The sequence below is a fragment of the Pseudopodoces humilis genome, chromosome 2, assembly GCF_049639895.1.
Source record: "Pseudopodoces humilis isolate 2021_Gansu_Grassland_sample_001 chromosome 2, ASM4963989v1, whole genome shotgun sequence".
NCBI lineage: Eukaryota > Metazoa > Chordata > Aves > Passeriformes > Paridae > Pseudopodoces > Pseudopodoces humilis.
The window spans coordinates 77,769,441-78,057,798 of NC_142201.1; the positions used below are offsets into that span (position 1 = coordinate 77,769,441).

The following is a 288,358-nucleotide window of genomic DNA, read 5'->3' on the forward strand; positions in this document are numbered from 1 at the left end:
TTCATGCCTTTCATGCCTGCAGCTCCCTGGGACCTGATTCAGGAATTTTTTAACAGACACTTTCAAGAGCATGTGAGAGCCTGCTGAGCAAACCTCCCTAGCTCAAACCCAGACACTTGGCTAACTTTTGCTCCCTTCCCCCCATTTATTTCAGTTGCATAAACAAACATAGGAACAATATTTCCACCCGACCGGAGCATTCCCCTTGCCAGCACTACAGCATGTAATGTGATCTGGTCTATATTCCTTACTGAGCACAGTATATAATTCAAGAACATCTAGATATAAAAGATATTTAGGTACCTCACTCACACTGAGCCCACATCTATCAAATAAAGAAGCCCCAGATACTCCAGAAAAAAATACAAAAAAAATTGGGAGTTCTGTGCTTAGCAGGAACATAGAGCTAAAAAATATTTGTATCTTCACCGAAGTATCTCATTAAGTCTCCCCTCTCATTTCCTTTCAGTGAAGATGATCTCACTAAAATCATCTCTTCTTGATCATCTCTAAAATCATGCTCTTCCTGCTTGGGCAAGCTCCCAGTTTGATCCTCTGCCATGGAGACCCACTGATTTCATGCCCACATACACCTACTGGTGTCACCAGCTGTGGGGCTTTTCATTAACACGTGTGAAAAATGGAGAAGATGCAACCTTTAAAGTCCCTGAGGTATCCCCTCTTAGTCTTAGCATACTGTTTTCAAAGCTGAAAGAATTTTTATGAAGTCCTTTCTTCTGGAGGACTTAATGTATTCACACTGGAAAAGTGAGAAAATAAACATGTTTATACATTTATTATCTACAATAGTAAGGCACAAATTTAAACAGCAAAGAATAAGAAATCTTTGGCTGACCAACAATATCAACATTTGCTGGGGGTGACACAAAACGTCCTTCATTTTCCCCCTATGTACAAATAACCCTCCAGCTGTACAACACTGTACACAAACTTCTCTATACAACCAACAACAATAAAAAATGACAGTATTTTACAACTAGTTACCACTGACATCACCTGGAATGGCTACAGCACAGTTTCCCAAAAACACAAAACAGTTCAAAGATTTGGGAAAGCCAGCACAAATGGAGCTGCACTGCTCTGCTCAGCGGGGCTGATATATAGCAGTAGTACTCCATGCAAGCCCTGCTCACGCTTGGGCTGGAGGGGGACACACCAGTCGTCTAGACTTTCCCTCCAGGAAAACTAACATCTCTTGAGTTCAACACAATTGGTGAGAATGAACCTCTTGGTTTATTTGAGCTGTTGCCTACAACGAGAGTTGCCTACACTCTAACAGTCCCCTATATGTGACCGTGAATCTGGGGCAGCATCAAGTGTAAAGCCAGCTTTGGATAGCAGAAACTGGAGAGGCTGTGGTCTCCCCAAGGAGGAGTGCTGTACTCTAGCTGACTTGGAGAAATCGAGCTGAACCACTACCAAACATAACTGAGAGCTGATCCATGCTGATCCAGCACTGTTTCTCCTGGACACCTCACTGTCTGCCTGCACACAACTTACTGAAGAGTTTCAGCTAAAGAAATATTACAGCTGGTAACAAAATGCTTAGGGACTTCCAAGCACCTGGCTATCCTTATTTCTTGGATAAAAAGTGATGCAATTAAAAATTCACCAACATTTTACTTGTATTCCCTTGATTTATCTTTCTCCTGCCCCATTCCTACCATAGACACTTGAGGAAGGGCCACAACAGTGGGTCAGTGGTGATGTCACACGCAGTCCTGGCTCTTATGCAAACAATTACATTTAAATTAACTTTAGAGGAAAAAAAAATATCTTACAAGGCATATATTAAGCTGCATAACATCTTCCAAGGGTTTTACACCTTTGGTTTCACAATGCAAAGCTGCTAATACTTGAAACACACAGTTTGCTTGCTACACAACCTACCTACCATTAATTTGTTTAACAAGTGCAAAACTCAGAAAGAGGGTGACAACAACATACATCTAATTCTAGGTACACGCAAAAATAAGTGCATAGCTTTAACATAGCCATTTTGTTCTTTTTAAAATAAAGGTATCAGCTAGGCAGTATTGAGCACAAGGCTCTGGCCTGTGAAGGCTTTGAGTTCACAAGGACTTCAGTTTTTGGTGAAAGCAGGGTTTAAAATGCCTGGTGTTCTCAACAGTCAAGGGCTCTGATTTGTCACCTACAGGAAGAGGTGACCCTGAGCCAGCCCTGAGTCCATGATTACTTCTAGCACCCATCATTTTTCCACTCTAGGCAGCTTCACATCAGATACCATCGCTGTTTTTCCCAAAGCCAAGCTCTCCTTAAAGTCATTATGGTGCACCACAAGGCTCAGGAACTGCAAAGCCAATACAGAAATGCCTCACTGAGGAAAATTTCCCCATCGGCATGTGCAGTGCACAAAGCCACGAGTAACACTGTGGGTGAGTTGGCTGCCTCTTACTGAGTTCAGGGATAGAGCTGAAAATAAGAAATGTTCCACCCTGGGTAAAATAAGGTGAAAAGAAACCACAGCTCAGCACAGAAAACACATGATGCTCGCGTACTGCTTTGCAGTTAAACCCTTCCCAGCCTGCTCCTTCCTGCACTCCTTAATGTCCAGTCCCACATCAGCTTGAACAGCAGGATTGCAAGCTTAAAGAAGGTAGGATTTGGCTATAAGAATTGAAAGTAAGGAAAAATCTTGTTCTTACCACAAACATACGGATTCTTCCAATATTATGAACCAGTGCCCAGAAAGAGCTATCTTCTGATCTCACATGCGAACCCAGCGTAACTCCTCTAAAAACAAACCCCTGCAGCTCCCCTCTGAAGGAACTCTATAATGCACAGCCCTTTAGGGAGCTGCTGGGATTCTCCCCCAGCTTTCCCTCCTGAAACTTTCCTATGCTTACAATGGGATTTGCTTCAGCAAGGTCCCCCCTCCTCCTTCTACATTCATCCACCAGGAGAATTCCAGGCATCAACTGCTCATATCAAAAAAAGAAGTCTTAGCAAGCTCTGAGGTTGCAAGACATGAATATTTGTACTGTAAATTTGGCTCCAAGAGAAACTCTTGTCCAGCCAGGAAAGAGGCACCTGACCTGCCTGCCCAGGAAAGCCACACCATTGCCACTTCAAACAAATACTTACAAGAACCTGCCATGAACATCTACAGACCAATTATTCACAAAAATTAAGAAGTGAAATTTTTGAGACTAAAACTTTTGAGAAATGCATTGATACTGAGGAAGATGCAAGTTTTTCCTGGATTACTCAGAAACTCTCTCTGGCCTCCAGAGAGACAGGATTTCACTCCCTGTCCTGGTTGCAGAGGCAGGAAAACAGCAGCATGCAACCAGTCTGTAACTTCACTATTTTCTCTTTATGCCAGAAAACACAGTATCCTTTTTCCTCAACACTCCCCTTCTCACACCACTTTCCATATTCAACAACCCTTTCTGTTCAGAAAATCTCAATTTCAGAAAATCATCACTCCTCTTCAGTGCTCTCGACTTCTCGCCTGGTCAAAATCCCACCATACCAGGCTCCAGCTTCAATTTGGGAATAAACTTTGTCTTTTTCAGACACTCAAGGTTACTTTTCAAGGTTGGCACGCTGAGGACCATCTTGTGCCTGGCTGTACAAACACAAAACCCCAGAGATGCTGTCCTCTGCTCAGATGAGGACTTCCATCATGTCTGTATCTGGAAACTCAGGCTTGTGGAGCAGGCTGCTCACTCTGCCTTTGCTGTCAGCCAGTTTCCCGTGGCTGGAGTTCTCTGCAAAGGAAAGAAGGGAAAGTCCATCTTCAGTCCAAATTCAACAGCAATTTGTTCAAAGAAAATATCAACCCGTTCCTTGAAGGTGATGCATGTATTGCCTGTAGATCCTACATACTGAAAGCCAAATTTGTTCAGGACACTAAGAACGTGTGATGCTGAATTCCCTGCACAATGACAGCAGGTGTGTCGGTGTGCACAGATGCTGTGGACAGGTACAGAGTTGGTATTTAAGAGGTACAGACCAAAGAACCTCATTAGCTAAAATCACAGAATGGTCTGAGTTGGAAGGGATGCTAAAGACCATCTAGTTCTGTGACAGTCAGCTCTTTTAATGATACATAGCATGTTTTTAGAGGGAAAACTTGCTTTTGAGAGGAAAGAGGAAAGAAATAGGCTTTTTCAAAATAATGTGCACAAAATAAATGTCTCCTTTGCTAGGGCTGCAAACCAGCAGTTTACACCTTTCAAAAATAACTAAAATTGTACTTCTTCATCCCCCCTAAAAAAATATCTCCACTTTCCCCTTACTATTTGCCCCAGCTTTCCTTTAATAATTAGAGAGAAGATGGTGCTTTAACTAACCATGTTTTCAGTGGAAAAAAAGGTGAAGAGTCTGTGAGCAGGTGTGGAGTGTTTTCAAGGTGTGAAACTACAATTTTATACCTGGCAGCATGAATAATTACAAATTCTGCCTGCCACAGACTGATGGAGCTTTACAGAAGCAGCCAAGCACAAAGCTCTGCAAAGCCACTCTGGACAGCCTTAGAAAGTTCTCTCTCTACAGTTTTAGTTTCCCTGAAGAAACCTCCACCGTACCTTACAAACTGTGGCAGCACCACATACCAACACCTTGCCCCCATTTATGATGTGTCTCTGGGGACTGCTGATAGCCCCAGAGGTGCTGACATGTTGCACTGACGGGGGATCTGGCAGAGCTCACCCAGTTTCTCGCTGGCCACTCGTGTCCCCAGGGGCCGTGGGGCTGGGCTGTGTGACGGGGTGGTACCCAGGCGTCCCCGGCCAGGGAAGGAGGCAGTGGCGGGCCAGAAGAGCTCAGCGGTTTTGTCCGTCTGGGTGCTGCTGTCTTTGCTGCCTGTCTTGGCGTGGGAGGCTGCCGGCACTGGGACAGGCATGCAAGACAAGGAGGGCAGAGGCGGAGGCAGCGAGGGGCCTGATGGGTGGTCATGGTGCTCCTTTCCCAAGAGCAGCCCTGAAAACACATAGAGGTCAGTCACATCCTGGCTCAAATGTATGGGATGTCCCCTGTCCCACCCCGGAGCTACAAGATGCTGGGTATGGCTCCAGTCATTCAGTTCAGCTTAGCTTTTCCCCTTGATGCTGCTTTTTCTGGCATCCATATGGTACTTTCCTATAAAACAGCTTTTTGAAAGCAGCTTCCCCTCCCTCCCTCCCCCTCTGCACACCCATCCCCGTGGCACTTAATCACAACACAGCCTTGCACACCTCCACACCCCCATCCTACGTGGCCCCAAACAACAGGCAGTCCTGCACTGATTTTCCCATTCAACTGCCACATCACATCACGCTGTCCTATCCAACAGGATGCTCACCCTTTTGATTAACTTTATTCAGGCTTTATTTCTAGTCCAACTTTGTTATTTATTCCCATAAAGTTGCAAAGATTATGCGCTTGTATCTGGGAGAACTTCCCTCAACTATGGCTTTCTATAATCAGTGCAGAATTATTTAATACGATTAAAAATGTAATTAATATATAATGCGAGGTTAAAGAATGTCTTGTTTTTCACTTAAGCACAAGGACACACATTCTGCCCATGGAAAGTGCTCTGGAAATGAGCTGTCAGGGCAATGCGTGCCAAGGCACTTTTGCTAAGCTCAGGCAGAAGGATTAGGATGAAGTGATGGATGACCCAAAGCTTAAGCAAAAGCTGAACTCACCTATGCTTCCCTTCCAGAGCTTTTCTTCCTTCCTCTCCTCAGCTATCTGGTTGCTGGTGAGTGAGGTCTGGCGCGAATGCACGCCTGTAGCAGCGGCAATGGAGGGCACGGACCGAGCCGGTCGCAGGCTGGCGCTGTCAGCTTTCCCAGGGTCCTTGCGTGACCGCTGCTGAAGGACCTTGATCATGGCATCTTTCTCAATTATTTTGGCATGGAGATTCTTTATTCTGCCAAAATATGAATGTTCTACTTACAGGAATGGAAAAAACATTCATATGGGCAGGTCTCCACACCTGGAGGCAGCAGGGAGGTCCCCAGGCAGATGACCTGCTGCTCTGTCCTCTCTGGTTATGGATACTTGGACAAGACAGCTTCCAGAAGTTCCTCCAAGGATAACCATGCACTTTAAAACAGGCAGTATTTCTAGCTATTAAGCTAAAACTTTTGTGCAAGGTTAACTGAACCCATCTATGCTATGGTTTTACTAACCCAGCAGGAGCAGTGGGCAGTATCCTGACCAGGCTGCACATTGCTACCTTTACAATACAAGCACATAGGCTATTTTCACTTCTGTAATACATCAGGGCTAAATCTGGACAATATGCTTTGGCATACTGAGTTAACCCCAGGATTCAGGTCTGTTGTCAGCTGGAGTAAAGACCTGCTGAAGTGAGTTCCTTTTGGTTTCTCTTACAGGTGGTCTGGACTCTTCCTTCACCCTCACTGCTGCAAAAACAATCAGCACATAGTGTTCAGAGCTGAGTTCACTTCTTCTCTCATACAGACCCTGAAGACTCTCAAATCACTAAAAAAATGTGACTGTCTGAACTGTTCTTCAGAAATTATTAACAACAAATCATACTGAACAGCTACAAAACTGTATTTCTCAAAATTTTGTACACTTTGATAGTCAAATGACTAGCCTGACTGTGCTGTACAATATATATAACAACGCAGGTGCATTTTGTGAAGCAGTGAAAGCATTAGTTTTCATCATCAGACATTTAATTAGCAATGTAAACACAAGATGCTAATCTATATTTATGAAGGCAGTGTCAAAACCCCACTACTTCCTCGGAAGCAGGATTAGCTTGCATCCTGAAAACTGAAAAACAAAACCCAAACCCAGTAAAAACAATCACCGGTATTTTCCACAAGCAACAAATACACCTTTTTTTATAAAAGTGTCTGCAAATTTGTGTCCTTGCGTGCCAGACTACTTTTAATAGTGGAACAGCCTCTGTTTTGTAAAAATGTTGAGTTTGCCGCAGAAGGCTTAACAGGAAGGTAGAGAGGAAGTTATCTAATGACAACTCTTTAATCCCTGTTTGAATGCTAAAGAGCAAAACTAAGTCAAAGTGAAGCCATGCCCATCCTTTCCAGGCATGTAGGAAGGAACAGAAGGGCATCCTGGTTTATGTGAATCCAGTCCCAACACCACAACAAGCAGGAATGGCACAGTATCTCTTACGTGTACTCCATGTCCTGGCAGCGGCGGTTGGCTTGCACGATCTCCTCCTCCTCCTGCCAGCCCCGCACCTCCAGCGCCATCTCGCCGTAGCTGCCGTTGTGTGAGTGGCTCGGGGCCGAGGCATCCCTGGAAAAGAGGTTCACTATGGTGAGTCAGGCTCCTGAGACTGTGAGGATGGCTTTTGCAAGTGAGATTGAAACTTGCAAAGAAAACCCCAAACCCCTGTTCAACGAGCAAGCCAGCGATGGCTGTCTGTCAAGCGATGGCTACCTGGCATCAGGGCATCCTGTTGCAGGCTACTCTTGGCTTGGGCTGGATCATTAATGCCACTCATTTAACTGGATTAAAGGAACAGAGGGCATGCTGGGACCATGGGTGATCCACAGGACTAACAGCCACCCAGAAGGATAGGGTCAGATATCAGAGGGACCCACTCACCAGATCCCAAGTCAACAAGACTACATCATGAACCAGTAACAATGCTCTGCCCTTTGAAAGTTGAAAAACAGCACAGGAATTTCTGCCTAGACTGGAGTGCAAAAGGAAAGTCCATCCTGAGTCACACACCTAAACGCATTTCAAAGGGAAAACTCATTTTAGGATGTTTTCTGGGGATTTGGTTCCTAAGAAACTGGGGTGAGAAGTTCACTATCCCATCCTCCTGATGGGTGGGAAGTATGACTGCCTTTTGTGCTTTTGGTTGCCACTTTGACACAGACAAACTGGAGACAGATAGTCCAGACACAGGCAATGTGAATGGGAAAGGGTTTACACTAGGGCATGTCAGGAATGGCTGAGGGGAGAAAGCTAGTTCAGACCAGGGAAAATAGAACAGGGAATATATGTCTTCCAATATTTACAAGGCTATTTGAACATCAACAGTAGTCTGTTCATCCTGTATTCCTATGAAGGACAAGAATCAGTCAAGGTAATTTGCAGTGAAGAAGCTTAGCTTATCTATCAGGAAAAACATTTTAGTTTGAAGATTAATGAAGTGGTGAAAAAGGGTACTTAGGTAACAAAATTTCCGTTATTACAAGTTTTTAAAACTAGGTTAAACAATCTTGTTGCAGCCATATACCAAGTCCCTGTTCACTCTGCCAGGGTACTGGGAGGAGCTGCCTTACCTGTGCTGTGTAATTTGGCACCTTGAGACTGCCAGAAGCCATTGCTTCAATCTGATGCCTAGATTTGATAAACTTTCACACCTGGTCAGAAGGACAAATTCTGTCTCAACCAACTATTCTATTTCACTGGCATGACACCCTGGAGAAGTGCATTAACCCTGGCAGTGCAACTCAGCAGGGAAAGGCAAGCAATATCCAGCCTTAAGAAAACACCCATTCTGTAGTATTTTACCATGCTTTCCATGGTGAACAGAGCTGCCAGCTTGCAGCAAGATCATCTTACCTCTCTGTTGCAGCTGTGGCTGCAGCATTCATGGCAAAGTGCCGGATGGTACTCTCCTCCAGGTACTTCTGCTCCCACTTGGTCATGTCAGCTTCCAAGGCCAGGATCCTCTCCTCCTTTTCCCGCACCAACTCCATGAGGGCTGGGGCATTATGCTCTGGAAGGCTGCTTGCCTGGTAGCTGCCCTGCCTCTGCCAGTGGAAACAGTGACAGATGTTCACGCCCTGCCAGGCATGGTGAGCTGACCCTTTTTTCCTCAGTTTTTTGGCACATACAAAGATATCCCCATGTCTTTTGACAGAGGCAGGTGGAAATCCCAGGCTAAACCACTCAGCTTGCAAGAGAACAAATGAGTTGACTGTATGTGCAACCCTAGCACATGCTTCTCCAGACCATGCTGACTGAAGCAGGGATTTGGCTGCAAACCCTGGATGTGCAGAGATTTCCTGGGATACCCCAAGCCAAGGGAAAAAGTAGGAAAAAAAGTTGGTAGGAAAAGAAGCAATAAAGTTTTAAAATATATTCTTCTTGCTGGGACCTCATGCCCATGGCTGGGCTGTGCTTAGTATGGACAGGCAGTATTACCAGAGGGCTTATATATTAAAGCTGAAAAAAAAGCACCTTGTGACCTAGTTAAATGTACCCTGTTTAAAGCAGCAGCTGGGAAAATATCCCAGCCATGCATTTAAGCTTGTCTCTTCTGACACATCAGTTCTCTTGTGCCCTCAGGGGATGCTTTCTGTGGTGTAACAGCTAACTTTCTAACTAGAGGGACAGAAGATCCCCAGGCACCTGTGGGGTGGCTCCCATGGGACACTGACAAGCAGCAATGGGTGTGCAACACTTTCCATCTATGCTGCAAGAAAAGTGCTTGTCCAGGCAGGATTTATTCCACCCAGTTACAGCACTTAAGTCACTTAAGCAGCATGGGCAGTTACCCTGAGCTCCTCTCACTGCTGGTAGAGAGCAGAGGGAGATCCAGTTCTTGGCTCAGCAGAGGGATGTGTGCACATTGAGGGGAAAAGCATGAAGCTCTGGAAGAACTCAGTAGAAATAAATTAGTTTTTAAATAAAAAATGCAAGAGATTTGTTATACTTCATGGTGAACAGTATTGTGCTAAAGAGGAAAGCATTTCTCAGGAGCACTGGCTTCTCATTCATGCTGCACCTTGAAGTTCCACTGGCAAAGCTGTACTGAAACCAGAGGTACCAGGGAAGGGCTGAAGCTTTTGCCTCTGGTGCAGTAACAACATGTTTGGAAGATGCTTCCTGGGAATGCAGTATGGAGAGGCCCTTGGGAACAATGGCTGTGACTCTGCTCCTGCAAAAATATCGTCAAACCTCTGTCAGGAAGGCAGTATTTTGGAATTGTGGTCCTGATCTACATATGGTATCTTGAGACATGACGGGTGCCTATCATCTTCTGAGTCAAAACATCTGCAAGCCCTGCACACTGAGCCCGCAGTGCTGACTGAAAGAGTTTATTTATTGGTCCCAAGTTGTGCGTCAGTGATAAGGAAGATTTGCCATTTGGACTCAACTACCAGCAAGCCAGGGACAGAAGAGATTCTGGCTGTCTCTTTATGTGCTGGGTCTCTTCTGCTGACTCTAGTAAAAATAAGAAAAGAAAATCTCCTTTTTTTCTCTGCAATGAGAAAATATTTCAGTAGCTGTAACTTTGATTACTCAGAGAAGACAGCTCTGAAGTGAAAAGCTGGGGTATTTTGATGCCATGTGATTCTCTGCAGCATTGTGGATCATAAACAAACTGTATAGAGAACAATAGCAAAAATACCCTGAAGTTTTCTCTCAAAGCTGATACATAAGACAAGAAGTTAAGAATACCTTTCCTCTTAAAACTTACTAGATGGAATGGGTGCAGGCATTTGAAAACTATGTCAACCCAAAAGCCAATTGCTAATTACAGTACAAAAAAAAATATTTTAAATTAAACAATCTAAGTTACAGAGGAATTTTCTGCGAAAATGAACAGACATAGCCTGAACACCCAAGACAAGGATTTCAGTAACAGTCCATCCCTGTTACTTAATATATCAATTTGTCTCTGTATCCCAGCCTTTCTTAGTTCCAGTTTTACCTTCACTTAAATTTTAATTGTATTTTTCTCAGATGTTCTTTTCTCAGATGGCATTAGCATATCATATTCCATTTAATTCCTCTGCTAAATTGGAAGAGAGCTGGAAAAGACTCTGAGAGAACTTGAACACCAAGCCCAAGGTGAACTGGGCAAGAAAAGACTTAAAACACTTCTATAACAGCAGGAAGGAGTAGAGATGAATGAGAAGGGTCTGCAGGGAACAGCAGCAGAATGATACCTTGGGAAGAGTACTGGGGGCCCTGCCAGAAGGAAGGGGATGCTCTCAGGTCTGGCTGCCTCATGACTCTAGAAACCACTGACCCTGACCGTACAGCTATTTCCCAATGGCATGCTGCCAGCGGGATCAGCCCCTCTGCTTTCTGGCAGCACAAGCTCTGTGTAACAGCTGCTTTGGTGTCCACTAATGGCTTATAAATAAGTAAAGGTTATAGTAGCAGATGCGTGTGATGACAGATATGAGTGAGCCCTTCAGGAGTTCCAAGAGCATCATGCTTTGCTTATGTTGCTGGTTTTTCCCCAAGCTGTAGTTTGATACATTTAGCATATCTGCTCACTCTCCTCCAGAGCCAATGCCCATGTATTCGGCATTTGGTGCAGGCTGCAGCCTGGAAATTCTCCCTGCAAACTTCTCTTTTTTTTTTTCTTTTTTTTTTCCCTTTTCAAGATGACTGGACTTTGTGACTTAGGGATGAAGGTGTTGCAACAAAGGAGTAACTGTGCATAAAATTCAAGTATAACAATACCCCTCTAAAGACACAGGCCTGCAGAAAAACAAGGGGTCACAAACAGAAATTCAAGTCTATACTCCTAGCCCATTCTGGACTGGACTGATATATAAACAATTTATTGTCTGAAGATGACATCACTTGGGTCCAGATCTGTTATGGGTCAAAGTTTCTGTGAACCATATTGATCAAGCTTTGCACAGAACAAATATGGGCCTAGGTCTTAATCCTACCAGATCCCACATGATACTATTTGGCCTTTTCCATGAAACATTGGCTAAAATTTTTCAGGTGAATCTCATGTGTACTGCACCTTTCCTCTCCTCCTTCTGTGTGGAGCTGGTTTTTGCACAGTCTGTCATTGCTAGAGAGAGAAACCTGGAAGGACATTTTGCCCTGCCTGCCATTGGGCAGGGGAGGCAGGACATCTCAGCCCAACAGCAGGCAGGCCTCAACTGTATCCAGAGCCCCACAGAAGAATGGCCCCATCCTCTGCTGAAGGTCAGGAATAAGAATCATAGAGTGGTTTGGGCTGGAAGGGACCTTCAAAGGTCATCTAAATTCAACTTCACAAGGTTCAATATGTTCCTTCCAAAATATGAGCTTGAACACTTCCAATGATCCACAACCCTATCCAAAGGAATAGAGGAAGGCCCAACAACCCAAATCCAAAGGCAAGGTGTCACCTGGCAGGGCTGCAAGTGACCATCTCTGTTAAAATCAATGCCAAAGGCCCCGTGCTGGGGTCCTGCCCATACCACCCTGTCCTCACCTGCTGCATCCTCAGCGAGTCCAGCTCTCGCTCCAGGCGTGTGCGCAGCCGCCGCTCCATCTGCTCCCTCTTCTCACAGGCTGCCTGCAGCTGTGTCAGTGCCTGCTGCAGCTTTTCCACCTTCTCCACGTAGGCCTGCTTCCTGCGCAGCTGTGGGTACAGGGGGTCAGCAGTCTGGAGGGCACAGTACCCCACTCTGGGCCGCTGGGAAACCTGGCACTTGCAGGCATGCACTGGGCTTCAGCATGGCTTTGGTCATTTGCTTTCAAGAGTTTCTCTAGGAAAAGGATGGTGTCTCTTTGACAGGCAGGGAATGTGCACAGCAGGCACTGCTGGGGCAGAGCTACCCTTTTTGGAAGGAATGCTGCCCCAGATCTTCCACCCACTGAGGATCTGCTAAGCATCAACCCCCCAGACCATTTCTAAGCAAGAGCTGTCATGTTGGTGGATACTCTTTGGGCAAACACACAGGGCAGACCCAGTAAAGAGGAATTCCCATGGGTTTTATTGACTGCTGACCCTTGGCACACTGCCTGCACCCAAACAGAGGGATTCTTCCCTCACTCCTGCGTATTTGCTCAGCTCAGGTGGAACAAGCGGAGTGCCAGCAGCCAGAAGTGCTCCACCTACTCTGTCCTGCTCACAGGCTTGTCCATGCTGCTCTGTAGATGGGATGTCCTGGAAGCTAAAGCCAGGCCCTCTTTACATCTATAATGCAATTACTGAAGAGCTAAACATGACAATGCAATGCAGGGTTTTACAGCCAGAGATTGCCCAAGCAGCATACCCCAAAAGAATTCCTCTTCTGTCACCCTAAATCCATCCATGTCACAGGTGAAGTGAAATACAGGCTTGCTCACAGCAAAAGCATAGCTTGGTCTAAACAAACCTCCCTAACTCCTGGCACCAACAACAGGCAGAGTGACCTCCTTAGCCCTGCTGCAATCCAGGCTAATGCTTACAGCTCCCTGAGCTTTCCCTGAAAATTAATGAGATTATAATCCCACTAGTCTCTGGCAGCAGCATGAAGACTGCATTCCTCAGGAGCTCACAACTTGGCAAGACCCACACAGCAGAGGCTTCCTGCTGAATGTGCTATTTTGGCAGTAGGAAGGTGTTTGTGTTACCTCCAGCCACACCAGCATGGATAGAGAAGGTTAGGGAGCTCCCCCAGGGTCTCTCTGGCAGCAGACCTCATCTGCTCTCCCATGTCCTGCCAAATGCTGCAGGGTCCATCTTTATCACAGCAGCCACAACTTGGCTTTGGAGCCACCCTCTAGGCCCCAGGGTTCACTCACAGACCTCTGCCCTTGTGGGTGAGATGATGCTCACATGCCCACCGCCTTCAAAAACAATTTTGCAGGAGATATGCAACAAAGCACTTCTCACATTCATAAGTTTATAAGCAGGTTCTCAAGCCAATTCTGGCTTTTCTATTCTGCTTGTAGATTCATAAACCACAACAAAAAAATCACCAATGCATTTAAAACACAAAGCATAAAATGCTGCAATTAAAATTAACTTGGGTTGCCAGTGAAGCATGGCTCCATAAGGGAGGAGTGACTACAAGCAGAGACATGTGACACCAGGTTCCAACACCTCACAGACACAAAGACTCAAAAAACCCAAAAACTGGATGACAAGTGGGGAGGTACCAATCCATCCTCCTGCTGCATGGAAGGATCAACTGTACAAAAAACCTGGCACATATCTGTATACGCTGTTTACAAAACCACCCAGGGGTAGGAATTACACAACCCATCCCTGCAAACTACTTCACAGCTTATTTTCCTTTACTGCCCAAAAACTTTTACCCTAATGCCTAATCTGGCCTTCTCCTATGCAATTTAACCAAATTACTTCTTATTCTGTTCCCAAACTGTGATCTACTAGAGCAAGAAGCATTTAATTAAAGAATTCACTTCTTCACTTGATCAGCAAACTTGCCTCAACACTGCCCTTGTCCCAGGGATTAGGAAAATAAATGTGAAGAGCTACAGCTAAAAGGGGATCATCCAAGCAAATAAATCTGAGTAAAGATGAGTGGGTCTTGGAAAAATATCCATGCTAGAAATGTAACTCCAGTTGGAACAACTGATTTTTATAGATATGAGATTTGAATGAAAGACTGTAAGAGATGGCAAATCCACTAAGTAGACTGTTTCAGTGTTAATTACTCTTAACTCTTTATTTTCAGCCTGATTTGCTCAGCTTCAGCCTCCTCCAAACACTGCATCTCATTATTTCCTCTTATGTTAAATAGCAATGTATAATCTCTCTGACAGCAATCCCTTCTTCATTAATCCTGGCAGGTCATATAGTCTACTTGGACTTCAGCAAGGCTTTCAATACTGTCTCTCACAACATCCTCATAGGTAAACTCAGGAACCATGGATGAGTGGACAGTGAGGAGGACTGAGATCCCAGATCAGCAGATCCCAGAGGGTGGCACAGGGTTGGAGGCTTGTCAGTAGTGGTGTCCCCCAAGGTTCAATATTGGGCCCAGCATTGTTAAACCTATTAATCAATGACTTGAGTGAAGGGGCAGAGGCCTCCTCAGCAAGTTCCCTACAGACACAAAGCTGGGAGGAGTTGCCGATACCCCAGAGGGCTGTGCAGCCCTCCAGAAGGACCTCAGCAGGCTGGAGAGATGAGCAGAGAGGAACCATCTGAAATTCAACAGGGGCAAATGCAGAGCCCTGCACCTGGGGAGAAATAACCCCATACTCCAGTACAGGGTGGGGGCTGACCTGCTGGAAAGCAGCTCTGCAGAAAAGGGCCTGGGGGTTCTTTACTATGTGGGTGACTGAGCACTGGAACAGATTGACCAGAGAGGTTGCAGAGTCTCCCTCACTGTAGATAATCAAGAACCATCTGGACACAGTCCTGTGCCACGTGCTCTAGGATGCTTGAGCAGGGAGGCTGGACCAGATAATCCACTGCCATCCCTTCTAATTTTATCCATTCAGCAATTCATGTTCGTGTGCACAGACCGAAGCTCAGACAACTTTTCACTGTAATTCTTCCCAACAAAGAACAGATTCCGGACCTCAAATAAATTGTACAGCTGCTTTCTGAGCCCTCTCCAATTATTCAGTTTTCTATTCAAAGACTGGAACAGACACATGATTCCAGCAGCAGTCTGCTAAATGACATGTGGTGATAATACCACCTACACATTTTGAATTAAATCCTTCTACTAGCAGGCACTCAGGATAATGCAGATTTACATAGAACACTATCTTATGTTAATTCAACTTAATAGCTACTGCTTATTTCTCAAGGCTTGATTTAAAATGCTGTTAATTACATGCTGGTGGTAGAAGAAATCTGGGCAGATTTACAAAGCAGTGCATGAGCTAGAGCTCTGTTAACAATAATAACAATCATTTTGATTTGACTGAATTTGTGTTTTCCTCAATATATTCCGAATTATAGTAAAAATCCCTGGTTTAAAATGAAGGTTTAACACTGCAACTTATCTTCTGCATGTGTCTAATTAAGATCCAGAAACCACTGGAGACTGTTGAAAAGGTGCTCTGATTCAGCCATGAAACAGGACAAAAGGGAAAGTGAGTGCTGGAGTTTGGGCACATGCTGGCAACCCCAGATTAACTGCACTTCACCCAAGCTGCCGGATACTGCCTTGAACAATTCAAACACAGCAGCTGGACTAAAATTAATTTGAACTGCCCCTAGAATGAAAAAAATAAGTTTAAAGGTACCAGATCAACATGGGTTTGTCAGGCTGAAGACTCTGATTTACTCTGGCAATTACTATGGCACCACTTTTGTATATATGTCACCTCTGTGATCTACCATGCCCAAGGCAGGAGATTACCACCTCTCTAACACCTACAGTGCCTCAGGCAGGAATGCCTCCATAACACCTGCTATGCCCTGAGCAGGTTAAGAGCTCCTTAGAGGGGAACATCTAACCTCCCCTCAGCTCTACCAGTCCACAATCCAAGATCCAGCAGAGGCACATTTCTGTTGGATGACTAGACTAAAACCTGACTACTGCCATGCTCTTAGAGCCCTAAGGCTGCAAACAAACTTACTACAACACAGCAGGCACAAGGCAGGTTCTTGAACCACCTGCCAGGAAATCACTGTATATAATTCTGCCTTCATTAGTCTTTACTCAGCAAGCCAATGTTACCTGCCAGTACCACACTGACAGTCTGTGGACCAGACAGAAGCTAAACACTATTTCTTCCCATCCCCTGCATGATGCCATGAACGTAGAAGCAGGCATTGCCACCTAAAACATTCCTTTATTCAGCCCTTTGTAATGAAATGCAAATAGAAAACCTCAGGTTGCCTTTCAGCCAAAGAGTGTCAAGTGAATTATGTACAGATTAAAGATATGCTGGCCCCAAAGTCCCCCAAAGGGACTGCTCCAAATACACCTGAATGGTGAGCAGGCTTTCGTCTAACTAACAAAGGAGCAGTTAAACTTAATGCAATCCTCTTCTTGCTGTTGAGTCCATCCATCTGAGGAAATGGAGTTTTTAAAATGTTTCTAAACAGGGAGTCAGAATGGGCCAATGGTCAGGTACAAACCAGCAATGCCTTCAGCACTCACATATAGTACTTTAAATTTTCCAGACTCTAAGTAACCACTGGCTAGCCTAACAGGGAGTCTGTCATTGTCATTTTATTGTTAATTAAAAACATTTAAAAAAACACAGGTCAATTCTCCCTTCATCTTTCCAAGACAATGAATGGCACTTAAGTTAATTGCAGGTATTTGGGAAAGGCCTTCTCTGCTCCCCACAACACCCCTTGCATCCTTCACTCGCCTGGCCAGCCCTGGGGAGGGCGCACGTAGAAAATGAAGCTCTGAAGGCAAACAGAGCTGCCCAAAATCATGCCAACAGTCTGTGCCAGAGCCTGAACCTCTACCAAACCTGCTAGGGCAGAGGTTTATCAGCGGCCTTCCCATCACCAGTGACCTGGCCACTTAGATAGTAAAGATCATGTTCTTTTACCTCCCATAAAACATTCTCCCTCTGTTGGTCCCAGGGACAAAGATTTTAGGGGTCTAAAAGGTCAAACTTGTTTTGACAATTTTGCCCGATCTGCTAGAATGCACAGACTTTCAAATAGTTACTAGATCCACACCTCCCAATTTGAAGGTCCTTAAGGAACAGAAGAAATTGAGACTTTCTTCACCAGTAATGGAGAACTGACAATGTCACTCTTAGTTACAGTTAAAACTGAGCATTATTTCCACTTTGAATTTGTCTAGCTTTGACTTCCAACTAATAGCAGGTATTGTTCTGTCTGTCAGTTTAAAGAGCCCCCTCTGCCTGGAATTTCTCTTCCCATCTGAATACCTATTTTCACTATCAGGCTTATATGATTACTGCTTAAAGACCTCTTGGGAGTTTTGCACTTCTTGGGTCCCACAATATGACAGGCTCTCTTCAGCTCTCAGATAAAACCTGTCAATCTAAATCCTGCTCAGTCAGTCTGCTTCCAGCCAGATATTTTAAGATGTGAAGTCACCAAGCCCTGCACTGCTGCGTTGCTGTGCACGTCTCAAAAGCTTTCTGGTACTCTTTGGTGAGAAATGGGATGTACTAACATCACATGTCTCTATCACAGTCACAGGTTAGTGAGGAGTCAGTTTTTCATTCAATTTTTCCTGTTAAATACTATCATTACCTCAGCCACCATCTAGCTGAATTTGATATTGTTCCTGGCTACACTTTAAGGCTTTGCTTTCTGACACATCTATGGTCTCCTTTGCTTGCTTGTTTGGCTCAGTATTTGTAACCACACATTTTCTCTATAAAAGGGCAAGTGCAAGGGAAAGAGGGAGACCTAGTACTTTGTGGGTAGAAGAGAATCAGGACTTGGGTGGAGAAAGGACTAGCCATGAGACATGTCTATCCTTAGAGCACAGAAATATTGTCCATGCCTCACCTCCTCTTCCAGCTTGATAACCTTGGCTTGTGCATTGTTCAGGGCCTGGTCAAGGATTTCAATGTGCCTCCGCTGATCCTCGTTGGCTGAACGTACAGCTGCCAGCTCCATCTCCAACTTTTCCTTCTCCTTCAAGTGCTCTTTGTCTGAAAGAAAGACAAGAACAAGAGCCACTCCATGAGGACAGCTCACAGGCCCCAGGCCACAAACCAGAGGTAAGCTGCCACCCCCCCCTAGAAAAACAAAAATTATGAAAAGCAGCAGCGAGTAGGGCCTTTACAACACAGTGCTGAGACACAACAGGCAAGGAGCTTCTGCTGCCAGGGCTCAGCCCCTCAATGCCCAGCCTTACACCAGCAGCAGAGACGAGCAGCAGCTTGGACTGCAGTTGCACTGGCAGAGCTTGTGCCCCCCAGCACTGCCTTGCAGCTTTCCATTCTGCTGAACTGCTAGCGCATCCCCCAGCAAAATTTTGGCTTGCACCAGCTAGCCCTTTTTTACAGAACACCCTACATCAAGAGCTGCTTGTAGCTGCCAGCTTCAATGCTGCTGCCTTCTGTAATGGGCAAGAAACCTCAGCCCCATGGATGTGGGCTGTGCTGTACCTCATGCTTTTTACCATGAGAAAATCTGAAGAAGCCAAATAGTAAACAGAAATCTGAGCCCGAAAATGGAGAGAGGGGAAAACAGTAATGAAGAAACTGATAGGAGGCCTCTGTACACGCCTTCTCTGACCATGCAGAGAAAAGGGAGGCTGTGGGAGACATTTCAGGCTAATGGGGGTCCTGGGTGACCTTCCAGACCTGCAGGACTTAAGGACCCAGTGACCAGTGCTCCCCTTCTGTTAAGCATCACAAGTGAGACTAAAGCATGTAGATAACCTCTGGGCTGAAAAATCATCCCTTTTCTGGGTAAGATTTAAAACAACATTAAAAAATAAACAACTGGCTAAATTCGGTCAGCTCTGCTCACATCTTTGTCTTCAGCAACAAATTGCAGGCCCACCATTGACTTTGCTGGCAAGCTGCCTGGGGAAATGCTTGGCTCCATCTGCTTCTGCCCTGACAGTGCTGAGAAGCCATTTCTGGGAATACGAGTGTCACGGGCCAATCACTGGACCCCTGATGTCAGAACACAAATAGTTAAATGACTGGAGTGAGCAGAGGATCGAGGTTTCATTCAGTGACATCTGAAATTTCAAAATCTGGCCTTCATTCTGAATGACAACAAAAATAGATACTTACGAAGTCTCCAGAAAGGAAAATTTCCTCCAAAAATTAATTTGGCATCAATTAAATATTGTTTTGATTTTTGATTTTTAAAACATAGCATTACATAATTTATAATTTCTTAACTGAAGTGAAAAGTTGATTCAAAAACAATGAAATATGGGAAATCTGCCCCAAACATCCAGCTCATGCCACCCAAACGTGACAACTCAAGCTGGAAACCCAACCACCCACCTTCCCCCAAGCAGGGTCAGAAAACTTTGCATGGCCAAAGCCATTCCATTTCAGACCTGAACTGAAATTCTCCCCCAGCAGGGCCACATTCGTTCTTAATGTCAAGTGGGATGAGAACAGGTTTAATTCATGCACAATCAGCAGGTGCCTGCAGTGAGGTGAGATGTACACAAGCTGAGTCATGTGGAACAAGGCAAAAGTGGATGAGGTGAGCCCAAACCCACTGAGCTGTCTTCTCATCTATCCTAAAAGGAGGAACTCAGAGCACCTCATAAGAAATCCTGGCAGCAACGCCATCATGCTGGTCACTGCAAAGCCCACAAGCAAAGCCCAGTGAGTGCTGTGGACACCGCACCATTAGCCATCTTGGTATGATGGGGGCCTTCCTCTTCCCTTGTTGGCAAGGGATTTTACATTAAACATGCAGACCTCTTCCTTCAATGCAAAAATATTTATTTCAATCAGATTAGTCAGAAGGAACATTAATATCTATTGTAGGAAAGTGTAAACCTGAGCAAATTATCAGGGAGCTAATGTCATTAGAGGGTGAGGAAGCTGGAAGATGAACGCTATTTCAGCCCTCCACTCCACCACCTCATGCTGGGACCACACATGCTCTGCTCTGGATTTGAAACCCATGTTTCATGTTACACATGGGGATAACACATAGCAAAACAGGACTTGGAATCTTCATTTTCAACATCCACTCACAGAAGCTGAAGCCCTCAGCATACCCTGTTGGACTGAACTTTCTATCCCACCAAAAGAGGACAAATCATACACAAATTCACAAAATAATCACCACTAAAAAGCTGGCAAGAAAAATTTCCTGAACAGGTCTCAACACCTCTCTGCATCAGCTTCATACTGTAAAACCCTGGAGGTACATTTTATAAGTACTTTACTTTTGTAATCTCACAGCTTTCTACAGCCTGCCTCTGACTACTGTACCTCCACTCACTGTGGATATTACACCTGTACTCTGGCTGGGTAGAAGAAAGGGGAAAAAGCAAGGAGGCTGCTTCAGTACTTCTCAAACAGGCTTTCTGACTCGTCAGGCTGGGTAAGCGCATCAAAAGTAGACAAGTCTTGAATCTGCTTTGAAATGGAAACTTTAGACAAAAAGATACAGGTATGAGATGACACAGATTTAGTGTAACTCAGATGTGACTCCCATCTTAGCACACATTACATCCGAGCATCAACTTATTTGACCAATTTAATGACCATCTCAATACATCCCAAGCTGATTTTTGCCTTGCTCTGATGTTGCAGAGTGGCAACATGGACATATTTTAAAGACAGTCCTTGCTACTACAAAATGACCACTGCTGGCAGAAGAAAATAGATCAAATTACGGCAGCCGGAGACTAATTTGGCTGCAGGAGATTTCCTGCAAACAAGAGTGGGATCCCATACCACATCCCTTGCAGCACTTCCAATAATTTCTCTTATGCATGTTTTCATTTCCCAATGGTGGCTCTTCACTCACAGCTGTTAATTCCACAGATGCTTTCCAGGGACCATGCCTTTCCTCAGTGAAACCTGAGGGACTTCTTCAGCCTCTCGTCAGTCTTGCAGCTCCTGACACGGCACGTGTGTGGAGGAGCTCTGCCATCCACCGTCCCTGGTCACAGGTGTATGCCATGGCAGCTGCTCCTGTCACCCTCAGACCAGCTGATGTACCAGGATGGGGCACAAAAGCCACTTCTGCTCACCTAGATCAAGCTGTGTCCCAGCCAACTCCAGTGGCCCAACCTTCCCAAACAGCCACAGCTGCGAGACAGCACAGACAGACAGGATGGGTCCTCATGCTCTGACAGTCTCCCCAGACTGACTGTCAGAAGGAACCTGAAATGAGGACAGGACCTTGTTGCCTGCTCTAAAGACCTTTCAGCTTTACTAAATTCTCTGCACATTAAGTAGGGCCAGGTTGCCAGGCCCAGATACTGAGGTTTCCCTCCAGAGGAGCAGCAGAGCACTCCACCTGTCCAAGCCTCACTCAGTCCTCTGCAGCTGTGGTTTGATGCTGACAAAGCTGGGCCAAGGGAGGCCTGGAGCAGCAATGTAGATTATTTCCTGATTATTTCCGGTCTGGAAATGGGAACATTTCTTTGCCTGGGATATTTGGGACAGAGATATATGCACAAGCTCACAGCACATGAACTGAACACCCTCACAAAACATAAGGCTCTATCAACACACTGCTAAAACTGTCCATGCATCCCCACTAACAGATGCAGAGCCATGTGGATGGGCACAGACCTCAGTCCGTCCCAGACACCTGAATAAACAGTGCTCCCACAGTTCCGAAACCCCCCACAAAAGCGACACAAAATTCTCACACTCCACCAGAACATATTTTTCCCAAGATACAAAATTTAAGCTGTCTCTCAGCCCTATGCCCTTGAAACCATCCTCAATCTTCCTGCTTCTTCCTTCCCACAGCATCTCTTAGCCTCCTCCTGAATGTCTCCTCTCCTGCCTGTATGTGTCCATATGCCCTCATCAGTCACTGCTTCATGCCTTTCCTCAAAAAAAACCCTTTTCCCTAGAAAAACATCACATAATTATCTTCAAACTAATACAGTGTATTTTCCAGCCCCCGATAGAACAGTAGTGTTTTTCCTAGGCACAAATGCCTAGCACTCAATCCTTAGAGGCATGTGGCCTGGCTTTGTCTATTATTATTGGAAAGAATAAGACCTTCTTGTCACCTGCAGTCTCCATCTCAGAGCGCATGACTCTCTGCACCGTTGCACTGCTAATGGAAAGCTCTGCAAGGAACTGAGTAATGATCCTTTAACATCCTGCCTTGCCAGATTTCTTTCTCAGGGAGTTTTTCCCATTACTGGAGTTTTATCATAGAAAAATTGGTATGCAGTATTACCAGCCTCAAGAATCTTATCTTTCTTTCTTCAGCTCATCACCAGAGTGGCTTAAAAATGACAACTTTTAGGAAACCGCTGATGTTGGAGTCTTCTTATATAACTTGGGTCATGTTCCCCATCTGTCTTCCACAAACATATAAATTTGCTTTTGCCTTCCTAATGAAAATTAAAATTTGCGTTTACTAACCTGCATTTACTTAATAACCTTCTACTCTTAGGAAAAAAACAAAACATCACTTCCACAACAAACATTTTTCTCCTCTTCTAAAAATTACTATTTCAATCTCAGCGTATATAAAGCAGCTAAAACTCAGTTTCCTTCTCAGTCTTCTGCCTGTGCATCCCATTAAATGACATGAGGAAGATACAAACTGTCCTTGCAAAAACCCCCAGGTCAGCAGTGAGGTACAAGCAAACCCCAGTCACGGTCTGCCCCTCTGGAAGACTCAGAAACACACAGACATCAGTGTATAAATGTAGTCAGCAACAGAGGATTTCCAAGCAGAACCTTTTATGGACTCTGAGAGGGATGTTTTAGGTAGATGCCCTGACATCAAGGTCAGTACTGTGCGTGTCCCAGCAGCCCAAAGAACATGACTGAAGAGGACCTGCTTTACGTGTGCCCATTTTTCTATTCTTGGAAGCACTCTGCATTGCATTAGTAACATTTAGCTCTCTGGCCTAGCCAGGAGACACTCCAAGCATCCAGACCTTCTTATGTGATAGGATCCAAAAAGCTATATTTGTTTGTAAGCTGTGAATTGATTGCAGCAATATGCTGAGTGCACAGCACAAAGTTTCACCGCTAGCTATTTATCAGTAGAAGCACAGAGCATGTTTATGTGCTGGGAAAGAACTCAAATTGGGCCCATTCTGGGGATTTAACTTCTCCTTGTTGTAACAGCATATAACAACACTGCCAGGCTGTCTCTACACAAAGAGAGCAGATCCCAGTCTCCAGTTTCCACTGAGCAGCTTACCCCATTTGAACTCTTCCCGAGGATGACAAGATTTATACAGCAATGCCATTTCCTTCAGAGATCATCCTGTTGGGTTTGCAGCAGTATCTACACACCTTTATGCCATTTGCTAATATGGCAAAGCTAACACGTCATGGAAAAGATCACTGGATTATTTTCTGGTTTGTGCCCACATGTACCAGTCAGCCATGCTGGCATCATTGCTGCTGGTGGGAGCCAGGAGAAGGCTCTCTAGCATTTGAAGCAGCTGCTGGATGTTACAGGGCTGGTGATGAGGCATGCTGAATAATTCCAAACTCCGCAATGCTAATGGAGGTGGATGGTTCTCCACTGCAGTTGCAGCTCATCTTCCAAGGAAGCTCTTGGTGTGATAAAACAAAAGGGTGAGCTGTACACAGCCATGAGCTTCACCGGGATTTAAGCTCACAAGACACTGCACAGCCTCCAGGTGGCCAAACCCTTCTGGAAGCATGCTGAAGATGCTTAGGATACAAAAGAAGCCACAAACTGCCACACAGCATCCAGCTGCTCGGGTTGGATGGTCACACACACATCAATGCATGGCAAGGAAATCAGCAGCACTACAGCCAGTCATTTTGGGAACCTACTATGTATTGGGAATGGATGCTTCCATAGCAATAGAAGCTGTAAAATCTTTGTCATTTCAGTCCTTTGTAAAAAGCATGGTTGAGCTCTGCTCTTTCTGTTGTTAGTCAAACCATGGCACTGACAACTAGTCAGCAGAGCTCATTCTGAGCTTTTCCCAGCCAAGAGAAGAATCTGGCTTCTCTAAAAAGCATTCAATCCTTAGAGATTATCTCTGCAAGCAACACTTCACAACTTCAGATAAATATTTATCAAAAATAAGCTAAGTTGTGTTACCATTAACTCCCACTGCTTGGTTTTGGTGCTCAGAGAGAAAAAACCCTACCCTAAACAATCCCGTCTGCAGCTTAAACAAGAGTACGTGATGAATTAGCTGAGTAAAACCAAGCCACAAGAAGGATAACAATTAAAAGCAAAGTATTCACCTCCACCATGTATATATGTGTCCATGTATATATGCATATATATATGTATATATATATCTGCATCTTCCAAACAGATAAGCACAGTACTCACTCTGAGTGGCATAAAGGCCCTCTGTTGCCTTATCCTCGTGCCCATCGAAGTCCCTGCTGGCCAGCTGCCTATTGGCTGTTTCCAGTCGTTCTGCAAAAAACAGGAAATACTTCAAGTATAAATATATGTATATAAAATTGTAGGCCAACCAAGAAAATAAGATGCATGCCAGCAGAGCAATATAAATAGACTCTCTGAAGGAGGATATTAAAATGGAGGCTGACACATACATAAAAGATGAAGCCTTTGACCTCTTCCATGAAGCTGTGTTATTCAGATTCACAGAAACTGGGAGGAAAGCCTCTGCCATTCACAGCTGACATGCCCAGGCAATCATCTCTCACACTACTCAAAATGCACAAGGCATCTGCAATCTGAATTATCCAACTTTGCAAAGGGGATGGCTGCTCTCCTGAAGTGAAGAGCTGCCCCTGGTGCAGCAAGACATCCTGAGGACAGGCAGCCCCCCTAGCCCAGTGACCACTCCTTGCCCTGGGAAAGAAGGCATTTTCTGCAGCCAAGGACTGCTTCCTCTGGGAACCTCCTGCCTTCAGAAACCTCCCCCCTTCAAAAAGACCACATGGCCCACCTTGCACCACTGTAAAAACTGTAAGTCAGCTCACTGACTGCATAAGCAGTATCATAAGAGTATCAAAGTACCCTCCATCAGGAACCTGGATGGGCAATAGTTACCCGACATATCCTCCATTTCCTTTCTCAAAAGGATACACCCTCAATTGTAAGTTTTTTTAAAAAGAGATACCCTTTGATACTTGCTACTGGTCTGTGAAGGCACTGACCTTGGAGATTTACAGGTAGCGCAGCATTGCTCTACATTACAATTTGCTCTTCAGGAGTGGACAGGATACTGTGACTGGTGGCCTTGATGTCAAATCCATATTTTTAAATTCTGAACACAAAGGCACCATCTGAAGCCAATTCCTACACTTTGCCAGAAGGTTTTTTTGCCATGGGGGTGTGACAGCAGTTTTGTCTAACGCCAATGAGCAGGGCATCTCAAGATGTGTATCTAAATATTGTACAAAGCCACTCCTCTAAAGCCTGCTCCTCTGGAGTTTGTAAAGGAAATACCATGTCAACTGGAGGGGAAAAAAAACTACAAGCAACTGTAACGTACCACGGAGATCCCTGTTGAAGTCATGAAGTCTCCTAATTTCTCCTTCAAGTTTGTTTCTCATTGCTTTGTCCAGAGACTCCCTCTTAGTGGTGGTCTTGACCAAACCCTCATAAGCTTCTGAAATCCTCTGAATCTCTATTTCAAACTGAAAGGAAAGAGAGTTCCTGTTAAAGCCCTGCAGGAATGTGTCCGGTCCCAGTGTTTGCCCAGCACATTCCAGTAAGACACAAGGGGTCAGGACAATGCTCATGTCCCATGTCACGCCAGTCACCAACTCTGCAATGACCAATCTCCCTGGCAGAGGATGGCATGAAGCCCCAGCAACGCTGGTGGCTCCTGTAGTGGAGACCCCCTGTAAACACCTTGTGAGGCAGCTCACCATGTCACAACGGCTCAGAACACCCCATTTGCAGCTCCCAAAAAAGCTTGAGGTGGGCTAGACTTGATGGAACTGCTTGGTTGCCTCTAGTCTATGACCATGATGACTGCTTTAATGCCATCCAAGAGGAGAAAAACAGGAAATGGTGTACTTATGTGGACTATATTCTCTCCTAGAAAGGGTGCACAAGGCAACATTTATTTCTCAACAGGTCCCTGATCCAAAATTTGTCTCTGAGCTCTGAATGCCACCAAAATTATTTTAGGCTCAGCTCTGGCTTCATGTCGCTTTTAAATTACTGTGATCCATTCCTTTCTATCCTTGACTGAAGACTGCTTTATACAAGAGAGACTCTAACAGACAGAACCAATTGTTTCAGGTTTTCAATCTTCTTAACTTCATCTCCTTGAAATCTGGCAAACTCCAGGCAGGGTATGCAGAAGAAACCCTTAGTGGTGAACTCACATCTTAAGACCAGAGTCCAACTGACAGAAGAATAGTCCATGGTGTAGTTTTGCTGTTCAGCTCAATCCATCCAACTCTTTTAACAAGATAATGTCAAGTGATACAGCTTTGGTAAAATCATTGCTGCAGAGATGGTGAACACTGATGTGGGTATCTGTTCCTGCATGCCTGGCCCTTTTGTTTGTAGAGAAAGGCTTGATAATGTGCACAGGCTGGAAAACCAAAACACATATACAGCCTCCCACACACCTTTCTAAATCTGGCGCTTTTTTGGCCCCTTGAGTCATGGGTGGGACAGATTCAAGATTTTTGAAGCCAGGGTGTGAGCTCACCTCCACTTGCTGAGGAGTTAGGTCCCTCTCAGTAAGCTTCAGGCATGATTTTCCAGCTGCAGCTCTTGCAGAATAAAAGCTCCAAGGTTGCTGGAGCATGTGTGTAGGAACCCCACTGTGTGTGTAGGAACCTGAAACCAGGCTCCAGCAGCCTGGACCTGCACCTCCCACAATACTGGAGCCACTCTGTCAAGATACAGCCCCTGAGCAGGCAGCACCTCCAAACCATGCACCAAGGAAAGCCTACCAGAGCCATGATGGGGAAGCCAGATTTCCTTCCCCAATTTCTGTTTCCAGCTTGTTCACAAGCACAAAAGCTGAAACAAGTGGGGAGATTGAGACTAGACATGAGAGAGTGTTTCTTTCCTGAGTGGGTGGTAAAACCCTGAAGCAGGTTTCCTAGAGAGGTGGTCGATGCCCCAAGCATCAGTGCTTTAAAGGCATTTGAACAATGCCCTTATCAAGATGCTTTAATTTGATTCACACTCCAAATTGTTCAGGAATTTGGGAAGCCACTATCTGCAGGAGAAGATGCTTTCTCCAGAGAGCTCCTACCACAGCAAAGCAGATTTGCCAGCACAAAAGTGGGTTTCCACAGCCTAAGAGTTTGGCCCAATGCTGCTGGTTACCACAAGGGCTCTGCTTCCACCTCTATATGCTGGTATTTTCCTAAACACATCACCACACAGCCCACAGCCCTGGAGGCAGAGAACCTGCTCTAGCAAGTGCTCCATCAGCATTGAACAAAATTCAAGGAGAGCAGAACAGCCATAAATTGTGTTGGCATTTCTCTACAGCTCTGGGATTTCCTTCTCTTTCTTCCATGCAGGAGGAAAAAAAACAATTCAGCCTTTTCTCTGCCTGGTAGCTTCTGGAGCCAACCCACTCAAACAACCCACACATGTGGCATGGGAAAGAGCCAGCCCAGTCTGGCAATTAAACTTCAGCAAAGTAACACTGCTCAGAAAAGGGAAAATCAAGAAGTTCAAAATTAAATGCACACAATTCCTCTTCTTTTTAGGTAAGAAAATGAGGCAACTTATCAAACAGCACAAAGATTCATCACCACCTTGTACCTCTCTACAAAAAAAGTCTGTTCACACACAACTGAAGATGTGACAACCCTCAGAACTGATCTGTTTATACAAATGCCCAGGGAGTCCTACAAGTCAGGCTAACTTTCTCTAACTTCTCCTATTCTGTAATGAATAAAAGTGATGGGAAGGTGGTCCTACCTAGAATAAATCTGCTACCAACAATCAAGAAGTACCTCTTCTTGACCTTTCCACTTGCAACAAGAGGGAAGAGTTTTCACATCCAGAGTACATAATTTAACTCAATCACATTTTCAGAGGCAATGCTTGTGGGAACTGAGGAAGACCTGCCCTGACCTTGTGCTCAAACACAGCAAAAGCAGCATGGGAGGGATACCATGTGTTAGAGATTTGGTTTCCTGAAGAAAAAATGCACTTGAGTACGTGTTTCGCTTTAATACTCCGCTTACATTCCCCCAAACTCAATGGGACTCAAGTCCACACTTTACTGACTGAAGTGAGACTTCAGGCCATGCTTGAATACCTTTCTGTTGGTGTCTGATGCAATAGACTTGCAGGGCATCCAAGATAAAGAGAGAGCCATTTCCAAGAGTGAAAAAACTGGCATATTTATAGGGCATTACACTTAAATACCTTTTACTGAACAACGCAGCTTTTGTGAAATTAATAGCTGGAATATTTCTTTCTGCCCACAAAGGCCACAGAGCAGTCAGTATTAAAGTTTTTGCAGATTTCTTCATGAATAGTTAATGTTGCTGTGAACATTTTTTTAACTAAGTTTAGGAAATTCTGTGAATAAATTCAACTCATCTTGTTGCAGAGAAGGAGGCAGAAAAGACAGCAGCTACAAAACACTTGGTCTTTCTTGTAATCTGTCTGAACAAATCATCACAAACTTTTCCCAAAGCTGAGGCTGGAGCATGGTCTCTCAGAGCTGCTTCTTCTATGAAGGATGTCTTCAAGAACACCCTGATCCACACAACATACAAAAAAAATGAGTTCCTATATGGACTCCTAAACTCAGAGAGAAAAGACCTGCAGTCTAAGCTCATTTGTGTATAAGTGGTGGGAAGACATAAATGAAATAGTAACGCAGGGTCCTAAATAAGTACTTTGGTCCAAGCCCTTGGGATCCAAAAAAAGCAGCTCTGGGGAGCATGTCTGATTTGCCTTCAGTAAGCCTCAGTTTTAAGCAATTTCTACTTCATTTGATACAACTCTTCATCTTCTCACCCCAGGCAGTGCACAAGACATCACACCCTTCTCCACTGAAACACCTGCTTGCTTACAGAAAAGAGGATGCAGGATCTCTTAGAAAAATGGGTTTTTAGCAAATTCTTTAAAAATCTTTTTGGTAGAAATCTTTATCAAATGGTCCTTTCAGATAAGGGGGCAGTGCTTTTAGAACCAACATGTTCAAATGGATGTTTAACATCAGTTCTTAGAAACTCAAGGAGCAGTAACTGAAAGCCTCTAAGACAACCCAGTTAATCCATTTCCAAACAATGGACAGCCCCACTGGTGGCTGTTACAATTCCCAAGAGTGTAGAGCACCACATGAGCTTATTGTGCTGGACAAGACTGCTTGGGACAGATGAGAATGTGCTCTTCATGTAGTTCTCACCTGTATCTCTAACCCCTGTGCAGATGGTGCAGGACCCTGCTACACGGGAACATATTGCCCATGGAAGACTTCCAGGGAAAGCTCCAGTGAGGCCAGCATGGAAGGCTGGAAGGGGAAAATATCCAGCTGAGAGATATCTGATGGGCTGCACTGTTTTATCCTAAGGCAGTGGAGCCCACAAGGCACAGGATTACTCTTTTGTGAGACCACCACGGAGAAGGAGTGGTTAGAGACAGCCAGTGGTGCATCTCCATTGCAGAGACACAGCTATGAAGAACAGCTGCCCAAAGATAGAAGCACCAAGATGGTTATCCTGGCCGGGCCCCCTCCCAGTCTCTACACCTACCTTCTGCAGCTTGTCTGCCTTCTCGTAGTACCCCTCCAGCTCCTGCCGCAGCACATGGTTCTCCTCGGAGAGCATCTCTACCATCTGCTGTGCCCGCTCCATGATGGCAAAGGCGTCGGGTGTCAGCTGCTGGCCTGGCAGCGTTGGGGTCTGGGCAGCCACAGGGGCCGGCAGCGGGGGCAGGGAGCCTGGGAGCAGAGGGCCAGCGGTGGCCTGCGAGGACATGGGGCTGTGCTGCTGGGCCGCCGGCGGCGGGAAGGGCGGCTGGCATTGTCGGCTGTGGGAAAGCACACATGGGGGAAGTGTTAGAGCCACACACCCTCAAAATGCTTACGGGAGCTTTCACCTAATGACTGCATGGTTTATTAATAGTGTTATAACTGGACAGTCACAACTCCTAAATACCAACAATCACAGCAGAGACTGGGTAAATTGTCTCCTCGCCTGCTCTTAACAATGAAGTACACATCTGGTATGAACGGATAAAGGAAGCACTGACTCAAAACCAGCATTTTTGCATAGGTGTGCAGCTAATACTTCAGAAGCAGCCAGCCTTTCCCTGACTTCCCTTCCAGCCATAGCTGAGAAGCATAAGCTGGCAGGCTTGAAGAAAACACAAGGGATGCATTACTCACCCTTTGAACACCACTCCCTGCCCAGAACAAGACCAGCGGATCAGCTGAGTTGGGAGGCAAGAGGAAGTGATGTGAGCAAAGCAGCATCCCTGAGTGGCTTTAGCAAGTGGAAAAGGAAAGTGCTGCTTCAGGACTGCTGGAGGCACAGCCCCATTCATTCACAGTGAGCCATGAAAGCCATCTTCCAGTGGGAAACCTCACTGTGTCACTCCCCGATTAAGGGTGTCTACCACTCACCAGACTCTCATCAGGGAAGAATAGGAAGTGAGCTGGTAGTGGATCTGCTTGTGAACTAGGCTTACTAGCAGGCAGCACTACAATACATCTGAATCATAATTTGCAATGGCTGGAAGATAATCCAGGAGGATATCTGAACAGTGAGGGTAAACCTGCACCCAACAGCCAGATGGGATCAGAGTCCCTCACCCAACCCACCTCCATCCCTCCATCCACTGCACAGGCAGCCCCTGAAGCCTTGGCCAGGGGAAGCAGCCCCAGGCAAAATCTCACTGTGCACAGGCTGAGCCACTCCTCAGCCCTGATGCCCAAGTTCTGAAATTTCTACATGGATCTTGTTAAATAAACTCAACCCAGACCACTTGGTACCTCAGTGTCAGGGCCCAGTCTGGCTGGAAAACAAGCTGGCTGCTGGACCCCACCTGAAGTCTGCAGTCAAGCACCTCCTGGGATTTGTATTTTAACATAACTACAAGCTATTAGGCTTGCTGCTGATATCATCACCTTTATTTCTGTACCCGAAACAAGGCACAAGACATAACGAACAATAGTATTTACCCCACTAGGCCTCAAATATCCATGAGTATTTTTTCTTAGACAGACAATTTTGTGCTGTATGAATACATAGTAATTATGGTTACTGTTGTCTTCAGCACCTACACTGCTTCTCAAAAAGAGGTTTTCAAAAGCCTTCAGTGTTGACCTAATTCTACTGACAATAACCCATCATTTCCTTCAACTGCAGTAGAACAAAGCTGAAAAGTGAAGGCAATTTTAAAATCCTGCCCTAGAAAATGAACAGCACTGCTCTAACAAACTTGTCATTGCCACAACAGCAAAGAAAGATGACAATGCAGCCTTAATCTTCTGTCCAAACTAGAGTGAAAGCAAACTGGCTCTGCAGGGCCCCAGACAGAGCACATACACAGCCCCACACTCTCATCCCAGCTTTGCCCAATGCATCCACTCTGGCACAGAAAGGTACTGAAATGGAGGAAACACCGAACACAAGTACACTGCTAACCTGGTCAGAAATACAGACCAGTGTCCCTGGGAAGAAGATCCCAGCAGAGCTTCATGCAGCCAGCACTAAGGAAAGCTGTGCTGAGCTCAGCCTGGCCTTGAGATGGCTTTTACCTGCCTAGCACAGACATGTTCTAAAAGGCTGTAAATTAAATATCGACGGAGGCAGCACAGGAGAGGGGACATTGCCCCTGGGCAGCTCCCAGGGCCAAAAGTGCTGTTCTCAGTCCCAGGCCTATTAGTTCTCTGGCAGAGGTGCAGGCTAATAACTAAGGAGCTAAATGTGGATAAAACTTTCTAAAAGACATGAAGCCAGGGAGGTGCTGTATGACACTTCACAACAAAACACAGGAATTCACAGAATCACAGAATGGCATGGGTTGGAAGTGATCTTTAAAAACCTTCTAGTCCAGTCACCCTGTCACAGGCTCAAACACCTTCCACTAGATGAGGCTTCCCAGGGCTCCAACCAACCTGGCCTTGAACACTTTCTATGACAGAGCATCCAGAACTTCTCTGGGCAACCTGCTGGAGTGCTTCACCTCCCTCAGCATAAAAAAATTTCTTCCTTATATCTTATCTAAATCTACCCTCTTCCAGTTCAAAACTATTTCCTTTTGTCCCATCTCTACAGGCCAGGTAGAATGTCCTGCTCCAGCTTCCTTATAAGCCCCCTTTAAGAATTAGAGGGCTGCAGTAAGATCTCTCTGGAGCCTTCTCCTCTCTGGCCTGAACAACTCCAACTCTCAGTATGTTTTCATAGAAGAGGTGCTCCAGTCCTCTGATCAAGGGCATAGTTCTCACACCATCCCCACAGTCCCTCTTTCTTTCCGGTGCTCCAGTGTGCAAACCTGGCAAGGGACCTGATGCCCATCATGGGACTTGGATATTTGCTCAAAATTCTGACCAAAAAATAATACCATGAGTGAGGGATATCACTCACAGCGCAAAAGATGCTCCACAAGCGAATGTGGACTCAGAGAAGCAAACACACGTCTCCTCCATTCTGCTGACAGTCTGTGCTTCATTACCACAGCAATTAATTCAGTTAAGTGTGAGCTTGTTCCTCTTTACCAAAAGAAAAGGCACCACTGGCTTTATGCAAGTGAAAGCCCAAATGTCTGGACACAGTTACTACCCCTACTTAGTAGAAAGTAGAAAATTTGGAAGATTTGCTGCAGTACAGATTTTCTCACTTCTTTATAGGAATAGTGTAGAGCAACAGAATAAAATTGATCTCTGAATCTAAACCAGTGGAGATACAGCAATTTTTCATTATGAAGCAGAACAATCTTTGCCCATAGATACACCCTTTAGACCCTTGCATGAACTTTTGACACTGTACTTTTGGGAAATCTTAGACTTTCATCAATTTAATCTTTTCTTGTCCCTTTAGTCAATCTAGCTTTACACTACAGAGGAAGAAAAGACCACATAGATCTCTATTTTCTTGAACTGCAATTTACTTTTTGAGCTACTCAAGATTTACACCCCATAGCAGCTGCCAGCCACCAGAGTCTCAGCAGCCATGGCCACAAGAGAGATTCTCCAGCACTTTCCAGCTTCAAAACTGAACAGGTACAACAGATTTTATCCCTCTTGATGCACAGCTGTTAAATAAAATTAATGTTTCTACCTTTCTTTTTACTTGTTTAATCTGTCCTAATTTAGTTCTGACTTAGCCAACTGCAAAATCTCTGAGTACATATGCAATAAAATAAACACAGCAATTCACATTAACAAATCAGCATTTGCAAAAATAGGAATGTTATAACATCAGCTTAGTTCCTATCCAAATTCTCCTGTAAAGCTCCAAAGAAACACAGCAACCAGGATTATCCAGAGGTCCTTTGGGCTTAGTAAAGAATGACATTCTCACAATGCTTCTACTGTATTTTAAATGTTGATCTTACTCTGCATTAGGGCAGGTTAAAATCTTTCAGCCAAACACGTTTTAGTTGAAAATCATCCTTCTTAAAAGCATGTGACAGTGGAACATTATGAGTTTTGACTATCTCTGCAACATTTCAGCTATATTTCTATTAAAAACATTTTTTTGTTGTTGATATTATTGTAGAAGGAGGACCCCCATAAGCTTCTGCAATGTATTGTAAAGAAGGAAAAAGAGAAAAAAATTAAAGAAAACAGCTTTTTGAATAAACAACACCAGCAGGCAGTGAGGCTTTCAAGGGCTACTGTGCTGGGGTCACCAATTACTCTTTCTTTTCACAGATACAGCTTGTGATACATACATAATAGCTTACTACCTATAGCTCACAACAGGATGTCTTCAGCAAAATACCTGACAATGGACCTCACTTTCATAAGAAATCCCTCCAGATGTTGGGGTTGCCTAAGCCCCCAAATTTAGGCATGGTTTCAGTACTCCTCTTATACTGGACCACCTGGGAGCAAGAATTACCAAGACAGAGGAATTTGGGGAGAATTTGTAACTTTATGTATGAATAAGAAACATGGAAAGAAAAAGTAATGATAAAGTCCACTTGCTGTTGATGACCAGAAAATCATAAATACAATAGAGCTGTTGTTGGATAAAGCAGCACAGTATTAGTAATAAAATGAAAATGCCTGTAAATGTTATGAAAAGGAAATTCCACCTCAGCCTTGCTACAGATACAGTGAAGGTCTCCTCTGTCCAGGGATGGAAAGGGGCCAGTGGAGGAAGGACTTTGTTTCCAACACACCATAGCATTAATTCATAATTAAAATTACCTCCTCTAATCTATTTAGCTCATCTTTCTCTGAATACTCTGCCTTCCTTTGTCTCTAGGGCAGACTGGCCTATTTCATCTTCCAAAGACCCTCCCAAGGAACTTTAATTCACAACTTCACGCATCTTCTGTGGATGGTCTGGCTGAGGCAGCAATAAGAATGAGGTGTTTCTGCGGTGCAGTTCTTTGAAGTTGCCTTCGGCTTTTACCTTACAATGAGACCAAAAAAGTGCGTAAAATGTGCTTATTCCTGCCTATTGACTGGGAACTAGTCTGGATACTAACCTCAGCCCAGGTGTCTACCTGATTTCATTATGATTTCTGCAGTCATGAAGCAGACTTCAAACACTCTTCTGTCTGTCTGCAAATAACATGGAAGAAACAGTATTATGACCACGCAGGAAAAAAAACAGGATCCTGGCAAAGTCAGCAACACCAATCTGATGGTTATGGTGCAAGGAAACACAATTATAGATCCATCACTAAATGGTGATACAGAAAGAAATGGGAGAACATTTGCCAAAGCCCAGACACAGCCCTCATGGTATTCTCTGTCTTATAGAATCAGCAATAGCTGCAGCACCTTGTAAACACAAGTGTTTGTTTCAAAAAACATTCTGCATACTTGAGCTCAGATCTCTTGAATTCACTATTTTGTTGGTGACATTTGTTAGTTCTTGAAAGACTTGGCCCAGCTTCTTTGGCACGATTATGTAAAGATTTTGCAGGGCAAAATTATAATCTAGAAAGACATATGCTGTATCAAATATATCCTTGGTAGTTAAGAGAAGAACAGGACATTGTATTTCCTCACAGAGATCCACACTCAGAACAGATTCTCAGCATAAGGAAAAGGTGCCATCCTCAATCTCTGCAATTCTAGAGGAACCAGCTGGGATAATAATAGAGAAGGGTAAGGAGAAATGACAGGGATTTCCACCCAAGCTGTGGAAACAGCTTCATTTCTCTTTCATTTATTTTAATGTAAGGCACATTAGACCAGAAGGAGAGGATACAAAGCAAAGCTCCTCTGCAGGGCTGCCAGCATTCACATGGAAGTGCAGCCTCCAGCCCACGCTCATGCTTGGGCTATCCTTGCAGAGAAAAGCCAGGACAAGTCACTTTGGGTGTAACATCCTTCAGCTTGTCCACAGTGCCAGCAAACTCGCCTGCCTGGGCTGTGTCAGGGAAGAAAACAAGCTCCTTGTGTCCTGTCAGCAGCCACAGACATGGCTGAATCAGTAAATATCAATAGGTTGTCTGAAAACAGCAGTAATATGTGGGGGGGATAAATATACAAACAACTGGAGAAGCAGCACACTATTTCAGCAGTTAATTATAGACTTCTACATCCTGGCAGGCTGGAATTTTATGAGGCACATAAAAAATGGGATGTATTTAAAAAACAGCCCAGATTTATTCTTTTCATTGATTCTGCATGCTAACTTTCAAAACGCATGGATTAAATCAGAATGAAAAGGTGCCTGCATGATTGTCTTCTGCATGTACCAAAAATTAATTCCCCTCAGTAAGAAGCAGAGTTTCCAGTTCAAGGCTTCATTTGCATTATACACACTTTTTATTAATAGTACAGAGAAAGAAATCATTCTGAATAAAAGATACCAGGATCTGACAAGAGCCACTGGGATCAGTGAAGGGGATTCATTGCACCGATTGATCTGGATCACTGCTTAAGCAGAACATGAAGAAACAGTATCGACTTGAGCAGGTCCAAATTCATCCAGCTAGGAATAAACACAGCGAGCTAAAGAAAAAGGGTGAAAAATACTATCCTGGGCTGTGACAACCCTCACATGCCTGACTGGATAAGGAGCTGTATGGGGAGATCCCAGGGTGCCAACTGCAAGTGTTAATGAGCTATGTAAACAAGGAACACCGAGTCAAATTGGAGGTGTTACTTCACCTGATTAAGCCTCTGGTCCAGATGGTACTGAACCAGCATTCAGGTTGGCTTTCCACAGCGAAAAAAAGGGATTTTGACGAGAGTGAAATAACTACAGGGCTCTGGGCTCCATCTGTTAAATGCATTAAAGGACTGATAGCACAGGTCTCCCCACTGTATCTGACGAAGATTTTGCAAAATCCCTGGTAACAAGAAAATACAGGCTGAAACTAAAATGGAGATTTATGCCAGAGATGGCAATTAGCTAGTGGAACAAGGCTGTAAAGGCTGTGATGGATTCTCCAGATGGAGATTGTTACACTCACCAGGACTGAACATTTCACAAACTGGAATTAATTCACAGCATTGTGCAAAAATCTGAATTAGAAAAGTTCCAAGCCCTTTTACCTAACAAGCTGTGACTTTCTGAACCTGCACCTAAGGAAAGCTAGCAAAGACACCATTCAGGAATAGCTGCACATCTAGGAAAGGAAATATTTTCTAAAGATTATTATACTTGGCCAACTTAAAGCATTCAGAAGTTGTGAGTCAGGGCCCCAAGTATCAAGCAACTGGCTTAAAAATACTGATATTTTAAAAGGAAAAAATACTAGTTCATTTTTATTTGCCTTCTGGTTGTTTTGTCCTTTAAGCTTCAATGTTCAAACTCTGCTCTGCAATTGCGATGTCTATGAAACAGAAGTCACTAAATCTAATTTATATAAATGCTGAGACTACCCCTACATCATATAATTCTAGGAATTCTTCAGTACAACACAAATTATCTTGAAATTTACAATGAATTTCAATATTTCACCCTGATGATTATAAAGGCGATGTTCCCTTTAAAACCAGTCATATGCAAAAGAAAAAGTCAAACCAAATAAGGAAGTTAAGCAGCAGCTAGTTATTCCATTATCCTTCATCAGCTCCCTGCCAGCATTGGTCCATTTCCAGCCACATTTCCCTTGTCAAAGAACGACTGTGGGGGAAGTGGGGGCTCAGTGACCCTTTAGGTATTTTTCATCCCTGGTATCTGTGAGTGCTTTTTCTAGATCGATGCACTCTCTTTCTCCTCTTTTCTGGAACACACAAGCCTTTTGCACAGTCCCTGTCCAGAGGATGCCAGGATGGATGGGCTGGGGAACTGATATGACCAAGACAGAGGGAAGGAGATGCTGGGGTGTATGAGATTCCCAGTTGACCATGAGCAAAGTTCTGTTTCCATCAGCTTCTTTCCCAGACACTGATGAGATGAAAGCTGAAATTCCTCACCTCACTTGTTCCTCTAACAGAAAAACCAGCCTCTCCAAACCCTACCCCTACTGTTAACCTTATGAAACCAGGCAGTACCCAGTCTCAACCTCTTCTGTCAAGGTCCTCCATCCCAGCCAGATGCCTGGCAGTGAGCCTCCCCAGAGCCCAGGTAAGGGGAGAAGCAGTAAGCAAGTGCAGTCACAGGAAGGTTTGTGCTTGGGAGAAACCCAGGAGTGTAACACAGCACACCCCGCACCCCACACCTCCAGCAGGGCTCAGACAGTGACTGGTGCCCAGACAAATCCTCTAGTAAAAACAGGGCTGACATCTCTGAACAGGTAACCTGCCTCTATCCTCTCCAAAGATTTAAATATTTGGCGCAGAGACCACTTTATGAACTTGCATTTTAACCATCCCAGACGTGGGCAAGCCCACCCTGTCATGCAGCCCAAGGGGCATGCAAGGATGCACTGGAGCACAGCTGCTGCAGATAGAGAAATGACAAGTGATGAATAAGCACACAGGGACTACAGCCACCTCCTAAATGCTTTTGTCAACCAAATCTTCCTGGGTAACAGGACCATACAGGGATCCTACAAACCATGAGACCAGTTATAAACTGGGATAAACACAGAATAAACTGAGTTTATTTCCTGGTTTTTAGTGACAGCAGTTCATAATAATTGAGAAAAAGCCCAGATAGTGAATATTTTAGTGTGCCGAAGCAAAGTGAAAGGTTGACATCCCTGTGTTAAAAAATATAGAGAAGCCTGAGATGAGGATGAAGACCATCACTTTGCTGAGACCCAGAGGCTCACTGTCTGACATCTGAACACAGCCAAATGTTCCCCCATTCACTGAAAGGAAATCCCCAAAATCCAGCCACCATTCAAAGGGAGCCAAGAAGGACCTGAAAAATAACCACATGTACATCAGGATCCAGAAGTGCCTTGAATAAAGCTTAAGAGACACCACACACCTTAGAGCAAACCTAGCTTTGATGAAACAACCCCCAGCCATGCCAACCCCCTAACCTACATCTCTACAAGCTTGCTGGCATAGCCAGCAGGGTTATACAGAGACTGAGAAGTATTAAGGCCCTTGCTGAGTTGCAAGAAAGGTAACACTGAAGATTTTTTTTAGTAAGTGTGCAAACCTTGGCAGCTCTGCTGTGTCACGCTGCCAGTCCTCCGCTGCACCGCATATCCCTCCCCTTGGTGCCCCTGTACCTGACAGGAGGGAGATTTCTCCAGCATCATGCAAAGAAAACAGCACAAAGGGGTAGCAGACATCCCCCCTGCAGTGTGATTTTTGGGTAAACGATGCTGCCTTGCCAGGAACAAGCAGTGACCACCATCATGAGCCAGTGGATTTCGCCCCACAGCTGCTGGGGTGATCCAGCATTTGCTGAGGACTGGCACGGAAATCTGCACTTACTCAAGGGGGTTTCTCAGCATTAAACTTGCTGATCAGGCAACTGGGAAAAAAGCTCTGGGAGTGGCCCCAAAGGGTTTCCCACTTGACCCCACTGAGGCTCCCAGTTAACTGAAATGGTGCATGCAGCACCCAGCTCCACTCACTTGCACAGACTCAGAACACTCTGTGGCTATTGAACCACCATTTCCTAAATGTGATAAAAATACCCAAACTAGCTCCTTTTCTGTGGGGATGAATCCACTTGGTGCTGGAGATGTTTGTTAGCATCACAAACAACTGCAGGAAAGCATGGCCCCAGTTGCCCTCACATCCATATAGATCTTTGCATAAACAGGCAGTTTTGCTGAGGTCTTAAAAATACCATCTTGCTCTGAAAAAACAGCATCAACTCTTCACAATGGCCATACATGTAGCTGTAGAAAGACCCAGCACAGGCCTGCCTCTTGTCACAGCCACCGTGCCCCTCTCACCAAAACTACATTTTGGTTTTCTACCTGTCTCGACATAAAACCCATCCTTTCTGCAAACATGGAAAAACAGAGCATTCCCTCCTGCATTTCATGCCTTATGCATTTTGGGCAGAAAGAGCCAGGTCAGTTGCACCACCTTTTCTTTGTGTCTGTACTGTGGTAAAATAACTGTGTGTAACTTAAGGTGATGCCAACAAAACCTTTGGTGATTCTGGCATCAATAAAGACCCAATGAGGCAGCTTGCAACATGGAAACTGCTCACATTCACACCAAACAACTTCAGACTTCCAAACCCAACAAAATAACTGTCTGAGAGGCCAAAGAGACAGGGATGACGAGACAGAGAAACACTTGCATTTGGGTACAGCAAGGAAAAGGAGCCCTTAACACACCACCACCTCTCTGAAGGCAGGACCCGCGCCACTCGCAGGGATGAGCGCACAGCTAGCAAACAGTGGATTACTTTTAATGCACTTGCAATAAACCTGTGCTCATGGGGAGAGCTGGCATGGGGGGCCCAGTACCGTGAAAGCCCCACGTGAGCTCTCTGACAAGATTTAAGTGGCACGTAAGTGGAATATAAGCTTTATAGAGTCCTCTGGGAGATGCAGGTGCCTCCACCAGCCAGGCCTGCCATCCCGGCCACAGGATATTATGTCCCCACTGCAGGGTGCGATGTCCCCACCATGTGCCTGGAGCTACAGCTCACTCTGGCCGTGTCTGCACGAGGCCCAAGCCCCAGACACTGGCTCCTCCAGCATGGGCAGGACCAGGCGGCCCTGCAGACCCACCCCCAATGGACATTACCTGCTGACCCCGTACTCCGGGGGCGGCTGGTAGCGGACGAGGGCCAACTCTGCCCGGGCGGGCTGGGGCGCGGCGTAGGCGGCCTTGAGGACATCTTGTGATGATTGCTCACCGTAGAAGAGCCCGTGCTCCTGTGCCTTGCTGCCTGGGGCTGCTGCCTTGCCTTTGTAGGGGTACTCGGGAGGCGGGCCCCGTGGGTCCGTGGCCTTGCTGGGTTGTGGGGCTGCCTTGAAACCCTTCCCACCTCCTGGGGCTGGGGGGTGCTGCTTGGCCCCGTTCCTCTCCAGCGAGAGCTGCATGATCCTCTCGCTCAGCGAGCGGACGTGACCCTGCTTCAGCTCCTTCAGCGCCTCATCCTTATGCGCCTGCCCGCTGTTGGCCCGGTTCACTGTTGGCCTCCCCTCCGTCCTGGCCTTCTGGCTGGAGGAGCCATAAAAACCCGGTGTGGCGGCCGTGGCTGGTGGTGCGGGCTGGCCACGGAAAAACTGAGACTGAGCCTTGGCCTCCTCATAGGTGGGGAGCTCCTCGGAGCTGTGCGGGGGCTGCGGGGCCCGAGGCTGCTTCTCCATGGCAGCACCGTCCCCCTGGTGCTCCTGCCCCTGTGGTTCCTGCCGCCCTGACGGCTGGACCATTGGCAGGTCTTCGGGAGCAAGGTTTTCTGCGGAAGAGAGAGTGCTGGCGGTGCTGTTGGAGGGGCCGACGCTGCCCGTCGCCTGGTGCTGTATGGCCAGCAGGTTCATGTTCTCGCTGGGGTTGCCATACCTCAGCCGCTCCTGGATCAGGCGCTGCAGGACGGTGCCGGCTGCCACCTCCTCCGCCCCTCGCATCTCCGCCTCTGGCACACGGCGGAAGCTGGGCGGGCGCAGGGTGCAGAGGGTCTCCTCGGCTGGGCAGGGAAAGAGAGGTGGCCATTAGCTCTGCTGTCCAGCAGGTCTAAACCCCCCTGCTGTTTCTTCCCTTCCTACATCCCACAACGGTGACCCCGTGCCCAGGATGCACCCCATGGGCAGTGTCCTGCCAGGATTTTCCTGGCAGCACAAGGGACATGGCTGGAAGCCAACAAAGGAGTCACAGCACTGCTCCCTGCTCATCCTCCACCCCTAAACTCTAATTCTGTTTGGCAGTGACCCCTAGGAACACATTCCAGTCCCATTCCTGGCCTCCCCCTCCATAATATTCCAAGTGCTCCGTACCCACAGCTCTGAACCTCCCTCTAAGTCAACAAGGGACATTCCATGTCACAGGGAAATTCGGTATTTTCTAACATGGATAGGACAGGACAGGAAAGGAAAGGAGCCTACAATGGTTACCTTATCCCACTGCCTGACCAATTCAAAGCTCACAAAAAGTTAAAGCATTTTATTAAAGGCCTTGTCCAAATGCCTCTTTAAACATTTGGGGCATTGACCTCCTCTCTAGGAAGCCTGTTCCAGTGTTTGACCTCTCCCTGGAGATGGCTTGCACAACCTACAAGGAGGCAGCCTGCATGGCAATACCAGCTGCTGTATTTTTGATGGCCAAAGGTATAAATGTACTGCGTGCCATGACAAGATAAAATGTAAAACTTGTCACAGAAAAACTGAAATGGAACTGAAAATTAAATGGTCCTAAAGGTCTAAGAATAACCTGTGCTCTGGCATCTTCCTCTAAAATTGCTATTTCCCTTCTGGCTGAAAACACTATCTCTGAGAGAGTCAATAATAACCGTTGTAATTTTGCTGGGTCAACACAAGGAAGGCATTATGGTCATAGATGTAATGACAGCATTTTAAAAAAAAAGCACAGACAGATTAGCTACACAACTCTAACACAGGCTACTGGAAGTCATTCAGAGTAAATGGCAACATCTTTGCACTATATATGCAGTGGAGCTTGCCTGGAGCTAAGAATCTAGAAGCATTTGGACAAAGCTCTCAGGCACATGGTGTGATTCTTGGGGTGTCCGGTGTAGGGCCAGGAGCTGGACTTGATGATCCCAATGGGTGCCTTTCAACTCAGCGTATTCCATGATTTAACCATGGCTGAGACCTTTGGAATCCCTCCCTCCTGAAGCTCTCCTTCCATCCCAAAAGTGCTATAAAATGTCTATCTGAACACTGTCTGAGCTCAGAGGAATGTTCCTGAAAGACTCCAGTGCAGACAAGAGTGAGAAGAGTCTTCCAATGTCCCTAGTCAAGAAGGAGGTGTTTTCTGCAGTTTGGTTTCTTGAGGTCACTCTTGGCAACTTTCTCTCTCCTGCTGTTTCCAATTCTCAGAGGAGTTTGTCAGGACTTACATTTGTTTCTTGGCATTTGAAAGCAGTTTAAAAGCAAACTTTCTCTTGAGGTCTGGTCATTTCCCTGAGGTTTCATCAGTTACTGCACATGCTGTGGGATAACTTATATACAACCTAGATGCCAGAGGGAAGGAAAAGCCTTTGACTCTTAACAATGATAAGAGGTCATTTCCCTTAACATTTCTGTGGCAAAGCCTTAAAGATGATTGTGGAGCTCAAGAGGGAGAGAAGATTCCCAGGCTGTTTCACTCCACACCTGCCCTAGGAGATACAGCTCTCCTGCTTTCCCTGAAAAAATGTTATCTGCCTGCCAGCCTCACCTGCTGGGGTTGTGGCTTGGCCACCAGCTATCTGAGGGTCTGTCAGCTCCTTGGGATTGTGTTTGAGACAGGAAGACGCACAGACACACAGTGCATCTCCTGCTGCTCAAGCCAAGTATCCAGCTGCTTTATACGTCCCTGCAGTTACAGCAAACTCTTGCTGCTTTGTTCATGTCACCACAGCACACAGAAGCCTCATCACATTGGACATTTTTGCAGACAAGCAATAACGTCTCCCTAACACACCAGAAAGTTTACAGTCTAGGTTGTTAGACAACACTGGAGAAAAGCCTGAGGGATAAAGCCATCATCACACAGTCAAAGCAGTTCTTTATAAAACATCAGGATTTCCACTTCTGTGCTAGTCATGTTATCATCCTTGTATCTTGGAGGCGTACTTTACATTGCCTGTTACTGAAGTCCAGAAGGATTGACCACAGTGAACTTTTCACAGTGCCCATGGTCTTGCTCCATCAGCAAAAGAGCCATGGAAATTGGTCCAGCTGTGCAGCAAAAAGCAACCATGTCCTGAAGGACAAGTGGAAATGATGCACCCTCCACAAATAGAGGTGACAAGTGGCAGTGGGTCACAATACACAAGCCAAAGGTAACTTTGACTCTACAAAGAATGAGAAGCTGGCCTTCAACTCACTAAATAATACTTGTAAATGGTTTAAACTGCTCAATTTATACTTTGTGAAAAACCTGGAAGTAAATGCAGTGGGTTCATACAGAAGCGTGACCATGCACTCACCAGCTTTTTCTTTGGCACTGATCACTTCAGCTGTTAGCGGGGACACTTCATGCCTGCCAGCAAACAACTGGTGATCCTGGTAAAGGAAGCCAGCCTCTTCCAGTACCTGGACTGGGCTGGTAGGCTTGTAACAAACAGCTGTGGAGCCTGTAAGAAAGAAGAATGGAATGCCAGTAAAGAAACCGCATGAATGACAAAATACGAAGCCATGACTTACAATAGTAGTCCAAAAAAATTTCTTGAGCATGGCTAGGTGCTGAGAAGCCCTTCTGAGGCCGGTGAGCAAACCACCTCTTCAGGCTGCACTTCCCAAATAACGCATTAGCTCTGAGGAACTAGAGGCAAAACATGGAGTCACCAGTGCTGTTTCATGCACTGACCCAGCCTGGCCTACAAGGTCCTCGCTCCACGTACAAAGAAAGGTTTGTAAGAGCTAACAGTGACAAGTCACAAGCTCGCTAATCAAGGCATAGCCCCAGGACATGAAACCAACAGAGCCAGCGTAATACTGAACTAGGGTGTGGGTAAAAAGAAGGAAAAGTGAGGACACAGCCACACATTAAACAGGGCTATAGTCTGGGAAAGGCCTTACCACAAAATCTGCTCATGAGTAATAGTTTAGCAATACAGAAAATTGCTGAGACATAAAATACAACCACTGCTATCAAGGGAGAGAGTTTATAAGTCACTTTGTCCAGATGTTCTTAATATGGTAAGAAGCGGATGTAGCTGCAAGGCCATGGGAATTTGTCTGGCAGACCAACTGCATGGGATCTGCATGCCCCAGCCCCAGCATCCCACAGAAACTGATGGCTGGACTGTGCTGGTTTTGGCCAGGACAGAGTTAATTTTCTTCTCAGTAGCTATGTTTTGGATTTGTGCTGGAAACATTGTTGATAACACAAGGATGTTTTAGTCTCTGCTGAGCAGAAGCATTAAGGCCTTTTCTGCTTGCAACTTGGCAAACAACAAGGCTCATCCTAAATCTGTTCTCAGGAGTGCTTGTTTTAACAAGCTGATACAAAATGCATCACAGCAGTGTTAAGCCAGGAATGACATTGGCTTGACTCTATATTTCAAGCCACAAGCGACATTGGCATAATCCTACAATTCAAGAAAGATACAGCCTGTACAGGGTCCAAAGGACAGCTGCAAAGACCATCAGTAGACTGTAGAACCTGTTCTGTGAGGAAAGGCTGAAGGAGTTAGGTCCTTACTCCCCGGAGAAGAAAAGGCTGTGAGGGAGCTCCCATTACAGTCTTGCAGCATTTAAAGGGAGGCTACAAAGAGGAAAGAAGCTCTCTCTTCAAAAGGAGCTACAGTGAGAAGGGGCAGCAAGCACAAGTTGCACTAAGAGATGTTTTATCTTGACATAAGGATGAAACTTTTTACAATGAAAACACCCACTGAACAACCTCCCCAGGGATGTGGTAGAGTCCCCATCACTGGAGGATTTCAGTATGCGATGAGACATTGTCCTAGATAATCTCATCTAAATTGTCTCCTTCCCTCAAAAGGCTAGACCAGATGATCTGTGAGATCCCTTCCAACCTAGTCTGATCTACATTTATATGACTTTTTACTTTCTCATTTTTCTGAGAACTTAGTCATTTTTGTAAAGAGAGGCTCTTTGAGGTTCAAGCCTTGGAAATGAGCATCTCCTGGCTGCAAGTACCCCGGCACAACAGGCACACAGCAGGCTCACTCTCCACTCATCCCATTGGCTGTCACAGGTTTTAGGCTAAGGGAATTGTCATCAATCTCTAGCAACAGCCACTGCCAAGGACTTGCTTGAGCAGGAGGCAGAGTGCTCAAAGTAGCACCAGTGATGCATCCAGCCATCCCTGTGGGGCAGGAAGCCCACAAACACAGGGATCCGCAGCACCCCACTCGGCAGGAAAAACAGTCACCCACAAATGACCTGGATTTATTAATCCTGCCTGCTTAGTTTGTGTCAGCTAACTGCCTGCTCCCTGCATATTTCACACAGGTTACTGCTAACCCCATGCAACTGCATGGAGCAAGGCAGCAGGGGTAGGATCCAGCCTGTCATTTCTACAGGCACGAAGATACTATTTTCTTCTGTGCCAAGAGGAGAGTAAATAGGCATTTCTGCAAAATGTTAATGAATTCATCACTTTACCATTCATATTATGCATAAATGTGTGTGGCAGTTATCTATATTTAGAGAGCAAGAGGGAAAGATTGCTTGCTGGAGTAGAACTAAGCCATATATGTTTGTGAAAACAAGCATAGGAGACTGGTCTGTAAATTGTGCTGATGCTGACACAGATCCAAAAAAAATCTCAAGTACACTAATTTCCACAATTATTGGCCTATTCTGGTAGAGAATAGGATTAAAGACACCCTCAGTTGCTCCTCCACACAAACAGTCCTGCCTTGGAATTTGGAATCCTGTATGAAAGCAGTGCATTTCAAACCCAAGCTTGATTTATGAATAAAAAGTAGATTGGGGTGAAGCAAAGAAAACCTGCACACCCAAGGAAGAAGATAAGCAGCTTCAAGCATTACAGACAACCTGGGCAGCCAGCAGATACTGGTTTGGCCCCACCACTCATCAGAGACAATTCAAAGGAAATAAACTGTTAGTAAAACTGTATCCTCACCTTCTGCATTTTGAGTCTGTAGGCACCCTTGGGTCAGGATTTCAAATTTTACAAGATGAAGAACAAAGTTGTGGTTTTTTCTTTAACAAGAGCAGAAATTCTCACCTATCCACTTGTCCTTGGTTGTCGTGGCAGAGCTATATTCCACTAAAATCAGGACTGGTAAATGCCAGCATCTGCCAAACTGCTCAGTTTCTGATCCCAGTTATATCAGAGTCAAAATCAAGTAGCCCAAATCCAGGCAGAAACTACTGGACCGTGCTGTACCCATGTTGATGTTTTATGATCATAAGATGATGTCATGACGTTTTATGATGTTAAAAATGATGTAACAATATTTTATGTTCATTCACAGTAGGTTTTAATAAAACGTCAGCTGTAACTGACACAGAAACCAGTTTCTGTGTAACACAGGAAACAGCTGCCAAGAGATCAGTGCTTGGCACACAGCCACAATCCAGATCATGGGCAATAAGGCACCACTTGAAAGCTTAGTGGAACCTCACAAGCCATTTGGAGCAAGGCACAAGCCTTATTTCTTTCTCCCCTTGCTGTCACTGGAGCCTCCCAAATCCCAGCTCCCTTCTCTAAAGGAAAATGCTTCATTACAATCTGACTCTGACATGGTGCAAAGCGCCCATCCAATGGTCAGGCACTTGTTCCTTTCCCAGACCTCCTCATTCCTCTACAACGCTCACCAGAAGAGCCGCTTTCATCCCCATAACTGATTCCTGGTGCCAGAGCAGTGGTGCCCAGCAGCCAGGAATAAGAAGCCAGTTGAGGGCAATTTGGGATGAAGATTATCACTCCGCCAGGGGCGTGTCCCAAGGGAATGGCTTTCTATCTTACCCAAACAAGCTACACACCACAGCTGCTGCCCCATGTTTTGTGACAGCCACTGCCAAGAACCGACCTCATCATGTCTGTAGGTGCCTGTGGGCAGCTGCCAGCTGTGCTGTGCCCTCCCCTCTCCCCTTCCCAAAGCCAGCCCAGCCCCCTCAGCCCCAGAATGCCAGGATGCAGCCCAGTCCATAGACATCATGCCTTCAATTGCTATGTATCTAGTGTCTCTTACAGCCAGTTCTGTAAGACATGACCATATTTCTGGCCTTCACTTCAGTCCTTGCTAAACGGGGTAGCTGCTCTAGGCCTTCATTTCTGCATCTCTACCAACCCTCCCGCATCTAAGTGACTGCCTGACACCAGCTCATTTGTTTTCCTTTTCTTTTAGATAAGCACACATTCCACTGTATAGAAGCAGACATATTATCCTGGAGTTTACTGCACAGCAGTGAAATTCATTTGAAGATTCAGAACTATTTAAATGAATCAGCTGCTAAGATTAACACCAGACAGTCAGCCAGGACCCAGAGACAGCAGAGCAACATTTAAATATTTCCTGTTTCTGATGTGGCTTCAGTCTGGTTTTAAAAAGGATCTAAAGCAAACCACATAGGAAGCTCATTGCTGTGACATGAGCGGAAAACCATGTTTTTAGAGCAGTAACAGCATATCCAAGAAACAAATGTACAAAAACAGTCAGAGAAGATGGTTTTCTTACAGCCAAATTGTACTACTACTCTCATCTTCAGTAAAACACCGAAAAGATGCCACTTGTGAAAACACAGCTTGCTGCTATTTAGAGGCAACACCACAAGGCAGAGCCCAGGTAATGAGTTTCTGCATCACACCCCACTGCCCACCCAGGTAACAAAATGTGGCTGCCCACAGCACAGCCCATGCTGCTGCCACGTATGACTCCTCCTCTACCACCTAAAACCCATCCAGCCAAACAAAACCACAGAGCTGACCTCCAAAAATTCCCCTTTCCATCTGTACCCTACTGACCAAGTGGTTCAAAAGAGACTGAGGTGTTTCAAATATCATCCTAAGCAATCATCCAAAATTAAAAAGTAAGTAAGGTGGCTTTACACTTTCCTATAAACCCTGACACAGTATGTAAAGGAAGTCCAAAAATGACAGAATGAAAATTACATCATTTCCAAGCCCACATCTGCCCTTCTGTATCACAGCCATTCCAAAAAGGAGTACAAATACCTTATTCCACATTTAAAATATTTTCTCTGTCCTGTTGCTGCATAAAAATTTCAGGTCAAAAAGGGAAGAGAATTATTTAAGGGAAATAACAAAAGGACAGTAAAGCACGCCAAGGTCCCAGGGGCTGCACAAAGGCTGTGCCATGAATTGGCCAGGGTGGACCAATCAGCCCCTGCAGTAGGTGACAGTGACCCTCTGAGGCTGGACACCCCTCTATGAGTATCCTGGCCCACGAACCCTACTTTCTCTCTAAGCATTGGCCCAGTCTTGAGAGCAGGGATTGCCACACCCTAGCCACACAGCCATGCCACTCTCCCAAAGCTGGGAGGAAGATTTAAGTTTCCTTTGGCACAGAAAAAAATAACTTGTGTCTCGCTTCTTGGTTTAGGCATAAAAATTGGACTCCTAACAATGTCACAAGGGATGCTTTCGGGACCTCCAGCAGCACAGGGATTCTTTTGCAGCCACAGCTTTGATGAAGTGCAGGGGCTCCGGCAGCCACTGGTGATTGTTTTCCATCAGCAGCTCCCCAGTCAATGCACAAGTTTTCTAGGTCACTTCTGGGGTGGCTGACTCATCCTCACACCCCATAATTCTGCTTGGGAACCTCACATCTGCTGCCAGGGCTCCTGAGCCCTGCGAGGACTGAACAAGCATCACCAGTATTATTTTCACAGGAGCAGAGCAATATCTTGCAGGACAAAAATCCAAGACACATAATGCACACCAGATGTGAGCGAGCAGCACCCATTTCCCACATGAAAGCGAGAGAAGCTGCACCCCCCCTGTGCCTGGCAGGATTATCATACTGAGCTACACCTCCACAACTCACCGCTCTGGGGAAAGAAATCCTCATCCCAGTATCCACGTTGTATCCAGGTATCCAGGATCCACGTTGTGCTATTCCCTTACTCAAGAAGAGTTCCTGGAGTCACCCATCCTCGGTACTGTCATTTCACTCTCCAGAAAGTCCAAGAAAGCACGAGCAAGACTAATGGGTATAGGCAATGGAGGCAGCCAAACCCCATCTCTCCCAAAGAATTGTGCTAACACGTCCAAATTTAACTGCCTACAAGGATGAACATTCTCCATGAAACTTCAGCCTCACATGCTTATTTTCATATATGCTTCCCTTCAGCGAAAAACAAGGCAGGGGAGAAAAAATCCTATGAGAGAAGCAAAGCAAATGTGCTTTGAAAGCAGCTCCTGAACCTGGCGTGAGATCAGATGAATACAGGAGAGAGTGGAGCCAAGACTGCCTCCCTGGGAGATCCCCTTGGATGCCCGCGCTTCTCCGCCTTCCTGATGGAAATCAGGTGTGCTGGCGTGTAGGGGCAAACAGTGCCCATCACCACTCTTTCATCTCAGATGGTAACAGGTTTTATAATGCTAGAATAACATGCTGGTTTTTATCCTGACCCAGGCTCACCCCAGAGGAGAGGCAGGATATAGGCAGAGTACTCTCATCACACCTCCAGGTGCCGAAGTCAGCTGGGCATTAATCCGATGGAGGAAGAGATGCATATTCCTTAGGCAGCTGCGCTAGGCTTTGCAAAAATATGTGCATTTTTAAGGTCTCTCTGTATTATAAGCTACACACTTGCTTTCGTGGCTATAACACTGAGTCTACAAATACAGCCAGCCCAAATTTATTTGAAGAATTGAATCAATAATTGAAACTCCTGCTTTGATCAAAGTGCCAGTGGCACAATGACGACTCATGTCAGCATTGCTGCTCTGAGATGAAAGGATAAGTATTATCTAGAGCTAGAAAGTAGGGGAAGAAACTCCCAGTAAAAGAATGAAATACAAAGGCTGACATGGAGCTCACAAGTGAGACAATACTTCTGCTACAGCCACACCGCTTGTCAGCCCAGCAACTGTCTGCAGACATTTTCACTACACTATAAATTCTGACTTCCAAGCAGTAAAAAAACCCCCAAGATAAAAATTCATCACATAAATTCTTAGGGAAGGAAATCTTCCACTGGGGGAAAAAAGCAAAATCATCAATCAGCTACACCATACAGACAAGACACTTGTAGAGCAGGAGTTTAAGCCATGATAAATTTTGCTGTACTTACTGCCTTTAAAAATGATCATGTTACAGAAAAGCACTGTCATGATCCGTGTCACTTGGATATTTAAGCCCTTCCATTAATTAACCAGAAGTGAAATAGGACCTAGGTCTGTGGATCATTCAGTCTTAGTTCCTTGTTACTTCAAGCAACTATGTTATAAAATTCCAGTCTTGAACTGAATAAACAGCATCTTGAAGACGAGGAATTTTTTTCACCCCATTTGGAGGAGGTTTTGGGATCTCTCTTCCTCAGACACACAAATATTCCCACTCACAGTCACGGACATTGCTCTTTATCCATCTATTTTTTTTTTTTTTGCCAGTGGTGTCCTTTAGGTTAAATAGCTTTCTCCCTGAGTCATTCCCACAAACTCGCAGGGTACAAAGGAGCCTGGGATAAGGACAGAACAAAAATAGTACAAAGGCTGTACAGTACTCTCTAACTGAAAAGGCGGGCATTGAACTCCATTGTATGGATTTCTAGAGTTTTTTCACTTTCCTTAACACAAGCAACAAACCATCCAAAGGATCCACAGTTCTTCACTTGATCTGTGTGAAGAACTGCTTGCAATAACCCTATACTAAGCAGAGTCTTTGCACAATTCTTAAGTGTCATAACTTAAAGCAAAAAGAAATTAAACCTTCTTCTCACCAGAATATATATTACAATTATGATCCTTCCATTATTATATTATTACATGCAATTTATATTCAGCCACTTTTAAAATGTAGAAATTTAATAAAGGTATTCTATGTAGAAGTGCTAACAAGATAATTGCCTGTAGTTCTTGCTCCCAGATGGCTCAGCTCACATTTAGAACACAGCAAAACCACAGCAACAGCCACTGGTGTGGAGCCATCATATCAAAACTAGCCTCAAAATGGTGCTCTGGTCACAAGCAGAGGAATGGGACATGTCACTAGCAGGGACCCTTTGTCCATCCCAGGTAGCCATCACAGGGAGGAATTTCACTAAAAGCATTTTTAATCATTAATTCCTTCATTAAATTAAATATGTCATTATTTTCCAGCCTGAGACTTGACCACTGGAGTGACTGTTGTCTAAAGCACATTTATATTTTTGTTAGCCAACATGGTCAGAGCAGATAATCTCAGGTGCTGCTCCATTATTTAACCCCATGCTACATGTCTTTGAGATGTGCTATGCCCCTGCAGATCACCCCTCTCCTCGGCTGGTGCTGCCTTGACACGTGCTGGCTGTCATTGCCTGGTTTGCACAAAAACAACGTGCTACATCTTCATGATGTGGGACAGACGTGCATCAGGAAAACCACAGCCACACACCGTGGTGGGACACACCTGACCTGGACAAAGCCACTGAAAGCCAGCAAATGCTGCAGGATGGGGTACACCTTATTGTGTGGACAAATTCTGCTCTCACATGCACCAATCCAAATCTGGAGCAGTTTCACCAGCTTCTACAGATTTACTTGAAATTTACACCCACAGTAGCATCTCACCTACTCAAAAAGTCACTAAAAGGACCAAAAATGGACACAGACATTTCCTAAATGCAACATTTGAACAGAAAAGCTGCCCTAAGAATTTATTTTTTTTAGAAGTGATGTTGTTCTTGTTACTATTATTTTCTACTGCCATCTATTTCTACTTCTGTCCTGAGTGGAAGGCAGGCTGTTCCATTTAAAAATTCAGGACACAAATGGGGACCAGATTACATCCATCCCAGAGCTGCCAAAAAGCAATTGCTGTATGAAACCAAAAATCCTCCTGGGATTTTTCTCAAATCCGCAAAATATTCCCGAGCACTAAACTTTCCACTGGGACTATTACATTAGCAGATAGTCTATGTGTGAAAATCCAAGTATGCAGCCGTCCTCCTAATGGTTTCCAGGACAAGAAGGCTGCACAGGGCACACACTCCTGCCTTGGCACCAAAGATCATTTATACCAGATCTGGCCTTTAAAGCGAGTTACACGCCTATCAGTGAGAAATAAAGGCTCTGTGGACTCAGGCTTTCGCTTCCTGAAGGAAAGCTGCAATGGTCAGCAGTAACATCTCCCCACAATCCTAAAACACTCGTGTCCACAGAGTCTGGTTGTGCCTGACCCTCCCCGGGCTGCTGCTGGGATCCCTTCCAGCCCCCTTAGGTGTGTCTTTGCTGGAGAAATGCAAACCAAAGCCTTTGGCTCTGTGCTGGTGTTTCCTCACAGAGGAGCTCCTGCAAGGAGCACCAGAGCTGTATCCCTGCATCAATCCCTCCATCCAGGGACTAATATGCAGAGGGTTTGGTCCAGATCGCCGTGGGAGGCCAGGACTAGGAAACTGTCCTCACGCCTGTCACCAATCCTGCAGATATTTGCACTTAGGAGAGGCCACATGTGCCCCTTTGGATTGAAGCTGCCCTCCTCCAGCAGCTGAGTGCTTCCCAAAAGAAAAGGGAAAGCAAAGATTCCCCTGCCAAAAGCTGACAGAGAGAAAAGGGGACATCAGGACAGATGAGAATGGACGTGCAGGTGATTGGTGGGATCCCACTGGCCCCACACAGCCTGGGGAAACTGGGAGGCCCAGCCACAGCAATGCTGTGGGGCACACACCTCCCCTATTTAACAACGTAAAACCAGCCTCCCCAAATTCATCCTCTCACACCACTGCTCCAGTCGTGGCTGGGGATGAGGAAGGCCAGGCAGGACACAGACCCTCCATGCAGAGCTATAACACACACCCAGAACAGCCCCAGAGAGAGTTTTACTATGAGCTCTTGCCCACCCAATATTCCCTGCCCTCACCACTAAGACATTTCTTGATAAGGTATTTATAGAACCCTTGGAAAAGCTTTCTGGTCATTAGAAATGACTATGTATATATACACATATATATGTATGAAAGTAAATATATATACATGGTCTGTATTTTATTTATATATAATACATGCAGCCACATATGTCTATAAACATATGTGTAAATATATAAAAATAAATAAACCCATATTTACATATATTTTTATATATATTTAGTATCTATATATAACTATATACACGCACACCTGTTAGCAGGAATGGCTCTGCCAGCTAGCTATGCTCAGAAAAATTCATAGGACTCATGTTCACTGCCACCCTTCTCTCGGGAAGCTTTTAGGCTTATTTCTGTACATAAAAAGACATAACCTGAACCTGAGTGGCTGCACGAGAAGGGCCTTGCAGACCCTCAGCCACCAGATCCCCGTGTCTGGCTGTAGCTGCCCACAGCTCCCGGGATGCTCGCACAGCACCAGGAAAGAGAAAAAAAACCACCTCTTTCCATCGAAAGAGGAAAAAGCCCAAGCAGCGACCTTCCTGTACTTAAAGCTATGAATCACAAAACCTGGCAGGAAGATTCGGGTTAAATTCATGTCGTGGGCTTTTTTTTTTTTTTTTTTTCCTTTCAATACTGACTTTTTTTTTTTTTTTTTTTTTAAACAGAGTTTATCTTTGTTCCCTGCATGGATAGGAAGGTTAAATATAAAAAAGTTCCCTCTCACCATCCCCCTGCAACAACAACGTGAGAAAGCGCTTCCCCGGCGTGGGAGGCCCCTCCTGCGCGTCCCCTGCGGCCGGCGCTGCCGCCCCACGCACCCGCGGGACGGGACGGGACGGGACGGGACGGGGCCGCTGTCCCCGCTGGGTGCTCCGAGTGACAGCCCGGCGCTGGGGACCCGCGGGGACGCTGCGGAAACGGGGAAACCTTCCCCGCGCTCCCGCTTCGCTCCTCCCGGGAGTGCCGGGGCGGCGGACCCCCGGCGCGCTCCTCCTTCAGAATATCCTGCGGACACCCCGCTCCGACCGGGGCAGTCTCGGGGCTCGCCCCGCGCCGCTCTGGCTCCCCGGAGCGAGGAGGATTCCCGGGGAGGACTCCGGGAGCGGAGGAGCGGGAGCAGCGGCGGCCCTGGGGTCTCACGGAGCGTGGGGCCGGCCCAGCACGGACTCGGCCCCGCTCCCGCACCGCCTGCGGCTTCCAGGCAGCCCGGGGGAGCAGCGGGGTGCGCTGGCTGCGGGAGCCGGCGGAAGGCTGCCCAGGCCTTCCCGCGTCCTCCCGGGAGAGCGGCGGAGCGCGGCAGCACTCACGGGTGGGCATGAGCAGAGACATCCCGCAGCGGCACCCCGCACACACGTGGACACGGTCACCCGCACCCCCCCACGCACAGGCACACGTGTGAACAAACATGCACGGACGGACACACGCCCGTGCGGGGACACACGGACACCGTCTCCCTTCCCCGCCATTACCTCCGGCTCCGCGCCCCGCCGTCCCCGGCAGCACCGCTGCCATCCGCGCCGCTCCCCGCCGCCGCCGGGCGCGCTCCGCCGGCCGCCGCGGGCCGGGCCGGGGCGGGGACACCGGGGCGGGGACACCGGGGCGGGGACAGCCGAAGGGGCGGCTCCAGGGGCGGACCGGGCACCTCCCGGCGCGGGGCGGCCGCTGCGCGCCCCTCCCGCCGCTCCTGTCGGGGATGTGGGTGAGGCGCGGTCGGGGGAGCCTGGCGTCCCCACCCGCAGCCACTGAAGACACGTGGGTACGCCTGGGGCTAGCCTGTGTGGCTGCACGGCTGCCCCGGCTCATGTCTGGGGATGCTTGGGATCTAAATCCCGACCTAGGTACCGGCACAGGCTCCCTGGTCCCTTGAGAGACAGTTGGTGGGGGTTACACCGAGTGCCAAGCCCATGAATTAATCCCGGGCATCCTCCTCGTCTCCCAGAGCTTCTCCTTGTGTATGGAGGAGCCGATTCATGTATGGAGGGTTCAGAAGAACCCGGCTTTCGGGGATTGACTGGGGTGATTATTTCGTTCCTAAACTCAGCTCCCCGTTCCTTAACTCAGCGCCCCATCCCTGAGCACAGCCCCTTGCCCTGCTGCCCACCTGCTCCATCACACGTCTTTGTGGTTTGGCACACCAGCTCCACGGGATGAGTGTTCTTTAGGGCTGGCGTGACCCACTGCTCCGTCTCCCCAGACCACTCCAGCCCTGCTGCCAGAGGCTTGACAGAGGGGACATGGCAGAGGAGCTCCTCTGGTTTTTGCACAGGTCTTCATTCCGATCCTTGCAGCCATGTGGGCACAAACTGGACTGGGCAGCCCAAACACACCCTATTCCCCGTGCTGCCCGGTAGGTTAGGTATCTTTTCGGATGAGTGGCACTGCTTGGGCTTCCCCATCTCATGCTTCAACCTTTTTCAGTCCAGCAAGCTACCCAGTGATGGCAGGATTGTCCATTGTATTTGTACTTCTTTCTCCCAGGGACTGATGGTGGCTTCTCCCTCCTCAATACTGTGCCAAATGGATAAAGGCAGGTAGGAAGAAATGCAGCAATAGGCTGAAGAAGAAACCACTCACTGTCACCACAGCCCCATAAAGGGGCACAGCAAGACAGGAGCTGGCCCAGCACCATGGCCACAGGACCGGATGGATGCAGACAGGACTCCCAGAAGCTCCAGGCACTGGGAGAGTGCTGTGGTTCACAGCAGTCTGAGGCATTGTGTTTTTGCACCACAAAAAAAACCCAGCTTTGCTCAAAGTTTGGGTTTTGCTCAGATGCAAGACACAGGCAAGCTATAGGATATGGGAACAGTCAAAGAAGGAAAAAATACTCGGTGAAATCAGGTTTCTCAATTCCTGCATCTGTGCATCTCCCACAATAGAAGTTACCTCAGAACGATGTTTGTCATGAGGGCATCCTCAGAGGTGCCCTTCCCACTATGCCTGTGTGCAAGGCAAGGTGCCAGTCAGGGGCTGTCCCTGCAATGTCCCTCTGAAACTTTAAAGTGAAGTATCTTTTACCTGACTCCCTGAAGTCACCTAATACAGGCTGGGGTAATGCTCAAACAGGGGAGCAGCAAATTGCAAATATGCTGGTTTTTTAGGTGGGGGGCAAGGGGCACCATCATATCCTTGACCTCTTCAGGAGATAAACTACAGGCCAGTTCTTAGGGTACCAGGCTTGGATTAGAGATAGATGTTCAGTTCCTTTGTCATCTGCAGATACCCTGAGTATGTGGGAGAAGATTAAGCCCAAATTCGGGTTTTTGAATGCCTAAATCCTCTACAAAGTCATGGGGAACCTTGACAACAGAGTTAGAATTTGCCTTGGATTTGTCAGATTTTCCTACCTCCCCAGAGAGATTAGCTTTGATTATAAGCACAAGTGAACCATGCACAGCTCAGCTGTAAAATGAAGGTGAAATTTTGCCCTTGCTCGTTAAGTGTCTGTTCACCGTGGCAGATGAAGTGGCATGAGGGCACCGCTGTCCAGTGAGTCCACTGAGTCCAGTACAAAGTGGCAATTCAAGCACTGCTTTTTGTCATGTTCCAACTTCATCATTTGGTTGGGAAAAATGGGAGACATTATTTTGGTTATTCTGCTTCCCAGTCTGTGTCATGGGGGCCTGGGGGCAATCTGGCTGTACTGCCCTTGGCCAAGCAGATCCAGCCTGTTCAAAGGCTTATTTGGTTTCTCATTCTGGCCCCAGGGTTTGTGCTCACCTTTCACCTACTGCTGCATGGTGATCAGTGGTGATTTTGGTGCTATAAGAACAAATACATCAAGAAAAATCATTATCTGCCATCTTGTCTTTCAATAGAATTACAAGGACCTGGTGAACCATGCTGTTATGTTCCCAAGGAAAAGACTTTTTTCAGCTGAAGTAGAAATATTGTTTCCTTCTTCTCTCATGTTATTCATTTTCTGGTGTGTTTCCACATGATTTTCAAAATCTTTTTTCCAGTTCAATTTCATTTTGACTCGATAAACTGGTGAGTGGCCACAAAGGATGGCAGACTGGAGAGGGAGTTCTCTAACCCCTTATGGTTCAATACATCTGATAACCTCTGGGGAGCTGTAACTGGCCAGGAGGGTAAGGCAACTTCCACTCAAGCTTCTCCCTTTTGCAGCTTCAATATTTAAATTTCAATATAATAAATTCCATATGTACTTAGTAATTTGTTTATTTATTTATTTTATTAAAATATATTGTTCCCATAATTTGGGAATAGTTCCAATATTTTAATATTTCTTTATGTGTTTGTTTTATGTCATTCTTCTAAGGAATTTGGGGAAGGAAAGAAGTCAATTTTTCATCCCTTTTGGTTCTAACCTGCTCAACCAGGACCAAGTGCCACCAGAACTCCAGTTGTAAGGTCAGCAGATATGATATGACTGTGATATCTCTTTTCACTGCCTCCCTCCTGCTTCTCCCTGGTAGCCATGGATTCAGGAGACCCACATTATCCACACATCCCATGTCTCTTATACCCTCCTAGGGAAAACAAACACTTCTCATGGATAACCCAAGTATTTTGGTGAGCTACACGGGAAGGGAGAAGCATTTCCAGGTGACACCCCTTAGCACCCCCTGCATCACGCAGCATCCCTGCACCATCCCAAACACCTGCTTGCTGGGGAGCTCTGAGCAATTGCTACTGACAGACCTGGGGCTGGACCCCTGAGGCCCTGCAGCAGGGATGTAGCCATCCCAAACCACGAGCGCACCCGGGTATTGATGCTCGTTACATTTGCAGCCAACCATGCGTGTAATCCCACAGATTCCAAATGCTGCAAGCAAACAAATAATTGTCCCGCTCTGCCTGACACTGCAGCAACCCCAAATGCCTGCACACAATTCCACTTCTTGCTGTCACTGCTGCTCTTAGCAGTGGCTGATGGGCAGGCAGAGGGTTCCAGCCCCATTAATACCACCTCTGGGGATGGCACAAATAGCTGCCCTGCAATGCAGAGATCACAGCAAGAGCTGAATCAAGAAATCAGAATACACTGCGTAGAAATTTCCACCCAGGCAAATTTGGTAAGTAAAAACCACAAAACATTTGACATAAAAGGTGTCCTTACCATACCTCAAGTGGAGAATACCCTCTCTCTCTTCTTGATAGCCACAGGCTTAACCTGCCCTGCAGAGACTTCTAGCTACTGGGAAGAGGCAGATCCTCTTGCAGCATTGGAGCACCCCTTTCTAAATCACATCTGTGGAAGGTTTTTAAGTAACCTTGTAATCTGGCAGCCAGTAAACTCAGCTCCAGTAAACCTGGAGCCCCAAAGAAACCTAAATAAATAATTAGTCAGTGTTAATATTTCTACCACGACAACAGTGCATATTTATCAGATTGCCTCTGATACACATTTCATAGGCAGCATTGTATTTGGAGGCAGCAGGAGTATCTCTGCACATCTGTTTTTCCAGTTCTGCCAAAGAGCTTTCATTTTTCTCTAATAACTTGACCTCTTTGGTTTCTGGCAGAAGACAGCTAAGCAGAGCACTCGCTCTCTGGATTCGCTCCAGTATGGGATGAGGTCAGGACAACAAAGAAAAAAAACCAAAACAGCTGGATGGTTATAAAGCAGTGGGAAGAAGCAGGGCAGGGACCAGGGCTTTTTCTTTCCTTCCCTTTTATATCCAACGGGATTTTGTTTCTGGGCGTGTTTATTCCCCAGGCAGACAGTATCACCAAAGCAGTATTTCCTGCAAGCTGCTGTCATGGGGAACCTCCTCCAGCAGCTGACCATGCCCAGGGTGCACTTAAAAATAGCACAGCCAGCTAATTCCTCCTCTGGTCGGCTGTCGGGAAATGTGAGGCACAGGGCCTAGGGGTTTCCACTGATATATTGCATCTTCCATACATATTCATCTCGTTTCTGGCAGAGTGAGGTACATACCCCCCACTCCCACTTTATTTTTCCATTTCATCGCATTCTCATTACTCTACCCAGGGATTTCTATGCTGGGGGCTTTCACCTTGCATTTTTTATTCAGTCTGCTTCCTTTTATTCTGATATTCAATTAAATCATCTTTAAGCAGCAAGCAGAAAAAATGCCAGTGGGGTGGGAAGGAGACGGAAAAGAGAGGAGGGATGAGGAAATGGAAAATGGGGAGAAGATATGCCAAGCACGGGAGAGACAGAAAAGCAGTCTGCATATGTTCCTCTGCTGGGATAGTTTTTCTCTCCCTGATCTCATTTTCTCCATAGCCAGAAATTCCACCTCAGGATTTGCCAAGGCGAAAATGTAGCATTTCTCTGCTGGGCCACAAAGCAAGTGTGAAATGTTCTGTTTTAATCATTTACAGAACAAAAGGAGCACAACAGTCACCATCTGATTCATATCTGCTGAAATCCAGCAGCTAAAGCTGTAGGAGAGGAGGTGAAGAAAGGAAAGGGTGATGGGGTTTTTTTTTTCCTTCTGTTTAGTCACTGTTGACCTAAGACAAGAAAGACCACATTGGATTATAGCAAATTTTAAGAGCTCCTAGTGTCCTCTCCGGTAGATGACTGCAGTGAGAATACATAGAACATTACAAGTGCTGTTTCCTCTATTACATGATCCCATTTCCCTTCCTGAGCCAGAAGTTTTAGCTGCATCATCAAGTTTGAGAGCCCCTCAAGTTTGAGAGACCTTTCTCCCGTGATGTTTTCTAATCACTTTTTGAGCCCATTTATACTTTTGGCACCCTGGACATTCTGTGGCAGCAAGCTAAACAGTGGAATTGTGTGCTGAGTGAAGACATACTTCCTTTGGGCTGCTTTAAGCCTTTCCCTCTTTCACAGAATCTCAGACTGGTGGAGGTCAGAAGGGGCTCTGCACTCCATCTGGTCTAACCACCCTGCTCAGGCAGGACCACCTAGAGCCTGTTTCCCAGGACCATGTCCAGATGGCTTTGGAATAACGCCAAGGATGGAAAGTCCACAACCTCCCTGAGAAATGTGTGCCAGTGCTTGGTCACCGTCACAGAAAAAACCTATTTCCTGATATTCAGAGGAAACCTCCTGTGTTTCTGTTTGTGCCCATTGCCTCTGGTCCTCACACTAGGCACAGTCTAGTTCACAGACTGAAAAAGTCTGATTACAACCTCTTCACAACCTCTCTACAGGTATTTATACATATTGATGAGATCCCCCAGAACCATTCCTTCTCTGTGTTGATGAGACCCAGCTCTCTCAGCCTTTGCTCACAGGAGAAATGCCACAGTCCCTTCATCACCCTTGTGGGTCTTTGCCGGAATACGTCCACTATGTCCATGTCTCTCTTGCACTTATTTACTTCTATGCCATTCATAATTCTTGTACTGTTACTGTACCTTCCTTCAAGCATCTCTTTTCCACCTAAGTCAGCTGTAGTTTACTCAGAGCCTGCCTTCATGGAAGCTGTTCTCTCCTTTAGTCACTTTCGCCTCCCCTTCTGGGTACTTCTCCAGGGAACATCAGAAATGTTCTTACTGTACAAGGTACAGGTGAGCCATGCACTGACTAACAAAGCAGCAGACCACAGGCAGGTTTTCAAAGGTCAGGCATGGCAAAGAAGAGCACAGGTCTTTAAGACAACAAGAGAAAGAAGAGCTAGGAAGGAATTTCCCATTCATTATTAATTCTAGGAAGCTTTGGAATCATTAAAATTATTGCAACCATGTAGAAAAGGAGAGTTTGAGTAACATCCAGCACAGGTTCAGCAAGAACAGAGCTGTCAGACTCATCTGACCTGCTGCAATGAGGTGATACACCTGGTAGATGAACAAGAAGGTGCAGATGATGTGTTGGCGTGTAAGTGTGACTTCTGGTACTGTGTCATATGGTGACACTACACGCAAGATAGGAACACCCAAGCTACAATATAATATGAAAAGATGGATACATGACAGGTCCAAACTTTTCTTAGAGGTTAGTTACTCATGATATGATGTGATCCTCAAAAAACCTCAGGTCCCAATCAGTGTTTCTACAAATAATGCAAAATCCAAGCACAGCTTTTTACTTTTGTAGTTGACAGCAAGCTGGGACAAGCTGACATAAATCTGGACACAGGACTAGAAGTCAGGGAAGACATGATGAGCAGGAAAAAAGGGATACATTCCACTGATCCTCCTTTGGATGCCCCCTTCAAAGTGGGAAAGAAACTCTCAGTCTGACCCATGGAAGGCCTGTCTCCTGCCTTTGGCTTAAATTATGGAAACCTAATTAGGAGCTGAGGAAACCTTTCCAGGGCAGCAAAGCATTGGGATGAGCTGACTGGGAAGGCTGCTAGGATGAGTTGGTCCCGCACACAGGGTGATGGGTGAACAGGAGCCACTATCCCTGCCTCCAGGCAGAAGTGGGGTGAATCTGTCTTCCTGAAGTCCTGCTCAGACCTGCCTTTCTGTGATTTTTATCCTGATGATGCTTCATTAATATATCAATGTTTTGTCTCAGCGGGTTATTCTTATAATACTCCTTTATCTGCTGCTTCTCTGCTAATAACTCCTGCTGCTCAGGTGGCTGGTTTGACTGGGGCTGAGTATTTTTGACCTGGTATTCTTTGGTTACACAGTCATTTCACAGCACAAATCCAAGGTGCTGCTGGGATGGTCTTGTCCTCTACCTCTCCAGCCTGTGCTTGGTTTTACTGACTGTCTTACCTGGCACTGCAAACCAGACAGCTATGCCTGACTTGGGTCAGGAGACTGATCCAGCTGAAAACTCACCAGCTGGGAGGAAGGCAAGAGGAGAAATCATATTTCCATTACTTGTTCTGCTCTCTCATATCCTTTGTCTGTCTTGTCTACCTTGGATGGAGTAATCATATCTTGTGCTATGTTTGGAAAGCAGAGTGGAATTGTAAGGTGATATAAGCACTGATTTGGATAATCTTTTCCAGACTGAGGGATGTCTAAATTCTTGTGCAGAGGAAAGTGGTGTCCGAGGAGTTCCTCCTAAAATCGACCACAACTTGTTATTTGGGATAGGGAGCTTTTTCTTTGTCACTAAGTACTGAGATCTAGAGGGTTTGCCAAGGTTAGGAGAAGTGGGAACATGCCACGGAGGAAAGACTGTTCAAGGAATAAAAGAAGGAACACCGAGAGGATAAAAGGAGCTGGTCAAAGTTCTATCACAGAATATGCATTTTAAAGTGATTTGACCTGTTTTAACTACAATCAGGTAATGAATGAGGCAGCCAAAGGAAGGCTCTTGGCTTTATTCCCATTCCCTGTTAAGATGCTCCTGTGGGTGAATGCATGTCAGAGCAGTCTATATCCTGACACCAAGTGGAGAGAGCTCACATGGACTACTTTAAAATGTGATCAAGTATATCCTCACTGGCAATGAGGACAACCACTCAATGTGCCATCCATTCTAGAACCAGTGAGGCACCACACAGTTTTTAAGCATTTTTGTCTTTCTAGGAATCCTTTTCAATACCCTGTCTCCTAGCAGCAGAAAAATACATTGGAGATAGTTATATTTGATAAAAAACACTCTCTGGGCTCCTGCAGTTTTACCCTTCTATCCCAAGTTTCTACCAGTGCCATATGTGGTGAGTATCCAGTTGGTGCATGTGGATCATCTTTACTGGGGTCAAGGTGGGTTTCAAGAGTGGCAGGGTAGTCACAGAACCACAGAAAGGTTCAGTTTAGCAGGGACATCCAAAGTTCATCTGGTCCAATTTCCTGCTCAAGCAGGGCCACCTACAGCCTATTTCCAAGGGCCATGTCTAGAGAGCTTTTGAGTATTTCCAAATACGGAGAATTTCTTCCCCTGAAAATGGAGAGGAGGGTGCCTTTTCCTTGCATGCAGGGGTTGGTGCTCGGTCATGCCGAGGTGACGGACAGAGTGACAGAGGAGTCCCACCATGCTGCCAAAGAGCAGAGCAGGGTGCCTAGTCCTGAGTCTGGCATATCTCCCAGCATATCTTATTTCACACTTTCCAGCATGGTCTTCTCAGGAGGGGTTGGGAGCTGCTCAGTTCTGTGCTCCTGAGTACGAGAGAGATGTGGAGCTCCTGGAGCAGATACAGTGGAGGGCTGCAATGAGGATTAAGGGACTGGAACACGTCTCTTACAAAGACTGGCTGAGGGCCTGTTCAGCCTCGTGAAGAGATGAGTGAGAGGTGACCTTATCAATGTCTATGAGTGTCTGAAGGGAGGGTGCCAAAATATGAAGCCAGGCTCTTCTCAGTGAAGCCAAGCAGTAGGATGAGATGCAACAGGCAGAAATTGATGCACAGGAAGTTCCACCTGAATATGAGGAAAAACGTCTCTACTGTGTGCATGACCAAGCACTGGAACAGACTGCCCAGAGAGATTGGGGGATCTCTCTCACTGGAGATATTTTTTAACTATCTGGATGCAACTCTGTGCAATTGATGGTACTTGAGCAGGGAGGCTGGACCAGATGACCCCGCTGTGGTCCCTCCAGCCTGACCCATTTTGTGATTCTGTGATTTTTCCCTTTCCATGCACATCAGAACTCCAGTGCTGGGTGGCCAGAAGCTTCCCATCCTGCAGCCCAAGTCTCCACCACACCTTACCTAGAATACCTCTAACTCATCCTGAGGATCACACCTCTTTTGACCTTGGTCCTGGGATTAAAGGGAGATCACTGCCAGACGAGGTTTCCCCATTGGTTCAGCCTCTGAAGCCTTCAGCTTCCCTTGCTCATTTGAGGTTGTTTTCTCTCCAAGTGTTTTACTCCTTTCCTGCTTTACACACCTCTACTTCTGCCTCCCAGGTTAAGAAAAATCCCTCATCATTTTGCAAGGTGCCAGAAAGTCAGAGAAACTCCAGTACCAGCTGCTGGCTAAGCCTCAAACCCCCTGCCAAGAAACAACAGCATCCTATAGTGCTCTGCACCAGAAAGGTAACAGCTTTTCTCCCAGGGGAAAAAAACCTGCATCAGTTTAACACAGAAAGCTATCAAGCACATCTAGTATCAAGCTATTCCATCCCTCTGATGGATGGCATTCAAAAACAGCACAAAAAGAAGGCACTGGTGCTGATAAATTTAAAAACATTTAGCAGCTGCCCTGCCTTTAAGTCCTCTCCTAATTACTCAACATAAAAAAAAAAAAAAAAAACAGGCAGAGGAAAATGTGTCATGCACAGACTTACCCAGCTGATCCAGAGCAAAGAGGGCTGGGGCACCTTCGGAGAGCTCATTGTCTGAGGGAAGAAGAACAAATGCTAGGGAAGTCAGCTGGAGAGGTAGATGAGGACAGATGGGGTGACAACGCTGTTTTAATCACACTGCAGATAAGCCCCTGCTCAGCTTGCTTCCAGTTCACCCTGACAGCTTTCATGTGTATGTTGCATGTTTTCTTTTAATTCAGCTGTCACTGAAAAACCTCAGAACCAGCTCAAGACAGACTTGTCAGGATGAACTCTGAAGAGCAGAAGCTCCACTGCCCCATCTGTACCCTCCCTGGGATCCCCAGCAGTGCTCAGCTTTTTGTCCATACCACAGCTCTTCACTCCCTTTCTTCAATTTACCCGGTGCTCAGGACATGGCCAGGAGCACCCTGCCTGCAGCAAAGCTTTCCTGTATGCTACAGTCTCCTCCAACAACAGCAGCTGGAGAAGGTTTAACCAGCAGGAGCAAGAATTATTCAGATGCTGACCAAACCTTTGAGTCATCTGATAACAACACTGCAGTAACTTAGTGCCTGTGACAAGTAAGACCATGGGCTCTGGAAATCCCTGAGCTGGTGGCATCTTTCACCAAAAACTTGTAGGGGTTTATTTTGCATCCCATAAATGAGCCCACCCAGTCTTGTCTGCTCCCAGCTGCAGAGCACAACACATACAGACCCTTCACTGCCAGTAAGATCCATGACCACATAGGAACATGTGACCAAGTGTTGAATTCCATTTGTGCCTTGTAGTTCATGGGGATTTTGCTATTTTCAAACATTTCTCCCAATGTCAAAAGTGCTGCTAAATTGAAAAACCCAATGCAAATTAAAAAAAAAAAAAAAATTGCAGAGGGTGGGGGGTTTTGTGGTGTATTTTTGCCTTTAGGATTCATGACATTTTTTTAATGAATGGGCTTCACTTCAAAAACTTTTGGTCTGGAATCTGTAGATCCCTGTATTCCTAGGGGTTCCAGGAGGACATTTGAGAAGGGCAGGTGCATGATGCCCTACAGCAATCCCATACCTGTGCCCTTCCTAAGAGATCTGGTCCCCTTTTGTAAAATGCTCTTAGGCCCAATGGTTAGAAAAAGTTGTGAGACACAAGTTTAAGATAGCAATGGGCTGCACACAAAACCAAAAGCCAATGTATATCCACACTCAATTGTTCAACTGGTTTGGATTTCTATGAACTCCTGATGGCAGTGACTCTGCCATCCTCTACTTTACAGACACAAGCATGGTGCAGTCTTGAAGTCTACAGGTATTTAACCAATACAGTTATAAACAATAACACAGACCATGCACAAAGCAAAGACTTTTAAGGAACAATAGAAGCAGAGATTGCTCTAATGGGGAAAAAGAGTGGACTGCAGCAAGCATCCCTGTGCAGTTCCTCTGGAGCCACCCTGGGCTGGGTACCTGCAGAAGCAACAGATATTCTATCACAAGGATGTTGTACTTTGCTGGGGATATTGAACCCAGGGCTCAAAAGCATAAATCTACTTATGGGTTGAAAAGCATAAAGCTACTTATGTAAGTCAGCTCTCACAGAAAAGGAGGTGATGCTGCATCTTGGTTTGTCCCTTTCCCTTCCCCCAGCATCTGGGCTATCAGCGGGAAGCCAAGGGAAACAGATGGAGATAAGCGAGCGTTTTACCAAAGCAAAGTGCTTCCGTTCCCAAGGTGCTGCCATCTGGAAGGCTGTGGGCTTATTTTGGTTTCAGTCTGGGGCACAGCACATCCCAGACAAAGAAGGAACTTTGCCCGGGGAGGGACAGCTTGTGCTGGCCCGGGGGAAAGGGACCTCTGGTAAAAAAGGTGACCTGGGGCTAAGCAAGGAGCACTTGTGGCTGCTCCTGACAAATGTTCAAATGGGGATTAAAAAGCAAGTAAGAGCAGCTGACTGGAAATTAGGTAGAGATGAATTGAAAGATGAAATAGGACTGCTGGCTACTCCTCTTTATGTCTACACCAAGTGCTCTCCTGGAATTTCTAGACAGCAATGAACCCTAGCCTTGAGGTGGGATATCTTGTGTCTGGCTAAGGGGAGCTGAAGCCTTGAACAGTCCTTGCACAGGGACCCCCAGTTGGGGCAGCCCCCCTGTCATTGCCAGGACATCATGTATCTGTGCAGCCAGCCTAAATTGTCCCACACAAGTATGATGGAAGAGAATATTTCATCAGTTCTCCTATCACTGCTTCCCAGACATGGTCATCTGCAGAGTCCTATTTGTGGAGAATGAGGGTGGTTATATCTAGCACAAGTGGCACATTAACTGGCCAAAAGATAGGTGTTAGGGCCTTTTATTCTTTCTTTTCTTTCTTTCTTTTTTTGGATCTGACCTTTCCCACCTTCACACCAAGTACTGTCTGGCTGTGGACATAGCCCAGCAAAACCCCTGTGACCACTGCAAGCACAGTGAATGGTAGCAGCACACTGGAAAGGCTCTCAGCACTTTCACTGGGTGGATTAAGAGCCAGCAATCATAGCCTACCTCCTTTCACATTGGAAAAGGGGTGGACCCCACCATGAGACAACCAGTTTGTTTCATCCAGCTTCCAGTTTTCACCAGGGTCCATCTCTGATCCGCAGCATCAAAGATCTGCTTTCAATGCCTCCTGCTGCTCTCTCTAGGGAATAACCAAAACACACTGAGCATCTGTAATGCTGCCAGACCATAGCCAGCTGCTGAGAAGCTCACCTCAGCAGACAAAAATCCTGTCAATATTTCAGGGGAAAAAAAAAAAAATATTGAGAAAAAACCCACATGGCTCACAGGGAACTTGGACCAAGGAGTTGCTGACTCTACTCAACTTATCACATTAACAAGCCTCCCCATTGCATCAAAAGGCCACCAACACTCGGACCTTTTAATTTCTGTTATCAATATGACCAACACTTAGAAATTCCTAATCCATCATGACACTTGCAGGGATGGTGTTTTACTTCTGTGTGGGGTGATGTTTCACAAGGACATCCATCAAGGATGTGTGTCTTGGCTTTATGTGGCCAGCCATCAGGTCCTGGCAAGTGAAGGTAGTGGGCAGGCCTGCTGGCCCTTGTTCTCTCATCCCAGCTCCTCCATGGCTGGGAGTTACAGGCTGGAAGTTACAGTCAGATATACATTCCAAGGCAATCCTTCCGGATTGCATGGATTTGGAAGGGAATAGAGTCCTTGCAGTATCAGCAACCTCTAATTTATTAAGGATGCATATAAAAGTGTGGTGATGCAACAAGTTTTTGCCTCTGTTGGAAGATGCTGAAAAGGATGTGACAAGGATTTTCCCTAGCACTGTCTGAGGCAAACCACAACCCCAAATGGCAGCAACTGAGGTGTTTTCAGTCCCATGAGACCCACCACACTAGCAGCTGGTCATCACTACTCAGCCTATGATTTTCTTTGTCATTATTTGTAGGAATTTTTTGTAATTTGATGCTGTCACGACCCTAATTCAGGGCACTCCTGGGAGGAATGGGCAGATAGCAATGGAAGAACACCATCACACCAGCACCATCTCCCTAGGAAATGAGGCCAAGAAAGAGATGGATGGGGCTCTGTCTCCACAGGGAAGCAAAGCGTAGCTGAGCCATCCCACCACACTTATCAGGCACTGGTACCTCTCAGCTGCCATCTTGCTGATGGGGGCCGCAGGAAGGGGCAGCAGCCCCACGCTGAGGTATTTGGCTCTCAGTGGTTCCCAGCATGGCACAGCCCAAGCCCCTGCCTCAGCCCACTGCCAGGTCTCACCAGCATGAACTGGGACGGTTCTGGTGCTTCCCCGACTGGCCAGACCTGCAAGAAGTCGTTTCACACATTCCCTTGCTCAACACCTTAATTGAATAGAATTAAATACTTGTTCGTATATGTTTGGTGAGCAGTGAGCAGGACAGGTCACTGCATGCAGAGGCAGAGCTGGACTTTGATGTAGCAAATTCACCTGAATTGCAATTAAGAGGTACTGAGACTTCAGGAGAATTTGGGTGGATTAAGTAATTAGTTTAAGCTGTAAGAGAAGAAAAAGAGTCCTGAGAAGACCAGCAAGGCTCCATTTAGACATTTAAAAATGAATTTTTTTCTTCTTTCAAGTGCTGTTTTGGGTTTGAAAGTGACCTAGTTTGCTTTTTCTTTTCTTTTTTCTTAAAGTCATGAAAAGCAGTAAATAATCTCAAACCAGAATATCTCATGCTACACTTATGAAAAAAAATCAAAGAAGAAAAGAAACATTCTCCTTTAGGGGGTGATCCAAACCAAAAAGTATTTTCAATTTTTCCCTTCAGCCACTGAAATGAAAAACCTATTATTTGTACAGCTACACTACTGAAAGGCATCTCTTCAATGTGTACTGCTGGCAATTTCTTCTTTCTACCTGCCAAGGGAGGGGTTTGTCTGCAACTTCGATAAAAGCACAAGAGAGAAAGAACAAAAGGGCAATTTATCAATGTAGCATAGAAGACAAAATGGCTTTTCCATATTTACTTGCTTGTCTAAAAAGAAGGAACCTCAGCTCTTTGTCTGCTGTCCCATTCTGCTCAAAATCACATAGACATTAAATTGTATAGACATGAGTCCTGAGCTCTCATCACACAGATTAACTGCAGATGTAAAACCTTCTGACTTCACTGACATGTAAGGTCTAACCAACATTAGAGAAAGCAAAGGTCAAAATCTACTTGGGTCAATAACACCAGCAATGGCAAATGCCCAGAAGATCATAAACCTCAGTCCTTGCTGTAGCTTTGGGGCATCCATTTCTTCTCTTCACAGCAGAACCTGATGTCGGCAGAGGCTGCTGGTGTCAGGTGTTCAGTGCCAGCATCAGGGATCAGAGATGGGTTTATGGTCCCTGTCTCACCACAGAGCATGCATTGTGTCCACTGTCTGCTGTGGCTGCCCAACAGGATGGGATGGGAGGGAAAGGGATGGGTGAAAACACAGGATAGGGCCCACTAGCTGCATTTATATTCATGCAACAGACCTCTCGCTAAAATGTGGAGCTGGAGAAGGAGGCATCGCTGCTGAAGCTGGTGTCTCACCAGGGCTGGGATGACAGCTCCAGCTGTTTGAAGGGCTCAGCCTTGCTACAGTCTAAAATCAACACCCCTTGCCTCCATCTTTCAAGAAGACAAATCAAATGTGAGATTTTCCAAAGGGCCTGCACTTAAGGTTATGTGTGTAGTCTTCATCTAGGGCAAGGGGATCTCATGTTACACACCTATAGCTTCCACTACTCCTCTGAGGAAAACCAAGGTGAGAAAAGACCCACATTGCTCCTATATCCTGATACAATATTAAAAAAAATAATGTAATCTAAATACATTATGACACCTTTCACTCTGCACTTTCTACTGTACCTCAAAAACAGCAATGCAGATCAAGAAGCACTGTCCATTTTCAATGTAAATCTCTTCCAAATCACAGGAAAAAAATAGCATAATATTGGAATGACCATGAGCAATGTTTTACAATCCTTCTAATCTGTCAGGAGTGGTGGCTGGAGCACAAGCCCCAGTTAAGCTCCTCTTCTGGAACATTTCCAGTTCAAGACAATCTGCCACACAGCCTCTCAGGGCACCCAGCAACTGCATGGGGATATTTTTTTTTTCAGTACCATAAACTGTAGAATTCACATGGCCAGAACAGCAGGAAAACAAAAGTTAATGACCTAAGATTAACCCAGATAAACAAGAGACTAAAGCATCAAACCCTAAATGCTACAGCATGCAGGGGCCTGATCTGGTGGACAAGTATAGGCTGGAAGTGCTTGCCCAAACACTGCCTTCAAAACTGGCTCCATCCACGTGGCTCAGGTGCTGCTGAGTGGAGATGCAGACACTGTACAAAGGATCTCACATTTCTCTGAGCTATCATGTCCCCTTGCATACAGTTCAGCTTTAGAGCTCTAACTGCATCCACCTACCTGACTGGGAGTAAAATTCAGTGGCTCTTCCAGAAGACGCAGACTCGGCTATTTCTCCTCCATGAGGAACAAACAAGGGCACAGCAACATGAGATACTCAATTTAATCTGATCCAGCCAGATCTCCATAAGGGCTGGTGACCACCTGAGGCTGGTGATCGCTTAGGGCTGGAGATACTCACACACCACCTTGCTGGTCTGAGCCCCCAGAACAGCACACTGGAGCCCTTTGCATTTAAAGATTTCTTGATTTAGATGAACATTTCTAACAGCATGTAGCATCTAAGAAGAGTTCACATGAAATCCCTTCTGTGTAGCATCTGTCCTGGGGGAGCCAGGCAGTGTGGGGTGCACACAGCTGGTTTCTGGAATCACAGCAGCCCCAAGACACACCATCCCTTTGCTTGGTGGCCAGGCTAGGGCTGGTGACTGCCGAGCCACCACCAGCTTGTAGAAGACTGGTGTAAGAGTGAGCATGGGCAGGGACGGTGGCAAGAGAAAGGCTATACAACAGCTGAGGTGGTCACAAGTCACAGGAGGTCTGGCAGATAAGGCAGCAGGGAGCACACCAAGGAGAGCAGGGTTCAGTATGAGTGTGGGAAGGGAGGCTGGGACAAAGGAGAAAAGTCTGTTTCTGTTCATGATGCAAACCCTACAGGGGTGGCTGGCCATTGCTCTCCAGTGTTCTCCAGCAAGAGAGGGCACTGACCCCAACACGTGCTACCAGGCAACCTTTGGGGTTTGGGATTGATATTCACCACACCAAAAGGATGCTATGGGCAGCCAAGGCAGAACTGAGGCTGAGACAAGAAGTAGGGACTGAAGAAAAAGCTGGAGAAGAGGAAGAGAGCCTGGTCAGACTGTGGGAGAAGGTCTCAGGCAGCAGACTTGTGACAATCCCACATGGGATTAAATGCTATGAGATCCCTTTACATGTGATGTTTCCCAGTGCCCTGCAATAATACAGGGATATCCCTCTTTACATCAGGCATGCACTGGAAGCCTCCTGCCCCATGCTCACCAAAGGGGCCTTATGGAGGTGCCTACCCAATAATCCAGATCCTTCCCAATCCCAATGAGGCCAGAGAAGTTAAAGTATCCCCTGACCCATAGTTTTGCCCAGAGTAAAAACTGAGTAACTTTTGACAACTTCTGTGTCAAAAAGACCATGTACTTGGAACGTGAGAGCCATGCCAAGGAGAAGCCTTGTCTCTTGGGCAAGCAGCAGCTGCTCTTGGGCAGGTATCACTGCTCTGGGAAGGCACTGCCTTCCTGCAGCTGTTCATCTGCCCAAAGGCAATATGAGCAGGAATGGAATGGTCTGATGACTGAGCCTTACAGAGCTGAGCAGGGCAGGATCAGGACTTTGAGGGGGACATTACAAATTCATTTAACCTGGAGCAGCGTGGGCACAGTGAAAGGCAGAAGGTGATAAACTACTTCCCCTGTACCCCAGAGCTCAGCCTGACGGCTGCCTTTAATCACCCACAGCTGTTCTTTACAGCCTTGGATGTGCTCTCCTTTAATTAGCCCAAAAGGTGACTAATGAGCTATTTGTTAATGTCATCAATCAAAAAGCTCTTTTTGTAGCTGGTCTGAAAGAAGTTTTTTTTAAAAGCATCGAGTTTCAGCCAACTGGCACGGAGCATGATCACAAGCTAATTACATGATCTCATGGCAGTTATCTCAAACTAATACATCATTAATCTGATCTTACGACAGCTAAAGGAGAAGCCCAGAGCCAAGAAGCACTTGAACACTCCACAGTTCTCAAGACAGGAGCCCTTTTTATAAAAGCTGCAGGTTTACACACAGCAGGCACATGTCAGGGCAAGCTGCAAGTTGTAGTGCTCCCCTCACCCTGACAAAAAAAACATTCACAAGCCACGAAACACACAATCTCCTCCAAAGGGAACCTTCCCCAAAACACAGCCACCATCTCCCTGACTCATTTCAGGGCTGCAAGGATAACCAGAGAGGGAAGGGGCTCAGGGACAGGATCCCAGCATTGCTCAGGAATCCTAAGGCATTTTTGATAAGCTTTCTGTAGGACAAAACCCCTTTGGAGGACCTGTCCCAGTCTGGTCTCAGGGGACATAATAGCAGGTGGGTAATTTCAGGTCACCTGCACTGATGGGGCTGGGCACTAGAAGCTCCTATCTACCCTCTACATCCCTTTGGATGTAAAGGTAGGTGGCAAACCAATAAATAAAATCCTATTTACATGTCATGACTTCATTTAAATAGCTCACCTCTAACTGAGTGACAACCATCTACACAGATAACCAGACAAAATCTTGAAAACCTTTGAAAGCAGTATCCTCAGTTTCAGCCAAACTCTCACTCTTGAGCAAGGGTACCCCCCAAAATGGTTCCAAAGGAGCTGATCACAAACTTGTCCCAGCCATCTCACAGGTATGGCAGGACATCAGGATCCACATCGCAGTGCTCCAGGACCGTTGCTCTGATGACACTGTATGGGAGGTGCTGGGTGTGCATATCAATACAGATTTGGGGTGAGTTTAAGGTCTGTAACATCCTCTAAGTCACTATGTGGAATAAAAATTCTCTTTCTTACTTATCTGGTTTTCTTCCTAAGTCAGAAAATTGGATTGCAACTCCACAATTCAAATGTTAAAAGTCTTGAAGCAAAGCCTGTGTCTCTTTTTGTATCTGTTGCAGAGATGTCTGTACTAAACTAGCAGCACCAAACATCACCACACCTCAGCTCTGCCAGTTATCTTCATAGGCAATTACCTGCCAGGATATTTTAGCCATAACAATTACTTATCTACTTAAGAGAAGATAATTTCTCTGTGCTGTTCACCTGACCTCTCAGAAAACATACAACTGCCTTTTTTTTTTTTTTTTTTGCAGTCATAGAAAACATTCCTGTTCCAGCCTCAGTTCAGACAACATCTTAAAAACAAATGGTAACATAGAAACGGTAAATCTTACCTGAAAAAACACCTGTGATTTCTCTGGCGACAAAAGGCATCTGTGCCTTGGTGCTGCAAGACCAAAACTTTCCCGGGAAATGTTTGTCCTCTGTTGGGTAAGAACTCCACAAAAACTATGTAGCCATTGCCTGGACTTGCTTTAGTTTGGGTAGGTAAGTCACGTGAATTCAGCTGCTCTTGTGCATTCAAAGAGCTTCAAAATGCTCCACACCACCTCTCGCATTATGGTTCCCACAAGTATGTGAGGTATGTGTCTGTCTTCCTGAGTCACGTAATTATCTATGGGAAAGTAACCCGTGGAAACCAAATGGGAAAAAAACCCAACTGGCTGTCTAAATCCCTCAACAGTCAGAAGTAGCCCTGCAAGGAGATCGTCTCAGAGGCTTTGCTAATTCCTATGTCCAAAATGCCAAAACTAGTGGAGATGCTGGGCTTCCCGCCTTCCTCAGCATTTTGCAACACCACATGTGCATGTACCAAGGAGACGGAGCTGCCCAGTCTCAAAAGCAGCCACAGCACTCTAAGAGACAATCTGAAGCTCATTGGATTGCACAAGTTATGGGATGGCCTCTAGCCAGGAGGAAATGTAGGATGAAATAGTCCCTGATGCTGCTGCTAATGAAGGCTGAGTCATCAGTGACACGGAATTAAAAAATGGTGTGATGCGAAGGTGTCTGGGCTAGTTACATCTTGATAAGGATGGTAGATGTCTGTCTTCCTGGGTTTTCCCTTGAGTCAGAAGCACCTGGGGAAAGTGATACCAGGAAAGGGATATCTACCATGATCAAATGCCACCTCAGGCAGTCTCAGAAGAGGAATAAATAACATGAGAGAACGGGATACCTTGTTAGTTAACTTTCCAGAGAAGCCACTTCTACCAAGTAGATGGAACGAGATAAGAGTGACAATAAAGAGCAAAGAGTGAGGGAGCCTTGATTACCCCACCTTCTTGCAAGGAAAAATATGATGAAAATGGCTCCAGCAGATGTTCACACTCTGCAGTCTGTTTTCAGAGTGACCTGTTTTCCCACATGATTTACAACAAGGAAATCCCAGCAGTGAAACTCCAAATCCTACACGACATCCAAAAGCTCACTTGAGCATAGGCAGCCCACACACCTGCAGCACATGTGAAGAGATTTTGGTTTTTGCTTCATCTCCTGAAGGACCATCACCATCCATCATGTCTCTTGACAGCTTATGGTACTCAGGAGATTATATAAAATTTTGAGCTTGGTTGTTAAGTGTTTCCAGCTACCAGGTTAGACAGAAAACCTCACACCTAGGAGGCAAAAAGCTCCCATTCTGAGGGCAGAAGTGTTTCAAACACCCCTGTGTACCGGATGACAAAGAGAAATGTGCTGTTGCAGCATTGGAGCCAGCTCTGAGGCTTGGATTTATCACCCCATTCCATTGGCCAGCATTGTCTAAGGCATCCAGCAGCATCTGGCTGTGCTTGGCACCTTCACGCAGTGCAAGCAGGTTGGGATGCTGCCAGGCACGAGGTGGGTTGCAGACCACCTGTGTATTCAGGAAGCCAACAGGTCTAGGAGCAGCAGATATCAGCCAGGGAAAAAAGACCCTCAGATACCCTGCGTTCCCTTTCTTTCTCCAATGGCATAGCTCTGGCCACAAACAAAGAGCATTCAAGCTCTGCCCAAGAGATGTTTTGGTGACTGCCAGCATGGTGCCAAATGGTGCTGGGTGTCTTGGCAGCCAGTGTCTGGAGCAGTGAAAGATTCTGGCTGTGCCACCACCTATGCAGAAGGGAGGAACTGAGAGAGCCCTGGCTGTGCTCGGTATGTCCCAAGGCTCCTCACAGCCAGGCTCATTCACCACAGCTATACAGCAGCAAGAGCAGCACTGGCAGTGTCAAAACTCTCCCACTAAGCCCCTGACATGTTGATCCACCAGAATCCATCCTGGAGGATGGGGGTGCCGCCAGGCTTCAACTCTCTAGTGTGAGAAACTTGAAGAAATCACTGGTTGGATAGAAGTCAACTGATGGACATCTGTGTGATGGAGACTTTGGGTTGAGCTTCCTTTTTCACAAAAACAAAACTACATAGTAGGCCTGTAATTACAGGGATACCAAGTCCTGATGGCTTTTCCAGGCCTGTGGACTCAGGGCATGCTCTTACCTTCCTCCTGGCATGTCTGTGCGGGGCTGTGGTCGCCCCACCATGGCACAGGCTCATCCACTCCTGCACAAACATCCTGGGGAGCCAAAACCGCCTTCACCAGGGTGAGAAGCCAATGCTGCGTAATTCACGGCACTCCACCTCTCTTTTGCTGTGAGTCATGAGCTTCCCAGGAGATTTACAGCCAGAGGCACTGATTTGCCTTGAATCAGATGGAGTGGATGGTTTCAGCCCAAGCCAAGCTTCCAGGTGAGTCTGGGCAAGGCAGAGATGAGCAGGAATTGCACTGCATTGCATCTGCTGCAGAAAGGTTTACCCACAAAGTGGCTAAACCCACTCTTTCCTCTCTTCCTACTCTGTGCTGAGGACAAGGGATGGTGCTGGATATCACCAGCCCCCTGCCCTTTTTCCAGCTACATCACCTGAGCCATGCCCCTGGGTGCCGATGTAAAAACTCCCATCCCTTTCTCCTCATCCTGCTCACCAATTCTTCTGAACTGGTGGGAGAAATCTTCACAGAGGAGCCTGTGTTCTGCTACACATCTGCACAGATGTAAGCACTGCCATCGCCCAAACGAGTGGAGCAAATACAGACAGATAAAAATACCAGTCAACAGAATGAGAGGGGCCATCCCACTGTTGGAAAATTATCTTGAAACAGACACTCTTTCCTAGGAAAGCATTTCTGGGCGTCACCTCACAGGGCAGCTCAGGCATGAGTGAGGATGGAAGGGAGGTTGTCCATATCCTGAGCACTGGTGGGGTCCTGTACAGCTGCCTCTTGAGAAGCAGTGGAGTTTCTTGGCTGAGGGCTGGTTTGTCCCAGTCCCCATGGCTAGACCATGCCATGCCTATAATGCTGTCTTATTCAGAGACAGTGCTGGGTTACCTGTGCCAGGAAGAGGAGGAAAGTGTGACTGGTGGTAAGAAAGAGATAAGTCCCAGGCCAGGTGCAGGCAGTGGGGAGTCTCAGGTTACTTGTGGGGCAGGCAGAGATGGGCAGCAGTGCCTGGGTTATTCAGTGATGGGAGTCAGAGAGGAAGAGCTCTGTCTCACTGAGACCCCGACACACAGGACAGCCACAATCACCATAATTTTCTCCCTGGTGAAGGATGGGGCAGGCTGAGGAAGCTTCTTTGCTCAAATATCCACATACATCCTTCAATGCAATTGTGGCTCAGGCAGGATCTCTACTGGCAGGTAGGAAACACTTTTTGCTGTAATATTTTCCAGAGGACTGACTTAGACATAAAATATTTACAGCTCTCTTGTCAGAGAAACCTGCTTCTGGGGCAATCTTTCTGTGTTAAACAAAATTGGAACTCTGAAGAGAAAAATACAAAGGGAATCCAACCAGCCTCTCACTGAATTACTTTCCTCAGGATCAGATAAGAGCAGAAAAGAGGTGGTGGTAATGTTGGTGACTATGGGAGGAACTGATGGCAAAACCAGACCCCAGTGGTGTGTGTGAATGATGCTTTGTCCATCCTTCCCTATCTGACTCTGTATGGGGGTTATGGCATCCTGCACCCAGTCTGGCTCCTAACCCTTCCTCATGCAGTTCAGGGCAGACCCCGCACCTTTGCTTCCTGTGGCTCACCAAAACACTGATCTGAGCTCTCTCAGCCCTGTATTTTTCCATCCAGGGGCAGGCCCACACTCACCCTAATGTGAATGTGAAACTCCTGCTGTGGTGTTGGGGAGATGAGAAACAAGTCTCTTTTGTCTCCTTACACCCAACAGTCTGGTGACAATTTATGAGGGTGTGATGATCTCTGCCTCTGGGGCCAGCCTTAACACAGACACCTAATGTCTTGCCATTGGGATCACAGAAGTGCAGCCAACAGTTGTTCTCTGCTGATTTTCTCCTGGCTGCCTGCTCTTCCCTGTGAACTGTGTGGTGGGATGCTGTGGTCACTTCCTACTGCACATTCTCTGCAGGTCTCTTCGCTATCTCCAGGAGGATCTGGATGCATCCAGGGCAGAGCCCCACCTGACACAAGGTTCCCCCTACCCACTGCCACAGGGGAGTGGGGGCTGCTCCCAGGGTGTGAGGATGGTGCAATTATAACCCCCACCACTAATTACACTGAGCAAGATTTTGGCCACCAGTTTTATCTAAGCCATGGTGGTGGGTGAGTCCCTGCCACCAAGTCACTGCCTCATTCTCTTTGGTTCTCACGAAAAACTAGAGAAGACCTGATGCTCTGCATCAGAACAAACCCAAAAGTTGAAACCTCTAAATATCTCAGTAAAGAGAAATGACATTTTCCTGCCAGGTCTACCGGCTACTTAGGAAAAAAACCTGACTCTACCGGAAAAATATCAGCATTGCAGTGACGTTTGTTACAGCTGAAATGTGATGCACGTCATCTCCTTTCCTTTCAGGTACCACCTCAGTATTGGTTAGACTTTTATTTTGTATCAATAAGGGGATTTCAATTTGTGCAAGTTATTTAAACTCTCAGCAAGGAACAAAAGTAACAATTATCCACCCCCTGGTTTGGTGATTCACAAGAGACTCTGATGAGCACTGATGCCACACAACCAGTATGAGCTGTCAGTGAGGAACAATCATAAAAAAGTGTCTGCTCAGGTCAATCATGGAAGAGCAGCGTCTGACAGGAGGTGTCCAGCTGCATCCTGGAGACTGAGACACCTGGTGATTTAGTCATCCCTTCAGGTAGTATTACTTTCATATGCACATTACTGGAAAATTCATCAGTAATCCAACATTGGTGGTAAGACTTCTCAAATGGAAACAGCTCCAGGTGTAGGGCAAAAAGAAACCTCAACAGGTCAATAATATTTTCCCTGACTTGAAATGATGGAGCAGACACCCATTTACAGCAAAGTAAATGGATGGCAATAGCTCTTTTTTTTACTGTATGGTACCAAATAACTGCCCTACACTCCTTTACAGACAAGAAGATTAACACCATTAATATTGACATGTTTGTGGTGTTGCAAATAAACTAAAAATCCTTCCTGTGGATTTAGCACGCACTTCATCATAACACTCAGTCCTACCACGTTGGCCATTATGATTCTCTAATCAGAAATACTGTAGCTGTGAACACTTTTAGGGATTGCTTAGGAGTTTTTTGCTATCATGAATAAATGAGGAATAAGCTTTAAATTCTATTAAATACATGAATTTTTTTCCTGACTCCCTCAGCCCCAAAGAAAGCAACTGCTTTCAGGCGTTTTCCTGTTCTTATGCTGGAAACATTCTTAGTAGGTCTGACCAAATTGAAACCACCTTCTTCTAGGGCATGGAGCAATTCCATGTCTCTTCCCAGAAAGATGGTGTGACAGAGGCTGCACTTTCCCTTTTCTTTCCTTCCAGTAAGCCACTACATTTAGGCTTCCCCCAAAAAACTGTGGCAGTCTTTGATTCTCTCCTTATTTCAGTCTTGTCTCTCCCCAACGATCAGACACCCTTGCAAACCACCTTCTCCTCCGTAATGGGGACACTGAACCACACTGAATGTACAAATGGATTATCTGCAACACCAAGATTTAGGCTTTTCCTTCAAGATTTTTTTCATTGAAACATTGAATATGTTCCATGGATGGGGCCCAAAGGAGACCAGATCTACCCCTTTTTCCCCATGGACAAGCTGTAACAGCCCATTCTTGGCTGTCTGTGGCTTGGGTTGTACCGGTGGGTTTCCCATTGCTGATTTTTTCCCCAGGCACTGGAGCTTGCCCACCAGTCTTTGCAGTTTTCCAAAAGGCTGTCATTTGTGTCTGCAGTGGCCAGGACACACAGAGACCTCAGGGATACTCCCTGCCCATGGAAGTGCCATACCCAAGTCAACACTTGGACTCATAAGAACCAGCAGCAGCTCCTGTGGACCATGTACTCACCCCACTGCCTCCCAATTGCCAGAAAAATCAATATTTTCCTGTAAAATATCAACTAATCCTTTTTTTTATTATTATTTTTTGCCCCTCATTTCAGGAATGTACCACTTTGAACAAAACTTCTACCAGGAAGCTTCTTAGGCTGGAACTTTTAGTCTATGTGTGGAAAAATCACCTGGGAGGCAGCAGCAATCAGCAGTCAGGGCAGGACAATGGTTGGACTTCAGCTGGCTTGTTTCAATGCAGGTCTCTGACCTGAGCTTCCTACATCCTTAACCCTTTGGTCATGATCTTGAGTTCTAAGTCTTCTTCCAACAAAACTAATAAACCAATAAACATAAAGATGAGATTTGATCTGATCTTCCTGTGAAGCTGGGATGGAGGGGCAGGGGGAGGGAAGCTATATAAAGCTCGAAACGTGTTTCTTCCCAGCCTTAGCTCAGACTGTTTTACTCCCAGGGCAAGTTCTCCACATGTTTCCCCTGACGCTGCACATCCCAAGCCGAGATGGCACTATCTGCACCTCTGCAGCTCAGCTCTGGGAGATGAGAAGGGCTCCAGACTCCAGAGGGTGTTTAACAGCCTGCAGCCAGACTGAAATGCAGAGGTGATGGATGTTCTGTGCTAACTTGGCTCAGCCCTTCTGCCCATCCATGTCCTGCCCAGGCAGCAAAACATCACATACGGCTGGGACTGCTTTTCCTCCTAGCACCAAATGAGTCAATCCTCACAAACAGCAGTGCCCCACCAAAACATCCTCATGGCAAAACTCCTGTTCCTCAGATCTCATCCTTCTCACCAGTTATTCTGAACTGGTGGGGGAAAGGTCTTGTGCTAAACATCTGCCCAGCTGCGAGCACTGCACTCCTCCAAAAATCAGAGAAATGAAGAGAGAGGGTTGCACCAGGCAATGGGATGAGAAATACTGTGGCTGGCTAATTCTGTCTGAAAACCGACACTTTTTCCTAGCAAAGCCTTTCTGGGCTTTGTTAGTGAAGCTTTCTGGGCTTCTCAGGGAGGAGAGGGTGGGCGCTAGGCCATATGCTGAACACTGGTGGGGTGCTGCACTGCCACCTCTTGGCGCCAGGAAGGGAAGGAGTGAGGTGGGTGGAAAGCTGCCACCTGTCCAGTATTTTTGTGAAACGAGTCCTTTGTTTCTCTTGTTTCCCTTTAGCCAGCACCCAGATGGTTCTGGTGTCTCCAGCACCATCCAACATTTTATTTTGAACAGAACTTTATCTTCTTTGCTCTGCTATTTTACTGACAAAACCAGCAACAGAAAAGTAACATTGATTTAGATACACACCCGAGTGTGTTTCTTTTCCTCTTCCAATTTGTCAGTTCAGCAGCCAAATCAAACACAGCCATCCCCACGCCTGCTCTCTGGCCACCACTGCATCAATAAATAACAGCACTCCATTTCCAGCTTACCTTGAGGGGTCTCTCCTTGCACTGCCAGCTGTATCCAGCTCTCCTGTTGTGAGTTTTCCCAGTCCCAGGATCTCCTTCCCCCACCTGGGTGGCTGAACCACCTGCACAGCAAAAGCTTAGGGGTCTCTGTTACAAAACTGGGCACTGGGTGCCACTGCTTGGGACAGGATTCAAATCTACATGGTGGTGGAGTTATTCCTAATTTACATCAGAGTGTGGGCACAGGACTCTGGCAGGGAGTTAACATCAGCCTTGGACATCACTGGTTAAATTTAGGGAATTAGCACAGTCCTAAAATGCTCTGGAGGGAAGCTACTTCCAGGCTGACAAGAGAGACTGCACCCTGCAACCATCTCCCACCCAAGCACGGGGCAGGAGATGGAGCCTGGAGTTTCTATACCAGCCCCACTGCCATGCTGCATCATCCCTTCAAAAATAACCCCCCATCGAGGTGCACTCAGCTCTGCTGCAGCACAAAAACAGACAGCCTCCTCAGGACCCCTCCTGAAATCCCACATCCCCACAGAGCTGCTGGTCCTTGCTCCGCTGGTCAGGGTAGAAGGGTGTGGAGTGACAGAGGTGCCCTCACATGGTGGGGATATGGCAGGGAAGGTAAAGCTGGGCAAGTCCCAGCCCTCCCAACACCCTTGTGCAGCTGCAGAATCCCTGCCCCGGAGGATGCTGCAGCTCTCACTAACTAGAGCAGCCACAAGAGAAGAGTACCTCCAAAGAAAAGGAATGGGAAAAAGTCACAGGAGAGGCAGCCTCCCCCAAAAGATGAAGAGGAAACTCTAAAACCCAAGAAGAGTCTCTGAACCCCAAGTCTGTTTGATGTTTGTAGAGCTGAGTGGAAGCTGTAGCTGTGTAATTGCAATTCTGTTTGGTTTTGGCAACCTCAGTCATGCCAGAAGATGGCTTCTGCAGTTTGTGGTGTCTTTCACAGACACTCTAATTTTCTCTTGATTCTTTGCTGATTCTTGCAAAGGCCTCTCCAATCTCTATGTGAAGCACATCCCAGAAAGCTATTGCAATAATAGCTTTGAATTTTCACATGCCTTCTACATGGAGACTGTGAGATACCCAATTCAACAGGACCAGAAGCAGCAGCTCTCTATTTCTGAGCATACCATCTTGCACGAGCAACTGCCTCGTTTTGCTGCAGTCTTGTGGCACTTGAAAAATGGAGACCGGAGTATTTTGGGTGTGAGGAAATAACTTTTTTTTTTGTTTGTTTGCTTTCCTGAAGGAGTAGCTCCGCAGCTACCAAACAGATGGTGAACCCACAGCCACAGGAAGCACCTGATTCCAAGCCAGACTGTGAGAAACAAGAGAACCCTTAATGGCTTTCTCCTCCCTAGCCCATGCTAATTGCAAAAGGCAGTGGAGTCAAGCATGCTGATGGCCCTGAGGTCCAGCCTCTTGATTTTGACATTAATGCTGCCTAAGAGTACACTAATATAATCCGTAGAGTTTACTGTCAATATAATGAAATCTTCTTCAGATCTTAATCAAACTTATTGGATATGTGGGAGGGCTGCTGAGAGCATTTCCAGATTTCTGTCTCAAGGAAAATCATCCCCATTAGCTTCAGCCTGTGAAACTGTTCCATGCCTATGGGATGTGGAAGGTTCAAGTCCAGGGTATTCCCTCCACAGCAGAGTGCAAACAGGCCCTTACCAGCATTGTACAGTGTAATAATGTGCTTGCTGCATCAGGGATGACATTTTTCTACTAATTTTCAAACAGCTGCAAAATTCAAATACTTTTCAGAGAAAAGTCCAAAACTTTCACTCTTGGGATACAAACACCCAACATGTTCAAGGGCCAGGTACCATCACTTTCATTTTCTTTCCAACACTGCTCTCATGCATCCAGACATTAATTTTTGCATTTCACAACCACTTTCATTGTGCATCACCAGGCTTTCAAAGTCTGAAATGTGATAACTCAGAGATCACTGAGGACATCTGTGCAATTTGACTCTCCAGCTAACAAGAAAGACACGTTCTTACTCTCAGATCGGTCATCCCTCTGTCTTTTGTTGCTCCCACTTTGATTAATGTGCTCTCTTTGATGCTGCTCACTGACACATTACAAGCACCTTCATCTTCCACCTCCCACTGTAGTCTCTGAGTGTCACCAGCCATTTCCACAGGGGCAATTACCTCTGCCAAGGGGCACCTGATTCTACCTCACAGCTCTCAGGTCCAAGCATTTGAACATAATAAACTCAAAGGTGATTAGTGTAGGTCCAAGCACGTCTTGTGAAGAGCCACAGTGGTTATTAACATAAAAGGTACTCATTATATTATACTAGAATCAGATAATGCCAGAGCAGAGCTTCTGCGCCATCATAGTCCATAGCTACATTGCCACAAGGAATCACATCAGGAGATTGTGCTAAACCAGCTGAGGTAGATCCCACTACTGAGCTAGTTTCATCCTCTCTATCCATTTTAACTCTCAAAAGGATGTTTTCATCTTCTGATAGTTAAGGACATTCTTCTCATTTCCAGTCTAAATACATTCATGGGCAGTTTATATCCATTTGTTCTAAAACCTATGTTCTCTTCTAGTTTAAATGCTTTGGTCCCATTCCCTTTTCTAACCCAGGAATCTGTTTTAAAAAGAGCAATTGCAACCAGTATATACAGCACTAAGCTGTTTTATACATGTTGGCTGGTATATACCGATACCCTAAGGCTCCAACATGTAAACATTCATCTGCTTAAATCTATTCTAGTATGTACGTCTATCAAAATTAAAGAGACTACTTGGAAACAAATGAAACATAACTGTGCAAGAAAATTGGTTGTGTAATGAGCTGCATCTATGTGTATTCTATATCTAAAAAGTATGTCCTTCTTTTCAGAAATACCATAACATGTATTTTCTGTTAAGAGAAATTAATATCCTTTGATTTGACTTCTTTCATTATGAAATTAGTGTTATGACAAATTAATACAATTACTTAGGTTTAAAAGATGTCACATGCATATCTAAAGCTTAAGTCCTTTTTCACTAGTACTGTGTTAAGTAATACAAAAGCAAAACCAAAACCCTTCATCCAGAAAAACCATCCAGCAAGATGCCAAGACAGCAAAGGATCTGTCATCCTTATGCGAGGATGTCTCCCAAATGCATCTTTAATGATAACAGTTCCTTCTTGTTCAGTGTGCAGCATTCTGTTATTTCTGATTGCTAAATATGGATTTTGTATGCAATTTAATAATGAAAAGCTAAGAAAACTTTGGCCAAGCCAACACCACATCACCCATAAAAGCAGAATATGTGTTATTTTTACCTACACTTGGGTTAGACTGTAGCTAACGAAAATGCATTTATTGAGTGGTACAGCAACAGAAACTTCCCACCAGCTTTACCTACACGGTACCTGGGCACAAAACTGAATTGTTATTCTGCATTACAATGAACTTCTGATACAGAAATGCCTATTTCAGATAAAGCTGCTTTGCTGTTTTTACCAACTTGAATTCCTAACTCTGAGTGCACAAGCACAGCCTCAGCCTGTAGTAACTGGCAGTATGATATTTCAGTGAAGAAAATTAGTTTGTCTTGTGCAACCATACCCAGCTCTTTCCTCTTCTAACCTGTGTGCTGGAGCATAAAGTGAACTTAAGCAGCTCCTTCCATGTCAGTTCATTTGATTTCCCTCTGTGTGTAGGGATAGACAGAAATCTTCCTCATTGTCTCATTCTCTCTGTCTTTCTCCTGACCCAGTGTTAGACAGCTGGCTCGTAGGTAAACACCTTGTCTCAGGTGTCAGCCCTGTGAAGCTGCATCCAATGTCCACTGCTGCATGAATACCCTGATCAAACAGTGTTTGAAGTCTCATCCTCAAGGACTACTCCGGGACTCCCACTCCTTATTTTCTCCAAGATCAGAGAACTTAAGGGATTTTATTGGTCTGGCACATGTGTGAGTCAGCTTAGGGCTCACTTCCCCTGCACTTCTGTCCAGTGCTTTCAGCAGTGCAACTACCAAGCCAGCCCCAGACTCTCCCCCGCCTAGCAAACCCCTGCATTTCTAGCTCATAAACAGTCTCTGTATTTCCAAAAAATACTTTTTTCCTTATTTTCAAACAGTTTTTGTTAACAGTGACCTGCCTTATTAGAAGGCATGAGTATTTCCAAAGGATGATTCAGCCAACCAGCCCACCAGCTCTCCCAAAACGGATGACTATCCTGCCAGAGGTGCCCATTCTCCTCTGCTGATTAAAAAGAGAGCCTAAAGCAACTACTTCAGACTTGAATATATGATTTCTGAATGTCCTAAAGCAGGGACCAAAATGTTTTTCCCCCCCAAAAAATGGATTTACAACAGTAGACTACTTTCAAAGCTTTCTGACCAGGAAAGGGTACGCAGATGGGGTTAGCTTTTCCTGTTTTACGCTCTAAAATTCATCCCAGGAGAATGGAGGAGCCGGCTCTCAGGAAGAAATTAATGACACAAAATTCTTGACTTGGGATTATTTGATTCACCCTCAAAAGCTGCATCCCTCTCTCGTCTCACTGATACTAGCGGGTGGACCAGCCAGAGCTGGGAGAAGGTGGCCACTCCCTGCAGTCCCTGTGCTCCAAGAGGGCTGGAGCTGGGGCACCTACGGCCAGCTTTGTTTTTTATTTCTTACATTTAAAGGTTGTGATCTTCTAAATTCTTATAATGTCTTAAACTTTAGGCAGATTTCCATCCCAGTGCCCAGTGACATACTTGCAAAGCTAAATTAGGCACGCACACGTCCCTCCTGTGCCTGTTAGATGAGGCATGCTGATGAGCTATGAAGGTTTTCTCAGGAAGAGATGGTGTTCTGCAAACTGTGTTTTCTTCTGGCATTTTTAGACGCTCTGTGGTTTCCCTTTGGGTATTTTCTCATCTGTTTTTGCTGCTGGCATGTTCAGGCAGACTGAAGTGTCAGTGAGCATGGCAGAGGGGTACTGCAAGCAGAGTTGCATCTGCACAAAGCAGCAGCCAACTCCAGAGAGAAAAGCTTCCCTACAGGCTGGTGTGATAGAAAAATGTTCCTTTGCCTGCTGTTAAACAAAAATATCACAGTGAGTCATCCACAAAACTCTAGGGAAACAAGCAGGACATTGTGACTATTCTCTGGGCTGCAATTAGCAGATGATTTTAATAAACCTGAAGTCATCGAAGCATGGAATCATAGAATATTTTGGATTTAAAGAGACTTTAAAGACCTCCTAGTTACAACCCACCACATCATGGGCAGGGACACCTTCCACTAGACCAGACTTCTCAGGGCCCCATCCAACCTGGCCTTGAACATTTCTGGGGATGGGCCATCCTCAGTTTCTCTGGGGAACTTGTGTCAGTGCCTCACCACACACAGCATAAAAAAATTTCTTCTTTACATTCAATCTAAACCTGCTCCCAGTCAGTTTAAAGCCATGCCCCTTTGTCCTATCAGCATCTGCCCACAAAAAAAAGTGATCTCATTATGATGGATCAGGTGGAAAACACCATTTCTTTCCATAGCATGGATGTGTCTCTGTCTCTCTCATACACACACACATGCATTTTGTTGTCTTTCTCCATTCTCCAATTCTTGTTTTGGCACTATTCCAGTGGCTTCAGTTCGGAGACAATTCATACTTTCTCTGCTTCAAAGTTACTTTTGCTTTACAGCTCCATGACTGCAGGGACCATACCAGTTTTTCCTGGCACTTTATTGTGGAACTTGATAGAGGGTTGCTTCAAACACAGGGCCTGCAAGTTTGTAGCTCATCTGCAAAAGATGACCAGGTCTGGGGGAACAGCATGGGTCTGTGCCCTGCTCTGACCTCAGCCTTCTGCACCTGCAGCCAGGACCTGGAGGCAGATGTCCTTGGCCACTTGAACTAAAATAGGTCAGATTAGCAAAGTTTTACTATTTAACTCACAGATTCTATGGCAGCCACTCTTGTCAGTGGTGTGCACACCCAGGGTTGTGCTGCTTTAATTAAACCAGTATAAGATTAAACAGAAACACCTTTCAGTTTAGCACTGGACATTTGGCATGACATAGCTGGGTCCCCACTCAGTTTAACTGAGTCAAAACCAGACCTCCAAAGACCAAACTCTTGTAAAATTTAGAGTAAATATCATGGGCCTTGTTCTCTTCTGCCTTATTCTGTTCATTACATCACAGTAGTTACACCATTAATTTCAGTCATGCTTCTGAGGATGGAGGGAGGAGGGCTCACACATGCTTTGTATCTTGTCTGGTTGAAGTTACAATTGCTAAAGCAAAATTGGTTTCTGTTTTCATTTCCCAGAACACATAAAAAAAAAGCAGGCAGCTGAGATTGGCATGATGAGTTTGAGAGACAAATAATCTGGGAATGGTGCTGAATGTGAAGAACAATTTTGTATTGCTATGATATTCATCTTATTTTCTGGAGGATCTGAGATGGAAACCTGAAGAAATCAGCCTAAATTCCTCTATTTTGCTGCTTGATGGAGGAAAAATTCCTACTGACTAGAAATGGGCATGAAGAAATTATTTTAAGTGTCTGCACACTTGCTGCTTTTGGAAATAAAAGGCATTTTACCTTAAGCGCTCATATGTGCAGAAAAACCACGAGCAGAGAGCCAACATGCCATGTTCTAATACAAAATGAAATATGACCTTTTAAGAAACCTTAAACTTCTGAAGAGTAAATGTTAAATCTATATATAATTCAAAGTATATCAGCTAAATTAGATGCTGGATTAAAACCTGTCCTGAATAAAACCATTCTTACTTTTTTCTTTTTTTTTTTTTTTTTTTCTGGCTTTTTTTATTCCCTATGGTTAACTAAAAGACTTTTGAAATTTTTTTGTTATTAGCCAGTTTAGTGTGTGGGGAAACCTGCTGTCAGAAGCAGAGTGGCTGCTGTGCCCATGCCCATATGCAGCTCCAACAGCCAAAGTGCTCAAGGGCTTGATCCAGGCAGGAGTGGGGTTCCCCAGAAGTCAGATGCTTCTAAACCCAGATCTTGTCCTGGGGCTGCCAGGACAGAGTCTGGATCAGGTCATGGATAAAATGCAAGGTGAGATGTTGTAAGGTGATGTTCATTTCCTGGTCCTCACCACCTCTGCTAGTTAGATACTTGCTGAAAAGTTATTTCAATAAAAATGTGAAGTATTGGATACTGCTGCATGAAGTTTATGTAGTTTTTCTTGACCCACAAATTACTCTGCTGCAATGATGTCAGGGAATAAAAACATCGAGTCAAAACCACTTTTATGATGTTAAAACTCCCACTCCTCCACTCAAATTAATTTTGAAATTAGTTTACTTATTTGAAAACAATTTTTAAAGGAAGTACAGAAGTGCGTGTGTTGCCTTGGCAGAAAGTGTGATATACTTGTACGTGTTCAATAACACCACTTATTTTAAAAAGTCTGATCCATCTGGGTATGGCAAGACAGCAAGGGCTTAATTAAATTTGGATTTTGAGAGATCTTTTACTGATGTATCACTAACAAGAGATATCCCTTGGCTTTGACAGGTCTCAGTAAACTCATGCAATCCCTTCCCCTTCAATCCTTCTTGAAAATAATTTCCAAAAGTTTTCTTACAGTTTAAGAGTGTACCAGCTGTTCATGTGCCAGTATTTAAACTCACAGTCACATATGGCTCAGGTATCCTATAACCACCTTGTGGAAAGTAATTGGAGAAAGAACTTGGACCAGCATGTGGACAAAACACAGGGGGATTGACAAATACAGGGAACAGCAGAGGTGGATAAATGTGGATGCTGGTATCCCCCAACCATCTGTAAATGAAATTACCAACTTGTTACTTTCCTAATATTTGAAATATAAGCAGGAAATGCACAAAATACTGCCATTTGAAATATGTAACATGATCTTTCCATCCCCTTGGATTCATCACCTGAACATCAATGCTTATAGTAAAGAAAATCCAAACCACAGTAGGGGCATCCTTTAGTGCTACATTTGTATGACCAAAGGCTGTGCTTTAGATGGGGAAACAGTTTGGACAGACACTCAGTTGTGTCCATCAAGGCTGGAGAGGAAATATGTAAACTTCTTGCAGAAAAGGCTTAGTCAGAGCTTGTCTTTACAGAACAAGTTTTGGGAGCCAAAACTGCACAGTGGGCCTGAGCACAGCCCTCCTCCAAGTCACTGGTGGGGGCACAGCAAGAATAGAAACAACATTTGCATTTCACAGACTGAGACCAGAGCAAGACCTGGAGCACTTCCTCCATTCCCAGCCCATGTGTCTGTGTTTTTTATGTGTTCATTTGTTCCTACACTGCGTGGCATTGACATCAGGGTTCAAAACATCTGTGCCCAGGCTTGTTTCCTTACCTTGGTATCCAGATTAACAACAGAATGAGTTCAGCAAAAGCTTCAACATAATATATTTTTGTAATCCAATGTTCATATGCATCCAAAACATTCCTATGATGCAATGAAACTTTATTTCTTAAGGACTGTTTGAAATTTCATGTAAGCAGACTGTAAATAAATTCTGTAAATGGAAACGACCTTGAAAAGAAACCCAGAGGTTAAATGTATGTGCCTGCAGAGTAAGACATGGTCTATTTATGCCCCAGATCTCTGGGCACTAGTGGGGAGTTTGCCCCTGAACACCAGAATATATATTTAAATGCCATCATTCCTGATGCTCTGCTACACTGGGCACACAAAGTCTTCAGCTGTCCTAGTTTAGAGAACAGATTATTCCTCATTTTAAATGTAAACCCAAATGTTTTCCCCTTTTTCCTGAGAGGGGAAGTGAGAGATGTGGAACAAGACTTTATTAGCAGCCTTGAGATTCCAATGAGATTTCAGAAAATCATTTTTACAGTATGAGGTTATTCACTTCACTGGGCAGAGAAGCCAGTCAGGCAGATCCAGGCTTGGCTCCCTGTGGCTTCTCTGTCTCTCTGTTTGTGGGCATGGGGTGCTCACAGGCCAATCAGACCCTGTGAAAAAAGTATTCCGGAAAGTAAATGGTCATTTGTTATCTGCACCAGTGTTTCTTCTTTTTATTTTTTCCCTGTACACAATGCTGCTATGGAATTACTCTCCCCATCACTGGTGTCCATAGACCACCCAAGGTCACATTCTGCATTTTCAGCCAGAGGCTCAATTTCACAATGAAAACTGTATTTTCTGGACATGATATATATATAGCTGGTGGAAGGAAAGCTGGTTTTTACTATTTTTGGACTAAACATGCCTAAAAGCTCCTTAGAACTCACCTGAGGAGCAGGCATGACACATTCAGCTTTCCTCTTTCCACCAGCAATTGTTGGATGCTCTCTGGGACTGCTGCTTCTCTGTCCCTGAGCCCTTCCTTAGGCCACCTGGGCTAACCTGTGGGTGAGCAGAGACCTGTCCTGCCCGTGTCTGCCCAGAGAACAGCCCTGCCTTCCCCATCCACCTGCCCCCATCGGGCTCAAAAGCAGGGCTGCCAGCAAAGCACCACTCTGTTGTGGTTCCTGCTGCAGTGTCCTGAGGAGATGCTGTGGAGAAATGTCTGCTGCTTCGCCTGCTCTCCTGCCTGCTGAGCCGGAGATGAAGCTGTGGGACGCCTGCAGTGGTGCCTGCAGGGCCACTGGGGTGGTGCCTGGCGGGATGTCAGCTCTGACGCACTTTGAGGCACCTTGGTGGCGTGCCTGTTGGGATGCCTTCTGCATTTAGCCATGTCTCAAGACAAGTGAGACCAAACATCTAAATATTTGTAATTTTTTTTTCCCTTTGTGTGCTCTGCATAGATATGCAAAAGCATTTAATTTTTTCTGTTTACAGGCTCTGTCTTGTTCTGGAAGGAGCAGTCCCAAATGGCTAAGGCTCCACAGTCATGCTCCCAGCCAGCCCTCTCCAAGGCTCCTGGTCCCCCCTGAACACTAGCAGAGAAAGAGAAGCTCCTAGCTTAGATTCTCCCCTGCAAGTACCAGTGATGCTCTTCACAGCCAGCAGCCCTTCACGGGGACACTAACAGGTTCAGAGAGCACAGGCACATCCCACAGTTTTCAGCAGTTGCAGGATTTCTGGGAAAGTATAAAGTATTGCCTGGCAATGTTCCCCTTCCCCATGCCCACTACCAGCCTGGACAGAGCAGCCTGTCCCATGTCCCAGATGGTTCCAGGAACCTCATGGAGAAAGCTGTGTCTTGCTCAGCTCCCCCAGGGCTCCCCTGGGCCCCTTGGACACCTGAAAGGAGCTTCAGCACTGGTAGCTCTGCTTGTGCCCACAGAACCTGTGTTGCAGGAGGTGCAGGAGCATTTTGTGCATATGCAGTTGTGCAGAGGCTGCACTTGCAATGAGGAGTCACAGTGTCACACACAGAGTGCCTCTGTCTCTGCTGCTGGCTCCACACTCACCTCTGTGGCCACCCTCTTGTTTATTTTCTAGGGAAGTCCTTCTCCTCCAGGATACCTCATTTTCTGATTTGGAATATTATGAAATACCCAAATGCACACTTCTTCCATGCATAATTTCACAATATATTACCTGTTACAATACCAGTTTAATACAGTTTGTTGGCCATTAAGGTTATTATTACACTTCACTCTAAAATTGTACTGGCAGCAATGCAGAACTTCTGTGAGAAACTGTGGAATCATATTTATGTGGATCACTTAAAGAGAAATTCTACAGTGGTATTTTTCTCTTCCAGGAGGAACATGTCTTAGGAATTACCTTTAAAACCTAAGACCACATGTATGAAATTGTTCTATATGCAATTTATTCTATTTTTAATGAGCAGTGATATCCTAAAGCAATAAAAAAAAGTTAATATGGATTGCTATGCACCCTTCGCAATGCAACTAATGACTGTGTCAGCAAGCTCTGTACTGGAATTCTAATTTATATCTGTAGTTTTAAAAGTATGAGAATTTCTGTAAAATAGTATAGGCAAGGCAAGTTTTATTAGATGAAGAAATGCTAAAAATAGCCATGTACAGCTTCATTCAGTTGAGGTTTATGGTCTGGTTTTGAATTTAATATTTTCTCAGAATGAGTGATGGCAGATACCCTCTGAGCCAGGCATTCCCCCCACCTTGGCTCTCCACTCCAGGCCGTATGCAGATGCCAAACATTTGGTCAGCAGGGTGTAAATGTGTCCTTGGCATTCAGGGTCCATGTAAGGAACCAAGGCACACATTTGTCCCAGACCACAGCTGTGACAATTCGGGTCTTGAAACAACAGAGAAAAAAAAAAAAAAAAAGCCACATATCCAGGCACTTATATATATCTATTTTCTAATTATAAGTGAATTTAAGCTCAAGTTTATCTCACATGCACTCGAAGCAGCTAAGTCCTAGTGTCCTGTCCTGGCCTAGGATCCTTATGGAATTACTCCATGTGCTGATCATCACTGAAGATAGGCCCAGCCCTTGTAAGGTCTGGTTTCCTTCCAGGAGCTTCCTGGCCTTCTTCACTGTCTAGCAGTGTAGCCTACAGCAACTTCACATCTTCACTGTGAATGCAGCAATTCACTGGGAATGGAAGAGGAAAGACATCCAGTGATATAAAACTAGGCAGTAGTCCCTCCACATCTGATTTCCTTAGAGAAGTAAGAAACATTAAGACTTAAAAATTTTTGTATATGTTTTTGGGGAAAAAACCCCAAACTCTCACAGAGCAGGTAAGTGTTGAGCCTGCTCAGGCTCCTAGGGTGTGAAAAAAAAAACAAACCCAAGAAATCTCATGTATCCTCTGGTGATACTTAACAGTGGAGCAACTTCAATACCTATGGCCACCTCTGGCTGATTTTACTATCAGGGTTAAGAACAGAATGGGTGTATAAGTTATGTGAGCTTATCCACTGTTACATATGCTATTTAAGACATCCTCACCATTGAAGATGATGTCATGCTCTCAGTTTATTAGAAGTCCTGGGTGGCCTGGGATGTCTGATTCCCGGTTAGGGCTGTACTTCTTCATCCCACAACTTCTAGATGAGTAATTTCTTGTGATTCTGCTTGTCCATCTGTGCTTCTCAATACCCATTCACACCTCAGCTGGCAGCACTCTGACAACTGTTAGCTGCCTATATTCACGGAATCACAGAACCACAGAATGCTCTGACTGAAAGGATCCCACAAGGATCATCAGGTCCAACTCTGAAGTGAATGGGCCATACAGGGATTTAACCCCAACCCTGCTGTTATTAGCACCATGCTCTAACCAAAGTAACAAAGGTTTACAACCACTCAATCACTATCAAAGGTATTAGCACAAGAAGTTTAATATAAATTTGTGAAAGTGGAATGTCAATCAGTGCCAAGATTCACTATATTACTGTATAGGTGAATCACACAAAGAATAATCAGTTTAGAATCAATCCAGAACGATTTACACACGAATGCATTGTAGTAGTTGATGCAGGTCATGGTGTTGCAGTAATTTCTTCAGCAATGTAAGATTCATTCCAAGGGGGGTAGGCAGTAATAGCTGGATTGTAAGAATTGAGGGACTGAGAGAGGACCATCAAACTAGGCAGATTAAAATATAAATATGCTTTTCTTAATAAAAAAAAACTCTTGAAAAATCATGCCTAGGGCTGCAAAGAGCAATATTGCCATAAAGAATTATACTCAGTGTACTGCTGGTCCTCAGCATAGGCTCTTCTAATCAAACCATTACTTCATCCTTTTTTCTCGTAAAAATGCTGGACAGTCAATTATTCAGCATTTAAATGTATTTTAAACTCTTGATGAAAACTGCTCTAGAGTGGAGTCCATCTCGAGTGATGGCTAAACATGCTGAGGGCAAAGGATGTGTATTTTGTACTGTGAACTCACACTAAGTTTGCATTATTTGAAATAAAGGTTAAGCCTCTGACTGCCAATTAGTTACAACACCTTAATGATCCTATGTGGCTTTCATCAAAAGTGCTTCACATTCTGTGAATTACAGAGAGATGAGGAATGAAATGCTGCATTTTAGTTAATCATTGTCTGTATTTAATAGTTCCATAAAGTGAAGTGTGACTGTCCATACAACTGAGACATGGGATCTAAGTGTAACTTAAGCTGTTTCTTGATGATAGAAGTGTTCACACTCTTACAACAAAACTAAATATTTTTCTGGATATCTGTTCAAGTGACAAAATAGATAATTGGAAACTAAGCTGTGATTGTGTGCCAGGCCCTTGGATGCAGCTCTGTGTGCCTTTCCTGGGCTGTACTAGACCAGGGAATGAGGCCAGCACCGCTGCTCAGGTTCACCCATTCAGCTACCACAGCTTGCACCAGAAAGGGCAAGGAATTCACCTGAATGCACACTCCTTTAAGGTAGATCATATGTGTCAAATACATGCATTTGATTTAAATACAGCAGAGGACTGATCATAATCCATGATAACATATTTTTCCAAAAATCAGAAATCTTATTTAAAAGATTTATTAGTGATCATTATTGACCTCTCTCCTGAATCCATCTAACTTTGACTTCAACTGTAGGATTTTGCTGTGACTTTATCTGGTACACTGGAAACTCCACAATCCAATTTGTTCCTCAAATAAACAGTTACAGGGATCAAAGCTGACTCTCAATCCTCACTTCATTAAGCTAAGTAGATGAGCTCATTAAGAGTCTCACAACAAAGGCACTTTTCCCAATCCTTCATTAAATCTGTGACTCACCCCTAAACTGTCCCAGTGTTAGATGACACCACAACACTGCCAAATGAGAAGGTGCATTAGCTCCTCTACTGGATATTTTCCTGCACACATATATATATATATATATATATATGTCTGCCCACATCTCCCTCGGTAGCACTGGGCTTTTCCATAACATGAGAGAAAAAATCAGGCTAAAAGGAGCCTTGGGAGGTCAACTCCAAGATCTGCCTCAGGTGCTCAGCACTTCACTTGAGTCATGACAACCTCCAAGGAGGGAGGGTGCAGAGCCTTTCTGTGTGGTGGGGTGGGTGTCCTCATAGGGAAAGGATTTCTTCTTACACCCATCAAAACCTCTCATATTTTAGCTTTTGCCTCTTGCCTTGCACTGCCATGCAGAGCCTGATTTGGACTTCTCCATGCCCACGCTGCATGCTCTGGAGGTGCCCTTGGCTCCATCCCAAAACCACACACTTTTGGGCAGGACTAAAGCCCCATGCTGTATAATCAGGCTGACCAGATGAGTCATTACCTCCTGCTATTCTTTCTGCAAGAATTTGGCTGTGGCTGGAGGTAATTTTGGCATCTGCAGGTTATTCTCCCTCTTCTTTTACCTATTTCCTGAAGTCTGCATCAGCTGCAAGTGTTATAGTACGGGTTTTGTCATCTTCCAGTTCAATGATGATATGATCTGTCTGAGGCAGTCCAAGGAGAAATTAAACCTCAGACTTCCCTAATAAGGAAGGCAGACACAGCAATAATAGCAGCAGTGTTAGCAAAGCCTTACCTCACGATGCTGGAATTAGGGTGGGTCACCAAGCCCATTACCCAGCCTTCTGCACTGGTGGGATCTTTACCAGCATCCATCACATAGGAGTGATATCAACTGTGAAATAACAGACTTAAAATTTGGAGCAACTTAGTGCTACACTGATTTTGATGAGGTGCTAATGCATTGTTACATTTTCTACATTACAATTTTTATAATTCCTCATGCCACTTCCTGTACCTTGTACAATCCCTGAGTGCTGATAGAGGCTCTGAAGGAAATAAATTGGTTTATTTGGTCTGTAACTGAGGTGGGAATCTTGCCAGTACTGGAGCTGGCCCCTGACATCCCCATGCACAGAAGTCAAACCAAATGGGCAGATTTCAAAAATGAGGCCAATACTCATAGTGAGGGGTCACTTCAAATCAAAGAATATGACCCAATTATACTGGTGGTTGGACTTCTAAAGTGCTGACAAACCTTTTTTTAAATAATTAACATGGGGGAGATAAACAGTAAAGAAAGATAGTTTTCCTGCTGATGTGTCAACAACATAGGGACAAACTTTTCCTATTACTAATCCACTGATAAAAAGTACAATATTGTCTAAATAATTGTCTAATTGTAAAACTAAACCACTTGTTTACCTTTGAAGATCAAGACACATTTTAATGTGGGCCTAATCCACCCTCAAGTGACCAATTAGAAAAGGAGATAGAATAAACTTCTGATCTATTGGTGAACAGAAGGAGCTAATTAGTTTTACAGTATTCTCTCGTGTCAGCTACTTAACATAATCTGGCTGAAAGACCCCACACATGCAGATCCATTTGTGTTTATTATTTATTACAATTAAATGTTGATGTAAATTTCACAGAACCCATGGAGATATGGGTCCCCTCCCCATGGAGGTGGTGATGCAGGGCTCTGCTTCCACACACCTCCCTATGGCAAGGGAGGAACAGTTTTTCCACTGTTTTAAGCACATACAGTTTTTCTCCTGTAATGGGAAGAATTTATCAATTCTGACTCATCTGGTTACCCCACAAATTTCTTTTTCATATAAGATGACAGCTGGAAAACAAGATCCATGTAGCAGAGCTGAAGAAAACTGCCCAAATGGACCGTGCTGAATAAACCAGTGACAGCTTCAGACCTAATCCTGTCACGATCAAACAAGCTGAAAGCACTGGAGGGGGGACCTCTGCGATGGCAATGCTTCCAGACCAGGGAGAAAATGCAGCATGCTCAATCTTACCCTTTTCTGGGGGGGAAATGAAGCAAATGTACTTCATTAGAGGGGCAGCAGAACAGCGTCCCTGTAGCTGCTACCTACCACACCTCTGCCCGCCCCTCACCCTCTTCACATCTATCCTAAAAAGCAAAGATATGACTGCCCTGTGCACAAATATGCCTTATATAGCTTTCAATCAGCTACTCTAAAACTAATCACACCCCAGCCATGGGAGTAAACCTCCAGAGCAGGTTGCAGGGCAGCACATAGCCCCTCTCCCTTGCAGTCACGCTGGTACCAGTATCCAAAATAACTGCTCTAAGTTTCCTGATCTCTGCACTGACAACACTCACTTCCCTCTCTGACTCTCCTCCCTAAGGGCCAGAAGTCAGGCTGCATTTTCTTCAAGTGCAAAACAAACAGACGCCTGAGTAAACAAAAGGCAGTAGCCTCAGCTGCGCCTCAAATTTGAGTGTTGCTGCCTTGCCCCAGGAATGCCACCCTGCGCTCTGGTGCTTGTGATCTGAACAAAACCATGTGCAGTAAACACATCCAGCCATGCCCTAACACTGAAAATACCAGCCTGCTGCTCATCTTCCAAGATGAGGACCAGTGTGATACCACATCTACCAAATACAATTCTCAGAAAACCTGTTCTGTAGTTGGGTTGTTTGGGTTGATTTTTCTTTTTTTAAAATCTAGATTTTTGGGTTAACTAGTTCAATTGCTTCCAAAATGAGTCTCTAAAGGGTGCTGCAATAATAAATGTTAAGTGTAGCACACTTAACAGCAGCTTCTTCAGGTGGCAGCAGACACTTTGGCCGCTGTGACCCTGGAAAATGACTGTCTGCAGACATACATGCCTTGTTCAAACATGTATGTGCTGAAGTGAGTTCGGAGGAAAGAGCACCTCTGCTATAAACACAGGCTGGAAGAGCTGGGGTTGTTCACTCTGGAGAAGAGAAGCCTCTGATAAGACATTACAGCACCTCCCAATACCTTAAGGGGGTCTTACAGAAGAGCTGGAGAGGGACTTTTTGCAAAGATATGAAGTGATAGGACAAGGCAGAATGGCAGAGTGGAGGTTCAGATTAGATAATAGAATTTCTTTACCATGAGGGCAGTGAGGCACTGGTGCAGATTTCCCAGAGAAGCCATGGATGCCCCGTTCCTGGAAGTCTTCAAGGCCAGGCTGCACGGGGATTTGAGCAACCTGGTCCAGTGGAAGGTGTCCCTCCCCACCACAGTGGGGGATGGAACTAGATGATCTTTAACCAATCCATACCACTTGGTGATGCTGTGGTCCAAAGTAGTTACCCCAAGTAAGCCCAACCCTAGCAGGAGCTTAACCTGTGAAACGTGCTGGGTAATGAGCACCAGCAAAGCAGAGAGATGCCAGCACAGCACCTACTGATGCCACTCATTTGCCTCCTCACACTTCCACAATCAGCACAGTTTCTCTTCACAAGTAACCTTCTCCAGCAGCAGACAGGAACTGTCTTTCCCGAGAGCTCCTGCACCTGGATAAAGAGGCAATCCAGTGTCATTCCCTACAGAGCAGCAGCTCAAGCAGCCCCTCCAGCCAAGGAACTTCTATTCATGGAAGCACACACCACATGGAAGCTATTCTATTCATGGAAGCTGTGTAACACTGAATAGCAGTCCCCTACATGAAATCAAAGACCACCTTTGTTTTTTCTTATTATTCTCCTTGATGATACAAGGAGAGAGGTGTCCTTTCTCCAGCAGCAGGCTTTTCTCCCCATGTTTTGGAAGCCCAGATGTGTTATTACAAAGAACACTTGATGGGCAGTTCCAAACTGTGGAGACACACAGAAATAGACAATTTATGGTGAAACTTAGGTTTGTGAACTTACTCTCTGCTCTTCTAAGATTTGTCACCTGTGAGAGCTTGTTCACTTGAACAAAACTGGCAAGCAATCTGCAACATCAGACAAGCCTCTGTTTCTGCAGAAACATATCTTTTGATATAAAAGACAAGAACTTAAGGGCACACTAACGTAATTGAGAAACAGCTATCAAAAAAGCAAGCTTTAGTTTTCAAAGAATCTGGTTGAATTTCACACAATTACTTGAGAAAAGCAACCCAATACTGGCTGATTAGATTGGGTGGCAGCTGCCAACAGGATGTGACCCCTCCAAAGACCCTCTTAGGACATTGCCTGTTTTATCAGCTGGTCTCTTCAGAGTGCAGGAGCAGCAGGAGGTAGCTGACAATCACAGTGCTCTAACCCCATCTAGGGGACTGAGCCACGGCACAGCTCCTGCAGAGGCATGTACTAGCTGAGAAGGGCATTGCTTATGAGTAAAAAAGCACTGCTTGAGCCCCAAACCCCCATTTTCCCTGCCTTTTCCATATAATTCGTTTGTCACACAGCTTTTAAACCCTATTATACCTGCACTACATCACACTCATTTTGTTTTCAGTTTTCATTTAGTTTTACCGCATTGTGCTGCTCTAGTCTTCATTATCCCTGCTTGTTGCCCCCAATAAGTACTGATTATATATAAACCTAAGTATGTGCTTTACAAAATCAAATACTTTATGAGGGATTACACTGGTTAAACATGATTGAAACAAACATTATTTTTAAAAAGCCAGTAGACCCATGAATTTGCTAGTATAAGAAAAAGTCAAATCAAACGTGGCTTTGAAAATTAAACATTCAGCTTCTGTTCACATCAAGATTAGCACTGAGGAGTACAGTGCTTCTCCCTGTTCTTTCTGTTCATCCTAGACTTTACTGAGTGCTTTTTCAAACAAAGTACTTAGTTTTAGATGCATGGTCTGAAAAAAGTAGAATTATAAAATGGTTTGTGTTGGAAGGGGCACTCAGGCCCAGAAAGTCTAATATTTAAGGTGCTCATAAAGCAAGTAAGTAATATTTTAATTTATTTTTTTTTTCTTGCCATACACACATGCAAAATTGCACGCCTATTTATCTGCCTCAGAAGGGTTAAAAGCTTCTAGGTTTTGTGACAGCACCACCAGGTGTTCCTGCTTTCCTGTGAAATTATTTCAGGCTGTAAAGCCAAGCAAGTAGCAGGCACTCTGAAGCCAGTTTTGAGTCTATCATTATGTAGTATTGATGCAATTTCAGCCTCCTTGGCAAACCTTACACTATAGAGGCTTGTGTCTGCTTTCCTTTCCATTCCACTACAGAAGTCAGTTTTAAATTAAAAATATTTTTTTAAGACATTGTTGGCAGATTTATCTTAATTCTTATTAGTTCATAACAGTATCTTCCCTGGTGAAACACAAGAAAATTTAAAAAGACTGAAGTGAGAATAAAAAAAACATTTTTCACTATCAATATGTACTACTTTATGAAAATTATGAAGACAGAAAAATTAAGGGGAAAAAATAACTCTGAAGCCACAATTAAATATGCAAACTGACACTGAGTTAACATTCAGGGGTCTTCTGAAGGACTATGGAAACAAGACTCGGAATCAAGAACCAACTGCATTGAAAGCAGACCCAAAGAGCCCTGCAAATCTCTGTCACAGAAGGCAGATGCCTGTAAAACACTCAACGTTGTTAGAATATAACAGAGAACTGGGGCTGAACTGAAGAGTTCAGCACAGGACCCGAATTCCCACTGGCAGGCATTGTAACAAGCACACACCATCACGGATCCTTCGTAGCTTCTGACATGATGGGTTTGCTGCAAGAGAACAGCATCCTCCGAGTGAAAACACTGCTTTGCATTTCAGCATCATCCTAGGGCAAATCTCTCACGTAGCAGCGGATTACATCCACCAGCGCCCCTCAGGAAGCACAATGCCATAATCCCTTCAGTGGGGATTAGGAGAGGAGCACAGGGGCCTCTCCCCACCCAAACAGCTCCCTCTGGAAATTCAGCAACAGAGCACAGCCTGCCCAGCTTCCTTACATGATCCCACTGCACCCCATTCTGATTTGCAGCACTATTTCCCTGCAAGGATCCAACCCAAAATGTCCTTCAGGTAACTGCTGATGGGAGCAATGGGCCCTGCATTTTCCCTCTGCACCATTCCAGTGCAGAAAAACCCCAACCTTAGTCTTTCTAAAGATTCCCATATAATTAGAGCAGATTTAAAACCATTACAAGAGACGAACAAAAGGATGTTCATAGTGAACAGAACACAGCAAGCATCTGTTTTTAAGGAGCAAAGAGGCTGCTGATGGGCTAACATAGCAGGGTGCCTGATGAACTAGGGAGGTGCTTGGTGTTTGCCAGGGAAAGGTGGGTAACACACAGGAGATCAATCACCTTGACGCTGTGTGTCTGAGGAATCCTGGTATTTCATTCTGATTCTAAGCAATGCTACCAGACAGAAAAGTTGTCAAGCAACTGTGAATGTAAATTAAAAAAAAAAAAAATTTAAATTTGTATTTAGTATCTGTATTTAAAAAATACAAATAATGTTTGCTCAAACAAGAAAAAGCTTTCTCTGATACTTTTTAAACAGGATTCTGCCCTCACTAGACTTACTAAAAACCTTGAACCAAAAAAACTGCAAATGCTCCATACAACTGTCTTGTCAGGAAGGAATTGAAGCATGGAAAGAATATTGGGTTGTCAAGAACCAGACACCTGAAAATACTCTCTTGGCAGAGGGAAACTCCTACACATGTTCTGAGCATCCTCTCAGAGGTAATGAGTACCTATAACCAGAGATGAGAACTTTGCACAAGAGTGCTTTTGTATTTTCAAGAGCTGATTTAGTCACTTATGAGTCACTGGCAGCAAAAATGGCAAGACTGCCTCCTTCCAGTACCCAGCCACTATCCAAACCCCATCCCACAAATGCAGGGCAGGGCAATAAAAAACTTTTTATTCTACCCTGTTTATGACCTTTGCCACCTGACATTGTCTTCCTGGCACTTATTGCTCAGTCCTGAACCTTACAGTGAGCCTTCCTCCCCCTCTCTGCCATTGGGAAACTCCTCCCTCCTGCTGCATGGAAAAAGTACATGGGGAAAATGGGAATATAGAGAAAAACCTAAAATTATTCTTTTTAATGGGTCTAGTAGGATTGATGAAATTTAGATACAGCTAGCATTGCTGTCTTCTGTTTCTCCTGGGTTTGCAAAATGAATAGCAAGCCTGAAAGTTTTTTATAGTTAATTGTTTTTTATTTGCCCAGCAGAGTACTCAGCATCAGAATGCAAAATTAATCTTACTAAACTTGTTCCAATCAGTTTAATGACTATTATGGTATTAATTTTTTTTTTTTCAAAAGTGCAAAATACAAATTACTTTGCAAAACACTGCAGAGTTTTATGGAATAATAAACAATAATACATTTGTTTATAAACAAAGGTAAATTATTTTGCAAAACAAAAAGTGTTTCATTCTTATACACATTTAAATTACTCTTTGCCTAAAACTCACAAATATGAATACCTTTGGTTAGAAAATACTATGTGTCAGCAATTTGGTTAGATATTTAATAACAGCATTATTATCTCTAGTATGACAATATAGGAAATAAGGCAGAGAATAAGAGAGAGAACAAAAGAGATGTTCGCTGCCCTAATGAGCTTCTCATGTTGTTTACCATTCATTTGCTTAGGCAAAGCAGGGCATCTGGTTGCATCTGGAGCCAGGTTTGATTCTCCCCCGTGGCCAGACCAGGTGGAATCTCCTTTCTCAGGTTGCAGGACCCAGCAGTCACTGGTTCAGCATGTCTGCAGACACTGTCAATCCATCCGTATAACCACAAACAGCAGCTGGCCACATCTGTGCTGGGCCATGGCCACAGCACCACCAGGGCACGCTGCTCCTCCTGGTTCCCCCACGTGAGCTCCTTCAGCCTTGCTGTGGCCTCATCTGCCTCACACCACCCAAGGGACCACCTCACCCCTGCCCAAAGGAGGGGAACAAGCCCTCCAAGCAGCTTCAGCTTGCCTCAGCACAGATGCCTAAAGCAGGCCAGGAGAAGAGAGTGTGAAAAAAACAGTGTCTTCTGCTGGGGTGGGAAGGCTTGCTGCTGGCAAGGTGATGGGCAGGGAGAGCCATGGTACTTACACACCACCCACTGCACACAAGAGACGCCAAAGCACCCACCTCAGCAAGCCATGACTCTGGAGATGTTTGTGAGGGTTTCTTCATCGCCTACGAATCTTTTATAGCCTCCAGATCAAATTTTATTAGATAAAATAAATTAATTTTGCATTTAGTTTTGGCATAAGAGATCTGATATCTGGTTTACAAACAGATTTTTCTATCCAAGCCATAAAAATAAATTAGGGAAGAGTAGTACAACAAAAATGGTTACAAAAGACGTGCATCTGAGACGGTCATTTAAGACTCCTTCTATATTCACTGGGCAGAAACAGCCCATGATTCATCTCAACCTAAATATAACTGGCTAGAGAACCATGGATAAATTATGCTAAAATATGAGAAATAACTATTCTTCATATATATATTTTTGTGCAGCATAGAAGAAACACAGTGTTCATTGTATATTCAGTATAGTAATGTTTTTCAAGACTTACAAGAAAAACAAGTCTTCCCCAAATTATTACAGCTTTTTTGTCTTCTTTCTTTCTTTCTTTCTTTCTTTCTTTCTTTCTTTCTTTCTTTCTTTCTTTCTTTCTTTCTTTCTTTCTTTCTTTCTTTCTTTCTTTCTTTCTTTCTTTCTTTCTTTCTTTCTTTCTTTCTTTCTTTCTTTCTTTCTTTCTTTCTTTCTTTCTTTCTTTCTTTCTTTTTTTCTTTCTTTCTTTCTTTCTTTCTTTCTTTCTTTCTTTCTTTCCTTCTTTCTTTCTTTCTTTCCTTCTTTCTTTCTTTCTTTCTTTTTCCAGTTAGAGGAATGTAGAGTGGACATTTTCATAATGTCTGAGTAAAAAAATAGATTTAATTAGGATTGTCATTTCTATGTATGTACACCCTCCTAATTCTTATTGTGCTTGCTTTATCTATTTGGATCTGTCTTCTGCTGTGGCAGGGAGAGGTGGGGGAGCAGAGCTGGCTCTGCTGTCACCTCCTGCCAATTCATGTGAGCATGGATTCCAGCTCCCACCTAGGCTCCCACACTCTAGCTAGAGATATGGGACAGTAAAGAAGCAATGAGCAAGGAAACCATCAAAGCCCAGTTTTACCTTGCCCTTCACTGAAAGTTTTAATACTCCAAAAACAAGATGGTGTAAAAGCAGCACCATGACAGAGGCGCGACAAAGCAGATGTTCAACACACAACGCTTCAGCTAAACCAGCAAGCTCAAAGAGGAGAAATCAACAGCAAGAGGAAAGATGTTAAAAACTCCTCTCCTGCCTGTCCTCAGCTGCACACAGACATTAATTACTGCTTGCAGGATGCTAAGCTGTTGCACTTTACCTCCTGCACTTGCAAAAGCCTGTTGGATCCAATGCCCTTATCCAGTCCCACCTGCTCCTTGTACCCAGGAGAGCACGTGCTTCTTTATGAGAGGCAATTTTAGCACCCTGCTACATGCAGCCTGGTGACTCGCCCTCTACAGGGTTCTGTAGATACACCTGTAGGCACACAGGACACCAGGCTGGACCACAGGAATTTGTAACATCATTGTGTTGCAGGAAACCCGAGATCCCATACTCTATACTGATGGAATGCAGATTAGGAGATGGAGTTGAGCTGTCTCCTATTGAATCTGAAATACCTGAAATCTGAGATCCCTGAGCCATCTTGGAAGAGTTACTAGCAGCTCTGGCAGGTGCTAGTGGAGTGGATTTTGCAATCCGACATTGGAACTCAGTTCCTCACCTCTCAAAACTGACTCGAATCTTGTGACACCCAGAGCCTGCTGTCATGCTTATCTCAGTTGCTGGGTTTTTAAGGACAACTGAACAAACTGAGCTCATCAATGAAAGGCTGCTGTAATTATAATTTTTTTCTTATTTTAGGTTTCAGGAAGTCTGTATGGCTTCTTGTTTGACATATGCAATCCTTATGTTGTTAACAGGGGTTAAACAGTGGCAGCCCTAAAGTCACTTTTTTACAACTCTTAATGCGCACAGGTAGCAGGGGGCTTCAAAGCACAAGAAGTACAAAGTACAAAGCTTGTCCTGATTTCAGCTGGGATAGAATTAATTTTCTTCCTAGTAGCTGGTACAAGGCTATGTTTTGGATTTAGGGTGAGAATAATGTTGAAAATAATGCTGATAACTCACTGATGTTTTAGTTATTGCTGAGGAGTGCTTACTCTTGGTCAAGGACTTTCCAGCTGCTCACTCTGCCTTGCCAGCAGGAGGAGGTTAGGGCTGTACAAGGAGATGGGAGGGGATACAGCCAGGACAGCTGACCCCAACTGGCCAGAGGGATGTTCCATACCATATGGCATCATGCTGAATAATAAAACTGGACAAACTGGCCAGGAGAGACCAGTCTCTGCTCAGGGACTGGCTGGGCATCATTCAGTGAGTATGAGCAACTGCAGTGTGCATCACTTGTTTTGCATATTCTACATTATTATTATTATTATTATTATTATTATTATTATTATTATTATTATTATTGTTTTTCCTTCCTTTTCTGTCCTATTAAACTATCTTTATCTCAACCCACAAGTTTCACCTTTTTTCCAAATGGCTGGGAGGTATTTAGCTGCCTGCCCAGTTGAATCACTGCCCAGCTACACTAGAAAACTGATAAGCAAGTGAAGTGCAGTTATCAACACACACGGCAGAGAGAAGCCGTATCTTTTGAGTTTTAACAGAGACCATTGTTTTTGCAAGGGCATGCACACTCCAGCTGTCCTCTGTGACACTGTGACAATGAGAAGAAAAACAAAGGAAATGGATATTTCTGAGCATTTCTCCATGGACACTCATTCTATCTAACACTTATGCAGTTAACTGCATGTGCATTGTCTCCATTTAGCACTTTAATTATACCAAAATAATTTAATTATACCAAAATAATACAAGTGATACCAAAAAAAATTATACCAAAAAAATGTTGGTCGCTAGATGAAGATTTGACAAAAAAAGGTCCCAGGTGATAAATCTTTTGATCTCATTCTCTTTGCCTGTGTTCTAAGGAAAACAGATTGCCAGTAAATGGTGATCTGATTATTTGCTTCTTGTCCCACCAAGGAAGGGCAGTGGAACAAAGGATTCAGTGTTCAGGTGAGTCCTGGCCTCAGGTGAGACCCACCTGGCAATGCCTCAGCTCTTTTCTGGAAAGGAACCAGAAGCAAAAGTGACAACTATATCCGTGTACCTGACTGATGGGAATCAGCTGCCACTTGTAATGTAAGTACAGAACAAAACAGAAGCACAGTGGTAGCCTGACCTGCTCCTGGAAAAGGAGGAGTTCTCTGTGTACCTGGGCATTTTTCCAACCAGGCCTTTTTCTATGTAGGCTTTGTCTCAGTTATCTGTGCTTATTTTACTTTAGGACTGGATCACAGCAACAGAAAGCTAGAGAATTGCTCTCAGGCCATGGTATGAAAACCTGCTCAACTGAGATCCAGGGTGGCCTCCAAGTGTTTCCCAAGGTTACTCCATGGGCCTGAATTTCACTTCTAGAATTGAATTACACCTGTGTCTTTCACCCCTCTGTCCTAGAACCCACTTCACATCTCAGATAAAATCCAAGACACTAATTTTTACTCAAAACATCTGGAATGGTCTTTGGGACGTGGTGGGATACCAAAGAGCCTGTGATTCTTTTTGCTCAATGCAGTCTTATTTAAAATTGGCAGCAGCTTTTGAACTAGAAGCCCACCTTTGCTAGAAAAGGACATTGCCTGCAGTGAGCTCCATTAGCTGGTATAACTCTTCAGGGAACCTTTTTCTCTAAAGCTGGGCTGAGGATCAAGAAAAGTTGTTCTTTACTTGGTAGGTCATGTTTCTTCTGTTCACTTTAGCCCATTGTTTTGAGGTTCTGCTCTGGATACCATGCATGTAAGAGCAAACTAATTCTGTATTAGCCTTTGAAGAGAATAGGGAACACCACCCTCAAAGATGGGGAAAATCTCACTTTACCCAAAACATGCAGCAGCCTGGCCAAGCACGGATGTTGGTGCCTGCCACCACTGCTGCTGCTGTTTGCTCTGAGAGACAAGGCCCATTGTTCTGATACAGCACCTCCTCTTCCCCACAGCCCCTGAGATTGTACACACTTTGCTGTGTGCAGACACAAACACATCCCCCATTGCCAGTGTGTGTCCCCAGGGGGGCAAATGAAATGTAGCACATGATGAGCAGGGCATCAGCTTGTTGGAAATCATGGTGTGTCCCCTGAGAATCAAAACACAAGACATAACCATCCGACCTTTATCTCCTTTATATTAGAGAGGTGCATATAAATGGTGAAGAATAGAAACCTCTCTGTTGCTCTGGAGCAATGGGTTTCTCTGGAACTTTGAAACCCACGAGGTCATGCTCACTGCAAACAAAGACAGACAATGCACTGTTGCTTCCCGCAGACCCTGTTCAATTTGTGCTGTGGCGTGTGAGATTGCAAAGATCAAAGAGATGAAAAACACCAGGGGTATATAAACATATTACTACACAAATACAATGCAAATAGTGCACGTGGAAAGAACAGTTTGACCTTATTTCACTTTCTTCTGCTTTCAGAAAAACATCACATCAGCATGGTCACTGTGGTTGGTGTTGGAGCAGTCCTTTTGTTGTGTCTCCTGTGACAATTTCTGTGGCCATGTAGGCAAATACAGCACTAACACGTAGGGTGATACAGCAAGAATGCCAATGGAGAGATTTCCCTTGTGCTTTGGTGGGACATGGGTGAACATTTTTAACTGAACCAGGTCAAACTTTCAAGGAAGTGCTGACTTTCCCATCTCCATCATGTTTACAATGTTCATCTCAAAGACAATACACAGAGGATGGGGACGGGAATGGGGTGGGAATGGGAATGGGAGTGAGGTTGCTCTGCATCCTCAGAGCAAAAGTGACAACTCCTACTAGAGCCTCAGCTTAGCAAAGATGAAAGTGACTTGTCCCATAGAGGTGACAGATCCAGGCTGCTTTAATATAGCAATCTTCTCATCTCATTGACTGCCATTACACACTCCTTTAGTCTCTAGCATCAGCTCCTTCATACCACTGTAGTAACTTTTTTATTTATGGATCTCAAAGTACTGTATTAATGGAGGAAAATACCTCACAATCCCCCTAGGAAATAAGGATAATATTAGGTGTATTTACAAACAGGGGGGTTCTTTGCTTACTGTAATCAAAGTGAGGGGGAAATGAGAACAAGCAATGGTTTGGGGAGGTGCTGTCTTATTCCACTGAGGTGCTCCTAGGGTGAAGAATCAGGCTGTCCCAAACATACCAGCAACCCACCACCATTAATCACTACATCCCTGAGCTCAGATAAGAACTGGTCATGAGCTACATCAGCCTATTTTGAGCACTATTTTGTGTGAAGGACAGCTGTAAGCACACACTTGAAGGCTGAGTGGAGAATCTCACCTCCACAGCTCACACCCTGGGTCACCAACTGAAGGAGGAGGTAAATGCTGGGGAACATATCATCCTAAAAACCAGCACTGCTATCTCCAGGAAAGCAAAACCAAAATGACTTCCAATGAATTAGGAAAATGTAAGAATTCACAAAAGGATGAAATGTACTTGTGCCTTCTGGACTACCTCTTACAATAGACATAGAATCATAAAATATCTAGAATATTGTCCTAAGAGCAAAGATCAGAAAGGATTCCATGTCTGATCACAGGACTTAGGACCTCTCTCTTGTTTTATATCAGACTTTGTGGAGGCTGAAACAAAGATAAAAATTTGTGATGTTTTCAGTAAAGCCAGGCCTTCCTTTAGCTTAATTATAATGCTGAGTTTTCATCATATAAACCAAGTAACCTGGGATGTCAGTGAAATTATTTTCTTTTAAAAGAATGGAGAAGTACCTGTAAAATCAGATTATAGGCAACCCTCTGGTAAAACCAGACATGTGAGATGTCACAGGAACAAACTCATACTTTCCCTTTGAAACAGAAGCAGCATTTCAGAAGGCTCAATATAGAAGGCTTTAATGTGCTGAAAATATCATGAGAAACAAGAGGCACTATGTAGTCAGACCCTTCAATGAGAACAAAGCCAGTGCTCCCTTGCAGTGGCATCTTTTTGTTCTCTTATGCACCTGTCAGTCACCTAGGCCACATTCCTTCAGCATTTACATGTGCACAGGTAAATCTCAATTGCAAGTCTAAGAGAGTACTTCAGTAGTCCTGAGAACACCCAGCTGAATGCAGTAGGGGTGGACAGAAACAGGAGTCAAAGCAGATGCTTCTAATCTAAATACAGAATCCTACAGATGTACAAATCAGGTTTAATTTCAGTATCAAGTGAAATGTCTTCTAGGTCCAAACCTTAATGGCACAGCAGTCTGCTTTGCCTGTAAGATCTCTGATGGTGAAGCATCTTGCAACACACACACATGTGCAAAATGTAAAAATTATATCCATGTTACTCTTTCATATCACACTTCAAGCTGAAGTCTGTAGTTGAGCCATAAGGAATCCACATATGCATCAATATAGCACATCAGAGATGAAAATAAAGAAGCACTGGTTAGGATCTCTGGCTTCATCTGAAGAGCAGCAAGAATGAGCAAGTGATGAAATTTGTTGTCCACCATTCACTTGTATTCTGTCAAACCAATCCTGACTTAGTATATGGGCTCTCATCCAGTCTGTCTTGAAGCTGAAAGGGCCAAATTCAGAGTCCTATATGGAAGTGACAGTAGTTTCACTCTAACACAATAGGTTTCCAGTCCCAAAGTTGCCATTTATTTATAAAACTTCAGATAAACCATTTGAAATTACAGCCTGCACTCTTAAGTTTTAACCTAAAGGTTGTAAAGTGACAGTTTCATCTGAACTCATGAAATCTATTATATTTCTTTGCTCATTTGCTCATATTTTTGTGGCAGCATTAAAGCTGCTAGGCCGTGCCAGATATGCAAAAGCAGCAGAGCGTGGTACACCAGTGCAGTAAATGTGCTGTCCCAGCATGATTTAAAACACAGATCCAAATCTAAACCAAGAAAGATGGACATGACATAGAGAAACTTATCTATTTTTAGAAGTCTTGCTCCAGCTGCTGGCTTCATAGCACATACTGTGGTGTAGACCGATAAGAAGCAGAAATTTGCATAAGCTGATGACACTTTATATGCTCCAAAACCACCTGTGAAATCCACAGGATATATGGATGTTGATACAACAATACAAGCAGCATGTGTCTGAACAACATCCCAAGCAACCAGAAATTTTTGGCAGCCTGCACATACTCCAGTAGTTAACACCAGCGGGGAAAAATAAAGCAGACTACTTTCTCTTTGGCCACTATGACACTCTGCCTTTTTAAAATAGCATTTGCAAAATAAATTAAGTTATTAATGAGAAAACACACAGGATATGGCCTAGATAACAGTCTTTCTGAAGTATCCTATGTCTCATAAAAGGTATACCTAGAGATATCCAGGCTACTTTGTGGGTTTGGCTTGTGGGCCTGATTGAGGATGTGAGGCCAAGACATGACCTGCTCTTGTCTCAAGGCTTTTCTGTGCAGAGCCAACACAAGTAACACTGCTCAAGTATTAAGTTACAAGATGCAGGGACATATGGAGACGTGGGGGGAGCTGAACAGTACGGTCAGGTCTGTCTCTGCATCCCCCAGGCAGATGTGAGCATGGGATCTGAGTTGCCAGCACTCACACACAGAGCTCACTGTCCCCTCTGGGCTCTACACCTCTGCCAGAGGAAATCAGATGGCCTCAAGGGCAAGTTTAAACAGTCCAAATCCCCTTGCAGTTCAGTGGGATCATGCAGGTGAATAAGCCATGGCACAAGATGAGGGAGTGCTCTGAGGCAGTCAAGGACCAAATCTGAATTTAGACAGAAGCAGCTGTTCAGAAAATTAGAAATGGAGATATCTCCACCCCTATTTCTACCACTGTCATGGGGAACATTACAGGGCAAATAGAATGTCTTAAATTTGGCTTTTAGAGACACTTCTCTTCTAGAAGCTCTTACATTCTTTGGGTATAATTAGCTTTAGGTAAAGCAAGAAGATACACCATTCTGTTCTACATTTCACTTTCCTTCTCTGCCCAGCCCCAGCCTGACTACCCACAATCCCAAAAGTCCACCAAAAAAGAAAACCACATACATACCTTTTGTTTCATGATGCCTCTTTTCTGTTAAGTATCAAAACCCACCAGACCAGATTAACCTGCCCAAGCAGCTGAGCTGGCCAGCAGTCCCTCAAGAGGGAAATGAGAGCAAGGTTGATTCATAGCAGAAATGTGACAGGTAGACACATCAATTACCAGGGCAAAAGGAAGAAATAGAGCATTTAAAACTGTAAAAAGACTATTCAGATACCTAAATAGCATGTGTAGCTGTCCCACAGCCAGCAGACACTGTTTAAAGAGTCCATAGCTCACTCAGCTGGTGAAGTTGGACAGCTGTGAGAGCTTGTCAAGTTCTAAGACCATTGGTTGTAAAAAAAGGTTGGCTAAAACTACTTCTGCCCTTGAGAAAATGTTCAGAAAAATATTTTTCCCACAGTATGTCACAAGTCATTAACCAGTGCAAGGAATGCAGCTTATGCCTCTGCCTCACGCACCTGCAAGAGGAGGAGTGAGATTCATCTTTCTTCTGAAACACTGGAGATGTACCTTAACTTGTTCCTCAGTGCCCCGATGGTCCTATTGATGATACTCAACCCAGCTGAAAGGATCATGTACCTTGCTTCTGTGCTCAGGGTAAAATTATTCTCAGATGTGAAATCCAAGAGGAACCCTCCCCTAGCCCCTGTCCTGGTCAGATCGCTGGGGCTGCCAGGGAGGCTGCCACAAACTTTTCAACTAACACATTTATTTTACAGCCTTAGAGGTGTCCTTGCTTTATTCTATTCTCTTCTGGCTGCTTACCTGAGAAAAAGCTTATTGGGGCCTTTCTGGCTTGTTTCTGCAGCTTTTAGCCATGGGAACATTTTCAGACTATGGCAAAGTCCATGCCTGTGACCAAGAGTCTCCTTTTGCATTCTGTTGTGAAGTGCCTTGCATTTCTCAAATGCCTTAGGCAATGGGGTTCAAAGTACATCAGTAACTTTAAAAAAAACTCAACACTTTGGTGACATTTCTTTATACTCTCCATCTCCCACAGAGAGTCAAGCCCAGGTCTGCTGCTCACTCATACTACCTGCAGTGATGGTGCCTTTGGGCTGCTCCAGAATGCCTCTCTCCTTGACTCTGAGCAGGAGACCAGATTTCATCTCTGTATCAGTAGACTCATAAAAAATTCTTTACTAAAAATGCAGCAACTCCTGCTGATTAATCCTCACTTTAATAAATATCTCAGTAGTAGCAACAAGAATGACTCAACTGTGAAGACAGCACAGAAAACATTCCTCACCACAGACACCATAACAGATAGTGTGGTGAACCTGTTTTTTTTCATTAAGGATTCCCATTAATATGCTTTATCAGAGCCTGAACCCAGGACAAATCCTGCTCTAATTAACCTGACAAATTCTTTCACAGCACAGACTTACTGTCTCTGTTCATAGCCTATATCTGATTCTTTGATTCTGAGATAATACATCAGTGGGACTGTTTGGGGATACATGATACAATAAGCTTCACCACTAGATAGAAAACTCACAGCATAAAGTCTTAGCCTTAAAAACTGATAAGATATTTCAGACCAGCCTGGGGTCTCCAACAAGTTACTGCCCTAAAATCTGCTTATCTGTTTCATATTCAGCTTGTATGGCTTACCTGCGCTTACCCCAGAACTCTTGCAAAATACAACCAAAATTCCCAGCAAACATCCATATATTAACTTATCTCCTCTTAGCTCTCCTCTAAAGTAACAAGACATCAAAGAAGACATCCTTAGGTCTGTGCACATTTGAGAAACAACACGTAAATGACAGAGAAGGGAAACCAACAATAAGGCAATCAAAACATACTCTTGGGACTGGAAGGGGGATAAAAATGTTCAGAGCCCTGATTTAATTCAGGAGGCCATTCCTATTCAGAAGCAGAGGTAAACATGACCACCAGCACGACTCTGAACCTATGTTTTCTGGTTTCAATTTGGGCTAGAGTCAGCAGTTCCAAGATCATTCTCTGCTTGTTCCCACTTAACAGTTCAAAATGTCTACCCACACCTTCCCACAATTGCATGCCTTTTTTTATTTTTTTTTTTTTAATTTCAGTATAATTTTTCCATTTTGAGTCAAACTTTGCCTTTAGGACAATTATTTAGCTGTATTTCATGTAGTCCTGTTGTGCTTGCTTCAAATAAATCAGTCATTTTTATACTAAACAAAACTTTTTGGTGGCATTACAAATGTCCCACAATATATTCACAATCCGATAATCTATGCTTTCTATTTAAAATCATCTTTCTGCCTTCTGCTTAAAAGCAAGATGGCCAATTTCCAGTCATAGGTATTCATGTGATCAGGATCTCAGAGCCACAGTAGGCCACAGCTTGGGCCTTCCTAATGCTCTATGTTTTCCTGGACTGAGCTTCTCATAATCCAAAATATCTACAGTGTCTTTTACATCAATGGCAAAATCAAGGATGCAAATGTAGAATTTTCTTCCATAATACATATAGCCAACCTATGGGTTGATTAACTTCAAAAGATGTTTTGACAAATAGATAAAAAGTCAAGTTCCAAATTTGGGACCATTTTTCATAATTATTAAAAGAATATTATTAAAATAGTGAGCAATCCTAAAATAAAGTCCAGTTTCAAATCTGTTGCAAAAATTAAACCCATGCAATTATAAGGACCTGAAATCATTGAAGGAATTCAGAAAAGTATGCACTTCTTTAGAGAATTTTTTTCAATTAAAAGGGGGTCATAGCTTCTTGATGATTCCTGAACACATTGAGAACCTTTAGCATCAGCAGTGAGAAATTCCTGCAGCTCTCAAAGCACTCCTGAAAAACAGGTTTGACTTTTTATCTCAGATAATCTTTGTGGTGAGACTCTCAGGAACAGCTGTCATTGTGTCAAAATTAAGCGTAAGTATTCACCTCAAGGCCACAAAAAAAAAAATCTGCAAAGAAGATGCAAAGAAGGCATAGAAATTCTGGCCTGGGGTATTATTTTTTAAATGACCACACAGAAGGAAACACATAATTATGCAAAGTGTTAAACTGAGTTGGTTATATAAACCAAGCTGGTTACAGGCAAGTTATTAGAATAATAAGGGGTTTTTTACTGATTAAAAACAGGCTGTTATACTTGGATCCTGAGTTATCTTTAGTTAAACACCATTAAATCCACATAAAGTCACTGTGTTTTTGTCAACAGATTTTAGATTGAGTCAGCTCTCTACAAATGGTTATTTACTCTCCTAAAATAAGCACTATTTTATATGACTGTTGGATAAAGAGCTCTGTGAGTTTAATCAGGCACCACTCAAGAGTCACCAAACAAGCTTGAACAAATGGTATCCAGTATTTGTCAGAAAAATATTTACACCAGTTTCCCCAACCCAGTGTTCAGTGCCATCTCTGCAAAATGAGCAGCAAAAAGTTTCTCCTCCCTGAGGCAGGAGTAAGCAAGCAGTCATTTGGTAAGCTCTACTTACAAAAGTTAAATGTGAAGATGACACATCAGTTAACTTAGCGGGAAAAGCAAGGTCTGTACCTCTGACCCCTTCCTGGCTGGGCAAGAATTTTCAGAAATGCTTTCTCAATACTGTGCACCAAGCTGAACATAAGATGGGTAAAGACAGGGGTATGCCATCACTTGTGCAGCAATCAGCATAAACACAAGGTTAGGGAAAACAGCTTTTGGCCCTTGGTCTTTTGTTGTTTGATTGAAGACAACCATGAACAACTGTGAAAAAAGCTGCAGCTAAAAAGGTAGATACAGTACTACATGCTGAATACCAAAATAAACATAGTCTGATTTTGAAATTTAAGGGGGGCAAAAAGAATCCAACCACATTCAAATTCTCTGTAGGTCAAGAGAAAGTTTGTGGTTTTTTATTTTGTTTGAAATGACATTTTTCCAACACCCAACTTCAATAAATGCACCTTTTCATATAGAAAATAACTCAGCACAGCCTCTCCTATGAAAATATTTTTCTCCTGGCAGAACCAGGTTTCATGCCTAACCTCAGATGGTCTGACTACTTTGAGAACAATCAGCCACTTTGATTTATTAAACAAACATGAAAAGACATTCATTCTCCTTACAAAACAGTTTTCTTCAGTCTTCGTAACACAGACAACAGAATAAAAAAAAAAGGGTTGTTTTGCACTACTTCCTTTAACTTTTTTGAGTGTCAATCTACACAATTAATATAAAGTTACTTCATTCTATGAAGATCAAGACATTTTACAGTATAAAATTCCCTGAGATACAATATGAAATTTGAGGGATCACATAATTCTCTATTCCATTTACATCATAATCAAAAAGTAATGGTAATTCTTCTCCTTATAAAACCCAGAAGATAACAATCTTCCTTTCTCTCTCTCCACCCCAATATTTTAAGGCATGGAATAAAAACTTTTTCAAAATGTATTCAAGGAAACTTTTCTATTTAAGATAGAAAATAGCTTACCCGATTTTTACAGCTGGATTTTATACATCATCTGCAATGCTTTGTGGAATCTGGTACCCAATGTACAATCCAGTTCACTCAGGCAAACTTTATCATTGAACTAGAGCTCTACAAAACGTATTACAAAAGCCAGTCCTTTGCCTATAACAGTACACTATTAGCTTGTGGTGTGGATGACCAAAAACCAGAAATTTATAGAAATTCTGTAATACTGACTTCAGAAGCTATAGGCCTGGGCTGAGTTCCCTCCCAAATGGAAAGCCACAAATTTGCAACACCAATGTAAGAATGATGAAATTAGAAAAGGCTTCTCCTCTCCCAATGCAACTATTCTGCAATAATTATTACAAATCTGCAGTTTTCACTGTACAGTTCTTGAAAATCCTCAATGCACAACTTACAAATACTTTACAATTCTGATCACTTTACACAAATGATGCTTTAATTACTTTGTAGCTTTTCTCTGAATTTTACAAAAATATTTCCTCAAAGATTTCTACTCTTTTATTTAGTGAGGTTGAGAAAAAAAATAATAATATTTGCGATCTCTGGGAATTCCCATGTACCTGTAGGCTGATCTTCTGCATGCAGCATTACTAATGACTACACAGAAGAACTGTGTGCCTGGAAACTTTCACAAAATGCTAAAAAAATGAGAAGGACTGAAAAATATGCACTAGTTTCAGCAGACTGACAAAAAGTAGTGCAATATTAAATATTACTTCATCACTTTTAAGATTGGGTTTTTGTATACAGTTATGTGAACTGAACAGAAAAAAATAAATTATAAATTCAATGGAAAAGAGGGAACCTATCATACTGACACTTAGGTATTACTGTTAGTGCTATAACTAAATTGGAGTTTTTAAAATATCAAACCCAGTATTATGGGAGTAGTAACTACTGATAGAGAAACAGATGACCATGCCATGAAGAACACTCTTTTATTTTAGATAATCACTTTATACCTCTTGAAGTTAAAGTGCAGCATTAGGAATAATCCCTACTATATCCCACATTGCATAGATTGTTTCCACTCCCTTCCCAATAAATATTCTACAGCAGCTCTGGCACTGTCAACAAAAAGGTTCATCAAGTACTTTCAGCCAACCCTCCTTGCACAAAAGCAGAAGGGATTAATTGCAGAAGCCTGCAAGATCTGAACAGGTAAAACCGTGCAAATTATTAATGAACTTCATAATTATTAGTTTTTTTCCAGTAATGGCTTGGCTCCGTGCTTACCTAATCAGGGGGAACATCTAACCAGAAATAAGTTACAGTAGACTGCCAGCTCATACATCTTAAAAGCACTCATCCAACATCCCATATTGCTAAAATCACATCTAATCCTTCCCTAACCTAAATATGACTCACAAATGCCAGTGAGGTTTCCTGTCCTGATGCCCATCTTTTATTTGCAAGTGACTTTCTTATTTTCCCACCTGTTCTGTGCCCATGATTTTATTCTGAATGCAGTCTCTGAGTAACTCCATGGATTAAAAAGCAGCGGAATGAATACCTTATTCATTTGGGCAGGTCTCTTGTAGGTTGCCTTTTTTTTAAGCCACCGAACTTCATAGCTGCAAAAGACAGGGAGGCTGAGCTTGGTAAGGATGTGTAATTGTAACTGAAGTTTCTTTCTGGCTTTGGCTGAGCAAGATTACATGTAACCAGAAAGTAACCACACATCTACTACTAGCATGGCTCCAGCAAACCGTGGGAGTCTGAAAGGGAATAACCACTGTAAATGGTCCTGACAGGCACTGAGCAGAGGGAACTCTACCTTAAGAACTTATTTCTTGATTAAAAAACCGAGCCAGAAAAAGATCTCAAAAACCAAAGGAAGATAAAATAGTAAATCCTTCCCTTTTTATATTCATTCTTCACACAATCTGTATTTTACCAACAGTGTAGATCTTATTCTGTAAAGTAATTTTTGCTTGAATGGAAGTGATTTGGGAGTTTGGTGACTTTTTGGTAATTATTATTTTAAAAACAACAAAACAGCATTCTGACTAGTCTGTCCCCCAGCAGAATTTTTGAAAATGCATGCCATAACCCAAAAGAGTTGCTACACAACAGCACTGTCTACTGATACTTGAGAAAAAAAGTCAGCCTTTCTGTATATATATTCAGTACAATAAAAAAACCCCTGCCATTCTGAGCCTTTCCCTGCATTTTCCTGTATGGCAATAATTTTGCAGAGAAAAACATGCAGGTACCTGAAAACATTTTCTAATTCCTGAATAAAGGGAGGGTGGGAGTGTTCCAGCTTTCTTCCCTACAGTCTGTGTTTCCCTGTACTTAAAGTCCTACTCTACTTTCATACAGGATAAACATGCTTATAGTTTCAGCAGGTGTTAGGAGAAATACTTTACATCATTTGAGCTTTTTGTCCACTCAGATTCAGTCCCCTGCATACGCTTTTTTTCCCTATGTGGAACAATTATTTGGTTCAAAGCATTATTAGCAGGCTGCTGCAATTTCAAGCATTGCTAGAAGGTGCTACTGTATCATAAGATTCTTACATTCAATACTTGTGGCTCAGAATTTGTCTGTAGATAGCTTTCACATGCACAAAAACCAGTTGAAAACATTCATTTTTGTCTTTGTATTACAGAAAACTAGCACTGATCTGAGAGCAGAGGAAAGTTTTATGGTCCAGGAAGTTGTCATAGCTGCCAAAATTGGTTTCAGCTGTACAGCTGAGGAATTTGGCATCGGATATTTATGTTGAGCTGTGCAGAACTTTAGAAGTTCTGTAACTGTACAACTTTTGGAAATTTAACTTTGCTCTTTAGGAATCATCTGGCATAATGTCTCTTTGTACCTTTATAATTTTCTCTTGAATAAAAATCTTCCTTTTGTAGGCTTTTCACAGCTTGTTTTCCTGTACCTGTATGATTCTCCAACTGATGTCAGCCTTCTGCGGCTAATGCCAGCTACCTGGGCTAATGATCTCTGTAAGACCCATCCTTCCCGACACCTTGGCGCTCGGTCCAGGCTGTCCAGGCAAGCCTCACCCGCCAGGAACATCAGCTTTCAAACCAGCTGGCCAGATTTCGAACAGTCTTGATTTGATTCCCAGCTGCCCTAACAGCCTCACAGACCTTGCAGAAATGCTCATCCCAGAACGAGGTGACGTGGACTTCGTATTTCTTCCTCCAGGCAAAGTACCGCCTGTAGTTTGGTTTGTTTTTATCGAGGAATTTCAGGTAGGTGGCCAGCAGCCTGGGGCTGGGGAAGTCGTCAACGTGGATGAAGGAATCTGGGGGGATGAAGCGCTCGTAGTTGGCTCTGCGGGGTCCGAGGACGACGGGCACGGCGCTGGCGGAAAAAGCGTTTCTCCAGAGCTTCTCGGTGATGTAGTCGGTGTGCTGGGAGTTCTCGAAGGCCAGGTAGAACTTGTAGGCTGAGACGGTCTCCACCAGGCCCCCCTCGGCCAGCGCCAGCCCCCGCGCTCCGTACACGTCGATGGGCAGGTGCTCCTTCAGCTGGCGGTAGTAGCGCACCCGGGCGTGCTCCTCGTTCCAGTTGCTGATGACCCAGGCCACCAGCCGCGTCTTGCGGGGCAGGACGAAGAGCCGGGGCGCCGGCGGGACGTAGAGGTACCCGTAGGGAACGAACACGTCCGAGTCGCGGCGGTAGGACATGGTCCAGTTGAAGAGCCCGGCCAGCCCCCGCAGGCCGGGCGAGTGCGACGGCGACTCGAAGTTCATCCACACCCAGCGCTGGCGCGGGGGCCGCGGCGGGGACCCTCGGGGCATCCCCTCGGCGCCGTGCCGCACCAGGTCGCGGTGGTGGAACAGCACCGCCTGCGCCTCGCCGAACCGGCTGCGGTCGGCGCGCAGGCGGCAGCCGCTGATGTTGTGGCGCCGCCGGCAGTCGGGCATGCGCCGCGGGCGGCCGAAGGGCTCCCACCACAGCAGCACGGTCACCGCCTCGCCGTCCGCCCGGGCTGGCTCGGGCAGCGCCGAGTACAGGGCGAGCGCGGCGGCGGCGCCCAGCAGCCCGGCCGCCAGCGCCCCCCGCGGCCCGCGCCGCCGCCGCCCCCCCCGCCGCCAGCAGCAGCCGCGGCAGCGCCGCGGGGCCGCATCCATCCCCGCCGCCCGCTCTGCCCCTCGCAGGGCTCCGGCGGTGCCGGGGCCGGGCAGCGCATCCTGCGGCTGGGGCAGCTGCTGCCGCCGCCGCCGCTCTGCCCCCACCCCCGCGCCCGGCGGCGGGGAGGTGCTGCTGCCACCGCCCCTCCCGGCCATGCCGGCCCGTCCTCCGCCCGCCAGCTCCCGGCCCGGGGCCGCCCCCCGCCCCTGGGCGCCGCCTCGCCCCGCCCGCCGCGGCCGCGGCCGCTCCGCCCTCGGGGACAGAAATGCTCGGGGCCCCGGCGGGGTCTCCCGGCTCCGCCGCAGCGGCCGGGCAGCTGCGGCCCCGGGCCGCTCGGTTACTCATGCCCGACTCGGGACCGCAGAAGGAACTTGTGTCCCCGCGCTCAGGAGGGATCCCCGGTGAGAGGCCAGGCCCCAGCACGCACGGGAAGGGTTGTAGGGACGCTCACAGGGGGTCTCAGGGCACCCGCGCCCTGGCAGCTCTGGTGGGTTGACTCCGGCTTGGTGCCGGGTGTTTTTCACAGCCGCTTTGTCACTGCCTTCATCAGCAAGGCAGAGGAGAGAAAATAAAACGAAATGCTCTCTGGTCGACATATGAACAGGGAGACATCACTCGGCAGTTACAGTCACGGGCAAAACAAAACCGATTTGAGGAAATTTACTTGATTTATTGCAAATCAAGTCAGACTAGGGTAATGGGAAATTAAACCAAAACTGAAAACACCTTCTCCTCACCCCTCCCTTCTTCCTGGGCTCAATGTGTCTCACAATTTCTCTGCCTCGTCCCCAAAAATGGCACAGGAGGATGGGGAATGGAGGCTATGGTCACTTCATCACATGCTGCTCCTTCTTCCTCAGGGGAAGGACTCCTCACACCACACAAAAAGAGGATTCTTTTTGCTCTTTTACAGCTTTCTTAGAATCTTACATGTTTACTTTAAAATCTCAGTTATTTAAAAACTACAAAACCTCATGGTTACCAGAAAATTACTTTTTCCAGCTCTGCTTCACAGAGTTGCTGTGAAAACGTACATCACATAGGCTCAAAACTCTTTTTTTTCCCAAGTAATTTGCTTCAGTGAGCTGACAGCTTGTTGACTCACACAGTTCAAACAGTGTTTGTGCAGAACTGAATGAGTTTCCAGCTCCAACATTGCACATGCTCATAGCCAACAGCTGTAGATCCAAGGTCCTCTCACACATATCTACTGAAGGCAGCAGAGTTACACCAGGCATAAATTCTCACTGACTGGATTTCAGCACAGATTTTTACATACCACATATGTCAAGGCCCTGTGACTTTATATTAGTAAGAAAAGTGTTTACTCAAAAAAATAAAGCATAGTTGTGTGTGAAGGTGATGTTAGGTTAGAAACTAAGTCATCCATAAACCTATTGTACATAGTCATTCCATACTGTGTACGTAGTACTTCCATAATCCATTCTGCAAGCACTCATAAAACTTAAGAAATGCCAACAGCTGTGGTTGGAGTTGGTATCTGGCTGCCTGCTTCAACAGAGTTGCCTGGAAGGGTTCTCCATGGAATGTTAATCCACCCTAAAGGATGAGGTGAATCATTGCCAGCACCAGCACCTGTTTTGATAAATAACGGATTTTAGTCACACTTTGCTACAGTAGAAATCTGAAAAAAAAAAAAAAAAGGAAGAGTAGAATCCTGTCAAGCCTTAAGATGAATGTATATTCAATCCAGAGCCCACCTGATACAATGAACACTACATAAAATGAACACAATCCTTTGTCTGCATTAATCAAGGATTCAAAGTGGTCCAAACCCACAACTGTTGATTATTTTGTATATTCAGACATTTTCCCGATAGTATGAGAAATCTGAGACTTGTGAAAGTGAGTGGGAGAGCTCAACTGACTTCTGTGGAATTCTGATTCACTCAATAAATTTGATCATATCAACTGCAATGACAGTTCTTATTTTCCTTCAGGAGCTTTCAGCATTGATACGTGACTTTGGAGGAGTCTTTATCTAGTCACGTTTCATTTCCATTGCTTGAAGATTTGCTGCTAAGCATTCCAAATTCAAAGCCTGAACAGTTACACTGATGATGCAAGGCCTGATCCTGCCTGTGGTAAGTCAACAAAAATGTTGGCATTAATTCAGCATTTATAAAATGTTTCAGGACAATGTAACATGGAAATCTTTATAAGCCAAATGGTGACAATTTTGAAAGACAAACAAAACCCAAAAAAAACCCTTCCCTTGTGAGGACTTCTAGCAAGAGTTCCCTAGTTAGTTTTGATTTTTTGCAATCTCACAGTGAAACTTCAGTGTGACTTTCATCTGCATTTCAGTGGCAACCATATTAAGACTATTGTTATACCAAGACAAGTATGTTGAATTATTTAGCATTAAATCAAAAACATGCCTTTCTGTATTCCTCAACACAACATCAGCTAAAGCTCTACACTGCATCTTTTAAAAAGCTATTATTGAAATCCACAGTAAGTTGTGGTTGTATATACACCTTAGATATCCAGAACTATAGTAATGTTTGGTTTATTATGGCAAATAAGAATTTAATCATTTCAAGATGAGAGGACAGTAGCCTAAATAATTTCTATGAGTAATATTGTCACCTTAAATTAATTTTCCTGTTACACCTGCCTCTGTGGAAACTAAATATATGTTTACATTTACATGTTGTATGTAGTTCACTAGTACAAAAATCTTTATAGAATTTATATATAGAGCAAGATGAAATGTATATTTGAGATATATTTTAGAATTTTTACAAATTACAGGCCCGACTTCTGTTGCTGCTGTCTTCAAACCCTCCCAGTATGGGAAGTAGCAGAAATACATTTAATTGGATTTTCATCATAATCACTACTGAAAGTAATGACAGTTGTGCCTTCATCCACAAGTCTAGCAGACTCCTAGAAATCTTGGTGTAGTAAATTTAACAGCCAGATGTGATGTGTTGCTGTAGAGTGAGGGATACAGGGAGTGACCTCACTATCAGGACCAAGGTTGGAAGTAGGGTGTCCTCAGGTCTGTGTGTAGGTCAGATGTCTCTCTCCCCTTTTTAATGTTTCGTTTCTTGTCTAGAGAAATAGATCCCAGACTGGCAGTAACCCATGTCAACTTCAGTTTGCCTCATTTCTGCTATAATACACAGCACATCCATGGCACAACCACATCAGCTACTTTGTGCTGACAGGGTTTTGTCAAGCAGTTTTGTTCACTCTGACTCAGGAAAAACTCCATGGACATCGCTGAGAAGTAGAACATGATGAAGGTTGAATAGTGTTTCCAGATGCCTAAAGACCTCCCACAAGGAACACATCTGGTTTTCTCTGCTTTGGAGATAAACCAGTCCAGGAGATAGCCCCATGGACTGAGGACCACCCAGACTTCTTGGCACTATATGTGCAGCTTGGGACTGCTTTAACTGCTCAGTGGAAATCACAGCAAGTAGTCATGTTGCTGATAGGAATTTAAAATAATATGCTGTGTGTTAGTAATGAAGCTGTTGCAAAAGAAAAAATATTTTGCTTATTTGAAGGTTGAATATTTGCCATCACTTTCAGCAGTAAATATTTTTGCCTGGAACTTCCCAACTGGCTTCCTCCTCTACTCTGAGTCACTCTGTTTTGTCACACTTTAGAAATATTTAAGCCTAGAAAAGTCTTTGAGGCTATTTGTCAACTGTTTCAAAAAGGCAGTTTAAAAGGTACTGTTAGACATGATTGTGTTTTCAGCCACAGCTATCAACCCAGACATTCTGTCAGCCAGGGAAACTGTGTGGAGTTTTTCATCATAAGAAAATGTGATCATCTTCAAACCATAGGAGCATGCTGTCTGGTACCAAAATGACACTACAAATGATGTTGAAGTCTCCTCTTCATAAATAGTCCCCATGGTTTCAATGTGAGTTTTGCCAAGAACCTAAATTCTCTATGAAAAGGTGTGATGAAAGTTTTCTTCTGTATAAATGATACACATTGTATTTCAGCGTGAAGTTTAAGTGCCTGTAATTTGATTACCTAGTGTTTCATATGCAGGATTATGATCTTTCTGCTTGGAAGTTTAAAATTTGGAAATACGATGAGAGACAGAAGATCCAGTTGAAAGCTGATGCCTCAACAGTTTCTGGACAGACAAACTAATGTTTCTGCATATGCAGCAAAGTCAATATTAAAATATTCTGCCAGCTACAGTTTCACTTGTGACTGTGAGCAATGTTGAATTAAAACTATGCAAAGCTGGTATTTCCAGGTCAAGGCACAGGCATGAGTAAATGTGCTGTGCACACTGTGAATGAAGGATCCTGTCCAGGACACTCTTCAGTCTTCCACTGAAGCACACAGCTTTGTTGTTGGCCAGGGTAGACCAGAGTAGAAATCAGACAGAAAACTTTCGTAGCAGTCCCACACGACCCTCAGACACTTTAACACACGTGTAGTACCAGCAGGCCAGAATTTGGCTCTGCAGATATTTGTAAGCAGTCATCAATTATTTCAATCTTCCTTGGGTTTTCTGAGCACTGGACTTCATCTTATGCAGCCACAGTGGCAAGAGACAGTGACATGCAACCAGCAGTGATGCTCTCTTTTTACCCAGTGAGCATCTCCCGAGACAGAGAGCAAGGATTTGTGGTAAAACTTCTCTTTGGATACTTTCAAACATCAGGGATCAGGGTCATATCTCAGTCGAGGAGACAAAACTAGCCCTAATTTGAAGTAAATCTCCTGAACCACATATAATCTAGTTATGGAGCTCTCAATACCAACTGCTTTAATAACTTGACCCCTCCTGTTGTGTTTCATTACTTAATAATGTACATGTAGCCTTGGAAAAATGTGTTTAATCACTGGTACTAATACAGGCAATGATGTAATGATATAAGCAATGATAACAATTGTCTTTCAAAACAGTAGTGTTGAATTTGGCAATGAAATAAAATAAAAAAAAGAGAAAAGGAGAGAGCTGAACAGTTAGACAGTAAAAAGTCACTATGATAAAATGGGAGCACAGTTAAATTACCCAACACCCTATTTAATGAAATATTATAAAGATATTCTAAATATCAAAGTAATATTAATAACATTATTATGCAGTATTATATCTAAGTAAATAGCTTTATTTTATTCAAATAAAAGAGGAGACATGTAAAAAGGTCACAAACCTGAATATATCAGACTAGGTAAGAAATACCACAGCCTCATAGTTAGGTAATACATTCAATAGAAAAGATCTAACAAGCATTTATCTGTTGTAGAAGGTCACACAAAAAGGAAGAGGGAGAAAATGAGCACCAAATGCTGCACCAAAACTGAGCTAATGCAGGAATCCAGGACTGAGCCAGAAAGTCTTCTCATTTGGAAAATTTTAAAACAAGGTTATGAAATAGAATGGGAAAGCATGGAGAGGAGAGTAGGATAAAAATGAAACTAAGCAGAAGCAAGATGCAACAAACCTAATCAAAATCTCTGTCCAGAAATCAGTACTTTTCAAACATTATTATGTGATTCATAATCAAATTTGCATCTAAAAAGTGAGAACAGTATTTTCAAAAGGAGCTACTGTTCTAGTTCCTCAGGTACAATATTCAGTACAATAACCTTTTTCATTTAGAAGTCAAATGGAAACACTGAAAAGAGTTGGCTTGAAGCCAGCTGAGGGGCTGTTTTGGTTTTCCTCTTTTTCTTTTCTCACTGATACAAAAATAAAATCAAACTTTTAATGTCAGAGAAAAGATCCAGAAAATCAGAGAACAAATGTCTGATTTAATTCACAGATAATTGTAAAAAAACCCAAAGGAAGTCAAAGTCCAGTTTAACAAAGTTGTCACTGAGACTTCCCTTTTAAAAATATTCAATGTGTTATAGATACTTCCAGAGGAACTGAGAGCTCCAGAAACAAATCCCATCTCCACCTCTTAGGCAAGGTTTTGGTATTGGGGAGCTGACTACAGGGGTGACTTCTGTGAGAAGTTTTAGAAGCTTCCCCTGTGTCCAACACAGCCTATGCCAGCTGGCTCCAAGACAGACTAACGAAGGCTGAGCCAATTAGCAATGGTGATAGTGCTTCTGAGATAACAAATTTAAGAAGGAAAAAGTTACTGCACAGAAGTAATTGCAACCAGAGAAGAGAGGAATACAATATGTGAGAACAGCCCTGCAGACCCCAAGGTCAGTGGAGAAGGAGGGGCAGGAGGTGCTCCAGGAGCCAGAGTAGCCGGTGGGGAAGACCATGGTGAGTCAGCTGTGCCCCTGCAGCACACAGAAGTCCATGGTGAAACAGCCTCTAGAGGACTCCATATCTTTTCTGGTTTTATATAGTATGAAGGATTCACATTTGTTGCATAAGTGGCATGATAATACGAAGCAAACTAATATTAATTTGGTATTACCTCACTGTAATAATGGTTTAAGAGTGAGAGTGGCAGGTTATTTCTGATTCCATGCTGTCTCTGTGGTTCTTTGATACTGTGATAGCTCTTATATGGAGAGAGGCTTATTTATGTTAAACTTTCATTAAATCAGGCTAAATAACGAATCACAAACTCTTGCCTTCTAAAATGCTCAGTTTAATGGATGAACTCAGCCTAAAGCATTATGAGACATTTCTTCAATTACATTGAAATCATCTGCTGGAACTTAGAATCCCTTTGCAAAAGAGAAAACTATGAAAATGTTGACTTTCACGGTTGCACGTTTTTCAGCAAGAACATCTTGTAATCTTTCGATTGTGACATTTTCATCACTGGTGGAAGTATGGATTGGATTTGGCTACTTACAACATTGGATTAAAAAGTAGTATGAGGATATGAATAAAACAACAAAAAGGAAATAGCTTTATATTCAAGTAGAACTTTATTAAAAATCCTATAAATAAACATCCACATTTCCAAAGGTAGTTAGTTATGCTAATGTTTGATTTGACGCATCAAAGCAGGCTCAGGGCTTCACAGCACTGACATTCAGCAATCTGTAAAAAAAGACAATATCTGCTCTAAGGATGGATGAGACATCACATAGTGAGCCCTCCAAACTACTGGTCACTTTTAGGTAAAGGCAGTGAAAGGAAGAAGCAAAATGCATTTACTTAAGTAAATTCAGCAATATGAATATATTTTTTTTTCTTTTTCTCTCTTCTATTTATATCTCCTGCATATTTTCCCTTCATTTTTTGCAGTTTCTATCTCTGTGCTCCTGAACTGTATTCTCCTCTTTTCTGTTTCCTTCAGGGATTTCTAACCTTCTGTATGTCTCCTCTTTCATTCCCCTTATCAGTGCTTCTTCCTTTTCCTTCACTGATTCCTCTCCCTCTGGCACTAAACACAGCGGGCTCATCTTCTCTCATCGTCTCTTCCCTTTTGTCCATTTCTATAGCTTATACCCACTTCATCTCCCCACTAGCCTCTCCTTTCTTCCCCAGATCCTTACACAGAAAAGAATATATGAATGGAGATGGTTTGGTGAACACAGGAGCTGAAGCCAGATTGCTCCCAGTTTTTCTCCCATTATGTATCTTTTGTGCCACCTCTTCTCTCATGATGCCTGCCTGACCACTGCAAAATAGGCAGCATAGCTAGTGAGGAGGGCACCACTTGTCTCCAGCAGCAGTCCCTGGGAATGAAGGTACATCCAAATTCCCAAAGGAAAATCAGCAGATTTGCAGCACCTACATCAGTCTGAGTAACCTGCTTTGTTTTAAAGCTCTTCTCTCTTCATGGTTCAGAACAGAAAATGGAGATCATGATCTTTGAAAACTCTGCTTGCCTTCACTAGAAGCCTGAAGTACATGAGCTTTAAAATGATGCCAACATCTCAAAACTCTGAGTCCTTCTGTAGTTGTTAGGTCTGCTCTATAACTAAAGCATTCCTGCAAGTAAGTAAAGTAAAGGCAGCATGGCCAAAGGCTGTACTGGTTAAACACTTCTTATACCAGTAATAGCTTAATCCATGCTGCTCTTGTAACTAAGATGCCACTATCTCCTGATCTCACAAGATCAAGATAGGAAGAAAGAGGTGCTAGTCATGCAGATGCCTGTATTTTTAAAACACTATCCCCCAAGAATGTGGGAAGGAGCTTCATGTAATGGCAAAATATGCTGAATTCATATATTCTGCAAGCTCATGGCACTAAAAATACTCCTCTTAAAAAGCAAACAAACTCTGTTTCATTAGGGTTTAAAGAGAGTGCCCACATTAGGAAAGAATGTGGGCACACACTAAGCTAAAATCTGTAAGAACAGGTCTGCTCTACAGAAGAACCACACTCTACAGACTGTAAAGAGAGAAACATGTTTCCCAGAGCACCAGCTGACCATTGCAGGCAAGTACTAAAATGCCTGAAAGAATACCTAAATCAAGCTCCCTTCAGGCGGTGTGCTGGAGGAGTGCTTTTCCAAACAATTGGATTTCTTAAAGCTGGATGCTAAGAACAGTAAGGTTCATAATGAACATAAAACCGACACCATCTATCAGCAGGAACCAAGTGATTATTCCACAAAATAGATGTGGAACCTTTACAAAAGGTTTCAGAATATGAAATAAGGTGACTCAACCCAGCAATCCTGAACAGATTTCTTCTGCAAAGATTTCAAAGTCTGTTGCCTTCTTACTAAAGGAAGAGATGGGTTAGCTCTGCAGAAAGATGCCCCGCAATTTAAAAATTAGGTGTTATTGTGAAAGTTTCTTATTATTGACTCTTACTTTTCGTTCTTGCATGTCTTGAGTAGAATTGAGGCTGTAAAAGTAAATCGTTGTTGCTCTGTGACTCTGGTTTCAGGCTTCTAATGGAGAAATTGTTCTTCACATTCCAAACTCCTTCCAGAGCCACTGTTAACAATTTGACAAAATAATAGCTTTATAACTGATTACTTCATTTTGTTCTAGAATTAATATAAAACTACACAATAATATTTTTCCATAGTTAACGAAAAGAGATTGACATCTTCAGAGAGCAATTCAGATTGCTAAAGGTACACAACACTCTCGTCTGTTTATAGAAGCTCTTAGGACTACTCAGGCACCTAACTGAAGCAGGATACAGCTTGTCTATAATAAATAAGGAACAGCAGTAATACCACTGATGCAGTCAGCATCCTTTTTTTGGTCATACTGGAATACTAAATGCCCTCATAAAAATATAGAAAACAACACTACCCACTCCCCCCCAAGAAAACCCAACCCAAACCAAAAGCTAACCAAACAAACAAAAAACCAAAGCCATCACCAGCAGAACAAAATTAAAAGCTAATTTATTTTGTGGAAAGGTTACAATTTACTGGCCATCTAATTTATTTTAAACAATACACTTTAGTAGTCTAAACTGTGTAAATCAGTACCATCCAGCCTGACAACTGTTGTCTATCAGAGCCCAAGCCACTTAGTAAGCATCTATAATTGTCCAAACAGCTGAAAAAGAAATTCATTACTGGCTGAATAATCTGTACACCAGTATCTGTATTATCATTTTTATCATTTATCATTGTTTTGTTATGCCTATAACATTATGCTGTACATACAATTTCTGTACTGAGCTTGCTATAAATCCATATTACACAGTTGTGCAACAAATATTTGTGCAGTGTTTCTCTATTACCTTGAGTACTTTAAATCTTTGTAGCATACATTTCTTTGGGACACTCCTCAAAAGTCATGAGAATATATAAGGTAGCATCCATTTATTCAACCAGACTGAAATATTCCTGACAATTTTGATCCATTGGCAGATGGATGCAGGAAAAATAGTTGTGTTTAGCTCTTAGTAACATTAGGCACATGAGCAGATTGAGCAGACCAGTGTTAACATCTGCAACTCAGCTCTGTGTTCAGGACCCCTTCTCAGTCAACAGGAAAAGAACAGGCACTTTTAAAGCATGACACATACAAGGACAGGTGTCTAGGACAAGTCAAAAGCATGTCCAAAGTGCCTTCTTTCCTCAAGAAAAAGGTAACAAAACCCCCCTACTGCTTGGCAATTGTTTCTGGTTTATTAAACTGATATATCATATGGATGTTCTCACGTGTCTCATAATTTCTTTCCAAAACAATAGAGAAACAAGTAATATATGCAATTCTGCTGTTTCTAAATTTTCTGCATGCTATTACATAAATGTTCTGTAATTTTGCCACAGTTCCTCAAAACAGTCACTTGTCCTGAAAAACACTTGCCATTTGCTGATAAAGAGGATTACCTGCAGCTGGATGTTTAACATTGCATTCTTCTTCCTGAAAATGAAAGTGCTCCTCCAGTATTTCTTTAACTCTCCTAGGTGGCTCAACATACACACATTTCTGCCCTGTTAGTAAAATATATTACAAAACAACCAGTTATTACAAATCCCCTGAATGCTGATGCACTTTGCTGAATGCAATTGTCAAGCTATGCTACTCTGCACCCATCTCGAATACATTGTGAACCAAATAATTTACAAATACGCGGTAGTGTTCAGCCAAGCCCTACTCCCCAGTGCTGTGCAATTCCTGAGGACAGGAGGATGGTACAGGACAGCAGCCTGGCAGGTACAGCGCTGGTAGCCAAAGCCACCCTAGGGCCACTCGGGAGACAGCCACTGTGCCTCCCCGTGACAGACATCCCAAGGCAGCGCCATAGATGGAGAGGCATCCAAAAGACGTCCTCGCTGCAGGAAGTTTCCAAGGAGCTGAAGAGGGATGCGGACACCCCATGGCACCAGGGCCAGCACCTGCGGCGGTGCTGGGGGACATCAATGAGGAGCCGCGGGGAGCGGCTGGGCTCCCGAGGGGACACGGCGGGGTGGGCACGGGCAGGGGCAGGGGTGGCCGGAGGCCGGGGACGGCCGTGCTCACGGGGCTGCTCGCCGCGGACGTCGCTGCTGGGCTCCCCGGCCGCCGCCGCGGACACCTGCCGGCCCGCCGCCCTCATGGCCGCCGCGCCGGGGCGGTTGGGCCGGGCTGTTGCCGCCGGGGTTGCCAGGCTGCCCGGCGGGCGGGGCCGGCTCGGCGGGGCCGCGCTCGGAGGCTGCCGGCTGCCCAGGCACGGAGGAGTCTCCCAGGCAAGGTGCGGCCAGCCGCCAGCCCCACGGACAGCAGGCCCTGGCCGCCGCTTGGGGCACGGGGTGGGGGACAGCTCTGGGTGTCATTAACAGCTGCTCCTTCGTGTCCCTCAGCAGGGCCACGGGAGCGGGACACGCACATCACAAACTCCGTACGACTGTGGGCTGTCACCACGGGCCTGCCCTACGGAAGGATACCATCCTCGCCCGAGGCAATGGCGGACTGAGGGGAAGAACAGAGTCCAGTTTAACTGATGTATATCCACTGCTACTCAGAAGTACTCGTTTGCTCATAAAACAGGGCATCTTCAGACACTGCTTATTGGACTGAAGTGGCCTTGTAATCCACGTCCCTTTTATTCCTTTATGCATTTCAAGATATATTCATCTTCCAGAGATGTCCTGAAACCAAACTTTCAAGAAGAATAAGCATTAAAATCATGTTACACCATTCACAGTTCAGAAGCTGTGCTTCTGTTTTGCAACAGAAAATGCTGAACATTTCACACTGCTTCTAAAGGGTGGGTGACCAAGACACTCCCCACAGTAGCCCAAATGTGGGCCAATATACCCCAACCCTGCTGCTACTGCTACGATTCTGCTGTGTATGTGTTAGTGAAAGGAGCTTAGGGTCACTCAGCACGGTGTCTGCATGGGACAGTGAAATGTTTACTACACTGTGACATTACTTAAGCACTTAAATTCAATTTTCAGTTCAATTCGTTTAGCAGAGAAGCGACTTTCTCCACTTCTAAATTACAGATGGTGAAGTTGAACCTGAAAATCATACTGCATGCCCTTACCATGGGGAATTTTAGTCTAACTCAAAAGTGCAAGGAAAATACTAAATTACCGGTTACTAAATCAGGCACAAAAGTATGCTGGCTGTTTATCCTCACATGGTTGTGGCTCATTTTTTCCAACTAATACCACATTCTTGACATTAAGTCTTTATTCAACTTAATTGCAAGGGAAAAGTAAATAAGACCTTGATAGAAAGTCACTTCCTTGAAAAGCACCAGGAAAAAAAAATAAACCAAAACTACTTTCTTATCCTATGAACTACTTTCTTACCCTATGAATAATGTGTTTGATTTATAAACAGGTGATCACATTGATAAATGTGTTAAATGGGCTTTCAATTAAAAATATGACAAAATACTTTGGGTTAAATATTTTATTTTATAATAAGCCTTACATTAGGTTCATTAAACATTTTGTGTATCACCCAAATAAGTTACATTCATTCTGAGCTTTCATGCAGTTTTTAAAAAGTTAAAATTTCTCAAAAAATAATTTTCAAGTGAGCTGTAATAAACTCTGCATAACCAAGCCAGAATTTTATCACATCAAGTAAATATTCCAGTTCTCCCTCCTGCTTTGACACTTCAGACAACTTACAAAGGCCTCTCCAAATCTGCACTAATTAAATAGAAAGTCACAGAAATTACTGACTTTCTGACTACCTTGACTAACAGCAGTAACACTTCAAAGCACGAGCGTGACCACTGAGCTGTGCTGCAGGAAGTGACATTTTGCCCGAGGAGAATTCTGAAGTATCTTACATTAACACGTCGTTGCAAAGACACAGACCACCACCGATGGGCATGCAGAACACTAAAAAGAAAGAGGCAGAAAACCTCACATTCACAAGCTTTTAGGGGGACACAGCATTTATGCAGTCTTCTACTATTTCAAAAAGGTAGTGATATATATCAGTCCTCCTCGCAATGTCAAGGGCAGTTTCATCCAAGTTGTTCTTCAAGTCTGGCTTCACATAGCGATTCATCAGCAGGAGCTCAAGGGTTTCCCTGCTGTTTTTGTTTCCTGCAGCAATGTGCAGGGGTGTCAGCAGACCATTTGTCTGCGCGTTGATGTCTGCACCCTGCTGAAGCAGGAACGCGGCCACTCCGGTGTTGTTCCACTTGCAGGCGCTGTGCAGGGGCGTCCAGCCGTCCACGGTCTGCGCGTGAACGTCGGCCCCTTGGGCCACCAACTCGTGTGCAACATCCAAGTGCCCGCTGTAGGCAGCTCGATGGAGAGGAGTGTATTGATCTTCATCACGAGCGTTCACTGGAGCCAGCTTTTCCGTCAGGAGCCTCTTCACGGTACTCAGCTGTTTAAAGAAAGCAGGGAACTTCGTGTGATTCTATGAAACAAGATGTATGACTTTGATGGTCCTGAAGTTTAATGGAAAAGCAATTCCTGTCAGTGTCAAAAGCACTTATAAAATCTCAGATACATCCTTTCCACCCCTGTTAAAAGGCTTATTTGCCACGAAGAGTCTAGCATGCTTTCAGTTCACAGAAGTTAAAGAAAAGTGCTGTTACTTGAACTTTGAACAGGAATCAAAATTTGTTCTAAAAGCCAATGGATCCAGAGACATTTTAGTGTGTATGGGCTACATTGGGGAATGTTTTACATACAGTGGCTTGAAAAACCAGATCAAAACAGCTCAGAAAAAGAAAGAAAAGTATAGGTAAATTTTTGTTTGTGGATGAGACTACAGACGTGAGCTCAAAATAACATTCTTGTAAATTATACGTATGAACAGAGCAAGTGCCTTACCCGATTATTTTCAGCTGCCCAGAGTAGCAATTTCTCTGGATTTTTTTCCATTTTCTTTTCTTGCATTTCGTACCATTCCTCCGTTCTCTCTTGCTCATCATCATCATCATCAGACTGTCCTGACCAACAGCTCTGAGTTCCTACAGGAATCAAATGCCTGTGTGTCTCCAGCAGCTCAAGTTGGTTAAAATGCTCTGTGAAATCTTCAAACAGCTCGCTGTCATCATCGTCTTCATCAGCTTGCTTGTCTTTACTCATTTTCAATCAGCATCTGTGAGCAGCAGATGTACAACAATACTTACGCTAACTGTAACTGTTATCGGTGTACTATCAATAAAACTATCTGATGGATGATGTGGAAGTCAACAAACAGCAAAACTAAAGGGAAAACTCTGTGATGCTCCGCTAACCCGGTCTTTGCCAGCTCTGCCAGAACTCACAGATAATTCCCACGCTAGAAAAGCACCGCGTTACCCGATCCCCGAACGGCACCACCTTCAGACTGGGATCACAAAGCGGGGCTTTGCCGAGTGCGCTCGAAACGCTGCTCACTTTACTAACAAAGGGCCTGGAGAGCAGCCCGGACTTTGGGGCAGAGTCTCTGCTCCGCCCCAACGGCCCGGCCCGGTCCAGCCCGCAGCACCGCTCCCCTCCGCGGGGCCCACACCACCCGGGCAGGCCCCGCAAGAGACCGACCGATCCCCGCAAGAGACCGACCGATCCCCGCAAGAGACCGACCGATCCCCGCTCGCCCCGCTCGGCCCCCCTTCGGTACCCGAGGCCCCAGCGCCGCCGGGGCTCCGGGCGGGGCGGGGCCCGGCGAGCGCTTCCGGGCCGCACGGCCGCGGACGTGACGGAACGGGCCGGGCCGGGCTGGGGGCGGTGCTCGGCCCGAGCAGCGGCGGGAGCGGGATCAGCGATCGTTCGGTGTGATCGCACCTCGCTGTGCTCCCGGCCCAGCGCCTGGTTGGGTCTCTTGCGCTTCGCGTACCGTCTGTGAAGAGAGGAGCTGAGTCCCTGAGCTGGCTGCGCTCTGTCAGAGCCTTCCCGTGGGGAAGGAACCTCGGCACGAGGATGAGCGCCATCAACTCACAGTAAGATCCCGCTGTCTGCAGCTCCCTGCAGGCCTGACACATCAGGCAGCAAGTGTTCTCTATGTCTGGGACGAGTTAAGAAGAGCTGGGATCATCAGTTGTGTTTTCCCTTTGGCCCTTGTGGTCATCATGCTTGCCTTCACGTACGCGTAAATTACCAGTGCAAAGAGAGAATTAGACTATTCAACAAGTATTTTTAAAAGCAAAAACCATACAAAGGGTTCTTTAGTTTTTAATTACATACTTCAGAGAGGGGGTGCTTGCAACCTTTTACTGGAGCAGAATGTCTGGGATAAACAAATCTTCCAACAAGCTGGTTTGGCTATGTGCTCTTTGTAATACAAGTGTAGAAATTCCCTATGTTTATTGCTCTCTGACACAAGTTTTCCTGTCTTATTCAGGGATGATGAAGATACCTTTAAAATACTCATTGCTACCGATATTCATCTTGGCTATTTGGAGAAGGATCCAGTGCGTGGAAATGATACATTTGTAACTTTCAATGAAATTCTGGACCAGGCTCAAAAAAATGAAGTAAGTGCTACTTTTTGGAGAGGGAAGGACTGAGGCTGTTGAAAATATGGTCCAGTCTGCCAGAAGCTGTAAAGTTTAGTACTGGTAGGTTCTCTAATAATACCAAATCAAATGGCTGAACTATTTGTTGCATTCAGTTTCATTTCTGATTTAGTAAAAGGAATTTCTATTTCTTTGTGAGAGCATTCTTACTGAATCATGACTCTGGTTGTATAGCAAGTGATTTTGGATTGCCTGTGTTTCAGTGGTATCCATAGAGGGTTTATCACAGCAAGGAGGACGAATAACTTAGGTTAGCAGGAGTAGTGATACACAGTCTTCTGACAGATCAGTAGAGATTTGTTAGAAGCTTTTGAAGTGTTGTGCAGTGCTGAGTCACTGAAGTGAGCAGTTCTGGTGCTGAGCAGCTCTGGTGCCTGTACGATCAGCAGCAGAATCCTGTGGTGGGGTGGACAGAGAGGCTGCCTGAACTGGGGTGACTTCGGGGGAGCCGAGAGCTGCCAGGAGCCTGCAGCAGCTGATGGGACGTGGGTGGGGTCAGGAGCAGCCAAGAACCCCCCCACACCTGTAAAAAGAAGCTCCTGTCAAGTAGCAGCAAGCAGGAGCACCTCCAACACAGCAAACAGGCATGCTGTGGTGTGACTTTTTGTGCAGGAACATCATTTGTGCCCTGCCAGCTCCACCAGGGAGCAGTGGTATCTGTTTGGCCGTGGTCTTTCTCTGCAGTCACCACAACTGACAGAACTGCCCAGACAGAATTCCCTGTCCAGACACAGCTCTGGTTGAGGAGTGTCAGGGAGTGTGTATGAGAGAGAGAGAGAGACTACTGAAATCTTACCCTACTTTCCTTGGGGCAGGCCTGACAGGCAGACAGGACACATGATCCAGGGGATTCTCTATCCTCACTCCCTCTGGATGAACTCACTGAATTAAGGGATAGGGGGTAATGGCAACAAGTTCCTGCCAAGCACAGCAGGTGCATCTCCTCTGTGACTGCCCCACATCTGCACATGCCTGGCATAACAGCTGTGAGGCTCTGCAAGTAGAACTGAACAAGGACAGTGTTGTCTAGAATAGAGGTGCTGCTGAGGTTGTTGTCTGTGCTCAGTATCAAAACTCCTTCCATGAAGAAAAAAGATTGATTATAGTTATATATTATGGTTATAGGAGACCCCCTTCTGATGGGAGCAGAAGGCCCAATATGCAGACTGGCTCCACTTCTTAGGGAAGCCTGCTGCATTCCTGGGGCCTGAGTTGGTTGACAGCAGCTGAATGTGATCCAGCATGTGGCCAAGAAACACTTGCATCCTGGCCTGGATCAGCAGTGGTGTGGCCAGCAGGAGCAGGGCAGTGACCATCCCCATGTACTGGACACTGGTGACCTCAAATCCTGTGCTCAGTTTTGGGCTACCCACTACAAGAAGGACATTGTGGCTGGAGTGTGTCTAGAAAAGGATAACTGAGCTAGGGAAGGGTCTGGAGCACAAGTCTGGTGAGAAGTGTCTGAGAAAAGGAGGCTCAGGGGAGACCTTGTTGATCTCTACAACTGCCTCAAAGAAGGGTGTAGCCAGGTGGGAGTTGAACTGTTCTCCCAAGCAGCAAGCGACTGGACTGGAGCAAATGGTCTGAAATTGCACTAGAAGAGATTTAGACTATATATTAGGAAAGATTTCTTCCCTGGAAAGGTTGTCAAGCACTGGAACAGGTTGCCCAGGAGAGTGGTGGAGTCATGATCCCTAGAGGTATTTGAAAGATGTATGGATGTGGCACTTAGGGACATGGTTTCATGTTGGACTCAACAGTGCTGGGTTAATGCCTGGGCTTGATGATCTTAGAGTTCCAACCTAAACCATTCTATGATTCCATTTTTAAGGACAGGATGTTTATCAATCAGATTTTTTGTAATTTTGATGAGGTTTTTTCCTAATGCTTTACTAAAAGCTAAATATATGCAATATATGCAGAAACTGCAACTAGTACCTTCTCAAAATAACGTGGTGATAGCTACTGGTTTCTTTGCACTAGGTAGTGCAGCAGGGAGAAAATAATGTAGCTTTTCATGCCTGTCAGAAAATGTTCAGGAGCCAATGTGGAGACCCTTATTACAATAGTACACTAATCCTTTTTGCCACTATCAGTTGTTTTCTCCTATGGCTCTTCATAAATGGGTCTTTTTGGGTTTGATTTTGTTTAGAATAATAAATTAATTGCTTTTTTTTTTCATTAGGAAGTTAAATACTGTTTCTGTTACTACTAACTCCTTTTACCTATACTTCCTCATATTTGAGGAAGTATGTGGAACTCCCTAGAAGAAATAATTTAAACAATTTGCTTAGAAGTCTTTCCAGGTAATACAAAATGTTGTATTAAAATAATAAAACTTTTTGTTACATACAGGTGGACTTTGTTTTATTAGGTGGGGACCTTTTTCATGACAACAAACCCTCCAGAAAAACAGTACACTCTTGTTTGGAGTCACTAAGAAAATACTGCATGGGTGATCGTCCTGTTCAGTTTGAAATTTTGAGTGATCAGGCAGTTAATTTTAATTACAGCAAGTAAGTATGTTACTATAAATAATCATGTAAGGCTTGGTTTGTGTATTGGGTAAGTGTGTTGTGATTTTTATTTTATATCCTCCATGACTGGAACCTGGAATTTTTAGGCCTGTCTTTGTGGGACAGTTTACAGGATGACTTCACCTGTCATCTAATTCTGTAAAGGAATGTGTACAATATTTTGAGAAACTTCTGAATGTGCTGTGACTCTTGATATATTTTTGTAATGTATAGTTTCCATTTTGCAAGTGCAATACAAGTAAACCAATTCACATGAGTTGTTTTGGTAAAATTAACAGAGTTCCTTGTGTGTAAGCAAAGGTTGCACAGCCTAATCCACTACTACTACACATTTTTTTGTACAATTCTTTTCATGGCTTGTTCTTAAAAAATAGGTTTCTTTTGCTACCCTATTCCCCATGGAAAGTGCCATTCCAGACCATGATTAAGAATGCTCTTATGCTTAAGCTTAAGCTTAGGCTTATTCATAATCACTTCATTCTGATTTGTACCACATCTATTTGTTATGAAGTTAATTTGAAGGGAATTGAGAATCATACACAAATTTGTAGATATAGTCTAACTTCTTCTTTTTGTTCAGGTTTCCTTGGGTGAATTATCAGGATGAAAATCTCAACATTTCTATTCCAGTTTTTAGTATTCATGGCAATCATGATGATCCCACAGGGGTAATTATTATCATAATTGTGCTGTTGTATTACAAAGATATAGAACTAGAAACTTGTATAGAAATACAGTTCTAGGAAATAACGCTGGTTTTATTCAGTTGCTCCACTCTTTGTGTAAATATTTTGTGTATCTTTAGGAATTCTCTTAATAAGTGACAACAAGCTAAGTGTGTGACATTAAAAAGCAAATGGAAATAAGAGATCCATATGAACTGTGTTTAATTTCTTAATTTATGTAGGTTTCTGTCACTGAGAACAAAATCACTTTTCATGACAAGAAGTAGCAGTCTTTCAGGAAGTTTCAAAAACATTCCATCTGTAGAGACTGAAAACTTTTTTCTTAAAGAAGGAGAATTTTGATATTTTGATTTGTGCATATGTAATTGATATGCATCATGTATTTGCAAGAAGGATAATCTAATAATAGTGAAATGTCAGCTTAAAAACAAGCTACTAAAAGTAAGCGGGAAAAGGATGTTTGGAAAGCATTGAAATACATGTGTTGAATTAATAATTTTGCATTTTGTATCAAATAGCAATGTATCACAGAGATGAGTGTTCTAGTAGTAGTTTCACTTTGAACTTATTATAAGGTAGTTACCTTAACCAGGTAATTTTCATGGTAGTTTAGAGATTGGCTGGTTTGAATGTTTTTTTGTGGTTTTGTTTTTCTGAATGATTTAATGTTTAATTTCATATTGTTCAAATGAAGTCTAACTTGTAAGGAGAAGGGATTTGCTTCTGTACTCTGTATTCTGTACTAGCAAAACCCCTAATATATGTTATAGGGCTTTTCAGCTGCAGAAGTTACTTAAGGAAAGATACTCTCTCTTACTTTTGAGACTTTCATTTAGACATGAAACACTTAATATTCTATTCAAAGTTTTGTATTTATTTCCTAATCTTTGTTGTAGGCAGATGCACTGTGTGCATTGGATATTTTAAGCTGTGCAGGCCTGCTGAATCACTTTGGACGTTCAACTTCCGTGGAGAAAATAGATATTAGTCCCATTTTATTGCGTAAAGGTAGAACAAAAATTGCTCTGTATGGCTTGGGTAAGTATTTGTCTGCCAGACCGTGACTAGACTGTTCATGTATTACTGAAATTTAATAGGTCTAAATAAAGTTGGAACAAATGGCTGCAACAAATATGAAGGTCTAAGTGATTCTAAATTAAAGCATATCACTTCTGTGACAGTGTCAGGTTTTGCCTCCTGCTTTGTGTCACTGACTTCAGATTTATCTCATTTAGATGAATCTTCCTAAATTCCTTGATTTTTGTACTTTTATTGCTGTTAAATGAACTCTGCTTAAGTGAACCATAGTGACCGTAGAACCATAGACTGGCACTATCGGGTCAGAGCAATCACACTCCTAAATTCTCTCTGTTGTGTTAAGCTTATTTCATCCTGCTTAGGCAAAACTTAAAACACCCTATGTTCATGTGCCATTTTGGTTATATTTAAAAACATAACCTATCTGAGCAGAAATCTAATATCTTATGTATCTCTCTGAAGTGGTTGATAAGTAACATTGGCCATGGGTAATCTCAGTTTCTTTAAAGAAACTTAAGAGTTTCATACTTTAAAGTGGTTCTATGATAAGTTTTCAACTTCAGATTTGTTCCTTTGTATTTTCTCCACTGAATTCCCCTCTACCTTCACTTCTCACTTAGAATGGTTATTTTTGATTGCTTTCTGTCTAGAGAAGTTAACTATTAAGATCTTATTTTTTTCACCCTCATTTTTTGTCCAGTCATGAGAACTTAAACACTTAATTCCAAGCAACTTTTATAGCTCTAAATTAAGTCCTAGTTGGCCATGATTTTGTGTGTTTAGTGATATACTTCGAAAGCTTCCTTGATGTTTGAAAGGTTAATAATTAGTGGAATGTTCTAATATCAAAATATAATAGTTTTCTATACTTAAGTTGTTACTGGGAAATGCAACAGCTTTCTAAAGTACCAGTGTTGCTGCATGAAGATGTTAATGACGTGTTTCTTTGTGTTTGTGCCACAATTATATATACCTTTTTGACTTTCTCTAGTTCAGAGAGCATTTATTTTTATACAAAATATGAACCCTCCATATGGGATTTATTGATATCGATCATGAGCCTGGCTTAGGATAGTTTGGGGTTTTTTTTTCGTAGTTAAAAACATCAAGGAAATAATCAGTGTCTTCCAGGGATGGGATATGCACAACTTTCTTGGGCAAGCTATTCCAGTGCCTCACTGCCCTTACAGGAAAGAACTTCATGATAATATCCAAACTAAATCTGTCCTCTTTCAGTTTAAAGCCATTCCCCTGCATAATCACTGCTTTCCCTTCTGAAAAGTCCCTCTCCAGCTTTCTTGTAAGCCCACTTTAGATACTGGAAGGCTGCTATATTTTTGTTTCTCATGCTTTTGTAAATAGAGAAAATGTTATTAAATACAGACTTTTTACCACATAATTTATTTTTTTTTCCATTTGTCCACTTCAGGAGCTATTCCAGATGAGAGGTTGTATCGTATGTTTGTCAATAAGCAAGTAACCATGCTGAGACCAAAGGAAGATGAAGATAGTTGGTTTAACTTGTTTGTGATTCATCAAAATAGGTAACAGTACTGAATGAATTACAGCAACTTACTCTGTTACTTCCTTAAACTGCCTGGAAAAGGATAGGTGAGCAAGCCAGCTGTGTTAGTTCATGCTTCTTGTGAGTAGCTGGTTTCTTAGGATTTTTACAAGTGAAAACATTGTTTTACAGCTCTTTTTGGAGAAGAATTGTAAAGGAGAAGGTTTGAAATAAATGAGTTAGGGGAGTTGGGAGATCGCTTCCCAAACTCTTATAGTCAGAGGCAGTGGAGGATTTGTAGTGTAATATAGAAAAAAACCCCAAAAGCCAAGTAAGAAGAAAAGGAGGGGAGCAGAAAAATAAAATAAATAAAAGGAGGGAAGCAGAAAACAATGAGCTATGTAAGTTGCCATTTTGTTTAACCAAACACTAAACAACTGGGTAAGGAATAAATGTGAAGACCTGACATGAATGTCTGTTATTATTGCCAGAGTTCCTGTATCATTTTAAATCACACTGATGTTTTTCTCCTGCTTCACTCTCCCCTTGCCCATTCGTTATTCTTCTCTTCTCTTGAACAGGAGCAAACATGGAGCTACCAACTACATTCCAGAGCAGTTTTTAGATGACTTTATTAATCTTGTTGTGTGGGGTCATGAACATGAGTGCAAAATAGCTCCATTCCAAAATGAACAGCAACGTTTCTACATTTCTCAGCCAGGAAGTTCAGTGGTGACATCTCTGTCCCCTGGAGAAGCCGTGAAGAAGTGCGTGAGCTTTTCTTTGTGTTCTTGTTTATCGCTTGTCTTACATGTCTCAGGTGTTCTGTTGAGAACAGAAAAAATACTTGTATATAGTATGAAAAGACTTTAAGATATTTAAGATATTACTATGTGGATTAGCTTCAGAGTGTGACATCATAAGGAAAGTAGATGGAATGAGTACCTGGTATAACTTTTGCTTTGCTTACAATTTAATCTAACATTTGAAGCAACTGGAACTTAGCTGAGAGGTGTTACATAGTGATAAATTGGAATACAAGGAACTGAGTGCAGGTGCTTGTATATGGAACAAGCACAATCTAAATTTAATAAAATGGAAGTTTTACAGGGCCAACCCTGAACTACAGATCTTCCAATAGCTTTTGAAATTTTGTCCCTGAAAAACAAACATGAATTTGAAAACAAATCTTTATACCATAGTTCTCTTAAGTTTATTTTCTAGTAAGTTACCTTTCTCCTTCTAGACACATTGGTTTGCTGCATGTTAAAGGGAAAAAAATGAAAATGGAGAAGATTGCTCTAGAGACAGTGCGAACTTTCCATATAGAGGATATTGTTCTAGCTGATCATCCAGATCTTTTTAATCCTGACAATCCTAATGTTACTCAGGCAATACAGGCATTCTGCATGGAAAAGGTAACTTGTGATGCTAACAGTTTATGGATAACAGTGGGATGGGATCAGTGACTGGTTTTGAGACTGGAAGATGAGAAATCTTGTGGCTTACCGCATATTAAAACAATCTTAGTGTTTCCATAGGAAGCTAATTCCATGACATTCACTCTGCAGCCTTGGTTTCCAGATTCCTTGATTGAGATGACCTATTAAAGTAGGCTGAAAGCAGATGTCTATATGATTTTGTACAAAAGCTTGCACGTGAGAGTGGGGCAGTGTTGGATGTGCACTTTGGAACCAGACCTAAACCTGGAGAGCTCAGCCATGCAGTCTGAAGTGGCAGAAGTAACTAAGCAAGTTTATTAATTGCTTCGCTCTTTCTGCCTTTCCCTGGAACTAGAAATTTAGCAAAGAATAGTGGCTATAAAACATGAGAGATCAGTGGTGTAGGTACTGCTGGACTACATTGTATCTGAAGGATAAGCCTTTCATTGTCATGTTTTTCTCACTCATTCTTAATGGCTTTTGGTTGCATACTGCTACATATGTGTTCAGGAATGAGAGCACGTTCTGTAATGATTTATTTTGATAGCTCCCCTTGCAACTGGATGTATTATAAGTTATACTTGAAATGTTCAGGCATCTGTAAGAGAAAAAAGTGAAACTGAATTTATAATTCTCTTTCACAGGTGGAATTGATGCTGGACACTGCAGAAAGAGAACGCTTGGGAAATCCCCGTCAGCCAGAGAAGCCTATCATAAGATTAAGAGTAAGAAATTGTTCAGCTTGGATTGCTTTGTTTTTAAAGGTCACTGAACAGTTTCAAAGCAAAGTCATGCTTTTTATGTAAACACATAATATATACATTTTTTTGATGTGCACAGGGAAATATAAATCACCTACCATACTTCTGTTTACCTGTGTAACCAGTACTCTAAGGTATAGGATGAGATTGGTCACAAATGTACTTCACTGCTGTTCTGAGTGAGGGCATCAAAAGTGGCAATTTACTGTGAAGTTTTTCTTAAGTCATATTATCCTGTGTGCATTCCTAACCCAATCAGAAACTGTTGTGAAGGCTAACGAATTAAACAAATTAAGAACAAGTTATAAATATGAACTGTTATTAGCTATTCTGTTAATGTTATTATTAGCTGTTATTAGCCATTAACTATTCTGCATAGGAAGGCATTAATTTTAGGCTGACTTATCTCTTATTATTAATTTTTTCCTTTGAAGCATAACAAATTTGTTTTGAATTGTGTGGCTTTTTTTTTTTTTGTTTGTTTGTTTCATATTTAAATTTGTCCTTTCCTTATTTAGGTTGATTATGCAGGTGGCTTTGAGCCATTCAGTGTCCATCGTTTCAGCCAGAAGTACATGCATAGAGTGGCTAACCCAAAAGACATCATACATTTTTTCAGGCATCGTGAACAGAAAGAGAAAAAAGGTGATTATGAAAGAAGGAATCATTGGCTTGCCTCCCTGCCTGTATTTTGTTGCCCAGCACTTGAAAAGGCTTGCTGTCTACCATCTAATGTGTTATAGAAGGAATTAAGATGCAGTATCTTATTTTAATTAATTATTTCAAATAATTGTGCAATATATACACAATTATTTCTTTTATATTTTTCAGTTTTAATTTTTCTATTTTTCAGTTTGTCAATAGTTCTGATATTCAGCACAGCATCTTTTGACAGTTATTCATAAACAGTTCCATTTTCCTTTGACCTCAGACCTTACTGAGTTGCTTATAGTAATACATATAGCTCAATGCCAGACTGAGTTACTCTATGGTTCTGTGATAATTACCATGAAAGGCATTAAGTGGCTCACTCCTGAGACTTCTTAGAATAAGATGATTTGGTTTGACCACTCTGAAGGAAAAGAGATGAGTATAGTGCTTTTTCCCTTTATATTTTAGTTTTATTTTGTAGTAGTTCATTTGTTCATACCTAAAATAATAATGAAGGGTATGGGCTTAAGAGATGTTCATATATTTTTTTAAAAAGGTCCAAATGTAGGATAGCATTTTGTTTGCCCTGTTTAATCATGTGTATGAGATGCTTTTGGCTTGTCTCTTCCAGGTATGTTTCTGTTCAAATATTTGTGCAATACCAATAATAGCTGTTACTGTTGCAGCATTTCTCACTGTTGCCTAGAATTTTTAATAAATGGTTAATAGATGTTGTCCAAATACTGGATTTGTAATAGTTGCTGATGAACATTCAGCTTGTAGGAACATAGCTAATGAACATTTGGCTTGTACAGGAACATGATGTGCTAAAAAACTCCTGCTAGTTTGCGTTAGTGCATTGTCCAGTTCCAGTGACAGTTTTTATGAGCACTATCAGTTCTATAAAGTTCAAAACATTGTTTCATGAATAAAAACTGCTTTTAGTGAGGCATTTTAAAAATTATGCTGTATTTATCTTGGTTTATTTTGCTTTGGTTTCCTTTTTATAGTTGTGTAATCTCATTAACATTTTCAGACTACACAGTAGCTACCACTTCTGCCACTATGCTTCACTAATTTACTTTTCCTACTTAATGGGCATGTCAGCTTCAGGAAAGGAATATAAAAGTACTGCCATAGCTTTTGCATGGCTTTATTAGACAGCCTCTAATACAAAGGAAGTGGCTAATGAAGCACTCAGTGTTTTCATTACATGTGCACATTGTGGTTCAGTACAGATGATGTTAAGACTTCAGGAATTCAGTCTATAGTCACTTTGTTATTTGTGTGGTATGTGCTAACCTAGGATGATTATCCCTCTCATCCTTCTGCCATTCCTACCTTGCTGCCTGAGAAGGGGGAATGAGCTATGAGCATTTTCTATTGAAAATCAGTCAGCGTGCTGTGGAGGAAATTCTCTTTTCTAGTAAATGGGTTACTTATAAAAAACTCTTGTGCTTTGATGATTTTCTTCCATTTGTGATCTTCTAGAGTTAATTACATAATAACCTTCAGAACACAGTGTTCAACATACAATTCCAGACATTTGTTAGTTAGAACTCTTTCTATCTGCTAGAGGTGGAGTTGTCTGCACAATTAATATGTTTCTCCATATTTCCAATGAATAGATTCTAAAAAGAACAAAAAGCTTTACATATAAAAGTGACCACAATTCTTAGGAGGCATGCATTAACCTTTTTCTCTGCTACTGTCAGTGGGATGGTAATAGTTAAAAGCTGTAAATGTGGATGATGCCACCGTGCTTTTCTATTCTAGACATTGATCTGAATTTTGGAAAACTGATTAGCAGACCTGCTGAGGGAACAGCACTGAGGGTGGAAGACCTTGTAAAGCAGTATTTCCAGACAGCAGAGAAGGTATTTTTCTACCTTTTATAATTCCTCTTTTTAACGTCATATGATATTTTTTCTTTTTTTTTTCTTTTTTTTTTTCTTTCTTAATGGAAGTAGTGTGCCCTGAAAAGACTCTGACATTCACCAAGAAATGAATTTATTTCCCATAAAACTGTCTGAGAATTACCACATGAAGTGTGTGTCTTAGAGTAACTGTTGCGTATAGGTTGTGTAGGTATGTGGACACACACATTTGAGAGCATGATAGCTCTTCATGTGAACTTGCAGTGTGCAAGTGATATGTCATGTACTCAAGTACAGTAGGAAAATGTGAAGAACTACCTTAATTTACTCTAGGGCCAGTATGAGACTGTAGCATTTACTATTACAGCTGACTTAGAGTCACTTGTTACTTTTCAGTATATTTGTGTTCTCAGATGTAATGCACTTTGGTGTTTCATTTAAAGCAGAGCAGGGAGAAGGAAGATCCCTGATAATTTGCTTTCTTCCCACCCTGTTGTTAAATCTAGTTTATTTCCCTTTTCCAACACCAGTGCAGTATCATCTAAGAGATAAAACAATAATCAGTGAGCCAGGTGCACAAATGCTTGATATGGTTATCAAGCATAACTTGCAGAAGCTATTTCAGTTGTAGAAAGTCTTTGGAGCAAGAATTCTTGAGGTAAAGATCCTTCAAACTACATCATCCTGCCTAACCTTAGACACATGCTAGGTGTCAGTATTGGGACAGCATTAATCATGTTCCTTTGTTATACTTATTTTATTTAAACATTTTATTTTATAATAGCTAGAAAGTTAATTCCTCTGGGCAGCATTATTTCCTGGAAGTTTTTATTTTAGATATTACTAGCATTGTGGTTTCTTTACTGTTCCTTTTGCTTTGACTAGTTTGAAAAATACTCTGTAAAGCTGGTATGACATGCTAGTAGCAAGAGAGTTGTAACTGGTTTATGACAAGTAACATTTGCTTATTGCTGTGCTTTTCTGTTTTAAATACTCAGTGCACATGACTGTTTTTGCAACCAACTTAATGTAATATTTATCTGAAACAGCTGGAATATTGTTTACTTTCTCTAATGGCAGATGCTTCTTAACAAATTATTTTTCACAATTCTAAAGAAAGTACAGCTTTCACTTCTAACTGAAAGAGGAATGGGAGAAGCAGTGCAAGAGTTTGTGGACAAAGAGGAAAAAGATGCCATAGAAGAGCTGGTGAAATTTCAACTAGAAAAAACGCAGAGGTTTCTCAAGGAGCGTCACACTGATGCAGAGGAAGGAAAAATAGATGAGGAGGTAATGTTCTGTTAATGTTGATTCCCCAAGAGAGGTCAAGACAGTAGCAAAATCAGTGCTCAAACATGGTTTAATAAATTTGCCTGTGTGTGGAGCATCTCCAACACTTGCCTCCAGTCATTTTCTGCAATTAATAAATGAATAATTAATTTATGATGAAGTTTCAAATACACGATTTCAAAACGTGTACTGAAAATGGAGTGTAGGTTGCACACATGTTCACAGAAAAAATCTAATACATGTAGAACATCATATTTACCACTATTGTGAGAAAGATGGTAGATATAATTTCTTCATAGCTTTTTCATATTGGCTTAGGAGTACAGGAACGGGACAGGCATAAAGGAACTTTACCTTCAGGTGCTCTACTTGCTTCTAACTGCTTGCAGCTCGGGGTATCCCAGAGACAGGCCTGGTTTGTGTGTATTGAGCAACCTTTGAAAGACATTTTTGTCAACTTGTTGAGCTTCCATGAGCCCATGTATTCAGCTGTAATATTCAACATTGTAGAAGAAGTTATTCTGCAGCTTATCTATGCACTGTTTAAAGAATAATTTGATGGGGAAGGAAGGTTGCATCTACCTGTTTTCTTACTGATTGCTTTAATTCATGAAGGGTTGAAAGAGACCATAAACATTGTCTCTTCTCATCATAGTTATTTTCTGTCTTACTTCTTCATCTCTACCTCTTTTTACAGTTATTAATATTTCAGTGTCCCTTATTGTCAAAATTACTATACTCTCCTCTTAAACACAGTATCTCCTTCATCATGTCCAAAGCTTTCTTCTTCCCCAGTGATGTAGCTCCAGTTATTTACAGAACGTTATATTCTTAATATATTCTTAAACCATATATTCTTAAACCACGAGAGGCCCCTAAACAAACTGTTCAGTTATTCCTGGACTCTTCACTTCTCACATGAGCTTGACTTAATGATTCAGTGGTTAAAGCTTTGCACTTTCTGTATTTTGATTATTGTATTATATGAACTGTTATTTTGACAGGAACTGTTTTTTTTTATTCAGGTGCGAAAATTCAGGGAAAGTAGAAAAAAGAATACTGAAGAAGAGGATAAGGAAGTCCGTGAGGTAATTACTCTGAATTTTGAACGTAGGCTGAAAAATGGAGTGGTGACTTCTGCATATAAATGCAGTCATTTAGCAATGCTTCAGCAATACTTCAGCATTGTCTATGCCAAAAAGTGCCTGTCTGCCTTTAAAATAAGTGTGGTTTAAATCTTAGGATAATATGTGCCTAAGCTACTGCTCAATTTGGCTTTTGAGGTGTCTTTTCTTCTACAAATTTGTGAACCTGAATGTTCATTATTTCTTGCTTTTAACTGAGGTTAGACCAGGTAGGTGACTTGCTAAAGATCTTTCAGCTTAAGCTCTTTTTGATCTCATCACCAGTGGACACGTGGATGGACTATATTGGGTGGTATTACTGGAGCAGTGAACCTTTAGGTACTGTGTCCTTATCAGCAATCTTAAATCTCAGGTCTCCCACGTATTCATTATCAATTGCATATGTATTTCCAAAGAAAATTGCCAACTACTGCTAGCATGGGTGCTCCTTTGTCTTTGCAAATTATGTGAGACTGGAATGAACTTTTGAGATAAGGGACAGCTGGGGTGAGATTCAGTTTACGTAATCTGGGATATCAGCACCTGAGCTAGTTGTCTTAAGCACCCACTGTCATCAATGAAGTTCAAGTCATTGGAGCCCATAGGGTGCTTCCTCTGAGCAGATGTATGTAGCTGATAAAGCATGACCTGAGCTGTTCACCAAACTTCACCAACAGTGTGTTGCATTAACAAGCTCCATTCTCAGATCTTAGCTAACTACTTTGTAGGTACACATCTAATTAAATAAGCAAAGTATTTTCACACATGTCCTCACCTTCCATAACACTGGACTTGTTAACCAGTCCTAAGCTTCAATGGTTTAGAATTACACATTTTTTATAGTTATATAACATATGTATTGTACATAACTAGGATTTAATAATGGTATGTTTCATGATTTAAGATTCTTTTTTCTGTAATTACTGTTCAATTTCAGGCAATGATCAGGGCCAGAGCCCACCGGTCTGAGGATGAAGTTCTGGTCTCAGCCTCCAGTGATGAAGATTCCATGGATATGGAATCTATTAGTCCAGGTGATGGCCTTTCTTCAACACTGAGCCGAGGAAGGGGTCGGGCAAGAGGTAGAGCAAGAGGTGCAAGAGGACAAAATTCAACAGCAAGAGGTTCGTCTCGAAGAGGAAGAGGTAAGAAAAACTTTGCAGTCTTTGTACTGCAATTCATTCTTTAAAAGTTGACTCTCTTCTGGTGCTTTCATCAAGTGGAAATTTGGTGTTTAAGAACTCCTAGTGGAAAAAAACCTCTTCTCAAATGCATATGGTGTCCTATTACATATAATTGATTGCCATCCAAGGCTTAGGTTGTGACTTTTTCACTGTGATTAAAAGAAAAATATCCTTCTTCCCAGCTGTGGAAACATAGTATACTCCTAAAAGATGCATTATTGGGAAGGTTTGCATAATGAACTGCATGAAGAGACCTTTGTTACTGCTAAAGGTAATGCATTTGATCAGTGTAATGAGGAGATACTGATTGTTTCTATCCTGATGTAATTTACAAGAGACTTCAATGTTTCTATTGACTGAAAAAATGGGGAGTGTATCTTAAGCAAAAAGAGTTAAATAGCTCCTGAACTGAGTGTGATTGTACACTTTACAGTGGTAATGGTACTTCCATTGGAGATGTACTTTCAGTGTGTGTATATATATATATATATATATATATAAAACTTCTTTAAGTTGTCTCAGTAATGTGCCCAAATGTCTGAGAGCAGGTTGAGTTGAAACAAAGGCTGTCATCTTGGGTATGATTTGGTTAGTGCTTTTCAACTAGGTCAGTGAGCCTGTGCTCCAACGCTGTTGTGATCCCATCAGAGCAGAGCTCTGTATGTTAAGAGGTTGTGTCTGTGGACCTTTGAACACTTGACACAGAGCAGTTCTGCATGTAAGGAGGGCTTTAATTCAAGGAGAAAGTGTGGAGTAAAGAGGATTGTAGATTTTTTTAAGTGACTTCCCACTCAGTAATGATAGACTAAAGAGGAAAAGAAATTACTGCTGAACAGGTTTGTATTTTGTTTGTTATCTCTACAGGAACCACTAGCCAAGAGTCAGCTTCTGGCAGCAGATCCTACAAGCCTGTATCTATGCCTAGCAAGAATATGTCTATCATGGATGGTAGGCCTGTGACCCATCTGTCACTCTAATCTGCTCTCTTAAGTTGTAGTGAAGGTGTTTCTTTAATTATGAATTGCTTTAATTGCCTTTTATTCTATTAGTCCATTTCAGCTGTGAGAGATTCTTTCAGCACTAATGAAATAGAATATCTTACAGTGATGACAGAAAGAAAAAAGAAAAGGGAAAAATAAGAGTGATATTCTTCTGTTATGGGGTAAAATGGAATGTGTTAGGAATTTATAGCTAGAGCTGCAAATAGGAATCATATTACATAACACAGTTTCTTAAGGAATAAGCATAGAAAGAATGAGACTTTTTCAGGCAGAACGTTCTTCAGAGGATAAAAAATTAAATTTGACTGATGTTTACAAGTTAGTAAGCTTTAATGCAAATCTATTTAGCCTTACATTTTAGCAAGTTTTGGAAATGCCAGTTTTTACTAGGGAAGAAAACTTTGTCTTTAAACCACCTCTGTATGTGACAGTAGCTGTTCCTTGCTGTAGAGGAAAGGCTCTGAGGAAACAGTATAGGTAATCTGAGAATTAAAGAAAAAAATACCCCTCACTAATCTACACATAAACCCCCCACGAAATACTCCAAGGTAGACCGAATTTTAAATTGGTCAGCAAATGACCCAAAATATTGCAGAGAAATGAATTTTAGCAGATGTGTTCATATTGAACCTGTTAGGAATTTCAGTTACAGTAGTATTTTTCATGTCCTCTTAACTGATGTTACTGATGGTTTTTCAGCCAGACTGGGAAGCACTAGCAAAGGCTGACAGACTCAGTTTATGTTTTGGGTTGGTTGTTTTGTTTGTTTTACAGGGTGTTTTGCAATGGAAATGCATGCTAGTCAGATCTTAAATAAAAAGAACTATATAATGTTGTTTACATTTAATTGTGTGAGCATTTTGGAAGTGTTACATATGTTTTATTCCAGCCTTTAAGTCTTCGAAAAGAGACCACTCTTTAAATTCGTTCCAGTCTTACTCTGAGGTAAACACCTTGTTTGCTGTATGATTGAAATTGTGCTGTCTTTTACTGTTGATTTGAAAAATAAATACACAGTCAAAACATTAGCCTAAATCAGCAAATGTTCCCAAGCTATCAGTCCCAGCATTAAGTTTCTACTTGTTAATCTGTAGACCTCTTGTATCCTTTTCTGCTCTGGTATTTGTCTTGAGAAGAGCCATATTTGTGACCATAGTGTAAGATATGGGGTGTATATACATGAGTGCTTTGGTAGGTTCTGCCAGGTCAAAGATGTGAAGAATAAACTTGTGCCGTGTTTGCTAATTTGTGCAGTTCTAGCCTGGAGCCCTCTCAAGTGTATATTATTCTAACTTAATAGGTCTATAGTTGGGAAAAAACCAAAAGTTCTGTGCTATTGTACTGACACATTATGCACTCTCTCTGTAAGGAAAATTCTGTGGAAAAACTTTATGCTTTTTTTTTTTTTCAGGATATTATAGATGTTGATTCTGATCCAGAAGATACTTCTTTTGTTCCTTCTTCTTCCAAAGTAAATCAAAGGTCAGTATGTTTGCTTCATTAATGCAATATGGGCCTTATTTCTGACTGGCAATCAGTGGAGTCCAATCTGATTGACTACCAGATTTTTAGGAAAGTCATAACGCTGCTTAGAGAATTTATGTAATTTTTTTACTTGTTAATATGGGTTATCTTTCTGTAAGAGAAAAAATTAGGTTACTGATTGAGGTAAACTTGATCAGAGCTTTATTGTTAATATGTTATTTTAAGAATTCGTGTTGTTTTACTTATTGTTATGTCTGTTTATCTTTACTTTGTGTATTGGTGGTCCAACTCAAAGGGGAAGTTATTGGAATGTCTGGTGACTGAGAACATGCTGATACAATATTTTTTTCTCTTTGTATGTTTCAAGGTTGCCAGCTGTATCTTCACTTAGTAAAAGAGGTTCACAAAGCCAAGCATCTAGAGGGGTTGATTTTGAGTCAGATGAGGTATGGCATATTGTTGGGGTGACACTGGTGGTTCAATTCTTTTCCCTGGGACCAAGATTGACGAGAGAGAAACTGTTTTCGTGTTTGGGCTTAGGATGTTTATTTTTCCTTCTCTATATTACATGTTTGCAGACAGTGAGGAGCTATATATACCAGGCTAACGAGGTGCAAAATGGCTGGAGAAGTATCTCTTCAAGGTCTTTTAAGTGTCAACATGCCCAATAATGAAATGCCAAGTAACTTATTAATAACCCAGTAACTAGACACCTGTGTCCCACAGTGCAGATTCTCCCATCCAATCCCTTAATTAAATGGGGAATGATCCCTTAATCCCAAAAACCATAGAAGAAAAAAAGAAGAAGGAGAAAGGGACAATGCCCTAAGTCCTCCATGTTGTATCTTATTCACTAACATAGCTCAAACCCTCTAACTTACACATTCACATTCTCAGTTCTGTCTATTAATTTTGGAAGCCTTTTCCATGGCCTCAGGTCAAACACAGTGTTCTCTTGAGTGTCAGAGCCTGTCAGCATAGATACGGGAATATTCTCTTTGCCTCTGACTCCAACAGTATATAGTACTATTTTTTTGTTTTATTTCATGTAAGTTTCTATAGCTCACTGTTTTACAGCTATTTGAGTAATGCATTTCAGAGTGAAATTGAATTGATTTTTTCACTAACAGGGACAGATTATTGCAACTGACATTGATAAGACTACCTGCATAATTATTAGATAATATTAGAAGAGACCTCAGAAAAATACCCAATCCTTTTTCCCTTTAATTTTTAATCAGTGAATTGTCATTACTGAAATGTGGACCTGGAATTGCCTGGGAAAGAAAGTAATTACAATCTCTTCTAGTACTTAGCTATATCCTTTCATTTACTTATATATTTTATTCTTGTAAAAAGGAAGATTTTTTTTTCTTTTTTTTGCATTTAGAAACAGCTCTTTTCCAGGGCATTTTATTGTTGCAAATTATCTAAGTACATTTTTAAAAAAATTTAAAACACTGCCTTCAGGTCTATTATGTCTGTCCTTGCAATATATCTTTGAACTGCTAGGAAATGTTTTTTTCCACAATTGAAAAAGTAGATATTTTTACACAGTTTTGCACTGAATAGAAGACACTATATTGTGTCAAGCACTGTGAAGTTTGTTTTCAGTCTGTCATGCATGGTCAGAATCCATTCCTTAACAGTGTCAGATGATGGCCACTTCAGAGAAAATACTATGTTCTTGTCCCTTCTCCCCACTGTGCTATCTCTTCTCATACCTGAAAAAAAACCTACATGTTTGCTTGAATATGCAGAAAGAGACAGTATTTTTGATTCATTTTGATGCACATCATCATTTACAAATATCAGTAAATGATGATGTGTAATGTATATATTGACATAATCTTACTGAGGTATGTGCTGCTCATTTACAACTGAAATATAGTTTGTTCCTTATTTCAAAGTAGCTGTTCTGGTCATATTGACATAAACTTCTGTTCTCTGCACATACATCACATGGACTTCTAAGTCAATAAATGACCTCTTTCATATCAAAACAAACAAAACCAGATCTGTCAGAAAACATGGAATTGTATGGCCAGGCTTTCTAGTTTAATCTAAAGATGACTGCTTTTTTATGACTTGGAATGCCTGCTAGTTTTAGTAATGTGTATCTCTTTGCAAACTGCAGGATGATCCATTCATGAGCCCTGCAACATCAAGAAGAACTAAGTGATTTCTGGCTCACTATGCAAGAGAGTCTGTGGAAGTTTGTGAAGAAAATGGAAAGCAGTTTGCAGGACTTCCTCTATGTGATATTTCTCTGTAAATGATGGCTTGTCTTCCATTTTCACTTCTGTAAAATGGTTTGGTTTGGGTTGTTTTTTCTTTCAGCGGCACCAAATTTGGTATAATGTCTGTTATGTTACTCGATGCACTAGGCTGGAAGGCCTCATACTCTAAAGTGCTGCCTGAAAGTGTAAGTTCTTTCTAAAACTCTGAAACTGTTCTTTTTGGGAAGATAATAAAAATTACAGTTATATCTTTTATAGAAAACTCCATCTCTTTGGTTTGAATTTTACAGAGAAGTAAATTTATAGTAGTCTGCAGGTATGAATATGGACACAGTCTCAGCTCAGTGGAGTTGTACTTGCAATTTGCTGTGGATACAGTTTAAAACTCTGAATTCAGAGTCATAGTTGGACACAAGAATGCAATTTTCAGTATTGAAGCTGTAAAATGTCTTACTGATTTCAACTCTACCAAGAGAACCTAAACCCAGTATTGCACTGCTATTAAACTTAATAGTATGTGGGAGTGAATTCAGCTCTGTAATTCAAGAAGTAGGAAAGAGGACTCTGTATTTTGATGTTACACACATCTTAGGAAAAGATTTTAGCTGAGTGTATAATGAATAATAGGAATGAATGAATAATAGGAATCATATCAAAAGCTCTTTCTCCCTTTTCTCTTTTTTTCTTCAGTCAGCTGTCAAATTCACAGTGGCTTTGTGTTTTATCTATGGAAGATAAACATAGCAGTCTTCAGGGGAAAATGTGTAGCTGGTGTGTGGAGTAAGACTGTACTGTAAAGAGGCACTTGTCCTAAACATTAATGTGATTGGTTATACAAGGGGGTAGGATGCTCTGAAAATCAACATGATTTCTCAGAGGTCACACTGGATAGTTTTTGAAAAATCAATTCTCACCCATGTAACTTCAATTCTCTTGCCCCAGAAAAGCTCAAAAATTCATTAAAGCCATGGTAGTGAAAGATTGTTTGAAGGAGCAGGGAGAAAAGCACACTATGCTGTGTATTTAAAAAGAAAAAAAGGCATTTCACTTTTTAAATGCTTCCAAACTTTTTGGCGTGTCTAGCTGACTTTTTTTATGTTCTACTAATAATCTTTTATTCCCACCCAGACCAGTTTTCTAATTTGTTATAATTTTGTTAAGAGTACTCTTGCACAGGTATTTTTGATGCCTTTTTTAATTACCTGAATTCATAGTCCATCTATATAGGTTTATTTCAAACATTATTTTTCAATTCAGAAATTGCATCAGTCCACAGGTACCTTTTATAAAAACCATATTCAACATGCCAAATCCTGACATTCCTGTGCAGCTGCTTGTTTTACTCTTGGAGTGCTGGGGATTGTTGAGCAAAGGTGAAATTGCCAGGAGCAGGTACCAAGCTGCAAATCTGCTATAGCCTGTTCTCTAGTAACAACCAAACATAGGTGAGCTGCTTCAACAGCTCATACTGGAGCATGTTTTAAATACAAACTGAAGCAGAAAGGTGTTGTGAAGCAGGGAAAGACCCATCAGTAACCTGGGAGACACCTGACAAAGCTTCCACTGGGCTTTTCCATGAGCCTTTGTGGGTATTTTGTGTGTGCCTGCCCAGTCTGTAGTTGGAGCAGCTCCTCTGGATCACAAGACACAGGCTGCAGCTCAGAGGAGGGTGAGCTTGAGCTGAGCAGGGGAAAGATTCCCATCCTACCAGCAGCCTGGCTTAGGAGGTAAGAAGATGTCCTGCTCTCCTGGCTGCACTTGGTCCTCAAAGTCAATGGCAGCTCTAGCTACAGATGCAAGGGTTCCCTGCTAGAAATTAAGAATTAGATCAAGGAGCATAAATAAAGCTGATAATTTTTGCTGGAATAGAGATGATAGTACAGGAGAACAGGATGTAATAGATGTGAAGCAAGAGCTGGTGTTTGGCAGAAGACGGAATGCCCTTATGCACTGCTGGAAAGGAGGGGGACTGAGGAGCTGCTGGAGCAGCATAGCAAGCAGGGGGACATATGCCACTGACCCCTCTGTTCTCATCCCAAACCTATGAGAATGCTGCTCTGTTCTACTTTCTACTGTTTTCTTGGGCCTTTATTTGAGATTGCTTTCCTGACAGCACTTCTAAGTGGGACACATTTCTTCTCTCTGCATGGTCAGGTGTGACTGCCACCTTAGCAGCTCCAGCAGGTTCACTGAAAAGCTTTGAGACAAGACTAAGAGCTCAAATTGGACAATTTTGTGGAAGAAACAGACAGGCAGCAGCGTGCAGAGTAGCACTGCGGGCTGTCCATTCTTGTCCTACTGTGTCCAACTCCTGAGGAGTGGTGAAGAGAAGGCAGCCTGAGCAGTTCACTCAGGCAGGCACAAACATCTTTCAGAAAAGTTATTTTCTCCAGTGAGTGACCAGCTTATGATACAAGCGTTTCAGATAATGGTCATTTAATCAATGGTTAAATAGAGCCTTTTACATATAAAAACCAGCTCTGGCTGGGGTTAGTTGACACCACCCAAGCAGATCTGTCCTCAGCAGAGGTGCAGCACTGTACATGTGCACTTTGGATGTGGCATATCTTTCTGTGTATTCCTTCAGCCACCCAAATTATGATTTGTGGGTCTGGTTCTGGTCCTGATTTTCTGTTTCCTGCTGTGTTTTGTGGGGAAGGCAGAGGGAACACACATGCTGCCATCTCATCAGTGCTTGGAGCCAGCATACAGCTGCCTTTTGCATTGGATTACTGGACTCAATGGGCTGGGACTGTTCCTGTTCTCTGTCCTGTATAATCACATCTTTGAAACTAAATCTATTTCTACAAACCCTAGAAAGCAGTTTCACATCAGACTTTTATTCCTTTGGCTGAGAGGAAATACCTGCCAAGGGAAAACCTGAGTATTCCATGTCTCTCTGAGAGGAAAAAAGTCTTTGGAATAGTACTTTAGGTACAATAAGGCAACTTGTTATTTACAGTTCATATGTTAAATTCTATTCTATTCTATTCTATTCTATTCTATTCTATTCTATTCTATTCTATTCTATTCTATTCTATTCTATTCTATTCTATATTATGCTAAGAAACAAGCTGAAACTTGCTTGCCAGACCTGTAAAACAGCTCAGATTTGACAGGTCCTGGGAGAGAGCAGAGCTGGCACACACACTGCCGGTGTATAAGCAGCACAGAATTTGCTTGAGCTGGTCTGCTGGTAAAGAATGTGGATTCTGACATCTGAAGAGAGTGATTTTGCCTTTCTCACAGATGTACTTACCTCGGAGTAGCGCCCAGGAGCGCAACTGCGTGGAAAAGCAGCACGTCAGAGCACAAATTATGTCACGCAGCCCAATGACTGCAGAAGATCCCGGCTCGGAGCTCGCCTGGGGATATAAAGCTGGCTGAAGGAGCTAAAGTAGCGGCGAGCCGAGCGGGAGAGAAGCACATTGCGGGAGGCAGGAGCATCTCCCCGCTCCTGCTGCCCGTGTGCAGCCCCCGAGCGCGCCGGGGCTGAGCGAGGCGGGAGCGGCTCTCCCGGCACACGGAGCGAGTTCTGCTCTCGCAAATGAGCTCTTCCACAACTGGAGGGGCAGAGCGTTCCAGAGATGCTATACTCTTTTGTCTGGCTCACCCTCCCCTTGGTTAACGCCTTTGTGACCCCAGGAAAGTTGCCCCTCAATGGGAGCCTGGAGAAGACTTTTGTAGTCCCGAACGTGTCGGCTTTCTTTCCCTGGGATAATGACAGCCTGGCCGACTGGCAGAGCTTTGTGGACAGGAGCCGCTACGGAGCGGAGTCGCAGAGCACCACGGTGAAAGCCCTGCTCATCGCCGCGTACTCCTTCATCATCGTCTTCTCGCTCTTCGGCAATGTCCTGGTCTGTCACGTTGTCATCAAGACGAAGCGCGTACACTCCGCCACCAGCTTGTTCATTGTGAACCTGGCCGTGGCCGATATTATGATCACGCTCCTCAACACTCCCTTCACGCTGGTAAGAGGGGACAGAGATACCTGGGCCCCCCCCCACCCCTGAGGGAAAGGAGGGAAACCTCCTCAGACATGGTGCGGCCTGGCAGGGGGGGAATGCACCCCCACAATCCACCCCATGACTAAAGTCAATTTCTCTGGGCCTCTACAGTGCCATAAAGGTGCTGCGGTGGCTTTTGCTGCTTTACACTGCTATAGGCAGTGTGTGGATCTTCTGCAGATACCTGTCCACTCCAAATTACAGTCACTGGAGTTGCCTTTGGAAAACTCCAGACGCATTTTTCTTCTCTGACCCCTGTTATCTAGTTGAAGATCTGAAATTACCTATTTGTTAAATGTGGCCTTGATAGTATTTGAGCAATAATAACCTTGCAGTGATTGCTTAGTATTTTGTAGCCTCTGATCTTTTTTTTTTTCCTTCTCTTTTCTAAAGTATTTTGAAAGCAATGCTATAAACCACTTGAAAAAAAATAAATGCTTAGCATCGTTTAACAAGCTGTTTTGAAATGAAATAAGATGTACAGGTCAGCCCAATCCCATAAGGAGGGATTAAAAGGAAGAGCAAATGTATTGACTCAATAGTGCGGCTGCAGAAGGACACACTCTAAATAGAACAAACATCTTTGGTACTGCGCGGCTGTATTGTTCTGGAAGCTATTGCCAGGCTGCTGAGCAGCATTTATCTATCTCTTCAGGGTTCTGAAGCCAGAAAATTATACAATTATACAAAGAACCTCCTATCTCATAAACCTCTTTTACACAGCAGAAGGAATTTTGTACCTATAAGCAGTTGTGGGTGCACAAAACTAATGGTCTTCTTTTTTAGGCTCGTTTTGTGAACAGTACCTGGATCTTTGGGAAGGGGATGTGCCACGTCAGTAGGTTTGCACAGTACTGCTCCCTCCACGTCTCTGCCTTGACCCTTACAGCCATTGCTGTGGACAGGCACCAGGTGAGACCTCAGAAGCAGAGAGATGGAAAGCTTGAGAGGGCACAAGTAAACTGGGAAAGTATGATGTCCTTTCGCTTTCAGCCCCCAGAGTATCATAAGATTCATGAGGAGTTGACAGGGAAGGGGGACAGTTCTTGCTGTCAGATTAGCTTCAAACCCACAGCAAGGCAGGAGGTATCCAACACCTTGCTATCTCTCCAGCTGAGTAAAGGGAGCTTTTATGCAGTCAATAGTCCAGTAGCTGTAGCAAGGAGAAAGATCAAGATCCTGATAGGAATTCATGTGGACAGCTCTCCTTTGGGGTGGCTTGTCGAGCACTAGGGTTGTAAAGGACATTCCAGTTAACTTTCTCAGTGCTATCTCCTGATGTTCTGGGATGTCCCACCTCCTGTTACCCTGAGTACTGGAGATCTGACTGTAGCACACTGGTGTTTGTCACAAGTAGAGCTGTGGCTTGCTATCAATAATGGGCTCAAAACTGGGGACAGCTGGGTATTATCAGCTTGGAGTCACCCAACAAGCATACAAAACTGTTTACAGTTGGCATTTTCTGCTAGAAAGATTGTTTCCAGAAAATGCACTGACTATCAGAAGCATTCCATGGAGGGTCACTGATACTGAAGAGTTTGAAACTTTTTTTCCCTCTTTTTTTTTTTTTTCTTTTCTTTTTTTTTTTTCTCTTAAGGAAATTGAACCTGGTAATGAAGATGTGTTAATACCTCCTGGAACACATTTTTTCCCACCTAGATGAAAGTACTGAAATTTGAGGGTAGGACTAGGATCTGACTTGAACCATATTTCATGGCGTTACAATTCAGGTTTTCATGTACAGCTTACAGTCATGGGGAGCTGAGTGAAGACTGTATTGCTTGCATGCTAAATTACCACATTAAGGAATAAATTTAAGGCTGGAAGATTGTATGAAAAAAAAAAAAAAGTATAATTTTTTTTCCAGAAATTTAATAAGCCTAGATTTTGGGTTTTTTTTGATTTTACACAGGTTATAATGCACCCCCTGAAACCTCGCATATCTACTGGAAAAGGTGTTATCTACATCTCTGTAATCTGGATCATGGCAACTTGCTTTTCCCTTCCACATGCTATCTACCAAAAGCTCTTTACCTTTGAATACAGGTAAGGGTGTGCTTTGCTTTCCTCCACAGTCTCCCTGGAGGCCAAACTCTGAGCAGTCATACTTTGGTATATTCTACTGAAAGCCTTGAGCATATGTCAAGGTCAGCCAAATATGAATCTAAACTACAATTTTCATCTAATTCCTTTTGCAATGCCTGATATCCTGCCCTTTTTATTTTTAAATATTTTATCTTTATTCTGTCCCACTAATCACAGAAAACAGGTTAAGAAGTTAGAGGATCTGGCTTGACCCTTTACTTCTATACACTGGCATTTTATGCCATATACCAATCTGACCTGTTTGGGCAGACCAGAAATGGAAAACAAAAAAACCCAACCAACCAACTGACCGACCGACCAATCAATAAACCAAAAACCCACTAAAACCCAGCAGGTTTTAATCTACTCTTTAGCCCTAGGAAAGTAGATAAATCTGTCTCAGCTGTCAAGAGCCTTAGTATTTGGAAAGTGCTTTAATGAGGGAAAGGTCCTTAATATGCGCAGAGACTGTGTTCCTATTTGCCAAAGGACAGAAAATAAAAACCTGCTTTTGTGCAGCTGGAAATTTTGTAATTGATGAAATTCATAAAATTATCATAAGGTCATGAACACCCATAAGAAATTATCACCACATTGCTCACTGGCTGTTCCATGGCTCAGATCCTTGAGAAGCAGAACTCTGCTCAGCTGTGACATTTGTGAGATAAACAGAGTGTTTGCTTTCAGGCCCTATGGCAGGAGCCCTCTCCCAAGTGCCTCCTTGTTTGTGAGGCAGTTATCCTGCCATGCCTGGCCATACGTGCCTCTCATCCTGTCCATCTCTCCATTTGCAGTGAGGATGTTACCCGGTGCCTGTGTCTGCCGGATTTCCCTGAGCCTGCTGAACTCTTTTGGAAGTACCTGGATTTAACAACCTTCATTCTGCTCTATGTCCTGCCCCTTCTGATCATCTCTGCTGCCTACGTGACAGTGGCAAAGAAACTCTGGCTGCGCAATGTCATCGGGGACGTCACCACCGAGCAGTACATCATCCTTCGCAAAAAGAATAAGAAGACCATCAAGATGCTGATGCTCGTTGTCATCCTCTTTGCGGTTTGCTGGTTCCCCTTGAATTGCTACGTCGTCCTCCTCTCCAGCCAGACCATCCACACCAACAATGCCCTGTACTTTGCCTTCCACTGGTTTGCAATGAGCAGCACCTGCTACAACCCTTTCATCTACTGCTGGCTCAATGACAGCTTCCGAACGGAACTGAAGGCTTTGCTCAACATGTGCAGAAAACCCCGCAGGCCCACGGAACAGAGGCTTCCCTCCACAGTCCCATCCTACCGACTGGCTTGGCCAGAAAATGGCAACTTCAAGAGGTTGCAGGCCTCCCGTGTCCTTCCACCATCCTCTGCCATCCAGTCAGGAAAGACAGACATTTCTGCGGTTGAGCCAATAGTAGCTGTGAGCTAAACAGTGACCTCGGGCTGCACAAGAGCTGAAATGGCGGGAAGATGTGCAGCCCCATCACACAACAGGTGATAAAACCAAGAAGGACATTCTACAGGAGGCAGTATGAAAGAGCTGCATGTTTGATGCTGGCTGATGACAATGGTGTGGAGACCCTAGAGTGGAGAGAGTAAAATCTCCCCAGGAAGGAACTTTTGTCTTTGTAAATTTTGGACTGGCTTGCAGGATGGGATTCTCTGCATGTCTGTTGCTGTTACCTGCATGACTAAGCCTTTTTTAGAGCCAGGACTGGCTGTGGGTGTGTTTTGGTGGTACTTAACAGTCTCATCACATCAGCTCTCCTTTCCCCTTTTCTGAGTCTCCTTGTAGCAACATGGAAATGGTTGAGATGCAGACCTTTACCCTGCTGAGATCCAATGCAACGAGGTAGGAAAGCATTTTTTCTGAACTGGGGTCTGAAAAGTCAAGAGGTGTTCAGAATGAATGAAGAAATCTATTATATATTTTGTTGTTGTTATTGTTGTTACAAAGACACTTAGAGAAATGGAGGATATGAGAGACAGTGATAAATAGGAGTCTCTTACATCACAGGCACTTTTTCTAAAATAGGTTTGAAGAAAAGTGGATGCCTATTATTCAAGTAAGTACATGTTTTTTTCTTCAAATAGATAACTAAACCCAAAAAAGCATACAAAAAGTTGGACATAACATTCACAGTTGGGGAATGGATAATTAAGTTCTATTGTGGAATTGGACTAGAACCTTTAATCAAAATATCTTTGTGTCATTGTCAAGTTGCAGCTAAAGGATCACAGAGTTTGGCTTTTTAACTTGCCTTTGAATGTTGCTCTCTTACCCTGTAAAGCCCCTGTGTACTTGTCACTTCAGACATTTGGGACATTTCATTCCAACTAAGAAGGGAGCTTTCTGAAATCAGTTCATAAATGAACTGCTTTGGGAGAAGGGTTGATATCTCTGATAGCAAGTAATAAAAGTAGAACATTTGTCTGCAACTTATCCTCTGGTGATTGTACAATTTTGGTGCATTTAAGGATAGCTGAGACGTGTCCTATTTGGAGTGGCTAAGAAAATTCAAGAATGTAAGTGTCTGAAGTAGATTTCAGAACTTAATGTTCTTAGCAGAAGAAAATATGGGATTGAATAAAAATGGTATTCCAAGAACTGTACCTTATATTGCACAGAAGAACAATACCCTGTGCTGTGGAAATTAGCTTGAACATCATACCAGGGTGCCCCATTCCACATTTAATTTGCAGCATTAAGCAGTGAAGTGAGAAAAATCTTATTATAAATGGGAAAAAAAAAAAAAAGGTGAGGCTGTTTTTCTCAGTGTCCTGTAATAAACTTATAGTTTTGAAATAATTTTATGCCTTGTGCAGTGTTTTCACACCTCAGTACTTAAAGAGACTAAAATATCTACCACTCCTTGCAGCTAACTTGCCCTTCCACAAGTCTCTCATAAGTCTCTCACTGTGCTATTTTACTTCCCTTTATCAATGCTCCTGGAGTCAGAACATTTTGTATCACTGATCTGCAGTCAAATCTTACCTCCTCCCATTTCTTCCCTCAACATTTGCAACGTCAGCCCTGAATTTTTCAGGGAGTTGAACTAGACGATCATTGTAGGTCCCTTCCAAATGAACTCTATTCTATTCTATTCTATTCTATTCTATTCTATTCTATTCTATTCTATTCTATTCTATTCTATTCTATTCTATTCTATTCTATTCTATTCTATTCTATTCCATTCCTATTTCTATTTCTATTTCTATTCTATTCTAATTTCCCAAGTGTGCAGAGCTTGTGATCCATGCTCCCATTCCAGTGGCAGCAGAATACAGCACTTACTAGCAAATAAATCTCTGAGAATGCTGAGTACCTCAGTAAGGATTTCTTTCTGAAGCTGAAGGAACCATCTTAAGAGTCACCATTTTTGAGTGCAGTCGTCATCCTGTTATACATGAAGAACATTGCTGGCACTCCAGTAGACAAAATCCCCAAATGCCCATTCAAATGCTGCTGGTGGGTCTGAGCAGGGCTCCTGCATTTACAGGTCTGGATCCTGCACCCCTGCACTGCATGGCAAACCTTTCTCCTCCGAGCTCTGCTCAATCCTGAATCTGGGCACAAGGGGGGGGGGGAGGGGGGATGCAGGAAGTTGAAGCTGTTTGATTTAATTTGAAGGGACAGGAGGGATGGACTGGATAAAAGGAAAAGTAGACACAGATTGGACAGTGAACTTTAGGAGCCTGTCCAGGAATGAACAGGTGGCTAGTGGCCAGCAGAGGTACAAGTCTCCGAGAGACTTGGACAGCGTGAAAGAGGGGATATGGTTAAAGCCCTAGAAATGGTGTCCTTGGAAACTGTGTATCGTACACTGTGTGTGCTACAATGTGCTTAACGTGGTACAGTGTAATTTCTGATAATTAGCTATTTTTCATTTCCTTCATGTCTGATTTGGGATTCTGGATAGACATTTGGCATTCACCAGTGCTGCTGAAATCAGTGGGGTTCATACAAAGTGCAGTATGATGCAAAATACTCCAAAAATATTACGCTCTGGGCGATTTAACTTGGGCATCCAGGCTCTATGGGTAGTTTTTCATTCTACCCTGTTTCTCTTGCAGACCAGAGGGTTCTTTTAAAATCCTAGTGCAACCACTGATGCATAAACTGCATTCAGATGCCATCTTGGTGGGTGAGAAGGGAGAATCTGAGTGCTGATAAAATGAGACACAACGTGTACAGGATGGAGTTTAATTTTCCATTTGGTGTGTGTTTGCCTCCTGTAGCTGGAGTTTTTGATATCTTTTGAATTTGGGAGATGTTGCACAAGGCACTGAACAGCTGTTCATTGCAGGAGATCTGCATAGCCCAAGAACAAGAGTTTTACGGGAAAATTAATTGCATTTAGAGAATACAATATCTGACACATGAATAAAGGAACTCAATTAGGGTTACAAAGGTAAAGTTAATGCAGGCATCTCCAAAACTTTGGATGGTTTTCTCTACAATGTTTATGTTTTAGTGTGCTTTGGGTTTTCCTCCTCAAAAGTGAATTGTTATTTGTATTAACAATACTGCTTTCTTATTTTTCTATTTCCTAGAAAAATATTGTAACAAGCCTAAGAAAATTAACTTGCAAGTTCTAGTAATTCATTCATATTAGTTCTCAGTTTCTAAAAACATTCCTGGTGTTTTATTAATTTTCTCTGATGGAAAGACCTTGCAAGGGAACAAAGACAGTGCCACAATGTATTTTGCAGCTTATGCTACTCTGAATAGCACTCAGGGGAAAACAAATCCTTGAAACCACCTCTTCCTTTACACATAAAAGGATGACAATTCTTCTAAGTACACTGGGATCACGCAAGGAAAAGATGACAAATTTCTCCTGCACAGAAGAAAGGAACCTCAGCTTTGGTTGATGCTGTTTCTGACTGCAGGGCAGCCCACCTCTTCTCCTGTCAGTCAGGGATGAATTTCCCCTCTCAGCTGATGGAGATGAAAAGGCAGCTGCTTAAAATATAGCAGCCTCCTTTAACTTCAGGAATACTGATTCCATTGTCACTCTGGCATTTTCAAAGGATATCAGGGTTTTAGCTATCTCTATTTACTTCCACCCTTCTTATAGTAAAAGTGCTGGGAGATTCCAGAGACTTCAAAACCACAGTTTTCTGAGAACCATAAACCTCTAATTAATTAATATATTAATTAGGCACCACTAGCTGTTACAAACATGTTTTTTGTCTCTGGCAGGCACTGATCCCTTCTCTCTGGTGACCAGTGATAGGACATGAGGGAATGGCATTAAGCTGAATCTGGGGTAGTTTACAATGGATATTAGGAAAAGGTTCTTCACCCAGAGCATGGCTGGGCATTGGAACAAGCTCCCCAAGGCAGTGGTCACAGCACCAAGCCTGACAGAGTTCAAGGAGCATTTGGACAACACTCTGAGGCTCATAGTGTGATTCTTGGGGTGTCCTGTGCAGGGCCAGAGTGATCCTGAGGGGTCCCTTCCAATTCAAGATATCTTATGAATATTTTATTACGGAGAGTCTTAAATACTTGAGTATTGAATGTGAAACTTCAGGATGTATTTTGATGCAGTTTGGGTAGATCACGATCAAAGCAGTCTTGCTATGAACTGCATAGAAGTCATTAATGATTCGCTCTGCAAGACCGTGACATCATTGCCAGCTACAGACTTTTCTGCTTGCTCCAAATTTCAGGCTACAATTGTGCACTGAAGCTACTGAGTAGGGAGCTTATGCTGGGCTTAGCAATGGCTGGCTGAAGCTGTAGAGTTCTTGGATGTGAGCAGATACACCTGTACAGCACTGTGCCACAACCCCTGTGTATACTTAGTTGTTTCAAGAGCTCCAAGGATCTTTGTCCTCCAAGTAGACCAACCCAGAAACTGCATATGGATGCACAGAGAGAGCTTTAGAATAGCAGTTTCCCAGGAGACTAACTATTATTCACATCTGCCTTATTCATAAAGCTCTTGAGTGCTGGTGAGAGCGAAGACAGGTCCCTGCTGACGCAGTCTGCCAGCCTTGTGTTGAAACCTTCTGCACCCACAAAGGTACCTTTGCGGTGCCTTCACCACCTAACAGCTCTGGGAGGCTTGGCTGGGAGTGCTGTGCCTTCCACAGCCTCGGTGCCCAGTGCTGGTGGCTGGTGGTTTGCTCTCTTATTGAATATTTTTATTATTACTGATCTTCCTTGTGCCACCAAAGGAGAATGATGATGGGATCCTCCTCTGCTCTCCCCATCCTGCACAGACCAACCTCTGCTCCTTCCTGAGGGTGGCACAGTTGGCTTGGGAGAAGATCTCAACAGGCATTAAAGAAACAGGGAAATTCTTCGGCATATCCTTTTTTCTTCTGGGTACAATGTCCCCCATAGCCTGTCCTCTGGCTTGCAAGTTTGAAGAGATTTCTGAGTCCTGGTGTGATGAAACTTCCCACCTCTTGCCTTAGGCTCAAAGCCATTTAATGATAGAGGCAGAGGTGAACCCTGCCATCATCACAATGTCCTGGCCAGGAAAAAACCTGCCTTTATTTACAAAACAAATCAGCACCTCCTGCCCAACCGCCACAGTTTATAAACTGAGTGTGGATTATCCCTCTGGCCACTTTGAGTTAGCTGTTCATGTCTCCTGCCAGCTTGTTGTGCACCTGCTCCTTGGCAGAGCTTGGGAAACTGAAAAGTGCTTGGCTGAGGGTAAGCACTGATCAGCAACAACCAAAACATCACTGTGTTACCAGTATTATTTTCGTACTGAGTCCAAAACACAGCATTGTGCCAGCTGCTAAGAAAAAAGTAACTGTGTCCCAGATGAATCCAGGACACCAATTAAATATCTGAAGGTCTAACAAATGTTTCTTGGCTCCAAGGTGTCAGCTCACTTATTTCCACAACATGTAGGGTTAGGTCCATTGAGAGCAGAGCAGATATATGGTGGTACACAGTGCTTGACTCTTATCCCCTAAGGTCACAGGGATATAAGGATTTTAAGACATAATTACATTTTTTAGTGGGCTTTTTTTCAGTTAAAAACACTATGGTGTGACAGGCCTGTCAGAGGTCACCAGTTTTTAATAATATGAAGCTAAGGACATGTATCAGATGAATTCAGCTTCTAAAAGCACGTCATCAGCCTCTGAAGGTACAAAACTTGGTGGGATATGTTGGAGGGACATGTAGGGTGGTGATAAGCAAACTGTTATGGTCTCATCTCTAGTGATTTATGGAAGTTGCTCCAGAAGTGAACTATTTGCCCATAATTTGTCTTGAAGTCCTGAGACAGAGGTCAGGAAGGATCTGACACTTGAACAAGGGGGACAGCAAGGACCAAACCCTTGAGCTTTCTCCCTGGCATTCCTGTTCAGCAGTGCAACCACATTCCAAGACAAGCCAACAGTAGCCTTAGGTTCTGTTTCTCATCCTGCAGCTCACATTCCCAGCAAAGGGGCCTTGTTTAGAGCTGTGCAGCAGCACGTATTTTTCTCATCCCAACTGAACTCAAATAAGAGGGAAAAAGCAAACAAAGCCCCCGGTTCTTTTGTTACTGCTTGGGAAATTTCACTGCTGTTGGTTTAGGTACATGAAGTTTGTATAACACAAGAGCTAAAGCAATTCAAAGGTAGCACAAGCAGAGTAAGCCCAGGCTGTTTTTCATCCCTGGACTGCTTACCCATTTAAATACCTCCACAGGCACCTAACACTTTCCCTGGACTCTGTGGGGAAGCAAGAATCTCACTTAAGGGGACTAACTCAGCAGCCCCTGGGTTGGGTGGGAGTTCATTCATAGGCCAGGAATGTTGTTTGCATGAAGTTGTTTGGTTAATCTCAACAATTATAAAAAGTTTGAGATGACTCACATCAAAGAATCTGAATAAACAAAAAAGAAGATGCAAATTTTACTACCTAAAAAAGATTAAATAATGTTATGAGTTCTTTGTTGCAGTCCTTCAGGGGAGGATTGATAACATGACATGAACCAAATAGATGTTTGAATACTTAATGATATAAAGTCATAATATTTTCATTACATTGTGTCCCTTGAGAAATATACTTTTTAAATGTTTAATAGCAGTAATTACTTTTTAGCATTACACTAGTAATTTAGTATATTAAGTCAAATATTCCATTATGAAGGAAGCACTCTTCTGCAGCTTCTGGCCACACAGCCTGCATGCCAGAAACACACAAACTGCCCCAAACCTACAGCTAGGTCTTCATTTGTGCCATTCTCATGTGGTCTGTGCAAAGTGGTGCAAAAAAGATTTCTAGAAAAGTTTATTCCAATGACATAGCTTTGATTCCTCCCCCCTTCCATGACAAACTCACTTGTGCTTGCTGGGGGTTAAATCCCTCTCACCATCTGTATCTTCAGAAAACCACTCACAACCCAAGGTGTCTTTCTGTTCACAATGTGCAGTCACAACATTCTTTGTTAATGGAGTTAGGCACTAAACTTCGTTAATGGCTTAGGCACTAAACTGGTCATCAAAGCTGCTACTAAAACATCCACTGTTCCCAATAAGGAAAAAGAAATGGACAAAGAAAAATAAAAATCTTTATTCTAAAAGTTAATGACAACACCCAAAGGGATAAAAACAACAGGGTACAGCTGCTTTTAGAGCCACACCATTTGCTAATGGAATAAACATTTTTACTTGCTTTCTGCAGTTTAAACCACAAGTTTTAACTCTCACATGAGCCACTGTAAGGAAAAGCATGTGCAGAGGAACTAGCTGCAACTCTCCTGCATTTAGAGGATTATTAATACTCAAGTGGTGGAGAGAAAAGGGGCAAGAGGGAATGGCATGGACCAAACCTGAACCCTGACATTGTCATTTTACTTTCTGGAATATCTGAAGGAGAACAGATGGATGTAGCTGTTTCTAGAGTGTAGTGATGAAGAAGCTGAAGATGGACTGTTTTCCATAAGGCATAAATTGGAATTCAGCCCATCTTTTGAAAATGGCAAAACACAGCAGGAGCAGTGCCACTGAAACATAAGTAGAACTGAGCTAGGCAGTTCAGAAACACATCTTAAAAGAGGGAGATAGAGCTGAAAAGTATGTGCTGAGACCATGGGCAATTTGTAGATAGTAAATTACATAGGGGACATGCTATTTGTCATGTGCTGACATTTTCTGAACAGTTTTTCAAGGTTAAACAGATTTTGAGCCAATTCATGTTGCTCTGACAACTTTATGAAAACAAAAATTAGAAGAGCAGAATTATAGCAACTGTCCAAAATGTTTTCTCAGTGTTTAGCATCAGACCACATGTATTTGCATTATGGCAACATGTGACTGTTCCTGGATCCTTTGGACACCAATGCTGTTGTAGTTCACAAAATTTGTTTTATTTTAATAATCAGGGAGGATTGATAGGCATTTTATTAAACACTTCAGAAGACAACAACAGATTCACTGCAGTAAATTGTATTTTTAAATACAAAAAGGGAAATTAGTAAAAAGTTAGGTACATATCCAACATGAAACATGAACATGTGGCTTTCAGGAGCTTTGAATTTTTAAAGACCGAGAACTCTACTTACATTAAACAGTTCAAACACATCCACTTCACAAAACCTTAGTATTGCACTATAGCTCCTTGTCCAAGACATACAATGCACAATGTGCACCTGCACTGCCTACATACAAAGGACCATCAGCAACACATCAGCACAGCCAGACAGAATCTAGGGAAAGTCAAAAGGATCGTAGGCTTGGTGGCAGAAGTATGGCAGTAAAATTCAGCAGTGTGGACCACCAGGGTCCAACATAAGCCCTGTTTCATGCTGGTAATACAACAGACATTAGGACTGCAGCTGTGCTGCTCTCCTCTGCAGAGGAAGCATAAAACTATGGCTTTAAAGGCTTCTTTTAAAATCAGGCTTGCCTTAGTCGAAAGCTGTAAGAAAACTGAAGATTTCTTGTAATACTAGCCCTAAGTGTAGCACAGCAGCTTTTTCAGATCTGCTTGTTCAACAGCAGCTGCTGGATTCAAGTATGGGCACAATCTCTGAAATTTGCTGCAGCACATAAAGAGTTCTGTGCAAAAATGGTAACACAAATTACTCCTCTCTGTCCCTCGTCCACAATCATATGGAGAATGCTAGCAGACGAGAACATAAAATTGTGTGACACTAAGGAACTGGAAACTGGAAGTCCTACCTAGCCATAAAAGAAGTCCTCCTTTGTTCCAAAAGCCGACTTGGAAGAGGTGACAGGTAAGTAATTTCACTTACATGGACCATACAGAAAAATAAATCAGTATATCACATTTGCGAAAGATATACACTGCCACTGTGGTGCTTCACCCCCCATCCACCTCACCTTGCATCTAATATATCAAGACAAAAGGTCTTTAATACTCAGTGAAGGCTGAGGTCTTGGGCAGGGGGGACAACATTAAAGCTGAATTCTACTCTCCCCAAATGTTCCAGTAACAAACTCCCCCTTATTTTGTCTGTTCCAATACACTTCAACATCTTTAATTAAAATATAGTCACAATGTGTGCTGGGGAGAACAACCTTTCATGGTATTTACATCTCCTTCACCTTGGCTGTCGGGTGCTTGGCTTTGCTGAGGCATTTGGGTGCTACTTTAATTCAAGTTAGTTTGTCTTTTCAAGTGTGGTTTGGAAAACAGCACAACTAATATTGTATTTGATACTACAAAGATGTTGAGAAAAATTCTACATATAAAAACACTACAAAACAACTTTGACAAACCATTACAAAAATAGATTTCACTGATCCTCAGTCCAAAACTCCAAGGCAGATTTGTTAGACACTAAGATCAAAACAACCGAGAGATAGAAATGAAACCAACACTTAGCTTACACATCATTACATTTTGTAAAGAAAGTGTTAAGACATTAATTTATTAATACATAGAAAATTCAAAATTCCCTAAGACTTACAGTACCTTCTTAACACTGAAACAGTCTGTAGTTTCTTTTCCACCACTGTCAAGTACTTAATCACAGACATGAATGTTGGGATGACTAACCGAGACATCTCAGGCTGAACAGAGCAACCTCTATTTTTCCCATGAAGACACAGCCAGCATCACTGGCAGCCACCATCTGGGACAGATTAACCAGAGTCATTACAAAACCCCATCCCTGGCCCCGCCTTTTCCAGGTCAGAGATCCCAAAGTTACCTTACTTAAATCCCAGAACTGAGATGGCCACTGCTGCAGAGCAACACTTCACAATGCAAAGTGGCCATATATTTTTGCTACCTGCAGGGTTATGTTTCCCACCCCTGTCCAGCATGGAGCGAGCTGCCAGCTTCAACTGCATTCAATGCACATCGCTTGCTAGTCATGACAGAACTGTTTTGTTCTTGCTCCTCCTTGAGTGTGGTTTGATTTTTTATTAATAAATAGTGGAAGTGTACAACATGCTTTTTCAGGCACGTGGGTCCTGATTATTATATAACAAATAGTCTGTAAACCAGTTTGGCCTCTGGGGAGCTCTCAGGTGATTGAGAACATTGCACTCAAAGAGCAGCAGCTTGCGCTGAGCACAGCGGAGGCAGAGGAGAAGCCTTCCCACAGAACGGGCTCCTGGCTCCTGCAGCTGGGAACCATCAGCAGGAAGAGTCTGTAAGTCTTTGGCGAAGTCTCTTGTCTTCTCTCGTGTTCACACTGCCACTTGCATCACGCTCTGTCAGAACTGAAGAGAAGGTAAAGTTTTAGAAGAGAAAGGGCCATCAGACCACTCGACACCTCCTGGTGTCAGCAGAACGCCGGTGCTTCGCTGCCGGCTGTCCTGCGCTGTCCCCACGCACAGCACCAGGCTGCCCTGCACATGGCTCTCCTAACACTGCCTTGTTAACACAGCCCCTAATTAAAACATCCTGATGCCACAGGGGACAGAGGAAAAGACGATGAGCTGTGGGAAAAGCTTTGCTGATGAGTGGTAGAGCCTGCAGCTCTCCCCAGGCAGGCGGAGAGGGGCTGCACCAGCCTGAGCTGGTCAAAAGCACAGCAGCTTCTTTCTGCAATGCTTTTTAACAGAGCTTCAAGCAGAAAGACTTTGCTCTGATCTGGACAAAAATAAATCTTTGAAGTGTTTTTGTGAGATGAAAACAATCTCAAAAATTCTGCTTTCAGATAAAAATTAGTCAGATTTTCTATTAACCTTTTCAGCTCCTTGAGCCCAGATCTCCACCTCAGGTTCTTATATTTTACTTCTAAACCCACCTGTCATTTCAAAAATAGACAAATTTGAGAGGAAAACTATATGCCGTCAAAATTACTCCCCAAGCTGCTGCACAAGAGCTGGCTACCAAAACGGCTTCTTCTGGTTCAAAAATAATTCTGCTTGTTTTGTTCTGAATTCTGTTGTATAAGTTGACTTCTCCAAATTTCAGCCTACCACAACTGCATGACCCAAGTACAGAGGAACAGCTGGGTACTGATGCTTCTTTTTTATTGACTACAGGGCATAGCTTTCTGAAGAGAAAATCAATTTCTTCTTTTCCTACCTTTGAATCAGCTCTTTAACTTCCCCTCAGCATTGTGCTCATGTTCTCAGGTAAGCTTCTAAATGTTTTAAAGCATCATCACTTCTGGTTTATACCTCTCCCTAGATATTTGGCTTCTCTAATTCTGCACTTGAGGAAGGAACTGGTTTCACAATTAAGATATGCCATGTTTTTCAGGAGAGGAGACTAGACTCTATCCTGCATGAGTGATTACTAAGCCAACCATGTCTGCAGACCCATGGGAAATCCAGAGAACTGTTGCACCAATACAGATTGTCTCGGACCATTCCGATAAAAATCTCTTTACAGTCAATCTTCCTTGTTCTCTATGAAAGCGGGAACAGGAGCGTGTTCACTGACCCAGTCCCACTTCCCTTCTTTTGTCATTTTCTGTTCCTCTGCCAGCAGCTTTTCTGAGCATCAGACTTATTTTTATATTCACCCAAGACTTCTGCCAAAGCCTGAATAGAAGCAGAAGCAGCAGTTACTACACTTTGGAGATAATTTCTGAAAAAAGTCTTGAAACCACCAGCTTTCTCACCGGAGCTGCTTCAAGCATAATCTACCCTAGAGCTCTCCTACTGTGCAGGGGGGGTCTTAAGCAGTTAAAGTTCAAACAGCTGGAACCTCTTAGTGCCAGAGCAGAGATGTCAGCAAGGACCACCAACCTAACAAACACTTAAGAGTTTAGCTGTGCCACAGATTTACACCACCAGAGTCTTCTGAGGTTACAGCAGGCAACACAGCAAGGACTGGGCAGGTCCATTATCTTAGAGAATATTAGTTTTTGGTAGGAATACACATTTAGATAAGCTTACCTTGTAACTCTGTTGCATCTTTTTCCAGCTCTTCTGTAGCTGTTTCTTCAGGCTTCTCCAACTCAGCGGTCCCCGGCTTCCCATCTATGGTATCAGTCTTAATAGTACCAAGGTTTACCAAAAGCTGCATGACATCAAACTTCTCAGAAACTGCAATGTTCTCCAGCACTTTAAGGCATTTAAATGACTTAAGTTCACTCACATTTTCCTCAAGAAAGAGGAGGTAAAGACTTAAGTCATCAAAATGCTTTGACTTAAGTTTCAGAACATCGAAAGTTGGCAAGATTTCATACACTTTGAGAATACCTGAATTCCACCTCCATGGAACAAACATTGCATACGCTACCAGTGGCATCACCATCAGATAGACTATCAGGTTAATACAGCTGAGTACCTTGAAGACACCAACAGTAATAAGCTTGCACTGAACCACTTCTGGAACAGTTGTGTCATTCTTTAGGATCCCAGTTTTGATAGTGCAGAGAAACTCATCACTCAAAGAGGAGAGACTAATGTAGTAGCCCAGATAGAGGCATGCAACAAAAGTAATTACTAGTGTGAGCAAACGGCACATAATGTATTTAATTATTAAACACTTGGAATTCTTTTTTGTCTTCAGGTACTGCTCCACAATTGGGTATTTAAAGTAGCTTTCAGATATTTCCCACAAACTGAAAAAGAGAGAAAAAAAACATCAAATCATATAGATCAGATGCTGTAGCATTCGCCTACCTCAAGTATCAACAAAACCTAGTACTCTAAGAGAGATAAAAGACTGGAAACCTTCTTAAAATCATAGAATCACAATGTGGTTTGCATTAGAAGGGTCCTTTAAACATCATCTACTTCCAGCCAATCCCCATTCTCCACCATGGACAGGGACACCTTCCGCTAGCCCAGGTTGCTCAAAGCCCCATCTAACCTGGCCCTGACCACTTTGAGACATGGGGCATCCACAACTTCCCTGGGCAATCTGTGCCAACCTCACCATCCTAAGAGGAAAGAAATTTTTCCTTATGCCTAATCAAAACCTACTGTATTTCAGTTTACAGCCATTCCTCCTTGTGCTGCCACTACATGCCCCTCTAAAACACCCTCTCTAGTTTTTTGAATATCTCTTTCAGGTACTCAAAGTTGCTATAAAGTCTCTCTGTAACCTTCTCTTCAGGCTGAACAACCCCAGTTTCCCAGCCTGTATCTCTGTAGGAGAGGTATTCCATCCCTCTAATCATCTTGATCATCCTCCTCCTGACCCACTCCAACATGTCCACATCCTCTTATTGAGGTAAATCAAAGGTAGTTTTATTGAAGTTAATAGAAAACCAATAAAATAATAGATAAATGAAAAATAACACTCTAATACAGAAAAGTTGCTTAAGAAACAAACAGTTAAAACACTGGAAATGGAAAAAAAGCAGACACACTCATGGCAACAAAATATTTTTGTTCAAGTACAAAACAGGTGCAGCAAGCAAATCCATGTGGAAAAGCAGACTCTCCGAGCACTTGTTGAATAATAGAACACTAGAAGGCTTTTTATTTGTCAAGACCTAACTCCACATTTCAAAGGAGAGGCCCAAGTCCCCACTGGTACTCCCACATACAGAGAGAAACAGGCACCCTGACCTAGAAGGAAGCAGGAACTGCATCTGGTTGGAACACTGCACCAATTCGATCAAAAGGGGAGGGGGTTGCTTTTGTGGGTTTTAATGTTTGGGTTTTCTAATAATTTCTAATCATTTTTTTTGATCAGAAGCTATATCTTAAAGAACAGGAGATGACAAGTAACTTGACAAGTGTTCAAGTGACTGTCAAGAACACAGAACTGAGGACTGAAGTATCTCTTTTCTTACATTGTGGTGGGCAAAACTACTTAACACCTACTGCAACTAAAGAAATCAGAACATCTCAGGTAATAAGCAATCTGAAGAGCTCATTACATGTTTTCTTTGAAAAAAGAAAATTATAAGCTCCATCTCCAAGTGCCAAAGTAATAATTTCAGATACCTTCTTTTTTTTTAACCAAACATAAAATTGTGTCAGGTCACCTTTCAAACCTTTGCAAAAAATTTCCAAGTGAGTACAGACATCACATCTGTTACAAACTTGAAGAAAAGAGCAGAGAAAGCCAAGAGCCAACATCTTACCTCTGTGTCAAGTTCTCATTAGCAGCTGGAATCAAGTCAGCAGGATCCCTGGGGTCCCCACTTCGAATGCTATTAGCAGCTTTGATTGCCCTGTTGTAGGCTTTGTCAAGTTCCTCCATAATAAATTTCAGGTCTGAGGAAAGGTGAGGTGCTGCAGTGAAGCGCCAGAACAAACATGGTAGATACAGCAGGATAGCAACAAGCAAAAGGATGTACGGGAAGAACTGCAGGGAGGAAAAAACCCTGATTAGGCTTCACCTGCATAAGTAATAAATCAGCCAATCATCATCATTCCCCATAAGCATTAGGTTTCCTACAGGCCTATTAAATCCTTATAATTTTATTTAAATCCTTCTACTAAAACCCAATTTTTTGATTATTTTGGATATGCAGGGAAGCAAAATCTCTTTTCAGACAGCTCCAGTAACTTTGCTGCTGCTTAGAGCTTCCCCCCACTGAAGAGAAAAAAAAGCACGCAGATTAAAGGTGCCACGATCCTGAAAACATTTTCAATCCACTGCATATTCAAACTGCTGGAACCGACATTGAGAAAGACAGCATTAACCTAGGGAAAAACAAATAGCAAAGGAAAGCAGCTATCAGAGGGGCTGACTGAAAGAAGAAGATAGCATAACCTAACTCTCCCTCCCTGATGTGTACACACTGTTCACAGCAACTAAAACACCCCAAACACAGCAAAAGCTCTCCTACTTTTCATTAGCTATCAGAAGGTTAATGAACAGAGCTCCTACAGCTCTGCCTCTGCCTGCAAACACACACCTGTTCGGAGTGCATGACATCCAGGGACTGTAAAGATTGCAAATGTGGCTGTAATACTTCAGGGTATTTAAATATTTTCAGGTAACTCCTAAATGGAAACCAACACACAACATCAGAACGGTCTGGTGTTAATGCAGCACTGAGGAGTCAGCCCTTACATGGTCAAAATTGCTTAGGGAAAGGGCTGAAGCAGGTATAAAATACAAGTCTGAAGTTTTTCCATCTTTCTTCTATTCATCAACAAGTAGTTTTTGTCATGCAATTTTAACCCTAATTCCTTCCAGCTGCAGGAAAGATGGTGTTTTCTATGATTCTGACATTATATTTGAAGTATAAAATCATACATAACATTAACCTTACAGATGTAAGACCTGGTTAGACAAACAGTTTGTTAATGAAATGTACTGCAAATCTGGCCAACCTCTAATTCATTACATTCAGCTTTTGGTAGCAAGCACACTTAACTCAAATCCAGCATCAGTTCATAAGGAACTTTTAATTAGTTGAACAAATATGAAACAGATTTAAGTCATCACAAGTGTTACAGCCATGTGCCCATGCACATTTATTGGCAAAGCCAGTGGAGATTTTTAGAGGAAGCTTGAACTGAAGTCATTAATCCCTGCAAGTAGAAAAGCTACACGTACATTTGTAGGTATTTAACAAGATGAAAATCTGGACCTAATATAACTTTGTTAACTTGTGTTTGCATTAATCAAGAGAGATTAAAACTCTGCATGCACAAAGTAAGTAATTTGATGTTATGGAACATTTTATTCAGGAAAATTACTTCTAATATCACCTACCATTAAAGCAAAATCCTGCGTTATTACTGGCAGTGGGAATGCATATGATGTATTAGAACTTAAATGACTGACTTCCCCTACCCACAGCAGCCCATAAAAACTGTGCAGAGCTCTGCCCTCACTACTGCCTCTCCCTCCTCTTTGCACACAACAGACAACATCAGATCATCTTCCTTCTGCCAGGTGCAGACTCTCTAATTGAGATGTAAAGCTCTGGAACATCCAATGTATTTTAGACATCTCATCAACAGCACAAGAAATTGGTCCTCTTATTTATCACTGGGGACAACGCCACCAGGTCTGAGTCCTGATGCCTCAGTTTACCCAAAACTTCATGGTTTCACACCCAGGCTCTATCAGTCCTCTGAATTATGTATTATGTAGAAATAGAAATGATATGTCTTTGAACCATCTTATCTAAGCTCCTCTAAGATACTGCAACACATTTTCCATAGGTCTTAACAGATGCTTAAGATTGCCTGCATAGCTGCAATGCCTGTTTGACTTCACTTACACCTGTGTCACACACCTCTAAGCCACCTTCCACTGGTGCCAGGTGGGGAAAGAAACAACAAAGACACATCTGATTTAGTAAGGAGCAACCTAAATAAATGCCTTACATTGGTTTACACCACTTGGCTTTAGTACTCACTCATTTCAAATTTTACAGGCATAAGAAGATTTATTAACTCCCTTTCTGACCCTCAAAACTGGAAATGCCATCAGAAGTATCCCACATAATCCTAGAGATCTCTTCATTCCGAGTCCTGTGGTGACATGTGATAAGAGGCAAGATAGTTTTCACATTCAAACTACAGCCCCAAACCTCCATTGTTCCAATCTCCACTTCTTCCTTTATAAGAATTCTGCACTTGTGTAGCACATTAGGCTGTTGCCTTAAAAAACACAGCCTCTGCCTTCTTTCCTTGCACCTCCCCAACTCCTTCACCACTGCCTCCCCACACAGAAGCACCACACTGCTGGGGAAAAGGCACATTTGCTATGCATTCGCTGGGCTTCCTCTCACCAGGCTCTCATCGCTCCCAAAGCTGCAACTTATGGCAGCATAAGTAAACTCCATGCAACTCTTTTATGAAGAGTCTCAAAACCAGAGCAGCAACATGATCATTAGTGCATCTCTTTCTGTTTGCAAACAGAAGTCTGTATGTGTCATCACTTCCACAGCACTTGAGGCACAAACTCAGATCCTGGCTTTTTGAAAATGAAAGATATACTTGTTCTATTTTTTAACAGAAGGCTTAGCTAACCAGCAAATTTCTTTGAATCATTAAAATTTAAGATCTTGAATGACAGACAGAAGTGAAAATAAAAAGTCATCTGGCTTGAGTCCTAGGTTTCAGAGCAACAGAGCTGGGTTGTCCAGCTCATCTGACTACATTTGACAGTCAAACATAATGACTTCCCATCTTAAGAAGAGGACTCTGTGCTATTTATGTACAACCATGTGCCATCTGCCTTTCATTTATGGTTTTATGGTTTATTTGCTCTCAAGGCACTGAATACACAAGGAGGAAATGCTACTTCACCCTTGGGTAGTTTGTAGCACTGAAGTAGAAGGAAGTGTCACCGATCCCAGGAAGTGTATGGTCAAAGGTATGCCAGAGAAAGATACTGGCCCAGAAGTAAAACTCAGTAGTTTTTTCCTTTGCTGGGTAGGTATCAAGCTCTTTCTCAACATATTCAGTATGAGAGTGACAAAACGAGTGGTGCGTGCAGCAGGGATGCAAACTGCAGTGCCCTGTATGTTTTCTGCCACGTATTGCTGAGCTCCTGAAATCCAAGGATGACAGAAGCAGGCTCTCCTGCCTTGCTTGGCCCTTAGTCTGATGGCACACTAAGGGGGACAGCAGGTTTCCAAGGAAGCAGAGCACTTGGAAGCCAAGAGGCTGCCCCTATACTGCTGCAGGTCATGTCACTTGACAAGCCTTGGAGCCCTGTGCACATTCCAGGTTGTTTAAGTAAATTTCTTAGTACTCAGCTACTGTTCAGCAAGGACATGTGCATGGGTAGAGAAGAAGAGGCATTTGAGCAGTCCATTTGCAGAAGCACACAGGGTGCTGGAATCACAAAAATGTCTTTTGAAGATGCAGAAGCGTCACGCTCTCCCAAAGGTGAAAGATAAAATCAGACTAAAGCACAAAATAGTCTGTCATCACCAGCTTCAACTCTGCTGAGATGAAAGAAACGCACAGCAAATAAGTTAAAAAGCCATTTAAAATAACTGCTTTATAACCTCAAATATGCTTTTATCATGCCAAAAAAATATAGCTGGAATTAGTGGAGTGATGCAAAAGGCATTTTCAAGCACCTAATCTACAGAAAGTTTGCCAGAGTCTGGATAAAAAAGGCTGGAAGAAGATGAAAATAATTTTAATGGTACTTAGAAAACAACAGCTTTCTAATTTTACTGTACCTTCAGCCCCTGTTTTCTCTGGGCAAACACAATACAAGTGACTGAAAGCATTTTGACCTCCACCTACCTGACCATGTTCAAAGAATAACTTTAAGTACAATAGCACAAAACTTTAGCTGCACAGGTGAGGGTAACAGCTTTGAGAAAATTAATTGGCAGACAATTAAAAGAATGAAGCACTGAAGTGCCTTCACTCATTTGACATTAAAATACATGAACATGGTGAGATGTCTCCCTCTTCAGTTCCAATTTTGGAAGAGCCCAAGCAAAGGCACTAATCCTCAAACAGGCTAATGACAGTAATTACACATTTCCAGAAGAAAAGACATGAAACTCCCTCTGGATCTGACCCTATTCCTGTTTGCAGCAATGGGAGGCGTCTCATTGGTGTTCAGCAGAAACAGCTATAAATTAGACTGATCATTCTAAATGAGATCCTATCTTGTCGCCAAAACTACAAGTGAATCTCAAACCCTGTGTGACCCTTATCCTGCCTATTACATACTTTCTGTTTTGATATAGCTTCAAAACTGTACTTCCCCAGTTTCAATTAGCTCAAGCCATGATCATCAGTGGAGGCTGTGATGGCTGTGGTATCCAGTTGGTTCTGGACTTTGGGGGACAGATGGCAATTTGGTAATCAAGGGCTGCCTGGAACAGGGACCCAGACCTCTTGCTGCTGTACAGCAAGTCAGTCATCTCATTCCTTAAGCAGTGGGCAGCCCAGGGCCTGTGAAGCTTTCCTGCATGGCTACAGACTGCATGCCAGGTTCTCCCATGCAGCAGGGATACCTCTCAAGGTTACTCCTCAAGGCTGAGAAATTCCTTGCTGTAACACAATGTCTGTAGATGATTAATAGCATGCTTGAAAACTTAGCTAAGTGATACAAAGGATTGACAGTGCACATATAATCCTTCAGACAAAAACTGTTGAGAAGTCTGTGACTAAGTTTGAACCTAGCCACACCTGAACTCCCCTCTGAGAAGTTTAGAATACAAAGGAGTCCCTTCTGAACCTCATGACTCAACAGGAGCATCTCCCTAACAATTTGCATTCTATCCTCCATGCACTAAATAATGAAGTGTATCTTCTCACTGAATCTTGATAAACCACTGTCACATTTACCATTGAACTGTATTAACTCACTGTTTTATATCAACACATTATTGCTTCCCTCTTACGAGTGGATGACTCCATCTGCAATAGACTGAAGTAGCTCTAGCACTACACTTTCAAAGAATTATTTATAAAAGCATCTGCACGTGGGTTTCTTTGCTCTGACAGCCCTTAATCTGTCTCTGGGAAGGGTTTACAGGTGAAACAAGAAGAACCCTCTGTCAACTAAGAAACTGTACAAACAATGAGTAACTAGAACCATGCAAAAAATCACGATCAAAACGGTACCGTCAATATAATGAATAATCCCAAGGTTTGTTTTGGTGTATTCACAGACAAGTTACTCAAAGAACAACTCAAGGGTCCATGATAAATCTTACTCCCTTTACAAAAAGTGAGGGTTTTCACATAATTTTACTTCAAGCATACAAAGACTGCAGACCCACTCTCTGTATGCAATGCTCTCAGCAGGTCCCAAAGCACTTTGAAATACCTAAACCAGACAACTGACCTCTCCTGGCTGTGCCACATGTGAAGACCTCTTTTTTCAGTCAGATGAATTGTTTGCCTGCATTTCATACAAGTACAAATCCACTTGTTCTCAACAACCCTTTACCTCTTCTTTGCTTCTCCCCATTTAATAGCAGACTAGAAAATACAGTAGTTAAAAAAAAAAAATCCCTACAAGACTCTTGATCATAGGCAGCTCCATCCTAGCAATCCAAATTTCAGGGCTGTAAAGTGGTCATCACTAAGTGTTCACCCACCCCTCCACTTGCTTGGTTGCTATCAAGAGCCAGTAAGATGATGCTCACTGTTCTGCTTGAATTTTTATAAATTTCTCTGTGCACTATGGATTAAAAAGGCTTCACAGTGTAGCCTCCTCCTCTCCTTCTTCACTAGACTGTACGGACTCCCACACACAATGGCCAAAAGCTTCTCTTCTCCTTCCAATTAAGGATCAAGACAAGTTTTCCCAAAGTAACTTCTCAGGTGGAGTGTTCATGTTTATCTGCACAGGGCAGGCAAATACAAAACTCCTCCATCCCCCATCACCACTGACTGTCTGTCTTTACCACTCACCTCTAGAAACCAACATCTCTGTTCTGACACTTCAGCCAGACACAAGAAACTTCTTAAGGGAATTAAACCTGAATGGAAAAATCCCATAAGAAAACAGAGGCAATGAAATAGTGACACCTGACCAGAGTAAGTTTCATCAGTGACAAACCTGAAGAGGACTCTTCTCAGAGGACTCAACCATTTTGATGATTATGATCATTTTGACAGGTCTTTCACTGACAAAGAAGAAGAAATCTTAGCATTAAACTAAGAAAGCAGGCAGGACCTACCCACAGTCTCTTTTTTACAGTTATCTATCTGCAGGTATTTTGGTCACTGAATTGTGCACTTTAGTACACAACTCATTTTGCTTCCTGCTAAGGGTTATCCAGTGTGAAGAGCTTCCAGGATCACTGGAAATTTCAGACCTCCTGCTCTCCAGGGAGAGAGGTCCTGGACACCCTCTAGGAGCACAATGACCACTAGAGAGTCAAGGAACCTAGAAGTCTGCAGTATGCTCCTTTGCAGTTTCCAAACTGATAGTTTCAACCCCTAGGAGAGATCTCCTGGAGCAGAAAGGACAACCAGTAAAGGTGCCAACCTTTGGGGAGTGCCCAGAACTGAAACTTACATTTTACTGTTCAGAGAACAAAAAATCCCAGAGGAAACTTGAACTTGAAATAGGAGGGAGATGGTAAGGTTTCAGATTTTCTATAATGCAACTTGGGTTTGATAATCCTCCAGAGCAACCAGATGCTGAGAAGAAAAGCAGTGCAGGTTACTACAAGTTGACTTCTTCCCCAAAGAGTTACCTGCTCCTACTTCCCCTCTGTACCACACTGAGCACTGCCCCAGGAGGCAGTACCTCTGTCAGAGAGCATGCCAGAAAGAAATCCATCCATTTGAATCAGTAATGGGGCCTACAATCTTATTCCCCAAAAACCTTAATATAATGCCTCCTTAAGTGTTTTTTATGGAGCCTTCCAGCATGCCAGTACAGTGAGATACTAATGAGTCAGGGTTTTGGAAAGAACCTGAGATGCCCTACAAATAAAAGCTCTGCTTCCCAGAAAGCAGGAAAAAAGTTTTAAGTGCTGCTGTAAGAAGAACTGGGCTTAATGAATCCTGCTGTCCTTCTGTCCTTGCACCACAGAGTCAGGTCTCCACTAACCTGAGCGTAGGAAGTCTCCCTTTTCTCCTTAACATCACTGTGCCCCCAAAAGGTTCTGCTCCAGCCATTTAAAAAATTATTTATCTAGACAAAATCTGCAGAGCAATGAGCTTGTGCATACTTTGCAGTGCAGGGTTTGGGGGAGAACCCAAGTCTTCCTCCAGAAGTGATCCCAAGCCACTCAGCAGCTGTTGGCCCTGGATGCAAGGAACAGCCTTCAGGTACCTGAGTGGGAACCAAAGTTCACTGTTAAACAGCTGTAACGCCACTCCTTCCCTGTAAACTTGTAAAACATGAAGGCTGATGAACAACCAGAAGTATATTAGATAATATTGACCTCCAAAGAGCATCTGCAGCTCTCAGTGTCTGGATCAGAAGGGTGGGTGGCTATTCATGGATCTATGAAGATGAGTCACCAGCCTCTGCTACAGCCCCTGGTTCAGCTGTGCAGATGCACTTCCTGCAGACAGTCTGCAGGATATTTACAAGGAAACATCACATACCATACACGTCATGGAGGAACTGCAGCAATTTCTGATACATCACAAGTCAGCAAATTGACATGGGTTGCATCATAAAAGTATGAGTGCTTAAGCTATTCATGGCTGGCAAACAACTGGACTCAGTGCTATCAGCAGGTGACTATCACATGAAATTCAACATGACAAATTTGGGTAAAAAGAGCTCGTTCCCTCAGGAGAAAGGGGCAGCAAAATATCCAGGTTTGCAGATGGAGTTTCTAGCACTGTGAGATGTCCCAGCAGCTTTGACTGGCAGCTGTAGAAGATCTGGCTGAAATGGAGTCCTAACCATGCAAGGAAGAGTTCAGGCTAGCAACAAACAAGTCTGGCTTTAATATTCATGAAACACATGCCTGTTGGGTCAGGATTATCAGTGGAGCTAACTGGAGAGGCCAACAGTAAATCCTCAATTAATGATTTGAGTCAGCAAACAAATCAGAGACAGCCTTGAATAGTCGCTCAGAGATTACACCACCAGATGACTGTATAATAACATCTGAGGCTCAGCATACAGAACTAAAAGCCAGAAATACAGGTGCTGCAAGGTCTCATACCTGAGCTCCCTCCAGCACCAGGTTCTCCTTTGCTCCTAGGTGCCAGGGGTTCATTTGCTGGGGCAAGTAATAAAAGAGCTGAGGAAGGCAGAACACAAATTTGCAGAGCCCAACAAGCATTTCTTACTTTGGCATCACCACTGCTCAAGCAGGCCAAAGCTGCCTCTTGAGCTGAGTCACCTCCAGGCACTGGCATGGCATTAACTCAGTGTATGACTCCTGCCAAACCTCAGCTAACTGCTTTGAGCCAGCTCAAGTATCTTAAAACTTACTGCACTTCTAACCCATAAAATAAATCTCTTTCTGTGCTTTATATGATGCTGCCTTACCTGAAGCAATGAAAGCAAGCTCATGGTTTGCCTGGAGACATGCAGAAGAGCATGCTGAAGACAGGGGTTAAACCTGTTGGTACCAGTGATTAATTTCATCTCTCAAAAAATGTCTATCTGCCACAAGACTCTCTCCGTGCACAACTGGCCAAGAGTGACACAATAAAAATATAAAACATTTTTATTACCTTATTTTCCTAAAACTTTTGATAAGTTTTTTTGATAAGCTTTTGATACAAGCATTAAGGCAGTTGTTGTGTCCTGTATTCCAGTTTTAAAATGGTTTCTGGCTAAAGCCAGGTGAAAAAAAAATAAAGCATTCACTCCAGGGCAACATAGCAACACTAACATTACTCTTGTGTCAGATAACTGGTGAACCTTTATTTAAAAGCAGAAAATACCTTCTCTAGTACTACCCTCTTTGGAAGTAAGAGAAAGAAAACATTCTAAAAATAGAGAGTCAAGTCACAGGCAAGGACTACAACAGAGCAGAGAAACAAGAAAAGTGAGGCAAAAGTAGATTCCTATGTGGGAATAACTTTGCCAGGAGATGGAGACCTATACATACTTTATGCAGCCACAGGGGTATGTTTTCTAAGTTGTTGTGGGATGGTTGCTTCTGCTGCACAGCTGCCCAGCAGTAGGAGTCCACATAAGCAGCTTGTCGCCAGGAGAAAGAGCTGGGTGCAAAACAGCTTATCTGAGCACCTGGGAAAACAAAGCAAAAGTTATTGCAACCTGAAAAGATTAAAAAAAAAAAAAAAAAAAGAAAGAAGAAAACAAGTTCAGGAAGAAAAGCACACATTTAAGATGTTATGGTATCCAGAGATATCAGGTTAAGTGATCAGACAAAGCACAGCAGTTCTGCAGGGAGGAGGGTCCCGAGTTCCCACTGCACCCAAAGGCTCTAACTCCCACAGGGATCCATCTAAGGATGTCTCCTAAGGGTTGAGACAGTACATTAAAACACCTATCTTTTAGGCCTATTTATGTAAGTTTTTTGTTTTCTCACTTGCACTTAACTCAGGTTGGCCAAACAGGAACTAACAGATGCAAAGTGTGACCAGATCAGGCCTGAGGCAACAAATGCCAATACATTCCATCATGCCACAACTTCCCAAAAGCACAACCTACAGCTCACATGTCTGCTGTAACAAGACCTCAAACACCATTCTTGCAGCCTGGCAGTCCTTGCAATGATGGAAGGGCAGGTTTTCCCGGCGTGCTGCCACTTCTGCCTCTGAGACTGCAAATTATTTGGAGGGGTTCAAGTTATATCTGTGAAAACAAGGATTTCCTCCTGCAATTTTTGGCAGAGAAATTGTGGCCCCAGACACCTCCAAAGGATGTCAGGCCCCTGCTCATCAGTGCAGTGACGTGCTTTGTTCAAGATTTTGCATAACACTGTCATTCCCATTTACTCCCAGGACCCCTCCAGCTGCTCAGGAACTTCAAATTAAGATCAAGACCTTGACAGCAAGAGCAGCTATTGGGCAGCCTTAGGGTCAAATTCTGCTCTGGCTAGTCAGAGGCACCAAGTGACTCCTCCCATAGCATACCTCATCCAGGAAGAGTGGTTTTGGGACATGGAGCATCAGTGGCTCCTCAGGTACCTCCAGTAAAGCAGGATGAAGGGGTTCAACTTCCTTTCTGAAGCTTTGATAGTGAAAGCAACCCCCCCAACACACATAGATTTCCACCAGACTTCCATAAATGTTCCAACAGGACAATCATTTCACCAAATAACTACACAGAGTGGACACGGCTCTCCCATGAACATTTCTTCTAAGAGCAACACTTCCAACATTTTTGCCAATATCAAAAGACCAATGGGGGAAAATATTGCCATGTTTTTTTCCCCTTAACATATTAATCTAAGTTATGCTAATGGCATTGCTGTGTGCTTTATGGGAGTAAGTATGTAGTGTAAGACTATCATTTGTTGTGCCTTTTGGCTAGTTTAGTTTTCAGAGAATAAGGACTTCTTTCAGAAAAGAAGCCAACTGCATTCTCCTTGTAACTTGTACAGCCTCTTTAAAATGTAGCATAGTCAAAGAGCTTTATGAATAAAAGCCATTTCATATGGGTCACTATTGTAATTATTTCTAGGGCTGTAGTATCATAAGGACATGGTTTGATCATCATGGTTTGACCTGTCACAAATCTCCCTTATGGAAAACAAGTTACTGTTTATCAGAGCAGAGCTCATGTGATTTAGCAAAGTTGGCACCAGGCAAGCACTCGCACTCCCCCAAAGCCTGGAGAGTTTTTGTTTTCCAGATGATTTCTATTACTTGTGGAAACACAAGAAATAATACTTTGCAGAAAAAAAAAGGGGGGGGGAGAAAGAAAGCAAAGAAAAAAGCAGGCATTTAATGTCTGCTCTCCACTGGATAGAGACCATTCATGCCCTACTCTCATCATTTAACTAATCTCCTGCTGGTGGCTGTGCCCAGTGTGGAGCAGCAAACAAGTGACCCTTTCAAAAGAAGAGCAATGGAGTGTTCAGAAAGATGCTTTGTTTTATTCATGTTTGTGTATCCACAAAAAGAAACACACTCCATGTGTTCATTCTCATTAAGGGGTGGAACACCACTTAAAGTGATGGAGTGTTTAAAAGGCAGGAGTGAGGAAAAAGGCAGGCAGGCCCCTTCTCCAAAACTAGTGATGAAAAAGGAAGCCAGCCTCCTTCTCCAAAATGTCATGTGCACAACTTCATACCAGAATAGCTACAGCGACGCCAGTGCTGCAGCAGAGCAGTGACTATCACTCACAATCCCCAGTTCCAGCAGGGACACTGGGAACCTGACTTGGGAGCCAAGCAGATAGAGCTCAACCTCAAGCAGGGGGAAACTCCAGCTGTTGTACTGGTTTTTAACTACCTGACTGCAGTCTTGTTTGTAAACACTTGCTAATTCAAATTACAACTGTGCAGTAGTTAGGACTTGGACAGGAAAGATGTTTTTGTGCACCATCCATACAAAACACAGACCACTTCATGCCTCAGAAAATGGTCACTATTCTCCATCTTTTTTTTCCTTCCTTCCTTCCGTCCTACAAAGGAGTAATAGCACTATATAGAGAATTTACTTTATGTTGGACTATTCTGGAGGAAGTTGAAAATAAAATCTGTAGTTTCTTTTAGAGAAATTTGGCACAGGGCTACATGCCTTCCACAGACCCTCTGTGCACACAGCTGTGCACAGGGCTAGCTTAGGAGAGGCTAATAGTCCTCTGCTATCACAGGAACAGCCTCCTGGATTGGTGACATGAAACCATTCCTGTCCTTTGCTCCTGCAAGTAATAGCATGGGAAACAGAAAAGCAGCAAACAAGCCCATAAAAACAGGGAGATAAAACATACAGCAAGAAGGATGAGGAATAACAAATGACTGTTAAGCAGTTGTCACAACAGTCTTTGGCCAATTTATCATTACACTTGGCAATGCATTTTTTTGGTAATCGTTTCTTGATACTAAATTAGCTTTGGAGAGGGAGCAATAGGGATTTGACTTTTACTTTTGCAAACAAATGAGGATTAAAAAATGTCATCGATGATGGCTGTCCTAAAGACAGACCACCCAAAAGAGCTGCAGAAAACCAAGGCAGCAACAAGTGTGCAGCCACATATGATGAAATGACACTTTTCCAAGAGTGCTGAGATTACCAGATGGAGCTGGCTGCTGGCAGGAGGACATTACTTGCAGGCTTGCAACTGAGTGCAGAGTACAAGCCTGAGTCACTGCAGCCAGTGCATGGCAAGGACGAGCTGCCACCCCACCCAGCTGTGGCACGTCTTCATGGGTGCTTTGCCAACAAATTTCCAGCTATTGCATCCACCTTTGTAACAGGAATACCCTTTTTTTTCCCTGCAGCTGGCTCTTCTGCAGCTTCTGCAGGAAATCTGTGTATGAGAAGAAACGCTCAGAACCCCAACGAAATCTCAAATTGAATTGAGAATCCCTGTTCAGTACTGGACTGCTTTGCTGAGTCCAAGGCAGGATGAGCTCAGGGATCAGCACCCTCTGGCTGCAGCCTTTACAAAAGAGAGGATAAAGCCAGCAAGCCAGACTGGTTTCCTCTTCAGTGGCTCAAAATCTCTCTGCTGATTTACACATCTAATTAAGAAACTGCAACTAACAGACAGGACTTTCAAGAATCAATGCTGATCATAGGCTTAACTATTTTTCTTGAACCAGGATCAAATGATTACAGTTGACAGGATTAAACCTTCAGTAAGTAATTATTTGGATTATAATACACTGCAGTTACTGCAAAAAGATTTGCATATGCTTGAAGCAAAACCTGGCCAGTAATTATTACTGTAAGTTTCCACAAGGCAAAATGAACTTCCCATGATGCCCAAAAATCTGATTTCATCTATCAAGAATTATGCTCCTTAGTAGCCACTAAAGAATAATTTAAACAAGAAAATCAAGGCACACAATGTACAGACTCTCAGGCACCATGCAATGCACATCCTCCACACCAACATTAAAAAATATTTTTAAGAATGAAAAAAGGAATCCCATTGCATACCAAAGAAGAAACAAATGCACGTGTGGGTGTACAGGTGTGCACACATGGATTAAGAGCATGTAGGAATGAAGGAATGCCCAAAGTGGAAGGTTGGGTGAAACAGAATCTGTTGAAGAAGGAAGTGTGGAGCAAATGAGTGCACTGGAGAAAAGAACCTTTTCCCAGAGGTATTTTGGCGGTGGAGTACTAGTAGAATGTAAAGCTCAGGTGATACAATGTTTAAGCGAAGTGGGACAGAGGAATTAGCAAGTATATTTCCCTCTCTTTAGAGCTGCAAGTTATTCCTCAGAGAAGTCTCAAAATCATGCAGTGGGAAAAGAGATGGGAATTCATCAAGCATAGCCTTTGGAGTGGTAAGTAAGTGTTTTAATTCATGGGGAAAAAGAATTGTGACTTAAATTTCCACCACTGAGATTTAAGGAAAACAAAAGAGGTTTCCATTCTTCTCAAGGAGAAGCATTACAAAACAGCGGCAATGACCATCTAGCTTCCTTGCCAACATAGGTGGTACCCCAAATCTCAGGCAACACCAGAGATTCTTTTTACATTTACTCTGGCAGCTAAAGCAGCTTACCGTCATTTCCACAGGAAATGTAAAGCTGGCCCTATAGGAATTAAACAGAAAAAAAATCTTACCAACAGCTGAAGATGCTCACCCAATGACAGTTTAGAACTTGACATTAAAGCAAATGTTTTTACAAGTTTGTCCTGGCTGCCCAGGCAGGCCCGTGCCTGACGCTGGAACTTCTGCTCTCTCCTGAGGGCTCCTTACATGCCAAAGAGCAGCAGAGTGTATCCTGCTGGGATCTGCACCTCCACTGACAGCTCTCAGCCTAGGCTGAGGCTACTCACACACTTATTGTCTCAGTTCTTTATCAACGCCCTGGGTCTCACAGCACCCTGCTGAATTAAATGCAAGGTGTGCAAATGTCAACTATCAGCATACAGCCTGCTACAGCAGCACTGGGAGGGGTTTTTCAGCTCTCAGCCAGCAGCTGCCATAGTAACAGTCTTTGGTTAATTACACCCAACCCAAATTTAGCCGGCAGCCCTTAGGAAGTCACAAGATAGGATTATTTTCTAAAAGCCTCCCCAGGAACTTGTGAACATGAAGGGAGAGGGACATCAGCAGGAAGGACCAGACAGGAGGTAGCAAGAGAGGAAAGGAGCCCAATTCAAGAGTTAAGACTGTTTTTTCAGTGTATTTGTTGTGATTTAATCTCACAATTGGTTTTTTTTTCTCCATTTTCTATACATTTTATTCTCATGACTTCTTCAGCCATATGACTAACTTATATAGAGAGAGATACAGGCCCAGCTGGACATGCATCAAGGGGCACTGATGCCATCATGGCTCCCACTAAAGCTTTTGGGATGCAGCACCCAGAGTTCCCCACTAACACCCTTCACTCTGTGTTTTCTGCCAGCCAAAGCACCTCCAATCCCACAGGCAGCCAACTGCAACCATGGAAACTAAAAAAAACAAACTGAGTGAAAAAAGTGCCCATAAATCATGTGGAAAACGAGCAGGGCAAGTAAGGATTGTGACCACTGGGCAAGTACAAAGCGGTCAATGGGTACATTAATGCTGTGGTGTGCAGAGCATAAGGAAAAGCTCCACCTCCCCACCACTGAGCACCCTCCAGCATGGCAAGATGCACCAGAGAGCACCAGTGGGAAATGGTTTTAGTGCAGGAAATCTCCATTTTGACAGATTCATGCAGATGCTGTGGGTTGGCCCATGGTCAGATACTTCCTAGCCCAGCATCCTGCCACAACTGATGAGCCAGCAGCACTGCCCAAGCCTTCATTATGATTATAACCAAGTTTCCCAGCTGTCTTTACTCAACATGTGATGGTTTCAGTGTCCTGGAAAGGTTTACAAGGTGTTTTCTTATATGATAAAATAGAGATGCTAAAAGATGTGGATTACTTCACCCCAGCTACGTATGAGCCATGCACAGCCAACACCCAAACCAAACATGTAGTAAGAGCTGCTGTGTTCCCCAATGCTCTGTTCTTCTCCACTCCCTTGCTCCCTTCTTGTGTCCCTTTCCTGCCACCAGCTCCCACACGAGGCTGCAGTGAATGCAGCCACTACAGGCTGCCCATTGCACAGCTGTGCCTGGAAGCTGCTGCATGCAGGAGGTCAAACATCATTTGGTGACAAGCACAGATGAGCAGTTCACAGTTGCCTTCCCACAGAAAAAGATGAAAACATTTGATGTTGAGTGGACTGCTCTCACATCTGCTTTTCTTTCAGCTGCAACCCAAGACAGCCACTGATACTTTTTCCAGAACTAAGCTGAATTTTGGCAGAGGCCAAAATTAAGCAGCTTGTTTTGATTTCCTCTCTGCTCATCTGACTGTACCTGCTTAGGGCTGCGGCATCCTGCTCCAAGCAGCACCTTGGGAATAAATATCTATGTTTTCAGCCAAGCTGTTTACAGTAAGAAAGCACATCTTACAATACACACAATCTGAGTTCAGAAACTGGAATCTTAATCCTGACTCAGAGCTATTCTAACTAAAAATGACACAGATAAAATTCTACTCATTTCTGGTTCATACACTGTTGAGGGTGCCCCATCTTTCAGGGTTTGTTTTGGTTTTTTTCCCTTTCTAAGAATTGGTGGTTTAGGTATATTTAGATGGTTTCTGTTACCACACTACCTGACAACCTCTAGTATAATTTACCCAAGAACTGCCAAATAATATAAGGAAATAATATCAAGCCACATGTAAGGAATATATATGTACAACACAATCCTCACAATTCCATCATTATTTTAATTTTTCCATTCCCAGTATAAAATTGCATGAAATTATGTAAAATTGTATAAAACAAGGTCCAGTTGCAAAGAGGTAACAGGTGCAGGATTTCAAGCAGCAAAGATTCCCAGGGATAGCAGACAACAGCTGAATCATTGCTTAACTACTACTAGAACCAGCTTAAAATCTTCACAAAACTACATCTGCAACAACCATGGGTTTCCAAAATATAGCCAAGAGTAAACTCAGGTTAGTTCTCCTCCTGCCCCTGAAGAATGCCCAAGTGGGGTGCAGGCACTAACCCCAGAATTTCAGCACTGCTCGCTGGCTGGGTGCTGCAGCTGGATTGTCCACGCCTCCTGCATTCTCTCTGTGATTCACATGGAATCTCATTTATTTCCTAAAACTCCCATCAAAAGTTTGTTTTTGAAAAGTTACTTGGCGGCTTCAGAAAACTTCCATAGCCTTTGTAAACATTTTAATACCTTTGCACAATTAAGAGCAACCGCGCGTAGGAGGAAAATTGCAGGTGTCTGACACCACACTGCAATGGAGCAGGAAAGCAGAGCAGGAAGGGAAGGTGACAGGATGAGGTGCCAAGAGAACCCAAGGTAGGAAGAATGCAATTATCCCAATAGAAATAGGAGCTGAGCATTCATTTCTGGAAAGGGTGCCGAGTTTTTGTACTCTGAGGCAGGTATTTCCACCAAGCACTTTCCACCTCTGAGTTGTTCTTTTTCAGACCTAAAAATGGACCCTGACATTTTCCCTTTTAGGGAAAAAAGTTTTAGGAGTTTAGCACTCCTGAGCTTTTTCAGAGCATGATTATATCACAAAGTGTTTAAAAATAAACCTTGCTGTCTATTTTATTGCTGGCTGAACACCACAGCACAGACAACCAGGCATTTCCAGCCTCTAAAATCCTCAGTGTTCCCACAAATGCCTTAACAGAAGCAGTTTTGGGCTGTCCCATAAGCAGCCAGCCTGCTGAGCTGCAAGGACTGTGTGAGAAATAGGTGACAGCTGCCACAGCATGGCTGACTTACTATCACTTTCTGTATGGACACCACGTGGTGCAGTTTCACCCATGCCCGGAAATAACAATAATAAGTACTTGTCATATTTATTTGCATACTTATTTTTCTACTTAGAAAAGCTCAGTTTTCAACCCAATGTTTTCTTCTACCAGGTTCTCAGGATTATAAACAAAAAGAAGCACTAGCAAGATGCAGCCCACATTTCTGTTCTTGTTTTATGAATCTACTGCACTCATAGATCCAATTTGAAATAGTTTTAATACTGAAATAATTGAAAGATGTGAACTTAACTCATCTGAAAGAAAGGCACACTTTACCAAACTTTGCAGTTTAACTGTTTGTTTAATCTTTGTGTAAGGGAGTAAAATAAAAGAAATGAAAGAAACTCAGGCACTGTTTCAAACTGGATGCAGTACTTCTAGAGTAGAAGTAGAAAGAATCAAGGGGTCCATATACAAACTACTGTATGGAAATGCAAACCCTCTGTTTAGTCACTTTAAGAGAAAGAAATGTGCATATATGAGTAGCAGATCTAAAACAAAAAGAAGCAGCTTAGAGTACAAAAATATGGATGTACCCATCCAGCTTCTGGATGAACAGAGCTGCCATGGGCTCAGAGCTGGTCTCAGCATTCCCAGTCTGGACTCCCCTGTGCAGTTATTGCAGACCACAGTGATCTGGGTCAAACGCACACCTAGGGCAATAGGTGTGCAGCTGTTTGTAAATACAGCAATCTGGGGCATCTTATCTCTCAAGCAGTCCAGTATCTGACAAATGCTATTCATGATGGCTCTGCACAGTTTCACCACTCATTCAAAGTCCCATTCCAGCTTCCGCTCTCCTGACATTCACTTGATTCAATCAAGTCAAGTTGTAGACAGATCTAGAGAGTAGATCTCTCATTGTAGACAATGGAGATCAGATATATAACACTGAATGCCAATAAATAGGTACATCAAGTAAATAGAACTATCTCTTTGAAAGGCTGGAAATCCTGTGCTTCATCCTTGTCACAAAATGGATAGTATTGCTCATTCACCTGTGAAATCTTCATTCATATAGTGCTACTCTTAGCAAACCATAGGAAGATCTGGGTTGAAGTAGTCCTTAAAAATCATTTAGTTCCACTCCTCACGCTAAGGGCTGCTGCATGATCACCTCTGCAACTTGGGAAGGTGGGTAAATAAAAAGATAGTAAAATAATTAGGAAACTTGTCCCTTTACCCGTAAAGCACAGTTTCATCTACCGAGTCACAGCAGAAATTGAAAACGGAACTGGAACAGCTGCAGGAGGGCGGAGGAGCAGCGGGAAGCTTCAGAGAGCTCTCGCACTGCCCGTCCTGTGAGTGACCCCGCCGAGCGCAAAGGCAGAGCTCTGAGCTCTTCTCCGTGGCACCTGTCCCTGGCAGCTGCTGAGTGACCCCGAAATCCTCCTGCCGAACAGGCCGAGCGCCGGGAGCGGCAGCAGACGGGCACATCCCGGGGCACATCCCGGCTGGCTGCTCCAGTCTGGGCTGCGCCGGGAAACAAAGGGCGGCACGGCTTCAGCGCTCCCCCATCACCCCCACGGGAGAAGATGCGTCGGCTGGGCTGACAAGGCTCGGGAGGTGCTGAGAGAGCGGCAGCGGCCAGGGCACGTCCCAGCGGGGAACAGGGCACGGGGAAGCGCGGGCAGGCCCGGCCGGGAAGCCCAGCACACCTGGATGAGCCCGCTGCCAGGGATGCTCTCCGGGACGGCTGCTTTCCGGGAAGGCAGCTTTCCTTCCCGCGGCCTAAAGGCGCCCTCTGCCCTGCCCCGAGCGGGAACCCTGCCGGCGGCTGAGCCCGACCGAGCGCTGCGTTCCCGCCCGGAGCTCCGCTCCGCCGCCCCCCGCCCCGCCGAGCCCTTTGTCCTCCGCGGGAGGCGCCGGGAGCCGGCAAACGGGGGCTGCCGGACTTACCCGTGGAGACCTCCTGGGCGAACGCGAGGGAGATGAGGAGCAGCGGCAGCCCCCCGACGATGCAGGTGACGATCTTGTCGAGCGCCAGCTCCAGGCGCAGCCCCTTGTAGCGCGTGTCCGGCGGCTCCTTCAGCAGGAAGTCGGAGAAGACGTACTCGGTGGCGATGTGCGCGATGGCCATGGCGGGCTGGGCTCCGCTCGGCTCGGCTCGGCTCGGCTCGGCTCGGCTCGGCTCGGCTCGGCTCCGCTCCGCTCGGCTCGGCTCGGCCCGGCCCGGCTGGGCTACGCTGGGCCGGGCTGTGCAGGGCTCGGCTGGGCCGGGCCCGCCCGGCTCCGCCCGGCTCGGCTCGGGAACGCCCCCACAGCCCGGCCCGGCCAGGGGCGGGGGGCGCGGAGCGGAGTTCTGCAGCTCGGAGGAAGCGCTGCGGCACTGCCCGGCGCCCTGGGGGTCACGGAATCGCTGAACGGCTTGGCTTGGAAGGGACTTACTTAAAAGATCATCTAGTCCCAGCCCCTTGCTGTGGGTAGGAACACTTTCCACTAGACCAGAGCCTTAAATGCCACCAGGGATGGGGCATCCACTCTGGGCAACCCGTGTCTGCCGCCTGTGCCACCATCCTCACAATAAAGAATTTCTTCATAAAATCTATTCTAAACCCACCCTCGTTCAGTTTAAAGCCACACCCCTTTCTCCTATCGCTGCATATCCTTGTAAAGTGTCGTTCTCCCTCTTTTTTATAAGCCCCCTTAGGTACTAGAAGGCCACAGTGAGATCTGTCTAGAGCCTTTTCTTCTCTGGACTGAGCAATAACAACTCTCTCAGTCTGTCTTCTAGGAGAGTTGCTCCAGCCCCTGCATGGAGCATCTTTGTGTCCTCCTCTGGATGTGCTGTAGCATGTCCATGTCTTTCTTGTGCTGGGGCTCCCAGAGCTGGACACAGCACTCCAGGTGAGGTGTCAACAGAGCAAAGCAGAGGGGCAGAATCACTTCCCTTGGCCTGCTGGCCACACTCTTTGTGATGCAGCCCATGATGAGGCTAACTTTCTCCACTCTGAGCATAGTTTGTTCATGTCCAGCTTTTCATCCACAAGAACCCCCAATGAGGGGGGCTCTCCCTGGGTTCTCCCACTCTGTACTCATGTCTGTGGTTGCCTCAACCCAGGTACAGTGTTCTAATGGATACTTCTTGTGTCAAGCTTGTGCCTATCAGCTCAGGTCCTCTCACCAGGTACTGACAAGAACAACCTGACTCTGTCCATGCTACTCTACCATCAGCTGTTTGCACACACTGTGGAGAGCCCCTGAGGCACTTTCTCCAGGCTGAGGAGCCCCAGCTGTCTCAGCACTCATCTCCCCACCACAGTGTGACAGATGCTCCAAGCCCCTAACCTACCTAGCACCATGTACTGCGGCATTTTCTCCACCCAAAATGTTTGATCACTGCTTTTCAGGCCAGTTTTTTGGGGGAGTCACTGGAGTGCCTTCACCTTCAATAACCCTTAATTTATCTTCCCCTCTACTTTTCCTGTTGGTTTCAGGACCCCTGTGAGCTTGGAGTATCCTCAGCCCAAAAGTCACAGAAGTCACATGTCCACCCCATGAAGAGCCACCTCCTATGCTGTGCTTAACACTCCCCCAGTTCATTGCTTTCTACAAAAAGGACAAACTATTCCCTTCTCCACTCAAATTCTTCTTCATAAAACTGCTATCCTATCTGCTTTCAATTGTTCTTCCTATTTTTTTCCAAGCCATAAGCCAAGGAAATCATTCCTCATATGGAAACTGTTCTGCAATACTGATTCCCTTTCTTGTTCTTTTTGTGCTGGTCTTGTGCTGCTTTGCCGGATGAGGCCAGGAGATTTGACTCATGCTGTATAAAAGATGGAGGTGCTCCAGACATTTATGTAATGGGACTAAGTGGTCTTCTGTTTTGCTCTATTCTTAATTTGTACTGATTCCTAATATTTAATTGCCTTTATGCCCACCAAACGACACCAGAGCTAATGCTGTCATTAAAGTATTACAAATAAGATCCCATTTCAGAGATGCTTAGACAGTATAGACATAAGGTTAGGATTGCTTTTTTCCACATGTACTACTGTAACTGTATCAGTACTAAATTTTGTCCTTTTTTTCACTGATTTTTCATGCTACATGTGCTTAAGATTGTCACTCAACTTGTCTGCTCTTTTCCATAATACTTAGATAAAATAGTGAAGAGCAAGGACAAGCATGTCCCACAAGTCATGTAGCACCCCATGAGTGACTTTCAGTGTGAAATCTGACCCCTTTTCACTGTCTTTTAACAAGTTTCTTAACCTCCACGGTCTCCTCATCCCATGGTGATTTCATTTCCTTAAGAAGCTTTAACTGAAGACCTTCTCAAAGATCTTATGGAAATGTAAGCAGGTTATATTCATCCACGTTTCTTACCTATGCACTGAGTCCTTCAAAAACCTTCCTAAGGCACAATTTTCTTTTGGGAAAAAAAGATAAAAAAGAAAATAAAAAAGTATAAATTCTCCCATGTTGTCTTCTGTTCCTTTGGACATTTTCCTGGTTTTGTTTTTACAACAGTTTCAGCCAGCTCCTGTTGTATGGCTGACAGAGCTGTTTAGTCCTCTGGAAAGTTTTTAAAGGTTGACCTTGTATTTGTCACCTTTCAAGCTTTTGGATTTAGGACAGTTCCCAACTGTTACCCCAGTTTATAATCCAGATTTTTTCATATTATGAGGGCCTGTAGCGCTCTGTAGAGAATATCCCTGCCTTGGTGACTTGATCTTCTGTTCATTTTGGTGCTTAACTATATTCCTGCTGGTGCTTCATCCCAACACAGATGCTGTAGTTCAACACAGGTGTCAGGACACAGCTGGCACAGGGCTGCCTGCACCAGGCAGGCAGGGGTAAACTCATTGCTTTATGCTTTTTGTGACATTTTGTGATCCCCGTGGCAGGCTGTGTCACCTGGTCTGGCAGCAGTGATGTCCTGGGGCCCTTTGGAGCCTTCATTCTGGTTTCACAGTCACTGTCCAGCTGAGGAGCGGGACAGAGGAAATGAACTTGCCAGAAGGTTCATAAAAATAGCTGGATTTTTTTTATTATCAATGTAATCACTTTGGCAAACTAGTTTCTACAGTCAAAAGAAACTTATAACTCTGTTTCTAATACATCAGGTGCATTAGCTACCCTAGAAGTGAAGTACTAAATAATTTCCTTTCTTAATAGTACATTTCAAGTGAAAGGCTTTAATTTTGTATGTACACAGATAACAAAAGTTTTGCACAGGCAGTATTTTTGCACAGAACAGGAGGCCCAAATTTTAATGTTTACAGGACAGGAAGATGAAAGGGTTCAGAGAATTTGTTTTTACCAGCTCAAATGGGAGATTTTGAGAAGGAAATTTTGTTTGTTGATACGATGTAAATTCTATAAGGGCTCAGTTCTGTCTTTCTACTTCATGTGTGTGCTTTCAAATGACTGAGGAAAACAAAGAAATTACTGAAAACATCCAAGAACCTTCAACATGCTGTTTGACTGGATATCAATGCAGGACACATTTAAGCTACAGTAAGAGTGCTGCACAGTAAAATTTCCTACCTTTGAACATACTTTAAAGTACAGAAGTGGAAAAAAAATTAAAAAAACCAAAAGAGCAACTTGAATTTACATTTAAAATCAAATTTGTGTAAACAGTTTTACAAAGGTGTTTTTCTGGAATTCCTCTGCAAGAGCTATAGCAGGCATGAGCAGGCAAGAACGAACACAACCTAACAGAAAATGAACTATAAACATTCAAGTATCACTAAAAATGTCCTGATTCTGTCTGTCTGCCTCACAGAACACAAAGATCATCCTCCTGATGGCTTCGTTACAGGTGAGGAGAGAGGTGTTGCTCAATGCGAAGAAGAGATACAGAATCAGGACCATAACAAGCAGCATTTACAAAGTCAATTAATCTCTTGGAGGTTGTTCAGGGCTAGATTTTTTGAGATAAATAAAAGCTGTTAGAAACTAACAGCAGGCGCACTGCTGAACCCATCAGGTGCTAAAATTTTTTGTAGGTCTTCAGAAATCTGTCCCCATGCACACTTTCCTCATTTTAACAGGGGAAAAAAGCAGGGCAATCACTTTTCAATGGCAGTGAATTAATTGAGCCAGACTTTGGGAAACTGCAGGGAGTTGGAGATTAGCACCTGCTCCTTCAGAAGCTGACAACTTAAGCCAGTCCCTGGTGGTGTTTATTTCCTAGTGTGAACCCTGTGTTTCTGCACAGAGCACATGGATGTCATTCTGCCTGCTCCTCACTCCTGTGAAAACCCTGTGGATGCCAAGAAGTGTGCTGCTCTGCTCAACTGAACTCCAGAGGAGTGGAAATGGTGATGGGTGGTACATGGCTCTTGGAGCTGAGCCCTACAGCTCATGTTCACTCTTGTGAGCATTGGCCATGAGGTAGGACTGTCAGCATACTCCCTGCTCCAGTTTTATTAGCAGCATGTTGCCTGGCAGTATTAGGTTAATGGTTGGACTCAGTGATCTTAGAGGTATTTTCCAACCTTAATGGCTTTATGTTTCTATGTTGTGAAATCCAGTGATTCCCTGTGAACAATATTAAAAGTAGGGATTTACAGGGAATCTGCCAGAAATGCACTTTTATCATGCAGAGCTGTGTAATGGATTCTATTTCCTTGGTGGGTGATGAAGCAGAAGAAGATTAATGCTGTTGACAGTAGAACAAGTCCAATGCAAAAAAAAGCTGCGAGTATCAGGCTGGCTTCTCCAGGACTCAAAGTTTTGCCGAAAAAATTGCCCACTTTGTTGTCATAATCTGTTAAAAGAGAGTTGTTAATGAGAAATCTGCACATGAATCTGAAGAGTTTTAAATGACATTTTAAAACATCCATACCCGTTGCAGTGGTTCCATTTGTTGCATTTGTCATATTGTATGCTCCAGTTGTGTGTCCTCCTTCTGAAGGAACTTCCCACTCTTGTCTCTCTTCTCAGAGAGAAAAAAAAAAATCATAGTTAAGGTGAAAGCCTTAATAAATATTTTTTTTTCTTTTGAAAAACTAGAGTTGACTTTATGGCATTATTTCTATCTTGTTGATCTGAACAGAACAGCTGTGATTAGATCATCACAGCTGTTCCTCTGGGCAGCTCCATGGGCAACATTCTTCTTCTCTGCAGGCATCTCTGTTACTCCACTACTTACTGCAGGCATCTCTGTTATTCCACTACTTACTGTAGTGATGGCACAAGGAGTATCTTTTAAACTGAAAGTGGGTAGATTTAGATGGGCTATAAGGAGCACATTTTTTATGATGAGGGTGGTGAGGCATTGGTACATGTTGCCCAGAGAAGCTGTGGATCCATCCATCCCTGGCACTGTTTAAGGCCAGGTTGGATGAGGCCTTGAATAACCTGGTCTAGTGGAAGGTGTCCCTGCCCATGCCAGAGGGGTTGGAACTAGATGATCTTTAAGGCCTCTTCCAACCCAAATCATTCCATTATTCAGTTAATTTGAAATCTCGCAGCCTATATGAATATGTGGAATCAAATAAATTCATCATATCCAAGGAAGGAGTATTTTGGCTACATTTGGCATCTACGTTTGTCATCGTGCTGCTACAGGGTTATAGGTATGAGGCGTGCTTACTGGCACTTTTTCACCTCTTACAGATGAGTTTAACCAGCACAGTGGGGACCTAGGTGGGAGATGCTGGATCCAGATGTTTAGTGAAGTTATGTGATGTGGAGAGGATCACAAAACTTTTGGCTTCACTCACATGTGTTGGAAGAGACAAGCACCACTCAAGAAGTTTTCCAACTTTTCTAAGTCAAGAGATCACCTATTTCTTGGACAAGATGAACAACTATTTTCTGGAGCTCCTTTTACCCTAGCTGGTGTCTGGCTGTGCAGGGAGGAGCCCAAACAGGGCTGCGAGTCATCAGAGGTCACAGGAAGGAACCAGCACCATGCCAGCCTGCCGACCCTCCTGCACAGTGTGGCGAAAAAGGCTGAAAAACAGCTTTGCAGATGTTTTCTGCACCACCTTTAAATGACAAATGGTCCCTAGGCTGCCACTGTCTCAGAAGGGTACTTGTGAAGCACCGATTGCTTTCAAATTGCAGTGAAGTGCACCAAAGATTGCTGTCTTTGCCATGTCACTAGGGGTGTTTGTCCTGTCTTCTATCACTGCTAACTGGCCAAGGCAGTGCAGGTGCTTCACACCAGTGCACAGGTGGGTTCTCTTCCTTTCATCCCTGCCTTCCATCTAATTGTGCTGCAATACCACCTCTGAGTCCTAGGATGTTTCTGACACTGCACCTGATTTATTGATGGTGTAGGTTGTCTCCATGCCAGCATGGATGTGATCGGCCACATGACAGTGCAGAAGCCACGTTCCAGGGTTTTCTGCTACAAGTTCAACTGTCTGGAAAGTCCCAGGGAAAAGGTCATATACATCTCCTCTGTGGTCCTTATCTGTCTGTGGCAAAGCAAAACCAGAATTGTGAGAGTCATGCCTCAAATACTCCCCCACAGGCACTGAAATACTCCAGTTAGACTTCCAGTTCCTTAAGGTAGATCAAATGCTTCTTGTACATTTCTAGTGAGCAGCATCCAGAGAAACTGAGGTCTGTGGACACCTCTCATTTAATCCATTATATAACAACAGCAGACCCCTCCTGACAATTCCAGCTGTTGATTGAGCAAAGGTGTTTCTTTGAAAGACAGATTTTTCAGGTAGTCCTGCTAGTAGCAAACTGTCACACCATAAAACCATACTCTAACCCGGTGTAACTCTAATTTCCTCCCTGTATCTTACACCTATAGTAATTACATATTTTAATTCACCTAAGCATGTCCTCTATTAGAGTAATAGATTTGCAAGGATCTCATTCATTTTGTATTTCCTTCAAATGCAAAACCCCCACCAACCTCAGCAGCAGCCCAGGGTGCCCAAGTGACAAAACCTGGCTGGAAATACAGAATTGTTTTGTTTATTTTTCTCATACATTTCCCATCACACTACAAAAGTTTTACTTAGATTTATTTTACCCACCTTGAAGATGAAGGTCTGTGCATGGAAGTGAACTGTGTGGATATCCACTTCATTGCCCATTCCTATCAAATACCAGTTTGTCCTATCTCCTTCGTTCATCGTTAGACCCAAGAGACTGTTGTAAATCTTCCCATTGATTGCTGGAAGAATGACAATATAGGAATATTAATAACTGGCCATGGTGTGGGTGATTATAACCTCTACTTCAGGCACCCTTTGCACTTTCAGCGAAGGAGTGCTCAGAGGGGGGATAGGCGTGTGTGGTCAGGACAATTGCTGTCCATAGTGACCACTGCCACTGCAGGGAGACGGTCATGCTTTTGTTTCAGTTTCCAAATTGTGTGAGTATACGTCAGCAAACATTTTTCTGTCTTACAGAGTATCAAACTGTTTTTTGCTTGTTGAGATTGAACTCCTCAGCAAACTGGATTTATGCTGAGAAGCTACATGGAAAAGGGGGGAATATAATTGTTGCCTAAAATGGGTACCAGCTGTAGAAAGAAGAGTTTGCTTTGCCAGGGCTGTGTGTGTCCCAATCCATTCTATTCTGCCCAGTTCCTGGACTGGCTGCAAATACAGCCACAGTTTTAAACTATGCTCCTAAAAAACAAGCCTTGGAGGAACACGGCTCCCAAATGACAAGAGAATTCTGGCAGCGTAGCCTCTTCCCAAGAATGTAAGAGTAAACGATCTTGTAAGAAGAATTTCTTGGCTGGGCCTTATGAGATCTTTTTGTTTCCAGCATTGCAATTTATGAAGGTGTCACGTGGTTGGGTAACTGCAGGCTAAGTCCAATGTCTTCATAAAAGGACTGTGAAAAGTAAACCTCTTTCCTCTTGGCTGCTGCTGCTGCTGCTGAGTCCTACATACCGTGCTTGCTGTTGCCTTCTACAAAGTTCTCAGTGGAATTAAAATCATCAGGATTCTTATGAAGGTATGTTTCAATATTTTCTTTCAAATACCAGGATTCATCTTCATCGAACACCATAAACAGAAGAGTAAATTCACGGTCGATGTCTTTCCTTAGACCTCTTTCATCTAAAGTTCCTTTTCTGCAAACTACAAGAGGCCCAATCAGACCACTGTGTGTGTCCTGAAATAAAATAAATATATGCATTACAGATTTTCAGTTCATCCAGTTATGAAATAGATGCAGATTAACTCAAGATCTGTCTGATTAAAATCTTCTTTTTCTGGTAATTTACCCAAGCAATGGTCTCCAGTGGTCCCTTTCAACCTTACTCATTCTGTGATTCTGTGATTTTGGGTAATGTTTTGTCTTTACCCCAAATCCCTTCAACTCTTCAGTTCTTTAAGGAGGAAATCACATTACTGTGGTGTATGCCTTAGGATTTCTGTAGATTAAATTACCCAGGAGTGTGCAACTGTTAGTAAAGAGGACAAAGCATCCAGCTCAGTAAATGGTTTCTCTAGCCTGTGGTCCTCTCCCAGCTGAGAAGCAGGTTCCTTTCAGGAACATTACACAAGGCACAACATGTCAGCCAAAGCAATGCAAGCTTTAATGACCATTTCTTGGTTACCTTAACAAAATTTGCTGTTGAGTAATAAACCCAAGTGATACAATTTGGATCTGTTTTGCCAGGACCAGATCGTTCTGGGACGTTCCACCTGTAGGTATTTATTTCCCCTGAAACAGAGAGAGAACAGTTTTACCTTAAGCAGCAAAGTATTAGAGGCTTTGAATAGTGTCTAACTCAGACCTCCTACCCTCCTCATCAAAAAACTGTCTGCATCAAAACTACCTGTGGAAGCATGCAGCAATGGGATAGGGATATGATTTTGCCTTCCAGGAGGTCAGTGAGGTTCCAGTGGTGTAAATGAAGGCAGATTGCTTTGGAAAACAAGAGCTGCAAATGATACTGACGAAAGTGTCATGCTACAGAAGGAAGTTTACAGATAGGACTCTTCATCTTTCCCCTTGGCAAAAGTTGTAGTAATTCAATGATGTTGGTTGCTGATCTGAAGGTCAGTTGAGGCACTGAGTCTCAGAAAATTTTTCTTGGACCGACTCAATTGAAAAGGGCAAAAAGAAGTGGCAGCTGCCACTGGGATTTTCCAGAGGGTGCTGCAGACATGTGTCAGCTGGGGGCCCAGATAGGAGAGCTGAATATGCATCAACCTGTTGTCTGGGAGCAACATGGGGGGTTCTTTCCTCTTCCAGATAAGCCCCTGCTCCACAGCAATTACCAGAGAACGTCTGTCCCATCCCAAATGTCATCATCTCTGCTACATCCTCCCTGAGCAGAAATTCTCTGACCTCTGATTTTAATAAAATGACAACAAATGGATGAGGAAATGATCTGTTTGGGTGAGGATCATTTCTCTACACTGAACACAAACATCTGTTTTCAGGTGAACTGCCTATGGTGTGTTTCCCTGCTTCGTTTTTTTGCTGGTACTGCAGGAAAGGGTAGGAGACCAAGATGTGGTCAACACCTTGCCCTTTTAAGTGGTGGAGAAATGCTGAACCAAGAAATCTCTGTCCCAGAAGTCTTCCAGGGTGACAACAGCCAAGAGCATCATGGGACATGCTGTGAATCAGGTGAAAACCAGGAAATCACAGAACCATGGTTTTAGTACAGCTACAACCCAACAGCTGCCAATAGCTGTGGGCATCTAGGCAAGGACAAATTTCAAGCTTAAAGGGTTGGGAAGTGTTGAAAACAAAAGTTTTGTGTCACTGTTCATGCATCATGCAACAGTGTGCTTTATTGTACAGCAGTAACTACAAAAACAAAAAAATGCTGACTCCCAACTCTCTTACAATATGAGATGGGTCTTATTTAAGTATTGCATTATCATTTACTCTTACAGGATCAGCACCATGTCATGGAGACAATAAGTCCACGTCATGGAGACATAGGCCAGGGAAGTGTTTGTCATCCACCTAAATCTAACCTACATGCCATAGCCTCTTTTTAGAGAGCATGATCTGAGAAGGGAGGCAGGCTGGTCATGGTCCTCCACTCCTTTTTCTTTTCCTCCTCACCTCAGGATGTTTGGAGGCTGTAGATGGAAAAAAATTTCCACACTACTTAAAAGCTTACACACTTCAGAAGGCATTGAAGACCCATCTTTGAAGTGCAAATAAGGCATAACCCCTGAAAAGAGCAAAAAACATGAGGAAAAGGGATGTTTTCTCCCTTTTTTTCCTCTAAGTGGAAGAATGGACAGGGAAAGAACAAAGCTGTGGCAGATGAGAGCTGGTTTTGCATAGGCTGCTATGGTTATGTTCTCTGCATCTATTTACCATGCCCCCCACAGTTTCTTTATGACCTGGCAGTGCTCCCAGGAGTAGTTTGTCAGGATGCAAATCTGTCTGAGTGATTTAGGATTTAATAGAATTAGACAGTCTTTGGCAAGTTTGGGGTAAGCAGTTCAGCCTGGCCTAGGAAGACAGATGGTGAGGATTTCCAGATGATGGTGGTGGGGACTGAGGTGCACAGAAATTTTTCTTGTTTTCAGTGATTTGTTTTCTATGTTAACTGCTTTTTCCAAACTCTCTAAGGAAAAGTCTGTCCATAGATCTTGCTGAAGAATGCTTTTGGCATACTCTCAAATACCATCCCTCATCTCATTCATCCCAAGCCTGCTCCCATGTGGACACAGGAGACATGACAGTAGTGTTCCTGTTGTTACACCTACACCACCAGCCTAACAGCATCAACAACATCATGGAGCAAATAACAAAACAAGGGAATTGTATATAAATCAGTTCCTCTTTTTTCCCCCTCCCCCATGTAACAACCTCAGGTATACATTCATCAAACTCCAGCAAGGCAGATGCTGGCTCATATTTAGACATGAGTGTCTGGGTGTTTGTACTGTACTGACACAGCTGCTCACAGGAAAGAAATTTCAGCTTGCAAAGAGCTTTATTACATCAAATTTTCTTTTCATTTATTTTCACACTGAAGTTCACAAATACTATGAAAAAAATTGCATGGGTGTTGGAAAAGCCAAGGTGTGTATGCTTTGGATTGACTGCAATGCCTGGGTTTGACTTCCTACTAGAACATAAATCAAACCAAAAAAATTGACATTCATAAAGTTTAACTAGAATTTTTCTATATGAAAAGCTATTTTCCACTGTTCTCCTCACAAGAAACTGAGGCATGTTTGGTACACTTTTCCAAAGTGACATGACAGCCACATTTTGCATATTATGCATGACTCTGAATGCAAATGCCAGTTCTGTGTAGCTTGAGGGAGGCAAAGTTAATATTAACATCTGCAATTCTTACCTCTGAATTTGAAAGTTTTGAAAACATCGTTAGAGTGTCAGTCTGGAGACAAATGCAGCACTGGCTCACATTTCTCCTGTCATGATTATGGTCCTGCTTCTTTCTCTTCTGGAGTTTGCCCAGAGATATTGCATTCCTGTTTCTACCCCTGATAGGAATGGAGGCTCATTCTCTGCCCAAACACGTGCACTTGATGAAGAACTTACATGAATAAAAACTCAGAATTGTAGCTGAATAAACATCGAGCATATTATGCCTGGGAGAACATATAGCTATGGGCAAGTTTTGAAAGCAGGGTTATCCTTCATGTGCTAAAATGCTTTTATATACAGCCTTTGTAACTCAAAGGAAAGAAGGCAGGGGAAAAAAAAGGGAGCCTTACCAGGGAGGGTAATTGGTGTCTCAGGCTGTTCTTCACAACCCACTTCTTCTATACCATGTGCACTTATCGAGTAAGGCCTGCTGGCTTTGTTCTTAAATACAATCAGGACGGAGTCACCGACCTCAGCATGGAGTAACGGCCCTAAATTCAAACAGAAGATGCAAGTGATTAATGCTGCTTTTCTGAATTCAACAAACTTTCAGTAGCCTGGCCTAGGAGTAGAGCCAAGGTCTCTATCAAAACCATGTGGCTTTTCTATTCTAACAGGAAAGTCATCAAAATTGTTTTATCTCAGCTGATTAAAAGCTCCATATGTATAAATAACCTCTTTTCAGTCAATTAAGAGAATTGTTCTCTCTGAAGACAGGTCTTTGGACAGGACCTTTGTTTTTCAAGGAAAATTCCTGAGGATATTTTGAATCTTTCAAAATTTTATTTCTCAAGCTGGTAATTCCTGAATTTTTGCCTTTTTGTGTCTTGTTGTTTTTTTTTTTAAACTCTTGTCCTTCAGAAAAGGAAATGGTAAATATATTCCTAGAGAAGGTTATCTCGAGGGAACAACATGAAACTGTATTGGGGAGGCTTAGTTTCAAGCCTCAATATCAGGAAAAGGTTCTTCACCCTGACAGTGGTTGGGCACTGGAACAGGCTCCCCAGGGAAGTGGTCACAGCACCAACCTGGCAGAGTTCAGGAAGTGTTTACTCTCAGGAACATGGAATGATCTTGTTCAGGGCCAGGAGTTGGACTTCAGTGATCTTCCAACTCAAAATATTCTATGATTCTATGACTATTTCATGACCATTTGTTGCCCGCTTTTCACCCCATAAAAAACATGAGCTGATGATTAGTTTTTGATGGGTAAAATTATGCCTTGCCCAAGTACAAACACAAATCTATCTCCTTAATATTGTCTTAATCTGTTTACAAGAATCTCTCCCATGTTACAAGCTCTGAAGCTAAGGTGAATCCTGGAACTGCCATTATAACACTCCTTAGGACACTCTTATTGATGTTCAAGAATGAATTCTTTAACTTGGAAAGGATCTTTACACTCAGCAATTACATAAATTACATAAATAGTGTGTAAAATCACTGATACCTGAAATAGGCATCAGTGTTCCTCATTTTCCATCTTTAAAAAGCTAGAAAACATCTTAGTTTTTGGAAAGCAATCCTCTTGCTGACCACAGGCTTGGTCTGTGAGGCATGAGAGTTACTTGCCCAGGATTTCCAAGTGTTCCTCCTCTTCTGTCCTCACTTTGCGCTGTGTGAAGTTGCCACTTGTGTACTCCCTGTAAACCACCTTCTTGTATTTTGAACCGATCAGGTCCTCTGCTTGGCTCAGAAAAACATGCCCATAGCTGCAAAATGAAAAGACAATAAAAGCACTAAAGTGTACACATCTGAAAGCTGGTAACTGTTGTGTTATTCACAGTAGGTTTAATGAGAACATACAGCTTCGTCCAACGTGCTGATGGATGTGAAGGCCCTGAGATGTGCAAGAGGTTTTAAATAGCAAACAGCAAGGCTGATAATCCTTACTTTATGCATACCCTCTTCAAACAGGTAAAGCTGAGGATAATATGCACTCTTCAAGAATTTTGGGAACACAAATCTTTCACCAGAGCTGTCAGAGCTGAGGTAAAGTGTGAGACAAGAGTGGTTTCAGCTGACCTCTCCAGCTGCACTGTTCACTCCAATAAAAGATACTGCCTGTCCCAGGAAACCTGAATCCTCTTATCTTGATGGCTGCTTTTGCTATCTTGGCGATTAGTCAGCCATGGGAAGGTGATAAACAGAACTTGACCTTCGAAAACGAATGCCAGCATCTGAGATAAGAGGGAGCTGCTTTACTGCACAAGTTGGATGCTTTCCCAGCATGTGATGATAAAGGCAGAAATCTATTTTCCCGTCTGCACCTGGAAGAGGATGCTTTCCAGGTTTACCCTCAGTTTGTTGCTGCTCCCATAGGATCCCAGAGGGCTGACTTGCCGGCAGAGGACACTCACAACCTGCTGTGCAGCTGAGTGTTCACCCTTCTTCTGGGAGCAGCTGTCTCCTGGTAGCTCATCTCCAAGGTGCCCCTGGCAGGGGAGTTGCAAGACTGGATCACAATATGCTAAATAAAACAAAAAAACTGCCCCAGGGATGCTGCTTACTGTGTAGTGAGCTATATGTGCAACTGCAGCCTTTGACAGTACTGGAGTTTATGTTTTCTTTAAACTCACAGCATCACCTGTGGCTCTTCAGGTACATGTATTTTTTACAGACTCCTCTTCCTCTCTACACGGAGCAGTTTCCTAGATGCTTTTCTAAGATTTATTTTTGACATATGTTCCTTTTTGCTTTCACCAAAGTGTCCTCAGAGACCAGTCTATGCAACATGATCTGGAATGTGTGTTTTTTTCACAAGTTTTTTGTTTCTTAACACACTACAGTGATTCACTTGCAGGGTTACTTATGCTCTGATCTTTTCAGGGGATCTAGGTGCTACCATGCTGCGGGAAAACAGGCTCAGCACTCCTTTCATGCATCTGCATTTCCTACAGGAGCTCACATCTGGAACAGGTGCCTGACTTTCTCCTGCATGAAAACCAGAACTCTGGGATGGCAAGGCTGAGGAGACTAAGGGAGAGGAGGGGGTTCGTGGACATCACTGTAAGGTTGAGCCAGGACTGGAACACAAACTTGGAAGCCTTCTTGAATTCAACAGCATTATGAGACACTCTGAAATTAAAGCATCTGAAACTGGTGGCCATGAACTAGTCTAGTCTGAGAGGCAGTGACTTTGCAAATATGTTTTCTCATATTAAGTTCGGCAAAGAATTCCTCCTAAAAAATGCAAGGCTGGCATCATGAAACGGTGCTTCAAAGTTTCCCCTCCACTTTAAGCGTGTCCTGTGCCCACAACTGTTTTTTGGGTTGGGTACCTTTCCTCATAGCTGCTGATGTTGTAAATCTTGGGTGATGAGCTCTTATTTGAGGCATAGTCCCACTCGACTTCCTCTGCAGCAATGTAGTAGAGCCTCATGGCTCCACGCTGCTGCTGAGCTCGACCGGTGTCGTGGCAGCTGCTGACCTCATAGAGATGTTTCATCCCACCAACAAAGTGATCAAAAGTCCTGCAAACCACTTTGAATATGCCTGGAAAGAAAAGGACATGACATTTAAGCAATTAGAAAACATAACAAGCAGCTTGGCCAATTAGGTCCTTATGTACACCTCTGATCTGTCCTCAGACAATCCTCATCTCTGGTGCTGTATGGAAAGTCAAGCAAGGGGATGTTTAAATAGAATGATAAAATATTCTAGGCTGGAAAAGACCTCCAAGATTATCAAGCCAGCCATTAATCCAGCACTTCCAAATCTCCCACTAAACCATGTCCCTAAATGCCATATCCAAAATCTTTTAAACACACCCAGAGGTGATGACTCCACCACTTCCTGGGCAGTCTGTTCCAATGAACTAAAACTCCCTGATGCAACCTGAGGTTATTTCCTCTTTCCCTGTCACTTGTTACTTCTTGGGAGAGGAGACTAACACCCGGGTAGTTATAGGGAGTGAAAATATCCCTTCTGAGCCTCCTTTTCTCCAGGTTAAACCCTCCCTCAGCCATTTCTCACCAGACTTGTGCCCCAGACCCTTCCCCAGCTCCGCTGCCCTTCTCTGGACACGCTCCAGCCCCTCAATGTCTTTCTTGCACTGAGGGGCCCAGAACTGAGCACAGCATTTGAGGTGTGGCCTCACCAGTGCCGAGTCCAGGGGGACGGTCACTGCCCTGCTCCTGCTGGCCACACCACTGCTGATCCAGGCCAGGGTGCCATCGGCCTTCTTGGGCACCTGGGCACACCCTGCATCGTGTTCAGTTGCTGTTGACCAGCATCCCCAGGGCTTTTTCTGCTGAGAAGTTTTCCAGACACTCTGCCTGCAGCCTTTGCCATTGCATGGGGTTATTGTGAACCAAGTGCAGGACCCAGCAAGACTTGACCCTCTTTTGCTCTATAGGAAAAACTAGCCTGCTCTATCTTTGCTCAAAAATCACAATAAATTACTTCTAACTGTGAGTTAGATTAGCTTGGCCAAGGAAACTCTGAAAAGCACTTAGCTGTCTGGCAGCAGGAATAAGCTTGCCAGAGAGCCCATGCTGCAGACATGCCCATGAGGAACACAAGAAGATGTAGGAGGAAGCATTCATTGCAAAACTCAGTAAAGGCATGGAGAAACAAGGGGTGTGTTTCAGAGATGCTGGTTCCTTGTCCCTGAGCACAGAGGTACTGTACCAGCATTCAGTGCAAGATACTCTCCACTGAGCCCCTGCAGTTTGTCTGTTGTACTCAGGCTAATGAAGGGCTCTACAATGAAGACACAGACCCACTGTACAGGAATGCCTGATTATAACCATTTATCTATATGCACAGTTAATGTAAAGTGTAACTTTCTGACACTTTGCATTGCCTTCGTGAAAGGCCAAACCACCATGGGCCATTTTGTTGGGTTTTTTTGGTAGCTCTGGTGGTCAAAGACAGCAGTGATTGTGGGAGCACATTTTGGCATGTTCATGGACAGATTTTAATATTTATAGTCTCCTCTTCTCCCCATTTACTCAAGCAGAAGCTGACCGTGATGTTGTCCTGTACAGCTCCACCTGCTCACATTGGGTGAAGGAGGAAAGCACTTTCACAGCTGCTTTGTATGTGAGTCAGTGATAGAACCAAAATTAGAAGTATCTGTTCAGACTAGATCTCAGTCCATTTCCTGTGCTTCAGAGGCAAAAGTGATGAAAAAGATGAAATAACATGTAACTAAAAAAAAAATTAAAAAAAAAAAAATCACATGCATTGGTGGTTGTAAAGATCTGGTAATTCATTCTCAATTTCCCTTATTGCCAATAGAAGGTTAGCCAAAAATTAACAATCTCTTCGAATAATTCTTTTGTGTGAGTCCTATAGTGCACTTTCCTGCCAGATGAAGGAAATGTTTGGGATTTGTGTAAGAAAAATTTCAGTTGTCTTACAGGCATCTGCAAAAGAGGTCTAACCTGACACATACACAACTCCAATATACATTTCTATCAGGCTCCCTGGCATGGATGGCCCTTAGCATAGCCTTGTACAACCCTGATGACTCTGTGAATTTAAACAGAGTTGCACCAATGTAAAGTAACATTGTATTCTATATTATGAAGATTATTTGGTGTCTCCAGAAAACAACTCATACTCTCCTAGTTTGAAGTATGAATCACTGGATTACCCATGAGATTTAAAAGTACCTTTAATGCATAAGCTTCTGAAGAAACTCCTAAAGACTGACTATTATTGAAAAGCTTTTGTTGAAGTCCTAAAATACTTTCAATGATGCTGACTATCCACATGGCAGTGAATTTGCTTCTCTAGAAGACTGTTTGGTGAATTATAAAATTCTGTGAGCAACCTATTAGCTATCTCTCTGCCTGCTGCTCTGCCCATCCCCAGGTCATTAAAGCCTCTGGTCAATGGTGAGTATGCATATTTGATTTATACACCTTCCCAGAAAAGTAATCCAGCCTGAATTCTCAGCTATGCTGAGTCCCCAAGGTCTCTCTCCATGCCTGCAGCCTCCTTGTGCAGGGCAGAGCATCTCACTGTCTGTTATTTTGGCTGACTGGTGCCTGCAAGTGCCACAAAACCAAAATCAGTTCATGTACATACCCACACGGTCTGGCTGCATTAGTGCTGTCCCTGATAAATGAGGAAACAAGGCCAGCCCATCCCGTGTCATCCCTCTCAAGTCAATGGTGTTTCCTTGAAAATGAACCCCATGCATGTCATAGTGACTGCCCAGCCCAATGAGGTGCCAGGAGACCTTGTCATTCTTGCACATGGTCAGGCCTGGCAGATTGCCATACAGGTAGCCGTTGACAGCTGGAAGAGAAGGAAAAATCCTGGTCAGCAGCAGGTCGACAGAAATGCATCACAGAGCCTCCTGCCATCTACCTGGCCAGAGACTCATGTCTCAGCAAGTCACTGAAGGGGCATTTTGTGAAGCAAAGGTAGCATTGGAGGACACCAAATTAACATCTAAGTGCTATTCCTATGAACTCAGAACTTCTACTCTTTGGTTTCAGCCTGTAAAATCTTGTAATAGCCCTTTGCAGTGACGTAGCACTCCTCCTCTGAGCTCCTCCTTGTACCTCCCAGACACCAGCCAAGTGTACAAATTTGGTACCTCCTTTCAGCCTGGAGAGTAGATAACCAGGTCATTAAGGCTATGGAGGGAGCCATAACGAATCTGAGTTACAAATTCAGTTCTGGTGGAGCTTTTTTAATGTGATTTTGATGTTTGATTTCCACCTTTACTTCCTAAATGTATATCTTTCCTTTACAAGGGTGCTATGAGGCTAAACTCCTTAATCCTCAAATTTTCTCTGTGATCAATGTGTGAAAGATGACGTGAAAGATGGCATAAAAGATCAAAACTTCAGTTTGAGATCCATTTCATAGCAGAAGAATAAAATAGGTCCAGAAAGCCTCAGAGCTCTCTAACAATATATATCTAAAGCAAAGATAGGTTATGTTATTTGCTCAAGTCTGTAATCCCAGGGATACCTTGGAGGAGATCTATGCTGAAGTCAGATACTTGCATCCAGAAATGATGTTGTACAATATTTTTGGCCATTCCCCTAGTCTTTACATCTTCTCCTCCAGATGTGGTCACTGCCCTAGTGGGAGGTGGCAGAGCAGGGCAGGTAGACTTTACTGACTGAGTCAGTGCCAAGGGCAGCAGTGAAATTTAAAACACTAGTGAACATTGACTTCTTCTGCAGCTGATGCCTGTCTCTGGCACTGTGCCTTTTTATAGAACTAAGTATTGTATCTAAAACCAATGCTCTGTTCCCTTTTTCCAGATGTAGTTGGTAGATGGATGCATTCATTGCCACTGTGACTGGGGTTTTAACGTGCACTCCAAGGGCACCAGGAGCTGACCATAAGCTGACTGACAGCTTTACAGCTCACTCTCCAGTGCAGTGCAGAGGGATCTGAAGGATGATAAAACCTGCCAACTCATCTTCCTAATATGACTGAATAAAAGGTATCATTAATAGATATTAGATATTTTATACCATGCATTTTGTTGGATTCCATGAAATCAGCATCATTTTCATCTACTTTTGAAGGGTCTCCAGTAAATGCTTCAATATTCTTGTTCAGATACCAGCTGTCATTCTCATCAAAGATTGAAAAGAGGAGGTAAAATTCTCTGTCTATTCCTTTCTGTAGACAAGAAGGAAAACAAGACATTAAAAAAAAAAAGTCTATTCAATAAAAATGAATAAGTTTTTATAACAAAGTTTTCTTTTCCCTGAAGCCACATTCTTACTAAGTCTGCATAGAGACTGTAATCGGCACCTTTTAATCAGCCAGAAGGATAAATAAAGTGTCCATTATGTGGTGTGAAAAGTTATTATTAGCGTGGAAAAGACAGAAAAGCTAAGGAAGCGCCAGGATATTAGGAAATGACGATTTTGTCTTCTTAACCATTCCCTTAGATCAGCTTTTACCCCGAGGAGTGACATTTATTTAACCTCTGTAAACTGAGCTGGGAACTGGGCAAATTGCCTGTGTGGGGACCCCCAGTGCACCACCCTGCTCTTAGGGACAGTCAGATATTCACGTTGGGCACCTGTGTCCCGTCGTGATTCAGGGTGTTCTTCCGACAGACCAGCAAAGGTCCCACGAGGCCAGAGTTGGTGTCCTTGACAGCATCGGTGGCTGAATAGTACAGGTAGGTCAGGCACGGGGGGTCACTCTCTGTTGGACCTCCGTTTTCAGGCACCCTCCATTTGTACGTGAAGGTTTCACCTGGCTTGACATGGGCTCCTGGCTTCAGGTAGCCTGTAGAGAGAAAGTTGAGATGCACCAAGATTACAGGAAGGCTTTGTCTTCTGGCTACAAGAGTTGGATAGAAGTCAAGCATAGCCACTGATTTCCGTGGAGAAGCTCCCCCTTGCCACCACAGCTTGAGCTCCATCCCATAGCTTGGGCAGTTATGCCATGGGAATGTCTCACCCGAGTCCCGTGCCAAGGGGACAGCCAAGCCCGTTCCCCACAGAACAAGTTTAGCTGCTCCACTCAGACACCTTCCAATGCTACATTGGATTATCTGGGTTCAATCAGACAAGACATGCAGAGCTCATCCTGATGCTTAAATGGCTTTCTCTAATGTTTGTAGCTTACCTGCCCTATCATGGAATTTATCTGTGGCACAAACTCAGACTCTGCTTTTCATTAAGTGCCAACACATCAATTACATCAGTGAGTGGAGCTGGAGCTGGAGCTGTGGCTCTTTAGAAATTCAAAACAAATCTGATCCTGGTAATTGTTTCTTTTTTATTTTGTAGCGATGCACAGGAGCCTTTGTCAGCATCTCCAGAGAGTGGATGATATTGTTCTTTGCTGGAGACTACTTTTAAAGGATTTGGGCCATTGTCTCCTGCCATTCAAAGGGTGGATTTAGATTTTCTTTGACACTTAAGCATCCATTGTCTATATTTTCCCAGCACAGTCAGTCTCTAGTACTCCAAGGAAATCTTAGAAGCTTAGACACAAGTGCAAATAGCAGTATTACATCTCAGCACAGCTATTTGCTGCAAACTGCAATAGAAAGCAGAGTACCCAATACTACTGGATTCATCCTGCAACAGTCCTCAATGAGGCAAACCTTGACTTTGGAGTCAAAAGCCCCCTGAGACTGACTGGTGTCAAATGCAACATTCAAGGGTATTTCTTGAGAGCACCAAAAAAAACATATATCTGCAGACATCTCTAGATTTAAGTATTTTTATTTAAAGTATTTTCACATGAGTAAGCTGCACTTAGACAGTCCACAACCTCTGAAAAATTATTTACCCTCAGCATAAACCTACAGCCTCTGAATGCATACCCACAGGATTTCTGGATGTATGCACTTGTAGATAGATGTAATAGAAATCCATGGCACAGGAGTTAAAAGGAGGGAAGAAGGGGCAGAAAGATTATTGATGAATCTGGAGTCAGGTTTCTCTCCAAAGACCCAGAGATGTGCTAGCTCACATGGCTGCTGAATTGTGGGTTTTGGGTTGATTTTGCTACACATTAAAGGGTGCAGTGCTGAAGGGCACTATTACTGGGGTCTGTTAAATGAAAGCACAACAGCTCTGCAAGCAGGAAGCTGCACTTCCATTGGAGAACTATCTCTGACATGGGTGGCATTAGGATATGTGGAGATAACTTCGAGGCTGAACTCAAGCAAGCTGTTTTTTTGTGTTCTGCCTCCTGGCGAATTTGTTGAGTTGCAAGGTCAGCAACAAGAGACAACAATTTAATAAAGCCTTTTGCATTGATTTTATTGTATGATGAGTTTCACATATTGACCTAATTCTCTCTCAGCACAATTTTCAAAAGAGGGACTATATCCCACGAGTTTCTTTTGATGTATTGTAGTGGAAATAAAGCAATTTAGGCAACAAGAAAACTACATTTCTTTTCAGGGCTGAAAATGCAGCAAAAACTTTTTTGGAGACCATAGCATTATCTCTGTAGATGCTATGAATGGGATTCATCTCACTGCAATTGGGCCATCTCAAGCTTAGTCCCTAACTCAAACTCTAGACTTTTGTGGTTGGTGGAGACAGAATTACATCTCCAGAGGGTTGTCTTGTCACTGACTGTAAAAGGTGCCTACCAATTCAACTTGATATTTAACATTCAATAGTTAAACTTAGACGATAAGATGCTGTTCTTGCACGAAATGAGAGGAAGAATTTCATAAATGCTCCATTTCAGCATTTATGTATTTATGAGAATTAATAAGGATTATCACTGTTTCATGTTCCAAGGCAATCAGATAAAAAACTGCCTTTGAAACTGACCTGACAGTAAACTAAGGGCAATGTCCAGCCTGGATTAGAGAATTGGGAGTGATGCAGCTGAGACCATGTGGACAGCTACAGCCAAAGACTCAGCAGGGTCATCATGCCAGATCCTAAGAGTCATAATTCTGGAGTGTGTCCAGAGGAGATACACTCCCTGCAATGGTGCAATGTTAGATTAGAACTAATAGAAATTGAATTGTGCTCGTGACATTTGTTCAACACAGACCTCAGCTAGTTTGAGATACCTTGTCTGGCACATATCCAAGGAGAAGAACCATCACGTTTGCAGACTGAGGAGTCCCATTGATTGTGACATGAAGCGTAGATACAAACTAATCAAATCATCCTTTCTGTGCCTTAGCATCCACAAAAGGGCAAACCTGCAGAGCTCAGCAGTAGATTTTTGGACTCAAGTATCGTGGATGTGACAATACAGTAGTGCAGCCAAAACTTACCATCTAAGTAGGGAGCACCTTCCGACAGCTTGCTGAAGCTTACACCATGGGCCATGATGCTATAGCTTCTTCTGGCTTTGTTGGCAAAAGTAACCAGCACCGTATCTCCCACTTCAGCTTTTATAACAGGGCCTTAAAACACAGAGGAAGGACACATGAGAAGGACTGCTCTCAAACATATTTGCACCAAAAGAAGGGAGAGCTGCGTGCGCTAAATTCCCCCTCAGTCCTACATTCCACAGATGGTTCTACATTCAAACCTGATGTAATGACAGGAGGGGAAAATATTCACTGTACCAAGTATTCCCAGGTGCTTCATGTCCTCTGACCAAGTCTTCTTACTGAACGTTGCGTCAGTATATCCCACATAGCGAACTTTCCAGTATTGCCCTCCTATTCTGTCAGTCCCTTGTGTGAAATATGTTGCAGACTCACTGTGGAATTAGCAAATCGGACTGGTTAAATAATAGAAGATTCAAGCAGAACCTTCATTTCAGATAAAGTTATTACTCCAGGCACAGGAGAAATGACCCCCCCAAAGTTACTAATCTGCATACATTTTTCTAGCACAACAAGAAAGATATTATTGGTTTGAATTAGCCAACAAATGAGAATTCATTGTACATTAGAATTCTATGTTTAATATGTTTAATCCTGATTTATTTAGGGAGGTATCTATATCAGCTTACCTCAGAGCAAGAACTGTGCACAATGTGTGTCTAATCCTTGCTGCCTTTTCTGAGAGACACTATAATGCAATTTGCCTCCATTGGTAATATCATGGGGGGAAATTCTGCTGCTGTGGCACCTCTGAACTGCACTGATTGTAAATGTGAAAGCTGCATGAGGAGTCTCAAAGAAGGGTCATTAACTGCGTTGAACTTGGCATGCCTCACTTTCCCCATGGATTTAATGGAGTAAGGTAAGTGCTTCCAGAAGGCACCTTGAAGCGTCGCACTAATGCATCTAGCTTCCTGACATGGCTGTTTAAATCCATTCCTCCCTGCTCCTTTCAATTAAAATTAATGACAGTGCAGGACCTAGCCCATGTGAATCACTGGGGCAGTGTCACACAGACTCCTGAAATTCAAGCACAATGGGAGTTGACATGAAACCTTACCTGCCAGTGGCATTCAAACCCTGCCCAGTGAATTTATCATAACCGTCAGGTCCATAATTCCAGACCACTTCTTCAGCAGCAATGTAATATCTTCTCTTATGGCTGATTGGTGAAGAGTGAGACAGGTTTTTTTGGCAGATCTGAACATCATACAGCGCCTCCATGCCACCTGGGAGGAGAAAGAGTCTGGAGACAGTCCCTGACCAGCTGCACAGTCAGCAATCTCATGGCTACAAATGCACATTCAAAACTCTCTGGGAGCTACATGTGTTGGAAACAATTACTACAGTAAATTTCTATGTTAAAATACATGTTCTGCTTACAATGGGCCAGATACCAACAGCCTTTCTTTGCAAGGTGGTACACTTTATGCAACAGGTGAAACCCACGGGCATCAATGACACTCTTTAGTGGACTTATTTACCCAGTTTCTTAATCTGCATAAGGATGGTAGAATGATTTTGGAGGTCAGAGTGTCTTCAGATATCTGCAAAATAACATCATCTCCCCCTGACTTCCACTGAAATCCTGACTGGTTATTTCTGCTGAAGGTATTTGTTGCTTGCCAGAATCCAGTCTGTTTTGCCTGATGCAAATCCCACCAGAATCTATGTGTAAAAATTCTCCCAACTCATCTCTGCTATGATAATTATACACTGCCTGCCATGACACCTAATTTACGATACATGCTTTTGGGATCTTGCACCACACAAGTATCGTAACATCACCATAACATCACCAGTACCATAACATCACCATCAAATTCCTTCACATAATGGTTTCTGAAAACTCTGCCAAGTTTTTCCTCATTTCCATAAAGCAAAAAGCTATTAAGTGTTTAGCTGTCATGATTTTTTTTTTTCATGTGTAAGTACTTATCTACAACAAAAAAAAAATTGTGCTGAAAAATTGGTGTTGAAAGCTCCTCTCTGCTCATCAAAATCTTGGGTTTACCTAGGAAGCATGATGACAGTGCTGAGTCTAGCAAGTCTTCCTCACATGAGTTACATGGCCAAGTCATTCATGCTCACTGAAGATTTGGCCCAACACGTGTCATTTCTGGTGACTAAACTCATAATCATGATGTTTATCTGGTGAAACAGTTGCAAATTTTCCCAAAGTCACCAAAAAAAGTGTCAAATCATGCTTTCCCTGGAAACATCCCCCAGTTTTCTCTTCCAAACATAACAGAGGCTGATGAGGGGGATCTGCAGCAGCGTACCTCGTAAGTGCTCATTGACCTGGCACGTTATCAGCCACCTCCCGGGGCTGCTGGGAGTCATCTCGGCCGTGATGAACGTGGCAGGGAAGAGACCGATGACATCCGCTCTCTGGTCTCTGCTAGTGAACGTGTGGCCGTAGAAATAAGCAGCGTGGATATCTATCTCGCTTCCCATGCCAAACAAGTGCCAGGACATGAAAGTGTCAGCACACATCTCCAAGCCGGGGAGATTGCCGTATATATAACCGTTAATAGCTAAAAACAAAAGTATGAGACTTTATGAGAGGTGAAAGAAAAGCGCCTCTGGTCCCATTTCTAAGGATGATCCTTTCCTGGCCCAGAAAAGAAACTGCCTGAATGCTCACACTGAATAAGACCCTTACAGGCTTCTTGATGCAGAGTAGCATTTTGAACATATGAATTACTGCTCTGGATGATCAACTGCCCCAAATTCTCTGTCTATGTCTGTGAAAAACATCCTAGATAATATCAAGATGTTGCAAAGGCCAAGTCATCACCAAAAAGACCTGATAATAAAGTTAACTTTTCCTGCAGCTATTTAGTATGGCTGAAATCTATTTCCTCTTGTCCTAAGTCATAAATATACCATTATATGCCAGGCTCAAGCAATTTAGGTATGAAAATTATATCAGCCAAATCCGTGAAATCAGCTCTGTCTTCCTCAGCTTCCACATCTGATAATTATCAGGATGCTTGGAGAATGAGACTCAAATTTTGGAAAATATTTTATTTCCTAGGCTCCCTGGAACAAAGAAAATATACAGAAATATCTAGAATTAACTTCTTACATCAAATGTCCAAATAACACAAAGTGCCATTGCCAATATATCTCTGAAGGGCCCGAGTGGTTGTACCAGCCAGCCCACCATCCACAAGCTTTTTGAGAATTCTTTCAATACACACATCTCAAATTGCTCTGCAGCTTTCTTTGCTCTTTTCACAGCTGGACAAAAAACCCCAACAGCTTAAATCCGTTGAATAAGATAAAATGCTAAACAAAAGTCAGCGCTGGGCATGAAAGCCAAATCTCCTTTCTGCGAGTGTCATACTGTTTTTAGGGAGAGGTTTTTATCAACACAATACTTCAGCATTCTAACCCATTCCTTGCTGACACAGATAAAGGAGAGACATCACAGGAGACAGAAAGTCCTACTGAACTGAAAGGAGCCTGGTCACTCCTGTAGATCACCATTTACTCAAAAGTCCTTCTCACCATGCATTCGGTTGCTGGTCTGGAAACCTTCATCCTCTTTGTCAACTGTGTCTGGTTCTAAGCAGAAGATGTTTATATTCTCATCGAGGTACCAGCTGAAGTTTTCATCTACAATGCTAAACATCAGGGCAAAAGCATTAGCAGCACCAGTCCCTTCTATTGTGGTCTCATCTGCAGTTCCTAAATTGCAAACAAAAAGGAAAGTGATAAAAAAAGCCTGGGACTGGATTGAATTTAAAAAATACAGTAAGTCCTTGGCACACTTGAGGAAATAGAGTTCTTTGCCCACAGTCTGCAGGGCAGGATGAATTTCACCTAATTTTGCTCTTCTAAAGGCATTTTGACCCCTCTCCAACAGACTTTGAACAGATGAGTGCCTCCAGAAGACTAAAGCTAAGCTAAGTCAAGCTGTTATTTCAGTACCATTTTGGTCTGACATGAGCACAAGCACCTGCCAATATTGGTTGTGCCATTTCCCCACTCTTTGGCCCATTGCCCAACCCCATCCCTTAGTGTTAGTTAGCATCTGTGTTCCTGCACAGTGAACAGGTCATGAGCTGGATTTATCCAGAAACCAGTGTCTAGTGTTCTTAAGGAATTAAGGAGTGATGGGTGGTAACCTGCATTTCTGCTGCACTGAAGTGAACGCTGAACCATAGCCCCAGAGTGGCCCTCTAAATGTGGCTCACTCTACACAGACTGACAAGGAATCCATGAGAGTTATCTAGGGCTAGATACTTAAATTTAAAAAGGCTGAAGGCAGGATGAACAATTTATTCCAGCCAAGTTCAATATCTTGATCCCACTATCTATTTGGGGAGCTGAGACTGCAGGACTGGTGATACTGAGTGGTCTGTTATTATTCACTGGCAGGTGTAGACTTCATTCCAAACAGTCTGTCTCTGATCCCATGAAAACCTTCACTTCCTCTGCCTTCTACAGGAGGAAGCTCAGAGCCTTGCTCTCAGTCCTGTGCCCACCACCAGCGGCTGGAGGACTGGAGCAGTAACATCATGTAGATATCCGCCTTCATGAATTCAAGGCCAAACATGCAGATAATCTGGCCTTTCAGGCTAGGATTGTTTGGAATATGCTGTCTTCCAGCTTCATGTGTTGTCTTGTAGTTATCAGCTCACTGCCACATGTTCAGTTCTGTGGATTTCAAAAGCTCTCAAGGAGCATGTAATCTGAGACATTTCAATTGTGCAAATTAAGCTGGAAACCAGGCCTGTCTTTTCCACATTAAAATCTTTCTCTTCTTCATATATAGAACCTACTTCACTTAGAAGTAGTGTATTTGAAATCAGGGCTGATTTTGTACTCTGGGAGTTGCTGAAAAGAGGTGGTAGAGTTACATGTGCCCATGGGGAGAGGAGGCAATGACTCAGCTGATAAAGAGGAGAGGGCTGGTTCATGATGGCTCCAGCACAACATTAGCAGGCTATAAAATACACAGGACAGGCTGTTCAGGGCACATCCCCATAAGGCTGTGAGATATAACTTGTAAACAAAAATAAATACATATGCTCAATGCAGAAAAATTTACAAAATTTGGCTTTAAAATATTTAAATGCTAAATTCACCCACCCAGCTCTAATTTGATTTCCTGAGCAATAGGTCCTCTGTTCATCCTGAAACCTCCCCAGTTTGGGAACACTTATTTTTGGTCTTGGCCACGACAGGATGGTCACGGAGCATGCTGCAGTCCCTCCACCAGCCGAGGCAAATCTAGAGGGGAGCAGGAAGGGGGCTGTCCCAGAGCTACAATACCTACCCTGGGATGCTCCTGGAATGGCCCATCTATTCCTTGCCCCTTTTTATGGGCTATGTAGGGATAGACTCTAGACCATCATGTGTTGCTGTATTTTTATATATTGGTAAAGGTCTGTCTGCACAAACCAGCCTCTGGGATAAGTCACAATATTAAAGGCTAAAATCCTTGAAACTTGCCTGTAGAAAGTAAAACAATGTTCCTGTGTACAAGGATAAGAATGTAAACTTGTGTGTACTAGCCAATAGTAGCTTGCTCTGCCCGCAGACCCTGTAGAACCCTATAAAAGGTGTGCTAAAGATAGAAATAAACGGCATTCACAATTACTTCTGTGAAGACTGGTGAACAGCTCGGGGGTCTTTCAACATCTGGCGCCCGAACAGGGACACCCCTGCGGGCAGAGGGGCTTTGGAGTCAGCGGAGTGGATCTGGGCGTTAGACGTCGCGGGCTTGGATCGGCACCGGATAGGCAGCCTGAGCGCGGTGAGACGCGGAGCGGTAGGACGTGGAAAGTCAGGCTGCTGGGGGGGGCCCAAGAAGGCAAGGGTGTGGTAGAAGGGTCGCAACCTTCCCCCTTGCGGGTTGCCGTCAGCATGGATGTGGAATTTGCAGCGGCAGATAAACTGCTTCTCTGCATCCTCGTTAAACGAGGCGAAGCAGCCCAGGAAAAGGACCTGGATATGCTCATTATATGGGCTAATTGTCATGGGCATTTGCAGTGCCCACACTGCCTTTTGCGGTGCAAGAACGGACTGATATATCGGCTCTGATATGGGAAACGGCAATCACGGAAAAGAGCAAGGACACTGTGTCTCTCGGTCGAACTTGGCAGATTGTAATTAATACCTTAAAATCAGAAAAGCAAGATATACTGAGGCTGTGAGCTCCGTAATTCTACCTGCATCACAGCGGCAGATGCCTTTATCTCCCACTGCTGGGCAAGCACTCCTATCTATGCTGCCCATGGAGAGAGGGAGGGAGAGTCAAAGAGAAGAAAATAATGAGAAAAAAAAAAAAAAAGTTCCACAGCGAACGCTGAAACAACGAACAGAATCTGTTCAGTTATGGCAGGATGTGATACATCCAGAAATATTTGCTTCATTTTTGGAGTCACTTTTAGCATTACAATCTTATTTAAGTTCCATCTTTACCACCCTGGAAGAAAAGAAGCCAAATTTAGATTGGTTTCCACCCGAACCAGGGGGACATGGGGGAGTGAGGTGGGTGCAGAGAACAAAGGCACCCCCGGGGGTAGAAGCAGAGCAGGAAAAGTTCCAAGGCCACGCTGATAAGCTGCAATGATCGCCGCTGTTAGCACCTGGCCGTGAGAGACTTTTCGTGTAACATCGCCTGCTTTTGTAAAATCATGCCCCTTTTCCTCTATCGGCGAACAAGAAGAGAGATTGAGAGAAAAAACTGCATTTGTTAAAGTTAACTTTGTGAGGTTTTTTTTTTTTCTTTCTCTCCGTTTTTCCTCTCTGCGAGAGTATATGGAGAATGTGAAGAAAGATAAGAGCAGCAGAGAGCAGCAGCGGGGGGGGGCAGTCAAACCCCCCCACCCCCACTCCCTCTCTAAGAAGAAGCGTTGGGATTGTACCTAGTTTGTTAAAAAGTCATGATTTATTTGGTTTTCAAAATGTTTTTATATACCATTTTAGAGTTAATTCTGTGTTTTAAGTAATTATGAGTTTATGCAATTGCAGTTTTTAGAGTGTTAGTGGAGAAATTATTGTGAGTCTTTGAAAGTGAAAAAAAAAAAAATAGAAAAAAAAAAAAGAGAGAGAGAAAAAGTGTTTAACAGAAGTTGCCTTGCAATAATTCGTTTTAGAACCCAAGGTTAAAATATAGTGTGATTTACAGCTTCTAGGAAAACCTTCCAATTAATGTTATCTACAGAAGAGATTTATGGTTTAAAAAATAATTAGTTAAGAGAACTTTACTGTACAAGACAAAGTTAAGTTAAAGTATATATTATCCATTTGCTTGTTTTTTCCACAATTTTAATAAGATAATTTTAATGTGAGTCCTTTTGTTATATAAAACACATATAACTGCATATATACCGATTTGGATTTTGGATTTTAGTTTAAAAATTGGACTTGATGCTTCTGAAAAGTGCTACAAAAGCTGGATGGCAGCTCGCCAAATCCCATGTTGTTGTGGTTTTTCTCTAGAAAAACTACACTTTAAAATCCTAACCAATTTAAACATATACTAGGCAAATTCCTGTTATGAATGAGTATTTCAAATAACATTTGCAGTTATTGTGGGTTATTCTTAAAGTTAGATGACATAGAATTGTGATGTATTTGTTACATTTTTATAATCTTTATAGTGATATTGTGTTTGAAAGGTATATATCAAACTTTTAGCTGCCTTTTTGTAGTAACAGAATAAGATTAAGTTATGTTTTTATTTAGTATAGATTAAGTGTTAATAGAATTAAGGATAGTCAAGTTTTATAATGTTTAGGCTTGAATGTTTTTAAGTTAAGTTTTCTAACTTAGATATTCTTTTAAGGTTAAGTTTGTTATTTCCTTTTGTCATAAATAATTATTGTTAGGTTTAAATATTGTTTAATTTAAATTGTTTTATGTTTTATTGGAGACACTTGTCTAAACTGCAAAGTATAGTTATTTTCCTAGAGAGATGAAGACAACCACAACTGAAACAGCAGTGATGGAACACTGGTGAACACCTGTTTGTGGAAGTGAATGCAGTCTATGACACCCTTGACTTCACTGGGAGTTCTATTGGTTGTTGCAATCTCTGCAGTTTTTGTTTGTTATAGCTTTCTTATTTTTCAGTGTTTCCAGAATTTTAAGAAGATGTATTATTGTTGAAGATCAGCTGCCATGGGGGAGGCTTCAGATTAAACCAACTGCTGCATGGTTTAATTGGTCTGGTACCTAAGGCTCCTGATCATTTGATTTGTACAAATGCATTTTAACAGTTTGCTGTGCTGTAAGCATCTCATAGCTGCTACTATTGAGAACCTTGTTTTAGAAATGAGTTAAGAGGCATCTTTCCAGTTTAAAGCCTAGGCCCTGGCCAAGCCTTGACTTTACCTGGATGGAATGTTTGCCAACAGATCCAGATGTTTTCTGTACCAAATCAGTATATGAGTCACTTTTTGACTCAGCAATTTGACCCTATTAATATGACAGCTGGATCAATTTTGAAGTGGGCTTGGAGAATCATTTCCGGAGATGATTACCCAATCCTTCACTGATCTTTTTTTTGTTTCTGTTTGTTTGCTAACTATGGGATGCTAGTGTAGTGTTTTAGTAATTAATAGTAGTTTTATATTACATATGTTATTAATAATGTTTATGATTTAATTGATTTTTAACTGGTATAAGTTCTTAATTGTGTATATGGTTTTGTGTTGATGTTGATGTTTATAACAGAAGTACATCTCATTTTATTTTTTTTTAAGAAAATGGGGGAAATGGATGCCCTAAAAGGATTTGATTAGTGTAATTCATTAACTTCAAGGAGAGAAGTGTCTGTGTTTTGTTGGCAGGTTCAAAAAGGTCACCTGTCCATCTGACCAGACTGTCTGCCTCTGAACACATGAGATCCAGTGAACAGAGAAGTCACCACACAGCCTTGGTACTCCAGACATGGATCAGAAGTGGACCTGTCAGGACACAGTTGTGTCTGACCACTATACAGACAGTTGCCAACAGAAATTTTATGTTGTTATTATGATGTTGTGTCTCTACTAATTTTTCAGGTATCCTTTGTTTTAAGATTTAGAAGGATCTGAAGAGCAACTTGAACATCAAAGCCCTCAGTCATTGATCAACTGCCAGCTGACATCACGGGAGCAGTGAACGTTCCAGGACTGAATCATGTTAGAGAAATTCTGTAGAAGATCTAAGAAGTGTAGAGACTCCATTTAACTGTATATAAAGCAAATTGTAGTTGTGTGTTTACCCTTTCAGCAAATTGCTTTCACGCTTAGACTACATATATACCAGAGCACGTGTGTTAAAGGTAGTTAGATAATAGTTTAAGATAAAGAGTTTAGCCTGTGTAGTAATTGTTATGTTAGTATAAAGTATAAGTATTCCCCCTTCAAGAGCTAAGCATCTTTGAAAGTTCATTTAACGACTGAAGTTTTAGCTGTGAGTTTGCAAGTATGGTGTCATTTACATGGAACCAACTGCTTATGGTAATTGTGTCGTGTATAGTCGTGACCAACTGTCTGCTAACTAACATCCAAAAGCGACAGAACATATGGGTCACTCTGGCACATTGAACTGGCCAAGGGTCAATGTGTTTGAGCCTAGCCACACCTGGAGATCCTTTCGCACCTGTCTCATGGGAGTCCCTGAATGGGATCCTCCAGCATTTAAAGGTTTAATTAGTAATGAGACTCCACTGAATCGATTGGCAATGCTGCAAGAGTGCAATCGCACTGTTGGCTTCACATTAAGACAACTTGAAGCCTGTTGGCAAGCAAAAATTACCAAAGTTCTCAATATTACAACCCTCAGAAGAATTAGATTTGTTAAGTTCCACCAATACCTCAGGTGGATGGATAATGTTTGAACCCCCAACAAAAAGTCATTCTAACAAAGTAATGTAGCACTGAGCTGCAGTCAACCCTATAGCTGATCTTGTTACTACCATTGAAAGTAAAGCCTTTATTTGTGGTGCAATCTCATAGGACAATTACCAAAGCGATTACCTAGTTCCATCTTCCTCATCTGTGGAGACAGAGCATGGAATTAGATTCCTGCTAATCCACAGAGGACCCTGTTATCTTGGGAAACTAACCTTGTTCCACCCAAGTTTACATCAATTGTTGAATGTAACTAGCAAAAATAAAAACATCAAACAGTCAAAGCGAAGCCTGAATGAATTAAGGCCTAGCAACTCTAAAAAGGCTCGCTTGCTAGACTAAGGAAGGATTGAACTTAACATCCACAATGTTAAGTGAGCTTTCAGCCGATGTGAGTAGTGTGTCATGCAGTATTATGAAATCGAGCTGCAATTGACTTTTTGCTCTTAGCACAAGGACATGGTGGTGAAGAGTTTGAAGGCATGTGCTGCTTGGATCTTACTGATCATTCAGCTTCCATCCATAGGCAACTACAACAGCTACAGGATGGGTTACATGCCCTGAAGGAAGATAGTGACCCCATTGGAAGCTGGTTCGCCGGCTGGGGCATCACCGGATAGTTAAGGTCTCTTGTGCTAGAAGGGGGACGGACTTTACTTATAATGTTAATTGAGATGACAGTCTAACTTGTGTGTTATCTTATCCAAAGCCTGGTTTGTGCAAAAGGAGAAAGGGGGAATTGTTGCTGTATTTTTATATATTGGTAAAGGTCTGTCTGCACAAACCAGCCTCTGGGATAAGTCACAATATTAAAGGCTAAAATCCTTGAAACTTGCCTGTAGAAAGTAAAACAATGTTCCTGTGTACAAGGATAAGAATGTAAACTTGTGTGTACTAGCCAATAGTAGCTTGCTCTGCCCGCAGACCCTGTAGAACCCTATAAAAGGTGTGCTAAAGATAGAAATAAACGGCATTCACAATTACTTCTGTGAAGACTGGTGAACAGCTCGGGGGTCTTTCAACAATCATGTTTAAACCTGTAAGCAAAAATGACTGTTAAGATGCCAAGCTTGGCAGAGGGGCTTGCTCTATCAGTGTTTCTAGCTCAGTACCTTTTTTACACACCAGCAGAGGCCCAATTAAACCAGATGCAATATCTCTTGGTGTGTCAATGTGAGAATGGTAAATCCAAGTCAAGCAGTTTGAGTCTGCCAAAGTTGGGGAATAATCTTTCCTTACTGGCCATGTGTATGTGTAATTTCCACCGGGAACAACAAAGTCGTCCTCTTTGCTTTTACCGCCAGTTCCATCAGGATAAAGTGCTCCTAATACATAGAAAGGAAAAAGGAAGAATTTAGCCATCCCTTAGTTGTTTTTGTTAAATGAATGTGTAATTTATTCTGTTTTACCTTGTATTTACAAAATAATAACAGTACTCACAAATGCAGAATCACTGAGAAATTATAAAAAAACTCAGAATTTCTGTCAATCTGACCACAAATATAATGGGAGTTAAAATACATTTTTTATTGGTAGATAAAGCTTTAAAAATGCATTAACAGGCTCTAATTTTTTCCTAGTCTCTTCACTCTTATCAGTCATCTGGAATTTTGTCATCTAATAGTGTGTATTTTATCGCAGAAAACTGATGAGAAGAGTGACTGTAGGCACATCCACGCAATCCTCTAACAAAAATACACATGTATAGGTCTGAGATTCTGAAAATTAGATCATGTCTGTTATGAGCCAAAAGAGAGGAAAACATTTAGTTGCAAGAACTGCATCTATTCAAATACAATAGAGGTAGAAGGAAGAAGGGAAGATGTTTTGATGACTTATGAATCAGAAAAATAATTCAGGTAAAAAGACCCATCTAACCTGTTTCAGTACTGGATTTATCCCAGGTGTTGAAAGTTTGAAGCAAAAAGTTTTGAGATGAGGCTGTTCCTGGTTTTAGTCATCAGCTGCAATTACTGATGAGTTTATGAGAGGGTGATCTAAAGTCCTCTGATGTCAATAACAATAAATACTTGGACAGACTTGTAGCCATGATATTAGTTTCTCCAGGGAAAAAGAGAGGAAAAGGCAAGCCAGATTTTACCTTCAGAGTCCTTGTCATAGAAGACCCCATGTGGGTGCACAGAGTATGGGCGGGAAGCAAAGTTTTTCAGATGGATGACAAAGACATCCTCTTCTTCTGCCTTCAGGACTGGGCCAAGGAACCCCAGCCATGCTGCTTTGGGGATCTCCTGGGAGTAAGTGTCATCTGTGAACTGCCTAAAAATGGCCTTTTTGTACACACGTCCTATCCGGTTGGCTCCTCTTGTTGCATACACGCTTGCAAACCTAGTGTTGGGAAGGGGAAATTTGAGAGACAGTAAACCTGTCTTAAGAACTGGTCAAGTAAGTGGTGCTTGCAGTGCAGATAAATAGTTCCCTATTTATCTTTTATTTATTTTTATTTTATTTTGTTAGGGACACAAACCAGTGGAATTAAAGCTCAGGAGTACATCAGGACAGGCCTAGCAGGGCCCAAGCCCCTTTCTGTACAGTAACAACCATCCCACTTGCAGGTCCAGTCTTTAGCACAGTTGCTCCAAGCCTTCATTGAGGACCAGCCACTCAAGCCTCAAGCTGATCAATTTTCTTGCTCTTTTGAAGGTTTGGAATCTAATCTCTGAAAGCATGACTGTTCAGAAAGAAAATATAACTAAATTAAGATTTTTCAAAAGCCAATAAGAGAGATTCTAATCAACCAGCTCGACTCCCTGGAAGAGCACCATTAAATGTGTTTTGCATGAAATGTATAACTTTCACATTCCAGAGTCTATGTTTATAGCAACTTCAAGTGATGAAGAACCCACCATATGGTCAGTGGTTAACATATTATAACTTTTAAATACCTGCTCCCTTCGAAGTCTAAATTGCATTTGCAGTCTAATATCATCCAGTTCCACTCCAATCACTGGTTCTCTCTCAGATCAAAGGAGCCACATACCATCAGAAACTTCTTTTCTATGCAAACACTTGCGTAAGTTTTAATTAATTGACTAAATTGCCTCCTACCCTTCTGGACAAACCAAGCACACTGACATTCTTCATGGCACAAATCTTACCCAAAGGTCTCTTTTGAAAGCAAATATTTCTCTATCTCAGTTGCACTGAATCTGTATCTCTGAACACAAGAACTCACACAATAGGCAGGTAATATTTCAGCTAGGGCTGAGATGCTCCCAGTCAATATTTTTTACATAACTGGGAGTCAGTTTTGCACTTTTAACTATAACATCATACTGATGACCCATGTTCATCCTATCTGTGATGATATATAATCCATTTTTTAATTCCCTTCATGTTACAGGTGGTAAATATGATATACAATCTTCACCCCTAATTAAACACTCAATGAAAGCAGAAATTAAACACAGCTACACAGCAAGCAGGGGATTATATGACCAATTTCACCATAATTGACCATGAGCTTTTTCACCCCCTGAAGATTGTTTGAACTTTCATGCTTCCTAAAAAACTCATTAAAAAGTTGAACTAAATTTTCCTGAAGTATCACTGGCAGAAATAAAGCAATTTCATATTTATTGTGAGGTTTTTGAGTGGTCAGTTCACTTGCTTAACAGATTTTGTTTAGATTCTTTTGTGAAGTGCAAGCAAGTGGTGGATGTCACATAAGTTGAAAGGTATGATTTGCTTTAAGATTTTCACTGCAACATCCACTTCTCCCTCTACCCAAACCTTTCTATGATTCTGCAATTTCTGTGACACCATAACACAGCATCCCCCACCTGTGGTCATTACACCTCCACAATCACTGCCTAAAACAGACCCCTGAAGTGATCCAGTTATAAAAGCCTCCAAAAAGTACACTTTTTCATTTGAGATGTGGGCTTTGTGAGAAGCCACAAGTTTTGGCAGCAATTAAACCATTGCCAATGACATTGCTGGGGCAGAAACAGTGGGAGAGGATGGTGGGGAAAGGGACAGAAGCTTCTCATTCTGCTTCTTCACAGAATAATGCATGCTGGATAAATACGCCCCAAAAGCAGGGTTAAGGAATGAGTTGTCATGAAATCTGAATTTTAAGTGAATTAGCAGTTCTGTAGTCTGTGCACATAGCAAGACCTGGCAATTCACATTCACCAAGGAAAAGATACCTCCTATTGCCTGGGGAAAGAGCTGCTACCAGAGTGTTTAGCACAGAGTAGGAAGTGGTGTCAGTAGGAGTGCAGTGTAGATGCACATGCTTCCTTACCTCATGGCAATGTATTCACATGGCTATGCCCTAACTGGAACTATGAATTGATTCTTTAAAATGGTTTATAAGAAATCTTCTCTAGAAAAATATCAAATCAATTTTTTCAGAAAGTCTCTATTTTCAGGAGATATTTTTCATCAGTTTTTTTGCCAATTTCACCAGCCACCAAATATTGTGGTGCAGTGGTACTCTGCTTTTGCCATGATGACAGTGTCTTTATGTCCAGATAACATTGCACACTCTCTCATTAAACCCCTGGGATACACTGTCTCTTCTGAAGGAGAATTGTACCACAGAAAAATGCACTTCTTAGTCAGGCTTTGTCAAATGCTTCACATGAGCCTAGGTCCTTTAAGTGCATAGATTGTGACCCCAAAATCCAGTTAGTTATCGAAGTTCAAGAAATTACCATGAGAAAACCCTCTAGGCTTAGGCACTGAGAAAGTCTCAGTGCCTAAAGCTGTGCCATAATATCTGGATCTGTGCTTGCCTGCTCCTTAAAGCCATCTAAAAGTCAGGAAAATAAGTCTTTTAGTGGCAGCTTGCTGAAAGGAGGACTATTCAAATGGGTGCAATGGGTATCAGCTGCAGCCAGTCACAGTGTAGGTGATGCTCTGTGTGTACAGAGATGCATTTTCAGCACATCCTTTCAGTTGCCCTCAGTACCTGAAAACAGAGCACTCTGGTTGTTGTGAGTCCCATTCTAGGTGCCCAGGCTGCCCTATTTCACCCAGGAGGATTTTGGGGGCCCACCTCAGCCTTCCCAAGTAGGTGGTAGGCTCTGTGCCTCTTTACAAGTGTTGCTGTGCTTCACATTACAGTGCTTAAAGTCCTTTTGCAGAAGGAATATCCACACTGGACCTAATGCCAAAATGTTTCCTCTCTGTCATTCCTCTCTTGTCACAAGAAAACAAAGCTTCTCCCTGCCTCCTCATACTCTCCTGCTCACTTCAAACTGTTCATCCTCCTGGCAGCTTTGTGATGCTGCTGTCTGAACCTCTTCCATCTTTCTGATCTTTTGCAGATGTAAGAGCTGCTCCTCTAAATTTTAACTATTTCCCTCCAACTCAGTTGTCAGCCTGCACTTCATGTGCATAAAGTCATGATGCCCAGACAGACTTTCTTCCAACAGTAAAAGGGAATTCACCATCCTCTGGGGCAGTATCCATGCAAATTTCCTAAATTCCTTCCTTCATCTCCCGCAGTCAGGCCAGTCTTGAGGTTACATATGGAGATAAGCAGGTTTGAAAATTGGCATAAAAAACCGTGTTCCAACTAAGAAAGCCATGCAAATCCTGCCTTCTTTTCTCTGTCTGATTTAATTTTGGTGCTTGACCCCTCTCAGCACTCCAAGAAAAGCTGGAAATGTGCCTGAGTGGAACAGGGAATTATTAACAGGGAATTAACTCTAGTTCTTTAAAATAAGTGTAAGCATAATTATAGACATCCAGTTCCCTGCAATGACAACCAATACAAATCTTCCACAGAGAGAAAGAATGAAACAAGAGTGTCATGTAGATTCTACTTCAAGTCAAGACTAGACATGCAGACAATCTGTCATTTTCAGGTAGATCCATGTGTGAAGTGTAATTTCTACACCCATTTCTTCTATCACACAGAAGTGTTTTGCCATATTTTTAATGGTGTTTATGTTGCCTTTAATCTCAGGGCTACAACCCAACATGGTTATGTTTTCCAAGAAGTGCTTACATGAGCACTGTGTTACAGTGAGCTGTAAGAAATGGGAAGACACCTTGTGCATGGCCAAGCAAACAGCTCTTCAGTAGCCTGGAGACAGATCCTCGCAGATACAATTTCAAAGCCTCCTGAGTTTGTTTGCTGCTGTAATCACCACTGAGTGCCAAAAAATAGCACTTAGAATAACTACTAGATGTGGAGGCCCAAATCTTCTCTTGTGGTTAACATTCCCTATAGCAATTGTACACTCCTGGGTGCAAACGTACGCAAATGCAAAATTTCTTTTTATTGTCATTGTTTCCATTAAAGTCCCATAGACTTTACACTCATAACCATTTAAACAACCATCTTTATGGGCTTATTCCCAAAAATCTGTAGATGGTGAAACCTTCCTTACTCTCCACCCTCTTTACATACTCTGTGTTTGGGTTTATAACCATTTTATTTCCTCAAAGTTCCTGATTTTTCCTGTGGCTGAAGTAAGCCAGGACAGTGCCAGGACACGGCTCCAGACATCCACAATTATTTTAACCCCTGGGTCAGGTAACCTGTTCAAGATAACCCTCCAAGAAACCATGACTCCCATGCCCAGCATGGTGTCTGTGCTTGAGGGATGGCGTGGGAAGGGGGACCAGTGGTGCCAACTCACCTTTCTAGATGGCCACAAAGCGTCAAACAACAAAGTTGAGTGTCCTCAAAAGACAGAGACGCAGAGCCCTCAAAGGATGTTTTTGGGCTTTTTCTGACCCACATGAGCCACAGAGGTCAACAAAATCCATAAAATCTTAGATGAGGCTCTGAGATGTCACCGGTGTGGTATGATGGTTTCCCTCCTACAATAAACTTGCCCCTGAAGTCAGTAACAAAGCTCCTCTCAGGCTTCATTAGGGCCAGGATTTCACCTCAAATACCTTTTTGATGTTGACCCTTCCTAAAATGATCATGTCTGCTGTTGCAATTGGGTTATTTGGCCTCTTAATGACTCAGACATTAGTGTAGCACCTGTGATGACAGTTTCACGTCATTTCTCTGGGTGGGATCTCCTCACAGGCAAATTGCACAAACCGTGTTTGATGCTGTGGTAACAAGAAACACCCGTTAGTGTTGGTGGGTGCAAGACTTGGCCCAGATAAATGTAGGATTGGTGGCCTCAAGAGAAGGGATGAGCTGCTACATCAGGCAAAACATACATCTACCACCAGCAGAGCAAGATTTAAGCATCCATCATATAAAAAAGTATCAAGTTAATTTCAAGGGATTATCAACTAAGGGCTGAGCTACAGTGTGGACAGAATTGATGTCAAACCACAAAACCTAAGTATATTTTCCTCTTGAAAGACCATTTTCCATGTGACCATTAAAGAAAGCAGAAAACACGCAAGCTCACCAAGCAATACCCATGCCCTAACTCACAAAATCTCACCGGGATCTGCAGCACATCCAGCAGCACTGGCACAGGTGCACTACATCAGGTGCACTGACAGCACCTTGCACCCTGTGTGTCTAGTCCAGCATGGTTTAATGATGTCAGCTCTTCCACCAGTTATGTCAGGTGGGAAGGGACGCTGACCACCTTCACAGGTCACCTATGCTCAGTGGCCATAATCTGGACCTGCGATTTCCAAAGCCCTGTGTGCTCCAGAAAATCTAAGTTTAATTTCTGAAGGGAGAACAGAGAGTGAAATGTCTTGGTTTTATTCACAACACTCCAAATTACGAGAATTAGTAGAACAGCTTGAGGCCTCAAGCTTTCACAAGACAAAGGGCAGAGGTGAACAGCCTCATTAGTCTTTTTACTTTAAAAGTACTGATGTCCAGCAAGATACTTATTCTGTACAAGCAGCAGGATGTCTCTGGAGCACTGCAGTAAGACAAAGCATAATAAAAATTAACACCCAAGCAGAACAGTCCTGCTAAGACAGGGCTCATTTGGGCTAATCATCTCTGATGAGAGGCAGTCTTTTCTGCTCACACCCAGGAAGGTTCTGATGCAGCACTAGGATTCCTGACTCCAGAGGCAGCTCACTCAGCACCAGCACAGTGGGAACTGAGCAGCATAGTCATGTCTGGTGCCAGAATCAGCTCACCTGGTTTCCAGCTCCATGCTTCAGCTACTAAAGCCTCCTTTAGCCTCTTTACTACTAAAAACTAAAGGTTGAGGAAGATTACTCTATTACTTTGGCAAGCAACACTGAAAATCATCTCTTCAATCTATTTGATCTAGGTAATGTAACACTTTCCATTGCACACTTGCTAATTCAGGATTTTCGTTAAGTATGAAGAATAAGTGGTTTTGATTATATCTCTGTGGGCTAGTTGCAATCAAAGGGAACATTCCTTTTTGTGTATGCACAAATTCCTTTAAAGATAATCAGCTTGTCTGCAACCTCTTTATCTTCACTTGGCTTTCAATAAAGCTGGGATAGTGCCCCATCAGATGGGTGCTGTGAGGATGCTTCACAAGGCGAGAAGTGCTTGGCTCAGCCAGCCTGAGCGTTGCTGCTTGGAGAACAGAGCTGGCTCAAAAGGCATTCCTGTCCCTACATGGAAACTGATCCTTAAACTTTGCTTATGGAACTACTTTTTTATTATATCCTTAGGAACCAATTAATTAGCTGAAAAGTAGCCCATTATTATACTGCTTTAAATTTACATTAGAGATTATCCTAAAGAGCTGAATAGTCAAAATAGTTATTTCTGGTCCACTGTTTAACCCACGTGCTTATGCACTATTATTCCAGAATACAGCACTTTATCCTGGCTCAACTCAATATGGTTTAAAAATGGAGTAAAATAACAAAAATCACTTAATTATTCTGCATGTAGGGTGTTCATGGCAAACATCTCCGCAGCTTTGAATGTGTAGTCTAGATTAAAATCCTCTGTGGGTAAACCTTTTGTAATTAGCATTCTGTAATTATTACAATGCTGTGATGACTGAAGACATAAGGTATCTTTCATCCCTGTGTTGCCATTTAGTAAAAAAAAAAAAATGCATTTATGTCACAGACTTAAATGTGCTGCTTGATGTTCAAGGAGCACAAAGTGCAGACAGCATCAAAAGTACAATTTACAGAACAGATTCCAATCTCTCTGTGGTATCTCTCTATTGAGTATCTCTCCCTTGAAGTGGATTTGTAAGTAGCTGCTCTTCAGTTAAAGCAGAATTACTCTATATTGAGAGATCTTCTAGTTTAGTGAGTGCAGAAAGTTATCCTCTGCTATAAAGACTAGGAGAGTGAGAAATTCAGGTATTTGATATAAGTTAAGAACAATTTTGCCAGCAAAGCTTTTCATGGGCTGGGAACAAACTATTACCCTTAATTTTACCTGTAAAGGTAATAACTATTGACTTGGATGCCATCCGGGACCTCTAGGTATTAAAAGCTTAAGCATAAATTTGTGTTGAAAAATAAAACTCTTTCTCATCTCCAGAGTGTGACAAAACAGATTCTTTAATGACATTCATCTGAGAGTGATTCTGAAATTACTGACCACTAGAGACATGTCCAGACTTGCTTGGGATTTCCTGAGAAGTCAGAAAGTGTATTTCCATTTCTAGTTTCTGGGATGCAGCATCTAGCTCCCAGTGAGCTTCCAGACCTGGTATGGAGACCAGGACCTGCTCCCTTACAGCTCCCACTCCAACCCCAAACCTAGACACTGAGGAAGGATCCCCAAAATACCTCTAGTGTGTCAAAATATCAGTGAAAGGTTAAAAATATTCCCACACCATTTGAGCCCCATGGTGTAAGATGCAATGGTTTTAAACAAAAAGAAAGTCAATTCAGATGTAAGAAAAAAGTTTTTAACAATGAAGGTGGTAAAACACCAGCACACATTGCCCAGAGAGGTGGTAAATGCCCCACCCCTGGAAGCATTCAAATTCAGCTTGGACGTGCCTCTGAGCAACCTGACCTAGTGGAAGATGAACATGGCAGGGGAGGAGAGGGCTCTTAAAGATCCCTTCCAACCCAAATCATTCTTTAGACAGGCACCAGGGATCAGAGCCATTTCCATCCAACATCCAGGCCAGCTCTCCTGCTGTGGGAGGAACACACAGCCCCAGCTGTGGGGACATGAGAACAGACACCTGTTTTCACTGGCCAAGGCAAGATTCATCACGGTGCTCCCCAGTTTCAGAGATCACCAGGAATTCTGTCTGACTATTCACTGCTGTGTATCTAAGTACTTATCTAAACACATTTCCAGAATGGAAGTCCTCACAGTTGTATAGATTGCATGGATATAGGGACTTGTATCTCATTCGTAGCTACTATACACATCTGAATTTCATAATAACTTACGATCTTCCCTGAATTTTATCAGGGAAAATACTTAAAATGACATAATATGCCAGTAAACAGGGTTTTGTGTTTTACTGCAAAGAGTGTGCTTGGTTATAGCAAAGTTGCAGTTTGCTTTTTGATGCCAAGTCCCAGGGATACCTGCATCTCCATGAAATAGAGGTTGGGGATTTTGAGCCCATACCCATATCAGTTCATCCTCCTCAAATACACACTAACTATCACCTTGCTTAATCAACCACAATGGAAGAGAAATCAATCAAAGTCTACTCTTGCCTTGAAGCTGAATTCCCACCTAGGACAACATCATCAGAACAAAAGCAAGGAATGTCTTAAGACATTTGCAGCAAAGCGACCACATTAACCAATTTTGTTTTGGAGTTGTTGGTACATCTCCAGCTTACCAAAGCCCCCAGTCACTTACTTGTCCTCTAAGAGGCTTTGCCCTGTGATCAGATTTTTCCCAGATGGTGCATAGTCCCAGTTCTCTTCCACGATCCCGAGGTAGTAAGTTCTGGTCTTTGCTTCCACCAGTGCCCACAGCCACAGGAACCCCAGGGCGCGGAGGCAGCCGCCGCACTGCGCGGGAGGCATTTGTGGCGCTGACTGCGAGGTTGGCACGGGCAGGCAGCAGCAGGGTGCACCACAAGGAGCTCACCCCTCCCTCCCTCCCAGCTCTCAACAAGTTATAAATAAGGAAGGGACAGAGCAAAGCTCCTCCTTTCCAGCAGGTTAGGACTGGGATAGGTAGAGAGCCAAGCTATGCAGAGCAGGGAGAAGGTTGCTGTCATGGCAGAACCTTTGCCAATCCTTTGGTTAGTGAGTAAATTACTCACTTACCTGTCCAGGCTAGAGCCAGTTGGTGGTTTTTAGAAGTTTGGACGCTCCTTAGTTCTCCTTTTTCAAGACTAGGTGATATGGCATATTAGGGCAGAGGAGGGGTTAGTGTTTTTGACATCTCTGTAAAAACCCTTTAATTTTTTTTTTTATTTTAATTTCTTTATCATGTCTGAGATTTCTAAAAATAGCATCTTGTTGCCTTCTTTTACTTCTTTTTTTTTTTTTTTTCCTTTTTTTGATGGCATAACACTAAGGTATAATCCAGCATTATGAGAGAGAGCAAAAGAATTGGCCAGTACCTCTCAGCATTTTCTGCTCTGTTTAGTATTTCAATTGATTTGAATATATTCAATTCAGTTCAAATCAATTCAGTTTTAGAGTGCCCAAAATGAAGTACCTTTTTACAAGCATCCCTGGAAATTAGAGCCCTTATGAAAGTCTTTACATTTGGACACCTAAGAATTGAGGCACATAAAGATCACCCTTTTATTAACCGTGGTAATTAACATGCCCACGTAGCTCTCTAGAAAATCACTCCCTCACTTTATAGCTTAACCTCTTCTAAAAGGATATCTGCGCTACCATCTTGGCAAAGCCTAGTGTAAACATATACTTGATAGAATATTTTAAACCACTTAGGAAGCATCCCCGAAAATATAATCTAGGTGACAAGACATTTTGCAAAATCATACTGCCCTGTTCCTAATTTTTAAGTGACTATAGGTATAAAAAAAGTTGCAATTCTGGAATACAGTTCTTGAGACTCATTACAAGCTTTAACAGTTGCGAAATTCCTCTTTCAGGTCCAGAGCTATCTGACCTTTTCCTTTAGAAGCTAATGGTTATCTATGACTAGAGGAGGCTTCAGAAATGGATTTGGAAGTCACAGGTTTAATGCTGTCCACTGAGACACAGCTCAGTGATGTGAATAAGGTTCTATGTGACAGTCAGCTGAGGTTCGCCCTCTGGCATGTGGCAGCGATGGCTACATCTATGGTCAGCTGTGCTGAGCTCCCCTCTCCTCACTGGTGTGCAGGTGTCTCTGAAGTCACAGACAATAACTCAAAAAAAGAGGTGCTGCTCACAGCAGCCCAGCTCCAGCCACCTGGACCTTGATAGGTCTCATCTAAATTAAGATACAAGGCACACAGACACATGCACTATCCTGCTAAAGAAGCTTTTGGTGGGTTTAGGCTATGCTTTCCCTCTTTTTAGCTGTGAGGACTGAAAGCCCAGTATATGCGGGTTAAAGAAGTCAGACAAACTGCAAATGGTCAGCTTGACATGGTTAAAAATCAAGAGTCCCTTGGCCCCCAAAATTCTCTCTGATACATGCTGATTTTCATTTTCTCACGTCAGTTAATCAATGAACAATGAGAAAGGGGGGAGGTAATAGGACAACATGGGTGGTGTGCAACAGGACAATACAGGTTTTGTACAGAAATCCTGATCCTCAGAGGCAGCACCTACAGACTTCCTGATATCCTTGGACACTTTGATGATCTCTTCACTCTGCTGCTGCAAACCACATGGTGCCCATCCTCTTGCCTTCTCACGTCAATCTCTATCCTCTCTTCCACAACACTGATACTTAAAAGTCATCTTCCCTTTCCACTGCTTTGTTGTGTCACTTTGTTGCTCAAATGATGATGACAACTAAAAGCACTGTGATTTTAACAGGCAGGCGTCATTAGAAAGCAAAAGAAAACACAATGACAGTGGGACAGAGCTTTGCCAGCCTGTGGCACAGCCATCAAACATGCCCCTGGGGTGGGATGGATGGACCAGCTGCTGGGCTACAGACCTGTGAAAAGGCCAGGGTGACACTTGGAGCTAAATAGGATCCCACTGTCATCTTTTCACAGGGCCTAGGAATACTTCCACTTCCCAGAGGAGCTCTCCTGAGCCCAGAGGAGTTACAAACTTCATCACCTGTCACTCAAGCACCTCCATTTACAAGAACTCATGCCTGTTATGCAAATTTTCATTGTCATAATGGAGCAAGCATTTGCATTTGAGTAGGAAATATGTTTATTTATAGGGCACTTCGAACTTTGAATGAAACTGTGTGGAGTTGTGGAGTTCAATTGTTTAAATCAGGCATTTGCATAATTGAAAGATATTTAAGGACTGGGTACAGGGACAATTTAATCTAGACAGTGTTGTTATGACTTCCTGTCTGTGTGCTTTTTTGTAACACAAGAATTCTGTTATACCTTTAAATCTCTGTCTATGTGGACTAATATAACACAAATGCATCAAGCTAATAGGGAATAGGAAGGGGGAGTGTCCAGTTCTGAGCTGGCATCTGACTGCAGGATAGTCATTTAAATAATAATAATAGTGCTTTGTCCTAGTTTTTCTATTGCTTTTCTTGCATTTAGGATTGGGTCCTGGCTGCTTTCTTGTTAGACTAACACTTTAAAATTCAAACACGAAGTTAATTTATTTGTCTATTACTGTAAAATTTACTTGTGTAACAGGAATAACGCGTAGACATTAGTACTTTATATCAGCAATGTGTTGTAAGTCTAGTAAACGCCTTAGCTTGGCTTCAGCACTTAGTAGATCTGGCAACTTGTATACCCTTTGCATCCACACATTAATACTTAATTACCTTGTCACATCATTAAACCCAGGAACATTTGCATTCAGGAGAGGTGCTGTAGGCGTGACTCAGAAAAAGATGAAAGAACAGCTGTTTTGTCCTTGCATCAGGAAAATTTCTGGGAAGCTCCCTTCCAGCAGTGATGTCATGGGATTAAATTTGTCACTTTGCCCAGGATCCTTTCAGCAAAGGGGTTGGCTGTTGGTTACTCTGAGACTTTCTGTCCCTCTGAAGGCTAAAATTAGAGCATGTCTGGGTTTCAAAGTTTTGCAATGAGAAGCAATGTTCATAGGACCGAAGGGTGAACATCTTGAATACCAGTTTGTGAATGAGCCCCAAAACATCAACAAGAGAGCTTTCTTTTCAAGTAAATCAGGAATTATTGCAAGAATTAGCTGAAGTTAGTGCACTAAAGCCCATACTTGCGCCAACTAATGTTGTGATTAAATTAAAATACTTAAGTTTTGATGGCTGTAAGAGATGATGGATGAGAGTGTAAGGATGTGCTGACCTTTGTCAGCTCCTTGAAGTTAGATCATAGAAGAGCACTTTATTCAGACTGCCTGTGACTGAAGCTCTGCTTTGATTCTCCATTGAGCAGATGAAGAGATGATGTTCATGCAGATTGCCTATTCTGTTTCCTCTGCTTTTCTTGATAGTAGTAGTTCCCATTCATAGCTGATCCTTCCTGGTGCTCTGCTGTGTTGGTTTGTGTCTCCATTGCCATCCAGGTTGGGGAATTAGTCTCTGTCTCCACCATAAGATTACTTTCAGCTAGTATTGCCACCAGCCCTGGAGCTGTGCCTGTAGTGACCATCCCAAGGTGACAAAGAGTGTCTGTGATACACTGGGGAAATGAACCCTCCTAAGTTTTGCATAAGCCTTTCAACCAAGACATCCTCTCCCTTCATCTGTTGTCTCATCCTCTCCAGACACAAACACATATTAAATATAAGTCTCGTAGTGCATCACTTAAAACCAGTTTCTATTGCACTTTCTAATAATTTTCTGAGTTGCAGCAGTAGTGAACAGAATATAAGCCTCATGTTATCTTGGGTAGTCACACAGGGTACATATGAATTACTTGAATCTTTTGAGTCCACACTGGTAGGTCAGAAGTCTCAAAAGGCATTCAGAATTTCTGTTTGGAGTTCTGGACAGGACTTTGGTGAGAAAGGCTTCCTTGGCATACACAGCATTTCCCTGGAGCATTCCGAGTCTGAGTGCTGAAATTGTTTGAGACAGAAGGACAAAAAAGCTGCTGGAACTCCAAGAATAACAAGGATCTACAATCAGTGAAGATATTAGAAGTGCAGCTGTGTCCCATATTACACATGCATGGTGAACCTGACTCACATCTGCCCAGAAATCTTTGTGGCAGGACGGAAACCAAACCCATCCCTCCAGATTCCCATGTCAGAGCCCACATGGCTCCCTGGCATTGCCTTCCAGTCATTTGGGCTCAGTCCATGCACCCAGCTCAGGGTCACAACTGGACATTTACCAGAGTGGTTGTCTGGAGATCATTAGATCTAATAGTCTAATTAGATTGTTAGAGTAATTTTCTCTGTACATGTCTGTGTGGACAGCCTCCTTGCAGAACAGCTACTTTGGTACATTACCAATCGTTGACAAATCTTGAGGCAAGCTGTGAAATGGAAAAAAGGGCTTCTGTTGTATCAGAAGCAGCACACAGACCCTTTCTTTTCTGTCCAGGTTTTGAGCCAAACCCAGTATCTCTCACACCACCAACAAAGTTCAATAACATAGGTTAATTTAGATTTCAGAGAAACCAATTATACATTTGTAAAAAAACCCTAAAGATATTTCAATTTGAAGAATGTAAAGGAATGCAATGATGAGAAGAAAGGCATTTAACTGTGTACTGAAAGGAATTGCAAACTTGAAGAGTTTACAATAAATTGCCAATAGGCTGGGCAAGTAAAAATTGTTCATCCTTAAAAGCCATTAAAACAAAGCTAAAAAAAGTAAAGTTTTGATCCTAATTAAGAGAAGCTTCTTGTGTGTGGTAACTCATTTAAATCTGCACTGTTAAAACAAGGTTAATACCTCGACAGAACTTCAAGGTACATTATTTATGAGTTTCTATGGTGCTGCCTATTGTAGCACTTAACAAACATGAAAGAGCTTAACCTTACGTCAGCACTGTGGGACAGAACATGTTTATTAACCCTATTATACAAATGAGGAAGGAGGAAGGGTACGCAGTGTCCAGATGCTCACAAAACAAGGCTGCCTGGTCTCTTGGCTCCCTGTCCAGAGTTGGGAGCAAGGCAACAGCCCTCCTGGCCCACAAGCTTCCCCCTGAGCATGAGGTGGAGATCAGGGTCTCAGGCTTCCAGTGTTTGTGGAAGTGATGCTGTGATTGGTTACATGGTGAAACTCTTTCACACACACCTTTGCCAGCAAGAGGGCCAGTGCTGAGGTCCACCTGAGCTCTCCTCCAGGCAACTCTGCTGCCTGTCCAGCCTCCTCTAGTCACCCCGTGGGCATCATGGGATCCTCTTCCATCACGTCTCACAGCACTGACCTACTTACTCTAGAGGAAATGTGACCCTTTTGTTTTCCTCTTATGAGATCATTGCCTCATTTTCTCTCTGGGTAAATAGGGGACTTGTGGTAATAAACCCCAGCACTGGAAACCTAACCAGGACTATTTAAAGCAGAAAGGAAGGTATCAAGCATTGTGAGCAGAAAAGAAAGAATTGATGTGATTGCATCTGCACAGGTGGTTTCCAAACTGTTGCAAACTCAATTCTGCCAGGCAACCCATCCCCAAGAGTGATATTAAGCTGAATACTCCCAACAGGATTGTGACACTTTGCTTAGGGTCTGTTTAAATGGGAGGGTGCTGTGTGAAGAGGAGGAGCAGCTGACAGGAGGTTCCTGATGTCCATACAACTTCTTCTGGCCAGTTTCTCAGCTGGAAAGGAGAAAATGTGGCAAATGTCACAACCTTGTGGAAGCCTGGATGGTTGCCCAGAGTGAAATCATGTGATTTATGGGATGCTATATTATTAATGCTGCCAATACTATTAGTGTCTTTCATCTGAGTCTACAAAATTTTGCAATAAGGAGCAGCCCTACTGTTCTTCAGTGACTCTGGTACTTCCTATTTGAAGGAGCCTATGTGACAGCAAGAGCACCATTCCTGGAATTGAAGCCTTTCAGGTCTGATATTAAAAAGGAAAATTATTTCTGCAGTATTAGAAATTCCAGTCTATGGAAAAAAACCTCTCTTGTCCACCAGCCTAGTTACCACTTTGAAGAGCTTGCTGTGGTCTTTCAAAACATCATCTGCCTTTCTTTTATAAAAAATTTCATGTCAATACCAGATTTTTTATAGTTGATAATGAGAATTTCTTCCTTTCCCCTGCTGAGTACAGTTCTTGGAGTTGCACAGCACCCTTGTTTTAACAGAGATCTATTTAAGACTCTAGATTTGGGTCAGGACTCTCTTTGCAAGAAAGGGCTGTGAGCACCGTGGCAGGGCCTGGTAAGCCCACACTATGTATATAAGGCTGATCAAAATTGCCAATTGTGGTACAGATTCCTCTCCAAAAGGGTTATGAAGTAGAAGGCAGAACGATGCAAACCTGGCTGCACCATCCCTGGAGCCAAGCTGAAGGGTTTCTGTGCCAGGGGCTGCTTACATTTCTGAAATCAGGACTAACTCAGAGTCACTTTGGCTTTGCCAACCTGGTGTCAGCAGAACTTCCTTCTTTCCCAGGCCAGGTTAGCAGTTCAAATGGTAAATTTCACGAACTACATGCATCCTCCTGCTCCTGCAGGGTAGATCACACAGCTCCACAGTCTGTAAGTAAAAAGTGGACATCAAACCCCACCTTCGGACACCTCAAAAAGCAGCCTGAGCCTCCTAAGTGCTGAGCAAGCTCCCCCAATGGAGGAAATATGGTTTCAGCTGACTAACTGTAAGCACTCAGTTAGCTTAGCTTCTCCTCCTGTGTGCTCATCTAAAAGTAGGGATGATTACATCTGACTCTCTCTCCAGGTATTTGGAAGCTAATTTAGTTAATGCTTGTCAAGCACTTTCAGGTCTTCAGATGAAAGGGGCCCCAGATAGGCAAAGCACTGCTATTACTATTAATTATTTCTATTGTGCAAGGAGACATGAAAGCAGCAAGAGTGATGATTACTCGCTTCCTTTACAAGTGTCAAGACACAGCGCAAATACAGAGACGGGGATCCTCCCTGCCCTGCAGTGCTCCTAATCTCACCAGCCAGATCAACCAGACACAGAGCGGGGAAGGGAGCACAAACCCAGACAAAAGCAATGCAGGTAGTGATTTACCGCACACCGGTTGGGTTTTGCAACACCTGTCCTGTTAGCCAAAAAAAGCACAATCTTACTGTTCTGAGGTATTTAAAAATATCAAGTCAGCATCTCAAAAAAAGAAAAGTCTTTTACAAAAGGTAGTAAATGCAAGCTCTCCTTGTTTGCCCTCTAATTTTTGAGCAAATCAAGCTTTGAAGTTTTTCTTTGCCACCATGAGTACTGAAAATATTTCATTAATAAAGAAGAAGTCAAAACTATCCACGAACAGTTTGAAATATTTGGACAGGTAGAACAAATTCCTGGTGGTAACAGGTTGCTGTCAATCAGCTGCTCAGCAGGAAGGAAGTGAGCATGGGCTTGGTGACAGCTCATCCCTCTTCCCTCCCATGTACCCAGTGAGTCTCTCACAGTTCATTTTCATTCTTCACAAAGTGCCAGGGGGCTGGGTGTTAGGAGGAGCTTAAATGAAGTGATGAGGTACTCCACAGTAATTTGTTCCTTTATCTAATGCCTGACTAGACAGGCAGACAGATACAGAAGCAAAAAAACCAAGTGGGTCCCAGACAGATGCTGGAAACTCACACATGACTGTGAAAAGGCTGTCACTGGCTCAGTGGAGGGAGTGGGAAACATGACCAAGGCCAGTAGCATAGCTGGAGTGGGATGCTCTGGGATGAGCCCAGGGGTCAGGCATCTGTACCCTTCACCTCCTTCAGGGTCTGTTTCAGTCCGTCAGTGGAATGAGCTTGTAGCTCGACCTGCAATGTCCTGGGTGAATCCAGCAATTGTTGAACCTTCCTCTGACTGCTGTATAAATTCAAATGGTATTCTTCTTTGCTTTTTCCCAAGCAAAAGCATCCAGTCCATTTAACAACAGCTAGTGAACATGCTTGGGACAACATCTACTGCGGTTTTTTTTTAATTTATCATGGGATGAGGATGCCTGATGGAAGACACCACCAGACACGTGCTTTGATTAAACTATTGAACTGTTCTTAAAAGAATCCTAGCTTCTTTCAAAAGGCAATTCTCCCAAGGGAGAAGCAGCTGTATTTCTTGGAGATCATAGAGAAGTGCCTCCTTATCTCATTAAGCATCTCAAGGATATTAAAAATAGGTTTAAAATGCTGAACCAGCTGTCTTCCATACACTGCTTCTGCTTTCCAGGGCTGCATTTCGTCCTTGGGCTCCTCCAAGCTCCCTCTAATGGCCATTGACATGGTGGGTCACTGTCCCTTCGTGCCTTTGCAGGGGAACCACACAGGCAGGAAGCCTGGGCCTTGCACAGGGTGAGATGTGCCCCCTGGAGAAGCTCTCCAGGCTTTTAGTTTGGTAATGTGTGTGGCTTCATCTCTCATCTAGCTCTTTTATGATCCTGTCTCCACCCAGTATCTTCCCTCTAATCACTTCCCGGTGTTCTTGCCTTTCTCCCAGCCTCTGGAGTCTTGCCATCATTGCAGAGTTAATGCAGGTCTTGCCCTTAGCTCAGTTCAGGCCCACACCTAATAAAAGAAATTGATTACACCGCCAAGGAATGACGAGAGCATACTCCAAATGGTTTGCTCATTTTTTCAAGTCTAGTTTTCAGATGTCTTCCTCATCCTGGCTCAGGCAGAGCTACCTGGAACTGGCTACCCTGGACCATGCCCACAGGGTTTTTGAATATTTCCAGGACTGGAGATTATATATCTCCAAGGATAGAGAGAGATAGTTCACCCCTTTTCAGAAAGGACCTTTAATTATGTCTGCCTAATTTAACACATGAAACAAACGCCTGCAGCCCACTTTCTTCAACATCCCCTCACCCTCAAAAAAGCCTTGAATCTGCATTTCAGTGGACATAGAAACAGTAAAGAATAAATAATTTGAAGATGAAGATTGCTTAATTTCTGGGAAAATCTGGGATATATTTGTCTGTGAAAGCAGATAATCCCTTTCAGAAACCCATGAAGTGATAAGAAATGCACGAAAGCACTTTCCACTTTGGGAAATATTGACTTAATTGCCTCAGTCCCTTTTGCTATGTGTATGGAGATTTTAAATACTATCCTGTCCCACAATGGATGCAAACAACTTACAGCTTTGGAGTCAGCAAGGGGATGGATTGTCCTTTCTTCAACCAGCCAGCACCAGCTGGAAAGAAACAAACCTCAGGATCTGAAAACCAGCTGTATTTCCAAAGGCTTATCCAATTTTTCCACATATATTAATTTCTCTGAAACAGGCAAAGTTAACTAGTAAGTACTTCTACTAGCAAGCAGTAATTCTGGCTACAAACCTGGCCTCGTGTGCATGTTCAAAACATCACAACTATGCACACAGAGCTAGTATTGATTTTCCTTTTTTTCCTTTTGGCACAAAACCCAGATGGAGATGGTGAACGAGAGGACAGTGCTCCTTGCAATAACAAAATGCTTAATGGTCACTTCTGACCTCTTGGGTGTTGCCCTCCTCTTTCATTCTGGTGGAAGTCACTGCCCCAGGTGCTTCAGCCTTGCATGGAAATTTGTAATCTCTTTCAAGTTACCTGGATAAGCTACATCTCTGTCTTACCAAAACCAGCACTCTGGACTACAGAAACCTTCCCTTCTGACAGTGTCAGACATGTATAAAAAATACAATGAGCATTTTTTGACAAACCACATATTTCTTCAGCATGCTCCCAATATTTGTTTTTCATTACTGAAGACTTCCTAAAAAACCTGGGGCAGTTCAGGGCAAGAGAGGAAGGGAGGAGAAGGATCACCAGTAAGATTTCTCCTGTTTGCTCAGGTAAATAGGGGCATTTTCCAGTCAGTACTACTTTTAGCTCCTAATTCACCCTCTCCCTAAGCACATTCTTGGGCAAACCCCAGTGTCAAAACACACGGATGAGAAATGCCTTTCAGCCAAAACCAGAAAGAAGTGTTGCACGAAACCAGCAAAATGAAAGCACAAACCTCTAATTATTTTAATATTGGATAGTGACATTGTTGTTCTGTGTTGGGAGTACAAACAACCCTTGGCCACAGGTCATAGTCAACATTGAGGCTGGTACAGTGCTGTCCCTGGGCAAACCACTCAGCTAATTAAATAAAGCAAGCTTCGTTATAAATCAGATGAACATACATGCACACAAGCAAGCAATGGATAATGCTTTGTTGGATGGGCAGGGCTCACTGGGTGGTGTCTCAGGACCATTCTCCTCACCCCAGAAGGTGCTTCTACAGAGGGTTGGCTGTGCCACCCGGGGTGCCCTGGGGTCACAGAGTAACTGATAATGATGGGGTTTATTCCCAAAGCACTGTCTCTTGGTAGTGGTGCAAGTGTCCCCAGGGGCAGGGACGTGTGTGCTGCCATTGCAGGGGAAAAGTGTGCTTAGCAGGATGTCATCTCAGGGAGCAGAGAGAGTCTAAGCATGTAGGAAAGGGGATTATGCATAAAAGGAGAGGCAAGAGAAAAGAAAGAGGGGGGAGCAGGGGTAGAAAAATAGGTAAAACAAAAGAGAAGGATCCATCCATGTGACTGCTGTTGCTGCGAAGTGCATGTCCAGCATATGCTGTGTGTTGGGACCACCAGTGCATGATGGTGCAATGCAGTGAATACACTCCCAAAGAGTTCAGAGAGCCTATTTCAAAATTTGTCCGGAACAACTTCCATTCCACCTCTTCAGACTCAGAGATATCCTTAATGTAAAAACCTTAACTTGCACCACTCAGCCATTAAAAGTAGTTGTTTTCTGGCTGTCTCTGATCTGATTCAAGTCATGAGCCTTTTTGTACAGAGCTGTTTCTCAGCTTCCTCAACACTCTTGCTGCGCTATCAGCTCTTTGTGGCCTGGCTCATGCAGGTCTTGGAAACTCCAGATAAAGGAAAACCTGAATAATGCTGGTAGTGCCATTTCCATCTTTCTATCTTAACAGAGCATCTGCCTGGATACAGGCAGGCAGGTTCAGCTGGGCACCTGCTGCAAGAGAAGCAGGGGCAGCTGGCGCTGCAGGCCAGGTTACCTGCAATGCCCAAGCACATGGACCTTCTCAGAGCCAGCTCATCTCGGAAAAAAACTTCTTAACAGTAGTTGAATTTCCTAACAGCACTCTGATCTCAGGAAAATCAACCTCCCTTTCCCTCAGTTGAAGGGAACATTAACAGTAAAGTGTCACAGGAAACAGCAGCAAGAAATAATTTGTGTCAACATGGAACAAATCAAATTGAGTGTAGTGCCACTGTGTACTCAGAATAAAGCTGTAACTTCAGAGCAATCACTTAAGTTTTGTACAAGAATAGATGGGAACAGAGCTGCCTTGCTCCTCTTTCCACATCATATCAACAGCAAAAAGGCCATTTCTCCTTAGTGCGCAGCAGCCACGTTCCAAATGGGGCAGATCAATTAATAGAGTAAGTGGGCAGTCAGATATGCCCTTCAAAAACCTGCACGGGGCCGTAATTCTTCAGTTTCTCACATTGCACCATTCAGGGAAATTGTGGGGCTGGAACTGTTTCATTCCTATCATGATGAACAAGATTTTTCACATATTTACAGCTCCTCTCTCAGTTCCCATGCAACTACATGTAACTGGAAAATTAAAAAAGAATTTATGGCTAAAAGGGTAGAAATAAAAGGAGGATCAGAGCTGGTGTACAGTAAGTCAATATAATCAGGAGGCATTGATCAGTGGAACACAAAATGTTTTCATTGTCTTAAAAGTCAATATTGCAGGGGGCAAAATAGATGTACACAATCGTACACACTCAGCTTAGCCACTGAACACTTCACAGACAAAGCTCGGTGTTTATAAGTGTTTTAGAGCTTGCTTGCTTTCATTTCTTTTGGGTGAGTCTGTTGCTTTAGAAAAACAGGTAGGAGTCAGCATGCCTGGTGTTAATACAGATTTTTATTATGTTCTTCTTTTTGGCATTCTTCCTGTGCCTCACAATGAGCAGTACTTAGCACAGAACTCATCAAAGACTAAATGTAGATCCTACTCAATAATGAGCACATCTAAAGATATTCTTGAACCAGTAAGAGAATAAAGTTCAATATTGCTTACTAGTATTTTATTTTTTCTGTAGGCACTAGAAGCACTAGTCTTTGGTTAAGCCCCTGAGCACGTAAGTGTTACATAAATGTAGATGAAAACACTGAACTTGCCTCAAACAGTTTAAGTCTACATTGTCCATAGGCAAACTTTGGAAAGTGCAGAGAAAAAAATGGAAAAGGTCAGTAAAAGAATGTGTAATGCTGGGGACACAGTATTGGTAAGAAACTACAGAGATGAGGAGGATGAGCCAGGCAAAACCAGAGAAAAGCAGAATCAAAATGAAGGATGGTGAGCCCAGCTTAGGGTGTTGGGTATGTGAAGATGGGAAAGGTGGTGCCTGAGAGATATTATGGAGTTAAAGCTTATAAAAACTCCAAGCAAGGAGGATATGAGATTTAAGGACAAGGTTCATCTTAAGCACCATTATGAAGTTCCCTCATTTGCTGCTTAACCCTCTACGTAAGCTGACAGGTCCCTCCAGTTTTTCCAGCTGTCAGTGCAAATTGCTGATGGTCTTCAAGTTGTTCTAAAGTTAATTCTTTAATTGCTTTAAATGTCAGTAGACGTGGTGCCTTTGTCCTGTCTGAAGTTTGTATGACACTTTGTTCCTTTCCCTTGGGGTTGAAGCACTGCCACAAAAGGCATGGTTAAAGGCTGTTGCTGCTGATGTCAGTTGAAGTTTGGAGCACTGGATTCATTGACTTAGTTCAGTTCTCCTCCTTGTTACCATTGTTACCATTTTAATGAAGGTTCTTTGCCTGAGATCCCTCTGAAATCACTAAAGATTTTCACTGGCAATGAGTCAGTGATTATTTGATATTATTATTTATATTAAATATGCAACCAGGAAGAGAATTCTGGGTGCTTTTGCAGTCATTCTGCCATGCTGGTATTCCTCATGGATATGATTCATCTGACAACTGATTCTGACATCAAGATCTGAACAAATGGTGAGATTCTTTTACCATTAATGATTTACTGTAACCCTACCCCTACAGTAATTCCTAAAGTAGATATTGTGATTTTTTTCCTTAGAAGAGTCTGTTTCTCTCATGAGAAATAAGCACAACCTAGGTTGACATCTACACCCAAAGTCGCAGGGGATGAATTCCACCCTTCACAACCAATCTTTCCAAGCGAGTTTAGAGGATGAAGGTGAAAGGTCAGGATGCAGATGCATGATGATGTTTTCAGCTGCAGAGAGATGATGTTTTCAGCTGAAAGAAGGGATCTGGGTATATTCCCAGCACAACTGGGGCCAAATCTGACCAACCAAGTAACATATATATTTCTATGTTTTAAAGTTTGGACATATTTTAACAGTTATTATTATCATCACTTTTTTTTTTTTACAAAATAAACTCCCTTTCTCCTCAGTATGAGTCTTCTTCCAGTTCAGTTTGAATTTCTTAATACTCTTCATTGTGTTTTACATTTCTTGACCCATCCCTAGTGTCTGTTCTACCTTTGTTTTCTCCACTGCCAAAGCAATTTTTCAGTTTCCCTTCCATGTTCGCACTCTCTCCTCCTTGGCATAGTGTGATTTTATGTTTCCTTGTTCCTTTCCTTGATCACATCTCTCTTTTCTCCCCAACCCGTCTGTCCTTCTTTCTCCTTTTTCTCCTGTCTTACTGTGAGCCTTCTTCCCTTCCCATCCCCATTCTCCTCACCTAACTCTCCCAAGAGCATGCTTTGGAGCACAGCCAATGCTGGATTTTAACAGCCACAGCCTGGTGTGCAGAAGATGACACCACACCAATGGCCAGATTTCGCTGTGCCACCACCTTGTGCTCCAAACACATTTCCTGACAGGTACTCATTTTTCCTCTGCCATCTCCTGCCTTTCCTATTCTGCCAAACTCCACACAGTTGAAATGGTTACAGCTGTAAAAAGGTCTCCGCTGCTCCGATTCACGTGTCCCGGGGGCTGAGGCATTGACCATTGGAACACTGCCTTAAAATAATCAATAACCGCGGGTGACACGCCAGCCTCACGCTGGCCAACCAGGGATAACTTGGGGTATTTCCTCATTCTCAGAGAGAAGATATTTGTTTAATAGAGGCCGTCACCCAAAAACATTGCTGTGCCTCGCTCAGACAGCCACGCTCCAGGAGACAGTAGCTGGAAAGCCTGAAGCCGGCTGTGGGGAGCTCTGGAGGCCATCTTATCCCTGTTTAGGAGGTAAGCAAAAGTATTTACATGCTTACTGTAGCATTAAAAAGCAAAACTTTTTAAAAACCTCACTAAAAATTAGAAGCTTGCTCTAGCAACCTTGCTTAACAAAGCTGTAGAATGTGCTTTTTTTTGGTGAATTAATAAAGTGTTTTAAGTGCTTCTGGCAAACCAGAGTGTTTTCCTAAGCTGTAATAACACATGCAGATCCTCTGATGTGCACAGGTGGCCAAGCGGCATTGATTTTGGTGGTAGAGGCTCTCACTAGGTCTGGTGATTGTTGTTTAGGTAAGTGCTCCCTGCAGTTTGAAGTGGTATTGAGATAGGTCAGGGAGAATGGGCAGGAACCCCCAGTTCTTCCAGCCGAAGCAGCGTCACGTTGCTCTGTGCCCTACAAGAACTGGGCCCTCCAGCGATGTACGAAAGATGCAGAAGAGAACTTATAACTCAACTACAAGGCTTAGCTTTTGTAGAAGGAGGCTAGGCTGTGCCTGTGCTTGTTTGCTGCTCTCTGGGGAGGGGAAGTAGGCGAGGCTGGGCAAAAAAATGGAAAAACTAAAGCTAGAATGAGATGGGAAAGCAGGCAGGCAAGAGTCAGTGTAAAAATACAACCTAGACATCGGTTATTTGAAAGACGGGTGAGATATCCAGTATTCTTTCCATTTTCCTCCATTCCCATTCCCCATTTCATCTTTCACTTGCCCATTGTTGGTCTGTTTAGATTTTTATCTCTTTGAGCTAGGGCTTTTTACAGAGGCTTGCAAAATGCTGTGCCAAATTTTGAGCACTGTGCAAACAATAGGTAATGACCATAAACACAGAAGTATTTCTGTTAAAAATGATTCCATCTGGAACAGTTTAATGCCAGTTAGCTTATTTTAAAGATGGATTATAAAGCTCAACATAACTGCAAAGTGCTCAGAAGAAAAGGCATATAAGCACAGTGCTCTTGTTGAACTCTTAGCAGCAGAGAACGATGCAAATTTTTTGCTATAGAAATGCAAACTCAGAAGTCGTCTCTGGCAGCCACAGCTACTTCACAGCAATATATGGCACCACATAAAGTCTTTCTGTTTTCCCTCACAGTTGAAGAGGTCTGAGGACATCTCACCTGATATCTTACCTTATATCTTCACTGTCTTCATTCTGTCACCAAAGTCTGTTTTAGCCTGTCTCTGGCTTTCTCAAATGGCGTCAAGCTACCTTTCACCAGGGCCTTTTTCTTGCTTGGGAACCCAATCTTGACTGATTTCTGTGCTCCTAGACTGCTTAATACCTTCTCCACACCAAACTTTGTCATAAAACTTTCCAGATTAGCCAATGCACATGGATAAATTGAGGGACATTTCACATGTCTGCCTCAGTTATTACAAAACCTATTTGCACATAACAGGCAAAGGCATCTGCATGTGCATGAAATGGTTTGTGTCCTCGTCCTTTTCCTTCTCTTGCATTTTGTAACTTATTCACAGAACAGCAGTCTTCTTTGTCATAAACTGACAGTTCTCTCTGAGGAAAGAAATCCACAGCTTGATATTTTGTGTTTTCATACACATGAAAAAGTCTTGAGAGTCTTGAGCTGGAATGAAGCTATGATAAAACATTATGAAGAAGTTTTGACCTGTTTGTGCCATAAAGCTGAAGGTAGTACACAAGTTCAATAACCTCTGACCCAGTAGTCTAAAATTCCCACACTGACATGGAGATATAACTGTGGATCCACTTTTGTACTGACCAGGATTTTCTCTCTGGCTGTAGATCACAACATGGGTGCAGTGTGAGCTGAAGTTGTAGACTTTAGTGAAGAGGGGTCAAATAACAGCCTACAAAAAACTGAGGTGTGACAGAGGTGATGGAGTGGTGTGAGATGATATAATGAGGAGCAAGAGCCCTCTTTATAGCTTTGGAGATTCAGACTGGGCATGAGAAAAGACTTTTTTATCAAGAGGTTGGGTAAACCCTGCAACAGGTCACCCAGAGAGGCAGTGGTGGCTCCATCCTTGGGGATTTTTGAAGCTCAGCTACACACAGCTGTGGCTGACACAGTGACCTAGTGTTGGTGGGAGTCCTGCTTTCAGCAGGAGGTTGGACTGGACACCTGCAGACATCTCTCTCAACCAGTGCTTCGTTTATGTTGATTCTTTGATTTTAAAAAAAGAACCTGAATGCTATGAACTACTAAGCTACTGCATGCTATGACAGGTCTCTGAAAATTAGATGGGATGGCATTTTGGCCTGCCCTTAGCAAATAGACACAGTATTAGACAAGATTTCAGCTTCTGAGATGTTTTAGGGTGGGTGCCAAACAGGCCTGTAATCCATTCTTATCTACCCTTATGTGCAGAATAAGCATGTCACAGTAAACAGTAATAAATATTTTTCCAATTCTTGCTGAGTGTTTTTGACTGAAATAGAGGAAATGCAGCTGGTAGGCACCCTAGGGAGGTTTCCCTGCTTGTCCCAGTGCCAAGGCAGAGTTGAATATTCACATGGTATCCTTGGTAGCTGTAGTGGGTCTAATGCTGGCCAAATGCCAGTGCACCCACTAAAATTTTTTACTTATTTTCTGCTGCAATATAAGGATTAGGAAGAGAGCAAAGCCGGCTCAAAACTTTGAAGAGTATAAAGAAAATTTTATTAGCAGAATTAAAAGAAAAAATAATAAGAAAATCAGAATAAACATTTCTCCTCCCCCCACACCCTCTTTTCTTTCCCACTGACAATGTGAAGAGATGAAACCTGTGACTTTCAGTCAGTTTACCACCCCTAAAATAGTCTTTGTTCAGTTCTTACAGGGAGAGGGGTCTCTCTTGCCATGCCATGGAGACTTCTCCACCCTGGGAAAGGAAAATCTATTCGCAGTGTGAAAGTCCCCCCCATGCCTTGCAGCTTTCCCAAAGCTGCTTTCATGGGCCATGTCAACTTATGGGGTACTATTTCAAGGATGAGCTGTTCTAGTATAAAAACAAAAGTTCTCTTCATCCATCTCTGGGAACAGAAGTTTTCTTCTCTTGCTGGGGCAAGGTTTCTCATCTCTGTCATTTTCTCTGTTCAGGTTTCTCATTGGATCACAGCTACTGCAACATCTGCTTATTTCAACACTGGTGCTTCTTCTCATGGCTGTAGTTAGAACTCTACATCCCCCCAGTGCATTTCATGGGTTCCAGGGAAAAAAACTAAGTCTGATATATCAATTATATCTTCACCATAGCCTTACAAAAGATTTTCAGCCCAAAACTAAGGCATTTTCTCAATATGAAGAATTAGAAGAATCTTCCCATCTAGAATTTGACTCCTTTACTGACCTCAGTGTCCCATGCTGCTTTCTCTATGTGTCTTCACCCTTTCCTTTTCATCACTTGGGAGAGAATTGTTGTTTGTAGGTTCATTTGTTCTCAAGCTTTATCAATAGAAACAGTTTTTATAGAGTTTTGCAGCACTGAAAGGCTGATCTGTGCATTGGGGAGATCGCTCCCCGTGCCTCTTGCTGCTGCTCACGGGGTCTCTGATGACACCGCATGAGCTGTGCCGGCCGCCAGCCCCACTCAGAGCTTTTCCTCATGCAGAGCACTGGGAACAAGAAAAGCTGCTGCTGCTGCTGCCATTTTGTCCTTCTCTCCACAGGAGGGCTGGCTAAAAGTGGCTAAACAAAGTTCATTGTGAGCCATGCCGAGGCAGCCACAGCCACGCGCCATTGTCCTGGTTGCACTGATTTTGGCCACGCAGTCCCAGCCATGTGGCTGCTCCCAGTCCAGGATGGTGGCGGCCATGTGGCCACTCCTGGCTGCTCCTGGCCTTGGTGCTGCCCCCAGTGCTGATGACAGGGCCACTCCTGCCTCTGGTCCCCGCCGCATGATTGCCCCTGGCGCTGATATAGCCACTGGCTGGCATGGCCCAGTGGCACCACTGGAAAAAGGACTGGCGAGCTCCACCAGGACAGGGCCCAGCAGGCTCCCCAGTGAGGGACTCAGCAGCCTGCTCACCACCTCTCAGGGGGCAGAAATCGAGCCAACCACATGGGGCTGGCCCAGCAAATCACTTGTTTAAAGGCCGGAAGCCAAGAGAGACTTTCCCGGGCTTTGCTCGTTTTAAAATGTGTTTTTCGACGTTTTAAAATGTGTTTTAAGAGGTTTAACAGAGTATCAACCTTCAAAACTAGCCAGCTGATTGTCTCCACCAGGTCCCCACAGGGAACCATTCCCCAGCTGAAAACAAGACTACATTAAACCACAACAGTAGCCATTTTCTGCTCTTCGAGCCCTTCAGTGCAACAGAATTCAAATCATCTTCCCAAGACAGTGGTTCCAGAAAATCCAGGGCATCCACCTCCCTTTCCACTCAAGGCCTTAGCCCTGACTGCCAGCCAGGGTATCTGTTTGTGGCGTCATGGTTTTGTTACTGATATTGCTAATGGTCAGACACTTGTCCATTAACTAAAATGAAACTCTCTGGTAATTTCCTACCAACACAGGTTTAGTCCTACAATTTTAAATAAAATCAATTAAACATCCCAGCTTTGAATAATTCAATTTTAAATAAATTCTCTGAAGGGAACAGGGTCTGTAGAACAGGACTGTCTGACTGTCTTACCTGGAACATTTCTTACTAGAAAATTGATTCTTCTTTCATTAAAGAATAAAGCTGCTGAAATCTGGTGCTCCGTACATTGCTGTAACCCAAACCTCCCTGTCTCTTTCCTGAGCAGAGAGCTGCCATGTGCACAGGGAAGTGTTCAAAGTGCATTGGTATCACCCTCTTCCCACTGGCAGTATGTGCCATAGTCTCCAACATTCTCCTGTACTTCCCAAATGGACAAGTACTGCAGCTCAGCAAGATAACTGATTTGGTCTGGTTTTTCCACGGCATTCTGGGAGCTGGGATACTGGTAAGAGATGAATGTTTCTTGTGAGTTTTGTTCTGTTTTGTTTTAAATTTGGGGCCAAGAAAACCTGTGTTAAAAAAAAGGTCATAAAAATGTGTTTTGCATAAACATGTGAACAGCTTAAATGAGAAGTTGGGTATGTGACTGAGAGAATGCATTTAAGGCAAAAAAAGTGCCTAGTCAAAGAACTACAAAACATTCTTGAAATAAATATCAGGACTCCAGGTTAGGAAGAAGCAGTTGGTCTGACTGCTCACTGTGGAGAAGAATTATATGAGTGTTCATCCTCCAAGAATGAAAGCAAAGCTGAGGTCCTAAGCTGGAGGTGGTGAGTTTTTGTCTGAACCCCACATTACTCTTCTGACTGACTTTATGTACACACAATTCACAAAAATATTAAGGGAAAAACTGAAACATGTTTCAGCAGGTGTTAGTTCGAGACTCAGCTAACACTTTACAAATGTGGAGTTGCAAATGGCTTAATAAGCTGAATGCCTCCTGTTCCCACACTCCCACCCACCTTCTTTTGGGTTGGATCTGGTTTGAATGTGCTCTTCTATAACTAGTTCTCTATTCCAGGTCTCAGGAAAGATCACTTTTATGTGAATACCCATGGCTAGAAGGGAACATATTGGGGAATACTTATCTTTCCAGTTCATCAGAAAGCCTGCTCCCTATGTGCTCTTTCAATTATCTACCCAAGTGCAGTTAAAAAGCTGAGCAGTTTAACCAGTGTGTGACCAGTACTGGACAGATGGCAAACTGGTACAGAGCTGGCCAAAAAATTAAAGAATGTTTAAGAATAATTAACTTAGAAAAAAGTAAATCTCATTCACAGTCAGACTATGTTGCAGCTGCTGCTTAAGTCTATGGAAAGCCTGCAGTGGATCTGGTTCATACTCTTATTTCCCAAAGCAGAAAGATGGCATAAGATCATTCAATAAACTGTTCTCCACCAGCAGCTTCTCTGCTTCTTCTTGTGGCTACCACTTGGGCCTATTACTCATGCTAAGCTTGAAGCATGAGTTTGTAGAAGGAAGAAGTGGAAATACATGAGAGACCTTGTGGAAAATTCGTATTACTGCAAGCCCAGGAGTCATTGGCGTTCAATGAAAGGAAAGGCAGATGTTAGAAGAGAGAGCGTCATCAGCTCATTGAAAACGTGCCTTCTTTTAAGGCTTACACACAGACTTGCCTGTGGCCAGCACCACATACATCAAAAATGAGAACAGCTAGTCAGAGGAGAGGAAAAATTTGCATTGACCTTCAAAACACGGCATTAGGAGTAATTATTGATCCACAAACAATGCTGTTGAGTGTACAGGTTTTCCAGAAAACAGCATGAGAAATGCCCACAGGTAAGGGGAAAGAAAGCATTATCGTCAGCTCCATCTTCCAGATGCTGGAAGCATGGGAAAATTAAGATTGGCTTTTCAGTGTCCTAAGGAGTGAAAATAAGGGACAGGATATCCCATGACTGGAGTCTGGTCCATATCCTGACACTACAGTGAGGAAAGATGAAGCTGCAATACGTTCCTCCATGCACCTGGCTTCTTCCCAAAGGAAACTGAGGCAAGTCATGACAACAGGTTGCCTGATCTTGGAGAATCTCCCCATAACTAGGACACAGCCTCCAGAGTCAAGACTGTGGGGGGAACTTCAGAACAGTCTGACTTAGCTTTCTGAACCAGTAAACCTCCCTCCACCTGGGAATTTCATCTGTAGACTGATACATAGATCATCAGCGCAGTCTTTGGCGAGTAGCCAGCTCCAGCTCCACCCTTTCCTCCTCCTCTGCTGAATCTCTAATGGAAATTATATATATATATATACACACATCTCTCAATTTCTTAATATATATATTATATATTATATATATATTATATATTATATATTATATATTATATATTATATATTATATATTATATATTATATATTATATATTATATATATATTATATATTATATATTATATATTATATATTATATATTATATACCTCTCTATTTCCTTATTTCAAATATTTAGGATGTAAAGAGAGTAAGACTGGCTCTATGTGTCATAGTAACTTCTTTCCTCATGGAAAGCCTGTGTGCAACACAAGGAAATGCCTGACTGAGCCATGGCTCACACACAGCTTTTGTTTTACTGGCAACAGCCAAACCCAGGAAATTCTCATTCCCATGTCAAAAGGCAGGTGTTTATAACCAGGCAATGCATAAAAAGAAAGCTGCCAAGCAAACCCTTCATCCTGAGCCAGGCTAATAGATGACACAATAGTGTTTGCCGATTAGATGGGAAACCTCGAAAGAAAAATGACGACCCTGGAGGAAAAGGAGTGTTGGTTTGATGGGTAAAGATACTAACTCTTCTTCTGAGTGCCAGACAGTAGAATACTAGGGCTGAGGCTGCCTTGGGGACCATTTGTGATTGTTTAAGAGCAGACTTCTTAGCAGGAAGAGGAGCACCTTTTTAACCTCAATGCTCTACTTCTGCAGGCTTCCAGATGTGGCCCAGCCACCACTGTAGGTGCTGTAGGGTTCCTCTGGGGTGCACATAAAAGGCAACAGAGAATAAATACTTTGAAAAATATTTAGGAGCCTACAAATCTAAGTAAGTTTCATAACACTGTCCCACAATGTGCAGCTGAGATGTTCACACACATAAATTCCATGGGCTTTGTTCATCATGGACATTCTGCTCTTCCTGCCCTATGTGAGAAAAAAATATTTCCAGCATCTAGTCTGGCCATTTTTACAGTTTTCACCTTTTATGTTTGTTTGTTTGTTTGATTGATTGATTGACTGATTGATTGACTGATTGATTTGGGTTCTCCTTTCATTAACTTTATGGTAACCATTTCCTACTTTCTTAAATACTCCTTTACTTGTGCTGCTCTTTGAGATGTTTTAACCAGCACTGGTGTGTAGAGTCAAGGCAGTGGGAGTGTGCTGGCTGCACAGCCAGACCCACGAAAGCTTTCTTGCCCTCTGGCTACCAAACTAAAGGCAACTTTCCCTAGCTCCAGAGTGTCTGTAGGCAGCATTATATCCCGAGTCAGAGATGGTTACTGACTGCATTGTAATGGTCTAGTTCCACCTGATAATTACCATGGAAAAAGCTGATGTGAACTGGAAGTTTCTTATTTACTGAAGCCCATCTTGTAGGTTTTCCACTTTAGCACAAAAAAACCCCAAAAAAACAAACAAAAAAAACCCCACAAAAACAAAAAACCAAAAAACCACAAAAAAACCCCCACCAAAACCAAAAACCAAAACAAAAAACCCAAACCAACCAAAAAACCAAATTAAGGATCTGTTTCAGGAAGCTCAAGACCGATTTCCTAATTATAATCCAGAGCAGAATGCTCAGGAAATTTAAACTGACATAATTCTTAGGCCAGCTATGTATCTTTTCTGGGCAGAAATTACCTTTCCTCAAAACTGATACATTTTTTCCAAACGAAAAACCCCAACAATACTGTGCTGAACTTTTTTATACCCTGAAAAGAGCAGTATAGCTTCAGCAGTCAGAATTAATGTACCAGTAATTTGCCAGTCAATTCTAGCTGTAATCCCACACTTATTTCTGAGTCACTCTTCAGCAGCACCAACATCCAAGCTGGTGTAACTCCCAGAGAAGAGTCAGAAGGTGACTTACATTTGAGGAACATGATGCCCAAGCTCTTAGAATTTAAAAAGCACCCCAGCAGACGTACTGCACACCAATTCAGCCTGTGCTTTTCTTGCAGGTGATTTTGCCAGCATTCATGATGCTGGGAGCAGGTGGAGCAGGATGTTGCGCTAACAGATGTGGGGTAAGTGGATATTTATGTGTTGAAGTGGCACTACAGAGTTTGTGCAATAGATCTTGAAATGGGTGCTCAGCAGGTGGAAATGTGCAGCGACAAACCATCATACCACTGTCAGCAGCCATGTCAGGGAAATGTAGAAGAGGAGCTTGATCTTCAGTGTCCCTGGGCTGGGGCTGAGAGCACAGTTAGCCAACAAGAACGTTGTGGTGTTGCAGCTGCTGATAGGAGGGAAATCAGGACCAGTGCTGGAGCCCTTAGGCACAATGCTGAGGACAAAGGGGACTGCATCACATAAAGTAAAAAAAACATGGCTCCAGCTTCTCCTGCTCAAGGCAATCCTAAAGACTGAGACAGCTGCCTGTTCCTCCTGCTTCCACAGAGTCCTGTTTCCTCTATATCCTTCCATGGCAATCTGCTTTTCCACAGGTTCATCCCTGCTTTTCTCTGTAGGCATACACAAGCCTCCTATTTGCAGATCCATGCTGAAAGCTTGAGCTGCTGCATCTGGCACTGAGGAGCCAGCACTGCTTCCTGCAGTTCTGACCAGTAGCTCACATGTGCCCAAATGTTATGCATGTGAAATGTGAAAAGGCAGTTTAGGCTCTCTGACATCTAATGAAAGGCCTGAGATTTTTTTTTCCTTGATAATTAAGAATATTATAAAGCAACATGTTATAAAGGCATCCCCATTCATCCCTAAACCCTGGGCACAGACTTCTGTGTGGCTATCTTTATTGGCAAGAATAAACTCATGTAGATATTTTTTTGAGTCTGCATCCTTCCCAGAAGCAGCCTGGAATGAGAGATTTCATGCAATAAAGCATGTCTCTTCTGTACTCTTCAATTAATATTTAGTCTGACCGATGAGAAAACCTTTGCCTTTTTAAAACATTTTACTTAAATTAATTCATTATTCATGATAACGAAATAGCATTCTTTATTAGGATGTCAGCAAGCACATCCCAAGGGACGTGCCATTACATTGATTTTACCAGATGTCACACGCACAGGCAGGATGCTAACAATGGCCAAGTAGGCCAGTTGCAGAGCTGGGGTGAGATGCTAGACACCCTGCAAACAGTACCTGAGCCACTTGCTTTGCTTGATTTTGAGTGATGTAAAAAGCAGTGATGAAAAACAGCCACTGTAGTGGTTCCTGCACTCACTGAATCTGGTAAGTTACGAGGGAAAATCCAGCTGAACTGGGCTGAGTTCACACAACATCTCAGGTGTCTCTTCTCCATCCTTTATCCCAGCCCTAAATATTACAGAGCCAAGAGTCAAATTTCCTCAGGCTGGCTGGGTTCACTCCCCAGCTGTGAACAACACTGAAAGTAAGTTTACCCTGAACATCTCCTGGGGAAGAGTGATTTCCAGAAATTCAAAAAGAGGTGAGTGTAGCAGGGAGATATGAAAGCTGATGGTCTGCTTCTTCAAGGGAAGAAACCTTAGGCAAAATTTGCTTTGTGAAGAGTGGAAGAAAATGCACAGACATCCACAGCAGAGGTGCTCAGATGTCCTGACTATAAGGACTGTATATGCAAGGCAGGGTATGGTGTGAAGCCCTGGAGAGCAGAGGACTCCTGGGATTGGTTCAAACATTCACAATATCAGCAACCTCCCAAAGTGCCAGAGCTCCTTGGGAAGTAGGATGGACCTGATAAGGGGTCCCCAACTACTTCCACCTACTGGCAAAGAAGTAGCCTTCATGGAACTACTCAGGAGCCTCTGTAATTCAAAGGCTAGTTTGGGAACCTTTCTTTGGAGACCTTAGGTATAAAATGTAACTTACACTGAATACTCAGAATTGCAGAATTGCTTGTCACAGTAAAAGAAAAAAAAAGCAAAAAAAAGCTAAAGCATTATTACTGATCAGAATTATTGTTCAATCAAAATGTAATATTTTCCTCAGGGCAGGGACTCTGTTCTATTTTTTTCTGCACAGTTCCTGGTTTAATAGCTTCAGACTTCATCAAAGCCTTTACACACTGCCAAAGTATCTTCAACAGTAATAAAAATTATTATGTTTCTCATACTTCTTATTCACATCAGTGAGTTTTCCAGTTCATGGTGATTACATGCTACATTAAGATTTTTCATTAATCGACTTTAAATTACTACTTACAAACATATATCAGGGGCTTTTTGTCCTTGCAGTATGGAATAATGAATTTGGAAAGTAATAGATTTAGAAAGGTTCAGTGTCTTGTAGTTTAACACATACACATCTGAAATCATCCACTGCACTGATGTGGTGAGGAAAAAGGCCACCCAAAATACAGCTTCTCTCATTGCATTCAGCAAACATATACTCCAGTATTTCTAAATCTTTCTTAAGAGTTACTAGTAGCACAAGAATAGCCATAGCAGCTTTCCCAACAAACAAGCCTAAGAAAAGATATCCAGATAACCAGACAGAATAACAATTCCATTTAAAAAAACCCAAAAAAAACCAAAAAAACACCAACAAAACAAACAAAAAAAACCAAAAAAAAATCACTTCCAGGCAAAGAAACAGAGACGAAAGAAATGTATATGGAACAAGAATCAGGCTAATAAAGAGCAGCACAAGCTGGGACAAGAGGAACTTGGTAACTTCACCAAAGTAGGTGATGCAGACATTCAAAGAATGAATTCTAAGAGTCTTCATCAGCTCACCAAGGACAAATTCAATTGTGTGAAGGATGAAGCAGGGAAAATCAGCAAAATGATCAGCAAAACCTTTTCAGTAGTACAGAACAAATCAACATCATGGGAAACAAATTTCAACACATTCAAGCATCCCAGCTTAGGCCTCCTGTTGCAATTAAGGACACAAATGAGGAAATGAAATATTTCAATGAGAAGTACTAGGGAAAATGCTGAAAATTTGAGATGATGAAATGGTTAATAAAATTCTTGTATTTTCACAGATTATGAGGCAAGCCTCCAGAAAAGTCTCAAGATAGGTAGATAAAATGGGGAAATACCCCTGCATGTCTAGAAAATGCTGAGGAGAGCCAATCTAACAGCTGCAGAAACTTCAAGCTCCTCTTTTGGTGACAAATAAAGTCTCTGTCTAGATGATCTTGTACACAGTCAGAGAAATAGTTGGGATGAGGCTATTCATACAGTCAACAGATTCCAAATGAGACAATCATGTGACAGAGCAAAGTCATCACAGTTAACACTGACAAGTACTACTAGAACTGCCATCATAAAACAGTAATACTAAAAGACCATTTGACTTTTTCTTCATAAATATCTTTGGGATGCCCTCTTCTGCTATACTGTACTAAAACGAATTGTTAACATAATTAAGATCCTTCAACCAAGAAGAAGAATGCGCAGTTGAAGTAAATGAGAAAACGAGATGGGAAAAGTGATTCAGAATAGGTAGGAGTTTCAAAGAGAGTATCAGTTGCCTTCACCACAAGGCATGGTTGGTAATCTTATTGTGAGAGACAGTGCATCAGCTACAAACTAGACACTGTTTTGGTCTAGGACAATAGACTAAATTACCTACTTTTTGCTGACAATGGAGCTCTGCTAAGAGGCAATTCAGCCAACACGCAGATAAAGGCTAAAGAAAGAGTATCCAGCTTTGCAAGAAAAGACTGAGCTGTTAATCGGTTATGATTAAATAAATCCCATGAGAAATCCCAGCAACTTTTAACTCAAGGATTGCTTTATAAGCAAAACAACACACAAAATTAGCCAATTCACACATCAGCATAGTGCAAGGTTCTACAGAAAGCAGTTGGCTTGCAAGCTGGAACTGCATTCACCAGCTTGAACATGTTCAGACAGCGAATAACCTTTTCAAGGCTTTGTCAAAAACCTCCAACATGGATGGTGGATATTTCCATTTGACTCTGTAGTGCAGTGGTCTGTGGAACAAGTGGGACGAGGAGAAGGTTTCTACCTGCCTTGTGGGCTGGTGGATTTCACCTGGTATTTGCTGGCAACAGGGAATTGAGACTTGAGATATTTGGCTTCAAACCTGAGTCATGAGTGACAGTATTTTCTATGTGCTTCCTTGGTCATGCCACTGCCTGGCTTTAAGGCAGGCCTGCTGCCTTCTCCCTGCTCCAGGTCTTCCCCTGGCTCTATCAGTCTGCTCCAGATTCTCCCCTCACTTGGCAGAGTTGTGAACAACCACAAACAATGATTCTTAACAAGACTATTGGGAAGCCTGTCCCAGATGCACCATCAGTAGGACCCTCCTGGGATTTTTGTTTCTATGGACAAACAGCAACTGGATACATCCCATTCATTACTAGAAAACTACCCCAGACTGGAGTGAAGGTAACATTTCTGTGAGAGAGGCTGATGTAAAACATGAGTGCATTACATACAATTTGATGTTACTGCTGGTTTGTTGCCACACACAGCACAATTAGATTTCTCAACATAAGAAGTGGTAATCATATGTAATGGTGTTGCAAAATGAAGGAAAGCAGCAATAAGAAGGCTCTTTTGCATTCCATCAATTAGCAAAAACAATTAATGTATCTTCTCTTGCTTTCATACCTGGTTCAGTACTTGCTGGCTTTTTTCTGCTCGTGCAAGGGCCAAGAGTGGTGAAGAGCTGGAAATGCCAAGGCACATTATACAGATCAGATCAATCCAGGACTGGCCTCATACTGGCTTTTGAAAGAAAACTCACCAGATTTTTCATAATTGATAGCTTAAGCATAAAACTCGGAATAAGTTCTTTAACATCTAGAACAGCTACAACAGTCAGAAAAAGTCAACTATTTTTTGTTCCCACAAATTTATTAGCACTAGTAATTTCAGCATAAAGTAAGAGACAAAGAGAATTCTTTCTCATTCATTGTGAGCTCTCCTTGCTACTCAAACTTCTGTGCACACAATGTTGAAGGTCTTTTCCCTTTCAGATGCTGCTGTCAGTGATCCTGTCTGTGCTGGGATTCGCAGGAGGAGCATATTGTGTGGTCATCTCTTTGTTGGGGTTGATTTGGGGTCCTCTGTGTGACACAGGTGATGGAGAATACTTCTACCCTTTCAGGAATGACACTCTGGAGTGAGTATGGCCTACAGGTTCCTCCAATTTTGCTTTCTCTGATCCCTCCCCTATCTTTTTACAGTGAACTTGGATTTTTCCAAAATGAACTGACAGTTCACCCTGTGTACACCTAAACCCACATTTCTCTGAGTAGCACGTTTCAGCTGTTCATCCTTTTGACCAAGGAATAATCCTTGAGCAAATTGCCTGAGTTTCATCTACTGTGCTTGCCACAAGCCCCTTGTGCAATTTGCACCATGTTTTCGAAACAGCCATGAGCTGTGACTCCCACTGGAGCCAAAAGGAAATGTTTCCTTACTGGGACACATTAATCTATAAAATTATCAAGAATTCAGCCTGCATTACCTACTTCTGAAAAGCAAAGCAAAAATCTTCTCTGAATCCTTAAAGTAAGTCTTGACAACCATGCTCTTCAAGCCAGAGCTAGAGATAATGAATGGACTGGGCTGAGATACCACAGCAGGAATGGAGAATGTGGAGACACATTTAGAAAGCCATTATGGCCCTTTCTCTTTAGTTATTAACATAATTTTGCCATACAACAAAGAGGAGATTCTTCTTCATGCAACAAAGTACAAATGTGGCTCTCTTCCCTAATTATCAATTTCATCTCTGCAAAGGGAATTCTGGGGAGAATAAACAGCTTTGACCAATTATAGTACAATCTGAGACTCACTTTGTGCAATCAAGTTCAGAAAATAAAATGCCAAAAAATACAGAAATCATTCTCAAGTTTTTACTTTCTAATACCTTGCCAATTATTTTCCTCTATCACAGAGACAATTATTTGTTTAACCAGACAACATGGAATATTTGCAAACAACCTGAAAACATCATCCTTTGGAATATCGTCCTTTTCTCCATTCTCCTCATCATTGGTGTGATTGAAGCTATTCTTTGTTTCATTCAAGTCATTAATGGACTCACTGGCTTCATATGTGGCACATGTATGAGGAGAAGAAAGGTTGGTATGCAGTAAAAGTGTGCTTTACATTATTTCCAGTTTTATTTTTCAGGCTCTGGTAATGGTACATGAGCTGAGAGATCTGCACAGTCCCTGGACAAGCTCCTGTGGGCAGTACAGATGCATTTGCACACTCTCTTTCTGTCTGTCACATTATAGTCAGGGAAAACCTGGTCCTCAGATTTTTCTAAACAGCAGACAGTACGACATATTGACATATTGACATACCCATTGCATGGTTCCATTCCTATTTAAAAAGCCTTTTTGACAAAGTGTAATGACCCTCCCTAGCATATGTAAGTGAGACACAAAAAAGTAGAGATGTTTTAAATTGGACAAATGTAGTGAAATTGTTATTTTACAGAATGGAAGAAAACATCTTTCAAATTTCATTTATTACTATTGCTTCCTTTTCATTGTTTATTTTCATTGTACAAGATATTTGCAGTAAGTCAGATATCCCCTGGAATATAACTTAATCACCTTTCACTCATTGCCTTTCAGACAAATATTTCTGGAATGTGAATGACCTACAAGAAATGCCAAGACAAGCCCCAAACTGCCGATTCACATACAATAAGGATAGTGCACTGTACTGTTTTATTTATGGGACGACAACAACAACAACAAAAATGTCCAGGTGTTTCACAGGGCAAAATTATTTTTTTGTAAAGAAGTCAGGGTGAAAAAGGGCTAGATCATGTCAGTCTGAGACTCCACATTTTCATCTCTCTAAACATACCCACTAAATTTTAGGTACTGGCAAAAACATTAATCTATCTGGCCCTTACCGCTGTGCTTGTCTATAAAGCACAAGAGTCCTCAGATAAACAATCACCACTCGCCCTCTCATGTATGTGGGAAATGGAACTGTTGTTAATGTATACATTTATCAGCTTCATGAAGCAGGTGCTCTCTGGCTGATGTAAATAACATCCCGTCCTCCCCAAACCCCACCGTGAGCTCACCTGTCTGTTCCTATTAATTTTTGAATGGGGCACTCACAGATTTGAATGAGTATGAGCAGAGCTTATATCTAGCAGTGCTTGAGACACTGCAGAGGCAGCTGAAGAACACCGTTTTGAGCCTCTTTCTGCCACCCTGGAGTCAGATCCCCTTGACAAAGCCCAATGCACTTCTAATTGGTTCTTCAGGAGCATCTGAGTGTTGTGGCAGCCTAAGAGGAACATTTGGGTCAACATAGACAGTAGGGTTTGCAGCAAGAGTTCAGAAATATCTTCTTTAACAAAAGGATGAAGAACCTCACCACCAATTTTGCCTTCATAAAACTGCCTCAGAATTTCACTAACTTCCACACAGGTCTGTAGGGCTGTTCTAGAATAGTGCATATGGATCAAAGAATTATCTCACCAAAGATAAACAAAGATATATGTAGTAATTATGTGCAGCTTAGTAATAAATGGAAGATTACAATCTGAAGGCAGCAAATTACATCAGCTTTAGATTTTAGCAACAGTAATACCAACCAAGAACTGCATTATTCCCCATCATCACTCAAGAGCAAGCTCTTGATCTTGAGCTAATGTCCATGACTGGGAAATTTCATAAAACTCACAATTTCAGTGACTTCCTCAAAGGTTAATTCTTGGTCATGAACTGTCTTTCCTTTGTCAGCTAAACCATGAAATAATCTTTACCCATCCTGAATACATATAGGTAGCTATGAAAACCTGAATATATTTAAAGCACTTTGAGAAAACATAAATGAGTAAAAACAGGCTCCAAGTTTTTCATCTTTCTGCACTGTAGCTTGGGAGCAAGCTCTTTAAACACACTTATTGCAGACATACATGGATGCTTGTGCTGTCCCCTAATGCAGCATGCAAAATACTTCACATTCTCCTTTATATAAAATGGAGAAGAAAATGTCAGTTGCCTAGATGAGAAGCATATGCACCTTGGAGCATAGTTTCACCCCTAGAAGCAGGAAATTTAACCTGTAAAACTTAAATGCAACTTCTGTAAAGAAGAAACCATAAGACTTGTTGAAGATTGCAAATCCATCACTAGGTGCATCCAAACATGCCAGGTGGCTTAAAAAGCTCGTGTTCATTGCTGGCAGGGAAGCATGGACAGTGCTACCACATTTAGCAGACAGCAACCCAGGAAAAAAATTAAAGAGGCAGCAGGAAATAAGGATAGTCACATGTAGTCAGGTGGAGAGAGACTCCTCCATAAGCACAGGGCCTCTATGATCTCTTCACAGTCCCTAAATACCTGCCCTTCCTCACCCTTAGTTTTGACTCCCTGATTCTCACCTCTGGGGTAAAGCCAACTTTGGCTGTGCTAGCACCAGCAGGGGAAGAGAGACCCACTGGCACACCTCCAGCACAGAAAAATAAATGCACTGTGCTGCTGCCATCTGCTTGTTCCAGGCTGTCCTGCTCTGGGGATGTCTGTGTGCTCTGGGGAACACCCTCTGTCTTGCCAACTGTGTGAGCACTGGCCTCACTGATATATGTAAATATTAAATATTGCTATTCTGAACTTATTTTCTGCCTTCATTTGTGTGGTCTGAAGGACTTTTGAGTTCAAACTACCTCCAATATGGAATAACAGAGAAAGCAGAGTTAAATCATCTAACTTGAATCACCATGAAATCTCTTCCAGGGTAGGCATCAAGATACATAGGCGATGGGAAGAGGCAACCTTCCCCCAGCCCACACTGAAAGAGACGCCTAAGGCAAGTGGGAGACATTGCCTTTCTGAGCAAGGTTCAGTTGTCTACCATGGACAGGAACATCTGATGCCATTTGAAGTGCAGCAAAGATGTCCTCTCACAGATGCCCAGAGATCCAAGAGTCTTATCTGGAGCTAACAACATGAAGGTGTGGATGACCAAAGCGAACAGTTGTATCTTGCAAACACAAGGATGCTAAAAATTCATTTACTGAAAATACATAAAGGTGACTAAAATTAGATTAAATTATTTAATCTCATGCTTTTTTGGATCCCCCAAATCACCTTCTACATGAGTCAAAGCCTGTCCGCTCAGAAGTGTCACCAGAGCCTTCTCCAGGAGCTGGCCAGCACATTGCAACAGGGGCAGCTCCTCATGCCGAGCACTGCAGGGAGACCTCTGAACCCAAGCTCTTCCAGTGGGCAAGGCTTCAAAAGAAAATGTCTACACAGCATTAAATATAATAAAAACTTTGGTTTGAACAGAGAATTGGCTTGACTGAAGATAAGATAGCATGTTTCAGAATTAGGATTACAAGAGATTTTAAGTTGTTAAATTGGGGTTTTTTTGCAAAATGGAAAGAATTCTTTCAGGGAATCTCCTAGGAAAGGGAAAGAGCAATTTTGTCCTTGAAATGTTTTTTTGTATGGTATACATGAAGAACTTAGTAAGACTAAGGGATTCATTCTTCTATATCTAACTTTTCTCTATAGTCATCCATCTATCTATCTATCTATCTATCTATCATCTATCTATATATCTATATTTTCTGTATCTATCAAATTTAAATAATTAACAGTCAAAAACTACCCAGATGTAAAGACAAATATATTTGTGTAATTTTGATATGAATTCACTGTGCAATCACACTCTACACAGGCTCTGATTGAAGGACTTAAATATGTTGGGCTTGCATCAAATTATTCCTCTTTATCCTGCATTTGAAACTCATGCAGGAGATCAGCCACTTGCAATTAGGAATAACTTCAGATAGGAATAAAATTTAGACTAGGGACATCATCTGAAAAATGTAAATGTTTGGCAACCAACAGCCCCGTGTTTCAGCTGTCAGGATCAAGGACACAATCCAAATACCTCGGCTGGAGACCACAGACTAGTTCATATCCTCTCATTTCAAGATGAGCTGTTGGTTCATTTTGATGCAAATGTTTTAGATGCCTCACGTCCCAGGACTCAATGTTCTCAATTTTTTTAGCTTGCAGAGCAAAGTAAACCAGTGAGAGGTTGATTCTTGCAGACCTCAGAGTGTTTTGGCCTCTGCTCTACTGTCCCAGTCCCAGCCCTGTGCCTCTGCTCTCAGGTGAACTCTTAGGTGCAAACAAACTCAAAAAAAATCCCAAAGGGAATGAAAAACCTTTTCAGACTCTCTGAGTGCTTTATTTCATCTCCTACAGAGCACCAGCTCTTGGGCTTGTCCCTTTCCAGAGGAGTGACAGCCAGCCTTCAGAAATGCTCTTCCCTGTAGGACCTCTCTCACCTGGAAGTGCCCATGGGCCACAGAGAGCCATCTAAAGCCTATCAGCAGTAATATTATTTAACCCAGAAAGGCAGAGGAAAGGCATGGTCTTAATCACAGAGGCCACTGCTTTGTCCATCTTTGTTTCTTCCTGTCGGTCAGCTTCAAAGCTGAGTAGCTCACTACAGTGCTTACAACTTTAAAAGCTGCTCACTACATTGCAGGTAATTTCTACAATACATAGAAAACTCCACTGGTACACAGCACTCCTCACTTTCTTTCAGGTATTCCTCTCTTCTTTTCAACAACCTATGTCAGAGTCTGTTCCATCAAGGTCAACTAATAAGGTGTAAGAGTTAAGAGTTAACTGAGTATCGTAGAGTCACAGAATGGTTTGAGTTAGAAGTGACCTTATAATCATCTAGTTCCAACCCTCTCTCACAGGCAGGGACACCTTCCACTAGACTGGGTTGCTCAGAGCCCCGTCCAACACAGCCTTAAGCACTTCCAGGGATGGGGCATCCACAGCTCCTCTGGGCAGCCTGTGCCAGTGCCTCACCACCCTCACAGTAAAGATTTCTTTGTGATCTCTAATCTAAACCTACCCTCTTTCAGTTTAAAGTCATTGTTCCTTGTCCTGTCACTACATGCCCCTGGAAAAAGTCACTCCTCAGCTTTCTTGTATTCCCTTCAGCTACTGGAAAGAACTTGTATCCCCTAAGCTCAGAACCACTGGAGATACACCAGACTATCTTGGCTGCTATTCCAGGAGGGCAAGGTGTCTCCAACAGGGACTGTAACCTCTATTTGGCCAAGTGAACATCTCAGAGGTTTTATAGCATCTCAGGTGACAGCAGCCATCTCTATGTGAGCATTCAAATCAAGCTCTGAAACATCTACTGGGTACAGTGACACTGCTCTTAGAAGCAGCCCTGAGTTCATCAGTCTGAGACCTGTCCTGACTCTGTCCTGCCTCACAAGACTGGAAACAGGTCAGTCAATCACCCCCTAAGATTATGTATTTCTCCCCACGGGTTACTCTGGGAGCTTGAAGTGCATGAAGCATGGCAGCTGGCACCCAAAGCCCCCCATCCTGAGCAGGGAGTGAAGCCCATCTCAAAAATCTCTTAATTGGTGAGATTTCTTTTTTTTTTTCCCCTTAAAATAGATGCATTAGCTGAGAGTCATTTAATGTCAAAAGAGTACAATAACAGATTCAGTGAGGAACTGCTCTTGGCATAAGCTTGTATTTTTACAATCCTTCTTCCTTGTACTGTATATCAGCAAAAAACACTCCAGGTTTAGATGAACTACTTTACACATCCTCTTTCTCTAAGTCTCCTTCATCTCCTCATGTGATGTTTTCGCTTACGTTGTGTCCTACCACATGTGCCCTCCACCCCTCTGGGTCTTTAAATGAAATTTGTCTGGAGAATTTTATGCTTGACAATTTTTTTGTTTTTTTTCCCAAGAGATGAAAAGAAGCAGGGTCAGTCCAGAAATTATCTGCAGATGTCAAGTTCAAATCTTGCTTTGGGCATGTTGAATTTAGTTGACCCTCACATGAAGGGTGCAAGGTCAGGTATGTCCTCCCAGGAGTGCCTGATTGCAGAGCAGACTGAGACCTGGCTGCATTCACCCTCAGCCACATGCACCTTCAACCTTTTCCTGTTCCTGCCTACAAAATATGCTGCAAAACACTTGTTCATAGAAAAAAGACTTAGTGTGTGTACATTGTTTTAAAAGTTTGTGGAACACCCATTTTGAGCTAGGAAAGCAAACCAGAGAAACCAATAGCTCCACTGCCACTGGCAATTGATCTGCAGTTTCTAGGACCTTGCAGCAGGTTCATTTAAGGTGGAAGGGAGTGTTTCTAATTACCACCCCAAAAAACGTGCCTTTAAAATGCACAGTGTCCCTTTTTGTACTTAAAATAATTGGGTCAAATTTAAAAGTCATTACTCAGTGAAAATAGCATTTGATTTTAAATATAAAATAATATTTTTCTTAAGGTAGGTTAAGTAATCATCTGGTTGTTAGGCTTTTTCATCACTTTTAACTTTCACTTCATTTTAAACCCTAATTATAGAGTCTTCCCACCAGATCACTACATAACTTACCAGAACCTTTATTTCCCCTTGTACAGAGAGGTGTCACAGAAAACATGGAGTTCCTGCACTTTTCCCCTTTTCTTCTCACAGCCATCACCTATGTGCCTGTGTGTTCCTACCGTGTCCTGCCAAGAGGATATGCTTAGCCTGTGCCACTGTCACTTCCATGCACAGCTGCTCCTGTCTGTCTGCAGGAGCTGGTGCACTGCAGAAAACCTGCCTAAAGATTTGGCCATTTCACTCAGAGTCCATCTGAGGAGAAGACATCTGAGATTTCCCTGTGGAAAGGAGCTACCCACTCCACGGATGAAAAAACATATCCAGGAAAGCCACACATGTACCCTAAACGGGCAGATTTTATACAGAATTGGTTATAAAGAGCCATACATGGACAGATGGTAAGGATTGACAGAGCAACTAAAAAGATACCGGTGTGGCAACTCTACAGTAAATGTAACCAACTTAATTCTGTAATGCATATTTGAGTTTTTTTCCCAGAATTATTTCTGTTTACAGAGAGCTTCACAAAGTTTAAAAGTCTGTATCATTCCTATAGTTTCATTGAAAAGTCCCATACCACCTCGCTTTCCTACCACTTTCCAATAATTGCTTTGAGTATCATCCAATAGCTCCCTTCATTGGTCCATATATAATATTTTTTTACTGTTTCCTAGGTTTATTTTGATCATTGCTGAGAGTTTAGATTAGTCAACTTTAAACAGACAAATTCTTAGCCCTATCTTCTGCTTTAGCCTTGTGTCGAAAACCCAGAGAAATATGGATTATCTTCATACCATTTCATATCAGACAAAATATAACATTTCCCCTACTTTAGGCCAATCTGGTAACACCACTCACATCAGTGTTCCATTATGCATATCAACACTAATTCCTATGCTCTTAATCTTTGCTCCTCACAAAAATAAGATTTGCTATCTACTGGAGAAGGGGAAGGCTGCAGAATTGCCAGTGTTTTTCCAAAGACTGAGACTCTGCATCCAGTTCTCCAGACCTTTGGGCATATCACTCTGTTTCATACTGCTTCTTTTCTTGCAAAGTCCAGCAAATACTCAGCAGTTTCTTTACAAGGCACCACTATTTCCACTGATTTTTTTCAGATCGTGTACTCGATCAAAGAATATTATCATCACACTATTATTCCTCTCTATAACCTAAATTAAGCAACAGAAAATGGCTCTAAATATACCAGGCTTAGTATCTCTGAGTGTATTTTTTACATTAACTTTAGCTACTGGAATTTGGGGTTCTTGGAAAAGCAGAAAGGATCAGCAGAGCAGGAACCCAACAGAGATGGCCATGGTTGGAGGCAGGAATATAAATGTTGTCATTGGGTTGTTTACTGCAACAGGTAAGCTTTCTTAAAAGACTTTTAAAAACTCTTCTTAAAACACATGTATTGCATAGATCTGGGTGACTTTTCTTTCAAAGGAAATTAACTCCTTTAATGTCAGGGTAGACTTTGCCTAAGTCTGACTTTAAAGGAGTATGGTTTCATGAATCATTTTGGGATGGATTCTTGCAAACCTCTTCACACTGAGCAGAACCTAATGTTTATGTAGATTCTCTTAAATTAAAGAGATTCATTTAAGAGTTTAGTTAAGAGTTAAGAGTTTAATTTAAGAGTGACAAAGGAATACAACACGTTTCATTAAGGAGGACTGTGGTCTTAATCATGAACCAGTTTCTGTTATCTAACTTAACAGAAGAATTTTACTCACAGAAAAGTCCAGTTCTCTGTGAAATAAATTGTCACTCGTGAGCATTGGTCTCTCTTAAAGAGAGAGTTTCCCTCAACTTCCCTTTTCTCTCCTGGCTGTCTGGCATAATCTGAAACTTACTTCCCTGACCCTGTTTTTTGTAAAGGCAACCCCCAGTGGCATTTGCCTGGTTAAAACACTTAAATAATTTTTGTAGGTTTGTTATCTGACTGCATTGCCTGTTTGCATTTGTTTTCTCTAATGTCTATTTCCTTAGACCCTGTAAGTGATGCTTTCGAGTGAGGGCAATTATACAAAAGACATTTCCATTTCCTCTAACAAAAGTCTTCCTCTGAGAAAAAAATGTAATTAAAAATTATTATATTCAAAATGCCTATAAATGTTTAAACACTGAGCTTTTCCATACACACACAGATATCCATTCTTGAAGCTGGAAAATTATTTAGAGATTCTAATACTATTTCCTGTAGTCAGCAGCAGATCTCTGTATAGCAGAAAACTGCAAAGAAAATAGAGGTGTAATTAAATATTTGTATGAGAAAAATGTTTACAAGCTCTCAGAGTGTTCTGCAGGGCTAGTTGACAATATGTCTCTCAATTCTGACCTTTTCATCTCCCATGCTTACAGCCACCTGGGTTGGAGGAGCATATATTGCCAGCACAGCAGAAATCGTCTACCTGCCTTCAAAAGGATTACTGTGGGTCCAGGCACCTGTGGGATTTGCCTTGGCCCTTGTTATTGGTAAATAATTAATGTAATTAGGACACATAAGCTTTAAAAATATATCATGGGAGTCTATTAAGATATGTAACAGAATATTAGGCACATTTTAAATGTGATTTTGTTTTTTCAGTCTCCCATATATCGAGAAGAAGCATTTATAATGCTCTCCTCTGAACTGAAACATAAGTCAGGGTAGCTTGGAGCTAATATAGAGTTTTGCCTGCTTTTAGTAATTTATAAGACAAAAATTTTATCTGAGGATTTAGAAGTATGTGTCTATGTGCATATTGATTTTTTCACATGGTCTCTAATTCACAGACTTCTGAGAGTATTGGTATCTAATTTTTTCCTTGGAATTTCTGTCTGATGAAATAATAGTATCTAGATTTTCCACTAAAACGCATTCTTCTGAGTAGTCTCATCTCAGGATGAATGTGTTGTGCATTCAGTTTGTGCCACTTTATAGCTGATCTCAAGCTGATTTTTTTGTTGAAACTAAGCTAAGTATGCAGTGTTCTATACCTGAGTTGCCATTTGTAACTCTGAGAATTACTGGACTCATGCTGAGGTTCAGCTCTCTTGCTGACCCAAGTTGCTTTCAGGCCACATTGTGTTATACCATAACTCTCTAGGGACACAGGATGATGAAAGCAAGGACACCTATGCAGACCTTACACAGGAATTTCTAAAAGAACAATACCTTTTATTCTCAAGTCAAAGAAGAGAGTCCAACTGACATGAATATGAATCAGGCTTGGAAATACATTGCCAGCACTGCTTATGTGAGTAATTCTTACTAATGAAACAGAGGAGTGCAGGTCTGATCCTGTAATCTTTGCTCAGGTCAGTAGTGCCCAGACAAGCAGTCCTGTTGGCTTCAGGGTTAGACACAATATGTATTCTTTGGTTTTAATGACATGGCTGCACATCTGAGATCCAATATTTAGATGAAGGTGGGTGGGACTCAGCTCAATGTGCAGATTAAAACAATATAGTTCTGGGAAGAGACAATGAAGCCACCAAAATGAAAACTGTAACCAGAAAAGGACCATATATCAACAAGTTGTATCATATGACCAAGGACAAAACCTTGCCTCTTTTTTAGCCAAATATGAGTCTTCAATGCTCCATTCTGTCTACTGACATCTTCCACGGGATGCTTTTCAGAAAACTTTATGTCTCAGATTGATAGGTTTTTGAGGATGCAGAGGAGATTATACATGGGTATCCACTGAGCTAAATTCCTGTTACAGTCACACAGGCATTTTGTGCTATTTGGGGTGCCACAGGTTCTCTCTGGTCTCCAGTAGCCACTCAAAAAGATCTAGGTGTGCCAAAAGTGGACAGCCATAAATATCAGCTATAAGTCGACAGGGACCTCTTGAATGGATGAAACACCACATTTAGCAAGTGGATATAAACCATGGTGTCTGTTGGCTGGATCATTTTCCAGGGTCCATTATATATGAATTCCACATTCACTAGGTAGGTCTGATATGCATATACTATATTACTCTTACTTCTTTTTTTTCCTGGAATATAAAACATGCAGAATTCTACCAAAACATCATTACTTTCTGATAGGTGGTTTCTTCTTTGTAAATCCAATGAGAGCAAAGAATTATGTGACCGTGATGGACCCCCTTCAAGAAACTTATGGGAACATGATGGGAACCTTACTCTTCATTCCATCACTGCTAGGAGAGGTGTTCTGGTTTGCAGCTATCCTGGCATCCCTCGGTAAATACTTGCTTTCCTGTTATATTTGTTAAAGGTGACGTGGACTGACAGAGTGTAATACACATTTGGGAATTGTGGAAAGCTGTGCTTCATGTCTCCTTTTGTGAGAGGAACAAGCATTTCTCACTTCTAGAAAATATGTTTTCACTTTTAAAACAAATAGTACTACACAATCATGATATTATAATAGAGAACTCTTCTAATGTGAGTTTGTACCTTCCTCTTGCCTTTAGGAGAGCAGATGTAAAAAGGCAGAGTGCCTTGGCAATTGGCCATGCAGCAAGGTGAAGCAGTAAGAGAAGGAAGGAATCATGGGCTCTCTCGAGTTCCCACTGTGCACGCTCTCTGTAGACTGCATTTTTCATACAGTATGTTGTACTGGCACTAGGGAAATAACATATCTTTATTTATCCTGTATTCTGCACATATGAAATCTGTCTTAAAATACTTGACTGTTGTCCTTGTCTGCAGGAGCAACAATGAGGGTCATCTTGGATATTGGAGGCTCTTTGGCTATCACCATCTCGGCATGCACTGTCATACTTTACACTCTGCTGGGAGGCCTCTACTCTGTTGCCTACACTGATGTCATCCAGATGGTTTTCATTACCATCAGCCTGGCAAGTCCTGTGCATTTCTTTGCTACCGGTTTTCTAACTACAGGGGAAAGTCCTGCTCTTCTTTTCAGCATGTCTCAGACCAAAAATAACTTCCTTGACCTACAGTTCCTCTTTAGGAGAACAAGTTTCCTGAAAAATATTACAGTCTCATAAGTCTTTGTACCTTATGCATTTCAGACAGTGCTCACACAAGTTTGCAGAACCTTTCTAGAACCATCTTGAATGGAGAGAGATTTGTCTACAGAAAATACCAATTAACGTGAATTACAGACTCATGTTCTTGATGATGCCATGAACCAGAAACATGTAGATTTAGAGTAAGGAAGAGGGAGAATGGAAGACTCTAGGTCTAGGGTTAATCTTGTGTAACTACATCCTACATCTACCTTAACCTAAATATCTGTTCTCCAAGAACAAGAACACTGGGAAAACAGTTAACAGTTTCCATTTCTATCCTAGTGGATCTGTATTCCCTTTGCCCTGGTGAATTCTGCAACGGAAAGTATTTGTTACACCGCAACCCGTCAGTCTTACCAAGACCCTTGGATTGGGAAGATAGAAAAACGGTATCTTGGAAGGTGGCTGGATGACTTCTTCTACTTGGTACGGAGTATTTCTTGGACAAGTGGTTGGGAGGAGGAATTGTGCAGGGACTTTCTGTCTGGAAAGCTTGTGAGTTCTACCAGCCAGAAGCCCTACATTGCAAGGCTAGTTAACACGGGCTGGAGGTGTAAAATTGTCTCTCAGCACCCCCTGCAGCAACCTAAAGGGACTGGGGAGACCCAGGGTTCAGCTGTGGAATGAAAAGAAGCAGTAGGGACACTCCATCCTTTACCCACATGGAGGAACATACCTCTTGGGTAAGACCATCCAGGCAGCCAGTTCCTCTCCTGGCACCTAAATGAGTAATTTCCTACCTTTTGAGACACTGGTCTTGCAGCCTCAATAGTGTGCTTTTAACATAAATATGTAATATTCCCTCTATTTGAAAAAAAGTAATAAATTAAAATTACATGACTGCAGGTCATCAGCAAGCACAGTGTGATTGGCTTCACTGCCCAACACAACTTTTGAGTTACCAATATAGCCAAGACTCCAGGAGGTTGTTTTGCACTTACTAAACTGATAATAGGGACACACAGAAGCTTGTTTGGTGAGGACAGAATCTTCAGATTTTATCTAATTAATTTTGTGCACTAAGAAATTGAAAATAATGTTTTTATTTTTCATTTTAAAAGCAGAATTGCTAAGTTTGGGTAGATTTATTTACAAAAGCTGCATTCCTGAAAAAATTTCCTTTCAGTTTATCTGTGCCTGATTCACAATTCCAAACAACCATTTTTCAGCTTTCTCCATCTGCCAAACCATTAACCTGTTTTCATTAAAATTTCATAGCCATCGCAATGAAAACAAAGGAAAAGGGAATTCTCAAATATCAGAAATATTATCCTCAAGAGTTAGAGCTGGGCAATATTTATGCACTTGAAATGAGAATTTGATAACACTAAAGATTAGCAGCAGCCTGGTGGGTACCACTGGTAACCAATGAATGTTTCAGGTGCTTGGAAGCATCCCGTGGCAGACTTACTTCCAAAGGGTGCTCTCTGCTGCCTCGACAGGACAGGCAAGGCTCATCTCCTACCTCTCTGGACTCGGCTGCTTTGCAATGGCCATCCCCTCCGTGCTCATTGGGGCAGTCGCAGCATCAACAGGTAAAATGAGTCGTTTCTCTCTGAGTACTCAGTGTGGTTTTGGCAATGATTAAAATGGGATCCAAAGAAGTCCTTTTAGAGACTTGAAATTACCCCATCCCATGGTCCTCGACACCAAGATAGGTGATCCATACCAGAAAATGTGGAGCCCTCTGAGGTACACTGCACAACTACTTAGAGACATTTAACCAGCCCCAAGATCTTTTTAAAGCTATTTACTTATGATGAAATTACTTTCCCCAGACTTTGTGTTGAGGAAGGATGAAGTCAGACTCTCTAAAACCTTGTATAACCTTATTGGAGAAGAAACTTTATGCAACCTTCTGTTCATGCCTCAGACATGTAAGACCCAGCAACATTAGTACAGATTGTTAATAAGGTTCTTGCTTGAAGGAATCGAGAAGTTCAGTCCTGTGAACTCACAGTCTCCACGCAGGAAATCAGTTTTGTGTTGGCAGTGAGCAAGGGTAAAAGTGCAGCCAGATCACTGAACATTTAAGGAAATCAGCTGAAGTCATGACTTCATCTGATTCCCTTCTCCTCATGAGCAGTGTCTAGAGGTTGACCTTTAATTGAGCCAATTCTGGAATCACACAAAGCCCACCTGTTTCTATAGATGCTTCTGAGGAAAAGGGGAATTTTTTGATCTAGTGAGAGCTGCAGCATGCTAAGAGGAATCACAAAAGTTCACAAAAGAACCAAAAAAAATAAATCTAAGTCCTAAAATACTGAGTGGATCTCAGTTCTTAACCTTTCTGTGACTGGCTCCTGTGAAAAGGCAATTTCAAAGCCAGCCGAAATATCCATGAAGGATTTGTTGTGACATTTCCTCGTTTTGTTTTAAAGACTGGAACCAGACAAGCTATGGTCTTCCAAGTCCATTCGAGAGAGGGGAGTCAGCGATGATACTACCACTTGTTTTACAACATCTCTGCCCAGCATATATCTCCATTACTGGTTTGGGAGCCATTGCTGCTGCTTCGATGTCTTCTGCAGATTCAGCTCTTCTCTCCACTGGCTCCATGTTCGCTCACAATATCTACAGGAAAATCCTGAGGAAAAAGGTACCAGTAGCTTTGGTGTCAGGGAAAGACAGTCTTGTTTCACAATTATTTCTAAACCAGTCTGTGACTGGAGGTGTGTGTCCTTCAGCTGCTGAACTGATTTCTGGAGATAGAGCTCCAAACATAAGCCAGGGATGTTCATATCCTTGGCAGGGGTACCAATACCCATACTGGTGTGCTTTGCTCATTCTAGCATGACTAGTGCAAAATTTGGACTAAGGTATTAATGGAAACAGCATAAAACCATCACCCTTAAAATCAGAGGGCCCCTCCTGGGGTGGCAGCCGTGCCTGGCTGCTGTTGGCAAGTGGTGCCTGAAAGCATCAAGGGCTTGGGGAGAACGAGCCCAGGCCAGGGCAGTACTGGCCATCCTGCCAGAAAACACTGTGTCTCTAATGCTGCAATCTCTGCTTTACAGGCTTCAGAGACAGAGGTGTTGTGGGCCATGAGGACCTCCATGTTGGTGTTTGGGGCTGGGGCAGCTGGCCTGGCTTCTTACTCCAGCTCTATCTATGACCTCTGGTTCCTCAGCGGGGAGCTGGTGTACGCCCTCCTCTTCCCCCAGCTCTGCTGTGCCCTCTTTGTACCCAGCACAAACACCTATGGATCAGCTGCTGGCTTTTTGGTTGGGCTCCTGCTGAGGCTACTGGCAGGGGAGCCTGCCTTGAGCATCCCCCCTGTCATCCACTACCCAGCCTGCTCCCTGGTGAACGGGACCTACAGCCAGCTCTTTCCCTTTAAAACATTCACCGTGCTTCTCACCTCGGGCACAATCCTCGCTGTTTCACACTTGGCCGAGTTTTTGTTTCAGAGAAACCTCCTCCCTCGCAGCTGGGATGTTTGCAATGTCATGAGGGGAACTGCCATCCTCATCCCCTTGCAGCAGGTGGAGAAACAGGACCGTTTGCCAACCACTGCTCCAGAAGAGAACCATGATTAAATGTGGGGCTTCATTTGAAAGGCCACAGTGTGTTCAGCAGTTAGAGTGTGGCACAGAGAGCATCACTCTTTGCTTTCTTCACTAATGATTTATTTAAAGAGAAATAAAGAGGCATTCTGTTCATCCAAGAATATGTGAGTTTGAAGTCAGCAGTGATTAAAGTCACATGGTTATGGAGCACGATCTTGTGGTGGTGACCATGGGACACCTTGGGCCCCAGCAGTGCTTGCTTCGAGATGCCCCTGGCATTCCACCTGAAAGCAAAGCTATAAAGCTATAATCCTGCTCCAACACTTAGGGTGTTCCCAAGTCACATATTTTTCTCACCACAAATTAATGTCTGATAGATTGGGTATTCTTGATTAAAAAAAAAAAAAGAAAAAAAAAAAAGATGAGCAGACCTGTTGCCATTACACAGCATGGGGTTTAGCATAATCATCCCTGGGGAAGCACATCAAACCTCTGAAAACACAAATTACTGAAAGCAGTGCAACTGACACGGCAGTGCAGCAGTAATATCAGTTCTGCACCATTCCTTGTATGCTTTACAAAGCTTTCCTTCATACTGCAGAAGTTTTTTGCACGTCTCTCCCCACTGCAGTATCTGCCAGTGGATCTGTCATCTGGGGAATGTGTGAGACATCCCCTCTATACAACCTAGTAGGGCAGCAACAGGTAAGCAAGATAAAGCAACAGCCCTTAACTATTCACTAAGATTCACATAACTACTATTTACAGAAATGTAACCAGGTAGAAAAACAGAGGTGCCAGACAGACTTATTGGATGAATTTTGTCTAAAACCTGTTAAATCACTTATGTCAAGATTTTACCCTGGCACAGCAACAAGATGGTGTGTAACACAGACAAACTGGTGTGTGAGGACTCAGAGGACTGGGATGACAGAAAGGTGCTGGAAACCGATCCTAAACTTTCCTGAAGGGACATAAAATCCTAAAATCCTGAAGGCAAGATCCCAGAAGATTCAAGCCACAGATGTGTACAGAAAAGCTCCCAATACCTTGTTTGCATAAATTCTTAATGGCTTGGAAGACAAGAAACCCAGATAAATAGTGAGTTTGGACTCTAGCCTGAAGTCTGATGGACTGAGAATATCCCTCAGTGAGATGGATCATTAATATGAGAGCTGAATTATAGATTCAGGATGATTCTATAGTAATGGCTCACAAATGGCTGTCATTTTATACTTTCCTCAGCAGCTGTCTAGCATCTTACCAGGGGTCATTTGCAATCCACGCACCAGAGCCAGCAGGAACCACACTCACAGTACCTTCCCAAAGTGATTGTGGGAGCTGCTGTGAGTGGAACAACCTGGCACTATTGAAAGGAAGATATTTGCTAAACCAAAATAACCATAAACCATATAACCAAAATATCCTGTAGCAGAGTAATCCTCACAGTCAAGTGAGCTGCTGAGGTGAAAACAAGGTGCTGCTCTATGATTTATTTCCAGCATGTGTGTGCACAAGGTTAGAAGTTCCACTTGAGCTATTGCATTACTTCAGCAAGTTCAGCAAGGAGCCATGAGACTCTGAATCGTACCAAGGCAACTGTTTTCTCTCAGGAGAAGGACTCTGCTCCCTGTGGAGGATCATTCATCTCTTTTAAAATATCCATCCTCAGCAAGGTGGAGATTCTGCTCCTCATCAGAAAAACATCACATAACCTTATGTTTTGTACTAGTGTTAGTGAACACCTGGGTGCACTAACCTTCCAATGCACAACAGTCCTGTTGATATACTTTGTTAAACCAAGACTAGGAATTCTCTCCTATGTGTCTAGAGACTGCCATGAAATATTAATTATAATGTGTCTAGAAAAGGGAAAAAAAAACCAACCTGGTTTAAAAATCAAGAGTTTTGCCACTGACTATGGCCCTAGGCAGTCACCCACGGGAGTCTTTCACACAGCAGTGATTTGAGTGGGAGCCTGTGAGGCTGTGCTTAGGAAAGGGAGGCACCAAAGCTATCATTACCTCCGCGCCAGGAGAACAGGGTTCTTGTTAAATCACAGTTGCTGGATGCTGATTCAAGCATACTCCCCTGAGAGATTTAGGGGTGACCTAGTTTGGGGACCTGTCCATCTCCCTATGTGGTGCAGATCAAAGCTGACATGCTGCATTTGAACCAGGGCACAGATCTGCTGCATGACCCAGATAAGAGTGAAACCGCAATGTCCTCATGCTAAGATCATCACCCTATTTCCTGACCATAGCACCAAAGAATGTTAAGGGCTTGGAAGAGACCTTAAAGATCATTTTGTTCCAAGCCCCCTGCCATGGGCAGGGATGCTGCTTACTAGCAACCTGACCTTGAGCACTTCCAGAGATTGGGTATCCACAACTGGGCAATCTGTTCCTGTGCTTCACCAATCTTTGAGTAAAGAATTTATTATCTAATCTAAAAATACTCTCTTTCATTTTAAAAATACTGTCCCTTGTCCTATCACTATCTGCTCATACAAAAAGTCCCTTTCCCTCCTTTTTATAAGCCCCACTTAAGGTATTTGAAGGCTGCAATGAAGACTCCGTGAAGTCTTCTCTTCTCCAGGCTGAGTGATCCCAAATCTCTCAGACTGTCTCCTAGAAGAGGTGCTCCATCCCTCTGATCATTGTGGCTTCCTCTGGACCCACTCTCAGCACATCTTTCCTGCACTGGGACCCCAGAGCTGTACACAGCACTGCAGGTGGGGTCTCACCTGAGCAGAGCAGCGAGGCAGAATCCCTTCCCTCACCCTACAGACCATGCTGCTTTGGATGCAGCCCAGGATCCATCCCACAGAGCAGCTCTGACAGGCAAATGCCTACATCTCAAGATACCTGTTCATGCCACTGTTGTGCTCAACTTCTGCTTTTACCCTGCAGAGACCCAAAGTTTGATACTGAAGCCTTTCTGTGCTAACAGGCTTGGCATGGCAGGTGTCCTGGGGTGACTTTATGATGCTGAATTGTATCCTCATTTGTCTGTTTAGCCCAGAAATAAGTTTTGCACTCTTAAAAGTAGATCTGAGAGTGAAGGGGGGGAGGAGGAGAAGCAGTGGAACCTCTGAGGTGGCTGTTTTCAAAAACATAGCGATAAGAGCTTTCCTTCTCACAGACTGTGTTGTCTGCAGCACAGACAGGCAGAGGGAGAGAGCTGTCCTTTGCATGTTATTTAGTTTTTTTAGCTAGCTGAGGCAGAGAAGTTCCCTGGACTGTGGTTTTTCTTTTCCTGGAACTGATTGGCCCTGCTCTGGACTGAAAACCCAGAAGAGCACCAGGAACTCACACTTGTGGCCCACCAGGGCCCAGGACGCAGCATTTTCCAGCACTGGAGGGACTGATAAGAGACCTGAGCGAGCTGAGCTACACCCCACAACAAGGACTTTCTGAATTTGCCATCTCTTCAGAACAGTGAGAGGTTTTATTGTTTAATATTATTCATTTTTCATGCTTGTGAATACTTTGCTTGTTAAATAAACAGGTTTTTTCCACCTTTCTCCGAGGAAATCTTTTCCTGAACCAGTAGAGAGCTGCTTGAATCTGCTTTCTAGAGGGACCCCTTTGGAAGTTTCCTCCCAAATTTGCCCTAAGCCAGGACAGCAGGCAACAGATCCATAATTTTCTGAGAGAGCAGTGAAAGACACTGCTGAAGAGTGTCACCACCGCCACCATGTTACCACCCAGCGTCACCACAGAAACTCACAGAGACTTCAAACATGAGAGTCTTTGCTGTCAGGGGTATCTGGCATACTCAGCCATACTTGGCCCTTGCAAAGCTTCCCTAAATTTCATACCACTAACAGCGCTCTGCTTTGTGTGAAGCGAGGAAAATGGCAAAGACACAATTACTGTAACTCTCATGAATGTTTACCATTTTCCATCCTTGTATGACTCTCTCCTCCGAACATCCCCCAGCAAGCTTAAAAAGAAAACATTCATCAAGGTCAGACAAAGTTTTGGAAGCAATTAGCTGCAAGTAAAATAAATATAAAAGTATTTCTGTCCTATATTTAATGCCCAAATGCCTAGTTGTTCCAGTCCAGCAGACACAAGGTCCTTGAGGTGTTGCTAGTGTGGGGGATAGTGACCCAGCTCACATGGAGCCATTCTGTTCATGGGTTACAGCCTACAGTTCAGTATTCCTTTATTTTTCTTTCCCCCATTTATAAAAAATTCACTTGGGCACTGCAAGGCCCCAGTTTACCTCTCCACACATGGATTTACCTCCTCTGACCCTTAGAAGTGTCTGTGACAATGACTCTATATGGTTTCAGTTTTCATTAACTTTTCTCAGCCTGCACAGCTGCTACATAAAGCAGCAAACACCAGCATCCAGCAGTACTCTGTTGTTGCCTGGGCTGGTGGGAGCCACTGAGCCACTGAGATACCCTGAGGCATTGTCTTGCCTTTCTTTGACATTTTTACAGTTCATCTTTGGAGCATCTGAGATGGTATCAGACTGAAATTTGATTAAGAAAGAAGAACCATACAAAATAATGTCATGTGCATTAGGTAGATTAACAACTGGCAGGTTTGAAATGTAATTACAAGCAGGAAATTACCATCAAGTATCAGAACCTCTAGTGAGGGTGATTCTTGGCATTGCGCTATGGAACTGCACTTACCAGTGACTGGGTGGGCAATGAGGAGCACTCTACATTGTGTGCTCAGCTGGTCAAATGAGCTGCAGGTCAGTGTTTGCTATGGACAATCCAATGCAGGTGTCTACAAACAGATCAAGTAGCCTAAAAATGGCTGTTGGCTGTGCTGTCCTTAAAGGAAGGTATGAGTGATGCTATGCACTGCAATATCGGGATTTAGGCGAGATCAATCTTACCCAGAGCATGCTCTTGCAACTTCATCTCTTTGTTTTTTATTTCTTCACAGGCAGGGTTTATGACAACATCTAGTGTCTGGAAGTTAAAACTAGACAAATTAAGACTCAAATGAGGCTCAGCATTTAAAATGTAAAGTCCATACACGCAGCAAGTTGGTGAGGGCTGAGGTAGATTTGCTGTCACTGAAAATGCTACAGTAAAAGTGGAAACCTTTCTCAAAGTTATCCCTCTGTTTTAAGAGGAATCCATTCAGTGTAGCCCTAGGGTACCTGATGTCCAGCCCAGAGTTCAGACTGAAAAATCCCACATTGTTTGTTCCTTACTTCTCCCAGCCCTGCTGGAGATAAGCAATCAGGTACCACTGAGGTAACCACCGCCACTTCTAGCTTAATGCTGACATTGCTCAGAGCCCTGCCTGCCACCCGTGAACTCCAACAATAAGAAGTCAAGAACACAGTGTGATTTGGATTTCTAAATCTAAACTGGGTCCTCCATCAGCACCCCAAGCAATCTGTTCAAAGATGAGGAAAGAAAGTCTTTCTCTCAGTGATGGTGCTGCATGACCTCTTCCAGCAGCCACCTATCCATCTTGCACCAAAAAATCAAGTTTCCATCTCTGGTGTGTTGGGAGCAGTTCCTAAATCCTCCACACACATAGGCTGAGATGGGGTATAAGGCCAAAGCTATAATTGGTGTTGTGACATCCCTGTGTGGTGCTCCAAGGGGAAACCACCCACTGTGCCTGTGTAAGGGTCTGAGCTGTGACTGCCCTGAGTTACCTGTACTTGTTTCCATGGGAGACACCATAATTACACCACCATTGCTCAATCACAGTCATTATTTGAAAGGCCACATGCCTGACATGCTTCAGCAGCTCTTCTGCAGGGCCAGACAGGCTCAAGTCAATTCACTTCAGTGCTCTGTATTCCCAGCTGCCTTGCACGTGCTGTGTCCAGGCACGGGAACCAGCACAGACAAGGAGGCTACCTGCAGCGAGGATCATCGAGTCTGGCTCTCTAGAGAGGCCCTGTGGCAGCCCCTGCTCACTGCTTCAGCAAACCCATAGTGAGCCTAACCAATGGTAGAAAAAAAGAGCTCTGGTTTGGGCAGCTCAGATGCCATGAGGACACAGATGTGTTGACAGGGCAGGTCAAAGCAAATACTTTGCACAGAATTTAGGCCAAATGAACTGGGGAGCTGCTTAGGTGATCCACATAAAAAGTGTGGTTAAGACTTAAGTGTGAATATTGAAACAATCCATTTCAACTAGACCAACTTAATTATGCTTAATTATTGCTTTTCTTAATTATTACTCATGTTTAATTTTACTTGTTGCTCAATCTGTACATATCAGATTAAGATATAATGTACATATCCTACACCTTAGGACAAATCAGAGTGATCAAATCAGAGATGAGAGACAGGCCTGAGCAACTGGAGCATCCCAAGATTTGAGATTAATAAAGCCTGTGCTATTCCAGTAATGGACAGCAATGAAGAGGAAAAAGGAGTTGAAAAAGGGGAAAATGGAGAAAAGGGAAGACACAAGAGACCCTTTTTCATTTGTCTCTTCTCTTTTTGAAACTGTTTTCATTCCGCACACAGTGGATAGACATGCCATTCACTTTGCAGAATTCTCTAATTGAAAATATTTATATTGCTAATGAACAACAGTGAAAAATACCATGGGTCAGCAAAGTTGAACTAGAAACTTGGAAAACAGTGAATCTTCCTTGTGCTAAAAGCACCTCTTGTATACTCTTTGTATGGTATAACACTAATCAATAGACAATAACTTGGGACATTTATGTGAGGTAAAGGGTTGTAGGGATGACTGACCTTCTGGTGTCCAAAGTGGAACATAATTATTTTATTTATTTGGAATTTCATTATTATTTTACTTTATTTTTACCACCACAACACAAGTTGAGTTTATCAGTGACATCAAGATTGGAGGCAGCCTGGGCTGCAGTGATAATGCACTAGTGGAGTTCACATCCTGAGGAATAAAGGTCAGGTGAAGAATAAAATCAGGGCCCTGAATTTTAGGGGAAAAAACCCTTCCATTCCTTCAAAGAGTTAGTCAATAAACCCCCATGGAAAAATGCCCTCACTGACAAGGGAGCAGAAGAGAGATGAGAGACATTAAAGGACATTTTTCATAGAGCATAAAAGCTCTCAATCCCCAGGTATAAGAAATCTTAAAGAAAATATGAAGATAAGAAATCTATAAGAAAAGGAAGACAAGAGACTATCATATCTGAGTCAAGATCTGCTAGAGAAACTAAAGGGCAAGAAGGAAATGCACAGGCAGTGGAGCAGGAACAGATATCCTGGGAAAAGTGTAGGGACACTGCTCGGGTGCGTAAAGATAGAGTGAGGAAAGCCAAGGAGCAGCTGTAGTGAAAGGAAAAGGGAGTACTGGTTAATTTAAATTGGAGGAGATTCAATTTGGATTTGATATAAGGAAGAAACTTTTTACAGTGAGGGTGGTGAAATACTAGAACTGGTTGATCAGAGAGGCAGGATAAAGACCACTTTAGAGACTGAAGATAGTGAGGATTTATTTTCTCTGTTTTGATATAAACTTCCTAGAAAAAAAAAAACAACTTCGTGCTTTGGTTTCCCATTGAAAGAACATGGGGATATTCCACTCTTTATGAATATAGAGGAAGGATGTATTGTCTTGGAAGATATTCACTGCCACTACAGCATCCCATGGGCGAATGTCAGCCAACCCCACTCAAAGGTGTGCTTTGAGCACCTCCCACTTCACAAAAGCTGTTTCCAAATGTCTCCCTTCTACTAAACATCTGTGCATTTTCAGATAAACATTTCTGCACTATCATTTGATTTTTTCTTTCTATTTCCCTAACCTGCAAACCCACAGGCCAAACCCACAAGAAGATATAGACAGTCTAGATAGCTTAAAAAGTGGTTGAATGTTGACAGACCAGAACTGCCTATTGTCTTTCTTCATACAGCTATTGATTAATTTGAGGTAAGAAAGGGGCTTTTTGTACCATGCTTCTGCAGAAAAAAATAAAAGGTAAAAAGAAACCACTGACATGCAAAGGCAGATTTGACCAGG

The 288,358-nt window shown here is 43.1% G+C and overlaps 9 protein-coding genes across 16 annotated transcripts; 4 read left to right on the forward strand and 5 right to left on the reverse strand.

The window, feature by feature from the left end:
- Positions 1 to 772: 772 nt before the first annotated feature.
- On the reverse strand, positions 773 to 54,842 carry AMOTL1 (angiomotin like 1). Its single transcript, XM_005516199.3, has 13 exons — positions 54,766 to 54,842; positions 43,756 to 43,902; positions 40,407 to 41,292; positions 29,905 to 30,181; positions 25,704 to 25,848; positions 24,566 to 24,655; positions 18,110 to 18,255; positions 12,176 to 12,325; positions 8,560 to 8,750; positions 7,150 to 7,275; positions 5,679 to 5,905; positions 4,699 to 4,968; positions 773 to 3,755 (listed from the first exon to the last, which is right to left on the reverse strand). The coding sequence occupies exons 1-13, from the start codon at positions 54,806 to 54,808 to the stop codon at positions 3,652 to 3,654; spliced, it is 2,802 nt and encodes a 933-aa protein (XP_005516256.2). The 5' UTR covers positions 54,809 to 54,842; the 3' UTR covers positions 773 to 3,651.
- Positions 54,843 to 114,323: 59,481 nt separating this feature from the next.
- FUT4 (fucosyltransferase 4) lies at positions 114,324 to 119,196 on the reverse strand. The gene has a single exon (XM_005516742.3). The coding sequence runs from the start codon at positions 119,194 to 119,196 to the stop codon at positions 117,976 to 117,978; it is 1,221 nt and encodes a 406-aa protein (XP_005516799.2). The 3' UTR covers positions 114,324 to 117,975.
- A 12,052-nt stretch (positions 119,197 to 131,248) lies between these two features.
- On the reverse strand, positions 131,249 to 133,486 carry ANKRD49 (ankyrin repeat domain 49). Of its 7 annotated transcripts, none has more exons than XM_005516198.3 (3): positions 133,412 to 133,486; positions 132,637 to 132,907; positions 131,249 to 132,184 (listed from the first exon to the last, which is right to left on the reverse strand). In XM_005516198.3, the coding sequence occupies exons 2-3, from the start codon at positions 132,892 to 132,894 to the stop codon at positions 131,726 to 131,728; spliced, it is 717 nt and encodes a 238-aa protein (XP_005516255.1). In that variant the 5' UTR covers positions 132,895 to 132,907; positions 133,412 to 133,486; the 3' UTR covers positions 131,249 to 131,725. The 7 variants fall into 7 exon arrangements, with proteins under 7 accessions (XP_005516255.1, XP_087907813.1, XP_014108021.1 ...); XM_088051687.1 differs by having other exon boundaries at positions 133,375 to 133,456; XM_014252546.2 differs by lacking the exon at positions 133,412 to 133,486 and adding an exon at positions 133,354 to 133,374.
- Positions 133,487 to 133,488: 2 nt separating this feature from the next.
- MRE11 (MRE11 double strand break repair nuclease) lies at positions 133,489 to 153,670 on the forward strand. The gene is made up of 19 exons (XM_014252520.2): positions 133,489 to 133,730; positions 134,132 to 134,264; positions 136,662 to 136,822; positions 137,424 to 137,511; positions 138,426 to 138,567; positions 139,997 to 140,111; positions 140,653 to 140,838; positions 141,318 to 141,489; positions 142,158 to 142,238; positions 142,793 to 142,919; positions 144,702 to 144,802; positions 145,919 to 146,092; positions 147,118 to 147,180; positions 148,154 to 148,361; positions 149,265 to 149,348; positions 150,291 to 150,346; positions 150,813 to 150,883; positions 151,254 to 151,332; positions 153,024 to 153,670. The coding sequence occupies exons 1-19, from the start codon at positions 133,711 to 133,713 to the stop codon at positions 153,066 to 153,068; spliced, it is 2,106 nt and encodes a 701-aa protein (XP_014107995.2). The 5' UTR covers positions 133,489 to 133,710; the 3' UTR covers positions 153,069 to 153,670.
- A 2,711-nt stretch (positions 153,671 to 156,381) lies between these two features.
- On the forward strand, positions 156,382 to 161,002 carry GPR83 (G protein-coupled receptor 83). Its single transcript, XM_005516197.2, has 4 exons — positions 156,382 to 157,097; positions 157,920 to 158,045; positions 159,046 to 159,179; positions 160,013 to 161,002. Exons 1-4 carry the CDS (start codon positions 156,714 to 156,716, stop codon positions 160,635 to 160,637), a joined length of 1,269 nt encoding a protein of 422 aa, XP_005516254.2. The 5' UTR covers positions 156,382 to 156,713; the 3' UTR covers positions 160,638 to 161,002.
- A 7,531-nt stretch (positions 161,003 to 168,533) lies between these two features.
- Positions 168,534 to 194,006, reverse strand: PANX1 (pannexin 1). Its single transcript, XM_005516739.3, has 5 exons — positions 193,707 to 194,006; positions 183,988 to 184,127; positions 174,646 to 174,869; positions 172,499 to 173,169; positions 168,534 to 170,866 (listed from the first exon to the last, which is right to left on the reverse strand). The coding sequence occupies exons 1-5, from the start codon at positions 193,885 to 193,887 to the stop codon at positions 170,781 to 170,783; spliced, it is 1,302 nt and encodes a 433-aa protein (XP_005516796.2). The 5' UTR covers positions 193,888 to 194,006; the 3' UTR covers positions 168,534 to 170,780.
- Positions 194,007 to 198,328: 4,322 nt separating this feature from the next.
- Positions 198,329 to 236,549, reverse strand: HEPHL1 (hephaestin like 1). 2 transcript variants are annotated; one of them, XM_014263406.2, is made up of 20 exons: positions 236,380 to 236,549; positions 227,782 to 228,026; positions 226,793 to 227,005; positions 219,337 to 219,516; positions 218,103 to 218,357; positions 216,881 to 217,049; positions 216,058 to 216,194; positions 215,761 to 215,892; positions 213,076 to 213,287; positions 212,516 to 212,666; positions 211,104 to 211,316; positions 208,346 to 208,559; positions 206,637 to 206,776; positions 205,415 to 205,555; positions 202,309 to 202,415; positions 201,638 to 201,860; positions 200,768 to 200,907; positions 200,032 to 200,191; positions 198,610 to 198,690; positions 198,329 to 198,531 (listed from the first exon to the last, which is right to left on the reverse strand). In XM_014263406.2, exons 1-20 carry the CDS (start codon positions 236,547 to 236,549, stop codon positions 198,329 to 198,331), a joined length of 3,486 nt encoding a protein of 1,161 aa, XP_014118881.2. The 2 variants fall into 2 exon arrangements, with proteins under 2 accessions (XP_014118881.2, XP_087907216.1); XM_088051090.1 differs by having other exon boundaries at positions 198,610 to 198,702.
- A 14,271-nt stretch (positions 236,550 to 250,820) lies between these two features.
- Positions 250,821 to 268,883, forward strand: LOC102107394 (transmembrane 4 L6 family member 1-like). The gene is made up of 6 exons (XM_005516195.3): positions 250,821 to 250,924; positions 255,621 to 255,800; positions 259,547 to 259,612; positions 264,490 to 264,635; positions 265,416 to 265,602; positions 266,107 to 268,883. The coding sequence occupies exons 2-6, from the start codon at positions 255,630 to 255,632 to the stop codon at positions 266,125 to 266,127; spliced, it is 591 nt and encodes a 196-aa protein (XP_005516252.2). The 5' UTR covers positions 250,821 to 250,924; positions 255,621 to 255,629; the 3' UTR covers positions 266,128 to 268,883.
- Positions 268,884 to 273,082: 4,199 nt separating this feature from the next.
- LOC102107339 (high-affinity choline transporter 1-like) lies at positions 273,083 to 280,430 on the forward strand. The gene is made up of 8 exons (XM_005516738.2): positions 273,083 to 273,260; positions 274,259 to 274,372; positions 275,939 to 276,094; positions 276,566 to 276,714; positions 277,174 to 277,317; positions 278,273 to 278,426; positions 279,273 to 279,490; positions 279,909 to 280,430. The coding sequence occupies exons 1-8, from the start codon at positions 273,083 to 273,085 to the stop codon at positions 280,428 to 280,430; spliced, it is 1,635 nt and encodes a 544-aa protein (XP_005516795.2).
- The last annotated feature ends 7,928 nt before the right edge of the window (positions 280,431 to 288,358 follow it).

Excerpts from the sequence above, each read along its gene's own strand:
- AMOTL1 (XM_005516199.3), bottom strand. The coding sequence starts at position 54,808 with ATGGCAGCGGTGCTGCCGGGGACGGCGGGGCGCGGAGCCGGAG. Across the intron at positions 24,656-25,703 it reads CTTCAACAGGGATCTCCGTG|AACGACTGGAAACAGCCAAT; the intron begins GTACGTTACAGT and ends TGTTTTTTGCAG. Across the intron at positions 7,276-8,559 it reads GCCACAGCTGCAACAGAGAG|GGATGCCTCGGCCCCGAGCC; the intron begins GTAAGATGATCT and ends CCTCTTTTCCAG.
- FUT4 (XM_005516742.3), bottom strand. The coding sequence starts at position 119,196 with ATGGCCGGGAGGGGCGGTGGCAGCAGCACCTCCCCGCCGCCGGGCGCG.
- ANKRD49 (XM_005516198.3), bottom strand. The coding sequence starts at position 132,894 with ATGAGTAAAGACAAGCAAGCTGATGAAGACGATGATGACAGCGAGCTG. Across the intron at positions 132,185-132,636 it reads GGGCAGCTGAAAATAATCGG|CTGAGTACCGTGAAGAGGCT; the intron begins GTAAGGCACTTG and ends TTCTTTAAACAG.
- MRE11 (XM_014252520.2), top strand. The coding sequence starts at position 133,711 with ATGAGCGCCATCAACTCACA. Across the intron at positions 138,568-139,996 it reads AATTGCTCTGTATGGCTTGG|GAGCTATTCCAGATGAGAGG; the intron begins GTAAGTATTTGT and ends TGTCCACTTCAG. Across the intron at positions 151,333-153,023 it reads TTGATTTTGAGTCAGATGAG|GATGATCCATTCATGAGCCC; the intron begins GTATGGCATATT and ends TGCAAACTGCAG.
- GPR83 (XM_005516197.2), top strand. The coding sequence starts at position 156,714 with ATGCTATACTCTTTTGTCTGGCTCACCCTCCCCTTGGTTAACGCCTTT. Across the intron at positions 158,046-159,045 it reads TTGCTGTGGACAGGCACCAG|GTTATAATGCACCCCCTGAA; the intron begins GTGAGACCTCAG and ends GATTTTACACAG. Across the intron at positions 159,180-160,012 it reads CTCTTTACCTTTGAATACAG|TGAGGATGTTACCCGGTGCC; the intron begins GTAAGGGTGTGC and ends CTCCATTTGCAG.
- PANX1 (XM_005516739.3), bottom strand. The coding sequence starts at position 193,887 with ATGGCCATCGCGCACATCGCCACCGAGTACGTCTTCTCCGACTTCCTG. Across the intron at positions 184,128-193,706 it reads CGCCCAGGAGGTCTCCACGG|GTGCTCAGATAAGCTGTTTT; the intron begins GTAAGTCCGGCA and ends TTGTTTTCCCAG. Across the intron at positions 173,170-174,645 it reads AATGAGAACTTGACACAGAG|TTTGTGGGAAATATCTGAAA; the intron begins GTAAGATGTTGG and ends TCTCTTTTTCAG.
- HEPHL1 (XM_088051090.1), bottom strand. The coding sequence starts at position 236,549 with ATGCCTCCCGCGCAGTGCGGCGGCTGCCTCCGCGCCCTGGGGTTCCTG. Across the intron at positions 208,560-211,103 it reads AATGCAGCCAGACCGTGTGG|GCATATTCAAAGTGGTTTGC; the intron begins GTATGTACATGA and ends TTTTCTTTCCAG. Across the intron at positions 198,703-200,031 it reads CTACACCATCAATAAATCAG|AAGAGAGACAAGAGTGGGAA; the intron begins GTGCAGTGTCAG and ends TTTCTCTCTGAG.
- LOC102107394 (XM_005516195.3), top strand. The coding sequence starts at position 255,630 with ATGTGCACAGGGAAGTGTTCAAAGTGCATTGGTATCACCCTCTTCCCA. Across the intron at positions 255,801-259,546 it reads TTCTGGGAGCTGGGATACTG|GTGATTTTGCCAGCATTCAT; the intron begins GTAAGAGATGAA and ends CTTTTCTTGCAG. Across the intron at positions 259,613-264,489 it reads GTTGCGCTAACAGATGTGGG|ATGCTGCTGTCAGTGATCCT; the intron begins GTAAGTGGATAT and ends TTTCCCTTTCAG.
- LOC102107339 (XM_005516738.2), top strand. The coding sequence starts at position 273,083 with ATGGCTCTAAATATACCAGGCTTAGTATCTCTGAGTGTATTTTTTACA. Across the intron at positions 276,715-277,173 it reads TTTTCATTACCATCAGCCTG|TGGATCTGTATTCCCTTTGC; the intron begins GCAAGTCCTGTG and ends TTTCTATCCTAG. Across the intron at positions 277,318-278,272 it reads TGGATGACTTCTTCTACTTG|GTGCTTGGAAGCATCCCGTG; the intron begins GTACGGAGTATT and ends TGAATGTTTCAG.